Consider the following 285,130-nt stretch of genomic DNA (forward strand, 5'->3'; position numbering starts at 1 on the left):
ATACTGGGGACTTATTTAGCTAGGATGTGCTGCCACCAGCAAGTCAGTCTTTACCCAGGCCAAGTCGCTTTGACTACATTGAGCGTTATCCCTTCTGTAAATTTTTTTACCACTCAACTGTTTATTCTTGTTTCCTTTGTGTGTGTGTGTGTGGATGAGGCTCTTTCTGAATATCTGTTATTCTTTGATTATCTTTTAATCCAAAGGAAATCATCTTCCTGAAGCTAACAGCTCACACTGTACGAAATTGCTCAGGAACATGGGACAATTCATTGAGACCAAAGTAACACAGGTCAGGGGAGGAAAGGGTGCAGAAAAGGAGGTGGAGCTGCTGGGGAGGTTGGGCGACAGCAGGAGGGTGTGGAATCCTGGAAACCTAGTGGAAAGAGGATACAGGCGGAAGGATGGGTGGGTCAGGGGACTGATCACTGCTTTTACCACGTGGATATTTGGTGGCCTTGGCAGGAGTGGGTCCAGTGGGGTGGTGGAAGACCATCTTCGTGGAGTGATTTTTTTAAAAGAGAAAAAGAGGAGAGGACTTACAGACAGGGAACTAGACGAACCTTTTGAAGAATTTGGTTGGTTTGGTTTTTATGTGTTGGTTTCTTTGCCCAGAAACAGAAGGGGAAGTGAGATTGCCAGAGAGTTTGGTTGGTTGGTTGGTTGGTTGGTTGGTTTTTAAGGTGGAATAAATAATATGTATGACTGCTGAGAGCAGTGATCGAAGTCAAAAACCTGATAAGTGATTGGTGGGGGATTTGATGGAGGGACCTCGCTGAGTGAAAGAAGAGCGCACCAGAGAGGGTCAGAGGGCTTTCTAATCAGAGGACAGCAGAGAATGTGGGTCCAGACACTGATTTTTGTGGTGGCAACCTGCGAAGATTCTCTGGACTGTTTCATGTTTCCCAGATGAAGTAAAGCTAAGAGAGGGGAGTGAAGGGTGAGGGGCACAAAAGGGCCTTGATCGCTGTGGCTGAAATCTCTGTACACCGATGCCAAAGAGAAACGCGGAGACAGAGTTGAAAGAAAGAGGAAAAGTAGCTCTAATTGCCAGGCAGAGAGGGAACACAGCAGCAGGCGAGTGCCTCAAGGACGGCGCCCTTCTTGGAGGGGACGATGAGGGGTCTTAGAGTGTTCAAAAAGCAGGGCATTAGCAGCTCATGGACCTTTTCCTGACTGGTGGATGGTGAGGTCATTGGGAGTCAGCGTCATCGACCCTCTGGTTCCAACCGGTCTGGGGACTACGCGCTTGCGGGCAGCATACCCTTGACGTCTTCCACCTTCGGCACCTGCAATGGCTCCAAGGACGTGGCTCGGAATATTATCTGTAGTTCTTGAGTAAGAACTAAAGGTCTTTGACTTTGTTGAATGGCTAAACTATTATTATTTTGTTTTGCTCAACTCTTTTCCTTTTTCTCTGTATTTTTTCATTCCTCTGATTGAAGTTTTCCTATAGACAATAGGCAGGCGGAGGACATGAGTGGGGGTCTTTTCTGGGAAGGCCTCATAGGGTCCGGCTTGTTGCAGTATCCCCACACCACAGTCTTGATGAAGGGTGCTCTTGGGCCAGTTTCTGAGCAACTGTTTAAAGATGTTCATTATCCTACAAGCTTTGAAAGTATCTTTCATCATCGAGTTTGAAATGTGCTACTTGTTTTCACCCACTCAAATACAACATTGGTACAATTATTACTTTAAAAAAAAAAAAAAAACCTGGAGGCAAAAACACATCATGCTCTGGGTTGAGAACCAGACTTCTGGTTAAAATACAGACTATGATAATCTATATAGTCTTATATAACAACAACAACAACAAAAATCCCGTTCCATTCTTAAAAAAATCATAATGTGGAATAATTTTAAGTAGCAATAATAGCACTATATTTACCTCTTGTTTTAAAAACTTGACCAGTCTTACAAAAGAATATTGTAATATTTTAGAAGGGGAATAAAATACCTATACTTTCATTCAAAAAGAAAAGAGTCTCCTTCAGCAAGTGGTGTTGGGAAAGTTGGACAGCTGCATCCCAATCAGTGAAGTTAGAATACTCCCCCACACCATATACAAAAATAAACTCAAAATGGCTTAAAAAGGAGTTTCCGTAGCAGCTCAGTGGTTAACGATTCCGATTAGCATCCATGAGGATGTGGGTTGGATCCCTGGCCTCGCTCAGTGGGTTAAGGATCCAGCGTTGCCGTGAGCTATGGTATAGGTTGCAGACATGGTTCGGATCCCCGTTGCTGTAGCTGTGGCATAGGCTGATGGCTACAGCTCTGATTTGACCTTAGCCTGGGAACCTCCATGTACCGAGGGTGCGGCCCTAAAAAGACAAATTTAAAAAAAAAAAGGCTTAAAGACATAACTATCAGACGTAACATCATCAAACTCCTAGAAGAGAACACAGGCAAAACACTCTCCGACATAAATCAGAGCAATGGTCAGTCTCCTAAGGCAATAGAAATAAAATAAAAAGTAAACAAATGGGACGTAATCAAACTTACAAGTTTTGCACAGTAAAAGAAAACCAGAAAAGAAAAGAAAAGATCATCTTTGGACTGGGAGAATATATTTGTAAACGACACAACCAACAAGGGCTTAATTTCCAAAATACATAAATAGCTCATACAACTTGATACCAAAAAAACAGACAAAATCAAAAAATGGGCAGAAGATCTGAACAGACATTTCTTCAAAGAAGATATACAGAAGGCCAACAGGCACAGGAAAAGATGTTCAACATCACTAATTATTGGAGAAATGCAAATCAAAACCACAATGAGGTATCACCTGACACCAGTCAGAATGGCCATCATCAAAAAGTCTACAAATAACAAATGCTGGAGAGGGTGTAGAGAAAAGGGAACCCTCCCACACTGTTGGTAAATTGGTGTAGCCACTATGGAAAAGCATAAGGAAAACTAAAAATAGAGTTACCATGTGTTCCAGTAATTCTACTCCTGGGGATATATCCAGAGAAAACTCTAATTCAAAAAGATATATGCAACCCCAATGCTCATAGCAGCGCTAATTACAACAGCCAAGACATGGAAGCAACCTATTACTGTCCTGTTAATGTCCATCAACAAATGAATGGGTAAAGAAGATAGAAATACTATTCAGTGAAATAAGTCAGACAGAGAAAGACAAATATCATATGATATCATTATATGTGGAATCTAAAATATGATACCAATGAACTTATTTGCAAAACACAAACAGACTCACAAATATAGAAAACAAAACTGGCTACCAAAGGGGAAAGCGGGCTGAGGGGGAGGGATGAGTGAGGAGTTTGGAATTAGCAGATGGACACCACTATGTCTAAAAGAGATAAACAAAAAGGTCCTACTGTTTAGCACGAGTTTATGTTATATTATAACCGTATCACTTTTCTGTACACCAGAAATTAACACAACACTTTAAAGCAGCAGAATATATATTCTTCTCAAGTACACATGGAACATTCTCCAGGATAGATCATATCTTGGGCCACAGATCAAGCCTTGGTAAATTCTAAAAAATTGAAATATTGAGAATTTTTTTCTGACCACAACGCCTTAAGACTAGAAATCAACTACAAGGAAAAAAACAGCAAAACACACAAACTCCTGGAAGTTAAACAATGTGCCACTAAATAACGAATGGATCACTGAAGAAATCAAAGAGGAAATTAAAAAATACTTAGAAATGAATGACAACAAAGATGCAAAAATCCAAAACCTATGGGACACAGCAAAGCAGCTCTGAGTAGGAAGATTATAGCAACACGATCTATCTCAGGAAACAAGAAAAATCTCAAATAAACAACCTAAACTTATACCTAAAGCAACTAGAAAAAGAAGAATAGACAAAACACAAAGTTAGTAGAAGGAAAAAAAAAATCACAAAGAGCAGAGCAGAAATAAGTGAAACAGAGACAAAGAAAACAGTAGAGAAGATCAATGAAACCAGAAGTTGGTTCTTGGAAAATATTAACAAAGTCAATAAACTTTTAGCCAAACTCATCAAGAAAAAAAGGGAGAGGGCTCAAATCAATAAAACTAGAAATGAAAAAGTAGAAGTTACAACTGACACCACAGAAATACAAAGGATCATAAGAGACTATGGAAGCAACTATAAGCTACTAAAATGGACAACCTAGAAGAAATGGACAGCTTCCTACAAAGGCACAACCTTCCAAGACGGAACCAGGAAGAAACAGAAAACATGAATAGACCAATCACAAGCATTGAAATTGAAACTGTGATTTTAAAACTTCCAAAAAAACAAAAATTCAGGACCAGTTGGCTTCACAGGCGAATTCTATCAAATATTCAGAGAAGAATTAACACCTATTCTGCTGAAGCTCTTCCAAAAAACTGCAGAGGAAGGAATACTCCCAAGCTCATTCTATGAGGCCATCATCACCCTGATACCAAAACCGGACAAAAACACCACACACACACACACACACACAAAAAAAACAGAAAATTACAGGCTAATATCACTGATGAACATAGAGGCCAAAATCCTCAACAAAATACTAGCATACTGAATGCACTATGGTAAAAGGATCATACACCATGATCAAGAGGGATTTATTGCAGGGATGCAAGGATTCTTCAATATCCATAAATCAAGCAATGTAATACACCACGTTAACAAACTGAAGAATAAAACCCATATGATCATATTCTTAGATATAGAAAATCTTTTGACAAAATTCAACACCCATTTTGATAAAAACTCTCTAGAACATGGGCACAGAGGAAACCTACCTCAACATAATATAAGCCCTATGTGACAAACCCACAGCTAACATCATTCTCAGTGACGAAGACCTGAAACCATTTCTGCTAAGATCAGAAACAAAAAACAATGATGTCCACTTTCACCAGTTATGAGACAAGTTTTGGAAGTCCTACCCATGGCAATCAAAAGGGAAAAAAAAAAGAAATAAAAGGAATTCAAGTTGGAAAAGAAGAAGTAAGACTATCACTGCTCGTAAGTACCATGATACTATACATAAAAAACTCTGGAGTTCCTGCTGTGGCACAGCGGGTTAATGATCTGGTCCATCTCTGTGGAGCACTGGTTCGATCCCTGGCTCAACACAGTGGTTACTGGGGTTAGTGCAGCTGTGGCGTAGGTCTCAGCTCTGGCCCTGATTTGATCCCTGGTTCAGGAACTTCCATATGCTGTGGGGGTGTCTGAAAAAGAAAAAGAAAATCCTAAAGACAATGCTACCAGAAAACTGCTAGAGCTCATCAATGAAAGTGGTAAAGTCATAAGATACAAAATTAATGCACAGAAATCTATTGCATTTTTATATACTAACAATGAAAGATCAGAAAGAGAAATTAGGGAAATGTTCCCATTTACGACTACATCAAAAAGAATAAAATACCTAGGAATAAGCCTACCTAAAAAGACAAAAGACTTATGCTCTGAAAACTGTAAGATATTGATGAAAGAAATCAAAGATGACACAAACATATGGAAAGACATGCTGTGCTCTTGGACTGGAAGAATCAATATTATCAAAATGACTACATTACCCAAGGCAAGCTACAGATTCAAAGCAATCCCTATCAACTTACCAACGACATTCTTCACAGAACTAGAACAAAATGTTTTAAAATTAGTATGGAAACACAAAAGATCTTGAATAGCCAAAGCAGTCTTTCTCTCTTTCTTTCGTTCTTCCTTTCTTTTTTTTTAATCTTTTTCTGTCTTTTCTAGGGCTGCACCCACGGCATATGGAGGTTCCCAGGCAAGGGGTCTAATAGGAGCTATAGCCACCAGCCTATGCCAGAGCCACAGCAACTCGGGATCAGAGCCACGTCTGTGACCTACACCACAGCTCACGGCAAGCTGGATCCTTAACCCACTGATCGAGGCCAGGGATCGAACCCGCAACCTCATGGTTCCTAGTCGGATTCGTTAACCACTGAGCCACGATGGGAACTCTAAGCCAAAGCAATCTTGAAAAAGAAAAATGGGAGTTCCCATCGTGGCACAGCAGAAATGAACCAACTAGGAACCATGAGGTTGTAGGTTTGATCCCTGGCCTCACTCAGTGGGTTAAAGATCCAGTGTGACCGTGAGCTGTGGTGTAGGTCACAGATGCAGTTCAGATCTGGTGTTGCTGTGGCTGTGGTGTAGGCCGGTAGCTGTAGTTCCAGTTAGACCCCTAGCCTGGGTACCTCCATATGCCATGGGTGTGGCCCCAAAAAGCAAAAAGAAAAATGAAGCTAGAGGAATTAGGCTCCCTGACTTCAGACCATAATGCAAAGCTACAGTCACCAAAACAGAATTTAGATCACTGGAATAGGATAGAAAGCCCAGAAATAAACCCGAGCACCTACAGTCAGTTAATCTATGCCAAAGGAAGCAAGAACCTACAGTGGAGGAAAGAGAGTCTCTTCAATAAGTGGTGCTGGGAAAACTGGACAGCTACATGCAAAAGAATGAAATTAGAACACTCTCTAACAACACGCACAAAAATAATCTCAAAATGGATTAAAGAACTAAACATAAAGTCAGATACTAGGAAGCTCCTAGAGGAAAATGTAGGCAGGACACTCTGACATAAATGATAGCAGTATTTTGTTTGATCCACCTCCTAGATTAATGACAAGAGAAACAAAAATAAACCAATGGGACCTAATTAAACTTAAAAGCTTTTGCACAGCAAAGGAAACCATTTTTTTAAAAAAATGATGGTGTTCCCATTGTGGCTCAGTGGTAATGAACACTAGTATCCATGAGGACTCAGGTTTGATCCTTGGCCTTGCTCAGTGGGTTAAGGATCCGGCCTTGCCATGAGGTGTGGTATTGGTCGCAGATATGGCTCAGATTCTGTGTTGCTGTGGCTGTGGCTGGCCGCAGCAGCTCCAATTCAACCCCAAGCCTGGGAACTTCCATATGCTGTAGGAGCAGCCCTAAAAAGAAAAAAAAGAAAAGAAAAGGAATGAAGAGACAACCCACAGAATAGGAGAAAATCTTTGCAAACCAAGTGACCAACAAAGGATTGCTCTCCAAAATATACAAATATCGGAGGAGTTTCCGTCGTGGCGCAGTGGTTAACGAATCTGACTAGGAACCATGAGGTGGCGGGTTCGGTCCCTGCCCTTGCTCAGTGGGTTAACGATCCGGCGTTGCCGTGAGCTGTGGTGTAGGTTGCAGACGCGGTTCGGATCCCGCGTTGCTGTGGCTCTGGCGTAGGCCGGTGGCTACAGCTCCGATTAGACCCCTAGCCTGGGAACCTCCATATGCCGCGGGAGCGGCCCAAGAAATAGCAACAACAACAACAAAAAAAAAGACAAAAAGACAAAATATATATATATTTTGTATATATATATACACAAATATCTCATGGAGCTTGATATCAAAAACAAAAATCCCAATCAAAAAATGGGCAGAAGATCTAAGCAGCCATTTCTCCAAAGAAGACAGACATATGGCTAAAAAAACACAGGAAAAGATGCTCAACATCACTAATTATTAGAGAAATGCAAGTCAAAACTATAGCGAGATATCACCTCACACCAGTCAGAATGACCATTAACAAAAAGCCTACAAACAATAAATGTTGGAGAGGGTAAAGACATTAAAAAAAAACAAACCCTCCTACACTGTGGGTGGGAATGTAAATTGGTACAACCATTATGGAGGACAGCATGGAGGTTCCTTAAAAAACAAAATATAGAACTATCGTATGAAGCAGCAATCCCACTCCTGGGCATATATCCAGAGAAACGCTAATTCAAAAAGATGCATGCACCCTAAAGTTCATTGCAGCACTCCTTACAGCAGCCAAGACATGGAGCCAACCTAAATGACCAGCAACAGAGGACTGGATAAAGATGTGGTACATACACACAGTGGAAGGTTCAGCCCGAAAAAGAATGAAATCATGCCACTTGCAGCAACATAGATGGAATTAGAGACTCTCATATGGAGTGAAGTAGGTCAGACAGAGAAAGATAAATACCATATATCTTTTATATGCAGAATCTAATAATAATGATACAAAATAACTTATTTGTAAAAGAGAAACAGGAGTTCCCATCGTGGTACAGCGGAAATGAAATGAATCTGACTAGGAACCATGAGGTTGTGGGTTCAATCCTGGGCCTTGCTCAGTGGGTTAAGGATCTGGCGTTGCCATGAGCTGTGGTGTAGGTTATAGACGCAGCTCAGATCTGGCATTGCTGTGGCTGTGGTGTAAGCCAGCAGCTGTAGCTCCGATTCGACCCCTAGCCAGGGAACCACCACATGCTGCGGGTGTGGTCCTAATAAGACCAAAAAATAAAAATAAAAAATTTCACAAATTTAAAAACCAGTCTGTGGTTAACATAGGTGAAACAATTTGGGGGAAGGAACATTGGGAGGGTGGGAATAACATATATACACCACTGCATAAAATAGATGATCAATGAGAACCAAGTATGTAGCACAGGAAAATCTACTCAATAGATTGTAATAACTTCTATGGGAAAAAGAGAATGGATATATTTATATGTATGACTGATTCACTTTGCTGTATACCTGAAGCCAATACAACATTTAAAATCAACTCTATTTCAATAAAATTAAAATTTTAAAACACATTATAAACTATATTTTAATAAAACAACAAAAAGAGTCTCAACATCACTAATGATCAGAGAAATGCAAATCAAAACCACAATGAGAAATCATCTCATGGGTGTCAGAATGGCTGTTATCAAAAAGACAACAGAGAAGTGTTGGCGAGGCTGTGGGGAAAAAGGAACCCTCGCACACTATTGGGCATGTAAATTTCTGCATCCACCATAGAAAAGAGTATGGAGGTGCCTCAAAAAAATTAAAAATAGACATGTTATATGACCCAAAGCTTTCACTTCTCAGTATTTATCTGAAAAAAATGAAGACACTAATTTGGAAAGATTCTGCACCCCCATGCTTTCTGCAGCATTGTTTACGATAGCTAAGACAGGAAAATAACCTATGTCTATCACTGGATGAAAGGATAGAGAAAATGTGGATTATATATATAATACACACACACACACACACACACACACACACACACACCACACACTAGAATATAATACAGCCATAAAGAAGAATGAATCTTGCCATTTGCAACAATATGTATGGACCTTGAAGACATTATGTTAATGAAATAAATCAGAGAAAACAAACACTGTATGATCTCATTTATATATGGAACTCCCCTCAAATAAAGACAACAGATTGGTGGGTGCCAGAAGTAAGGGGTGGAGAGTGGGCAAAATGAGTAAAGGGGGGAAGGTCAAAAAGCATAAACTTCCAGGTATAAAATAAATGTCGTGGGGACAGCATGGTGACTGTAATGAGTAATATTGTCCTTCTAATGTGAGTTACTAGAGTAAATTTTAAAAGTCCCCTTCACAAAAACAAAAAAAAATCTGTAACTATGTATGGTGACTAATATGAACTAAACTTATGGTGGTGATCATTTTGGAGTACATATATATATATAAAATTATTATATTGTACATCTGAAACTAATATAATGTTATATGTCAGTTATACTTCAATTGTTTTAAATATTAAACAAAAAACAAAAACAAAGGAGGATCCAGTGCCTTGTTTGCTCTTTTTGCTGATTTCTGAACTGCTGGTTGAAAAAAATGCTTTTCATTGTGCCTTAATGTCCATTTCTTTTCTTCCTTCCTTCCTTCCTTCCTTCTTTTTTTGTCTCTTAAGGGCCACATCTCGGCATATATAAGTTCCCAGGCTAGGGGTCGAATTGGAGCTGCAGTTGCTGCTTACACTACAGCCACAGCAGTGCCAGATCTGAGCTACAGACATGACCTTTGCCAGCAAAGCTGAATCCATAATCCAGTGAGTGAGGCCAGGGATCGAACCCAAATCCTCATGGATACTACCTGGGTTCTTAACCCGTTGAGCCACCAGGAATTCCATGATGTTCATTTCTTAAAAGGCAAAAAAATAAGTAATTGTAATACCAATGTTGTGTTTGAGTGAGTCAAAAACAAGCAGCAGGTTCAGGCTGTTGAAAAGATACTTTCCAAGCCTGCAGGGTAATTAACATCTTTAAACAGTGATTCAGAAACCAGCCCAAGAGCACCTGTCATCACGACTGTGGCGTGGAGGCTATCAAGGCCTTTACATGACCCAATCTCTGCATCTTACTTTATTTTTTTAAGATTTTTGCTTTTTCCATTATAATTATGCATCTTGTTTTAAAATTCCTTCATCTTTTGTAGGTCTTTCAGAGAAAAACATCTATGTGGAAATTAACCAAATCTAAGAAGTTTTCTATATGAAAATGACATAGACTTTTTCTCTGTAACCTTCTGGTTTTCTGAAAGAAGAGACGATAAAAAGTGAATGTTAGGGAGTTCCTGTCGTGGCGCAGTGGTTAACGAATCCAACTAGGAACGATGAGGTTGCGGGTTCGGTCCCTGCCCTTGCTCAGTGGGTTAAAGATCTGGCATTGCCGTGAGCTGTGGTGTAGATTGCAGACTCGGCTCGGATCCCACGTTGCTGTAGCTCTGGCGTAGGCCAGTGACTACAGCTCCGATTGGACCCCTAGCCTGGGAACCTCCATGTGCCGCTACAGCGGCCCAAAGAAATAGCAAAAAAAGACAAAAAAAAGGTGAATGTTAGAAATTGCTCATCTTGTGAGCTATAGAGTGAGACTAATCAAATAAAATACCCTCAAAGAAAAGTTTTATTCGTGAAGTTTGGGGGTTAAGAACAATAACAGCAATTTTCTCAAAATTTCCTTCACAGCTGAATACACTTAAGGTATTAAACCTTAAGCCAACATAACCCTAGAGTAAAACAAATGCTAAGATTTTTTTTCTCCTTTTCTCAGATTTGAGCTGCTTCTTCTAAGACCTTTCATTCATGCTTGGCAACCTGGAGCTCCTTTGGTTTTCATCTGTAAAAATAAACTTCTGTCATTAAAAGTGACAGAGATTTGAGTATTTCAAACTTATCTAGCTCAGATGGTTTCTTGATGCCCTTCCCAGTAAGAAGTTCTATGATCTGAGTTTCAGGAAGATAAATTTTCACTCAATACAATAAAATGCTTTATCCTACTTGGAAATTCCAAGATGAGGAAGGGCTGCCTCTGAAAGTCATCGATTTGTTTTCCAGTCTCTGTGTGACCGTGGGCTGCGTGGTCACTCACTGAAAACCCTGGAAGGGATTCAAACTCAGAGTGAGCATCTGTGCTTCTCTTAAAGACATCTGCAAAGCCCTGTGCAAATGAATATGAAAGCGTGATTGCAGTGGGTGTTTGGAGACTATGAATGTTCAAATTAACCCCAGAAAAGGATTTTTAAAACCTCAAATCGAGAAAGTTATCAGAAAGTTACCAAAGAAGAAAACAAAATCAAACCAGGAGTTCCCACTGTGGCTCAGTGGTAGCAAGCCCGACTAGTATCCATGAGGATTGGGTTTGATCCCTGGCCTTGCTCAGTGGGTTAAGGATCTGGTACTGTTGTGAGCTGTGGTATAGACTGCAGATTCAGCTCTGTGGCTATGGTGTAGGCCGGCAGCTGTAGCTCCAATTCAGCCCCTAGCCTGGGAACTTCCATATGCCGTGGGTGCACTCCTAGGGGAAAAAAAAAAGTAGAAAAAAGAATAATAAAACCAGAAAACACTTCAGGACCAGTTTTATGGGTGAATTCTTTTAAACCTCAACAGACAAATAATTATTTTACCAAAGTACAAAAAAAAAAAAAAGGAAGGTTTCCAAATTCCTTTTACGAAGCCAGAAAAAACAGTAATTCCAAAACTCAACAAAACACTCTGAGTATTCAGAAAAGGGTCACATTAATTTGAATGCAGGGAGTTCCCATTGTGGCTCAGTGGTAAAGAACCCAACTAGTACTCATGAGGATGCGGGTTCAATCTCTGGCCTTGCTCAGTGGGTTAAGCATCTGGAGTTGCCATGAGCTGTGGTGTAGGTCACAGATGTGGCTTGGATCACACATTGCTATGGCTGTGGCATAGGCCAGCAGCTACAGCTTGGATTCGACACCAGACTGGGAACTACCAAATGACACAAGCGCAGCCCTAAAAGGAAAAAAGAATGTGAATGCAAAAGCTTATAGAAAATATTAGCAAAAATAAACAGGATATTAAAAGAATGGTATAGCATAATCCAAGTGTGATTTATTCAAGGGATGCAAATACAATTCAATATCAGGAAATCTTAATTATCAAAATTTAACCAATGAAGAGAACACAAAAGAAAATTAAATGAGCATCAAAAAAAGTAAAAAAAGGGAGTTCCTGTCAAGGCTCAGCAGTTAATGAACCCGACTAGCATCCATGAGGATTCGGGTTCAATCTCTGGCCTCACCCAGTGGGTTAAGGATCCCATGTTGTCGTGAGCTGTGGTGTAGGTCCCAGATGCAGCTCAGATCCCACATTGCTGTGGCTGTGGTGAAGCCTGGCAGCTGCATCTCCAATTCGACCATATTCAACTTCAATATGCCGTGGGTGTGCCCCCCCCACAAAGAGTAAAAGACATTTGACACAATTCAATATCTATCCTGAATTTTTTTTTAATCTTAGTAATAAGTGAATACTTGACACATAGAGAATCCCGTCCAAAGCACAGTTGAGCACAATTTCCTTCCTTCCTCCCTCCCTTCCTTCCCTTCTCTCTTTGGGTTATTTTGTTTAAGTGTAATTTATTTACAATAAAACTACCAGAGAGTTCCTGTTGTGGCTCAGGAATAATGAACCCAACCAGTATGCATGAGGATGCAGGTTCATTCCCTAGCCTCAATCAGTGGGTTAAGGATCTGGTGGTCCCTTGAGCTGGAGTGTAAGTCGAAGACATAGCTTGGATCCTGAGTTGCTGTGGCTATGGCATAGCCCAGCCACTGCAACTCCAATTTGACCCCTAACCTGGGGGCTTTTATATGCCACAGGTTTGGCCCGAAAAAGCAAAAAAAAAAAAAAAAAAGCCTTCTAGGCTTTTGATTGGGATGAGAATGAATAGAGAATGAACTTGGAGAGAATGGATGTCTTAATCTTACAATACGGTATCTTCTGATCCATAAGCATATATATCTCTCCAATTACTTAGAGTTTATTTCCTCTCAACAGTATTTTGCACTTTTCCAGAGAATGTTTTGCCAGAAGCTCCTAGCTTCTGAACACAACAGTTCCTTTCAGACCCAAGCCCACTAAACCTGTGCAGCGGTCAACTCTAGACCAGCCCCTTTTGCTTAAGGCTCCCTCCTCCCTGGACTTGTGTCCTCCACCTGTCCTTGTCTTCCTTCTACTCCTTGGATGATCCACTCCAGGCTCTCACAGGCACGTTCCCTGGTTCACGTGGCCCAGGAAGAACCACTAAAGCTGATAGTTGGTACCCCAGGTGGCTGTAGTTTCTAGGTCTGCTGTGTTGTGTTGGCAAAGACCTATTCTGGAAAGAAATTTTCTCCTTTTTTTTTTTTTGTCTTTTTAAAGCCACATCCGAGGTATATGAAGTTCCCAGGCTAGGGGTCAAGTCGGAGCTACAGCTATTCGCCTTCACCACAGCCACAGCCACACCAGATCCAGGCTGCGTCTGCAACCTATACCACAGTTTAAGGCAATGCCAGATCCTTAACCCATTGAGCAAGGCCAGGGATCGAACACTCGTCCTCATGGATCCTAGTCAGGTCTGTTACCACTGAGCCATGATGGGAACTCCAAGAATTCTTCTTTTTGATCTGCCTTCTCTCCAACAATTGTGGGATGATATTTAAAGTGTCTTTTAAAAGATACCATTCTTGGGAACTCCTGTCATGGCTCAGTGGTTAACGAATCTGACTAGGAACCATGAGGTTTCAGGTTAGATCCCTGGACTCGCTCAGTAGCTTAAGGATCTGGCGTTGCCATGAGCCATGGTGTAGGTCACAGACGTGGCTCACATCTAGCGTTGCTGTGACTGTGGCGTAGGCCAGGGGCTACAGCTCCAATTCGACCCCTAGCCTGGGAACCTCCATATGCTGCAGGAGTGGCCCTAAAAAAGGCAAAATAAATAAATAAATAAATAAAATAAAAAGATACCATTCTTGGAATGCATGATTCTGGAGGTTAGGGAAGAATCACTGTGTTGGAAGGCATCACCATCTCAGCCTATTGAGATTTTCATGATTTCCTTTCAGTTGCTTTCTTTTATTCACGTAACATAAAATTAACCATTCTAAATGAAGAGTTAGGTGGCATTAATATACTCATAAGGTTGTACAATCACCACCGCTACCTAGTTCCAAAACATGTCCATCACTCCAGAGTAAAGCCCCCTACCTGTTAAGTGGTCTCCCCATTTCCCCATAACCCCAGCCCCTGGCAGCCACCAAACTGTGTTATGTCTCTATGGCTTCATCTATTTTGGATACTTCGTGTAAAGAGACTCATATCACGTGTGTGACCATTTTTTGGCTGGCTTCTTTCACTTAGCATAATGCTGTTGGAGGATGGCTCAGATCATCAGTGTCGGAAAATGAAACACATGAACACAGGGAGATCTCGACAAGGCTCTTTTGCAGAAGGGCGCGGGTACTCAAAATCTCGTGCAAAGAAGAAAAGACCCTCCTTTTTTACCCCTAACGCAGGTGATGTTCCTGTCCCCTTCCCATTGGTCAGGTCAGGGCACACATTCTTCCCGGTTGGCTAATTGAAACAAACTGTTGCTGGGAGAAGAGGTAAAGAGGAGGGGGTCACAGGAGGGCAGTTCAGCTGAAACCCAAGCAAAATAGAGTAACCAAGGTTTCCTTTGATAGAAAAGAGATTATGCTGCTTTCCACTATGCTCTGAAGTTTCTTGAGTCACTTCCCCCCCACCCCGCCCTCACCTCGCCCCACCTCGCCCCCACACACAGAAGTTCCTAGACTAGGAATTGAACCAGTGTCCCACCCATAGAGCCCCAGTGACAATGCCGGATCCTTAACCTGCTGAGCCACAAGGGAACTCCTTGAGTCACTTTTAACTGTTCTATATTGTTAAACTGTTCTTAATGGGAATCCTGGTTACCCAACCTATCTGATGAAACTAGCAAATAATTAACAATATTAAGAGTCGTATCTAACAGCAGTGATGTCCTGGGGATGGTAATGTATCCTATTTGGCTTCTGGTTCTCCCAGAATTAGCCTTAACTGTAGGCAAAGTTACACTAAAAATGGGACATTTCATCAAGGGAAAAACTACAGAATGTCCCAAATTAACCTCCTCATTAGCAAGATGATACGGTAAGACGCCTGAAGGAAAAAGGTGCGGGGCTGGGGACCACAGTTGAGAACTAGCTGTGGAAGCCCTCACCCTTGGCCAGGGGAGACAGAAATTGCATCTTCTCCTCTCCAACTCTACATTTAAAACCTGGCTGAAAGTGTCCAGCCAAACCTAGCCTCAGTGATCAAGCAAGGCAGAGAAATGGTTAAAACCAGGAAGGCGCAGCCCAGAACTCTCCCTATGTCTCCCGCCTCCAGCCACCCACAGCCCATCTAGCTCGGAATTATTTCATTTCATCTTATCCATTGGGTGTTTGCTAGGGTTTTACGACGATAATATTCTTAGATAAGGACTGAAAGATTATGGCTACACACTTAAACGCACAAACATACACAATGTCTACAACAAACGCTATTTTATTTTCACGGGGGGGATTATAAAAGGAAGGTGTATTCCCATTTTATTCCTTTCTCTTCCTCTCCTCTTTTTCTCATCTGATAATTGTGTAGTACAGAGGAAAGTAGACCATAATTTCAGTTTCCCCTTGCAATCTGTGCAAACGTCGGCAAATAACCTCTTAGCCTGTCCCAGTATCTGTGAAACGAGATAACTTTCCACCTCAGAGCTGTGATGCAGCAATGCAGTAACATTTGTGGAAGGGAAATACACATACTCTCTGTATAGCAGTCAGTGTTTATAATCCTCCTCCTCAACAACACTTTTCTCGCCGGCCTTCCTCAACGCGCTTCACGTCTAAAATGACGCCTATCTGCTCTGGCACAGAGATTTATCAGGCCGACTCCTCCCACGCTGCCAAGTCCAAGATTAAGCGCCCCGTTTAGGTTTGAAAACCTAGGTCTAGAGCGGTCCTAACTGAACCAGTCAGTCGCAAGCCCCGCCCCTGCAATAGCAGCTCAGGCCGCGCCCCTCTACGCCCATTGGCCCATTCAATTCACGCCGGGCACCAATGGGCGGAAGCGGCAGCCGCGCCAACTAAGGCTTGGCCCCGTGCGCTGAGCGGCAGTGTGCTGATGCACGGGCTGGAGAGAGCGAACCTCGGCCACGGTCTTTCCCGAGACGCTTTCCCTTGTCCCGAGCTGCGATGAGCACCCTAGCCGTGCCCCAGGACTTGCAGCTACCCCCGAGTCAGAGGGCCCAGTCCGGGTTCAGAGGTGAGGGCCGTGGTGGCAAGAATTGCGGAGCCTGCGGAAGGATGGTTTGCCGGATGGGCCGGGGTCAGCCGCGGGGGTGGGGGTGTGGCTCGGGCTCGGCGGTCGGGGCCTGGGGTACGTAGACCAGCTTCTGCCCCATCCAGTGGTGGGAAAAACTTGAACAGGGAGCTCGGCCTCTCGCGACCGCATTCTTGACGTTTGTGAAGGGGACAGTCGGAGTTGTGCAGGCTCCGTGGTGTTAAGTGTGAGGGTTGAACGCTTCACTTGTGGCCGCGGCCCACAGGCGGCGGAGACCGACCTGCGAATCCGTTTAGTGGGGGTGGGGGGAGTGAGCGGAGCTTCGGCCGGAACCCGAATTGGGGATCTGGGCCCTCGGGGGCGGGGCCGCGTCCGCACTGAGATCCGACTGCGCCTGCGCGGAATGCTCCCGCATCAGACATTGGGAGTTAATTTCAGAAAAGTTGAGGTGGGCTCCTCTCATGCTTCAAATTTGACTCCTGTTGCCTTCGACTTTATAGAACTATAGGGTTGGCCAAGTCTTCAGAAGTAATAGGTATTTCTTTGTCCTATGCATGAAAAAACAATTCTGACCCAATTCTGCTAAATTAGAACTTGGAGTTTAGTGTCTCATCTCTACCATTTAGCTTCTTAAAGCTTGGCTTTTAGTAACTATCCGTTGGAAATGATGTTCTCCAGATTTTTTACTTTCAGGCAGTAGAAAATGTGATTCTTATACAGAGTGGTTATGGGGATCTTTTACAGTAATGATTTAAAAATGGGATTTTTTTTTCAAAGGCAGTTCTGAATTGGGAAATTTTCTGTTATATTCTAGACATGATCTCAAGTAGATTTTTGAAGTAAAATCTTCATTTAGTCAATATTTTATTTGATGTTACTACTGTAACTGATGTTGACTTGTAGCTCTTTTGTTATTTAGAGCAAAGAAGAGAAAAACTCAAGGAATATCTGTTGAAAAGAAAAACTGCTTTTGCCCTCAAACAGGAAAATCAGATATTATCCAGGTGAGGTCGCATTTTTTTTTCATTTCACATCTGGCAAATTATATCAGAGATGTCTAGTAAAAAGCTAATATGAGCCACATGTGTAATTTAAAATTTTCAGAGTTCCCGTTGTGGCTCAGGGGAAACAAACCCGACTAGCATCCATGAGAATGCAGGTTCAATCCCTGGTCCCACTCAGTGTGTTAAGGATCCCGAGTTGCTGTGGCATAGGCCAGCAGCTGCAGTTCAGATTCCATCCCTAGCCTGGGGAACTTCCATATGCTGCAGGTGTGGCCTTAAAAAGCAAAAAGATAATAATAATAAATAATTTAAAAAAATAAAATTCTCTAGTAGCCACATTTTAAAAGTTTTTTTCTTTAAAGATGAAATGAACTTTAATAACACTTTATTTAATTTGTATTTCTTTACATTAGGTACTTATTGATATATTTTGTCTTTATGAATGCTTCATACCAGGGTAGAAAGTACTCAGATTCCACTTAATATTTAGGAGATAGAGTTGGCAGGACATGGTGATTAGATATGGGGTGTAAAGGAAAAACAGAGTTTAAGATGATCCTGAATGTTCCAGATTAAAGGTGGCTAAAGAGTTAAAACAACTCAATTCAGGACCTGACCCTTATACTATACTTTATAGTGGAAGGGGAAATGCTCTAAAGAACATTATTAGGTCAGTTTTCAACTATGAACAGTAGATTAAAGTGGCAAATTTATGAATTTGAAAACTGTCCTAAAAAGAGCCATTGTCTATATAATTCATCTTGAAAAGTTCAAGAAAAAAAGTGCATGTACTCCACACATAAACACTTCAGAAAGAGTACAAATGATACGGGATTAAATGTTAACAGCAGGCAAATCTGGCCAATGAGTATAGGGATATTCTTTGAATTATTTATAATTTTGCAACTTTATATGTTTGGCATTGTTCCCACATAAAAATTTTAAAATATTTTTTTACCTTTACAGTAAGTAGTTGCTTTAACTTTAGAATAAACCGTATCTTTCACAAATCCCACAATTTTTTTTGTTTAAGACAAAAAGATGATCTTAGACTTTTGATTTGAAATAGCTGAGTGGATAGTGATACCATATACTGAGATGGGAAGATGAGGGAGGAGTGGAGCAATCACAAGTTCTGTTTTGATCGTGTAAGTTTGAGGCAGCAATTAGACTTGTCAGTGGAGATGCCAAATAGTCATGTGTTTGAAGTTCAGGGGTGGAATTGGCACTAGAGATGGAGACTTGGGAACTACTGGTATGTAGATGGTAATTCTATTGTCACTGACAAAGAGGAGTCCCTGAGAAGTGTAAAACTAAAAAATGCAGAAGAAATGTTTAAAATTTGCAGCTTTGAGCCCTGGCGGGGTGAGGAAGAAAAAAGGGAGACTTAAAATAATTGGACCCCTGGGTAGGAGGGAAAAACAGAAGAGTTGGTGATTCAGCAACAAAGTGAAGAAAATGTTTAAAGAAAGAAGAGTGACTACCTATGTCTAGGGCTGTTGAAAGATTCAGTACGATGAAGGCAATTGACTTTGAGCAGCAGAAACACAGAAGTGGATGAGCTTAGGAGCCAATGGAATGTGGCGACATGGAGACAGTGCGTAGATCTCTCCTTTTCAGGAGTTTTGCTCTAGAGGAAAGAAAAATGAAGCAGTAGCTGAAAGGAAATGTGAGGCTTAAGGCCTTTTAAGATGAGATACAATGCACGGTGTTTATTTGCTGTTGGGAATGACCTAATAGAGGGACAAGTTAATGAAGCAGAAGAATGAACAGGAAAAAAGTCCCTGAGTAGCCAAGAAGGAGAGTGCACGTGGAGAGTGTGGGCCTAGACCAGCTTGGAGTTGGCTCATCCGTGGGACAGAAGGGAAGCAGAGTATATGGGTAGACAGGCAGAGAGGCTGGTAGTCTTTGGTAGAGCAAAGATAGGCTAACTCTTAAGATCGCTTCTCATTTCTCAGTGAAATAACTTCATAGTATACTGTACTCCAGAAGCTGAGATCAATGGGAGTCTTGCTTAGTTAAGGTACCTCTTTGGGAGAACCTGGCAGGTTGGCCATGAGTATCGTCTCCCACTCACAGCAGACAGCAGGCCCAGGAATAACAAGAGGACTCTGCCAGCAGGTAGTGAATGCCAGAGCTTAAAGTGGGGATTGGACTTAAACATTGCAGACTGGCAATGCCTGGGAGGAAAAAGAGGCACCTATACTCATTAGATAGCTACCAGTGTGCCCTGTTCAGTGGCACATTTTGACCCTTCCTTGCCATCACTCAAAATGTGTAGTACAAGCTATAATAAACTTTTGCTCCTTTTCCAAGACTAAGCAAATAGATGTGAAAGGCACTGTAACTATAGAGAGAGCAGGTTTGTTGATTCTTTGTACACTTTGTTCACCTTTACAATCTCTGAACTTGGAGTCTGCCTTACAATCAACAACATGTCTAATTGACCCTATTTTTCTCCTTTATTCATAGAATACATAGTCACTTGCTGAGAGATTCTCACAGTCTACACTAACCAGCCTATATGTGTAAAAGGGAGTTTAGGTTTAATTCTTTAATTCTTTTTTAGGTTTTGTTTTGCTTTTTAGGGCCACACCCTCGGCACATGGAGGTTCCCAGGCTAGGGGTCCAATCAGAGCTGTAGCCACCGCAGGCCTATGCCACAGCCACAACAACACAGGATCTGAGCCTTGTCTGTGACCTACACCACAGCTCATGGCAACACAGGGTCCTTAACCCACTGAGTGAGACCAGGGATTGAACCTGAAACCTCATGGTTCCTAGTCAGCCTCGTTTCCACTGTGCCACAACAGGAACTCCTAGGTTTAATTCTTGAAGAAGGCTTTGCTTTGGATATCTTGTAAATGTAATGATAAAGTCAACATTAGTGGATAAATTAAGTTGTGAGTGTGTGCATGCAACATTTGGATTTCTTTTGGGAGAGCTATCTTTAAATTTTTTCAATGTAAGTCTACTACTGAGTACTTAAAACTAACCAAAGAAAGTGTTGCTTAATAAAGATTTTTGAAGACTTGTTGGAATGACTAGAGAGAAGAAGGGTTTGAAATGAGATTACTAAATGTTTACATAATCTATGGGGGGAGGGTGTTAAGACTTGTAAGAAAATATCTTTGAATTCCTCAGCCATCTTGTTTATACATTAAATCACTCTATAATAAAAGTTTTTCTTAGTACAAATAAATCTCAGTTCTTGCCCCAATTTAAAATCAAAAGTAAATAATTGTGAGTATCCTCCCATTCCTTCTCCCCAAAAAAGGAAACGTCCTTGGTATGGATTTTTTTTTTTTTTTTTAAGTAGTAGAGACCAGAGAGTGAGGACATCTGAAGGCCAGATCCAAAAAGAGGCAAAAGTTCTGAAACTGAAGACAAAAATGGTAAGATACGGACATAGTCCTCATAAACCCATCCCTTTTCTCTCTTTCCTAAAGAAAGTTTTTTCCTAAACTCTTTCTGAAAGAAAGGAGTTCTGAAATACTGATCTATCTTCAATAACCCTTTTAGGCTGATAAAGAAAATGTCGGTAGACCTACTGGGATCAAAAGTAATATAACAGTGGAGAAAAACTGTATTCCTTTAAAACCTTCTAATGAATTAACCAATTCAGCTGCAGCAATTGATTCGCCTAATTTTGAGGATAATAATCAAACTCTGCCATCGTTACCCATGAAAGATGACCCCCAGAGTCAACATATGACATTAAGCCAAGCATTTCACATTAAAAACTACAGTAAAAAGAAGCAAGTGACTGTGGACAAACCAAAGCAAGATGCTACCATGCCCAAGAAGCCTGTGCTTGGATCTTATCGTGGCCAAATTGTTCAGTCTAAGATCAATTCATTTAGAAAACCTCTACAAGTCAAAGCTGAGAGTTCTGTAACAACGAAGAAACTTTCAACTACAGACTCTAACGCCACAAAGCCTCAGCCTGTAGACACTGGTGGTGGAACAGTGAAAAGTGACAGGGACTCACATGTGACGACTGCCAAGAAATTTGTGAGCACTGGCACTACATCTCACAGCAGACACCTTGTGCGACCTCCAATTAGAAGTCACCACAGTAATAATACCCAGGACGCCACAAAACGGGACATCAGTAGGATGTCTGCCAATGTCACAATTCGGAAAGGGCCTCGTGAGAAGGAAATATTACAATTAAATACAGTGTCATCTAGTATCAAAACCAGTTCTTCTCAGGACATAAATAAGACACTATCGAGAAGCACGACATCTGAAATGGTAGCCAGGCCTGCTTCATCTTCTAATACGAAGCTGATAGAAAAGTCTAAAGGCATTGATCAGCGCAGACATACCATCGTAAAAGCAACTATTGATAGTCGATGGGCTCGGCCCAAAGAAACTGCAGAGGAGAGAAAGTAAGTAGATTTACTTTTATTAGCTTAACTTTCAGTACAGTATCATTTGTGAATATGGCTTATCATGTTTTGAAAGTTGCAGAATTTTTTTGTGCGTGGATTCTCTTCAGTCGTATACAGATCAATGTAAGCAAATATATTTTGTGGAGCAGGATGTCATAAGTTATCGTGCTTAAGTATGTTTAATTAGGTGGTTTTATGTAATCTAAGTTAAAATACTTAATAAAATCCGGAAATACAACCTCTCCATTTAGAAATGCATTCTTGGGGTTTTTGAGCATATAATTAACATTGACACGGTCAGTATTTCTTATTCTTCAAGCTGGTGAACCGTGTATGTGCCACTAGTGTAGAACTACTTAAAGATCTGAATTATTTTAAAATTTTTGCTCTGTTTGATGAATTCCTTCCTCAGTATTACAGTAATGTTTCTGTACCGCTTCTAACTGCAGAGTTCGTCTGAGTGAGTGGAAAGCTGGCAAAGGAAGGGTGCTGAAAAGGCCCCCTAACTCAGCAGTTACCCAGCCTGAGCCTGAAGGACAGAGTGAAAAACTGGTGGAGTCCTTCTGGACTACCATGGCCGAAGAAGATGAACAACGATTGTTTACTGAAAAAATAAACAAGACATTTTCCGAATGCCTAAACCTGATTAATGAGGTAGTCTTTTATTTGTGTAGTAGTTTATTGTTTGCAAATTACCTTCATAAATACCTCATTAAATTATATTGTCAATTTTTTGACCAATTAACATGTCAAATTAATGTGCAGTGTTATGTAGACTTAAATGTTAATTGTGAGATTGCTTCTCTTTTGCCTTCCTAGACTGCCTTTTCATTGAGTTCATATAAATATATCAAAGGGATAATTAGATTTCTTTACTTGGGTTATAGATACTGCATTCCTCTAAGATGTTCATAAAGTGGGCTGGGGGTGGATATTCACTCTGATACTTCTGTCTTTTATATTCATTCAACATATTTACAAATTATTTTTTCTACTCATACCATACTTTACCAAAGAATAGCAACACAAATTAGCAAGTCCTTGTTATCAAAGGTTAAACTTAAGTTAATTCAAGTATTTGTAAACAAAATCTCATCAGTCTAAACCAACATCATCATGGTCTTGAACTGTATGATGTTACGATTTGGAGCAGAATCCTATGCAGTATGATAATCAGCTTTGGAGTGTGGGGGTTTTTTTTTTGGTTTTTGTTTTTTTTAATTTCCTGGCTTCTCCTTAATCTTACTTTGGTCACTCACTGGTGTCCAAGATCCATAGAAAGACTGAATATACACAGTGTGATTTCAAACCTTTCTCTAGTCTTCATGAGCATCTTTAATCTTGTGGTTCTGATGACCAGTGAAAACTACAGTCAGGGAAACTGATTCTATTCTTATTTCTGCTCAGCTGGGGTTTCTTTAATTTATACTAGGGAATTTTTCTGCCCTATTTAACCATATATAGCTCTTCATCACATAAATCATTACACATTCATTTTAGTCTTACGATCAAAACCTAACAAAGATAATTTTTTTAAAAATGTTTAAGCTTTTCTCACAAGCATCTGGTAGATGCAAAAATTTTAGGAGTTCCTGCCATGAGGCAGTGGGTTAAAGGATCTGGCATTGCCACAGCTGAGGCATAGACATCTGTGGCTCAGATTCAATCCCTGGCCTGGAAACTTCCATATGCCGTGAATGTGGCCATAAAATTAAAAAAAAAAAAAAATCTAAGTATTAACAAATAAAATTCCACACTATATAAGAAGATAAACATCAAGACCAAGTAGTGTTAGTCATTTTTTTAAACTAATATTTATCTCAACTAGTATTTCTTTTTTTTCTGCCTCTGACTCTTGACTGATATGCTTCTTATGAGTTATTCAGAATAAGTTAAGACAGTAGGAGGATAACAATGAATGTTTTATGAATAATTTTTTACCAACCTTTTCTATCACTGATCTTGATTATAGCAAGCTTACCTAACTGTTCATTTTAGCAGGCTAAATGATGTCACACACTTTATTTCTTGCTATTTTAGGGATGTCCAAAAGAAGAGATATTGGCTACACTGAATGACCTGATTAAAAATATCCCAGATGCCCAAAAGCTTGTTAAATATTGGATATGCCTTGCACATATTGAACAACTCACAAGTCCAATTGAAAATATTATCGCAATCTATGAGAAGGCCATTCTGGCAGGAGCTCAGGTGAGATTAAAACTTACTGGTGTTTTATTATTACAGTGTAAATAACTCAGAATTATTTTGGAACACATCACCATATAACTTGATAAAATTGTGGTTGTATATGTAAAAGTAATGAATGTTTAAAGGCTACAAAGTTTGCATATTATAAAGGCTGTTTCTCAACCTTCTAAAACTTCCTCACCTACTAGGGATAATCAGACCTTAGAAAAATGGATATAAGCTGGAATATGTATTTTATAAAACATGCTGTGAGAAATGTATTTCCTTTTGACCAAGTTTCTCAGAAACACATTCTTGGAAATTGTTTACAAAGAAACTTTTAAAAAAACTTTTCTTTTCAGCCTTTCCTTAAGAAAAGTCTATATCCTTTACTGTCAGCAAGGCCAACAGATCAAATATTCAGCAGTTACTCTCTCTATGGCTATTACGTATAAAACACTTTGCTGAAGAGTAACTATATTTGACTGAATTCCACTTGGAAGAAAATATTAGGTCCCTGATCCAGTGAACCAGAAGGTAATATTAATTACTTAAGGCAGCTTTGGCACTATAGCTAGAATGCAAAATAAGAGCCAGGTATTCACAGAGAAAGCAGTGGTGTAAAGAGAAAGTTGTGAGACCAGAGGAGAAGGTGGAAAACAAGAATCAAAAATAGCTAAGAAAATTGAAAGCCAGATGGGTGAGTAGTTTAGGACTAAATTCCAGAATTAAGAATATGAGCCTGACCTTCCCTTTTATATAATATTTTGACTATATTACGTTAGCAGGCATTGTGGTTCATAGTAAGCATATCCAACATACAATGGGTGCAATGAGTTCAAGAGATCAATCTTGAACTCTTCAGGAGGTCAGTGGTTAACGGACCCGGCTAGTATCCATGAGTACACGGGTTCGATCCCTGGCCTCGCTAAGTGGGTTAAGGACGCAGTGTTGCCATGAGCTGTGGTGTAGGTTGCAGACACGGCTCGGATCCTGCGTTGCTGTGGCTCTGGTGGAGGCCAGCGGCTACAGCTCTGATTCGACCTAGCCTGGGAACCTCCATATGCTAAGGGTACAGCCCTAAAAAGACAAAAAGACAAAAAAAGTCTTGAACTCTTCAGAGGTGCATTTACTTGCATGTGAAACAAAAATATAACCATGGACTTGAATGTAGGAGAAAAGGAATAAACTTCTATAAATTTAATCAGCTCTTTAATAGATATTAATATAGTCTTTTTTTTTTGTCTTTTTGTTGTTGTTGTTGTTGTTGTTGCTATTTCTTGGGCCGCTCCCACAGCATATGGAGGTTCCCAGGCCAGGGGTTGAATCGGAGCTGTAGCCACCGGCCTTCTCCAGAGCCACAGCAACGCGGGATCCGAGCCGCGTCTGCAACCTACACCACAGCTCACGGCAACGCCGGATCCTTAACCCACTGAGCAAGGGCAGGGACCGAACCCGCAACGTCATGGTTCCTAGTCAGATTCGTTAACCACTGCGCCACGACGGGAACTCCAATATAGTCTTAATTTGCTAGTTGCTCCTTCATTTTGTTCCTGTCAGGCAAGCAGTAGTAGTTACCACCGGCTTAAGAAAAATTACAGGGAGGAGTTCCCGGAGTTCCCACTATGGCACCATGGGTTATTGATCCAGCTTATCTCTGTGGAGGCGCCAGTTCGATCCCCAGTCTGGCTCAGTGGTTTAAGGATCTGATGTGCTGCAGCTGTGGTGTGGGTTGCAGCTCTGGCTCAGATTGGATCCTTGGACTGGGACTTTCCATATGCTGCAGGCATGGCCAAAAAAGAAAAGAGAAATTATGGGGAAAATGTTTAAACTGATGGAATTCAGAGTTCCCGTCGTGGCTCAGTGGTTAATGAATCTGACTAGGAACCATGAGTTTGCGGGTTTAATCCCTGGCCTTGCTCAATGAGTTAAGGATCCATTGTTGCTGTTGCTGTGGCGTAGGCCAGCGGCAACATCTCGGATTAGACCCCTAGCCTAGGAACCTCCATATGTCGAGGGTATGGCCCTAAAAAGACAATAGACAGAAAAAAAAAAAAAAAAGGCTATGAACTGATGGAATTCTATCCCTTAAGTTCGCTTTTACTTGGAAAAGACAGTTTTTCAATTCTGAATGCAAAATAAGAGTTCTGGGGAAAATGGTCCAAGATTCACTACTTTGTTTTAAAACATGAAATTTAATCACTGGTTTTAAATTTTCAACTTGGACAGCCTAGTTAATATCAGGGAATATAAAACTTACATGGGTCTGCTTTCTTCATTAAAAAAAACTAGCCTATTGAAGAAATGCGACATGCAATTGTTGAAATTCTGACAAAGAAGAGCCAAGAAAAAGTGAAATTTGGTAAGTTAGTTTCTTGTTTCCTTCAAATGAATGTGATTTTAAAAAGTTTCTTTGCTGAATTATCTTTTATCTTTTTAAACTTTTTAATATTTGTTTCTTTCCTCATACTTCTGTTGACTTACTTCTCAAATTCATTGGCTTTACGTAGGATAAATAATTTAATTAGGCGATCTGGTTCAAAACCCCCAATTTTTTTTATTTATATATATATATAATGATTTTTATTTTTTTCCACCATAGCTGGTTTATACTGTTCTGTCGAAACTTGTTACCATGTGTCTGTGAAAATTACCTTATCTCTCTGGGCCTTAATTTCCTGTCTTAAAAATAAGGCACTTTGATTAGATGATCTGTTTCTGTTTACGGTTGCTGTTAATATGCCCCAGTTGAACATACAGAAAATATATTGACCTGATCTTACTACCTATGTTTAATGAAGGAGCTTAAGAGAGAAGTCAGGGAGACAGAAGGAAAAACCAAGAAAGACTAGTATACCACACACCAAAGGAGAAAGGTTTAAGACTAACCCCACCCATTGAAATGGGTGAAAAGAATCAAAGGATACACACTACCAGTGTAAAATAAATAAGTCCGGGGAATGTAAGGTACAACATGGTGTCTGTAGTTAGTCATACTGTATTGCGTGTCTGAAAGTTGCTGAGAGTCAATCTTAAAAGTCCTCATTATAAGAAAAAAAAATTGTAACTATATGATGGGGACAGATGTTATCATTTCACAACACATTGTGGTCATCATTTCACGATACATACAAACATCACATCATGTTGTACACCGGAGTTCCCGCTGTGGCGCAGCAATGGGATTGGTGGTGTATTGGGACACAGTTTGATCCCCAGCCCAGCACAGTGGGTTAAGGGTCCATTGTTGCTGCAGCTGTGGTGTAGGTCGAGACTGCAACTCTGATCGGATCCCTGGCCTGGGAACTGCATATGCTGCAGGATGGCCAAAAAGAAAAAGGAAAAAATATGTTATATTTCTAAAGCTAATAGGAGTTCCCGTCGTGGCTCAGTGGTTAATGAATCCAACTAGGAACCATGAGGTTGCGGGTTCAATCCCTGGCCTTGCTCAGTGGGTTAAGGATCCGGCGTTGCCGTGAGCTGTAGTGTAGGTTGCAGACGCAGCTCGGACCCCGCATTGCTGTGGCTGTGGTGGGTCCGATTTGACCCCTAGCCTGGGAACCTCCATGTGCCGCAGGTGCGGTCCTAAAAAGACAAAAAGACAAAAACAAAACAAAACAAAAAACCTCCAAAAATTTCCTAATAATCAAATCCTGAGGTCTTTTCAGCTCAGTGGATTTACCAGGATGTCTCCCAAGTATTTCACATCTAACATATTTTCTTTTGAACCCTTTGTCTTCCCTTACTGCTTCCTGATACCATCTCTTCCTCCCGCCAAAAAAGAAAGAACAACCAAAAAAATCATCTTCTGTCATTAAAGACTCATAAGCAAGAAATTTTAGAAGGAACGCCCCCAGTACACATGCACACCCAGCTCGTACATTCATTCAAGGCCTGACTCGGGATTAACACTCAGCCTGGGCCCTTCCTCTCGCTGTCTCCTCTACCGCCTTGCTCAGACTATTCTAACAGCTTTGTCTTCCTACCATCACAGGTCATTGCTTTCGCTTCCCATTCTGTACAGTGACCAGATCTAATTGTATCTCTCTCTCCAGTGAATTTTTTTTTGTCAAAACATCCTACCGATCTGATCTCATCACCTTCTTCCTACATTCCCACTTTATTCTTTACCCTATATTCAAAGTGCACTGGCCCTTTAATGTCTTAAATAGATAACTTCCTTTTAAGCCTTATCCCAAGATGGTCTTCCTTGTTCTTCTCAAGCCCTCATTTCTCAAGAACCCTCCTAAACATTTGTGAGGCCTTCCTTTGCCATCTTCCTGTCCTTCAAGCAAAGACAGGTACTTCTTTTGAGGGGTTCCCATAATCATAACCTTTTGCTTTTACCTCAGTTATAGCATTTCCCTCGTTTTATAATTATTTTAAAGCATGTTTCTTCCATGGAGTATGAACTTTTTTTTTTTCCTTCATTTTTGGCCACCCTGCAGCATATGGAGTTCCCTGGCCAGGGATCAGATCCGAGCTGCAGTCACGACCTAAGTCATAGCTGCAGCAATGCCAGATCTGTGACCCACTGTGACAGGCTGGGGATAGAACCTGCATCCCAGCACCTCCCAAGACGCCACCAATCCTGATGTGCCACAGTGGGAACTCTGGCATGCGAACTTCTTAAAGGACTGGGATGATTTCCTTCCTATATTTGTACCTATAATCCCTGACACATAGGAGATAGATAGTAGGTCTTTGTTAAATAATTGTCAGCAGTATTTGCATCGGAAAAGTAATGGTTAGGAGTTGGCAGTTTGGTTCTTTTATTTTGAGAATCTAGCCAACTATAAATAACTGTCTTCTGGTTCTCTAAATCTGTTGTTATAGGAGAAAAAATTGAGGAGTCCTCTGCAACTAAGGAACAAATCCAAGAAGTCAACGTTGATGACACAGGTATTAATCTAGAGGCAGAAAAAACGGAAGTGGACAATAAGCATCCTAGAAATGTGATATTTCAAGATTGTGAAAGACAGCAAGATGACAAAACAAAAGATCCAGCCAATGATGTTAAAACCCCCAATACAGAAAGTGGAGCTGGTTGCTTAATTAAATATAATGTGTCTACTACGCCATACTTGCAGAGGTAAACTTTTAAAATGTAATATGCTGTGATATGTTTTTATGCTTAGGGATAATATATATGGCATTTTGAAATCTTTAAGATAGCTTCCAATTAGAACTGTTTGTTAATAGAAAGATTTCAAATAAATCAAATGTCATTGGAACATTTTGCCTTTTAAATACTATATTTGCATCATTTTCCTTTAATCTCTGTCTTACTGATCACCGTGGGTTTTGGAATTGAGCAATTAGCCAACTCTATAGATATTCAAGTATCTACTCTGTGCAAGTTGTAACAACAAAGTCAAAAATTACTCCTTACTTCAAGGAGCTTGTAGGACCTCTTTCTATAAGACCAGCAGTCACATGGTTGTAACATACAAGTTATAGTATGATAAATAGCATCAAAGGACAAAGAGGAAATGCTAAACATGATAAACATGCTTTTAACTCTGGGAATAATTCTTTTTTTAGTTTAAAAAAGAAGATGCAGTTTGACGAAACAAATTCTGCATTTAAAGAGCTGAAGTTTCTAACACCAGTTAGACGTTCTCGACGTCTTCAAGAGAAGACTTCTAAATTGCCAGATATGTTAAAAGACCATTATCCTTGTGTGTCTTCACTGGAACAGTTAACAGAGTTGGGAAGTGAAACCGATGCTTTTGTGTGCCGCCCCAACTCGGCCCTGTGCCCCATGTACTCAGAGGCGGTGGCGGAGAAGTGAAGCTCTAAGGATTGGGGTCTGAGGATTCCAAGGCTGTTTTGTTGGTTTGGTTGTTGAGACTCTGTATATTCCTTAGGTCAAGAATTGCCAAGTACCTATGTCTTCTGGGCAGTGAGTGCTGTTACTAATGTTCACTTTATAGCAGGTGTTGGCTTCTGTGCCTTGGAAAACTAATCCTACCTTGATCTCAGTACCTGGAGTTTTTCTCTACAAATAAGTTTTGTCAAGACAGACCTAGCTTGCTTTTTCAGCCAGTTCTCATACCCCAGACTGCCTGGCTTCTTCATCACCACTTTCCACCAGGGCCAGTGAGTCTGCATCTCTGGTCTCTTGGCCTCTTCTTTTTTTTTTTTTTTTTTCTTTTAAACTGTGGTCACCAACAGGGGTAATTAACTAAACACTCTAAGTAGTAAGAAAGAAAATATGCCAAACTTAGTATTTGGAACTTTAACTGAGTTCCTTTCTATAGTTCCCTTTGTAACTTGACTATCTAAAATGTTAAAATACTAACTTCTGTTGCTTCATTTGATATAATTTATAGACTATTAGAATGGAGTTAGAGAAAGAATATATAATATTTAATGTCATTCTATTTCAAGTAGGTTTTCTAAAATAATACTTAAAATTGATTTATTCCTTGTAACATAAAAACTTCAGTTAAATCATGTCTCTTAAAAACATGATAGCCATACACATAAATACCACCAATAAAATCGTTTTGTAGGTCTCTAAACTAATACTTAAATGGCATACATCCTTTCCCTACTCTACAGTTTTTCAAATTAGAATCCTGTCATTGTAAAAGAATACACAGTTTTAAAACTGCATAATATGATTGTGGTTGAAAATCACATACTTAATCTTATTTATGTTCATTAATTCCATTTGTATAATAGCACCTATCTTTGTTCTATTTATTGTCTTATGTTCTAGAGAGTAGGATTTTTATTCCTTTTTAAACTGTGTACCTAATATGTATACAATAAATTAAAAGATCTATATAACAATATTTCAAAGACATTTCTTTCAACAAATGTGCAGTTTAACCACAGTGAATAAATTTAAAGCTTGCCTTTGAAATACATCATAGTGAAATCTGACTTGAGGTTTTTCAACACTTAAAATAAACGTATGTTTAATGGTGTATTTCCTTTTGAAAAATTATCAATCTACTTACCTAAAAACTTACCCTAATCTTTAATTTGTTTTAAATTCTTTAGTTTTTTTCATACTTTGTATGAATGGTGTAAAACATGCCATTTGAAATAAACTTCAAGCTGGCCCATAATCTGAGCTTTATAACTTCCTTACCGTATGGTTCATTGGCCATATAGCGTAGCTTGAGATATCTCAGTGGAAGATAGCTTAAGATAAACGGTTCTGTTTGGACAGGTTAGATAGAGTGGGTTGTTTTTTTTTTTCCTCCTCCCTCAACTGAGGGAAAATCCATCTAAATTGTCAGTTCTAACATTTATAGACATAGTTCTAACTCCTTTTCAGATGCTGAAGAACAGTTACGTATCAGACCTAGGTTCGTCCAAGCTCAATACCTCCAAGAATGCACTGTAGAGTGCATGAGCCTTGAGACCCAACAGACCTACATTTACAACCTCGGCTCCTACCTTCTCGTAAAAGTTAAGTGACCGTGGAGAAATTACTTAGGTCGAGCCTCATCTTTCTCAAGGGTAAAATGAAGATAATCCCCTTTGGTCATTTTGTATCATTTTATCTGCCTGTGCCCTCTGTTTGAATGGTCAGAACGGACACCTAACTCAGGCTGGACTGAAAGAGCCCTTTCTATCCTTTCCATCGGTATTTGGAATCGGGACCGAGAGGCTTTTCTGTATAGTTAGGCCTAGAAAATGTAGGGCACTGGGTGACCACACCAAGACTGGGAAGCAAAGGTCACCATCACCAGAGGGAACCAGGAGGTAACTACCCAGGGAAAAGGAGAGACTCCCGCCTGGGCTTTTCAATAGCTTGTCAGTTGTGCATCCAATTCCTGTTAAGTCTGAATCCAGATAAAGCAAAATTCCTCTTACTCCAATCCCACTGCCCCTTAGTATGATAAATGTCCACATTTTTTTCTGTATATTTACCATACATACACAGTATAGATACATATTTAAACATGTGTGTATGTGGCTTTTTTTCTTTGTTGGATATAAATGGCACCATACTTCATGTATGTTTCTGCAATTCCCAAGTCATAAGGACTTTTCATTAACATAGGTCAATGTAACATTAAAACTAAATGGAAGTAAATGGTAAAATTTACATTTCAAAAAGAAACGCTATGAAATTTCAGTCTCTATAGCTCTTGCAAAAATAGATTCTAGGTAGAATAGATAGTTAAATTTAAGTAAGTATATTAGAAGAAATACATTTCCTTAGGACAGGGAGGGCTTAAGCAAGATGGGATCTTGAACATTGAAGGGTGTGGCAGAGCTCACAGAATTTAGTAGCACTTGGGAGCAGCAGGACTCCTACCTCTGTGAGTAGAAGCACAAGACATTCAGGAGCCAGACTGGTTAGCACACCTGAGGTCTTCAAAATTTTGTGAGAAAATGAATTGTGAAGCTAGAATTTAAGCTATCATTCAAGTTTGAGGGCAAAATAACATTTCAAACATGCAAGGATTCACAGTTTACCACTCATGCACTTTCCTTAAAGTATCCCTAGAGGTTTTTATTCTGGTGAAATAAAAAGTAAATCTAGGATTTAAAACACTCCTAAACACATCAAATTAAAAAAAACAAAACTAAAAAAAAAACCACTGTCATGGCTCAGTGGTTAACGAATCCGACTAGGAACCATGAGGTTGCGGGTTCGGTCCCTGGCCTTGCTCAGTGGGTTAATGATCCAGCGTTGCCCTGAGCTGTGGTGTAGGTCACAGACGCTGCTCGGATCCCGCGTTGCTGTGGCTCTGGTGTAGGCCAGCGGCTACAGCTCCGATTCGACCCCTAGCCTGGGAACCTCCATATGCCGCGGGTGCAGCCCTAGAAAAGGTAAAAAAAAAAAAAAAAACCCTGAAATCTCCATAATTGTAAGTTACAAAACATTATACAAAAACACCCCAATGATTTCAACAGGAGAGGTGTCAAAGACAAAAAAAAAATTATAGAATTAAAGCTGATTACCATATATATATATATATATATGGTCAATAGCATTGTACAAGCTTGTCATGTTTGGGTGCTGGATAGAGAAATTCATGTTTATGCTCACCATCTAGTAAGGGTTTAATTATTTAAAATATAAAATGTTAAGTACAAGACCCAGCAATTCCATCCCTAAATATCTAGGAGAAATGAAAACACCCTGGCAAAGACTGTATCCAGGACTGTCCATAATAGTCTTACTCATATTAGCCCCAACCTGGAAACAGCCCCAGAGTCCATCAACTAGTGAATTTAAAACCTTGTACACTATATCCACTCAACGGAAATTGAGCAAAGGAAACCAGACATTAAGAAAAAGGAACAAACTACTGATAAACACAGCAATATAGATGAACCTCCAAAACACTAAGAAGTGAGACAAAAAACTATGTACTATGTGATTCCATTTATGTGAAATTGTAGAAAAAAATAAAATGGCATATTGACAAAACAGGTCAGTGGTTAGCTGGGGCTGGGGACTGAGGGAGGAGACCAGCACCAGAAGGACAAGAGGGAAGTTTCTGGAAAAATGAAAATGTTCTACATCTTAGTTAACATAGTTATTCTTTTGCCAAAACTCACTGACGTGCACACTTAAAATGGGAGTATTTTATTAAAACATACCTCAAAACAATATATACACCCTTTTCGTTAAAAACATAAGGATACCCACCAAAAACAGAAGAAAAGAATATGTAGCTCCAACCACTGTGGGGAGTGCAATGGGTTTTTCAGCTCCACAGAATTAGCCAGGTGCCCGAGGAGCCCCAGCTGTTCCAGCCTGCCAGCTGCTAAGGCTTTCCGGCCCAAGTGCCAGATGTGAATGAGCGCGCTGCGCTCTCAGGTACCCGCAGCTCCCAGCTTTCAAACTGCCCCAGCTGATGCCAAGTGGAGCAGATCCTCAAGTCTGACGTCTCTCTCCCTTTTTGTCAGGGTTTCAGAAGCAGAGACGTTCAATGCCTGCTGGAAACTGCCCTTAAATCTTCTGGTGAAGATCTGGAGGCTTCTGGTGAAACTAGGCCGTGAGCTAACTCACTTCATGCACAAGGTGGAGCTTATAAAATTGAGATAATCTCTTTTTCTCTATGAGTGAGGCCTGGAATTTGAAACTATTATATCATTAGGAACTCAGGAAAATTAACTGTGAGGTTCAAAGGTCATCTGGGCATCATAGCAGTTTAATATTTTGAAAATATGTGCTGTATCTCCGTGGCTTTCTAGGACAGACACTGGCCTCTCCAATCGGCTCCCACCCACTCATTGTACTGTAGGCTGCAAAGCTAGGGGTGCTGTCTGCAATTGCCTACCATGTTGTTATCACTTAAAAGACCATTGCTTTTCCTAGACTCATGGTGACCATTTAGAAATGCAGAAATAACGAATTAGTATTCGCACACCAGGAACCAAGACAGTGTTATAGATCAACTGTACTTCAACAAACCAACCAACCGACCTCTAGAAAAAGAAATCAGATTCATGGTTACCAGAGGCAGGAGGTAGGAGGAGGGTGAACCGGATGAAGGCAGTCAAAGGTACAACCTTCCAGTTATAAATACGTACTAGAGATTTCACGTTACAACACGATAAATATAATTAACACTGCTCTATGTGTATATGAAAGTTGTTAGGAGTAAATTGTAGGCGTTCTTATCACAAGGAAAAAAATGTTTTTATTTTGTGTCTATGAGATGATGGACGTTCACTAAACTTACTGTGGTCATCACTTCATGATGCAAGTCAAATCATTACGCTGTACACCTTAAATTTACAGTGATGTATGTCAATTATGTCTCAATAAAACTGGAAGAAAAAAAGACCATTTTCCACCTTCTTTTGAGGCTCAGAACATCCAACTGGATTGGTGGTTCTCAATCAGGGGCAATTCTGCACCAACTGCCCCCACTCGCATGCCCACCTTGGGACATCTTCAATGTCAGGAGACATTGTCAGCAGATTAAGGTGTCACAGCTGAGGGCAGAGGGTACTGCTGACGTCTGGCAGGTAGAGGCCAGAGATAACTACTAACAACCTACAAAGCACAAGGCAAACACCCTCATCCCCACCCCATAACAGAATTATCCAGCCAAACTGTCAACAGTGCTGAGGGCGAAAAACCCTAGATTACCATCTCGTCTCCTCTTTCTTTCTTTGTTTTGTGTGTGTTTGGCCACACCCAAGGCATGTGGAAGTTCCTGAGCCAGGGATGGAACCCTCCCCACAGCAGCAACCCAAACCACTGCAGTGACAATGCCGGATCTTTAACTGGCTGCACCACAAGAAAATACCTCTTCCTTGTTAATGCCATCTGCTGACCTCGCCTCTCATTCCACTGAACCGTACCTTCCACTTCTGCAACTGATTCTTCAGCTGCAGCATGGACTTCGGCGTTGCCAAGATCTGCACCACCTCTGCAATCTTGAGACGACGGTCCGGTTCCCTTCACAACGCCTCTCCTGCGGCGGCCTCCTTTGCTCCATCCATCCTCCGTCTTCGGCTTGATTCAGACTCCCAGTTCATCGTGACTATCAAACCAGCACTAGAAATAGAAATATATTGCAAGTTACACATGTAGTTTATTTTTTTATTTTTATTTTCTTTTGTCTTTTCTACGGCCGCACCTGCGGCATATGGAGGTTCCCAGGCTAGGAGTTTAATCGGAGCTGTAGCCGCCAGCCTACGCCAGAGCCACAGCAACGTGGGATCCGTGCCTCATTTTCGACCTACACCACAGCTCAGGGCAACGCCGGATCCTTAACCCACTGAGCGAGGCCAGGGATCGAACCTGCAACCTCATGGTTCCTAGTCGGATTCGTTAACCACAGAGCCATGACGGAAACTCCTACACATGTAGTTTAAAATAATCTAGGGGATTTCCTGGTGGTCTAGTGGTTAGGACTCAGCAGTTTCACCGCTGTGGCCTAGGGTTCAATCCCTGGTCTGGTAACTGAGATCCCAAATCAAGGACCAACCCATGTCCTCATGGATGCTAGTTGGGAATGATGGGAACTGAGCCATGATGGGACCTCCCAACCTACTATATTTTTAAAAGTTAAACATACAATTAAATTTCATAATGTTTTATCTACCTAATGTATTCAAAATATCAGCTTGGCATTAATACACAAAATTATTAATGGGGTATTTTATTTATTTGCAATTTACCTTTTTAATTGGCATAAATAAATGCAATTACATTTTGAGCATTAATCTTTCATCTGGTAATCTTGCCCAGTTCATTTATTAATTCTAAAGTTTGTATTATTTTTCACATATATAATCTTATCATTTGTGAATAATGACATTTCTTTCGTTCTAATATTTATGCTTTTATTTCTTTCTCTTGTCTGATTGAGCTGGTTAAATTCTCCAGTAGAATGCTGAGTAGGACTGGGCTGGCAGGAATCCTTGCTTTGTTCACAACCAGTGAGGAGGACTCTGTGGCCAGCCATCACCACCCGATTTTATTAAGAGCTATGGCACTTGGAAATCTTGCCAGTACTTTACACCTACAGCACATTTCCATTTGCACAGCCGCTTTTCTTTCATTCTTTTTTCTTTCTTTTTCTTTTTGGCCACACCCATGGCATGTGGAAGTTCCTGGGCCAGGGATGGAATTTGTGCCACAGCAGTGACCAGAACCACAACAGTGACAACACTGGATCCTTAACCTACTGAGCAACCAGGCAACTCCTGCATAGCCACTTTTCAAATGCTCAGTAGCCAGCCACACGAGTCTAGTGTCCATGTATTATTGGATGGTACCATTCTAGACTTCACTTCCTTCACAGAGATATGTTCAGTTTAGACACCAAGGTGCGTCACTTCAACCATCCTTACATCAGCACCCTTAATTCCCTCATCCTTGTGTGCTTTTGTTACCTACATAATCCCAGGTTTTTTTTCTTTTTCTTTCTTTTGTCTTTTTGCCTTTTCTAGGGCCACTCCCGCAGCACATGGAGGTTCCCAGGCTAGGGGTCGAATTGGAGCTGTAGCCGCTGGCCTACAAAAGAGCCACAGCAACGCCAGATCCCAGCTGTGTCTGGGATCTACACCACAGCTCATGGCAACACCGGATCCTTGACCCACTGAGCGAGGCCAAGGATCGAACCCGCAACCTCATGGTTCCTAGTCGGATTCGTTTCGGCTGGCCACGAGGGGAACTCCCCCTAAACATCTTAAAGTACCTACACTTCTTGCTTCTTCTGACCATCCCACCTCAACTACTGCCATCTAGTTGCTTCCTCATCACATCCCTGAGACCACTTTCTTCAAGATAACTCATGACCTTCTAAATCCAGTGGGCTCTCTTCTGACTTCTAACTCGGTCAGCTCTTTTTTGAGACTGTTTACCACCGCAGCATCTCTGACATTATGGCAGTGTAGTGGCCAAGGGTCAGACTCTGGAGCCGAACTCCCTAATTCTAAGTCTACCACTAACTAGCTGTGGGACCTGAGGCACATAACTTGACCTCTCTGTTCTCAGAGAGACCAACTGTGCCTTCCTTTAGGGTTGTTTTGAAGATTACATGAGTTAATAACTAAGACCTTAGTCCTATTCTATGCACTTTAATGTTAACCTCCCTTAAAGCAGTGCCCAGCCCCTCGTTATCTGCACATGTCATCTGTAAGCACAGCTGTGGCCGTCTCTCTCTCGGGCACCACTATTCGGCCCTCCACACTCGCCCGGGTTCACACGGCTGGCAAGCTGAGGGCACTGCCTGTGTAGAAGCTTATCTACACGGGCTGTTGGCTTAAACTGGAGTCAGAACTCACGTTCCGGGGTGAAGGCCCTCCCTCAGTATTGCTGGCATCGTTTCTGAGCGACGAGGAAGAGCAGTTTGAAAACGCGCCCTTCGCAGGCCCGGCTACTCCGAGAAGAGCGCCTCCCGCCCGACCCGGGAAGCTCGCTTCGCCTGAAACCCGAGAGACGACCGGCCGGCCCGCCCCCCGGAAACGCGCCAGCCTCGGGGGCCGAAGAGCCGACTCGGGTCGCGGGGGCAGCGGGTGAGCGGCCTTGCGGTGCCGGGCGGTTAGCCTTCGCGGGAGCGAGCGCGGCGCGCGGCCGGGGCGGGGGCGCGGGCGCGCGAGGCCGGGAGTGGGGGCGCCCACGCGCGGTGGAGGCGAGCTTCCCTCGCGAGCCAGCGCTCTGGGACCCGGGCCTGCGGGGCGCGGGGCAGCTCAGGCGGTGCTGCGAGGCGGAGCGACTTCTCCCAGAATGAAAATCGAGTCTTGCCCGTGGTGCGGTTACCGGGCGCACCTTCTAAGCGTCATCCTACTATTGCATTTGTAAATCACTTTATTAGTTTTTGATCCATATAGCCTGTGAAAGGGCGCTTTTGTCGCCTTCAGAGTGTATGCAGGTCTTTTAATGAGCTCGTAGATGTAAGAGAGTAACAGGGGCAGCCGTGCGCAGAGACGACCAAATGTAGTTTTCAGCCAAGATAAGTCAGTGCTTACTCTTTTTTTTTTTTTTTGGCCTCACCGGAGCAGGTGGAAGTTCCTTGGCCAGGGATTCAACCTGCGCCCAGTGGCGCTGCTGGCTCCGTAGCCCTCTGAGCCACAAGGGGAATCCAGTGGTTGCTCTTGCTGATCAGTTACTGTACATTCATAGAATAAAGACCCAAAGGAAAAAAGAATAAAAATATGGGAAAACTAGGTCCCCTTATCAAATCGTGTAATACCAGGGATCAGTTAGATTAGCGGCAAAGACCTTTTTGCTCTCGGGTCATATACTGAAAGACCTAACTTTCCTTGAAAAGAATTGTTTTTGAAGTTCATGCCTCTGATTTGGTTATATGGAGAAATTATATCTAGAGTTTCCTGGTGATTCTAGATAAACATGAACAAAGTTTTGCAGGTTGCTAGACTGTAGGTTTTGGTTTGTGACTTTTGCTTTATCCACCAAGCTCCCTAGACTTCATGATTCTTTTTGGTGTGATTTTTATAAAAATAAAACACTATGGGAGTTCCCTTCATGGCCAGTGGGTTAAGAATCCAACTGCAGTGGCTGTGGTCGCTGTGGAGTTGCAGGTTGGATCCCAGCAGGGTGGGTTAAGAATCTGGTATTGCTGCACGTGTGGCCTTGGTCTCAACTATGGCTGTGATTAAATCCCTGACCTGGGAACTTCCATATGCCACTGAGTGAGCCATTAAAAACAAACAAACAAACAAAAAACCCCACAATACTACAAGGAAATGTTGTGAAGATCAAGTAAATTCATTGGTGTTTTTTCTGTAATGAGGGGGAAAAAAAGCATCCACTTTCTAAGGTTTAATAATAATAATAGCTGCCATCCTTTTTAGAGCCTCCTGTGTACCAGGCAAAGTGTTAGGAATTCATTCTCTCTAATGTGGTAAGAGATCTAAGTGAGCTGCTTCATCCAGGAAGTGAAAAAGGGAGACTGAAGTTCAAGGACTCACAGAACATCTCTTCTGAGTCCCAGGCACCTTTAACCCAGCATGTCCCCAGAGGAGCCCATGTATCCCTTCCCCAGCCTTTCCCGGCCCACCCCATTCCCACCGCCAGAAAAATCAAACAAAAGCCAGGCATGCAGCCATCATGCCTCCCCTTTTCTCAGGGTAACGGTATCAACATTTGCCCACATAACACCAGAAGCCTGAGTCTACCTTGTCCTCTCCTCCCGACTTGCCCCTCCCATAAGTCTGTCACCAAAAGTCTTGCGGATTCTTTCTACATCTTTCCTTTTTGTTTTCTTCACCCCCATTCTACCACCCCATTCCATTGCGTCATCATTTTCTACCTTTTCTAAGGTAGGAGTCCTGCTCCAGCCCCCTTCCCTCTGCCCTGTCTGGTCCCTTGCTCTGCAGCCATCATGAATAATTTTTCTAGTAGGTAAGTCTGCTCTCTTGGTTAAAACTCTTCCAAGACAGCCCCTTCATTATCCCGAGGTTAAAATCCAGCAAGCTGAACTTGGCTTACCATGCACGACCTTCGGACAAGGGCCTGTCTGCCTTCCCAGGTCTGTTCAGCCCACTTTCTTTTTTATTTCTTTTTTCTTTTTTTTGTTACTCAAATGAATTTATCACATCGGTAGTTGTATAATGATCATAACAATTTGATTTCACAGGATTTCCATCTCACAGCCCAAGCACATCCCCCCACCCCCCTGTTCAGTCCACTTTCAATTCCTTGACTTGAACAGGCTCTCTTTTGCTCTTAAATATGCCATGCCCGCTGCCATTCACACGTCCCTCCTCTTTGCCCAGAGAGCTTCCATTCCTCCTTCAGGTTCCAGTTTAAAGATCATCTTCCTAACCGTCCCCCCCATTCTTCTGCGGGCCCCACCCACCCGCACCCCAAGTCCTTGAGACTCGCCCCCATCCCCCGCCTTTGTGGAGGTCGGCGTTGCCTCTGCTTTGGATTGCGCGTGATGGCCTGGGCCCTGAGAGATTTGCTCCGGATTGTAAAACCTGGCACGGTCCTTAGTGTCCACCTGTTGGGTGAATAAAGGAATACATTGCCCTGTCGTGGTGATTAGAGCTACTCTGATTTAAATCTGCCCTTTGAAAATAAATTTAATTCTCAGATGTTTCTGTTTTTGAATCTAGTTCTAGAGCCCGTGGTGACCGCGGAGGGGAGCCGGCCGCGCGGGCGCCCAGCATGAACGGCTACAGGGTCCTCCGAGAGATCGGGCAGGGCTCTTTCGGCAGAGCCCTCTTGGTTCAGCAGGAAGACAGCAATCGGATGTTTGCCATGAAAGAAATAAGACTTCCCAAGGTCACTGCTAACGCAGTTAGCTCATGTTGAACGTGTACTTGTCATTTACATAGAAAAATAAGTTCTTGAGATCAAAATGGAATTGCTTCTTTGTGCAAAAGATTTAGTTCGTTTAGGCATTAGCTTAACGAGGTCTTGATTATATCTTATGTGGTTCTTAGGATATTGTAATTAACAAAAACAATCAAGGGTTAGGTGGTGATTGCTGTTTATTTTACCTCAATGGGAATAATTTGTAGTAATTTCCAATTTTGCATGCCCAAGGGTGTGGGGAAGCTGCCAAAAAGCAACCCAGGTGCCATATTAATGAAAAAAGGAACATTTTTACATATTACTGTAAAAATACAATGAAGAGCTGAGACCTAAAACACTAACCTTTGGTATCAAGGAACCTATTCTGTGGATTCATTTATGGGTTTTATTAGTTTATAGGTGCTGATTTATGCATAGAGTTGACCCTTGATCAACACAGGTTTGAATTGCCATGGGTCCACTTTTACTCAGATTTTTTTCAATAGTAGATACAACAGTGCTGTCCCATCAGAGAGTGGGTGAAACTGAATGCAGCGCTTCAGATACAGAGGCCCAGTTGTACTGGGAATTTCAACTTCTTGAAGTCAGTGCCCCTAACCTTATTCAGGGGTCATCTTTATTTGTCACTGTGTAACATAGTTGTCATATGAAAAAATCCATGCCATGGAGGCTGCTTAATAATGTTTTGATCAATATTTTAAAAATACATTTCAGGAGTTCCCACTGTGGCTCAGTGGGTTAGGAACCTGACTAGTATCCATGAGGATGCGGGATCAATCTCTGGCCTTGCTCAGTGGGTTAAAGATCCAGCATGGCTGCAAGTTGCGGCGTGGGTTGCCCACGTGGCTAGGATCTGACATTGCTGTGGCTGTGGTGTCGGCCAGCAGCTGCAGCTCCAATTCAGTCCCTGGCCTGGGAATCTCCACATGTCTCAAGTGCGGCCCTAAAGAAAAAAAAATACATTTCAATAAAATTCTCAGAGTAAGAATCGTTATTTCTCACTGCATTCTTGACCTTGTCTAGTGGTTCTCAGGCTTGAGTGGGCCTCAGAATCACCTGGAGGGCTTGTTAAAACAGATTACTGAGCTTTCCCCCCAGCTTCTGTTTGAGGAGGTCTTGGTGGGCCTGTGAAATTGCATTTTTAACAAGTTCCCAGTTGGTGCCGATGCTGCTGGTCTGAGACCCCTTGTGCTGGGACATGATCAATAGTAGTTTCTTAATCATAAGATAGGTCATTCAGGGTTTTACCCTCATAGAGTAAGTTAGGGGATAAACAGCTTTAACAGCTTTGGAAATGTGTGGTCTTTGTCCATCCTTGCTGCTGTAATACCCCAGCGTGTGTGTGTGTGTGTGTGTGTGTGTGTGTGTGTATTTATCTGGACCAGTGGACTGATAAAGTGGTACAAACAGTAAAAACATGAAATCTCTAGTTTTTCTTTAAGGACCTACTATGGTTGGTGGCATACTGGCTCTCCAAGTCAGGTTGTGCTTAGGCTGATGTTTTTTACACTCTATGCTTGTAAATACAGTGTTCACTTACGCATGCAGAATACACAGAGCCAGAGTTGAAAGATTTTTCAGTGTGTTTTCTCGTGGAGTTTGGCAGACTTAGGCTGGTCAAAGTGCAGTGCTACAAAACTGCACCTAGCATGAAATATCCTACAAACTGTTATAATATCGTAGACCCATCTATTTTAAAATGAAGCATTATATTTACACTTTCTTAAAATCTTTTTCTAGTCTCACTCCGAAACACAGAAATCTAGGAAGGAGGCTGTTCTGTTGGCCAATATGAAACACCCCAATATTGTTGCCTTTAAAGAGTCATTTGAAGGTAAATATGAGTTTCCCCCAGTACTTACAGATCTGAATTTGATTCACGGTCACTGCAACTTTCTTATGGAGCCTTGCATTTGTCTTAGCTGAAGGGCATCTGTATATTGTGATGGAATATTGCGATGGAGGGGACCTCATGCAGAAGATAAAACATCAGAAGGGAAAGTTGTTTCCTGAAGATATGGTGAGAGACCAACTTACATAAATTTTCCTCAAGGTCTAAAAGGGACTTTTCTCATGAAATTTGTAAGTTAAAAGGATTACTGTCTGTGATTACCTGTCATATTGATTAGAAATAACTCACTTCTGTATCCTTGCTCCTGCTTAGTGTGTTGTCAGGATGTGACTGCCTGGGATGTTTTTAGGAAGTAAAATAGATATAAGTTAATAAAATATCAAAGAATAACACTTCTGGCGTTCTGCTGTGGTGCAGCCAGCTAAGGATCCGGCTTGTCTCTGTGGTGTTGCTGGTTCAATCCCCAGTCCGAAGCAGTGGGTTAAGGGTCTGGCATTGCTTCAGCTGTGGCATGGGTTGCAGGTGCAACTTGCATTTGATCCCTGGCCCAGGAACTTCCATGTGCCATGGATGCCGCAAAAAAAGGGAAAAATAAAATAAAAGAGAGAGAGAAAAAGAATAACACTTCCATGTTAAGAATTTCAAAATTATATTCCTCATCATATTTTGTATTAGATACTTAAAATTTTTGCTGTTGTATTAAAATTTTAGAAGGCAGTTGGTCTTCTTTTGTATTTCCAGATCATCTGAAGAATGAAGCCTGTATTTCTGTCGTTTGGGGAGTACTTCTCTTAGTCTTTTTCCTTCTGCAGTTTAGCGTATTCCCTTAAAATGCTTACTGCCTTTTTTAATGGAAATTTGCGTATTAAATATTGGAATATTCAAATATGCAGCTTTGTTGGGGCTTAGTTGATGCAGGATATAATGTGTTATGGAAGTATATTGGTATAAATATTGTTCATTTAGAAGTTATGTTGTTGAGGGAGTTCCCGTTGTGGCTCAGTGGTTAACGAATTCGACTAGGAACCATGAGATTGTGGGTTCGATCCCTGGCCTGGATCAGTGGGTTAAGGATCAGGCGTTGCCCTGAGCTGTGGTGTAAGTCGTAGATCCCGCGTTGCTGTGGCCCTGGTGTAGGCCGGCAGCTACAGCTCCAATTAGACCCCTATCCTCGGAACCTCCGTAAGCCATGGGAGTGGCCCTAGAAAAGGCAACAAGACAAAAAAAAAAAAAAAAGTTACGTTGTTGAGATATGGGTTCTGTATTAGGAGGGCAGCCTTGGCTTCAAATGGATGGATCTTTGCAGCAAAATAGAAAAAAAATATATATAGTTTGACATTTAATTGTGGGCACCTGGAAATTCAGAGAACTATTGACTGGGGATTTATAAGCAGAAAATGCTGATCTCAGAGGATTGTTGATAATATAATGAAATCTTTTAATGTTAACATGAATATTCTGAAAAAGTAAAAGAAAATCCACTATAAAAACTTATAGCATATTCTTTTCTAAGTGGTGAACTACCTTTTCATGTATTTATTTAAGAAGTACTTCAGTGGGAGTTCCCTGGTGGCTTAGTGGGTTAAGGGCCTGGCATTATCACTGCTGTGGCTCAGGTGTGATCCCTGGCTAGGAACTTCCACGTGTCTTGGGTGTGGCAAAAAAAAAAAAAAGGAAAGGAAAGAAAAAAAAAGAAATACTTCAATGGCATTCCCTGGTGGCTTAGCAGTTAAGGATTTGGTGTTGTCACTGCTGTGGCTCAGGTTCAGTCCCAGGCTGGGAACTTCTGCATGTCATGGGTGCAGTAAGGAAGGGAGAGAGTGCGGAAGAAAGAAAGACTTCTTTTGGTTGAGTACAAGAAAAACATAGTGAGAGATTTATTTAAATAAATTGTTACCTGGATCATACATAAGGTGATGAAACATGGGATTCATAGCTCTTCTGAATTTCTCCAGGCAACACTGACACTTAGTTAAATTATGTGATTTTTAGGAGTTTTGCACCTATTCTTTTTTTCAGCCACACCTGCAAGCATATGGAAATTCTGAACCGCAGCTGTGACATACACCACAGCCGATCCTTAACCCACTGTGCTGGCTCGGGGTCGAACCTGCACCTCTGCAGGGATCCGAGCTGCTGCAGTGAGATCCTTAACTCACTGCGCCACAGTGGGAATGCCAAGAGTTCTATACTTATGTTATGTAAAACCCAGATGATTTTTTTGGAATTTTGGGTTACCATGAACCAATTATTGTGTTCTTACAGATTTGCATGCTTCCTTTCTTACAGATACTTAATTGGTTTACACAGATGTGCCTTGGAGTAAATCACATTCATAAGAAACGTGTGTTACACCGAGATATCAAGTCCAAGGTAAGTGGAATACATTTGGGGCCTAAAAAAAAGAAAGAAACAAAAGAAAATCAAACCCTGTTGCACTGTCTTCTTCTGTGCTAGCCTCTTTCCTTTGGGGGTGTTTTTACTTAGTTCAGAAGTATTTGTAAGTGTAATATTTATCCTAGCCAAATAAGTTACTACCTGAGAACCTGCCATTGAATCTCTTGGTGTATGTTAATATGTCCCAGTTCGTAGCGAGCACTTACTAAGACCACGTGATCTCAGATGGCAAATGGTTGAGACTGGGGCCTGCCGTCCAGAGCTACCCTGGTGCAGGTTCTCTGGTGGCATCAGGTCTGCTGACACAATCGGAAGCTGCCCCTTAGATTTCTAAGCAGTCATCCTGGATTCCCAAGCAGAGGAGCGTGTGGCTGTCAAGAGGGAGTCTTGTCTCTTTCGTCGTCCTTTTGGGGACTCGGCTGTCAGCATTTCTACCCCTAATCGCCATCATCAGCAGGCTTTGAAAGACAGCTTCTCTCTCTGAGCGCTCTGCCTTATGTTTGGATGGAAGATGTAATCTGAGCGCTGCTGCTGCTGCTTCTTTTTTTAATACAGAATATCTTCCTCACCCAAAATGGAAAAGTGAAACTGGGCGATTTTGGATCTGCCCGTCTTCTCTCCAAGTATGTATGTCTGTTCTATAGCAGTGACAGTAATCAACACATCCATTATTCAGAAATGCTCTGTAATTATTTTGTGCCTTTTTATGTGTCTTTTAGTCCCATGGCGTTTGCTTGCACATATGTGGGAACACCTTATTATGTGCCCCCGGAAATTTGGGAAAACTTGCCGTATAACAATAAAAGGTAAGTGACGTATTTCGTTGGGGCAAGGATGACTGTTGGGTGACAGGCATCGTCGTCTACAGAGGAAGTTTTTAAAAATTTATGTATAGATATATATCTATATATCTATATATCTATATATATATATCTGAAAGCAGTGTAGAATTTAAATTCGCAGGCCTCCATATGTCGTGGGTGTGGCCCTAAAAAGATAATAAAATAAACATAGCAAGGAATGTAGAATACTATTTCAAAAGTCTTGGATAGGAGTTCCCGTTGTGGCTCGGCAGAAACGAACCTGACGAGCATCCATGAGGACGCAGGTTTGATCTCTGGCCTCGCTCAGTGGGTTAAGGATCCAGCCTTGCCGTGAGCTGTGGTGTAGGTTGCAGATGCGGCTCAGATCTGACGTTGCTGTGTCTATGGCGTAGGCTGGCGGCTACAGCTCTGATTCACCCCCTAGCTTGGGAACCTCCATATGCCGCCCCCTCCCCTCAAAAAAGAGTCTAGGCTGTTTTCAACTGTCTCAATCAGAGCTGCGAGGAGCTAAATATAAAGGCTGAAAGTCTAGTCATTTCTGGGGACAGTAAGCATTACATCACTGCTTCTCAAAGCTTGCTGCTCCCGCTATTAAAAATCCCAAAGTGAGAGTTAAAAAAAAAAGGAGTTCCTGTCGTGGCTCAGCAGTGGTAACAAACCCGACTAGGATCCATGAGGACGCGGGCTCCATCCTTGGCCTCGCCTAGCGGGTTAAGGATCCGGCATTGCGGTGAGCTGTGGTATAGGTTGCAGATGTGGCTGTGGCTGTGGCTGTGGCTGTGGTGTAGGCCGGCAGCTACAGGTCCGATTCGATCCTAGCCTGGGAACTTCCCCTATGCCAGGGGTGCGGCTCTAAGAAAAAAAAAAAAATTCTCAAGTGCAAGTTGCAGCCATACCCATTAAATCTGAATGTCTTGGGGTGGGAAGCAGGCATCCGTATTTTCCAGGATCACCAACTGATTCCCACGTGCTGCAAAATTTGGGAACCCCTGGATTACATCATTCGGTTTTACATTTACGGGACTAGATAATAAGCACTTGAATGATAGATTCATTGATTACAAGAAGTAGTATGAAGTCCTTATGATTGGAAACATTTTGTTCTGAATGTAAGAGATAAGTGCCCATGATGGGGTGAGTGGACAGTGGGAGGAAATGTAATGATACAGAAGAAGGGAAATGGCCATCACCCACGTCTATACAATGACCAATATTTTGTTTTTTCTCATCTATTCTCTTTTTCCCCTAAATGTGGCTTATATACTGTATATACGATTTAGCATCCTGCTCTTTCCTTTTCTTTTTCTTTCTTTTTTTTGTCTTTTTAGGGCCATACCCACGGCATACCGAGGTTCCCAGGCTAGGGGTTGAGCCGGAGCTACAGCTGCTGGCCTACACCACAGCCACAGCAAAGCCAGATCTGAGCCTTGTCTGTGACCTATACCACAGCTCATGGCAATGCCAGATCCCCAATCCGCTGAACAAGGCCAGGGATCGAACCCACATCCTCCTGGAGGCTAGACAGATTCGTTTCCTCTGTGCCACAAAGGGAACTCCATCTGTCATATTCTTGGCATGAATTCCTACCAATAGAAACACCTGAAGTCTCTTTGTTATCTTCTGCCAAGCTTCTTTCTGAAAAGGACATGACAATCAGTAGTAAATAGGCTCCTTTAAGAGTCAAACTGACCAAGTTGGAGACAAAACAGCTATCCTGTTTTGTCAGCTATCCAGTTCCTGGGACAACTGAGGAAATTTGAGTTTGGACAAAATATTAGATAATTGTATTGAATTAAGGTTACATTTCTTGGATGTGATCATGGTATTGTATCCCTCTCAGGAGATGCGTGCTGATGCCTTTAGGGGGGAAGTGTTTGAGGTCTGCAGCCTTTTATTCAAGAGGCTCAGTCTAGATGGAAGAGGGAACAGCAGGCAAACGTGGCAAATGTTGATGCCCAGGGAGCCTAGGAAGGGGCATGTCAGCATTTTCAACTTTTCTGTAGGTTTCAAACTTTAAAAAATTAAAAGTTGGGGGAAGCAGTTGATAAAAACCATAGTTAAAAATGAAGAGAATATCATTTAGGAAGAAGTCTGGAGGATGCCAGGTAGGTGGTGAGAATGCTGGAGCAAAGAGCAGGTGCTTAGTTTAAAGAAGGGTGAGCATATGGGACAAAGTGTAGAACTCTCGGTGGAGTTTTGACAAGCTCTTTGATAGAAGAATAAGAACACTGTCCCTCAGAGCCAGCCAGCGGGGCACAGAGCGCTGTCCATCAGGAGGTGTGACCAAGGGCCTGAGCTGTGCCCAGATGGTCTGGGTGGAAGCTGCACTGAGAAGTTATCCATCCATGATGATCTGAGTCCACGGATGTTCCCTCTTGCGCCCAGTACCAAGTGAGACCTGAACCATCTGGATTCGGAGGGGCAGGGCTGGGGAGCAGGGAGTTTTATTGTGAATATTACTGTTAATATCTAAGTGGTAGACCAGAAGTGCCATGTATTTTATTTCAATAGCTGGGAAATACTTGTGATACCTGTCCTTATTAAAGGTGGAGTCATTTTTCATTTTCTGTATTAGAAAATGCGTATTTTTTCATATGATAACTCATAACCCCCTCATCATCACACTGTTTCTTTATGCTTCCAGTGACATCTGGTCCTTGGGATGCATTCTCTATGAACTCTGTACCCTTAAACATCCAGTAAGTATGGTGTGCAGAATGGGAAAAGCAGCCTCTGGTTGGGTCGGGCTAAGTGCCAAGTAATGTGTCAAATTCCAGTTGGTGGTTTGGTTCCAATTCATTGGATGAATTCATTATAAGATTTTCATATGTATCCATTGCTATCATCTCTGCCTTGAACCACTTTTGTAGCATAAACTAATAGAATATTACCATGATTTAGTATTTATATTTCTATATTTTACCTTGCCTTCCTTCCTCCCTCCCTCCCTTTCTTCCTTTTTTGGTGGCTGTTCTTAATATTTTTATTTTGGTAAAATATACGTAACATAAAATTTACCATTTAACCATTTGTAAATGTACAATTCAGTAGCATTAGTTATTTCACAGTATCATGCGACATCACTTCTATCTATTCACAAAACTTTTCCAATAGCCAGGAAAAAGAAACTCTATACCCATCAATAACTTCTCATTCCCTCTCCCTCTAGCCCCTGGTAACCTTTAATCTACTTTCTATCTCTATGAATAGAAATTTGCACATTCTAGATATTTCATATAAGTGAAATTATACATTTTTTCCCTCCTTTTGTGTCTGGTTTATTTCACACACCACAGTGTGTTCAAGGTCCATCCATGTTGTAGCCTGTGTCTGAATTTCATTCTTTTTTATGACTTAATATCCTGTTCTGTGTTTATTCTACATTTTGTTTATCCATTCATCAGTTGATGGACATTTGGGTTTTTTTCACCTTTTGGTTATCGTGAATAATGCTGCTGTGAACATGGGTATACAAGTATTTGTTAGAATCCCTGTTTTCAATTTTTTGGATATATACCTAGGAGTGGAAATGGATCACATGTTAATTGCACATTTAGCTGTTTGAGGAACTGCTAACCTGTTTACCAGAATGTTTATACGTAACTTGTTGCAGTTAGATCTCACTTATTCCAGTTTCTTCTCTAACAGAAATATCATGAAAAAATAGATGTTGCTCTTTTATATTATGTATTATTTAAAGATTTAAAAAAAATAATTTAACAAAAAAAGAGGTTAAACCACTTGCTCTGCTTGTTCAGCAGTTGTTTAGTACACAAAACTAACACTGTGTGGTAATCCCTATCAAGGGTTGGCTCTGTATAGAAATAAATTGTTTCCTTTGGGCACAGATTTGAACTTGGCTCTAGCAAGCCTTTTTACCGATGTGCTTGAGAACACGTAGAGCTCATGAGAGTGGGTGATTAAGAAAAATCCTTCGCAACCACTAGATGAAAGCAGTCCAGATGGAAGGCATGCTCTGTTAATGAGGTTGGCTTTCTTGAATTTAAGTGGCTTGTCAGGCCAGCTGCGTAATTAGAACAATGTGGGGAAACCTGGGAAGAAGGCTGATGCCTAGGTCCATATCAGACTCATTGAATTAAAGTCTTGGAGGGTGTCCTGGACGTGAGCGTGTGTTGTTGTTGTTTTTACATTTTACTTTCAGGCCTTATTTTTTTTCTTCCAGCTTTAATAAGACATGATTGACATACAGCACTATGTAAATTTAAGGTATACAGCATAATGGCTTAAATAACGTACATCATGATGGGAACCTTACAATTTACTCTTCTAACACCTTTCGTATGTAATGGACAGCAGTGTTAATTATATTAATCATGTCGTGGAGTTCCCACTATGGTGCGGGGGGCTTAAGAATCCAACTTCAATGGCTTGGATCTCTGCAGAGGTGCAGGTTAAATCCCCACCCCGGTGCAGTGGGTTAAAGGATCTGGCATAGGTTAGTGGGTTAAAGGATCTGGCAGAAGTCACAGCTGCTGCTGAGATTCAGTCCCTGGCTTAGGAACTTCCATATGCCAGTGGGTGTGGGGGGGGGAAAAAAAAGGCAAAAGCAGTTTTCAAACCTTTAGGAAGCAGAAACTGGTGTAATGGTTAAAAAGCCTGAGGCAAAGCAGTTTCAGTCTTATTTTTCATTAGTGGAATTTTTCCTTTGTTATATTTTTTCCTTTATTATATGTTGATTTTTTCCTTTTTCATATCTTCACTTGTATATATTATATTAATAGGGTAACGCACCTCCAAGGCAGAATGCCATCATGTTCTCACTAAGCATTACCAAGACTGACACCTCATGTTAATTCTAGTATGTTTATCATACGATGAAAACTTTTACAATGTTATTCTGATATGTCATTTTATATCCCACTCTATTACTTGTCAGTTGTAATAACTTCTTTGATGACATGAAAAGTAAAAAGGATTTTGCAATAGAAGTTTAAAAACAGGAGACATCCCCCGTGTATGTTGTCAGGGAGCCAGCCTGGGAGTTTCTGGGGAAGAAGCAAAGAAACGTTGCACTTGTTATAACCCACTGTGCCACAAGGGGAATCCTCTCGTTTGCCTTTTTAAAAAGCCACAGGTGGTGAGTTCCCTGGTGGCCTAGCAGTTAAGGACTCAGTGTTGTCACTGTAGCAGTTCGGTCACTGCTATGACATGGGTTTGACCCCTGGTCTGGGAGCTTCCACATGCCTTGGATGCAGCCAAAAAAAAAAAAAAAGATGAAAGCCTTATGTGTGTGTTACTTTCATTTTTAAAATATATTAAATATGCCTATCTGCAAAAAGAGTGATTGGAGGAATAAAGTTCTCATCAGGCACCGATAGTAAGCCTTCCTCTAGATGGGGACAGCTTTTGCTGTTTATGTTCACCTTTCTCCTGAGCAACCATCAGATTTTGGGGTAGTCCCTTAACAACGCCTCTAAGAAGAAACATTTCTAAAATTAATGCGTATGAATTCAGTTCAGCTGGTATGTTCGTATCTCCATTCTCTTTCCTTGTACCTGCTTTTATGGTTCAATTTTGCTTTCTAGTTCCAGGCAAATAGTTGGAAAAGTCTTATCCTTAAAGTATGTCAGGGGTCCATGAGCCCACTGCCAGCCCATTATTCCTATGAGCTTCAGCATCTCATCAAGCAGATGTTTAAAAAGAATCCTTCACATCGTCCTTCTGCGACTACGCTTCTCTCCAGGGGCTCTTTAGCTCGGCTCATCCGGAAGTGCTTACCCCCAGAGGTATGGTATGTGCGGGATGGACTGTGAACAGTTTCCAGGTGGTTGTTGTCTTTTAAACACAGTTATGTGTTATACATGCTTGTAAATATCCAAATGATAGAGATGTATAAAAAAATTAAAAGTTGATTAACAGGCAGACTATATAGAATAGATAACCAATGAGGACCTCCTGGAATGCACAGGGAGCGATACTCAATATTTTGTAATAATCTGTAAGGGAAAATAATCTGAAAAAGAATATATGTGTATACATAATTGAATCACTTTGCTGTACACCTGAAACTAACACAACTTTGTAAACCAACTATACTTCAATTTAAAAAATAAAGGCCAAAAAAAGAGTTCCCACTGTGGCATACCAGAGTAAGAATCTGATGTTGCTGCAGCTACGGCTTGGATTCAATCCCTGGCCCAGGAACTTCCATATGCCATGAGTGCAAACAGAAATAAATAAATATTTTTAAAAATAAAGGAAAAAAGGTTAAAACTTTCCTCCTCTTCTCCATTCGACAATGCTAGTCCCCGAATGTGATCACGAATATAGTTTATTATTGTTGTTGTTATTATTATTATCCTTCCAGATTTTTTTTCTGGATATATATAAATCTCTATTTGTCTTTCTGTCTAAATTGCATGGATTCTTTCTTTTCTTCTTTTTTTTTTTTTCAGGTGGGCACCTACAGCATGTGGAAGTTCACAGGCTAGGGGTCAAATTGGAGCTGTAGCTGCCAGTCTGCACAACAACTCACGGCAACACCAGATCCTTAACCCACTGAGCAAGGCCAGGGATTAAACGCACATCCTCATGGATACTAGTCAGGTTTGTAATCCACTGAACCACAATAGGAACTCTCTGCATGGATTTTTTTAAATGAAATTTTTACTTTTCAACTTTATTATTGTGGGGAAGAACATTCATTAATATAAATGATCTTATGGCAGTACCTATAGATGAGTGTATTTCACATTTTTAAATTCTTTGCCTTAAATTTTCAGATCATCACAGAATATGGTGAACAGATATTAGAAGAAACCAAAAAATCTAAGCAAAGTACACCAAGAAAAAAGGGTAAGAAAGCTTTTTGTTTGTTTATTTTTTGTGAGCTGCACCATGGCATATGGAGGTTCCCAGGCTAGGGGTCTAATCAGAGCTATAGCCGCCGGCCTATGCCACAGCCACAGCAACACCAGATCCAAGCTGCATCGCGGCAACTCCGGATCCTTAACCCACTGAGTGAGGCCAGGGATTGAACCCGCAACCTCATGGTTCCTAGTCAGATTCATTTCTGCTGAGCCACAATAGGAACTACAAGGAAAGCTTATCTTTTTAAATATAACAAAAAGAAAAAATATAATTTTCAAGTTATCGGAGATGATTTCCAGATATACTCCTCAAATCTAAATTTTCTTTTTGTTCCTTTAGACATAATGCTGTACTGAACCTTATACATTTAGTTTGCCAGGGTTCAAAAAAGCCTAACTTGGAGATTTTAGTGACGTAAAGATTGTTCTCTTTCATTAATAGAGCCGTATTTACTCTAGTATGTTATAGGCCAGGTAAAAGCCTTCTGTGAGTCCACCTAGGAAGCTAACCATGAAAATACATTGCTCATCTTTTAGGAAACTCTATCCCCAAGTTTCCAAAGGACCATCTTATAAACAAAATTTTTCAAAATAGAGTCTTTTCAAAAGTTGAGATTGTCCACATAACAGCTGCACAAAATTTCCATACATCTGTAGTCAATCCTGAGCAAATTTCAAAGTAATTTATTGTCTCCTCGGAAGTTGTCATCTCTTAATTTTTTCTAAGCTTTTTTGGTTCCTTTTCGTTTGCCATCAGTGACTCAGATCTTCTCTCTGAAGACATCCAACAAAGATAACAGATGTGACCAGAAGTTCCAGGGCCAGGGATCGAATCTGAGCTACAGCAACTGTGATGAACTCCACAGCTGCAGCAAGGCCAGGTCCTTAACCTGCTGCACCACAGTGAGAACTCCAAATTTAAAAAAAAAAAATTTTTTTTTTTGTCTTTTTAGGGCCACACCCACAGCATATGGAGGTTCCCAAGCTAGGGGTCGAATGGGAACTGTAGCTGCAGGCCTCTGCCACAGCCATAGCCATGCCAGATCTGAGCCGTGTCTGTGACCAACACCACAGCTCATGGCAATGCCGGATCCTTAACCCACTGAGTGAGGTCAGTATCTAACCTGTGTCCGTATGGATCCTGGTCAGAGTCGTTTCCACGGAGCCACGACAGGAACTCTGTCAAAAAAATTTTTTTGAAGTACTGTTGATTTACAATGTTGTATTCCTTTCAAAAGAAATGTTTCTAAACTATGCTGTTTTCTTAGTTTAATTTTTTGGGTTTTGGCCACACTCACAGCATGGGGAAATTCCCAGGCCAGGGATCGAACCCGAGCCATAGCTGTAACCAGAGACACAGCAACAATAAACTGGATCCTTAACCCACTGAGCCACCAGGGAGCTCCTCTTAGAGTTTAATTTTAAATATTCCTTTTGTAAAAATGTAAACCTTTTTTAGAGCTGTAAACCCTTCAGTCTTACAATTCAGCATTTTCTCCATTACTTAAAACGTAGTCAGTTACCTTCGCTTCAGCAGTTTGTTTTAGTGTTAATTTAGTGTTTAGCGTTAAGTGCTGTTTCATAGCTTTTGTTCACATCCGGGAATAGGGGGAAATTAGTTTTCAAATGCAGGGCAACAACAACAATATAAACAGTTTAAGAAAAGTTTCAAGGTAATGTAGTTTCAAGACAGGGAAGTGTAGTTTTACATTTTCTAAAAAAAAAAAAACAGCCATAAACCACTGGGGAGGGGCCACCATACTGGGATCAGTGTCTGGTGGCATCTCCACCTAGTCTGAAGACAGTGAGACCAGAGCCGTGAAAGCTGTGTGAGCGCAGGGACAGTGTCTTAATTCACTTACTGTTGTGTCCTAGGTACCTGTCATCATAAATGCTCAACAGCAATTGTAAGATGCTGAGTGAGTGGGGAACACAGACTGTAGGCTCTTAGCAGCAGAAAATCAAGCAGGAACTGTCCTCACCCAAAGGACCAGTTTCTGGAGTTCTTGGAGTTCTCGCTGACTCCTGCATGTCCCTCATCTGAGAACAGGCAGCTGATTTCTTGGGAGGGACGCCCGCTCCACCTGCTGTAATTGCTGTCAGGAAAAGCACAGGCTGGGTGGCTAGCTTGTGCTAAAGGCGATAATGTCTGCATATACACAGCATCTTACCTCCTGCTGCCTAAATGGGTTGGACAGAGATGTTTTTACGTTCAGATGTTAATGTTCAGAATAAAACAGCAGGAGTTCCCAGCATGGCTCAACGGAAATGAATCTGACTAGCATCCATGAGTACACAGGTTCGATCCCTGGCCTCATTCAGTGGGTTAAGGATCCAAGATTGCCATGAGCTGTGGTATAAGTTACAGATGTGGCTCGGATCTGGTGGTGGCGGTGGCTGTGGCTGCAGTGCAGGCCGGCAGCTGAAGCTCCAATTCAACCCCTAGGCTGAGAACTTCCATATGCCTCAGGTGTGGCCCTACAAAGACACACACACACACACACACACACACACACACACACACACACACACACACGAATAAAACAGCAGAACAGCCTCTTTTAACAGCTGAGGTGTTTTATTAGCCGACTAAAGCTTGATATCAGTCTCCGGGCTAATGCTTTGGTTCTTTGACTGTAAAAACTTCATTTGTCTTTGTCTCTCTGGCTTTATTAGAAAGAAAATTCACATTAGAAGCTGTCTGTGCTTTCTTTCTATCTTCTCTTTTCTCTTTAATCAGATCCCAGCAGAATTAGGATAGCCTTGGAAAATGAAGCCAGCACAGCGGTAAGTGCTTTAAAGTTAAATTTATAAAACCGTCTACTGGGTACCTGGCATCACTGGGTGCTGTGAGATGTTTGAAGACTATTGCCTGGTCCCTACCGGTCGCTGTGACCCTGCAGTACCAGCCAAGCCGCAGATCAACATTTATTTTATTTTTTTCATTTCTAATCATTGCTGACAAGTGGTTTCAATGTGACAGAACTTGGCCCTGCTTACAGTCATGGAAGTTTTAGCCTGGGTTTTGGTTGACTTGGTTTTTTTGTGGTAAAACACATATACCATACAATTTATCATGTCAGCAATTTTTAAGCATAGAACTTAATGGCATTACTTAACATGGTACTTTTTCATCACCCCAAACGGAAACTCATTAAACCAAAGCTACCAGTTCCTCCCCACCCGCACTCCTGCCCCAGCCCCTGGGAGCCTCGATTCTGCTGTTTCTATGAATTTGCCTACTCTAGGTATTTCAAATAAGTGGGGGAATCATACAGTATTTGTCCTTTTGTGTCTGGCTTCTTTTTGCTTAGCATAATATTTTCAAGGTTCACCCATGTTGTAGCCTGTATCAGAATTACCTTCCTTTTTATGGTGAAATAACATGTAGATAACTATTTTGATTGTGACATTTTTCTCTTAAAAAACTTTTAGTGCCTCTCCATATCCCACAAATCAAGTGGACATATTTCCTCTTGGAATTCAAGGTCCTGTTTGGCTCTAGGCAGCTGTGCAGTTTTATATGACAGCTGCAATTAAGTCATAAATAGTAACCGCCAATCTACTTCCCGGTGTTGCCGCACCCACGCCAGGAACTCGTGTCCTGTTGATAACTTTTTTCTTTCTTCACCATTTTAACCAAACTTTTAACTCCTAAAGGCAAAGATGTGCTGGTAACAAATTATTCAGTTTATGGAATGTACTGGTAATTAAACTTGTAAATTTTTGAATGACTCGGATTGTAAATAAATAACACCATTCCCCATTATTGCTACAAATGTAATATATTCTACTCCTCTCCTTTTTTGTTTGCAAAGTAATATCTGTTTATTTCTAGCTTTATTGAGGCATAGTTTATATGCAATAAAATGTACTCACTTTTAGCATGCAGTTTGATGAATTTTGGTCATTTTATACAGTCCTATGTGTATTACCACAATCAAGACAGAAATCTCATCCCCCCAGTCGAAAAGGCGTTTCATGCACTTAACCTACCAAACATTAAAACTTAGCCTAGCCTAACTTACATGTGCACAGAATACTTACGTTAGCCTGCAGTCAGGCAAAATTTTCCAACACAAAACCAGTTTATAATAAAGTGTTGAATATCTGGTGCAATGTGTTGAAAACTGTACTGAAAGTGGAAAAGAGAATGGTCATCTGGATACGGAATGGTTGTTAAGTGCAGGGTGTTTACCCTGGAGATCAGTGGCTCACTGGTTGCTGTGCTCAGAGCCACTGCCCAGCATCATGAGAGTACCAGTCTCACTGGCCCGGAAAGATCCACATTCAAAATTTGAAATGCAATTTCTGCTAAATATGTATCACTTTCCCACCATCGTTAAGGTTGAGAATCGTATGAACCATTGTAAGTTGGGACCTGTCTGTGCAGCAACTTTATAAAATATCTCATTTTGATATTTCCAGCATGAAAAGCCCAATTCAGCAAACCATATTGAAAGTTTCACTACCCGTTTCCTCTAGAAAGACCTCTCAAATATCTGTTATTTCTAGATATCTTTTCCATATTTGCAGTGATTGATATTGATGGGAGTATTTATGTGGATGACCATTAATATGCATATGTGTTTATGTGCATTATGGGTTTTTGTGGGTTTTTCTTGTCTTTTTAGGGCTGCACTCGTGGCATATGGAGATTCCTGGGCTAGGGGTCGAATCAGAGCTATAGCCACTGGCCTACACCCCAGCTACAGCAATGTGCCATCCGAGTCATGTCTGTAACCTACACCACAGCTCACAGCAATGCCAGGTCCTTAACCCACTGAGCGAGGCCAGGAATCGAACCTGCGTCCTCATGGATACCAGTCAGACTCATTTCCGCTGAGCCACAACAGGAACTCCTATATTATGGTTTTAATTTACATGTCTATGATTATATGACTGTTAGTATACATGTATATTTGGGGTTCATGATTATTAATGTTTAATTCATTAATCTTTATTTAAAATGAAAATAGCTGTCTCTGCATATTTGTTTCCCTTTTTTGTGGCAATTCAAGCATTATTTAATCTTTATTTTTTACTCTCTTTTAAAGCAAAGGGAAGAACTAGGGGGAAAGGGTAGCCACAGTGACATAGAAAGCATTAATACAAACCTGGCTGATAGTGCCTTGAGGAGAGTAAACAGAGAAGAGAAAGGTAAGTTATTCAGATTCTAATCATTATCTTAGTGGGGAGCTGGGGCGTATAGAAGGGTTACCAGTTTCCACGCAACCTTTGCTCATCCAGGAATGTATTTAATGTTACAAGAATATTTTATTTACCTGTTTAAAAAGAGAAAATCGTGTTTATTAATAAAAGCCTTCAGAAAAAAAAAATTAGTATTTGCTGTGCTCTCCGCCATAAAAAAACATAGTATATATACAGTGTGTACCTAAGTCTTCTCTGGCTTTCATTCTTATACATTCTGTCATATGTGAGTATGCACATAGTATTTTTAAAAATTCAGTTTAATGATCAGCTTTATCTTTTCATTTGGATTTTTTTCTTCATTTCCTTTACTACTTCGACCTGAAAGATTATCATTAGGTCAGCGTTTGAAAGAGAAAGACAGTACTTCTGTGTTGTTGTTAGAGAAATATATGTGTGGATGTAGATGAATAAATAAAAGAACATGCTCAGCCAGCCTTCCTTGCCCTTTAAAAGCAGACACTAAAGCAGCCCATCCAAGGAAAGCCAGTTCACCAGCTCCTGTCCGGGGACACTGGGAGAAAAATGTATCTGGTTCCGCTCTCAGAGCTTTGGAAAATGCATCCATTCTCACCTCCAGTTTAACAGCAGAGGATGATAGAGGTTAGTAGTCAGATTGAATACTGTTATTTTATTATAGAACATTCTCTAATAGTTGTTTAATGAACTAGAGGTGTTTTTTTTTTTAATGTCACTCTGAAGGATATTTAGTGCTACACACCAAAGCACTGCTCATACAAGCGAGTAAAACAGTTTTGAGTAGAGGGTAAAATATCATTGGCTCTGCCTGAAATACGATCTGGAAGCTATATGCTGAAAAGCTTTTTTACTTGGCATTCATTTTCTGTCTTTTCCCAAGCAGGTGGTTCTGTAATAAAGTACAGTGAAAATAATGCCCGTAAGCAGTGGCTCAAAGAGACGCCCGAAACCTTGATGAACATTCTGCAGAACGCTGATCTCAGCCTGGCATTTCAGACATACACAGTTTATAGACCCGGTGATTCACGTCTGTTATGTAACTGTGGAAACCCTTTGGCTTTTTTTTTTTTTTTTAATGTGCTAAAGTATATGTAACATCAGATTTACCCTTTTGGGAGTTCCCGTAGTGGTGCAGCGGAGACAAACCCCACTAGTATCGATGAGGATGCAGGTTCAATCCCTGGCCTCTCTCAGTGGGTGAAGCATCCGGCGTTGCCGTGAGCTGTGGAGTAAGTTGCAGAGTCTGCTCGGATCTGGCATTGCTGTGGCTGTGGTGTAGGCTGCAGAGTCAGCTCGGATCTGGCGTTGCTGTGGCTTTGGTGTAGACTGGTAGCTATAGCTCTAATTTGACTGCTAGCCTGGGAACTTCCACATGCTGTGGGTGCCGCCCTAAAAAGCAAAAAAAAAAAAAAAAAAAAACCATTTTAACCATTATTTGTTATTTCCCCAATACATTTTTTTTTCTACTGTACAGCATGGTGACCCAGTTACACATATATACATTCTTTTTTCTCCCATTATCATGCTCCATCATGAGTGACTAGACATAGTTCTCAGAGCTACACAGCAGGATCTCATTGCTAATCCACTTTTCAGTGTGCAATTCAGGAGCACTAAGTACATTCACACTGTGGTGCAGCCATCACCACCGTCGATCTCTGGAACTTTCCCATCTTCCCAAAGCAGGAACCATGTATCCATTAGATAATAGCTCTCAATCCCCCCCCCAGAAATTCTTTGATCTTACAAAGTTATAAAATCATTCATAGCATTGTATTTTTAGGTTTTCTTAAATCTCTTCTAGCCAATCTGATGCTAGAATTAATTTTCCATAGAGCTTCATTCCTTCTGTCCGCTCATTTGTTTGCTCATTTTAATATCATGCAACCACTTTGAAGAGTGTCCTGTTTTTACTGTGCAAATACCCCCCTGCTTTAGTGACCCTGCAGTTCAGACTTCATCCTAGTGCACTTCGAGGAACTTCAAGATTTCTTTGGCTCTGTGCTTGAATTCTATTATATTGAATTCAAGAAAGAACAATTTGGATTTGATTTGTTTTATTGTTTCTATAGACATTTTCAATAAAATCAGACAATATAAACTTTTATGATACTATCCTTAGACATCTAGGCCAAAGGACTATATTAAGGTGTGTATATATGTGTGCATGTGTGTGCAATCTTGATAATTCAGTTACTAAAGCCGCCTGGCTTGGTTTAGGATCTAAGATAAGTTACGCCAGGGAGAGCATGTGATGGAGTGGCAAGTGTCGACTGTATTTATCCCAACAGATTTAGCCATATGTGTTTACTTGATTAAGATTTATTGAGTGCCTAACATATGCTAGGTTGAGGTGGTTTTTTTTGGTCTTTTTGTCTTTTTGCCATTTCTTGGGCCGCTCCTATGGCATATGGAGGTTCCCAGGCTAGGGGTCGAATTGGAGCTGTAGCGGCTGGCCTACACCAGAGCCACAGCAATGCGGGATCCGAGCCGCATCTGTGACCTACACCACAGCTCAGGGCAACGCCGGATTGTTAACCCACTGAGCAAGGGCCAGGGACCGAACCCGCAACCTCATGGTTCCTAGTCGGATTCGTTAACCACTGCGCCACGACGGGAACTCCGAGATTTTTTTTTTTAAAGAAGAAAACATGACTCCTTCCCTGAAAGTTTATCAGTTGAGAGCCCAGCACACAGGCAGATAATCTGAGAGGTTTATCATGTGTTCTGATCGAGTTGTGTGTGGACTGTAATGAGTCTCCAGGCGAGGTGGCTGCAAAAGAGGAAGACGTGAGGGAAGGTTGGTGATCATGACCTTGGTTTCAGCAGTTATCCGTCCTGGTTTTTGTTTCCAGTCCAGCGATGAAGTTTTTGTCGCTTCAGGAAAGTCACTATTTAAAAAAATGTGTCATAGCTCTATTGTGAAAGGATCTTTATAAAGATTTAACCCAGGAGTTCCCACCGTCAGTGGTTAACGGTCCCAACTAGTATCCATGAGGACTCGGGTTCGATGCCTGGCTTTGCTCAGTGGGAAGGATCTGGCGTGGCTGAGAGCTGTGGTGTAGGTCACAGAACGACTTGGATCCTGCGTGGCTGTGGCTGTGGCTGGCAGCTACAGCTCTGATTCATCTCCTAGCCTGGGAACCTCCATATGCCTCAGGTGGGGCCTTAAAAAAAAAAATACACTAAAAAAAAAAAAAAAGCCCAAGAAATAGCAACAACAACAACAACAAAAAAAGACAAAAGACAAAAAAAAAAAAGGGAGTTCCCGACGTGGCGCAGTGGTTAACGAATCCGACTAGGAACCATGAGGTTGCGGGTTCGGTCCCTGCCCTTGCTCAGTGGGTTAACGATCCGGCGTTGCCGTGAGCTGTGGTGTAGGTTGCAGACGTGGCTCGGATCCCGCGTTGCTGTGGCTCTGGCGTAGGCCGGTGGCTACAGCTCCAATTCAACCCCTAGCCTGGGAACCTCCATATGCCGCGGGAGCGGCCCAAGAAATAGCAACAACAACAACAAAAAAAGAAAAAAAAAAGATTTAACTCACATTTTAATGTTAGGTTCTCATTTGGTAAGCAAAAATCTGAAAGTAATTACCATCTGGAAAATTTTTTAAAGGTATGCATGTGGAATTAATTCCCTAATTCGGGGGGCCACGCCCATGGCATGCAGAAGCTCCCAGGCCAGGGATCAAACCTGCACCATAGCAGAGATGACCCTGGATTCTTAACCCACTGTACCACAAGGGAACTCCCAAAGACAACTTTCAATGCTTTAGTATAGATTCTTATATTTGAAGGTTTCAATTGTAGTTTTCTAATTTTTTTTCTTTTGAAGAAAGTGCTATTTAAAAAACGAATACACATACTGATTGACATTTCCTGGGTCTGTCTCATGCCAGAAATCAGGCTGGGGGGAGCACTGTAGAAAAATATGGAGCATGGGATTGCCTTCAATTTGCCCACAAGCATTGGAGGAATTTGGTCCCGCATGCATGAAATAAGTAAATACTGCTCAACGTGGCATAATTTCTGTCAATATTCCTCTGAAGGTGGAGAGGGGTTCTTTAAAGGCCCCCTGTCTGAGGAGACAGAAGCATCAGACGATGTTGATGGAGGTCACGATTCTGTCATCTTGGATCCAGAGAGACTTGAACCTGGGCTGGATGAGGAGGACACGTATGTGTGATATACCCATAGCCGCCGTGCGCGCACATGTCATTTAAATTGTACCTTATTCGTTTCTGGTTTAGGAGAAGCTGGCTATATTACTTTATATCATACACGAATATTTATACCTTGATCTTTTGTCTGGCATGGGTGATATGTTATTATAGAATTCTTGGCTGAGCTGTGTGTTTGTAATTGTTCAGCCTGAAATTTTTTTTTTTTTTTTCTTTTTAGGGCTGCACATGCAGCATATGAAAGTTTAGGCTAAAGGTTGAATCGGAGTTATAGTTGCTGGTCTACACTATAGCCACAGCCACAGCAACACCAGATCCAAGCCACATCCACGACCTGTTCTGCAGCTTGTGGCAATGCCGGGTCCTTAACTCACTGAGGGAGGCCAAGGATCAAACCTGCATCCTCATGGATACTAGTCGGGTTCTTAACCCACTGAGCTGCAATGGAAACTCTTTTTTTTTTTTTTTTAATACATTGGATTTTATATTGAAAAAGTTACAGAGACAATGAAAGGAAGTGATCTTTTGGAAGGCTAACCAATTTTTTCTCTATACAGTTGCCTTAGGGAGGTCATTTTTCAAAAATCTAAGTATTGTTGAGGTGGTGTTCTGCTGTGAACCCACTGACAAATATTTACGGTGTTCCTTCAATGGAAGCTTAATATCTAAATTGTTTTTGCAGGGACTTTGAGGAAGACGACAGTCCGGACTGGGTATCGGCGCTGAAACAGCGAGCTGGCTGGCAAGGAGCGTGTGATGGATAACGCCCAGTGGAGGGTTCCTTAGTCACAGTGAGGGCATGTTTAACATGAGGAATTGATAGTTGGATAATAATTAGCTCATGGGATGTATATTTTCCTTTGGAAACAGGATGAAGAGGGAAACTGAATATTTAAAATTGTTTTGGTTAGTATGATAAGGTATAAAAAAAAAAAATCTAGAACTCCTATGCGTGTTTGAATTCAAAAGAGAAGGCATGAGCGGAATGGATCTGGGGTTTGGCCTTTGCAGTCAGAAATAGAAATTGAATGTGACCACTTACTGCTTGTCTGATGGTGGGAACTTATTTAACCTCTTTGAGCCTGAAGTTCCTCAACTACAAAACGAGGCTAAGAATGCCTGCCTCATAGGGTTGCTGGCCTTGGTCCATTACAGCCGCCCGTAATGTTGTTATTTGCGTTGTTATGCTTTGTGCTTATTACTTTGTAGCTCTTTTTACATCTACTAAAGTTTTGAGCATCTAAATATATTAATTATAATGTAATAATGTGTGTGGTTTTTCAATAAGACCCATTTCTGGGTGACGATCCATGATGTTCAGCAGCTGCCAGCTGTCCTTAAATACAAAGGGATGTACAAAAGAGCCCGATTGGAGGCTCAGCCATGGGAAGAGTGGCACGAGCTACAGATCTTACCAGCAATTGGCAGTCCTGCAGACAAAAACGGAGAGGGACCAAAGGTGGGGAGTTCCTTCAGGAAGTAGCCGACACGCGTGGAACTAATGGGGGGGCAGGATCCCGACATGGATGGGTCACCGTACCACACAAGTGCTGGGGCCTGTCCTTTAATGCCATGCTGCTTTAGTGACGGGAGAATGTTTTACTAAAGAAACAGGCTCTTCCCAGGGGATCCCCCAGGGGCAAGGGTGGGAGCAGCATAAGCCTGGCATGGTATAGGGAACAGTGCTCTAGGAAGCAAGGGGGGGAAATAGTTGTAAAACCACAGTAGGATCATGAATAAGCATCTGCTGAATGTGGAGTACATACTTTTTTTTTTGCTTTTTAGGGCCACACCTGTGGCATATGGAAGACGTTCCCAGGCTAGGGGCTGAATCGGAGCTGCACCTGCCAGCCTCCGCCATAGCCACAGCAATGAGAGATCTGAGCTACGCCTGTAACTTACACCGCAGCTCTCGGCAATGCCGGATCCTTAACCCCTTAGCAAGGCCAGGGATCAAAACCACATCCTCATGGATACCAGTTGGGTTTGTAACCCGCTGAGCCACATTGAGAATTCCCCTTACCTCTTTTAAAGAGTTAAACAGGTTTTTTTTTTTTTAAATCTTAACGTACAAAAACTACACTATAGCCCTCACCCACCCCACCCCTGTTTATACTCAGATGGTTAGTCATCCTTAGTCCCTTTGGGTTTCTGACAGTCTCTCCATCTTCCCTTATTTGTCAGGACCCTGACATTTTTGAGGAGTACTGGTTAGGTGTTTGTAAGAATGTCCCTTAAGAGGGCTTGTCTGATGCTTTTCTCATGATGGGACTGCTTATGCGTGTTTGGGGGAAGGGCACACCCTGCCGGGGAGTGCGCCGGCTCCACGTTATGTTCCTGCTCCCTTGGCTAAAGCAGCGTCTGCCAGAGTCTCCACTGTTAAGTTGCTAGTTTTCCATTTCCGTGTTCTGGTCAGTCACAGGGAGTCACTAAATCTAGCCGATGCTCAGGTGGAGAGGAATTTAGTTCTACCTTTTGAGGGGGGATTATCTGATAATACTAAGTCATTTGTTTTATTGCTTGACTTGTTCCAGCTTTGGCCATGAGGAGTTGTTTCAGGCCAGCTCCTATATCCCTTTGACATGCTTTCATCTTTTTGTGTTTTGAGCCCCTCTTTTCTTTCGGGCACTGCAAGAAGAAGGTCCAGCCTCAGGATCAGCCGTTTCTCAAAGGAGCCCTGGTTCCTTTAATTAGTTTAGAAACCAGGATCTAGATGCTGCGTGTGATGGTCGTTACTGGGATGTCACTGCTTCGAGGCCCTCTCAGCAGACAGCGAGGAAATATCTGTGTGTATTCCGTCCTGTGTGTCTATATATCTATAGGCAACCTCTGCATCTCAACCTCTGCATGCGTCTTAAGCTAAGTATGGGTTCGTTCATATTGATGTCTTGGGCTCTGGTCCAGTACCTCGGGGTTCATTCCAAACCGCCCCGCCCCCCACACACAACGTCTTGCTTTTCTGTAGCTTCTCTCTTTTCTGTTTTCCTTTTTTATGGCCAAACCTGCGGCATATGGAAGTTCCCATGCTAGGGTTTGAATCAGAGCTGCAACTGCAGGCCTGTGCCACAGCCACAGCCACAGCCACACCAGATCCAAGCTGCATCTGTGAACTGTGCTTTGATCTCTAAGGGGTGGAATAGTGTTTCTGAAAGACTACATTCTGGGTTATAATCCTTAGGTTGGCTCAAATAAAATTTTCCATTTCTTTCTCATATTGATTCTTGATTAATTTTTCATGGACAGAATCAATGTTGAACTTTATCTATTCTAGCAAAAAGTTAGCATTCATCTGTGGATACGAATTGAGCTAATTTCTAGGAGGAAGAGGAAAACCCATTCAGGTCTTTAAAAGATGAATTTCCAATACAGTTTTACTTTTTATATTAATAAATATCAACTTGTGGTTTATTTTGATCAATTGTGTACTACTAGTAATTTTAATGAATTTTTAAAAGCCTATTATTAGGAAATAGACATTAACTTCCATTTATACGATAGGCGATCGATAAGATTTTGAGTCCTGGAAAACGTTATGTATGGAAATATGAGTTCAAGGAGAGAGAGGAATAATAATGTAAACTTTCTGATTCTTAAAGAAGAGCACTTTTTAAAAAAAATAGATGATGGTGGGTTTCAAATTGCTGTAGCATTTAGATTCTGTTGAATATGTTTTACTTGTGTCGGTATTTATAATTGCTGGAAATTACATCCTTTCAACTACTTAAACATGTAATGAAACGTTTCAGACAGCAGCTCAGTGTGCAATGGGAATGAGAAATGGGTGGGGGCGTGTCGGGGAGATGGTGAGAGCGTGTTTGCTTGCAGACCACTGGGCACAGCCAGTTTCCTAAGAGGTCCCCATGGGAGGTCCCCCGCTGTGGCCAAAACAGTAGGGCTCTGTTCCAGTCTCTTGAAAGTATTTGAGACCTTGCAGGAGAAACTGGTCCTGTCTCATTTGTAAAACTGGGAAACTGCTACCTTGCTCGGTAGTTGCAAAGAATAGAGATAATGTATGCAAAGCATCTAGTTCACCTTAAACAAGAAAGAGAAGCGATACGGCTTGTTGAGTATTAGCAGAAGGGTTCCGAGGTGTCGCGGCTAGGTCTCCAAATTCCCCGGCCCCCAACCTTCTTCCGGGTGGACCGACCCTGTGCCCCGCCCGCCGTCCCTCGCGCGGCTCCGCCCCGGCCGTTCCGAGACGCGGCCAAGGGAGCCCGGATCCACCCGGGAAGCTTCTCTTGCCCGGCGGAGCAGGTATGTTGCGTTATTCAGAACCCCGATTGCCCCCAGGGCTCTGGGAGCCAGGGGCCGGGGAGGGGGGAAGGGTGAGCCCCCTCGGGAGAAGGAGCGGGCTGCTGGGGAGCGGTCTCAGGTCCCGGGCCGCGTCAGTCTCCATGGCAACGCGCAGCGCACCCGGCGCATGGCCTGTGCGCGAGTTCTGCTGCCCTCCCGCCGGCAGCCTCCCGGAGTGTTCCTAAGGGAGAAGGATTTTTCCCAAAGTCTGGGGGCTACCTGAGCGGGAGCTTCGCTGTGTTCCCGCGATGGTGCCCTAGCGTTCCGACTCCGCAACCGCCTGCCTCAAAACCCAGTCCTCCGGTGTCCCCAGCCTTCCCAGGCTGCAGAGCTGGTTCCCAGCCCCATGTAACCTAATCGTCCCTTCTTCCTACATTGACACAAATTACTTAAAAACATAACCTGTCTGCTCGGTCAATTTTTAAAAATCCGCATTATGCCCTAACTGTGGTACAAGGGGGAGATGCAGCGGGACAGTTTACCCAAAGACACAGAGGCTGGCTGCTGGCTGAGGGCCTCCTGGCCAGGGAGCTTTCAGAGAGGTCGGAGGTGGACACAGGCAAGTGCTGGGCCACCAGGCCCTGCCTAAGACGATTCAGAAACAACCCCACTGGCAATTACTGGCCCATTTTTTTTGCCCACGGACTATTGAGGGTGTACTCCAGTTACAAGCACCTGTGTTTCCAAAGAAATAGAAGGGAAGGGACACACTGCTTACTATCCCCAGAGAATTCACTTTCTCCTCTCCAGAAGCCAGGACTCTGGGCTGTAGGTGACAAATCCCGCTCAAAGGAGTTTAAGCGCCAAAGGGAATTTTAGGTCTTTTAACTGGAGATTCTGACTGGGTAGGTCTCTGGTGAGGCCCTTGTAGCCCCTTGACCCAGCCACCCTCCTGTCATCCAGACAGATAAATCTAAATACCACAGTGCCTCTCTTTATTATAAAGTCTGTATTTCAATATGTAACGCTACTATACTTGAAGAAGTAGTGAAGTAGCAGGGAGTCACCTACCAGGACAGCTGCAAACTGATAGGTCTCAGCTAACCAGGAGCCTGGAGGCGGTAGGGGAGTGATTTTTCCAAACTGTGAACAGTTCCTGGTAAGGTTCTGATCACAGCAAGGTGCAATCAAGCCTTTACATATATGTAGTTGCATTCCTCGAAAAGGGCCAATGGTAATTAAAACTGCCAAATAGTTTGTATTTAGGTGTAAAATACTTTGACTGTAGCTGTAGATAATTAAAAACGGATTTTTCTGCGTACAGGAACGTGTGCGAGTTTCTAAAGTTGTAGGGCCACTGGATAATCCCTTATTGGGCCAGACTGCCCTTGTCATGGCAGAGTGTTAGTGTCTCAGACTCCAAGAGCTTCTAAATGCCATAGTGCCTGCCTCTGCATCTCTGCCAAGAACAGGAAAAACTCTGTAAATTTTGAAAATTTCCCCTAGGGGGCAGTACCTCCCCACTGAGAGAGGCTGGACTGTGAAACTACACAAGCATTAAGCAAGTTCCTGCTGGCGAGAGGTGCCAAGACTGGAATACTGTATTTTTCATTCTCAGAACAAACTTTTACTTTTTTTTTTTTTTTTTTGCCATTTCTTGGGCCGCTCCCGCGGCATATGGAGATTCCCAGACTAGGGGTTGAATCGGAGCCATAGCCGCCGGCCTACACCAGAGCCACAGCAATGCGGGTTTCGAGCCGCATCTGCAACCTACATCACAGCTCACGGCAACGCCAGATCCTTAACCCACTGAGCAAGGCCAGGGATTGAACCTGCAACCTCATGGTTCCTAGTATGATTTGTTAACCACTGCGCCACGATGGGAACTCCATCTCAGAACAAACTTAAAAGTGTTTTTTTTTTTTTTTTCCATTTTAGAAATTAGGAAAGTCAAGTCTTACAAAGTTAAGTGACTTCCCCAAGATTGCAGCACTGTGTGTCAAAGCTGAGCTGCAGCCCAAGGCTGTCCTGGGAGCTCTGTCTCACTTTGGTTTTTACCTATGGCTATAAGGAAAGTTATTTGACTCAGTCTTGGCGAGGTTGGATAGAATGTTTTAGTAAAATGAGTCCTCCTACATTTTAGTGATCACTTTTCTGATTGTTCACTTTTCTGAAAAGTATGTTATAAAATTTCATTGCTATCATTTCAGAGAACTGTGCATCAGAGACCATGGAAAAATATGACGTGATTAAGGTCATTGGGGAAGGTGCCTTTGGGAAAGCCTACTTGGCCAAAGGGAGAATGGATAGTGAGCACTGTGTTATAAAAGAGGTCAATTTTGCAAAGGTAAAGTTGAGAAGTTCAAATTCCTATTCATTTTCAGTGGTATAGTCAGCTGATTTTTAATCTAGTATGTCAAGGAAATACATCTTTTTGTTACAAGTATTAACTTTTGTTTGTTCAGTCACCGATGATCTTATTTATTTTAATTTTAATTTAATTTTATTTTATTTATTTTATTTTATTTTAAATTTATTTTACTTTTTAGGGCCGCACCCAAGGCATCTGGGGGTTCCCAGGCTAGGGGCTGAATCAGAGCTACAGCTGCTGGGCTACGCCACAGCCACAGCAATGCTAGATCCAAGTGGCGTCTGCGACCTACACTGCAGCTCACAACAAAGACAGATCCTTCACCCACTGAACGAGTCCAGGGATTGAACCCACAACCTCATGATTACTAGTTGGATTCGTTTCTGCTGCACCACAACGGGAACTCCCCAATGATATTATTTTTATTTTTATCTTATAAAAAAAAATGTTTTTTTGGTCTCCCCTCTGGCATATGGATGTTCCCAGCCCTAGGACTGAATCCGAGCTGCAGCTGCAACCTCTGCCGCCACAGCTGCAGCAACGCCAGATCCTTAACCCACTGCACTATGGCAGGAACTCCCTAATTATCTTATTTTTTAAAAAGTAAAGAAAAGAAAAATGCTGTCACGCTGACTCCTATAGCTCTGACACCCCGTTTTGCCCTCTGGTGGCCTCTCTCCTTATTCAGGTCACCTCCTCAGGGAGGCTTTCCGCTGACATCCCCACTCGGTCCCTCCTTACCACACCACTCTGGTCACACCACTCTTGTTTCTTTTCTTTTTTTTTCCTTCTCTTTTTTAAAAATTTAATTTTTTTGTCTTTTTAGGACCTCACCCGAAGCATATGGAGGTTCCCAGGTCGAATCTGAGCTGTAGGTGCCGGCCTACACCACAGCCATGGCAACTCAAGATCTAAGCCGCTTCTGTGACCTAAACGGCAGCTCACAGCAACACTGAATCCTTAATCCACTGAGTGAGACCAGGGATCAAACCCAAAACCTCACGGTCCCTAGTTGGATTCGTTTCCACTGTGCCACAATGGGAACTCCACTTTTTTTTTTTTTTTTTTTTTTGCTTTTTAGGGCCAGATCTATGGCATATGGAAGTTCCCAGGCTAGGGGTCAAATTTGAGCTGCAGCTGCTGGCTTATTCCACAGCCACTGGAACACGGGACCCCTAGCCTGAGAATTTCCATATGCCACAGGTATGGCCCTAAAAAGAAAAGGAGTTCCTATGTGGCTCAGTGGGTTAAGGATCCAGTGTTGTCACTGTAGTGGCTCAGGTCACTGCTGTGGTGTGGGTTTGACCCCTGGCCTGGGAACTTCTGCATGCTGCGGGTGCTACCAAAAAAAAAAAAAAAAAAAATCTAATCTAAAATGAAGTCATGAGACAAATTTTGTTCAAAAATGAAAAATGGAATAGTTTTAGCACATTACTGATTCGATTTATGTGATAGATGGCATCTTATTCTTTTAATTTGTATTTATTTTTATTTTTATGGCTGTACCTGTGGCATATGGAAGTCCCCGGGCCAGGGATCCCATCCGAGCCACAGCTGCAAGCTACACCACAGCTGTAGCAACAGTAGATCCGTAACCCACGGAGCTGGGCCTGGGACCAGACCTGTGCCACCACAGGGATAACGCTGCATCCTTACCCTGCTGTACCACAGTTGGAACTCTGACATGTAGATTTTTTAGATTTCATTTTGTTTCTTCTTAGCGGTGATGGCTGCTGGAGCATTTTGTTTTTTGTAAATTCTTTTGCTGCTGAAAGATAAATAATAAACTAACTTTCCTCCGGATGACTAAATAATGAACCACCAATCCAATTGAACCTTTTTTTTTTTTTTTTGGCACACCCACAGCATGCACAAGTTCCCGGGTCAGGGCTCAAACCTGCGCCACAGGAGCAACAGGAGCACAGTAGTGATCATGCCAGATCCTTAACCCCATGACATAGGAGAACTCCCCAGCCGAACTTTTAATACAGCAAAGTTTCACCGGAAATGCTTATTTTCTTGTTCATGATTGTGACTGACAAACCGTTGACTAGGTATAGGATACTATACTACTTTTAGAAACGTCATTTCCTGCCTTTGAGAAGTGCCATTAAAAGCCAGTCCTGGAGAATTTTTCTGACAGGGAGCAGAGAGCATGTTCGTAAAAGCAAACTATCTTTACACACGACTGTCTCTCACTATAATTTAGATGGCCATCCAAGAAAAAGAAGCTTCCAAGAAGGAAGTCATTCTTCTGGCAAAGATGAAACATCCCAACATCGTAAGCTTCTTCAGCTCATTTCAAGGTTTGACTTTCTAATATCCTTAAAGTATTTTATTTATCATTATCATTATCATGATTGCTTTTGAGGGCTGAACCTGCAGCATATGGAGGTTCCCAGGCTAGGGGTCCAATCGGAGCTACAGCTGCTGGCCTGTGCCACAGCCACAGCCACGCAGGATCCGAGCCCCATCTGCAACCTACACCACAGCCCATGGTAATGCTGGTTCTTTAACCCACTGAGCAGGGCCAGGGATCATGCCCATAACCTCATGGATACTAGTCGGGTTTGTTTCCACGGAGCCGCAACAGGAACTCCTAAAGTATTTTAATAGAATGCTGGTGTATGGACTTCTATCAAAGAACTGATAGAAGCTGGCTGATAGCATCCTGAGAACTGTGTGTAAATTAATTTTTGAAACTGGACTCATTTTCCCATTTACTTAAGATTTGAGACATGTTTATTTCTTCTCCAGTGAGCTTTTGTAGACAGCTGTCCTAAATTTTCTCCCATTTCTTCCCATCTGTCTTTAATTCTTACTCCTTTGAGTAGTTAATGATGGGCGTATTCGCTTTGCTGCAGTAAGAAATTTCAGTGGCCTATGATAATACCGATCCATAGCTCACTCACCTTACTTTGGCTCTGGGCGAGCAGAGTCTTTGGGCCTGGGGTCCAGGCTGAAAGAGCAGCTCAGATAGGCAGCAGGCTGTTCTCCTGAGCAAGAGAAAAGAGCAAGACACAGAGCCCACCACACTACCCCTCTCACAGCCCTGCAAGCATGTGGCATGTCTCTTCTTTTCCTTATGCGCTCACCTTATTGGTACAGAGCGGCCAAGCCTGAGAACGGGCTGGTAGGGGAAGGTACACTCTGCCTCTGTGAGGCCTCGTGTTTCCGGGGCAGCAGGTGGGGCTGTACAGTCCTCTTACAGAGAGGCAGCAGACAGCCACGCACCAGGGCCACCAAACGGCCAGCACTCGGGGGAGGGGAGGACTTGAAGGAAGCAATTCCTCTTCTCCAACCCATGCATCTCACATTTCCTCTGCCTTCGTCCATTACTCGACCTCAAAGGTAAAAAATAAAATAAAAATCCATTGAAGGAACATTACTCAGAGACTGTTCATTCACGTAACAAACATTTATTGAGCGCTTACTGTATGCATTGTTCCAGAGGCCAGGAATACAGCAGTGCCTGTCCTGTGGCACTTACACTGTAGTGAGAAGAGACAGACTGCAAACACATAGAGCATGTCAGCTGTTGCAAAGGCTGCAACAGGGCTGTATACACGCACAGTCGACCATGCAGGGTCCCCATCCAGCACCTAGCACCCAGCACTGGGGGTGCTTGGATTCATGGGTCGTAAGCAGTTCTTGGAGCAGGAATGTTACCTACATATCTTCAAGCACTATCGGGCGTGTGAAAATCAGTACATAAAATTTAAAGGCTACTTTTTTTTTTTTTTGTCTTTTTGCTATTTCTTGGGCCACTCCTGCGGCATATGGAGGTTCCCAGGCTAGGGGTCTAATCGGAGCTGTGGCCACCAGCCTATGCCAGAGCCACAGCAATGCAGGATCTGAGCCGCGTCTCTGACCTACACCACAGCTCACGGCAATGCCAGATCGTTAACCCACTGAGCAGGGGCAGGGACCGAACCCGCAACCTCATGGTTCCTAGTCAGATTCGTTAACCACTGTGCCACGACGGGAACTCCCTAAAGGCTACTTTTTGAGCTTTTACACTATGTGGGGCACTGTGTCTTTTTCACAAATTAAAGCCATTGCATGGAGTTCTCTGGTGGCCTAGTGGTTAAAGTTAGGTGTTATTCCTGCTGTGGCTTGGGTTCAATTCCTGGCCTGGGAACTTCTGAATGCTGCAGGTGCAACCGGAAACCAAAAACCAAAACCGTTGTCTTCAAAGTAGCTCTCCGTGTTTCTTACAAATTGAAACTCGGTACAGGCTTTTTTTTTTTTTTTTTGGTCTTTTTAGGACCACACCTGTGGCACATGGAAGTTCCCAGGCTAGGGGTGGAATTGGAGCTGTATCTGCAGCCTACACCACAGCCACAGCAATGCCAGATCCGAGCCACACCTGTGACCTACACCACAGCTCACAGCAACGCCGGATCCTTAACCCACTGAGCGAGGCCAGAGACTGAACCTGCAACCTCATGGTTCCTAGTCGGATTCGTTAACTGAGCCACAAAGGGAACTCCTAAAAGAGCTCTCAGGACACTCCCAACTCTTCCAGGGAGTTGAGAGCCCACGTGAGCAGGGAACTGAGTTCTGTGGAGCAACTTTTAAGGGGCAGCCTCTGAATAAAATGCCCTCCGTTGCTGCTCGTGGATTCCTAACGAGGACACCGCAAGACCATCTTCCACATTCTGTGGGTTATTCTGTGCACACCTCCGTCTGGTAAGTCCTGCTCATGGTCAGGCCTCTTCCGAACTCACAGTGCAAGTTACAGACCCCTTTACTGGACGCGCCAGCACTTCTGTGTGTGTGTCTATGCAAGTAATATTTGTCTCCCTTTAAGATAATAAAGCTATAACGAATTCCTTTGCTCGCCGCCTGCTCCTCAGCACCAAGCACCGAGCGGGTGCTCACACATGGTTGGGGACTGCATGCCTGGGCTGCTGGCCCATTGAGTAGAGCGGAGGATGCAAAATGGACCGTTGAGGATTGTTTATACTGAATACCATTATAAAATGAGAGCTTTTTATTTTTAAAACAGTGTAAAGAACCTCCACTAAGCTTGTTTATGGTGTAAGCTTAAACTTTCTTATGATGGCCTTTAAAAATTTTTTTAAGTAGGGCACCCCTGTGTTTTGGAAAACTAGAGCTATTGTGATACCTTTGAGTGCTCCTGGCGGATTGTTGAGACTTGAAACACGGAGCTTAGCTGAAAGCCGCAGGGGTCCTTGCCCCACCTGCCTGTAAAGGGGGTGGTGAAGCCTTTGTTTATCCTCACACGGCTCATTTCTGAACAGAAGAATCCCGGCTCTAGGTCATGAAATGTTTATCTGTAGAAAGTAGAAACCCACCTGCCATCTCCCTGTTCCTCTAAGATGGGAAGCCTGGACTTGGCTTGGCTGGATTCTGTGCGCAGGCTCTCACATGGTTGAAATCAAGGTATCCGCTGGGCCTGCTGCCTTATCTGAGGCCCTGCATCCTCTTCCAGGCTTATGCATGTTGTTGGCACATCTCACTTACGGTGATTGTAGGGCTCAGGGGCCTGCTTTCTTGCTGGCGGGTGACCGAGGGTGGTCCTCTGGGTCTGGAAGCCAGCCTCCCCTCCCTGCCACGGGGCCCCCTCCCTAGGCCCCTCCAGTGTGGACTCGCTCACTTCTGTTTCTGAGCTGAGACCTAGATTTAAGTGGCTCTGGTGATTAGGTCAAGGCCACTTGTATAATTTCTTTTTCTAGTAACTCAAAGTCAGCTGTTTAGTCACTTTCATTATACCAGCACATCCCCGCTGCTATGTATCCTAACTAATCATGTTCCCCATGGACAGGGAACGCTCTCGCTCAAGGGGAGTATACAGGGGGTGCACCAGAGCCAGCTGAGAATTCGGCCTGCTGTGCAACTGTGGAGTTTGTATTCCAGGGTGGTGGGGGGGCAAGCATGGGAAGAGACAGACAATAAATGGAAACATTATTCTTAAGTATGTGATGTGGCCGGTTAGAAGGTGGTAAGTGTTGCGGGAAAATAAAATAGACTGAGGCAGGATGAAGGGAACAGTGTTGAACAGGCCAGTCAGGACGGTGGTCTGGCTTTGAAGGTGCCGTTTGAGCCAACATTTAAAGAGTCCCGCTTACATCTGGAGAAGAGCCTTTCTATGGTTTTGAAAAAAAATTGCTGTCCCTGCTTTGCTGTGGTAGCCCTTTTAATGACTGAGCTAAGAAAAAGGAGTTCCCGTCGTGGCGCAGTGGTTAACGAATCCGACTAGGAACCATGAGGTTGCGGGTTCGGTCCCTGCCCTTGCTCAGTGGGTTAACGATCCGGCGTTGCCGTGAGCTGTGGTGTAGGTTGCAGACGCAGCTCGGATCCCGCGTTGCTGTGGCTCTGGCGTAGGCCGGTGGCTACAGCTCCGATTCAACCCCTAGCCTGGGACCCTCCATATGCTGCGGGAGCAGCCCAAAGAAATAGCAAAAAGACAAAAAAAAAAAAAAAGAAAAGTATGAATTCTCCCCAAACTTATACATTCCTGAAAGTAACTGACCTCTGGGCGGTCAGGGTCAGCATCTTCGCAGAACCCCTGCCGGCCTCTGCAGCCTCTGGCTCACTGCCTCCTGTTCTCTCTGCCCGCGTTCGTGTGTGCAGACGTCTGCCATAGCCCTTCTCACGTCGTGACGGATGTCGAATCCAACCTGTCGCCCTCCTTATTCGGAAGGATGGCTTCTTTGCTTCCTAACCCTCGCACGCGTTCCTTAGCGTCTTCAGTGACGATTCGTTGATGAATGCAGGGATCGCCCCTTGAAGAGGGAAGATGAAGAAATGGACGCGTTCTTGAGAGAAGCCCTAAGTTTGAGACTCAGAAGCAACCAAGGGCAGATGCTGTCAGGTTCCTGAGAGCTGCCTTAAACTCGGTTTCAGCTGCTTGAAAGACAGAGGCAGCAAGTGATAGATATTTGGCAAGAGATTCTGACACTTAGTGGATACTCAGCAACAACCACCACCACAACCACACCCTTTATTAGGCACCTTCCACGTGCCAGGCACAGGGAATACAAAAGACTCAAGCGTGGGCTCTGCTTCAGGGAACCCCCATGAACTCGTGGGAGAAAGAAACAAGTTAGTAGAAGCCCATTTCAAAAAAAAAAAAAAAGCTCACCTGGTCATTGTTTGGTTAAGGAGAAAAGCTGGTTAAGCAGGAAATCATACAAACTCTAATCCATAAATGCACAGTCATTTGCTAAACTTTTGGTGTAAGACCAAGACCTTGTCTTTTTTTTTTTTTTTTTTTGGTGATGGGGAGCATACCTGTGGCCTATGGAAGTTCCCAGGCCGAATCCGAGGTGCAGCTGCTGGCCTACACCACAGCTCACAGCAACGCAAGGTCCTTTGACCCACTGAGGGAGACCAGGGATCGAACTCGAAACCTTGTGGATATTAGTCGGATTCATTTCTGCTGCGCCACAACGGGAACCCCCACCAAGACCTTTTCTTTGAATATGAGTCTACCAATTGGAGTTCAGAATATTCTTTCTTACATGGGCTCCCCTCCTTTCAATTTATAATTTCCGATTTCTTTTCTTTAGAGCGGAGTAAGAATTTATAGATGCTCTCCATGCACAATGCTTTTGAACCTTTCCAGTTATTTTCTTTTTTCTTTTTTTTTTTTTTTTTTTGTTGTTGTTGTTGTTGCTATTTCTTGGGCCGCTCCCGCAGCATATGGAGGTTCCCAGGCTAGGGGTTGAATCGGAGCTGTAGCCACCGGCCTACGCCAGAGCCACAGCAACGCGGGATCCGAGCCGCGTCTGCAACCTACACCACAGCTCACGGCAACGCCGGATCCTTAACCCACTGAGCAAGGGCAGGGACCGAACCCGCAACCTCATGGTTCCTGGTCGGATTCGTTAACCACTGCGCCACAACGGGAACTCCGGCTTTCCAGTTATTTTCTACTTGTCCCACCCAATCTGTCCATCAATGACTTATTTTTTAGCTGCTCACTTTGACTGAGTCCTCCACGGCATTCCGTGTAGTTTTTGTAGAAACAATCACATCTTTCTTTTTCCATACATCTTGTATGTCCAGGTTCCTCTGCTCCCATTGATTTTTACCAAGATCACTGCGTTCACTCCCAAATCTGTTGATGTCAACTATGCTTGTTCTTATAATCGTCATATAAACTGATGCAAGATGTATGGAAAAAGAAAGATGTGATTGAATATTGATCTGGGAGTTCCCCCAGGGTAACCTTGAGTTGGCAATGGCCACACAGAGTGCCCATCAGTCTGCAGAGCAGGTCAGGCAGAGGTCAATTAGAGGTCAGGCCTCTCTACTGTACTCAGTAACATGGTTGAATAAACCCCATAGAAATAAAAGTTTATACTCAAATTCAGGGGTCTATTAATTCTTCCTGAGGTGTTGAGAAAGATTCACAGCTGCTCTTTCACTGCAGATTTCCAATCTTTTGCAGGAATGTATTAATAATAATTGCTCACATTTATTGAATTCAGTATGTGCAGGTATTCAAGGAATGTGACATGGATGAACTCATTTAAAAGATTCAATGAGGAAAGATAAAACAACCTCATCTCACAGATGAGATAATGAGGCACAGAGACATTAAATATAGCTTGCCCAAAGTCACAGAGCTAAGAAATGTAAGTGGTGAAGTGGGATTAGAGCCCAGTCCATCTTGATTCTACAGCCAGCGTTTTCAACCATTAGCTACTGCATTTGTCTATTAAATCCTCCACCTTCTAGAACTTGAAAGGCAAATAAGTATAGCGTGGCCTGATGCTTTTTCTTACAGAGAACGACAGGCTGTTCATTGTGATGGAGTATTGTGATGGAGGGGATCTCATGAAAAGGATCAAGAGGCAACGGGGAGTGTTGTTTAGGGAGGATCAGGTAAAGGCTCTTCTAATGCGCCTTTTACTCTATGTTGGGGGACTGAATTTATAATGCCACATGAAATAGACCATGTTTATATGAAGCCTGATTTCTGGAAGAGAAGTTCAAACTCTAAAATAGTGGATCAATATTTTATTTTATTTTTTGGCCACATCCACGGAAGTTCCCGGGTCAACGAAGGAACCTGTACCACATCAGCCACCCAAGCCATTGTAATGACAAACCAGATCTTTAACCTGCTGTGCCCTGGGGGAACTCCCAGATCAATATTCTTGATAGATCTAGTCCAGGACATGTTTGACATTGAACGTAAATTAACTCTCTTTTTGAGAAGGAACTTTGCTTGAGAAAAGACAGTGTCTTATTTCTGGACAGTCTCGTGTAGCATGCCCCTGAGATACGTCTTCATGGCTAAAACAAAAGTGGATGTGGATGTTCCTTGGCCGTTTTAGATGTGATGATTTATGGCTTCACTCTTCTCCCTTTTACTGTTTGGTACTCTGTTTTGAAATAGCTCTCCCACTTTGCGAGGGAGGCTAGAAGCCCTTTTTAGCAGTGGCTAGTGTCTTTTGTTATTAAGAGAGAGGAGAGAAAGGGGGAAGAATCATGGCCTCAATTCCCATTTTCTCTTTGCACTACTACATTTTTCTTCGATCCTCTGAGTTTCCTTTGATACCCTCTTAGGTATCATGAAGGAGACAGGTGTGTGTGCGTAGAAAAATCTGCCTCAGGGCCTGTGTAATTGATGGGAACGGCCACTTCCTGAAGCAGGGCACGGGAATGGCCCACCATCTTTCTTGAGGACATTTGTTTCTTTGTTCTATTTTAGCACTTGAGCGTGAGGCCCAAGTAATTTCTCCCAAGAGTTAAAATTGAATGTTGTGAATGTATGAATGATTAAAGAATCAATATCTCTAGCCCTGTAAATTTAATCTAAGCCTTCTTTCTAGGCTCACATACATTCTATATTAAGTTCCATATTTGTAGAAACCATCCTTTCTTCCTATCTAGATATTATTTTGTCACATTCAATAAAAATACTTTCCTCTACACAATTTTGAATTACATTTCCCTTTGTTGGGAAAGAGCCAAAATTACAACTGAATCTTAGTATATAGCTTTTTTTTTTTTCCTATTGTTTTCCTCTTTCTGTATAATTTGGTGAGCAAAGAACCAACGGAATTTTAGAATAGTTTAAATAAATCTCTATAAGCATAAAACACATGTTAATAAGGAGGCTCATAGCCAGATAAGATAAAAGAAAATTATAACTAAGAAATGAAGTGAGGCTTAAGAGTTCCCTAGTGGCTCCGTGTGTTAAGGATCTGCCGTTATCCCTGCAGTGGAACCAGTTCAGTCACCAGCCTTGGAACTAACGCACGCTGTAGGTGCGGCCAAAAAACTCCCAAATAAAAACATATGTTTTTTAAAAAATTAAACTTCAAAAAGTTTAAAATTAAGATATTTGTTGCTTTTATATTATGTACCTATATCTGGATATTTCATTAAACTTTGTAATAACCTTACAGAGTCTCTACTTCTTCCTCTTTCTCTCTCTTTATCCTTGACACCTTCCTTCTGCTGAAAAGGAAAAAGCAGGGGCATTAGGGTTATCAGAAAACAGAGCTGCTTGGCTATACTATCCTGCTGCAGTTAGCAACCCCATGTTAAGGAAAAAGATCAGGAGTTCCTGTCTTGGCACAGTGGAAGCAAATCCGACTAGGAACCATGAGGTTGCGGGTTCAATCCCCGGCCTCGCTCAGTGGGTTAAGGATCTGGCGTTGCTGTGAGCTGTGGTGTAGGTCGCAGACACAGCTCGGATCCTGCATTGCTGAGGCTGTGGTGTAGGCCAGCAGCTGTAGCTCTGATTAGACCCCTAGCCTGGGAACCCCCATATGCCAAGGGTGTGGCCCTACAAAGCAAAAAGAAAGAAAGAAAGAAAGATGAGGACTTGCCTCCCTCTCCGCCTTGCTTCAGCATGCCCCCACCCCCACCCCGCAGGAACCAGAGCCACAGCCCCCAGGACCAGGGCGCTGCACTCCTGTTTAGCTCTTCCTGTGCATGGCGTTGCCTTTTCGCACCTCCGTTTTTCTCGCTGTAGAAAGAAAAGCATATGTGAAGATGGTGTATTTATTAGCTGCACCCCTGTAGCTGTGTTCGAATACAAATGTGTTATTTCTCGTTTGTTGCACGTTCAGGGAAGTCATTTCAGTGATCACCAGACTACTGACTGGTTTTATGTTCTCTCTACAGATTCTGAGTTGGTTTGTACAGATTTCTCTAGGACTAAAACATATTCATGACAGGAAGATCTTACACAGGGACATAAAAGCACAGGTAACAACTCAGAGATCCAGATAGAACTCATCTTTCATTTTCTTGAAATTTCTCCAACAACATGGCATTTTTTCCATTTATAGAACGTTTTTCTTAGCCAGAATGGAATGGTTGCAAAGCTTGGGGACTTTGGTATTGCAAGAGTCCTGAGCAAGTAAGTACTTAAAAATTTTTTTTGTTCTGTTCATAAGAGCCAAAATATGTGGTTTTTGTTTTGTTTTGTTTGTTTTTTGTCTTGTCTTTTGAGGGCTGCACCCATGGCAAACGGAAGTTCCCAGGCTAGGAGTCTAATCAGAGCTGTAGCCGCCGGCCTACACCACAGCCACAGGATCTGAGCCTCATCTGCGACCTACACCACAGCTCACGGCAACGCCGGATCGTTAACCCACTGAGCAAGGGCAGGGATCGAACCTGCAACCTCATGGTTCCTGGTTGGATTCGTTAACCACTAAGCCATGATGGGAACTCCCAAAATGTGTATTTTTAAGTGTCATGAATTAAGAAGATATTAAAAGCCTGGTTTCCAAATAATTTTAGGTAACTGTTTAGGTTGAGTGTATGAAATCATTCAGATGGTACTTTGTCTGAAATTAAAATTTGCAAGATAAATCTGGGCATCGTAGAAGGATGGTGGCAGTGTGTGATATAAGCGAATCAAATGAGATGCAACGGACACCTGCATAAAGCTAGTGAGCATTTCGTGAAACAGGCAAATCACACAAGCCGGGGGGAGTATATGGATGCAACTGTTTTGGAAGATAGCTTGGTGGTAATAAATATAGCAAGAGATTTTTAAATGGTCTATTGCTGGGAAGTTATTCAAAGGGAATAATTTGAAGTCTGAAAGAACTGAAATGCCTGATAATTAGGAAATGGTTACATTTTATAAAACCTGGCACAGCCATAAACATTATATAGCCACTAACACTTAGGATTGTGAAGCCTTCTCGATAATGTGAGAACAAGTTTTATTAAGTTTAAAAAAAAGGAATTCTCACTTTCAAATGCACTGTGATTACAGCTATGTGAAAGATATGCATGGAAAAAAGACAGGAAGGAAATATATCAAATTTTAATGCTAGTTTGAGGGGATGGTAAGATTGTGGATGATTTTTTACTTTTGTGTTCATTTTTGTGTTTGCCAAATGTTAAATCGTGAGATTGTGTTACTCGAATCGTTGGAAAGCAGGAATTCTTTAACATGTGAGGATTTTGCAGCATAATAACTGTGTCTGTTCTTGGCATCTTGAAGGCATAATTTTTTTTTTAAGGTGTAGATCTTGGGAGGTGAATTATAAGCTTAAAAATCAACTAATTTTATTACTCTCTTATTCCTATAGAATATGTTTTGCTTGATTTTAGCATGTGTATGTTTCAAATTTTGTGTTGTCCATTTCTATACTTTTTTCTTGCACGTATGTGTATGTCTTAAGTCTTTTCTTACTTCAGGAATAAAGTATGTTATTTTATTATTTACTATAATTTCGCTAGCACCATGGAACTTGCTAGAACTTGTGTTGGAACACCTTACTACCTGTCCCCAGAGATCTGTCAGAATAAACCCTACAACAATAAAACGTGAGTTGCTGACCTTTGGTTTGAAAGCCTTTCTTATGCTCCTTTTGTAATTTCATTTTCTTTACCTATAAAATGAAGCTCCCAGTGACTGTCTCTGACCACTTCTGAAACTTTTGAACTTACTTAGAGACATTTCTCTTCATGTAAAGATACAGGTGATGGGAAGAATAACACTGAGGAATTCCGTGGTGGCGCGGCAGGTTAAAGATCCGGGGTTGGCTGTGGCTTGGGGGGCAGCGGTGGCGTGGGTTCCATCCCTGGCCCTGAAACTTCCACATGCCACGAATGTGGCCAAAAAAAAAGAAGAAGAAGAAAATTGCAGTCACTGTGATGCTCATCTTTGTATTCGATTCTCATACTTTCTAAGCCCTGTTTAGTCTGTTGCAGGAACGTGTTGCGGGTGGGTTAGGTGGAAGGCACTGAGATCTGCTGGCAGAGCACTGGTTTGGGAGTCAGGAATCCTCATCTTGGCTTGGTCAGCAACTTGACCAAGTCAGTTGATCTCTGTGGGCCTCAGTTCCCCTACCTGTCACAAAGAGAAGGTTGGCTAGGTAATTGTTAAGGCACCTTCCAGCTTTAAAAATCAGCCAGCTTTTATGTATGTAGCATCAGAGCATAGCGTTCAGGAATAGTATTAATATACACAGTTATGTTAGACGAAGAAGAGAGTTCCCGCTGTGGTGCATTGGGCTAAGAATCCAACTGGAGCAGCTGGGGGTCCCTGCAGAGGCACTGGGTTCCATCCCGGGCCTGGCACAGTGGGTTAAAGGATCCAGCATTGCCACAGCAGTAGCTTGGATTCAGTCTCTGGCTTGGGAAATTCCCATATGTCAAGGGTGCAGCCATAAAATAAAAAAAAAAGAAAGAAAAAAATGAAGATGAGGTCATTTTTACTTCCATGGAAAGAAAAGGAAAAAATTCTCACTTTTCAAAGCTGGCTACCAGTTGAACTAGTTGGCCTTGCAGAAAGACAGTTCCTTTTGGGAGTTCACCATTTGTTTAGGATAATATTCAAGGGATATTTGACTGTTTGACTTAGAGAGAAATGGAAGGCAAAGCCCTAAAAAAGAGTAGTGAACATTTCTCCACCTAATAAAGGAGGCGGCATTTTGGGGTGATATCCTCTGACCCAGAGAAGGGGTTTGGCCTCAGGCTGAGCAGGAACGCAGCTAGTGTAGCCTGGGTGCAGGGGCGGGCTGTCCAGGGCAGAAACAGCGCTGCAGAGACCCCGGGCTCAACAGCATTGCTTTGTTTCCTTGTACCGGTTTTTAAGAATTTGAGTCAACATTTAAATATGTTGATTTGATGCTTTGGATAATTGAAAGATCCTAAGAGTTACCAAACCAGTTTCCTTTGCCTGACGTACCGAAAACCAGACACGGAGATACTGAGGTTTGCAGCAAAGAGTTTTTTTTTCCCAAGGCAGCCAAGTGAGGAGACTAGAGAGCAAGTCTTAGCTCTGCCTCCCGGAAGGCGAGGGGCTGGTGATACTTACGGGATAAAGAAGCCACCTGCTCTGAGGCAGAGGGAAGGAGGTTTGGAGGTAGTGAGGCAATTAATTGGTGGTCTGTGCGGACATATCGGAGTTACCTGCTTCTTTGTGGGATGCATGTTCAAAAATGCAGGTGTTTAGCAGACCTGAAGGTGGCGTTTTTGGCCCTTGGAGGTCAAAAGTTCATTCAGTGGACACCTTCACGGGTCTAATTCTAGGGCCAGTGTCCCAACAAGTCTTAGCTGGTTCCACCTGAACAAGAACTGACTCCAAGTTCCTGAAAAGCTTCTTAAACCCCTGTTGCTCTAGTGACCCACCCATCCTCAGTGTTATCCATGGGGACGGTTAAGGAGGTTTATGATATGTTACCCAGACTGCACGAGGCTTGGAGAGTACATCACTGAAGAAAGAGGAAAAAGAAAAGAAAAATAACTAAAATGAGCTTAATCAGTGGAGGCAGTTTAAGCAGAGGGGTTTGAACAAACTGTTCCCTGATCTGTTGTTCTGTAAATAAGGCTTAAGAATTTCTACTAGTCATCAGCTTCTGTTACCCCAGAGGGCACGTTTTCATACAGCCGCGCAGCCACGAGCAGGTTCACCACAGTCCCCACCGTAAACAGGATGGAATAAGCCCTGCAGAAGTTCCCACCCAGCCCCAGGCGGCTTAATTCCCTGCCACACCCCTGTAGGCAACTGGATTCACCCACACTGGCTACAGAGGGTGGTCTGGGACAGAGGAGGAGTCTGGGCCCAAGGAAGACCGGGTATAGACAAAACTCAGTGTCAGTTTGGTCTGGCGGTGGGAAGTGCGCAGGGAGTTTCTGGACCCTGGAGAGACTCTCGACCTCCGCTGGGAGCGCTTTCCTACCTGTTCTAGGATTGCTCTTCCTGGTCTCTGCTGCTCTTGCACACACTCAAAGGAAGCAAGCGTGAGGGCTGCAGAAATGGCTAAATGGTGCCCCCGTTTACCCCACCCGACTGAATCCTGATTATTTTGACTCTGACCGCCCTCTTGCCCGCTTCTTATGTTTCCTTTGGTCTTTTAGATTTAATTATGCTTTTTGTTCTATAAGGTAATTTCTTATTAAACCCATCATGTCGAAATACTAAAGTACTCAAGATCAAGTGTCTAGTCCTAGGTAGTAACATCTTTCAAGTTCATTGAGTACCAGATACTGTTTGTCACTTAATCTGACCTTGGTTCTGTCAATAGCCTTGACTAGAATTTTCCTTTCTAAATCAACCAGATTTTACCCTTCAAAGGAAAACAAATCCCTGTGTGAGTTCTGCCTCCCGCCTCCAAATTGCTCGAAATTCCATGCCCGCACACACTTTCTTTGAGCTCATTGCGTGAAGTTGGAGCAAATCTCGGACCATCAGATTGTAGCAAAGCTTGTACACCTTTTCTCTGCTGGGATTTTGACAAACTAAAAAATTTTCAAATTGTCATTTTACCTCTAGTCTTAGTAAAAATTGATAATGGATCTGAAAGCATTTGTGGAAACCGGTCAACCTGTATAAAATTGAAAGATACACAAATATAAGGGGCTGTAAGGATAAAGGCTTTAATTGAGAATTATTGATTTTTTTTTTTTGCATGGAAACTCTTATCTTTCCCAGGGATATTTGGTCTCTTGGCTGTGTCTTATATGAGCTCTGCACACTCAAACATCCTGTAAGTATATTAATAGTCAGATTAATCTCAAATTATTGAAACTGTATAAATGAAGTTAACCCCTGAGAGAAAAAGGTTAATGTATGCTGTTATTAGATTGTTAAACATTATATAGATGAGCTATTACAAAGAACAAGAGATCTATATATACGGGCATGGAAAGATGTCTAAGCTATATTATAAAGTACAAAATCCACTTTGGAGCACGTTAGCATATTACCATTAAGAATAAATCGTGTGTGAATGTACATAATTAGCAAAGGGAAAGGATGCATGAGGAGACCAGGCACACACTTCCAAGAACCTCTCCCGTAGAATCACACAGGCTGCACTGATTCTCCAGCAATAAGTTGTGACAATCCATGTGAAATATCATCTAGCAGAGAAGTTCACTAGGGACGCAGTGCCCAGGCTTCTTACCGGGGACCAGTCATTAAGATCTCAAGTCTGTAAAATAAGCATTATGGGAGTTCACTGGTGGCCTACTGGTGAAGAATCCAGCATTGTCACTGCTGTGGCTTGGGTCACTGATGTGGCACAGGTGTAGTCGCTGGCCTGGGAACTTCTGCATGCCACGGGCATGGCCTAGATAATTTAATTAATTCATTAATTAAATATTACTTGTTTTGGCCACGCCTGTGGCATGTGGAAGTTCCCAGGCTGGGGACCAAATCCACACCGCAGGTGCAACCTGCACCACAGCTGTGGCAACACTGGATCTTTAACACACTGCACCACATGGAAACTTCCAACATTATTTTTTAAAAGATTGGAAGGAGGAGTTCCCGTCGTGGCTCAGTGGGTAACGAACCCGACTAGCATCCAAGAAGATGCAGGTTCAATTCCTGGTTTCACTCAGTGGATTGAGGATCCAGCATTGCCATGAGCTGTGGTGTAGGTTGCAGAGGCGGCGCAGATCCCATGTCTCTGTGGCTGTGGCAGAGGCCGGCAGCTACAACTCCGATTGGACCCCTAGCCTGGGTACCTCTGTGTGCTCTATATGTGCCCTTAAAAAAAAAAAAAAAAGACAAAATTTTAAAAAAGACTTTAAAAATATACTTCTGTGTGGTGAAACTATACATAATTTGCCTGACTTGCTTATCATTTCCTATACCATCCAGGTTTTTTAAAACATTTTTTAATTCAAGTATAGTTAATTTACAATGTTGTGCCAATTTCTGCTCTATAGCAAAGTAACGCATTCATTCATATTTAAGATTCCACCAGTAAGCGATATCATAGGGTATTTGTCTTTCTCTTTCTCACTTAGTACAAGGAATCTCTAGTTGCATCCATGTTGCAGCAAATGGCAGTATTTTGTTCTTTTTTAGGTCTGAGTAGTATTCCATTGTATATATGTACCACATCTTCATAATCTATTCATCTGTTGATCCTTCCAGTTTTTAAATTTTATTTTATTTATTTATTTTTTTGTCTTTTGAGGTCCGCACCTGTGGCATAGGGAGGTTCCCCGGCTGGGGGTCGAATCAGAGATATAATTGCTGGCCTATACCACTGCCACAGCAAAGCAGGATCCAAGCCGCGCCTGTAACCTACACCACAGCTCACGGCAAAGCCGGACCCTTAACCCACTGAGCAAGGCCAGGGATCGAACCCGCAACCTCATGGTTCCTAGTTGGATTTGTTTCTGCTGCACCATGACGGGAACTCTGCTTCCAGTTTTTTTATAATGAGTAAATATTTTGACAACAAGAAAAAGTTATAACTAAAAAAATCTTGTTTTAAATAACATGACATCCCCTTGAATACAATATCCTACAATATCTACTCGAAAACATTTAATTGATGAGGGCAATTCAGGGTAGACCACAGAGTTTCTAACTGAAGCTGTAAACTGTTTCGTTCTCGGCAGTAAGTGCTGGTACTGAATTTGTCTCTGATTTAGGATCATTCTTCTTTGTCCTTCCAGTTTGAAGGTAACAACCTACACCAGCTGGTGCTGAAGATTTGTCGAGCGCACATTTCCCCAGTGTCTCCGCGGTTTTCCCGTGACCTCCAGTCCTTAATATCCCAGCTCTTTGAAGTATCGCCCCGAGATCGACCATCCATCAATTCCATCTTGAGAAGGCCCTTCTTAGAGAGACTCATTGTCAACCACTTGACTCCTGAGGTGTGTCTTGAGGCAGTTCTGTTTGGATTTTGACAGCGATTTTGACGAGCAGAACCCTGACACGTGTTCGGTTTTAGGTCATTCGGGAAGAATTCACTCACACGCTCATCCATCAAGCAGGAGCGTCCGCTTCTCAACCAGCTGGAAGGGTGGTCCCAGGTAAGAACGGCTGAACCATGCAATCAGAGAACATTCAGTACATGTGTCTCGTGCAGTGATTTTTAATTTTTAATTTTATTAACGTATAGTCAATGTACGGAGTTGTGCCAATTTCTGCTGTATAACAGAGTGACCCGTTATACACACATAGATAACATTCTTTTTCTTGTGCTGTCTTCCAACAAGTTCTATCCCAAGAGACAGGATATAGTTCCCTGTGCTGGATTGTAGGACCTCATTACTTTTCTATTCTAAATGGAATAGTTTGCATCTACCAACCCCAAACTCATATGGTTGACCACATCAGCAGGGAAGTATCTCCAAATACATTGAACGTGAACATTTTTAAAACGTGAGCAGTATAAGCAGGAGAAAAATCGCCTTGTCGAGCAGTGACCAGTGGGTGCGCCTGAATGTCTCACTCAGGCATGACCTGGAGGATTCATCTCCTCTCTTCTCATAGTTGGGAAAACTTGGTGAAGCAGTGGATTTGCTGATAAAGAGATGCTTGAAGAGGTGGAATCCAAACTTAACTTTTGTGTAGAGAAGAAAGAAGGAATCGGAGAGGTTCACAGATAAACATGGCATCAGGAGAGGAGCTTATTTTTTTGAACTAGAGAGGGTGGACTGGAAATTTAGAATTTTCCTGCAGAGGTCCACTGGAGCCGAAGTTAGGATCTTGGACCTAATCAGTAACAGCGGGAGAACAGTTACTATGTGACCTCCCAAAAAGCAGGTGACACTTTATGGTAATGGTAACTAGAGAAGCAGTTTTAGTGGTGGTATCAGGAATCTCATGAACAAGTACTGTGTGTGTGTGTCTGTGTGTGTGTGTGTGTGTGTGTCTGTGTGTGTGTGTGTGTTTGTGAGAGAGAGGGAGAGGCAGACAGACATTAATGGTGAGGAAAATTACTAAGTCAGTTGATATCGTGAAATAAGATAGCAGGATTTTTAGCCATAACCAATGTTTGAACTTCAAGGATGAGCGGTAGAAAATCTCTCCAAGGAATCAGGGGTGGGGAAAATACTACCCACTGTGATGGAGACACTAAAACTGAGCAAAGTTCTAAAGGCAAAGTGAGCGGATGATTCTGCCAGGTTTCATTTGGTTTGGCCTTGTTATATATTGGTCTAGATTGGGAACGTTTAGAAAGTAGCAGGTAGAGGATGACAGTGCGTTGTCTGCATTTCTGATACAGGACATATAGGAAAACAAGGACACATTTCGAAGGCGATGACCACAAACATATTAAAAGACCCAGTCCATCCATTTCAAACAATGTGATGTGAATGAAGTGGCCTGATAATCCAAGCTCTGTTGACTATGTTTAATTACTTGTCATTAAATTAATGTAGTTATTAATTTAATTACTAAATATGCCATTATGTTATGCATATTGTTTCTGTAAATAACATAATTCCTAATTTTTTTTAAAGTAGTGTTGTATATTACTAGCAATATGTAGAGCAACCCTGGAAAGAAAGGTTTCCTCCGTTCAAAAACCCTGCACAGTGATTTTCCCTCAGCACTTTTGTCCTTGGGTATAAATGTAACTGGCTGGAGTTACTGCTATGGTGCAATGGAATGAGCACCCTCTCTGGAGCACCGGGATGCAGGTTCGATCCACAGCCAGGCCCAGTAGGTTAAGGATCCAGTGTTGCCACAGGTGCTCCATGTACTGCCAGGCAGCCAAAAAAGAAAAAAAAAAATGTGACTGGCTAAAGTGAACTTACTGTGTTATGAAGTACCTCTTGTGCTTGTACGCTCACAAGCATATGTCAAAGATGTGGAAATTAAAAAAAAATTGAAGTTGTTTTATTTTGGTTCAATAAGATTCTGGAATACAGAGAGTGAGATTCCAGGGAAAGTGCCCACCAGGATCAAGGATAACAGTGCCAAAGAAAAGGAAGGACATATTCTGTAGACACGAATGGAGACCACCAGCTGGAGCCCAGAAGCCCATATCTGTAAGTCACGCTAAAGTCTCCCTCTGGTTTTCAGCAGATGGTATATTCTACAGACCTTCTCGACAAGTTCATCAGGTGCAAGGTCATTTCCTTGGCGTTCACTAGTTTTGTAGTTGTAATAAAATTCTGTAATAAGCATTAAATGGTACATCATGGGACCACTTCTAGATGTTACTTTTAAACAATGCCATATTTTCTTTTAAGTAGTCTAGATGTTAGTTTTAGTTTTCTTTTTATAATTCAAATTCCTTTTTCTTGGCGGGGTGGGGGGGTGGGGTGAGTGCATGTCGAAATTCCCAGGCCAGGGATTGAACCCACGCCACTGCAGCAATCTGAGCTGCTGCAGTGACAATGCCAGATCCTTAACCCATGCACCACAAGGGAAATCCTTAATTTCTTTAAATAAATAAGGTTTCTCTATATAGGTCAAGTAACAGAGCAGCAGAAAACATTATGCATTTCGTGTTCTTAATTCTGATATTATATTTGAGAAATTTTTATTATATTCATTGATTTTTTTCCTCAGAGTTTCTTTATGCCAATTATTTGAATCCACTTCAGCAGAGTGTTGAATCTTTTAGTTCATGTTAGTGAAATGTGTACATAAAAATGACTGTCGTGTGTTAATTGAAGAATTGTATTTTTTCAAAAGGCTTATGGCATAGTTAAAGGACCATTTGAAAGCACATTTCCTGGAGTTCCCGTCGTGGCGCGGTGGTTAACGAATCCGACTAGGAACCACGAGGTTGTGGGTTCGGTCCCTGCCCTTGCTCAGTGGGTTAACGATCCAGTGTTGCCGTGAGCTGAGGTGTAGGTTGCAGACACGGCTCGGATCCTGCGTTGCTGTGGCTCTGGCGTAGGCCGGTGGCTACAGCTCCGATTCAACCCCTAGCCTGGGAACCTCCATATGCCGCCGGAGCAGCCCAAAGAAATACAAAAAAAAAAAAAAAAAGTACATTTCCTAAGTGTTTCCTTTCTATGTAGACATTTTAGAAAATGTGTTCATGCATAGATAGATTTTTGAAACTACGAGTTAAATTATTGCCCTTTATTTAATAGAATGTGGTTTAACTTTAATTTTTAAAGTATGTTGTGGTTTAGAATACTCTGTAGCAAACTGTGGGAGATAAAAAACATCTAAAAGACTCATGGAGGAGTTCCCACTGTGGCACAGTGGAAACGAATCTAACTAGGAACCATGAGGTTTTGGGTTCCATCCCTGGCCTCGCTCTATGGGTTAAGGATCCAGCGTTGCTGTGAGCTGTGGTATAGGTTGCAGACACTGCTCAGATCTGGCGTTGCTGTGGCTAGGTGCAGGCCAGCAGCTGCAGCTCCGATTCAACCCCTAGCCTGGGAACCTCCATATATATGCCACAGGTGCGGCCCTAGAAAGACAAAAAGACAGAAAAACTTAAAAAAATAAAAGACTCATGGATGGATGAAGTTAGGAGAACATATTGACTTTTAAAAAAATTTATTAATGTTTTGTTAAACCTTTTTTCTTTTCTTTTTCTTCTTTGGCCACCCCACAGCACATGGAGTTCTTAGGCCAGGAATCAAATCCGAGCCACAGTTGCAACCTATGTCACAGCTGTGGCATTGCCAGATCTTTTTTTTTTTTTTTCTTTGTCTCTTTAGGGCTGCACCCATGGCATATGGAAATTCCCAGGCTAGGGGTTGAATCAGAGCTGTTGTTGCAGCCTACGTCACAGCCACAGCAACACCAGATCCAAGCCATATTTGTGACCTACACCACAGCGCATGGCCATACTAGATCCTTAACTCACTGAGCGAGGCCAGGGATCGAACCCACGTCCACATGGATTCTCATCTTGTTTGTTATCACTGAGCCACTACGGAAACTCCATTGCCAGATGCTTTAACCCACTGCACTGGTCTGGGGATCAAACCTGCATCCTGGCACTGCAGAGACACTGCCAATTGCATTGTGCCACAGTGGGAACTCCCGTATTGACATTAAAAAAAAATTATTTGAAAGCTTATGCTAGTGCATTGCAATGAATGAGTTTCCACAGGAACCACCTCTGATGTTTTCATTACCATCTGGGATTTTAGAGAAAACCCTAAAGAAGCTCTTTTCTTCCTTCCAATCCTTTTCTCTATTTCTAGCCATTTTTCAAATAATTAGTAATACCTTCTGGGTTGTACATAGGCAAACATGGTAAAGCTAAGAAAACTGCTTTATGCTTTAGAAGATTTTTAAGTATATAGGAGCTTCCTGGTGGCCTACTGGTTAAGGACTTAGCCATGTCACAGCTATGGCTTGGGTCACTGCTATTGCATGGGTTCAGTTCCTAGCCCAGGAACTTCCACATGCCATGGGTGTTGCCGAAAATAAATAAATGAATAAATAATTTAAAATATATATACAAATTTGTGTTTAGACTAGTAACCCAAATTTTATACACTTACTTTAATATTTGAATAGAAGTATGTGAAAGTAGCATTTTTGTAAGTTAAAGATGGCCACATATCTACATTTCCATGTGGTTCAATCACATATATATATAAGAACTTCATAGCATTGAAAAGAACCGAAGAATATAGTATGTTACATCTTTCCAATGAGGGAATTTCCGTTTTAACCATGTGTTTGGTTATTCATATTCCAGCTACCAGCACGAGGCCTTTCCAATGGTTTGAGCTTCTCGTTTTCTTCTGTTAGCAACTGTCGAGTGGGCAGCATTGTCACAATGTTAAATGGACCTTTCTCGGCTGTTTAGCAAGGGGGTCTTGACTGGTCTCCTCATGGATACTAGTCGGATTCTTTACCTGCTAAGCCGCAGCACCATCTCCAAACTTGCCGAGCATCTTCGATACAGTTATATGTGTGATCCATACTCACACTGTAGCAAAAGTATCAACTCCTGTGCTGCAGCACTTAGACTTATAAACTCTTTTTTAATTCAAGGATTTGGGGATTCTAAGATTACTCAAAAACAAGGCTAGAGCAAAAGTCAATGCCTTGACTTAGCTATGGTCACTATCAAACTGTCCATCGTGATAGATTTTAATCATGTCTTTAAAAAACGTTTTTCTCTCTTCTTTTTAATCCCTCAGATAGCAATGGTGGAAAGGCCCAAACTTGCTGCAGTGCGTGGACATTATGCCTATTACTACGCCCAACTTGACGGGTTGAGGGACAGAGCCCACGGACCAAATTGCCACCACGATCCTCAAAAAGATACTGAGGTTGAGGAGACTTACAACCTGGCAGAAATCCACAGTCCGCCTCCAGGCCAACGGTAATGTCATGGTCTAGCCTCAGCTTCAGCCTTCTGAAAATGCCTTGGTTTGTCAACATTAGTTCCGAAATCCTCCCCAGTTCTCCTAAAACCTCCAGGAAGAACTTCCTGATTCTCCTTTTGAAATCCCTAATGCACAGTTCCTTGGACACTTTTTCATCTCCCGTTTGATGCAGCTCATCCTATTCATGTCATCATCTAACTGTGGGCACAGAGTCATATTCCTGAATTTTTACTAGGTTTTCTCTTTTCTAGTAAATTCTGCTATCTGGGAGTAATGAAAACCATTGTATATGCAGTTAAATGCTCTACTCCCGAGCTCTGCCCCCCGAAAATAGTTGCATATGTATCATTTTCCAAAGAGGTTATTGACATTAGTCAATAATACTTCAATTGTAATCCAAGTATAACTTGAGACATATTGAAAAATAAAATATGTTTTGTTCAACATTCATATTCTTGGAATTTTTCAGAATGTGGATGTATTAGAAAGAAAATAATGTAATTATTATAAATAATAATTGCCATCAGAGAATTTACTCCATAACGCATTTCTGCAGATCTATAATAGTTTCTTTTTTTTTGTCTTTTGTCTTTTTTGTTGTTGTTGTTGTTGTTTCTATTTCTTGGGCCTCTCCCGCGGCATATGGAGGTTCCAGGCTAGGGGTTGAATCGGAGCTGTAGCCACCGGCCTACGCCAGAGCCACAGCCACGCGGGATCCGAGCCGCGTCTGCAACCTACACCATGGCTCACGGCAACGCCGGATCGTTAACCCACTGAGCAAGGGCAGGGACCGAACCCGCAACCTCATGGTTCCTAGTCGGATTCGTTAACCACTGCGCCACGACGGGAACTCCTATAATAGTTTCTTTATGTCGATGTCATTGCTCTGTGTCCAGAATATTTGACACCTGCCTACAGAACTAAAGACCTAAGTCTGAGAGCCATTTTTTATTTATTTATTAATTCATCTATTTATTTTTGTCTTTTTGCCATTTCTAGGGCTGCTCCCGCGGCATATGGAGGTTCCAGGCTAGGGGTTGAATCGGAGCTGTAGCCACCGGCCTACGCCAGAGCCACAGCCACGCGGGATCCGAGCCGCGTCTGCAACCTACACCATGGCTCACGGCAACGCCGGATCGTTAACCCACTGAGCAAGGGCAGGGACCGAACCCGCAACCTCATGGTTCCTAGTCGGATTCGTTAACCACTGCGCCACGACGGGAACTCCTATAATAGTTTCTTTATGTCGATGTCATTGCTCTGTGTCCAGAATATTTGACACCTGCCTACAGAACTAAAGACCTAAGTCTGAGAGCCATTATTTATTTATTTATTAATTCATCTATTTATTTTTGTCTTTTTGCCATTTCTAGGGCTGCTCCCGCGGCATATGGAGGTTCCTAGGCTAGAGGTTGAATTGGAGCTGTAGCCACCGGCCTACGCCAGAGCCACAGCAATGCGGGATCCGAGCCGCGTCTGCGACGTACACCACAGCTCACAGCAATGCTGGATCCTTCACCCGCTGAGTGAGGCCAGGGATCGAACCCGCAACCTTATGGTTCCTAGTTGGATTTGTTAACCACTGCGCCACGACAGGAACTCCTGAGAGTCATTTTTTAAAAAATAAGTTTTTTCATCACATTTTTTTCTTTCAGGGTTGGGAATTGGCTGACTTTTGGAGTCTGTGGTTAATTATTGTTGCAATTTTGGATGAATAATGAAAAATACAAGAGCCTTTGTGATGGCGATCCCATCAGATAGCTAATGAAAATTAGATAAGCGCTAGTGATAAAAGAATGATTTCTCCAGAAACGTGTGATGGGAAGATTATTCATTTTAAAGATATTGGGTGCCGTTATGGTTTTGTCCATCTTCCTAATACATTTTCAACGACCTCCACGATCCTCAAAGGTTATGTGTTCTGGAGAGTTCCCATCGTGGCTCAGCACAAACAAATTTGACTAGCATCCATGAGGACACAGGTTCGATCCCTGGCCTTGCTCAGTATGTTAAGGATCCGGTGTTGCTGTGAGCTGTGGTGTAGGTTGCAGACGCGACTTGGATCTGGTGTTGCTGTGGCTGTGGGGTAAAGCTGGGAGGCTACAGCTCCAATTCGACCCCTAGCCTGGGAACCTCCATATGCCGTGAGTGCGGCTCTAGAAAGAGCGAAAAAAAAAAAAAGGTTATGTGTTCTATTAGTTCACATGATAATATTCATATAGGACTCAACTAATGAGTGACATATATTTGACGTATGAACTAGGTGCAGCCACAAAACCCCCCTTTCCCTTTCTCAACCATTGGGAACGTGTCTTCCAATTTGTCTAGATATGAGAGCTGTCAAACTGTCCATTATTCTGATGAAGTATGATTTTATCTCCCAAACTCTCACATAAAGTGGTAGAAAGTTCTTCTCTTCCGTGTATGCTGCTGCCCACCATCTTACTGTGTTCCAGGAGGCCCCTCTGGTGACTGGTACCCACCCCTACCTCGTTGTTCAGTCAGAACCCCTGCCCAGCTTTCTCCCTGTCAGAGCTCCAATTTCATGGGAATCGTGTCTTGAGGTCCTTGTCTGGAGGAAGAGGAAACTGTACAGGGGTAGGGGCGAGAGAGAGCGTATCCGTTGGTCAGCCCCCAGGTGGCTGAGTGGTTTTGCTCATGGATGTATTGTTACACGTACCAGGTAGGTGTCTGAGAGGGACGTCAGCCCTCACCCGAGTCAAGCACTGTCTGTGAATCAGATGCTGGCCGGGCCCCTTCAAAGACCTCATCTCTTCGAATCATCCTCTCAACTCTGGTGTGATTGGTATTGTGCCCATTTTATAGATGAGGAACTAAGATCCAGAGAGCTTAATTAGCTTGCCATTTCATCGTGTTTCTAAACAGCTGATTTGTTAACTTGTCTCTTTATAAACTGGGGACTGGTCATCCCAATGTTCCTTAAAGGCATTCTTTCTAAAATGACAGTTCTGTCTTTGGAGCCTGAGAGTTTATTGGCATTCCAAAGAACTTTATCCCCCAGCTCATGCAGTGATCTGAAATGTGGTAGTTTTTATTTAGCAGTCGGTAATTATGGAAATCCTTAGCTGGAAATTCTGAAACACACACACACACACACACACACAGAAAGAGGGAGAGAGAACACATAGGTGCAAACCTGAAAATGGTTTGACTAGAACTGACTAATTTTGGGGGTTCTGTTGCGAGTCAGCGGTAACGAACCCGACTAGTCTCCATGAGGGTGCAGGTTCAATCCCTGCCCTCACTCAGTGGGTGAAGGATCCAGCGTTGCCTTGAGCTGTGGTGTAGGTCGCAGAAGTGGCTCGGATCCCACGTGGCTGTGGCTATGGTGTAGGTCGGCAGTTACAGCTCAGATTAGACCCCTAGCCTCCAGTTCAACTTGTGCTGAAGACACCTAACCATTGTGAGAGGCAGCTAAAGCCTGTTTCTTTGTTTGTTAAGGATTTGTATGAGGAGCAGAGGTGCAGGGTGGGGCCCCATCTGCTCGCAAGGAGCTCAGGGTGTCATGCAGGAAACAGACAAGCAAAGGTCAGTCCAGTTGGGGTGACGAGGCTGTAGATTAGACACCTGCGCACAGCATGAGGAGACCCCTCTCCGGGTTTTTTCTTTTCCCCTCAACAGGTCGTGGGCACTCAGTGGATGAATTCCTGCCCTGAAGAAAATCCCTATTGTTCAGTTTTCTCTCTCCCGTGTCCCCAGTTTTACTGTTCTCTTTACTACCCTGCCTTCTTGATTCCAAAGCTCTTCTTAGCCAATGTACACATTCGGTGACTTTGAACTGCTTCTTGAACTTGGAACATTGCAGGTGAATTGTGAATGTCATTATGAAGCTGAAAATTCCCTCGTTAAATTGGTGTCAGCGATGAGTTAAAATTTCTGTTCAGGCTGAACATTTTTATTTCCTCAGGACCACTGAATACCTTCAGAGGAAACGCGAAGCTCAACAATATAAGCTGAAAGTGGAAAAGCAGTTGGTAAGTAAGATACCAAATATAAGAAACCATCGGGAATGTTCTAACACTTTCTCTGTTCACGAATATTCATGGGTCCTTAAGTCAAGGTTCGTTCCTCAAAGAAGATTAAGACTGCCCTCCACTCACCCCAGTTTTTAAAGCTAAAGAATAATGAGACTAGGCTTCATTTAGGGTGTGGGAAGCCTAGTCCCTTCCCTGGTTCCATCACTTGCTGGGTGACCTTAGGCAGGACATGCAACCTCTTTGAACCTCAACTTCCTTTTTCTAGAAAAGCTGTAGATGGGCTCCAAAGTCCCCTTCAGTGCTTCAGTTCTTTGATTCTATTTTATTAGAATTCAACACATTTTAAAAAAGTGACTATTGTATTTGAAATGAAAGTTAACCTTTACCCTTACATATAATGTCAAAGTTCTGAGGCTGCGGGAGATTGGCTATGCATCCTATGTGTATGGCTCTTATTTTATTTTTTTATTTTTATTTTTATTTTTTTTTGTCTTTTTGCTATTTCTTGGGCCACCCCTGCGGTATATGGAGGTTCCCAGGCTAGGGGTCGAATCGGAGCCATAGCCACCAGCCTACGCCAGAGCCACAGCAACGCAGGATCCGAGCCGCGTCTGCAACCTACACCACAGCTCACGGCAACGCCGGACCGTTAACCCACTGAGCAAGGGCAGGGACCGAACTCGCAACCTCATGGTTCCTAGTCGGATTCGTTAACCACTGCGCCACGACGGGAACTCCCATGGCTCTTATTTTAAACTGCTCAAAAGTTCTAGTTCCCTTCCCCTACTGAATCTCATGTTTCAGGGCCTGCTGAACTTTTGCAGAACTTTGATTTCACAGTTATCATTTTCCAGTTCAGAAAATGAAGCTAGGTGTCCCACATGGTAGCATAAACTATTGATGGACAAATAGTTTCATTCATTTTCTTTGCTTTTTAAATGTTTCACACTTAAACTAAGGAAATGCTACAGCTCACAAAAAAAAAAAACCAAAAAAAAACCTCCCCAATATTTCGATTGATGATATAATTATTGTTTAAAGGACAAGGTCAAGGCCAAATCACATTTCCAAAGTGCAGATATGCTTTCTAGGTTATTTCATTCAAATAACAGGGTCTTCGTCCATCGTCTGCTGAGCCAAATCACGAGCAGAGGCAAGAGCCAAGAAGCGACGGAGAAGAGCCTGGATTCCAGGGGCCGCAGTTCAGGAGGAATGAAACGAAGGAACAGGTCAGGAGGGTCTGCCCAGGGCTCCCGTAGTGCTTCTCTCATTGTCTCCTCTACTGAGACAAGGTGTTGCTTTTAGCACGTCCTGTGCTCCCAGGAGAGCCCGTTAAGCAAATACTTTGGGGACGCACCGCTGTGACGCACCACACTGGGACCTCAGGGAGGCAGAGATGTGAGTTCCCCCCCTCTCAGAGAATGCAGTGCAGCTGAGTTCATCAGGCTCTTTACCTCGGCTTGATAAAGTGCCTGTCCATCCTCAACATTTTCAGAATTTGTATTGGTCCCCTGGGGCTGCCTTACAACAAACTGGAGTGGTTTAAAACAACAGAAATTGATGGTCTCACAATTCTGGAGGCTTGAAGTCCAGAGTCAAGGTGTCAGCAGGGCCACGCTCCCTCTGAAAGCTAGAGGGGAACCTTTGCCTCCCGCTGGCTTCTGCTGGGTGGTCAGAGCAGGCTTTGGATGCCCAGGCTTGCAGCCCTGCGACTCTAGCCTCTGCCCATGAACATGACATCCTCCGTGGGCATCTCTCTTCACACGGCTACCTTCTTTTTTTTTTTTTTTTTTTTTGGCTTTTGTCTTTTTAGAGCCACACCCGCTGCATATGGAAGTTCCCAGGCTAGGGGTCAGATTAGAGCTATAGCTGCCGGCCTGCACCACAGCCATAGCCATGCCAGATCCGAGCCGTGTCTGCGACCTACACCACAGCTCACGGCAACGCCGGATCCTCAACCCACTGAGTGAAGCCAGGGATCAAACCCACAACCTCATGGTTCCTAGTCGGATTCGTTTCCACTGTGCCAGGATGGGAACTCCCACATGGCCACCTTCTAAAAAGGACGCCAGTCATTCCCGTGTGACCACATCTTAGCTTAACTAGTCACATCTGCAGTGACACTATCTCCAAATAAAATCACAATCAGAGGTAGTGGGGCTTAGGAATCCAGTATGTCTTTTTGCAGGGGGGACAAAATTCAACCCATAATAGAATTATACATAAAAGTAAGATACATAGTGTGTCATTAATGGACTTGGGGTTATATATAAAAGTGAGATTGCCCCAAGAAATCATATCCTCACAGAGGGTGAAGTACCACAGCCAAAGTGTAGGGCAGATTATCATTTTCAGGAGCGGCAGCTTTTCCGTTGCTATTTATCACCCATCTCTAAAATCATAGGCTGTACAGATCTTTTTGTCAAGTTGCTCACACACATTTAAACTTGGGGGCTTGGGATTGCTTTCCAGGAATATTGGAAGCAGTTGGAGCAAATACGCCAACAGTACCACAGCGACATGAAGGCAATTAGAAAGAAGATGGGGTGTGCCCTGGAGGTAAATAAATTCATTCTCCGAAAGGGAATCTTGTTCTATTGATTGAGAGCTACCTAGTTGAGCAGGTATTCAAAGTACTGATCTTCTCATAGAAAAGATAAACTTGATCATGCAAACACTTCTTAGAGAGGAGAGCTGTCAGATTTAATGGAAGCTTCGTTTTATAATGGTTTACTTGAGGCTACCCAGGTGATGGGTCTACCTGAGATTCTCAATTAAGAGGGGCTGTTATTAAAAATACTGGTTGCTTATCTTCCCCATGAGTCACTCAATAAGTATTGACTGAGAAACTCCTTTACTCCGGGACCGGATTAGATGCAGAAAGGAAATTCATGCCCAGAAGGTTGGAAAAAGGCACTTACTGAATTCAGCTCTATTAAAATCATCTCATATGCAGGGGTATGGTTTGAAAGTCCATGTAAGGCAACATTTAAGTGCAGTTGAGATGCTTTTTGAAAAATTCTTTAAAAGCGCCACACTGGAAACTCATCCTTCCAGCCTTCAGATCATTGCTTTTTCAGTAGCGCTCTAGATAAGACAGCTGGCCTGTGTTTGGCAACCACATTGCATGAAAAACACATGCCTGTTAAAACATGAAGAACGCCCTCAGCTCCCTGGCATGTTCCTCCTGTGGGGGCCTATGGGCACTGAGACCCACCAAGGACAGAGTGGGCCTCCGTCTCACTCACACTTGAACTGCACACTCTTTGCAAAGAACTGCCCGCGCACTGCTCAAATCCATCTTTCCCCCTCCCCCTCACCTCCGCCCCTCAGTGCATGGAGATGAGCTAATGTAGATGAAATAAACATATGGTACAATTCAATTCTAGGTGCCAGGCTCTGAACTAGAACTTTCACATGTGTATCTCTTTACTTCCCCAAACAGAAGTAAATAACTTATTGAAAATTGCTTAGATATTACAAGGCAGACTAGGAGTTCCCTTGTGGCTCAGCGGGTTAAGGACCCAGCATTGTCACAGCTGTGTCTGAGGTTGCTGCTGTGACATGGGTTCGATCCCTGGCCCAGGAACTCCCACATGTCAAGGGTGCAGCTAAAAAGCAAAACAACAACAACAGAATACAAAGCAGACTAAGTAAGTATCTGGTTCTAAAACCTGTCCTCTTTCTAGCATAGGCACATCTACTGATAAATAGCTGGAAAGATGAGACACACGTGTATGGAGCAATGATGGACTAGGGCTGAATCTCATTAAGCCCCGTGAGTGCTCTGGAGTAAAGATCAGCAGGATGAGCAGGTTGAAGATTTTTAAGGAAGAGGGGAGGGGAGCCCAAACCGGGTCTGAGAAGAAGAGTAGAATTTGGGGTGGCAGAGCTAAGGAGGAGGGCGTCTGAAAGGACCACACAAAACTTCACACCCGGCTGCCCTGGGAGGGGGCAGACCAGTGGTGCTTGTCCCCAGAGAGGAGGCGGGGCTCATCGTGGGGTCTTGTGCTGTCATCAGCCCTGTGTTTAGGAAGCAGGTCTGCGACGGAAGCCTGCGTCCAGGAAAGACGGATAGCAGACCTTTTAGAGAGACAGGAAAGAAGCACTTGGGGAACCGAAGGCAGCTGTAGGGAAATGAAGCGGTAGAGAGAGCTCGCTCCAGCACACGCACGGATCCATCAGCCAGCGTCCTCCCTAGATCCCACTCAGGTCTAGCGGCTGGGGTTCCGTGAGTGGCCTTCAGAACTGACACAGAACCAACCTGTATTGACTGTGTCTATTTTGCGTTGAAGGAGGACTCAAAAATAAGTCATAAAACCTATTTGGTGAAGAAGAGCGACTGGCCCATCCACCAAGAGGCCCCTGAGGAAGAAGCACGTGTGCAGGTGATGGTCGTTCTTATCAGACGATGCTGCGTTTTCGGGGGACTTTGCTGCAGTTCAGGTTCCTGCTCCTCCCTGTTCAGTAGAATCAGCTGGGAAAGTTTTAAAAAAACCTTCAGCACCTAGGCTCCAGCCCAGATGGTCGGGGGGCGGGCGGGGGGGCCCGGCATTGGTTTTCCACGGCTGGCTGGTGAATCGGCCGCAGCCAGTTCCCTGGGCGTATGAACATTGCACTTGCTGATGGAGTTTGGGTCAGTCTCAGACACACTGGTCAGGGAATCTGGTGGTTAATTTCTCTTCTGTGTCAAACTTACCTTTTCGGCAGGAGTAGGGAAGAGCTGAATTATCCAGTGGCTCTCAAATGACTGTGTTTCTTCTGGGTGTTGTTTCCCCTTTGCCTTCAAGGGGCACCGGGGGCTGGATTGGGGGCAGGTGAGAGGAGCCCCTGCTGAGGGAAGGCTCAGCAGCCTCCTTGCTTGTTGAGCTTTGTGAAAGGCCCAGGGACCTTCACGAGAGACGGTGCCGAGAGCTCTAAAGTGGACTGAGGTTGAATTTTCTGCTCCGTGTGGGTGACATAGGGCTTTAGGGTCTGACAAAATTGTATTTTAAGGGAAATAAAGCAATATGACCCTCCTTATGCAATGGAGACAGCCAACCTCACAGATAAAAGCAAGATGCAGAAGTCACAGTGGTGTTTGAGAGTGCATCACGTTGCAAAGCGGGAGAACACCCTTCCCAGGGGCGAAGGGCAAAGGACCTGTGATGATTCAAACTGACAGATGCGGTATGTGAAGTCCACACACAGGGTGTGGTACACAGACGAGGCAGTAATTGATTAAGGGAGAGATGATGGAGACCTGATGTAAAAGGGTGGAGAGAAAAGAGCATTAAAAAATATATATATACATATATACACATGTACACACACACATATATATACATGTATGTATACACTTGTATGTATATATGTGTGTGTGTACATATATTTTTAATGCTCTTTTTAAAAAACATACATATAAACACAGAGGAGATTCATAAGTTTCTGGCTTGAAAGAAACAGTGTCTTTTACCAAGGTACGGAAGAGTGGGGGGCACTCAAGAGTCCTACTTTGGAGATGGTGTCAGGAAGCTCTGAGAAATTGCATCCTGCCTCTGCCTGGAACACACTGTCCCCCAGACCTTTACAAGCCAGGTCCACCATCATTCTGGGGTGTAAATCAAATGCCATATAGGCTTCTCCAGCACGCCTCTCATCCTGTCCTCATTGCTGTGCTATTACCCTATTTTATTTTCTTTAGAGCATTTAATGCCCTCTGAACTTATCTAGTTCGTGTAATTTATTACCTCAATTACTCCAGCAAAAGGCAAGTTCTCAGGAGGACCTTCTGGCCACGCTCTGCCCCAGTGCATCGTGTAGGACGGAGTCCGGCCCAGAGTGGGTGCTTGTGGAATGAATATTAAAGTGAAGATGGTGTCTAGGCAGTTGAATCTGTACATCTGAAGCTCAGAGGGGGAGGAGAGCTCCAACCTGAAGAGACAGGTTTCAGAGCCAGTTCATGAAGACGGCGTTTAAATCCATGGGAATTGCTGAGATCCCTGTGCATCGAGGAAGACAGGGCCAGAGGGCCCAGGACTGAACCCCGAGAAGGCTCAGCATTTGCTGTTCACCTCTCAGCCGTTCCTTTGAAATTCTTGTCGGGACTGCCGCAGGCTTCTCCTCCTCCTTCAAACTGCCCATCAATTTTTCGAGCCCCTTCCTTTCTTTATCATGACCAGTGTACCTTTTTGTTTTCCTGATTGCAATCACAAGCCTCTTAAGGGAAGACCTTTATAGTCAACGTAACGCTCTTGAATTAGATTAGGGGTGTGCTGGACCGGAGCGAGAAATATTGTCACGTTATAGGGTTTTACCCATTGCAACGCCAGTGTTGAGTGTATTCATATTTCAAGTTAATGGACACTGTGCTCACGTGTTTAGTGGCCTGTTGTTAGCTTTCCTTTACATAGGCACGTTTTTATTCTCAAATCAATCATCAGGTTCATTTGAGAAGTCGAATAATATAGACAGACCCTGCTGTGAATGTGAGCTCAGGGATTGTGAAAGTAAAATTGTTTGATCAACATTAAATACTAGATTTTTGTTCTCTAAATTTTCAGGCTATTGAAAGAGACTTGAAACAAAGTAGACTTCAGAGCAGAAAGGAAAGTAAAATTCCAGAACCAAAACATAAAGCTAAGGTAATAAACATTTTGTCTTCAAGTTTCATATTGAAAAACTTGCCGGGGGTTCTGCACCTTGCAATCTGGGCTTCCTGTAGGATGGAACCCCTACTATTTTATGGAATTGCCTTATTTTTTTCATGTTAGACTAATGGTTTTAACTATCTGTAATGTCATACTGGGAGTTACAAGTTTAAGGTTTTTACTGGATTGCTAAACTAAGACTTTTTTTCTTGCTTTCTTCTAGAGAGGAGTAAAATTTGAAATTAATTTAGACAAATGTATTTCTGATGAAAACATCCTCCAAGAGGAAGAGGTATGCCAATAAGTAAAATTTCTATTACTTGGGATGAGAAAATGAGTGTCTTTAAACAAACTTTTTTTTTGGAGTTCCCGTCGTGGCGCAGCGGAAACGAATCCGACTAGAACCATGAGGTTTCAGGTTCTATCTCTGGCCTCATTCAGTGGGTTAAGGATCTGTCGTTGCCATGAGCTATGGTGTAGGTTGCAGACTCAGCTCAGATCTGGCATGGCTGTGGCTGTGGCATAGGCTGAAGCTGCAGCTCTGATTCAACCCCTAGACTGGGAACCTCCATATGCCACGGATGTGGCCCTAAAAAGCTGAAAAAACATTTTTTTTTCTTTAAATTAAAATATAGCTGATTTACAATGTTGTGTCAGTTTCTGCTGTGAAAATGAGTGTCTTAAGAGCATGTTTCATGAAATTTTCTAAAATTCTTGCTAGTAAAATCTCTGGTGTTCAGACAAGTCTTGCAAACTGTATTTTTATCCTTCCATTTTTTAAAAAAATTCAGATTGTCCCATAGATGGGTTATTCCATTTTAATTTATTTTTGTATTATAAAGGAGCTATTTTTCCCTCATAATAGTAAATTTTTAATTAAAATAGATTAAAATAGAAGACATGAGATGTGGTCAACAGCTAATATACTCACCTAAAATAAATGAGCAGGTATCCTGAAACCGTGCACATTTATTTTAGGTCTTGATTAGTTATCGATAACTTTTTACTGGTCTTTGGGTAAATCTCAGTTATGCACTTGGGCTCTCCTTTAACCAGTAGTAGTATGCATGAATACAGTAAACTCCACCTCATTTTATTACTTGATTTCCACATCTGTTTGAATCCTAATTTTTTACCAGACCTGCTGACAAAATCAACTGATTTGAGTTTCCATTTCACCTTCTCTGAATTTGACTTTTAAATTACCCAAAGTATGAGCATGTACATATCTGTGTTTATGTTATGTTATTATATACTCAGTTTCTTTTATGTTTTTTATTGGCTTAAAACTTTTATGTTTTTTTGTTTTGTTTGCTCTTTAGGGCTGCTTTCTGCTTTTAGTGCAGCATATGCAAGTTCCCAGGCTAGGGGTCGAATTGGAGCTACAGCCACTGGCCCACGCCACAGCCACAGCAACTCGGGATTCTAGCCGCGTCTGCAACCTACACCACAGCTCACAGCAACACCTGATTCTTAACCCACTGAGCGAGGCCAGGGATCGCACCCGAATCCTCATGGATCCTAGTCAGGTTCGTTAACCACTGAGCCACAAAGGGAACTCCAAAACTTTTCTATGTTGTCGTTTCATTCAGAGTTGTGTGTGTGCATGTGATGAAGGAGCAATTTGTTTTCATAGGCTTCATGTTTAAGAGCAGTTTTAGGTTCATGGCAAAATTGAGCAGAAGGTGCAGAGATTTCCCATATAGCTACCCCCACCCACCCACCCACCCATCCCAGCTTTCACCAGATCAGCATCCCCCGCCAGAGTGGAACATTTGTCACAATGGATGAACTGACATCGACACATGGTAATCACTCCAAGTCCATAGTTTACGTTAGGGCTCACTCATCCTCTGGGGTTTGACCCAATGTATATGCTAATCATTAGGCCTCTAAGTATCCCCAAGCTGGAGCTGTGAGCACCAGAGGGAGCAGCTCTGAGGACCTGGGTCTGGGTTGGAACCTGAGGACTGGTCCATCCACAAGGCTTCTGGGAAGTGAGGCGCCAAAGCTGGCCTCCTAGAAAAAAAAATGGAGTTCATAAAGTGTTCCCTCTTGTTATTCTCTGCTTTGATATGCTTGAAGCAGAATGATCATTTTACTATCAACTATGGAATATTAAGAGCAGTTTTAGGGACCTGATTGGGAATGTTGAGGCTTAAAGCAGAGCACCGATGAGCTAACCTCGAGAGTTCTGTAGACTGGAACTGCAGGAGAATAAGATTGAAGGCAGCAAAGATAATTCAAAAACACATTCCTGTTTCTGTCTTGTTCCCACATAGTTCCAGTTTTAAAACCCTAGTAATAATCATGCATCGAATACCACATATCTTGGTAAAATGTTCTTACTAGGAGCACAAGATAATTTTTAAACTTCCCTCCCACCCCACATATGGTTTATTTCTCATGAAACCATGGAATTGCTTTAGGCAATGGATGTACTGAATGAAACTCTGACCTTTGAGGACGGCCTGAAGTTTAAGGAATACACAGGTATAAAGGAGCATGGAGATGACACAGACAAAGCATTGGAAAAACTCTGTTGCCCAGGAGCAGGTACGTGTCCCTTGAAAGCTGCAGATGAGAAGGAAGTGATTTACGGGCAGTCCGTCTCCAGTTCTCTCAGTTACCCACCTCTGGCGATTCCACTGGTCCCTGGCCCCGCATCTCCCTGAGTTCCTTGGGGGTGGGGTGGGGGGGGGATGGTTTCTCCTCTGCGATGCCCCGGAGTCTTCCTCCCCCTCCTCCTTCCTTCCCTCTGCCCTGCCACATCTCCGCGGGGCCTGTGGTAGGACATGCATGGGCTTTGGAGACGGATGGGAGTTCCAGCCCCAGCTGGTGTTGCCACTTTCTGATTGTGACCGTTCACAAGTGACTTCAGGCCTCTGAATGACAGTTGCCGCTTAGGAATGAGGATAATATAGTTCTTGCCACGCAGGCTTATCATGAGGACTAAAGTGAAAATTGATTAGGTGCTTAGTTGAATGTTTGCTGTTCCCCTCATTTTCCCTTTCCCCTCCCCTCGCTAAGTTGCTTCAGTCTCCTAAGTGCCTTCCCTTTCACTCGTATTTCCCATTCATTCTCTAAATAATTACTACACTTATCTGGACATTTTTATTATCCTACTCAAAATTTTTTTGGGGGGCAGTTCCCGTCGTGGCTCAGCGGTAATGAACCTGACAAGGATCCGTGAGGTTCGATCCCTGGCCTCACTCAGTGGGTTAAGGATCCAGGGTTGCCATGAGCTGTGGTGTAGGTCACAGACACAGCTTGGATCCAGTGTTGCTGTGGTGTAGGCCAGCTGCCATAGCTCCGATTCGACCCCTAGCCTGAGAACTTGCATATGCTGCGGGTGCGGCCCAAAAAAGACCAATAAAAAAAAAAGATAATTCAAAAAAAATTCTTTTTTTGGTTTGCACCTGAGGCATACAAAATTTCCTGGGCCTGGAGTTCTCTTTGTGGCTCAGCGGTTAACGAACCCAACTAGCATCCATGAAGATTCGGGTTTGATCCCTGGCCTCGCTCACTGGGTTAAGGATCCGGCATTGCTGTGAGCTGTGGTGTAGGTAGCAGACGAGGCTCGATCCCACATTGCTGTGGCTGTGGTGTAGGCCGGCAGCCATAGCTCTGATTTGACCCCTAGCCTGGGAACTTCCATATGCTACAGGTGTGGCCCTAAAAAAAAAAGGCAAAATTTCCTGGGTCAGGTATTTAACCCATGGCATAGCAGTGACTCAGTAGTGGCAATGCCAGATCCTTAACCCACTGAGCCACCAGAGAACTCCTCAAATTTTGTTTTGATAATGCCCATTGCAGACCGTATCACCTTTTACACTGCCTGGCCTGATTCTGTGGTGACCTCCCTTTCCTGGCCCATCGCCCCCTCTTTCCTTCCACACGTGATGGGGTCCACGCAGCCTGCTGGAGCCCCTTCTTCCTTTGCATCTATGTGAGCATTTATATACCCTGGCGTGGCTCAGCTTTCTGTCCTTGGAATCATACAGTTTGCTCATTTCCACCTGGCAAAACGTTGATTCACTTCAGCAGGCATCTAATAAAGAATCTCCCTTCTGCCAGAGTGAGCTTGGTGCAAGCACCTCGGAGGTGAAATGAAACCTGGGTCTGCCCTCAAAATCACAGGATTGTGATGAGACAAAGCAAGGAGGCGCAGGACACCTTTTCTGAGCCCACGGTACACTAATCATTGTTTGAGGGCCAGCCGGCCGGAGGGTCGGGGAGGGGTACCCTCTCCTACAGAGCTCAGCATGCCAGAGAGCTTGGCTCCGTCCTACGTGATGACTTTCCATCAAAGCGAATTAAGCGAATTACAAGCTATTTGTGATGGAGAAAGATCATGCTGGCTGCCTTGTGAAGGGTGCGTGCAGGGGCAGGACGGAGGGCAGGAGACTGGTCCTGGGGGGAAATGACAGGTGCACGGGCCCGGGCAGGGCAGTGAGAATGGACACCAGGTGTGCAGCGCTGAGTGTGGGGGTGGAGGGAGAGAAGAGGGTCCAGGATGCCCCCAGTGTTCTAAGTCAGATGGACGAGGCTATCGCCGGCCAAACACCATGCCGAGGGAACTCCGTGGAGACAACGCAGTGATTTACATCAGGAGCACAGCGCGTTTAGGTCTGGGTGAGCATCAGCCGAAGGTGTCTGGAAAGCGCTGGCTGAGTGAGGTCAAAGCCCCGGGGCAGGTGGGGGCTTCCTTGGCATACACACGGTATCTTAACCTCGGTCCTGGTGGAAAACACCAGAGGGACTGGAGTGTGAAGGAAATGGCGCTTAGGACAGGCCCTAGCGTTGTTTAGACAAGTTTGGGAAGAGAACGTTCTAGAAGGAGGCTCAGGGCTGGGTAACGTCACTGGAAGAGAAAGGCCAAGTGAGGCAGACTGAATGATGGCTGCAGGACGTGGCTGTCAGGATCCTTGGTGACCTCAGTGGAAGCAGTTCCAGTGGAAAGGGTGAATTCAAAGGTAGGGTTATTCTTTCCACAGTGTGGTGGGAAGAGGAGAGTGGATTGTAAGACTCAAAAGACACGGCCGCCATTTTTTAGATTAAAAAAAACTGGAGTTCCCGTCGTGGCTCAGTGGTTAACGAATCAGACTAGGAACCATGAGGTTGCAGGTTCGATCCCTGGCCTTGCTCAGTGGGTTAACGATCCGGCGTTGCCGTGAGCTGTGGTGTAGGTTGCAGACGCGGCTTGGATCCCGCATTGCTGTGGCTCTGGTGTAGGCCGGTGGCTACAGCTCTGATTGGACCCCTAGCCTGGGAACCTCCATATGCCGTGGGAGCGGCCCCAGAAAAGCAAAAAGACAAAATAAAATAAATAAAAAACTCCTTCATTAGTTTGATAAGGAAAGTGATCTTTTATTTATTTATTTATTTATTTTTGGTCTTTTGTCTTTTTGTTGTTGCTGTTGTTGCTATTTCTTGGGCTGCTCCCACGGCATATGGAGGTTCCCAGGCTAGGGGTCCAATCAGAGCTGTAGCCACCGGCCTACGCCAGAGCCACAGCAACGCGGGATCCGAGCCGCGCCTGCAACCTACACCACAGCTCACGGCAATGCCGGATCGTTAACCCACTGAGCAAGGGCAGGGACCGAACCCGCAACCTCATGGTTCCTAGTCGGATTCGTTAACCACTGCGCCACGACGGGAACTCCAGAAAATGATCTTTTAATTTAAACTAGGTTCCTGTAATTATCAGTCAGGCTGAACAATTTCCTGTGTTTATTGACATCTGTGTTTCTCTTGTGAATTATGTGCTCATAACCTTTATCCATTTTTCTACTGAAAATGGCATGTATTTTTTTTTTAATCTTCTATTTTATTTTTAAAATTATTATTTTCTTTTCTTTTTAGGGCCGCACCTGCAGCATATGGAGGTTCCCAGGCTAGTGCAGATCTGAGCTGCATCTGTGACCTACCCCACAGCTCATCGTAACCCTGGGTTCTTAACCCACTGAGGGAGGCCAGGGATCAAACCTGCATCCTCATGGATGGTAGTTGGGTTCGTTACCACTGAGCCACAGTGGGAACTCCTGTTTTTTTTCTTTATTAGACTGATTTAAATGGAACATTTGCCTGAAATTCATATTGCAGATAGTTCCCCCAGTTCGTCTTCAAACCTCATTTATAGTAACAACAGCAAGTGTGTGTGTGTGTGTGTGTGTGTGTGTGTGTGTGTGTACAGACAACTTAGGAATAAACTTGATAAGAATCATACAGAGCACATGAAGGAAACTGTGAAACTTTGCTGAGGTATGTAAGACCATTTGACTAAATGGAGAGAAATAATACCGTTCTATATTGGAAATATTCATTCCAAATAAGCATGGAGTTTTGGCAGTTTCAATCAAAAGCACCGCAGGTTTTTTTTCCTGCTGTGAGGAGATCTTGGCAGATTGGAGAATCTTGGAGATTCTTAACTGGCCAAAAATTTTAGAAAAGAAGAACAGTGAAAGTGAGGCACTTACCCAACCATATGACATAAATTATAGTCATTAAAAATATGATAGATACTAGCACCAGTATAAAATAATGAAAAAGAGAAAGTTTAGGAAGAAACTCTGGTATGTGTCATAATTTAGCATATGCTATAAGTCACATTATAAGTCAGTGGGCAAGGATAAATGCTCAGATAAATGCTCTAGGGGCAACTGGTTAACAATTTGGGATAAATCGGGAAATCAGACCTTGTATAATGTTACAAAAAAGCAAATTCCAAAATGAAATCAAGGACATTATATGTAAAAAATGAAGTCATATATTGGAAAAGAAATTATAAGTGAGTTTTTTTTGGGGGATAGGGGAAAATTAGCTATGCAAAATACATGGGAAAAATGACAATAAATTAGTATAGATTCAACTTTAACAATGAAAGGCTTTGGTAAAGCAAATAATCCTAGTCCCTAGAATTGTCATTTTCACCAGTTTATCTAGGGAAAATAATCATAATGTCCAAAAAAAACAGCTACAAATTAGTTCATTATCTTGTTTATAATAGTAAAAAAACCTAAAAATTCAGCAAAAAAATAGTTAACGTATATCCACAAAACAGAATACCATGTTTGCTTTAAAAATGGTGGTATAGAACAATATTTAATAATCCAGATATGAAATATTGCTAACTGAAGAAAGCAGGTTATGAAAATGTGTGTAGTGTTTGGCCCATTTTTTGTTTCAAAATGCAGGAAGGAAAAGCAAAATTTGAAAGTTTAATAGTCTCTGGACAGTGGGGTTGTAATTTTTGTTTTTGTCTACTTACCTGCTCTCCAAATTTCCTGTAATGAAACATAGTAATAAACAAAGAAAAGTGATAATACAAGTTATGTTTTAAATTAAGGTAATAGAACAGTTGCATTTCCGTGGAAACTGACTAAAGTTCTCATAAATGCCTCAAAAATTTGCCCATTTGTGCTGTTAGTATTTCTTTAGCATTAAATATATTGGCTAGTCAATCAAATGTTAATAATAAAAGTGAGGAAATTCCCTGGTGGCCTAGAGGCGTAGGGATCCAGCGTCATCGCTGCTGTGGCATGGTTCCATCCCTGGCATGGGACCTTTCTCCTGCCGCAGCCATGGCCAAAAAAACGTAAAACAGTTTTAAACCTGTGTCTAATTTCAGTCCTGTGAGTGATGATCTATGTCTCGGTTAAATCAGGCCACTGTAAATACTGTAAACTGGGCGGCTTGTAAACAGCACTTCTTTCTCACAGGTCTGGAGGCTGGCAAGTCCCAGATGATGGGGCTGACAGGTTCAGGGTCTGGTGAGGTCCTGATGCCATTTTTTTTGCTGTGTCGTCACTTACGGGGAAGGGTGAGGGGCTCTCTGGGGTCTGTTTTTCACGCCCTCATAACCCAATCACCTCCCCCACAGCCCCCTTTCCCAACACCACTGTGTTAGGAATTAGGTTTCCACGTGTGAAATTGGGGGGCCCACATTCAGTCCATAGCAACCTGCACTAGAATGAGGGTGGTGGAGTTCCCATCGTGGCTCAGCAGAAATGAATCTGACTGGGAATCATGGGGTTGTGGGTTTGTTCCTGGCCTCACTCAGTGGGTTCAGGATCCGGCATTACCGTGAGCTGTGGTGTAGGTTGCAGATGCAGCTTGGATCTGACATTGCTGTGGCTCTGGTATAGGCCAGTGGCTACAGCTCTGATTGGACCCCTAGCCTGGGAATGTACATATGCTGCAGGTATGGCCCTAAAAAGCAAAGAGACAGAAAAAAAAAAAAAAGAATGAAGGTGGTGACTTCTCTGTTTTCGAAGGCACCAGCTGATGGACTTCAGGTTTCCTAAGAACTGTTTGGTACGGTTAGTCACACTTTGGCTGCTTTGAGATTAACGAGTTCTTTCCTTAGACCCAGAGTTCTTCGTTCAGGATGCTGCTGCTGCTGCTGCTGCTGCGAACCGGAGACAGTGGGATGCTGAGGCTCCGCAGACTCTGCTACAGATGATGGCCATGGCCGATGTCACCTCCACCTGCTCCATGGTGCCCAAGGGTGAAGCTCACATCAGTGGCATAAATTGTCAGCTAGTGGGGAGCAAAGCCCTGAAGGCAGCGGTGTTCACCCCCAAATGCTGGTGCTCACCCTGATGTCATAGTTCTCCCTTTTCAGTGCAATCCCTATACATCTGTATCAAATACCTTTAAGAGATATTGTTTTGGTTCCTCCCCTACCTCTGCAGACTTGCCTCCTAATTATTCTAGACAGTTGACCACTGCAGCTGTGAGAATGTGAAGGAGGAACCATCCAGGCTGTCACCTTCCTCCCAAGGAGGAGCAGGTGGCTTCATTTGCCCTCCTGTGCTGGCCTAATAACCCCCCTGCAATTTCTTGGAGGGTTGTTTTTTGGTCAGTAAAATCAGAAATGAAATATTAGCTACCTCACAAGATTTCGAGAGTTAATAGTGCAAAGATGCATATAAAATTGCTTTGTATGCCGATGTGCTATTTCAGTGTTAGGAGTGTTTAGGATTTGATGGTATTTTCAACCTAAGTTCTTTTACATTTGAGCTTCTGGCACAGTCTTGCCTCGACAGAGTCCCAGCAACATCTGGGTGTTATCTTCCAGGTGGTGGAGATTTTTATTGCTTATTTCCTATGTTCTTCTGGATAACACGGGCTGGGGGAGAGCTCAGATTTATACTCCTCATAAGTTGAAGTCTGTACGTATCTCTCTGAAATTAGTAATTAAAAGTGTGTGAATTCACTCCTATTTATGCTATTACAAAATATATCATCAAACTTGTAAGAAGGGGTGGCAAATACACTTGAATTCACCCTAAGCCAATGAGACAGTAAGAGGGGAAACCTAATTTCAAATAAGCGATAGAAGAGAGGTTTCAATACACCAAAATAGCCGGTTTACACAGCAAGCAATGACTCTCCTGCCCATTGGCAATATGTCCTGACAATAAGTCCCTAACCTGTTCCATCTCCCAGTTTCTCTACTAATAAAATGAGGGGCGGGATTAGGTTACGGCCAAGAGTCTCACAGTCTGTGATTTTATAAAGATTCAAATGAAGAAGCACTTTTCTCTTCACGAATTCATTCTCCTCCTCAGATGGCCACGGGATGGTGATTGACGGCCTTCCAGAAAGTAGAAAACAGTGGCGGCATCAAGCGCCGGCAACTTTAATGAGTGTTTTGGCAGCCGCACAGCTAACAAATAGCTCCTTTTCTGCCAGCAGCGGAGAGTTTGGTATGTCGTTTATTTTTAAGAACATAACCGGTCCCCTGTGGAATTTTTCAGACATGAAATGCAGGAAGGGGATAAAAATAGCTTGGAGAGGGAATTGGGAGCGTGTCTGAGCCTTTTCAGAAGCTGATTTGCTTTGTTCCAGCCTGTTCCAAATGCCGTTAACAAAAGACTTGAACTTCTGAGGAAAGTGGGGTCATTTTCTTTAATGTGATCGGTTGACAAGTGATGAAAAGTTAGGTAGGAAGGACCAGTGGCTTTGTCGGCTTAGCTTTACCTGACAAGAGTCTTTGTCTTCTGACAGCTCTTCCGGAGGCTCACATTACTATCCTGTGGGCAATAAAATGCACCTTCACGTAGCTTTTCTTGGCTTTGGAGTTCTTTTTTCCCTCCAACTTTTAGCAAGATTATGTTTGTGTTGACTTTGAGGGGAAGCCACCATTGTCTTCTGCAGTCTGAGGGAATTCACATCACTTTGGGGGTTGGGTCCTCGAGCAGGTGTGCAGGTGTGAGCTGCTGCAGGGAGAGCCGCTGCGGGCAGGTGGGTACCAGACGGAGCGCAGGTGAGGCTGAGGCGGCAGGGAGGCCTGCGGACACACTGCTAGTGATGGAGGCTGACGCCGGCCGCTTCCCAGGTAATGGATGGCATGGAAATATCTACCACACTGTGAACAAAGCGAGAGACGCGCCTGTTTCCGAAGTCGGCTGGTTTGTGAAGGCCAAGAAAAGGGTGATCTTTGTGAAAGTTGAGTCTTAAGGAAGGTACAATATTTTACTGACGACAGAACATTTCGGGTGGAGAGGACTTGCAGATACACAAGCCTGAGAGACTGAGGAAGACGGTGTGGTTAAAGTCCAGGAAGAGAAAGGTCCAGGGTTCTTGAGTAGATGAAGTCCTTCGGTATTATTACTTATCTCAGTTGACACAATCTCATTTAAAACTTGGGGTGGGGTGGGGAGAGAGAGGGAGAGAGGGAGGGAATGCATCACTGCCTTTGGGGCTCTTTTTCTAGTACCTTCAAGCCACAAACTGCATGGGAATTGCTTGTCTGCCCCCTTCCCTTCTATCCAGGGATAAAAGCATGGTCTGTAAGGGGGGGGGGGTGGAGGCTGGTGTGGACAAGCTTTGGGCTGCTCTGGCATGGCCTGGGGCCCCAAACCAGGGAGGAGCCCATCTTTCAGGAAACTGAGATGGCGACATAACGGGTGGCTATGATGTGTCTGCCTGATGTGTGTGCTCCTGTGATTCTTGGAGTCACAGAAAACGCTCCTTTGGCCTAGCACGCCACAGGAACTAATCCATGAATGTAACGCACAGCTTTGCATTAGGCAATAATGAGCACTTTTTCTAACAATGGGATTAGAAATAGGAACTTGCCTCCACAGGTGGCATTCAAAGCAAAGTGCTGATACTTTGCTTTGTAACCTGTTAAGGGCGCAGGTGTCCCCTCCCGCCCCAGCTGTGCTCTTTCAGCCTCTTAACACTTCATCGTTCCTGTCCCTGCAGCAAGCTTGGCTTCCTGCCTCTGGCCCTCTTTCATTAGCTCACCTTCTGCACCCCTGCCGGATAATCCTCAACTGGACCAAGTCCCTTCTCTGCTTCAGATCCTGCAAAAGATTTTCCTTACCCTCAGGATAAATCCAGGCTCTCTGCAGATTCTAAGTGCCTTACAGATCGGATGGCCTCTGCCAACGCCAGAGCTGCTAGCCCGTCTCCATCAGCAAATAGTCCTCCCTTGGCTTGGGGCGCATGCCTTCCTCCCTTTGCCAGAGCAACCTCCCCCTGTAAGAGTCCCTTCCCATGCGGCCTCCTGCTCATTTTTGTCCTGATAGTTTATCAGCACTTACCCTCCCTCCCTACTTTTCCCTGAACTGCCTCATAGGGCTTTGCAAAGGTGTCTGGAACATAGGAGATTCCTAATAAGTGAGTAATTTAAATGAATGGAAGAGCCTGAAACTTGATTGACATGCTTCCCTTTAATCCAGAAAATTCTAATAAGCTTTCTGTATATCCTCAAGTTTATCTCCAGTCTGTCTTTTCTCTGTTAGCTGCCTCTACCAGCTTCACATTACGTCACACTCAGAGTCATTCACAAATATTTGTGAACTGCATGAAGTCCATTTCCTCATTATACTTATCATTTAAACTCAGGCCATAAAAAGATGCAGTAGTGATTTTGAATTTTTAGTGACTGCTATGAACAACCTGGATCTCAAACTACTGCCTGGGTACCACCGACAGGGAACCACTGTATTAGTTTTTTAATTTTATTTGTTTTAATTATTTTATTGGCATATTAGTTAATTTACAGCGTTGTATTAGTTTCAAGTGTACAGCAGAGTAATTCAGTTATACATATGTATCTATGCTTTTTTATATTCTTTTCCACTATAAGTTATTACAAGATATTGAGTATAATTTTCTGTGCTATACAGTAGGTCCTTTGTTTTTTTTGTATTTTTTTGTTTGGCCATGCCCACAGCCAGGATCTCAGAGCATCAAGCTGGGAGAGCTGCTGCAGTGACAACGCTGAATCCTTAACCCACTGATCCGCAAGGGAACTCCCCTACATTTGTTTTCTTTGTGAGTCTGCTTCTGTTTTGTAAATAAGTTCGTTTGTATCCTTTTTTGAGATTCAGAACCACTGTTTTATATGCTTGAGGAAACACCGGGGCATCTCCCTTGCATTTCTCTAGGTTTGGTTTCCTTGCTTAACATCTCACAAAATACTAATCATAAAAATACAGTTCACTTTAGGAGTTCTCTTGTGATGCAGCAGGTTAAGGATCCAGCATCGTCACTGCATTGGCTCAGGTTGCTGCTGTGGCTCGGGTTCAATCCCTGGCCTGGGAACTTCCACATGCCTCTGGCTTGGCCAAAAATTAATTCACTTTAATTTTCCGTTTAATGTCTTTCTTCCCCACTAGACTATAAACTCTGAGAGCTCCGTCTTGCTCGCCACCCCACTCCACCTCTCCATCCCTGGTGCCTGGTATAATGCTCAGAACTTACTAGGCCACCATGTCTTTGTAAATGAAAATACAGCCATAGCATGTTTTCCGTATCACTTTGTGTAAGGGCATATGACCGCCAGTATTTGTGTTGCTATCAAGTTGGATAAGAAAATAACATTAAAAATCATGCTTACAGCTGTATAGAGTCTTTACAAAGACTTTCTGCATGTGTAAATTTTAGTACAAGTATAATAGACACAATTTACAAATTATAAAGACATTTAAGCGTTTGTTTTCTTAGACTTAAGCACAATTTATATCTCCTTCATCAAACAGTCTTTAGCTTAAATTACCCACTCCTTGAAAATAAATTCCTTTGATGCCTCTAGCTTTTAATTCCACTTTAAAAATGAGGGTTTATCAAGTACATGTTTGTTCTAATTTTAAACATTTAAAATAGCAGGATTTTTTATGATCCTTTTGAATAAATGAATCTTACTAGTAAAAACTATACTCTTTCAATGAGGAGTATTTTTTTTTTTTTAACACGTGCATTATTAATTCAGGTCAGTAGTTTCGTTTACAGTTTAACTGCTCCAAGTGAATCCTTGCTGGGAAGGTAACCTCTATTTTTCTTGTGTAAGTTTTCAGGCCATATAGTTGCCTTGGTAACATCATAGCTGCACATCCCGATAACAGCTGGTTTACATTTCTGTAGTCAGCCTCTCATTTTCTTCTATCCTGTTAAACAAAAATAACAGCCTCCTAAAATTGTCTTCCTAAGACAGGAAAATAAAAATTATCACATTCTCACACCAAGGAATACTCAGGCTGCTTTTAATTAGCCAGACTGCTTCATAGATGAGATGTATCAATCCACTTCATTTATCTCATGCACTTTAGGAAGTAATATGAGCTATGATTGGGGATGAGATATGTTGATTAAAAATAGGTAAGTATTTAATTACAGCGCTGTGAAATTTCTACTTGTAGGTGTGAACATCAGTAGTCATGTAACAGTTTACCAGAAAATAATAGATAGCCATACTTTGCTTTTTTGGCCGTTCCTGCAGCATGCAGAAGTTCCCGGGCCATGGATTAAACTCACACCACAGCTGTAACCAGAGCCACAGCGGTGACAATGCCAGATCCTTAACCCACTGAGCTGTAAGGGAACTCCCACACATGGCTTTTAATTCTACCTGTGGAGGAAAATTCCCATCTCTAATCCCTTTTGTTAACAGAGGGTAGGTATTTTTTTCCTGGAGACCACTCCTTCAATACCTGGGAACCAGGTGGCTGCAGAGTCAGCGTGGAAAGGTATGATACGGTAGCTTACAGGAAGAGCACAGTCCTTTTCTCTTCCCCGTATCTACAACCTTTGCAATGTGACTTCGCAGCTCCTCCATCATTAAATGTTTTTTTTTCCCCTCTTCCCTTGAGTCTGAACCAGACTTGTGATTTGCTTAGGCCAGTAGAATGCCACAAGAGTGATGCTGTGCCAAATCTGAGTATCTAAGGAGCTTCTGCTCATTCTTAAAAGTTCTACACTCTCGAAGCGTCTACCCCCAAAGTGGGATTATTGTGTCTCTTTCTCCCTGATCCTTATTCCTCTCACTTCTTTTTCTCATCTTGTTGTGTTACCTGTTACCTTCAGTACAGTGGGGAATAGGTGGTGTCTGTGGTCATCTGTCTTGTTCTGTTTTCAGGGAATTGATTCAGAGCTTTACCACTGTGGTTGATGTGCAATTCAGAATTTTCAGTATCTGCCCCGCATGAGATGTATGGGTTGGGATGCTTTAATCTCTCTTTCTGTCATTTAACAGTGGGAACACTAAAACAGTGGCTTCCTACAGAAGATGAGGGGAAGGTGGAGGTGGCCTCCGATGTCGAGGTAGATGGAGAACCAGAACCAAGATCTGACGATGATGATGATACGTAAGTAGGTCATACCCAATGCCTAAAGGAAGCACTGAGTATAGTAAAAATTGTAAAAAGTTAAAATGCTGTTGTTGAAGCATGGAAGATAGATGGCCTCGGAGACTCAGCTAAAGAGACCAAGTTTCCCATATTCACGGGTTTGTCCTTGGGCTCCCTGTGTTTCCAGTGGCATATGGAGGGTCTCAGGCTAGGAGTCGAATTGGACCTATAGCCGCCGGCCTATGCCAGAGCCACAGCAACGTGGGATCCGAGCTGAGTCTGCATCCTACACCACAGCTCACAGCAATGCTGGATCCTTAACCCACTGAGCGAGGCCAGGGATCGAACCTGTGTCCTCATGGATGCTAGTCAGATTGATTAACACTGAGCCACAATGGGAACGCCAGGAAAACAATTTTATTCATAGCCTTAGCCATTTAAAAAATTTAGGCTATTAGCATTGTATTGATTTGGAGAAATTAGTCTTTTATTTGTAACATGATTCAAGAATATTTTCCCCAGTTTTTTGTTTGCTTTTTTATTTTAATTACAGTGACTTGTGTCATGTAGAAATTTCTTATTTTTATCTGGTTGTATTTATCAATTATTTCATATAAAATGATACTAGATTTTTTTAGTATTTTATGACTCAGTTTTTATTTAGTTAATTTTGTTCATCTTGAACTTCACTCATACTGCAAAGTGTGGCTCCAACTTACTTTTTTCCCAAAATAACTCCTTAATTATTACTGAAAGTCTTTATTTTTGCTACCAATTTGAAGTGCCATTTTGTGACATACTATATACTTTTATATGTATTTGCGTCCAATTCCTATTTGCTCTAGTCTAATTATTATAAACATTGTTTATTATATGGGTTATTGTTTTGCAGGGTTTTCCTTTTTTTCAAGATTTTCCTGTCTAGTCTTACTTGTTTTTCTATGAACATTAGAATCAACCTGTCTAGGAGTTCCCATCATGGTGCAGTGGAAATGAATTTGACTAGGAACCATGAGGTTGTAGGTTCGATCCCTGGCCTCGCTCAGTGAGTTAGGATCCAGCGTTGCCATGAGCTGTGGTGTAGGCCGGCAGCTACAGCTCCGATTGGACCCCTAGCCTGGGAACCTCCAAATGCTGCAGGTGTGGCCCTGAAAGGCAAAAATAAACAAATAAATAAAAATTTTAAATTGTTGCAATTCTCACCTAACAAACAAAAAAAGAATCAACCTGTCTAGCAAATAAAAGAGGGAAGGAAGGAAAGAAGGAAGGGAGGGAGGAAACAAGGAAGGAGAGAATTTTCTCAACCTTCTTCCTTTTTCTCCTGGTCTCTATTATTGTTGATGTGCAATCTGCTATCACCTAATTGTTTTTCCTTTCTAGATATGTTCACTCTCTCCCTAGCGCTTTCACAATTTACTTTTTCTCTTTTCATTCTTCTGTTTCACTATGCTGTCTATGTAAGGACTGGTCTTTTACCCTGCTTGGTTCACTTTCTTTAAGTTCTGAAAAATTTTCCCCTACTATTTCTCCAAATACTGCTTTTCTTTTTTTTTAATTTTTTTTATTACTCAAATGAATTTATCACATCTGTAGTTGTATAATGATCATAACAATCTGATTTTACAGGATTTCCATCCCACAGCCCAAGCACATACCCCCACCCCCCAAACTGTCTCCTCCAGAGACCATAAGTTTTTCAGTGTCTGTGAGTCAGCATCTGTTCTGCAAAGAAGTTCCGTCTGTCCTTTTTTCAGATTCCACATGTCAGTGAAAGCATTTGATGTTGGTGTCTCATTGTATGGCTGACTTCACTTAGCATGATAGTTTCTAGGTGCATCCATGTTGCTAAAAATGCTGGTATTTCATTCTTTTTGATGGCTGAGTAATATTCCATTGTGTATATGTACCACATCTTCTGGATCCACTCCTCTGTCGATGGACATTTAGGTTGTTTCCATGTGCTGCATGGAAATAGTGCTGCAATGAACATTGTAAATAGTGCTGCAATGAACATTGGAGGACATTTATCTTTGTGAGTCGTGGTTTTCTCTGTTTTAGTTTTCTGAGGAATCTCCATACTGCTTTCCACAGTGGTCGCACCAATTTACAATCCCACCAACAGTGTACTAGGGTTCCTTTTTCTCCACACCCTCTCCAGCACTTATTGTTTGTAGACTTTTGGATGATGGCCATTCTGGCTGGTGTAAGGTGGTACCTCATCGTGGTTTTGATTTGCATTTCTCTAATAATGAGTGACGCTGAACATCTTTTCATGTGTTTCTCGGCCATCTGTATGTCTTCTTTGGAGGACTGTCTGTTTAGATCTTCTGCCCGTATTTGGATGGGGTTGTTTGTTTTTTTGGTATGGAGCTGCAGAAGTTGTTTATAAATTTTGGAGATTAATCCCTTGTCAGTCGATTCATTTGCAAAGATTTTCTCCCATTCTGTGGGTTGTCTTTTTGTGTTGTTTAGGGTTTCCTTTGCTGTGCAGAAACTTTGAAGTTTGATTAGGTCCCATTTGTTTATTTTTCTTTTTATTGTCAATACTCTGATAGGTGGATCTGAGAAGATGTTGCTGTCGTTTATGTCAGAGAGTGTTTGGCCTATGTTTTCCTCTAGGAGTTTGATAGTGTCTGGTCTTATATCTAGGTCTTTAAGCCATTTGCAGTTTATTTTTGTGTATAGTGTTAGGGAGTGTTCTAATTTCATTCTTTTCCACGTGGCCATCCAGTTTTCTCAGCACCACTTATTGAACAAGCTGTCTTTTATCCATTGTATATCCTTACCTCCTTTGTCATGGATTAGTTGGCTGTAAGTGGGTGGGTTGAATTCTGGGTTTTCTATCCTGTTCCACTGATCTATATGTCTGTCTTTGTGCCAGTACCATGCGGTTTTGACGACTGTTGCTTTGTAGTATAGTCTGAAGTCCGGGAGCCTGATTCCTCCAGCTCCATTTTTCTTTTTCAGGATGTCTTTCGCTATTCTGGGTCTTTTGTACTTCCAAACAAACTTTAAAATATTTTGTTCAAGTTCTGTGAAAAATGTCCTTGGTAATTTGATAGGGATTGCATTGAATCTGTAGATCACCTTGGGTAGTATAGTCATTTTGATAATATTAACTCTTCCAATCCACAAGCATGGTATATTTTTCCATCTATTTGTGTCATCTTTGATTTCTTTCATCAGTGGCTTGTAGTTTTCAGAGTACAGGTCTTTTGTTTCTTTAGGTAGTTTTACTCCTAGGTATTTTATTCTTTTGGATGTGATGGTAAATGGGATTGCTTCCCTAATTTCCTTTTCTGCTTTTTCATTGTTAGTATATAGAAACGCTATCGATTTCTGTGTATTGATTTTGTATCCTGCAACTTTGCCAAATTCGTGGATAAACTGTAACAGTTTTCTGGTAGAGTCTTTAGGATTCTCTAGGTATAGTATCATGTCATCTGCAAATAGCGATAGTTTTACTTCTTCCTTTCCAATTTGGATTCCTTTTATTTCTTTTACTTCTCTGATTGCTGTGGCTAGGACTTCCAGAACTATGTTGAAGAGTAGTGGGGAGAGCAGACATCCTTGTCTTGTTCCTGATCTCAGCGGGAATTCTTTCCGCTTTTCACCATTGAGAATGATGTTCGCTGTGGGTTTGTCGTATATGGCCTTTATCATGTTGAGGTAGGTTCCCGTTATGCCCACTTTCTGAAGGGTTTTTATCAGAAATGGGTGTTTGATTTTATCAAAGGCTTTTTCCGCGTCTATTGAGAGGATCATATGGTTTTTATTCCATACTGCTTTTCTTATTCCTTCCAATTAGCTATATTTTGGAGCCTCTCAATCCGTTCCCAGTAACACTTAATTGTACTTTCATATTTTATATTCTTTGTTTCAATCTAGGTGAATCCTTGAATTCTCTTCTCCCCTCTTCTTTTAAACCTAAGAGGAGACAGGTATGAGTAAGTATAATGAAGATGGTGGAACACGAGTCCAACTGGACCAAATACCGATTCTCCCCACGTATCATCCTTAGGAAAACCAGGCTGATATGATAAACAATTTATTACCTGGGTGAAAAAGCAACTTTTGTATGGCTCAAGTAGGGGTGTGACATGAGCAGGGACACTAATTTTCACATGTATTCACCAGTGTTTTGATATCATAAAGTTGCAGTTTACTGTTCATTATTTCAGAAATTTTGAAGAGTCTGAAGATGAGCTAAGAAATGAAGTGCTAGAATCCCTGGAAAAACTCACGACTTCCAAAGAGGCAGAAAAAAGAGAAGAAGTTTCTGGTTCTTCTAAGGATAATGAAAACTTAAGAGAGGGGACAGGCATGCAGAAATATGCAGAATTAAACGAAGGTTTGGAGAATATTTCTACTCTATCTGATGACAAAATTTGTGTTGCAGAAGATGACCATGGAACTCCAACCACCAGTCAGAATATACAAGTGTGATTATTGAACTTTTTCTTAAGTAGTAAGTTAGTGTCTATTACCTAGTGTCTTTTCAGATACAAGTCACAAATATTCATTTATTGTAAGAGTTGTCCAGTAATCTCTAAGCTTAGTAGTTTTTCTCTCAATTTAGACAATAGGACTAACTTTTGAGTGTAGAAATGAATATTTTTGCTTTGACATTTTTATTATTTTAAAAATTTTTTTTGTCTTGTCTCTTTTAGGGCCGCACCCGTGGCATATGGAGGTTCCCAGGCTAGGCGTCTAATCGGGGCTGTAGCTGTCGCTCTACACCACAGCCACAGCAACGTGGGATCCAAGCCGTCTGTGACCTACACCACAGCTCACGGCAATGCCGGATCCTGAACCCACTGAGCGAGGGCAGGGTTCGAACCCACATCCTCCTGGTTCCTAGTCGGATTTGTTAACCACTGAGCCAGGAAGGGATCTCTGCTTTGACATTTTCATTAAGAAATCTTTCAGATAATCTATGTGGCTGCCAAAGTAATGTGGCTCCTCCCACCCCCACCACCTACTCCCAAAGATGTGAATATATTTTTACCTGGCAAAGGTTTAAGGTTGCAGGTGGAATTAAGGTTGCTAATCAGCTGACCTTAAAATAGGGAGGTATCTTCCATCATTTGGGTAGGCTCAATGTAAGCACAAGAGTCTTGGCAAGTGGAAGGGGGCAGAAGAGGGAACCAGAGAGGTGGCAGCTGAGAGGGATCTAGCCTGATGCTGCTGGCTTTGAAGATGGAGGAAGCGGCCACAAGCTAAAGAATGCAGGCAGCCTCTAGCAGCTGGGAAAGGCAAGGAAATGGATCCTCTCCAAAGCCTGCAGAGGGAATGCAGCAGTGCCCACGCCTTGATGTTAAGCTGGTGAAATGCACTTCAGGCTCCTGACCTACGGAACTGTAAGAGAACACATTTTGTTGTTTGAACTAAGTTTGTGGTCATTTGTTGTTATCGATGGAACACTAATATTCAAACTCGTTTAAAATAATGAATCTGTTACCTTACAAAATTGTGATTTTTGAAACTTCTTAGGATATACTGAATATGATTTTTGAAGCTGATGTTGCCATTTACAGGAGTAAGGTAATTAAGCAAGGAGAGGAACAGGCATGTCAATTTTGTACCAAATAATCACTTTATTATGTTTCATTGAATTATCTTCTAATAGTTTCAAATGTATAGGTTATAAACTTCTTGAAGGCAGGGACTATATCTGGTCTTTATTTCAAATGATGGTCTTATACATAATGCTCAGCTCAGTGCCAGAAATGCATCTTAATTGAATAATACTAATAACATTCCCTTATTAAGACTGTAGGCTCTTTGAGGCAGGAAACTAGACTGATACTTTTTTCTATTAATTATCCCAGTGCTGAATGTGTGCCTGGAGCTTAGCAAATATTCATTGATTTATTTTATCTGCTGCTATGAAGGACAGAGTAGTTATAGTTCTCCGTGGTAGAATTTGGCCTGAAATATCTGCTCCATAATGAAAACAAAAGTGAAGTGGCACGTTGATGCGCTGCTGAACCAAGAAAGCAAAGATGAGGAGATGGTCTGCCTAGTACTGAGACTTGGTACAATTTTATTCATTGTGGGGAACACGAGTATCAGGATTTCCCTATCTGGGACGTGTCCAATCTTTTTTTTTTTCTTCTTTTTTTTGGTCTTTTTAGGGCCACACCCATGGCATATAGAGATTCCCAGGCTAAGGGTCACATCAGAGCTACAGCCGCTGGCCTATGCCACAGCCACAGCCACAGCCACGCTGGATCCTTAACCCACTGATCGAGGCCAGGGCTCAAACCCGAATCGGATACTAGTCAGATTTGTTACTGCTGAGCCATGATGGGAACTCCGGGATGTGTCCAGTCTTTTACATCTTTATTTTCCTGATGATGTCTGAGGGTCTGTCCTTTCAACTTGGTATACAGAGTGCATTCTACTCTTCGAGGGCTCAGTATGGTCCCATCACGAGGCTGAGGGTATTTAACAATTTTTCACCATTATGTTAATTTCAGACTAGGTAACATGTGACTCTGAGGAACTGAAGCATCTTTAATTTTACAGCTCTTTCAGTGGTCAGTGTATATATACGTTTAATTTACTTTCAGGACAGTATCTGGTTCACACATATTGAATCTGCTGGTGTCTTCAGGTAATCCTCATTCTGAAAAGTATTCGAAAGCATGGACAATGAAACATGGTTCCTGAAAATCCCAAAGATCCAAAGGCCAGTCAGTTATATGCAGGAAAGGAAAAAAAAAGGATGACTGTTTAAGGTCAATGTTTAAGGATAAACATGTCAGGTTTGCTCCAAGGACAAGATGCTTGGCTAAAATCTCTCTTAGGTAAGAGCCATCCATCCTTACCATTCATTCCAAGATTTTGAGTCCCCTGCTGTACGTTAGAAAGCATTCACTGTGATTAAGTATGTTTATCTGCAAAGTTTTTCCACCTGCTTCAGCCTGATTCATCTTACCCATCTTATACTCAGCATGACCTAAATCATGTTCCTGAGGCACAGTTCTGATGACTTTACTCTGGTTCTAGCTTGGCTGCATCTGTGCAGGTGAAACTATTGGTTAGAACTGCATTTGTGTTTTCAGAATAAATTGTGTTAGAGAGACGGTATGTTCTCGGTAATTGTGTATGATATCTATCAACTTGATCATTCTGTAAATGGTACTAGGAGGTGTATCAACCCTTAACTTCCCTTCCAAGTGTCTTGTAATATTTACATAAGGATTCAAGTGAGCACTCGGCACTAGAGTATTGGAACTCATGCTTCTCCAAAGCCAAGGGCGCTTTAATTGGGGAGTGGGGAGGGACGAGGACAAGCGTTAGCATAGGAGAGGGAGAGGGAGAGTCACTTACAGGGCTATAATTTAATTCTAGTCATTTGCATAGCTTCTGGTTGTGGTTTAATGAAAGTGACTTTTTCATTGTACCCATTGACAGATTTAGCAGATACTTTTATTAGTTTATTCATGTTATAGTTTTGGCATTCAGGGTACATTGACACAATTACACACAAATATTCTGAAAGCACTGATAATCACACTGGCCCCTATCTCATAATTTTGCCTAGAAGATGACTTTGTAAAATACCCTAAAAAGTATTAAAGTGTAAGAAACCCTGCAGTGTTTTATATGTCTCAAATATTCATTTAAAAAAATCTATTAAACTTGACAGCCTATCCTTCTTGGGTACAAGAGGCAAGACAGTTTTGTTTTGCTTAAAAAAATTTTTTTTTTCTTTAAAAGAAATTCTTCACCTGTGGCACTTGGCAATATTAGTAGATAATGAATAATTCAGAACTAGGAGACTACATGAGGGGTATAAAGACATCACACTGGGAAAAGGAGGATAATAACACTTCTTTAGATTCAAATACATTACAAAGGACACGTAGTTTATTATGCACAAGTGGAAATAAGAATGTGAATCACCACTGCTGTGGGTTCACAACAGCATGTTTGGACCACGCAAAAGCAACGTCGTACAGGAATTAACAGTCACTTAGGACTCCAGGAAGACGGAAGCTGAGATGCTGCTCTGACACTCTTCACGGCATCGGGGATTAAGAAACAAACAAACATTTAATACCACATTAGGAACATATATGCAAATTATATTTTCCAATGACATGTTTGTGATAAATGAAAATCATTCTGAAGAAACGAGCTTAAAAATGTTTTGTGGGTGTGACTGGGTCATTTTGCCATACGGCAGAAATTGACAGAACACTGTAAATTATATTTTAATGAAAAATTTTTTAAATGTTTTGTGGAATTTCAGAATCTTTTCTTCCTTTACTACACCTGTCACTTTTGCTCTATTTCAATTTATCTTAGTCCCATGGTTTTCTCTGGGAGGATGGAGAGGCTGAATGGGCAATGGTTTGACTCTTACCTCAACGACTAGCTGTAAGATAAGAAAAAGCACTGGGCTGGGAGTTAGAAGGCCAAGGTAGTGATCCCGATTTTATTATTAAATAGCTTTGTGATACTGGCAGAATTAAAGTTCTTTTAAGTTATTCCAGTCTGTAAAGCTGAAAATAAGAGAAAATTGAACTAGAGAATTTGTAGAGCTCCTTCTAGCTCCAATTTCCACCAGTTGCTCTTTTCTAAATTGAATAATTTCCAAAACAAAGCTGTGCTGGTGCGTCAGAACATCCTGGGACTCTATTTTGCTGCTTTTTGATCTGATGAATCAACAGTGTAATGGGAACCAAACAATGAGATTGGCTGGCTCCATGAATGCAAAAGAGGAGACTGGAGAGGAAAAATACACCTCTTTCACATGCCTCTAACACAAAGTTGCAATCACACTGTGAATGAGGTCCCACCGAACTAAAAGGAAATGACCACGTATGCAGGGAATGCGCAAAGTTGTAAGTCTCCATAGCCACACCTGCACATGAAAATGTTCACGTTTCCATGCTAGTTATTCAGGACAGAAGGCCTGTTAAATGATACTGATACCTAGATACTGGCTTAGTAACCGAGAATCTACATCAGGTTGTAAAGCACTGATAAAGATAGGATTCCAGAAGGCATCTACTTTATATTGTTACTTTTAATTAAAGTAACTTTTATAATTTTCAAAGTACTTTCACATACTTTCCAGTGAGGCCAGCCATTAGCATCTCCAGATTACAGAGAAAGGAGCTGAGACTCAGACCGATTAGGGAGCGGCGTTAGTGTCAAAACATCAGACGTCTGTAAAGGATGCTGCTGAGGTCAGGTCCAGCTATTCCAACGGCCGGCCCAGGGCTCTTTCCAAGATGCCACCTCGTCTTACACCGCACGATGCTGATGATGGAGACCGTGTGGATGGGTCCGCAGATGAGATCATCACTATCAGAAAAACAACTCAGCGGCATGTTCTGACTCAGGCCACCTGAATGACTGAAAAAAGCGGACTTCCAGCCTCTGGGATGTGAAAATGTTGAGGGATAGTGAGAGGCCCATACAAATGTCCTAACGGCACCAAAGAGAAAACGATTTGCACAAACATCTAGTTAGGGAGCCTGGTCTCCCCATGCCCTCGCACACCACAGAGCAATCACAGTGGTCTGTCTCTGACTATATGCTTTTAGAACGTGATTAAGTCTGCTTAAAGTTTCTTTGCTCTTTTAAGAAGATCATTAGATATAGTCAAAAAGTTTATCCACAGTGTTAGATGCAAACTATTGCATTTGGCGTGGATAAGCAATGAGATCTTGCTGTATAGCACAGGGAACTATATCTAGTTACTTGTGATGGAACATGATGGAGGATGATGTGAGAAAAAGAATAAATATGTGTGTGTGTATATATATATGTATGACTGGGTCACTTTGCTGTACAGCAGAAATTGACAGAACACTGTAAAGCAACTATAATGGAAAAATAAAAACCTAAAAAAAAGAAAAAAAATTTTTCTAAAGTTTATCCACAATATTGTTTGAATTTAAATGTACCAGAATTTTCCCATGTTCCAAATATGTCAAAACAATTCCAAAGTACTAATCAATTATCAATCATTCATTTTCTTTCCAACATTTCCTTTTTTCTAAAAGAAATTCTCAGATTTCCCTTGTGGTGCAGTGGATTAAGGATCTGACCCTGTGCTGTGGGTTCAATCCCAAGAAGTCCCATATGCTGTGGGTGAGGCAAAACAAACAAAAACAAACTGAAATTCATTTCCTGATTTCTAAAGTAAAGTGATTTGACAAATAGAATTGGAAAAATATGGATTATACCAAAATTAAGATTGTTCATTTTTTTCTTTCAGACCCATATTTTTCAGGGTTGTTTTTGTTTTTTTCTTTGCCACACCAGTGGCATATGGAAGTTCCCAAGCCAGAGATAGGAATCCAAGCCACAGCTACGGCAACACTGGATCCTTAACCCACTTCACCAGGGTAGGAACTCCATATTTTTCAGAATTTGAGGCCAAACACTAATCTAAAATTGTGACACTTGAACTATATAAGGTACCTTTTCCATTTAGGTAATTTTACCTTTTCTCATTGAAATAAATACCTTGCTTATATACACACTGCTGAGGGCCTTGCTTAGACTAACTTTATCACAACAGGAAAGGAGTTTAGAAAAATATTAACATCTGAAGGTGTCTAACCATTTTATACAAAATACCTTTAAATGCGTACAGATGTGGCATCACTGAAACAATTTCTCCACAGACGACAGGAATGTCACTTCAAACTCCTGATCGGAGAATCTGCTTACAGATGCCCGGGCACTGTTTCTGATGTGGAGTCTCTTGTCTGCAGACATGGAAAGAATCTGGGCCATGGTCTCGGCGTAGCCTTCTTCCCCGTCAGCCAGAAATCCAGTGCACGCACCTTCGTGAGGCACAACGATGTCCAGCTTCGGGCCCCCTGAATTGTGGGCAAGAACAATTGTGCCAGCTGCCATACACTCCACAATTCCTGAGAAAGAAACAGAAGCTGGGTTGTCTTTGAAGTCTTTGAATGTGTTCATAAGAACAAGGATGCACAGAACCCTTTATAAATTTGAAGAGACTCATGATCAATTTAAGGAAATGTTGGTATGTCTACAAATCTACTCGTTTACCGTCCCCGGGACGAAGTAAAATAATTGCAAGTTTTTAGTTTTCAAATCTTCACAATAATGCTGCTTTATTCTTTATTAAAACAGACAGAAGAAACGTCTATAAAAATAGATACACTGCAGATAACAAAGAAGACTAGAGAATGTTATTAGCAAGACGATAGATAATTAATAGATATGGAAAGATAAAAGGAGGAGCTCTCCTGTGGCACAGTGGGTTAAGGATCTGGTCTTGTCACTACAGCGGCTTGGGTCGCTGCTGTCATGCGGGTTGGATCCCTGAACTTCCATATAGTGCAGGGGCAGCTAAAAATAAAAGGAGTAAAAAAGATAGCAAAAACAAACTTTTAGGAGTTCAAACCACACATGAGGAGAAAAAAGGAAAAAAGTAAGCCACTTTAGTGAGGCATACTAAGTAAGGCTCGCGCTTATGTCACTGCCTGGATTTCTGGCAAATCTGAGACAATGTGTGCTAAGTTGAACTACAGGAAAGTTTTGATTCGTTTCTGTCAAGTGATGTAAGTGAGGATATAAATTATTCTAGCCAGCCTTTCTTACCCATGTTTTTAAGAACTAAGCCTTTCAGAAATGATTTAGTGGACTGTCTTCTTACTTCTCCAAAGGACCGTACCAAGCTGACATCATCCTAGACACACAGGAGAAGTTAAATCATTACAACTGTTTCTTCAACACTGGTGAAACCTCTACAGGACAGAATTTTTTGTTTATTTTATTTTTTGTCTGTTAAGGGCTGCACCCGTGGCATGTGGAGGTTCCCAGGCTAGTGGTCGAATTGGAGCTACAGCTGCCGGCCTACACCACAGCCACAGCAACACCAGATCCAAGCAACGTCTGCGACCTACACCACAGCTCATGGCAACGCTGGATCCTTAACCCACTGAGTGAGGCCAGGGATGGAACCTGTGTCCTCGTGGATGCTAGTCAGATTCGTTACCAATGAGCCACAAGGGGGACTCCAGAAAAGATTTTTTTTGCTAGTGCTTTAATTTGAACTCTTATTTGAAAAATACGGATTATATCATAATGTTCTGCTCAAGGATGGTTACCATTCCTTCTGTACTTTCTTAGAGACCTCAGCTTCATCAACTTTATCCTCTCCCTCCAGAATCTTTCACTTCTCCTTCTCTACCAGCCCCTTCCTATCAGCATTTAACCAAGTTCAAATTCATAAGAACAAAGTAACTGAGAGTGTGCGTGCATATATACACACTTCCCCCGGGTCACAATCCTCCCCAGCCTTTGTCTCTCCTTCCATCACACAAACTCAAGGCAAGTGTGATTTGCACTCACAAACTCCACTTGCTCATCTGCACTTAGGGCTCACCTCGCCACCCTGTGCCCCTTGCGCCCCCTCCTCCACTAACACTGCTCGCTGACCGCGCCCTCAGCTGGCCCAGCAGCTGGGCAGCAGCACTGGAATCTCTTGCCCTTTCCCTTCTTCGCTAAACCCACCCACCCTTTGGTTTCCATGGCGATGCTCTGGCTGCTTTTCCTCCTCTTCTCCTTTCCTGGCTCCTCTTCTGCCAACTTCTGACCTGTCACTGCTCTTGGCACTTTGCGCTGTGGGCCTCCTCTCTACAGACTCTCCTTCGGCCGTGTGTCCACGTCCTCGGGGCTGCGGAACCACCAGGACAAGGACACCTGCTCCGTCTGTATTCCCAGACCAAGTCCCTCTCCTTACTTCTGACTCACATATATGATGCCTGCTGGATATACATGCACATGTCCCTCAGACAGTTCCTACTCCACACGCTTGAAACTCGGCTCATCACCGGCCCCTGCTCTTGGCTGCCTCTCTGGGTGAAAGCAGTCACCATTCACACAGCCACCTACACGGAACACCTGAGGCCATGCCAAGAATGAGTACATAATAAAAGAACCAAAAGCATGACTGTAAGGAGCCCAGGCGGAGGTAAAGCTTCTCGGCCTTTGGTGCCCAAGAGAATCACCTGAGTTGCTTTACTGAGACACTTCCACCCGGAGATGCTGATTTGGTCCCTCGGTGGCACCAGGATAAGGCCCAGGAATCTCTACCAGCATGTAGGTGGGGCCGAGTGGGGAGAGAAATGTGGCAATTAAGCCGGGGCTGCCGGGATCAGACTCTGGGCTCTTCCTCTTACTGTGTGACTGAACTTAGAGAGTTCTAAACCTCTTGGTGCCTGAGTTTATAAAAGAGAAATAATAGTACCTATCGAGTAAATTTCTAGAGAGGGTTAAATGAGATAATACTTGTAAAGCCCTTGAGTGTGACCCCCACACAGTGAGTGGCCAATAAATACTAGTTATTATTTTTGATTTTATGTCTTACAGGGTCTCAAATGAGGAAAGCACACTTGGTGGACACAGGGAAGAGAAGGGCGATGCGACGAAAGCTTCCAGAAGATAAGCATTTTACCAAAACCACCTAAAATATATCTCTCGTGGCACCAAAACAAGTTGTTGACAGGACAAACTCACCAATCCCAAAGTGCTCGTTCCACATGGTATGCAGACCAATGGTTGCTTCAGACAAGTAATTCTTTAATTCATCGAATGGAATGTTGATTTTAAATTCCACATCTTTGTGGACGCCTAGATCCTCAGAAAGCCTCCGCAGCTGGTTCACCCGAAGTTCATCATCTTGGTTCCGACAGCCTCCAATGAGGACAAGTTTAAGTGGAAGAAGTGACGCAGCCTCCTTCTTACTCAGCAATTTAGCAAAGGCTCTGATCTGCAAAGGATGGTTCTTCTCGGGCCTGAACTGGCCAATGGAAACCAGCATGTGTCCTGAGGTTGTCTTCTTGCCGTGTAAGGGAATGTCTAGAAATGTCTGCACGTCGCAAGGTGGGTAAACAACGTGAGTTCGATTCCCAGCCTTCCACAGGGAGAGGATATGGTTCAGCGTCCAAGAGGAATTGACCATGACAACGTCACTGCAAGAACCAACAAGCCCATATACGCAGGCGAATAAGTGGTAGTAGATGAGCTTGACTTTGCTGAGAAAAGGGTTCCTGGTAATGAAGGCCGCGTTGTTAAATCCGACGTGCTGATTCTTCACTACAGAGAGCATGTCAGTGCTGATGGTGGGATAATGAACATAGCTTCCAACGCGGCAACCGCCTAGATACTTAAACAGAGGAAGCGTGAAAGCGTAGCCCATCGAATCGATGTAAATGTGAGGAACACACTGCATCAGGGCTTCCCAGCCAAGAAAAACGGACCCCAGACTCTGGCCCAGCAGCGTGAAATGGGGATAGAGTGAAGCTTCCACGAGGTAGCGCTTCCTCAAGAAAAGAAACTTCACTGGGTGAGGCAATCTGATGTTAAATCTTCTGAAAGCACCGTCCAGTATCTGTTGACCGCTGACATCGGCATCACCAGTGTAAACAACATAAACGGCTTCGGGAAACCTAAAGCCGAGTGGACCGGTGAAGAGTTCATTCGTTAAAATCAAGCAAAACGTTGTGGACAATTATTTCCTCACAATCATAAAGAAGCTTATTTTTTAGACTAAAAAAAATGTTTTCCACTGTTTTTTTTTTTTTTTTTTTTTTTTTACTGACCTCACTCTTCCCCAAGTCTTCCAACTGCCCGGCAACTAAAATGTTACTCCTCTAAATGGGATTTCTGGCTCTTTGCCCTCCCCTCCACTAAGAGTTTTGCACACAGCAGCCATCAGCAAAATTGCTGATTTATAAATGAGACATTTTCAAGAAATATTCATTTTAACAACTATCTTGGTATTAAAAAAATGGCAATGAAATATTAATAAAATACTCATAAATAGGATTTAAAATTCACTAAAGTTACCTTTAGATAGGATAAGGAATGCTAAGGCATTATGTGTTTTTAATCTGATAAATGCAAAAAAGGTTTTAAGAGGTGGATGTTGTCCCTGCACCACGATTAGATATAAGCATAATGGAAATATGGAAAAGTATATTCTTATGTCATAATGCTTTGGCCTCATACTGGTTGTGTTTATTCTCTGAATCATAAAACATTTATTAAATATGGAGTGTGAGCTCCTAGGTTCTGGGGGAATAAAAGATGAGGGAGAGTCTTTATTCTCAAGGAACTCCCTCCAGTAAGAAGACAGACTCGTAAACAAATGGCATGCTGTGTACTGATGAAGAGCCCAGGGTGCCATGAAGTCTAAAGGATGAGCATCTAACTGCTCCTTCCCAGCCCCATTCCCAGCAACTAGACTGACTCTTTCCTAAAAAAAAATTTATTCTTTTAGGGCCACCCCTCAGAATAGGGAAATTCCCAGGCTAGGGGTTAAATCAGAGCTGTAGCTGCTGGCCTACGCCACAGCCAACAGCAACTCAGGATCCGAGCTGAGTTTGTGACAGCTCATGGCACCTCCACATCCTTAACCTGAGTGGGGCCAGGGTCTGAACCTGTGTCCTCATGGATACTAGTCAGGTTTGTTACCGTGAGCCACGATGGGAACTCCTAGATTGAGCCTTTTAAAATGTAAAAGGATTGTCATCTCTGGCAGCTTAAAGATGGCCATGTAGTCTTTGACACTTTTCCCATTGAGAGGTAAGATCTATGTCCCCTCCCCTGGAGTAAGAGTGGGCTCTGTGACTGCCTTTACAAACAGAACATGGCAAAAGTGACATCGTGCCAGTTGCTGGACCCAGGCTCTTCTACTTCTACTCCTTCCCCAGCTGTAGGGAAGGAGTCCTGCTATCCGGAGACCGACATGCTATGTGCAAGCCCACGCTGGTCATGGAGGCTGCTTGATGACATAGAGGCCTGACCAGCCTCTGCTGCTCCAGTCATTCCCAGCCCAGGAACCAGATCTGTGCGTGAAGAAGCCTGCCAATGATCCAGGCCCAGCTGCCAACTAACTGCAAGCGTGAAGGATTCCAAGCAGGGCCCCGTCCACTCCCAAACTCTGAGAAGCAATACTTGCTTTAAGCCACTCATTTGGGGTGGTTTATTACGCAGCGATAGATGAGCACAATAGCACCTCTCTGTTTAAACCCTCACACGGTTTTCTACAGCACCTGGAATAAAGTCTAGACTCCTCGCCCTGCTCACTCAAGCCCTTCCTCCCTCTGGAATGCCCCCTTCCACTCGCCCCTTGCCCAGCAGGGTTCCGCCAAACTGCATTCCTTTCTCTGAACAAGCCAGACTCCTTCCAGTCCTCGGGAACTTGGAGGAATCACTTCCTCTGCTCTCAATTCTCTTCTTTCACCATCGCTATCTTTTCAGAGCGTGGGCAGCAGAGCATAGGGCTTAGAACACGGGTTCTAGTAGTTCAGTTCCTGGTTAGGTTGTGGTGAGGACTGAGTTGGCTGACACACCGGAAACACTTCACACCACACCTGGCACACAGGGAGAGCTCGGCTACTTTTGTCACTCAGATTTCTGTTGGGCTATTTCCTCAGAGACCATCCCTGTATCCTCCATCTAAGGGATGGGGTCACTCTCGTAGGAACCTACTTGAATTTCTCAGACCACACCTCTCACCATTTGCTATTTTTCTTCTTTGTTTATTATCTTGCCTCTTAACTAAATTCTGAGGTCTCATAAGAAGGACTAGATATGTCTCTGGTTCACCATTTAATCTCAACTTCTTAGAACAGTGCTTGATGTACAGTAGGTCCCCCGCCCGCCTGTCCGCTGTGGCCTGACTGCATGGTAAGTGGACTGTCGCTTATGCTGAGTCAGGAAAGACTTGCAGGAATGAGCTGAAGAGAAAAAGGTTATTTTAGGAAAAAGAAGGAACAGTAGATGGAACAGCAAAGAATCTTGAGAGGGCATGATGCTTCTAGGTCAGCATGCTGGAGCAAAGTATGTGTGAGGGGAAGGGGAGGCACGAGAAACAACACGTGGCGGGAGCAAGATGAGGAAGTATGTCCCTGGGAGTTCCCTTGGTAGCTCAGGGATTAACGAACCGGACTGGTATCTGTGAGGACACGGGTTCGATCCCTGGCCTTGCTCAGTGGGTTAAGGATCTGGACTTGCCATGAGCTGTGGTGCAGGTCAAGGACACGGCTCAGATCCCGTGTTGCTGTGACTGCGGCACAGGCAGCAGCTATAGCTCTGATTTGACCCCTAGCCTGGGAACTTCCATATGCCGCAGATGCGGCCCTAAAAAGACAACAAATAGAAAATAAAAATAAAAATAAAGTATCTTCCATGGCATACCAATTATTTGAAATTTTCTTTTCTTGCCCATGAGTGAGAGGAGTAAAAGGCTGCTGGGGAGTATGTTACAGACATCACGAAACTTTCCCACTGTCCTTAAGAGCTTGGTAACCTCGAGAGACAAGGCCAATGCACAGAGTTATGAGAAGGAAAGAACAATAATGGTCTAGGGCAGGGAGGGCTTCAAGGGAGTGGGAATTAAGCTGGGACTTAAGAAAACTCTCTGAGTTTAGGCAGTTACAGGAGATGGCAGAGAATATACAGCGATGGTGGCTGGGAGCAGGATGGGCCAGAATGTAGAAATGGAGAGCTAAGGGCACTGCATGTGAGGACTCTGCAACCAATGAAGGGCATGTGCCAAGAAGGAGGATCACCATGGAAGGGGCAACATGGGCTCCATCCTGGCCCAGCACAGTGGGTTAAGGATCCAATATTGGAGTTCCCATCATAGCTCAGTGGAAACAAATCTGACTAGTATCCATGAGGATGTGGGTACGATCCCTGGTCTCTCTCAGTGGGTTAAGGATCTGGCATTGCCTTGGGCTGTGGTATAGGTCGCAGATGTGGCTCAGATCCCATGTGGCTGTGGCTGTGGCATAGGCTGGTGGCTACAGTTCTCATTTGACCCTTAGCCAGGGAACTTCCATATGCCGCAGGTACGGACCTAAAAAGACAAATAAATAAATAAATAAATAAACAAAAGGGATCTGATTTGCCACAGCTGCAGCCAAGTTCAAAGCTGCAGCTCAGGTTCACTCCCTGGCCTAGGAATTTTCATATATTATGGGTGTGGCAAAAAAAAATACATATATATATATGTATATGTGTATCCCTGGCTATGAATAAGGTAGTAGAGAAAGATACATTCTGGGCAATGACTTTCTAAAACTAGTAATAATATACTAAATTAGCTAAGAAAGATGCATACCTACTTTTTCTGTAGAGCCCTTAAGGCACACCATAAAACTCTTTCTCCTCCTCCACCAGCATTGCAGTATGGATGGAAAAATGCAATCACCATTTGACTCTTCCCAGTTTTGCTAGTTGATGCCAACTTTTTCTTTTGCCGTAGCAGCAGTCTGCTTCCCCAAAGGACAATGAGCAAACACGCACATAAAGTTCCACATACCATTAACCCAGGGAGGAATAATGAATACAAAAACCTGAAACAAGAGTGGAAGGGTGAAAGTGATACAGTGCCCGCTAAAAAAAGGAATGGCTACACATTAAAGCCAACTTTCACAAAAATCACTTTAGATACTAGTAGCAAAGGTAGAAAATTTTTATACCTTGTGAGTCTGCAAACAAAATACTCAATTATTAAAATTCTAATGTTGGAGTTCCCAGCTGGCCTAGTGGTTAAGGAGCCGGCATTGTCACTGCTGTGGTGCAGGTTTGATCCCTGGCCCGGGAGTTCCCACATGCCAAGGGTGCTGGGGAAATTCTAAAATGCTTCAAACACTTTCAAATATTTCAAATATTCTGACAAAACATTTAATGTCAAAAGTGCTAGTCCCCTATTCCCCAGCAAGCGAGTAAGCAGCTAGTAATTCAATATACTTTTAAAAAATCAGCACTAAAAATCAATGCTGAGGAGTTCTTGTTGTGACTCAGAGGGTTTAGAACCCGATATTGTGTCTATAAGGATTCAGGTTTGACTTCTGGCCTTGCTCAGTGAGTTAAGGATCTTGTGCTACTGCAAGCTGTGGTGTAGGTCACAGGTGTGGCCTGGATCCACTACTTGTGTCTGTAGTGTAGGCTGGCAGCTACAGCTCCAATTCGACCCCCCCTGCCTATGCCATAGGCAAGGCCATTAAAAAAAAAAAAAGTTAAGCCCCCCTTTCTCCTAATTTGGTATTTGTATTAAGGGATTAAAATAAATTTGATTATTAACCTAAACAAGATATGATTGGGAATAGTATCTGACCCTCAAATTGACAATATGTAACCCAAAGAAATATATTTTCTGAATGGTCAATTAAATACAGTTAAAAGTTTGGCAGAGTTCCCATCGTGGCGCAGTGGTTAACAAATCTGACTAGGCACCATGAGGTCGTGGGTTCCGTCCCGGGCCTCGCTCAGTGGGTTAAGGATCCGGCGTTGCCGTGAGCTGTGGTGTAGGTTGCAGACATGGCTCAGATCCCACATGGCTGTGGCTGTGGCATAGGCTGGTGGCTACAGCTGTCGTTCAACCCCTAGCCTGGGAACCTCCATATGCCGCAGGGGCAGCCCCAGAAAAGGCAAAAAAGACAAACAAACAAACAAAAAGTTTGGCAAGATCCTAAAGAATTTTTATGCTTTTGCTTCCCCTCAAGTAGAACAATTTGTTTTTCTTTTGACCATGGTGTGAAGCAGCTTGATGTGGGATCTTAGTTCCTAGACCATGGATGGAACCCAGGCAACAGAGGTGAAATCGACAAGTCCTAATCATTAGGCCACCAGGGAATTCCCTAAGACGGTTTTTGAGGTAAGAGGAACGGAATTTAGATTTTTCCAATTCTGCTCTGAGTTCTGCATCTGATCTGTTTACATGCCTTCCCTATATGCCTCTCAATTAGATGCCCCAAACCCACTACTGTTCTACTTCCTGCATGTAGACAGATTCACTCCCACAGTCACTGCTGCAAGGTTCTCTATTACTGCCAGGTCCACTGAAGCTCTGCAAAGGCAAGAACCCAGCCCTGTTCACCACCATATCCCAACTCTTAGCATCATACCTGGCCGGGGAGGGAGCCAGTAAATATTTTTTGACCGAATACAAATTTTATTACCTCCTCAGATGTCTCTTAAATTATATTATTTTCTAAAGATACGATTTTCTCATTGGGTTGGCTAGTATAGGTGGTCCCTAACAGTTTTTTTTTATACACTGCCTACTCTTTATAAAGATTTGAGGGACCTTATAAGACATAAAAGCAATAAAATGCTGAAACAAATAGTGAAAGGTCAAGACTAGGGAAAGTATGTTGAAGGATGAGGAGGGGAAGGGGGTGGAGGGTACAGATATGCAGGTTCCAAATTTGTACATACAGTGAACAGTAGACTGGGTTAGGGCTGCTTAGTGACCAAAGCAAATATATTTTGTGTAGTTACATAGTTTTCATTGTCCATGTAGAAAACATGCAAACTCTATAGAGGAATAAATACTTTACTGATATTTAGTTTTGAAATAAACTTCTCACATGGGATTTCCTATTGTGAACCGTACATTACTTGATCATTTGACCTCAGGATACCTTTATACTCTCAAAAAACACTAAGGATCCCATATTGTTTTTGCTTACATCAGGTTTCTCAGTGGCTAATCAAGAAGAGGACTCAACACAAACTTATTTTTTCTTTTTACCGCTGCTCTTGCGGCATATGGAAGTTCCCCGGCCAGGGGTCAACTGGAGCTGGAGTCCGGATCCTTAACCGAGGTCAGGGATGGAACCCACCTCCTCACAGAGACAACATGGGGTCCTTAATCCTCTGAGCCACAACTGGGAAATCTTCACCTTAAACTTGATATTTAAATGACATATATTAACAACGACAGTTTTGGTGAGTGAAAGAGGAGAGACTGGACACGAGAAGGAAGATCTGGTTTCTTCTTTACCAAAACCAGCACGATTGATTGGAAAACGACTCGTGGCTCAATCATAAAGGAAAATGGGGAATGCATACGAATAATTTAGGACGGACTAACAGGAGGGTGGATAAGGGAAAGAAAACGCTGAAGCAGGAGTGGTGGTGGTGGAGGGAGGGAATCGAGCCCTCAGCCAGCAGCGGGGCGATAAAAGAAAGCGCGGTAAATTGAGCTTTCAACCCAGCCTGCTCGAGTCTATCCACAAAAGGAGAGGAAACGTTCGCTGGCCTTGAGAAAACAGCCTAGATACGTAACAAGAAAAACTCTTCCCCAAAAACTTGAGTTGCACCAAAAGGACAAGTACCAATGAGATACAGAAAACGCCTGTGAGCGCAAACCACCAGCTCCTCACCTGAATAACTCGTATAAGCACCAACCCCTTTCGGCGGCCGCCATCTTCCACCGACCCCCGAACTCCGGAAGCGCTTCTTCGTTCCTCTTCTCTATTGGCTCCTGAGGAAGCTTGCGGTGCTCCCCCGCCCGCACGGGGCTGATCGTGCGTTTCAATTGGTTGCTGGTAGTAGCTTCCCACGGCCTTTCAGCCAGTAGAATCTCCCGGGGAGAGGACAAGTTTTCGGCGTGGCTCACACCAGGCCCCGCCCCATAGGCGGAGCCGCAGGGAGAGTTGTGCATGGGGAGGGCGTGGCCTGTGATGGACAGCCAGCACTCCCGCCCCCGGCCCCCTCCCCCACTGGAGGCCCCCGTTCGGGCGCCCCCGCCCCCAGTTCAGATCCCGCCGCCAGTTGGAAACCAATGGGAGGCTCTTCCGCTTCTCAGATCGATTTTCCAGGTGCGGAGTTCACTCCCGCAGCTGCTCGGCGTTTCGGACCCGCTGCGCCCAGGAGTCAGGGGAGAGCCCGAGAAGGAGCTGCGCAAAGACGACCCTGCACCGGCCCTCGCCACGCCGCACCTTCCCCGCCGGTGGTGGGGGAACCTTGGGATCTGCATCTCCGGCTCGGGTCTACGCAGTTCGCCCTTTCTTTCCTCTCCGGCACACGCCAGAGGCTGAAGACCGAGGCCGGAGCGCATCGGGCGGAGAGGTAGCGGAGCCCTGGGACAGGGGATGGGCCACCCGGCCGTGGTCCCGGCTCTGCCGAGGACACTTGGACACAGGCAGGCCCGGGTGTGGGTGAGGGTCCCTGGGCAACCCTCCGCTCTAGTGCTCATCCCTGCCGCCCCTCAGGGCCAGGGATGCGGTGGCGCGCAACTTTGAATCAGCCGGTGGGGTTAGGGCTGCTGATTGCCGGTCCGAAATGCAGGAGTCGGTTCGGATTAGATCCAAATCACGAGGGTGCCATCCTCGCCGCGCTCCTCTTCTCCCTGGGTTTTAACACCGCACCTTTCCTCCCCTGACCAGGTGACCTTGGGCTCTGGGCCGCGTCACAGAAGACATTAAATTAGTTCCTCCGGGAGATGAAGCCTGAGCGGGAGAGCCAAATTACAGACCGAGAAGAGGCCAGTCAGAGAGTGAGTTTCTTTCTCCGGGCGTTGTGCGCGCACACCTGCCTGGCCTAGGGGACCGTCCACGCCCACCTGCGGTCCTTTCGCCGCTCCTGGGTGTGCGTGGGGAAGGCTGGGCGCGTGGTTTGTTAGAACACCATTTAGGAAGGGCATACCATTAATTGCTTTTTAGGAACAGCGTAAAACACTTTTCTGTTCGTCTGCTGTTAAGGACTTTGGTGCTGGAGAGAGAGGTAAAGTGAGGGTTGGGCTGCTGTGTAAGATCTCTAATTGCTCAATACAATTAAATTAGTTACCCTGAAGAGTTATTCAGAGTTGGTGTATAGACCCCTTTATGGTCTTTCCAGGTCCAGCAACAGTGTTTTGGGTTTTTTTTTTTAAGAACTATTTTTTTTTTTTTTGTCTTTTGTCTTTTGAAGGCCGCACCTGTGGCATATGGAGGGTCCCAGGCTAGGGGTCGAATTGGAGATGCAGCTGCCAGCCTACACCACAGCCACACCACCGCCAGATCCTGAACCCACTGAGCGAAACCAGGGATCCAACACGCAGCCTCATGGTTCCTAGGGAACTCCAAGATCTATTTTAAATTCATTTAAATTATGCAAGATGCACATTAGCAGGAGAAGCAGATCCATTTTACAGTCTTTTTCTGTTCATGTACTTCTGTCTTCATTCAACTTAACATTTTGAGGCACGGATTTGAAAAGCAGTATATGCAGTGGTGGTAACACATCTCTTATGTTAATGCGTTTTTATGTGTGGTTTTAGAATATTCGTTTTACATAAATGAGATCACATGGTGTGTATTTTCCAACCTTCCCCCCCCAACCCAACAATGTATTTTGGTGGATAAGTATCTGTCTTGCTTAGTTTCAGCTCTGCACAGTATGGATGAACCGCAGTGTGTTTGTTCTTTTCCTATGGGTGGACATTCTGGTTGCTTCTATTTTTTTTCCCCCCTCGCAAGCGGTGCTGTAGTGGACATCTCTGCACATGACCTTTGAGTATTTCTCTAGGTTAGACGCCTAAGCCAGGGTTGTGAAGAGTAGGGTGCTTTTCTACAGATTTCTGAAATTAATTAGACAATTATGGGGGTGCCCCTTTGGGGTGAAGTTCAGCTAGGCCCTGGCGGTATGGAAATGAAAGATAAATGGATTAACGGCTGGGGGCTGGGCCAAGAGAGGCTGGTCAATGGACAATTCTTAGGGCTATGACTCTGCATTTAAAGAAGGTGCTGGGAGAGCACCTGTGGGGGAGGGGTGGCTTGTATGGAAGGGGAGACTTGCAGCCCCCCTGCTGTTTCTGCACAGCTCTGCCCTCCAGAAAGGTCCTTTCCAGATCAAACTCAAGATTTGTCTCTTCTTAAAATTTTCTGCAACTGCCTCTGCCCAGGCCGTGCCTCACCCTCTTCTGGATTCCTTTGATAGTGGTGTTAGCCAATGTTATTGAGCTTTTTTATATGCTGGGCAGTGTATTTAAGCACTCTGTATTCCTTTATGTACACTCATTTAATCCTCACAAAACTTTTTGATGTAGGTCTTATCTTCTTGTCAACATTTTTTTTTTTTTAGTATAGGCGTTTGTTGGAGATATTGTGGGTTCAGTTTCAGATCACCACAATAAAGCAAACAGGCCTTTTTGGGGTTTCCCAGTGCATGTAAGAGTTATGTTGCACTATACTGTAGTCTATAAAGCATACAATAGCATTCTGTCTAAAAAATGTACATATCTTAACTTAAAAATAACTTTATTGCTAAAAATGCTGACCATCATCGAACCTTCAGGGAGTCATAATCTTTTTGCCTGTGGAGGGTCTTGCCACAGCCAACTAAAAATTGTCACTTGCCATCTGGTTCTATGAGAATGAAGGCATGAGCCGCTGTAGTCACTGACCTTCAGCATACCCGGAAATGAGTTCCAGGTGGAGATCAGGAATGAGGCACTTTATGCTCTGGGAAAACTGGCAGGACAGGCCTTCAGATAATTTCAGATTTTTATGAGCCAAATTTCCTGTATCTTCTCATATGTAGAAAAGCATTAAAATCATTATGGAGGAGTTCCCTTTGTGGCTCATCAGGTTAAGAACCCAACTAGTATCCATAAGGATGAGAGTTTGATCCCTGACTTTGCTTAGTGGGTTAAGGATCTGGCTGCAAGCTGTGGTGTAGGTTACAGACGCAGCTCAGATCTGGCGTTGCCATGGCCGTGTCTTAGGCCAGCAGCTGCAGCTCGGATTCAACCCCTAACATGGGAACTTCCATCTGCTGCAGGTGTGGCCCTAAAAAAAAGCAAAAAAAAAATCGCTAATCTCAGATCACCATAACAAATATAATAATAATGAAGTTTGAAATATTGCAAGAATTACCATAGTGAGACACAGAGACACAAAGTCAGCAGTGCTGTTGAAATAACGATGCTAATAGATTTATTTGATGCAGGGTTGCCACAGACCTTCAATTTACAAAAAAAAAAAAAAAAGAAAGGCATTATCTTCAAAGCACAATAAACTGAGTGCCTGTTATCTACTATGTGCCATACATTCTAAGCACTGGGATCCAGCTGAGACCAAGCCCCCGCCTTCAAGAAATTTGTGTCCTGGGAGTTCTCACTGTGACTCATCAGAAATGAACCCGACTAGTATCCTTGAGTATGTGGCCCAGTGGTTTAAGGATCTGGAGTTGCCTCGAGCAGCAGTGTAGGTTGCAGATGCAGCTCGAATCTGGTGTTGCTATGGCATAGGCCAGCAGCTGTAGCTCCCATTTGACCCCTAAGGAAGGAAGGGAGGAAGAAAGAAAAAAATTTCTATCCTAATAGGAGGTACAGAAAAAAAAAAAAAGAGTAAACAGATAGTGCTATTTCTGGCCCTGAGAGGTACTGTGAAGTGCGTGGGTCCGGGGCCGGGGGCACAAGGAATGACTCGGGGCTTTGAAGCAGGTGATCAGTAATTTCTCCGAGGAGGTGGCGTTTGCACGGAGACCTCAGTGATTCAGGTTTGGAGGCAAGTGTTCTGCGTTGAGAACTAGAGGGAGTCAGGCTTCTAAGTCGCAAGTCCCTGAGTGTTTGAGGAGCAGTAAGAAAGCCAGAGGGGCTGGAGCAGAGGGAAGGAGGGGAAGAGGTGGAACATGACGTCATCGTTCATCATCCTTACAGATGGGGAAACCGAGGCGGGGAGGACTTAGGTAACGTGCCTCAAGTCCTACACCTAGTAAGAGGCAGACCTGGAATTGAGTCCCCCTGGGCTGTCTCGCTTCCTCAGGTGTCTGTTTTCTTCCAAACTTATCTGACAATTGGTTGTACCACCCGGCTTTGATTAAACTTTCCTTTGCAGTATAGCTTCGGCTAGAGCTTTTCTTTGCAAATCTCTGCTTCTTGAAAGCGAGGACCAGTTTGGTATCGTTTAAAAAATACCCTTCCCCACATCTAATAGGTGCACCGCAATTGCTCTGGAGTACATGAATTAGCGCATGATCCCTTCACCTGGTTTTCCCCTCAGAGGCCTCCCCGTGGGTCAGCAGTGACCCTGAAAGGGAGGAGGCCCATGACCTGGCTGTTAGCCTTCAGTCACCAACATTAGGGAGCACTTTCTCTTTGCCTCGTGCTGGGCCAGGCCAAGGGATGTGGAGATGAGCAGGGCAGCCCTGCCCTCTTGGAACCAACATGTGTAGGTGCTGGGGCACAGGTGCCCTTGCAGTGGAGCACCCGCAGGAGACAGTGGATTGGCCTCTCCTGAGAGGGATGGAGGAAGGATGCAGGGAGGTGGTGTGGGAGTGAGGTTTTGGAGGGGGAGTGGGTGTTGGCTGTTCACACAGTAGAATGGAAGGAAGGCTGTGGCTGGCAGAGACCAGCATGAGCAAAGTTCCAAGGGTGGGGATGCAAAGATGCCCTGGGCGGGGGGCTGTGAGAGGCTTGACCACGCTGGGAAAGTGATTCTGGAAGGCCCTGTTTTTCAGGGTAGGAGTTTGGACTTTCTGCCTGAGACTGGAGAGTTGGAGGCACTCCTCCAGGAAGAGGTGAGCTGGGAGCGGAGCTGCTGGAGACTTGCTCAGACAGTGACCAATCTCAGCAAGACCATGGGGGGCTGAAAAGTCTATAAGAGAACTGGGAGTTGGCTGTCTTGCCCTTTCTCCTGTGGAGTCTACACTCCTGAGTGTCCTGCATCAGAGGCCAGTGGTGGTCCTGACAGCAACAACACAGCAGAGGTGGTTCACAAGTAACTGGGTCATAAACCATGGAGGTGAGAGCGCTGGATTTGTAAATGCTTTTTTACTTGGCACACATTCTCTTCTCCATTGCAAGTATGGAGATGGCCCAAAGACAGGATTACTGTTCACTGGTAGCATAAATAGTAAGGACGAATCCGCGTTCAGGTGTGCACAATGTTATCACCAAGTGAAATTATGGAATGTCTGTGATTTTTTTTTTTTTAAACTCGGTTAAAGGTAAAAATCTGAGCAGATAAAAGTTTGATGAGATAAAGTAGAAGGGAAAGCAGACAGTGACTTGTTATTGCGTTGTAACTAGCACTGCAAATAAGATGTTAGAAATACCAGTAATTGTGAAACCTGGTTTTAGAATATAGCAGTTTTGTTGAAGCCCCAGTATCTCCTGAACTAAAAGTCACTCTGCCTTGGGCATCAGAAACATTTTAAATTCTTTAGAAAAGTATAATAAAAGTAATTTACCTCCACAACAAAAATTTGAAAAAGACCTAAAGGGAAAAATTTACTTTTATTCCTGCCATTCTTAGATTCTTTTTTTTTTTTTTTTTTTTGCTGCACTTGCAGCCTGTGTAAGTTCCTGGGCCAGGAATTGAACCTGCACCACACAGTGACCTAATCCACAGCAGTGACAACACCAGATCCTTAACCCGCTGAGCCACAAAAGCACTCCACTTAAAAAACAAAATTCAGCTGAGTACAGATCTAATTAGCTTTATTTAATTATTCATAAATAGGGCAAGCTCCCATCTTATCATAAAGAAAGGAGCTCTGAGGAGCTGTATGAGATGGAAGATAGGAGTTCCTGTCATAACTCAGTGGTTAACGAATCTGACTAGCATCCATGAGGACGCGGGTTTGATCCCTGGGTTTGCTCAGTGGGTTAAGGGTCTGGTGCTGCCGTGAACTGTGGTGTAGGTTGCAGACATGGCTTGGAGCTGGCATTGCTTTGGCTGTGGTGTAGGCCAGCAACTACAGCTCCAGTTTGACCCCTAGCCTGGGAACCTCCATATGCCACAGGTTAGGTCCTAAAAAAAAGAAAAAAAAAAAAAGGAAAATAGGCAGAGTGAGGCTGGGCGAGGAAGTTATTCTAGCAAAGAGTGGATTGTTTCAGGTAAGGTCACCTTCCTATTGGGGTCCCTTGGCAGGTTATCTCACTAGTGCTGACGAGGTAACCTCAGATTGACTGGTTGAAGATCGTGACATTCCTGGGAGAGGCTGAAGTTGCAGTTAGGTTAGATAATAAGTCACAATTTGCTGCTGTGGGGCTAAGCACAAGTGACTCCATTTGTGGCTCCTGTGCTGGCTGTTTCTTTTTTTAACAGGATGACCATTGTTCATGTGTTTGTAAACTTTCTTAATTGTTTGCTTTTGCTGCTTCTAGTTTTTAGATTTTAGAAGTAAAATATATTCTTGCAACTCAAAGATAACCAGTATTAACATCTTTGGCATAGGTTATTCCAGCCTCCTTTTTCTTCATTTTTTCTTTTTTTTTCTAAATCCAGTGGTGCTGACAGTATAGATACACTTTTTAAAAAGTTTTAAAAGTTGTCCATTGGTGAGTCTGTTATTATTATTATTATTATTATTACTACTACTATTATTATTATTGCATCTGTGGCCTCTCTTTCTCTGTCCTGACAGACCCAGTTTACAGTCTGAAGTGTTCTTTCACCTGCACCCTGCATTCTCTTGTCCCTCCATCCTGTGGCCCCAGCAGCAGTGCCGCAAACTGCCTTCTCTGCTCCTACAGGAGAGTGGCAGAATTTGCCATGGAAATTCAGGCAACCACATAGTTGGTGCTCTGGCAGCTTCTTGATTCTAATCTTGATTGTGCCTGCAAGTGCTTTTGACTTGTTCTTTCTCAGCTGGGTGATTCAGCTCTCTGCTCAGTCTCTGCCTTCCTTTATTCTTTGCAAATGACCTCACCACTCACCTCCAGACAACTGGCGCCACTCTGTATTTTCTTCTTCAACTTTCTGCCTATCTCTAAGTGTCTTCTCTCCTCATTTTGTTCAGATACGTGGTCCATTTTCACTTGCTCATCTCTAGTCTCAAGGGGCCCCCTGTCCTCTCAAGATCCTCTCCTCTCCCAAGGTCCCCCCCTCCCCCAGCTCCGCCTTCCCTCTCAGCCTTTACTAGTCTGATCAGGTCTTTTCTTCTCTTGCCCTCTAGTCTCTCCCTCTCTGTGCGGATGCTCCCCTTCAGCTTATAAGGTCATCCATCTGCCTTCATTCGGAAGGTTCACTGCCTTGTGTCTCAGCCATTGTGCTATCTCTCGTCCCGCCCCAGTCCTTCAGAAAGAATCGTCTGCACTTGTGTGTTACCACGCCTCCCTTCACTTTAGCGTTTTCCCATTTTTGTTTTATTAGTTTATTGAATACGAAAGAAATAGGCATTTATACATATACACAGTATAGTTATGAAGCATAGTAAGAGAACGCCCGTGAGCCCACCACCTTGTTGTGGTCTCTGCACTTGGGTGGAAAAAGAATTTTCAGGATTTAAACCAAGGTGTAGAAAAGACAAAGTTTATTGAAGCAAGAGATATGGTTAACGCAGCGGGCCAACTTCCTGATAACCAGGGAGAGCCGACTCTGGGCGCGTGGTCATGTCTGTTTTTATAGCCCAAAGATGAAGGGGTGCGAGACGTGGTCTTGCCGTGCACCTGCTGATTGGATGGGGAAGGATGGAGTCTTCAGATACATGTGCTGATTGGCTGAGGAAGGATGGGGTCTTTAGATACACTTGCTGGCTGGTTGGGGAAGGATGGCGTCTTTGGATTCACTTGCTGGTTGGGGCATATGCTGCCCCTATAGGGGCGGGATAAGGAGTGGACTACATACCTTTCCAAGTAGGGGGCAGGAAGGAGTGGGCCAAGTTGCTGGGGTGGGGGGTCCTTAGGGCCATTGTGACAGTTACAGTGAGACAGGCGGGCTGATAAAGGTCTGGCAATTCTTATCTCGGCCAGAGGCTTTTTGAGTTTTATCTCCTTGGAGAAGCCCTGAAGTCCCCCACACCTGACCCAAGAAAGAGTATTCTCAACACCACGGCTTCTACCCATCGATTCCTCCTCCTCCTCTTGTGTCACCCGAAGAAGCACCCACTATAGAGGTAACCAGTGTCCTCATTTTGTGTTTGTTGTAACCCAGTGTTTTTTGGTTTTTTTTTTTGGTGGGGGGGTAACATTTTATTACACGTATATGAATGCCCAAATAATACTTTATTTAGTTTTGCTTGTTTCTGAGCTTTGTAAAAAAGATACTATAGGCCAGCCCCTACCCAGGGCGGCCCACTCTCTCTGAGGGTATAAATAAAACGTGCAGTACACTGAAAAAAAAAAAGGATGCTATAGTGTGTTCTTCTGGGACTAGCTTTTCTCACTACACATTATGTTTCCAAGACTCATTGCAGGGCAGTGCGCCGTTGTGGGGGTGCAGCGCAGTTAATTCATTCTCCTTGAAGGATATGGGGCTGTGTGCAGGGTGCTGCAGTCTGATACTTCAACTGCCTCACCGCTCTCTTGGAAGCTTTCTTGTGGAGGCTTCCATGAATGCCAAAGGCATATCCTCTCTCATTCTTGCTCTCATGGCCTCTCTACCACATGAAGCAAAACCCCCAGCTTTGCGGAGATATAATTCACACACTATATGCAGTGCACAGATATGTACAGTCATCACCACAACTGATCTGAGAACATCTCCATCACCTCGGAAAGAACCCCTGTACCCTTTAGCTGCCGTCGGCGCCGTCTCCCCACGGCCCCTGTGCCTGAGCAACCACAACTCTCCCCTCATCCCTATAGATCTGCCTGTTGTGAACGTTTCGTATAGATGAGACCTTTGTCTTGTCCCTGATCTGAGGGGGGGGCTCTCCGCCGTGATGCTGACACCCCTTGCTGATGCTGCTCCCTGGGCACAGCCTTGGCTATGCTCACAGTCACCTTATGATGACAGGTATCTTGTCTTGGCTGTTTGTTTCCTGACCTTGCCCAGGTATTTAGCTCTGCTAATCGCCAGCTGATCAATCTGTTGTTTTCAGCACTGCTCTGGACATAAATTGCTCCACTCTCGGGTCTATTCACAGTTAGGCTCCTTTGATGGGGTAGTTCATAAGATCCTTGTTTTGAGAGGAAAAATGCTGATGTCCTGCCCCTGGAGAAGAAAGCCCTGACAGGCAGCTCTCGAGGGAGGGGCCCTGCGTTCATGGCTGTACCAGCCTGGAGTGGAGTTTCCATCTTGCAGGATTGGGATGGGAAGGGGGCAGCAAGGTTTTGGTTTAGAGTCTGTGTTCCTACCAAATTTTAGTGGATCATGTTTCTTCATTGGCTGTAGGTCTCTAAAACTAATTTCAGAGGCTTTTTAAAAAAAAATAATTCCTATTGTAGCTCAACAAGTTAAGACTTGTTTCCATGAGGGTGCTGGTTTGATCCCTGGTCTTGCTCAGTGGATTAAGGATCCGGCATTGCCTTGAGCTGCGGTGTAGGTTGCAGATGTGGCTTGGATCTGGCGTTGCTGTCGCTGTGGTGTGGGCCAGTGGCTGCAGCTCCAGTTCAACCCCTAGCCCGGGAACTTCCATATGCCACTGATGCAGCCCTAAAAAGAAAAAAAAATTTTTTAAACTACTTTTCCTGGGGAGCAGGTCTGCAGAGCTTGTCATAATGCCCAAAGTCTCCCCTCTCCACTGCATTTGACAGGTGTATAATTAGACTTGTGTTCTCTTTGGCTGTGTGTCATAGAAACCCCAGACAACACGGCTGTTGGTGAAGTCGGGAGGTTTGCAGCCTGGGTTGGTTTGGCATCTCCACGGTCATCAGGAACCCCGACCTTCCTCTGTCTCTGCTCCAGCATCCCGATACCTGATGGCCTTAAGATGGCTGCGAGGACCACAGCCCTCCAATTCATGTCGAGCACAGCAGAAATGGGGACGAGATAAGGACAAACCCACTCTTTCTTTTAACGAGCCTTCTTGGGAGCCCTGACAAACAACTTTTCCTTCTATTTCATTGGCCAGAACTTTGCATCAGTTTTCTATGCTCATGTAGGTTATGCCTGCTCTTGGTAGTATTAAAAAAAAAAAAAATAGGCAGGAGTTCCTGCTGTGATGCAACAGGATTGGTGGCATCTTGGGAGCACCTGGGTGCAGGTTCGATCCCTGGTCCGGCACAGTGGGTTAAGGATCTGGCATGGCCGCAGCTGTGGCTTAGGTCAAAACTGTGACTTGGATCTGATCCCTAGCCCAGGAACTCCATGTGCCTTGGGGTGGCCAAAAAAGAAAAAAGAAAAAAAATTTGAAATCTAATTGGCTTTATTAGGCAGCTCCCCACCTAGCACTGGACGGGCACTCCAAGAGGCAGAGGTAGAAAAGGGAAGGCTGAAGGAAGATGGGGCATGAAGGTATTAGCAAAAAAAAAAAAAAAAAAGAATAGAAAAAGAATAGGGTTTTTGGGGGCTAGAACCTCTGGGGGGGGCAAGGGAACAGCAGGGATCTTTATCAGTTATCTTAACTAATGTTGATTAGGAAATTCCAGATTGACCGTTTTAAATATTTCCAGGAGGGGGTGAAACTACAATTTAGTTTTGATTTGCTGGAATGGGGGGGGCAAGTGACTGCATTGGGGGCTTGTTATTCCTTTTTACTTTTTTTTTTTCCTTTTTCTTTTTAGGGCCATACTCTTGGCATATGGAGGTTCCCAGGCTAGGGGTCGAATCGGAGCTACAGCTGCCGCCCTACACCACAGCCACAGAAACACAGGGTCTGAGCCGGGTCTGCAACCCACACCACAGCTCATGGCAACACCAGATCCTTAACCCACTGAGCAAGACCAGGGATGGAACCCCCAACGTCATGGTTCCTAGTTGGATTCGTTTCCGATGCACCATGATGGGAACTCCTGTTATTTCTTTTCAAGCATCGTATTTGAGCTTAGACTGGTAGCTTGGAGGGCCAAAAGAATGAGTGAAGTCGAGGAGAGAGCTGGCTTGGCATGGGGCACCTTCGGAATGCTGAATACTGTCTGAAAGTTTAGCAGTGGGTATTTTACAGCAAGCACATAAAGTCAGCTGGGTTTTTTTTGTGTGTGTATTCTCTGTCATTCATCCATTCAACAAATAGTTCTTGAGAAACTTTTAAAATATAAGCACTATTTTCATGCTGGGAACACAGCGGAGAGTGAAGAAAACAGACGGCTCCTGCACTTGTGGGACTTTTGTCCTAATTGAGGAGTCGGTCAGTCAACAAAGTAAAATCTATGTTATTGTGCCAGGCGGCAGTGGAACACGACATAGCGAAGGGCCATAGGAAGTGAGACTATTTGAGCAGGGACCTTGGGAGGAGAGGAGGTAGGTGCCGGGGAGGGATAAGCCAGGAGCCGCCAGGACGGAGGCCCTGAGGCTGGAGATGCCTTGCTGGGTTCCAGGAACGGCAGCTTCTGGATGGTCTTAGCAGAGGAGTCAGGGGATGGGGGTGAGCCGAGGCTGACCAGTGAAGGCAGAGGGGCCGACTCTGCGAGTTCTCACATGTAAGGATTTTAGGCTTTTCTCGAAGTACATGGAAACCCCGTGGAGGTTTTTAGGGGGACCTTATCATCTGATTTCCCTTTTAAGAGGATGCCTCTGGCTTTTAAGAATAGATGTTAGGAGGTGAGAGCAGAAGCCAGGTGGAGGTCGCTCGGGAGATGATATTAATAATGCAGGTGAGACGTGCTGGAGCCCTCGGCTGCCCTGCAGGGGAGGCGCTGGGAAGTAGTTGGTGCTGGATGTAAATGGAGATGGAAGCGACAGGATTTGCAGAACATTTATACATGAGTTTGAATTAAGCAGGTGATTCTTGTCAAGGCCGAGTCCAGGGTTTTTTCCCTGGGCAGGTGGAAGGAAGTTGTCATTTACTAAAACAAGGAAAACTGGAAGAAGTGGGGGAGGGGCATGTGAACTAAGAAAAAACAAGCACAGTCTGAGAGCAGTGAATTTCAGCATTATTAGGGGACCTTACTGAATTCTGTAGCTCAGGCGAGGAACCAGAGGTAAGAGAGGAACCAGGATATATATAAATTTTTTGCTGGAAAAAAACAAATGGTCAAACATAAAAAGATCACAGCTAATCGCAAAGAGCTGACATCTCAAGGTAATGATTTTAGTGCTTTTCTGTGTATGGGAAAATATAAGAATCTGAGGTCATTGAAATTTTTCCTTGGATAAGCATCTTACTGTCTTGGGGGCCAGTATTCAAAGCACAGAATGCTTTCTGTTCTCCTCCTTCCTGAATCCCTTCCCCCCACCCGGTGGCGACTGCAGGGCTGAGGGGCTTGATCCTTGAACTGAAACAGCAGGTGACATTTTTTCCTTTCTAGACATCATAGCAGGAGCTCGAGTTTTAGACAGGTCAATGTGTGAGAGGCATATTGTAAATTAAAAATATATGCATAACCATAACATTGACAGTTATGTTTTTATTCGGTGGACAGAACTAAGGACGTAAGCCTGGGACACAGCGTCTGGGGTAATTCTGAGAGAATGGTCCGAGGAGGCGAGGGGGGAGCTAGGATACACAGGAGTTTTGCAACCAAGGGCAGGGAGTTGGAACCGAAGATTACTGTTCATAAAAGGAAACTAGCTGTCTCAAGTTAAGGAATGTAGTGCTCTTCTATGTGTGGGAGATGCAAGGGTGTGGGCTCACCGAAATCCTAAGCTCAGCTAACTGGGGCTGCCCTCTGGTGTTTTCACATCCTGCGCTCCCTCAGGGCTCACCCGAGGAGGTCGCTGCAGTCGCTGATGCCTGTGACATCCTTTGCTTAACTGATACGGCCGCTGGCAGTATTTTATTTCTCAATATTAAATATCCAACAGGAGATGTTGCTTAAGCTTTTGGGTCCCTAAGTGTGGAGTGTGGGGGTTATTGGCTCCAGGTGGGATTTCTTCTGGACTGAATGAGGTCACCAAGGAGACGGGTGGGTAAGAGATCACGCATGGGCCGACCCGGGAGCTACAAGAGGTTTGTGGACTTGTCGGCTCTTGTGAAGGACTCTGAGGAGCTCCCAGGAGGTGGGGGGAGAACCAGGGGCTGTAGACAGGGAGACTGACCTTGGGGGCGACGGCTCACCCCAGCAATGAGAGGGCAGGTGTATTCAGGCGGGTGGGTGGTTGAGATGGTCGCAGGTGCTTTGCTGGTCCTGCAGCAGCAGGGAGCGGGCTCATCCCTGGAGGTGGGCGGTGGGGGTGGGGCTCGTGTCTGAGGAGCGGGGAGGGGGTGCGGGGTGCAGGATCCCCAGCTGGAGGGTGAAGGGTGGGAGGACCAGGGAGATGGAGCTGGACTGCCCGTGGCACCAGGGCCTCTCCGGGTTCATGGTCATGAATCAGCGTGGCCAGCCACCTGGGTGTGTTTTATCTCAAACTGGTTCAGCCTCAAGGAGACAGAGCTGGAGTCTGTGGGAGCTCAGAGGTAGGCAGTGCTGGCACTGGATAGGAGGGCAGCCGAGGAAGTCGAAGGCCTGCGTGCTTTACTGTGGAGTCAAAGCGTCGGCTCTTTGATGGGATGTTGGTGTTTCTCTTTTTGCCCCCTTTCAGCCTCTTTATACTGCAGACCGGCTCTAGGTTTCTCCACTCAAGGCTGTTCAGCCACGCACAGTTTCATGGAAGAGCACTCCCTCCGGCGAGCGGGCCTAGGTGGTGTTTTGGTTTTGGTTTGCCTCCTGTTCATAAACTGGTATAAAAATCACAGCGGGGGCACGGGTGCGTGAGGTACAGACCCCCCAGCCCAGCGGTCCTTCCCCAGCAAGTCCTCCAGCAGCACCCCCTCCCTCGCCCTCCCCTTCACCCCCTCTCTAACCCTCTCCTTTACCCCCAGCACCTGCTGTTTGAATCATTTCTTTCTACTGTTCTTCTCTCCTAACTTGCTGATAAACTCCCGAGGGCAGTAACTGTGTCTTGTGTCCCCTGTTGCACGAGGCACTGTTTGGGTCTCAGGTGCTGAGTTTTTATTTATCTCCCCTCTGCCCCCGTGGTGTATGGGAACCTTCCAGGCCCCTGCTTCCCAGCATGCGGCTTAGTGTCAGGTTCTGTCCTGCTGTCCTGTCACGGGATCCGGGCTCCTCTGCCTGTCCTGGGAGGACTGGCCCAGGATTTTTGCTTAGCAGCCCCGCCCAGCGTGAGCCTCCCCCGGGGCTGAGCAGGTGATCTTGGTGAGCCCCAGATGTCTGTTCTCCAGGCAGGGTCCTTTGTCCCAGAGGTTGGTGGAAACACGAGCTGCCCATCTGCCTCTGGGCCCAGGCTTCTCAGGTTCTAACAGGATCGTTCAGGACACCAAAGGGATTTTTGTCTTCATACAGAAAAGAGTCACAGAAACTGGGGAAGGTGGGTAGGAGATAAACCAGATGCATTTTATTTTGGAAAATAGCTGATAAAATTTATACAGGTGGGAGGCAAAATAATTTAGGGCCCGGAGACACTTGAAGACCTGCAGTTCTAGAAGGAGCATGTGAGACACTCATGGAGTTTGTCCTCGCGTCGAGATAAGGGCACAAAAGACACCATGGAATTCCAGATGCGAAGCACATTCCAATCTTTCTGTAGTCCAGCTCAGTGAGTATTTATTTAACATCAGATATTTGTCGATTGGCTTGTTACGTCTGTGGGCAGATAAGACTAAGAACCTTGTCTTGCAGGAGCTTACATGCTTCCTGGTGCTGAGCACATGCTTGGCCTCAGGACCAAGTGGGCCTAAGCCGAGTGCAACCTCCATGGAGGGAGAAGACTGGTTCTCCCCACACAGCAAAGGCTCTGTACCTGCTGGCTTAGTGGTGTGGGCTTTCGCGTTACTGGAATTGGGAGAGGGAGAGACCCCCGCCCCCTCCAGGCCAGGCTGCGTGGAGGCCACGCCCCTGAGGGGCAGGACTTAAAGGATAAGGAGGATTAGATGGGGAGGGGGCGGAAACCTAGGGGTCAGGTGTGAGCAAAGGGGAAGGTGCCAGAAAGAGGAGTTTGGACCAGATTCTCTAGTCTGGGAGGGAGGCTCAGCTCAGGTCCTGTTTCTCAGGTCTCTTAGGTTCCACGGGAACAAGGACAAATTCACCGTTTCCACCACCAGAACTGCCCCCCACCCAGTCCTCCCCAGCTCTGCCATCCTGGAAAAATGGCATGGGCAGCCTCGCCGTCCTCTCTCCCCGTCCCCCAGCTCTCTTGATGGCTGAGCCCCGAGGGCCTCCTCATTTGTTTAATCCCACTCTGCTATTCACTTTCTCTGCTCCCTGTAACCCCGCTCCTCTGAGTCCTGGTTCCTGCCCAAACTATTGCTAAACCACAATATAATCATGTCAGTACTCTGCCTAAAGCTGGTGGTTCTCCACCGTCCACAGGACAAAGTCTAAATTTCATACCCTTTACAACCTGGCCTGGCTTCCTTTTTCTGGCTGTGTTCTGGCCCTGAGTGACCATTTAGGACAGGTAAAAGTATTTTACAATAAAGTATTCAAATTTTCTGAGTTCCCGTCATGGCTCAGCGGAAATAAATCTGACTGGTATCTGTGAGGACGCAGGTTCGATCCCTAGCCTTGCTCAGTGGGTTAAGGATCCGGTGTTGCTGTGACTGTGGTGGAGGCCGGCAGCTACAGCTCCAATTCTACCCTTAGCCTGGGAACCTCCATATGCCGTGGGCATGGCCCTAAAAAGACACACACACAAAAAAGTATTCAAATTTTCCATGATTTCTGGTGCTAACAGGACAGACGTTTCAAGGGACAAATGAGGCCAACATACCTACCTTCCTTATTAACCCTGCAGAGCTATAGCACAGAAGCAGATAATGGACCCATTTCACCCGGAAAAAGTTAAACTGTGAATAGCAGCTCATATTTGATAAATGACCTTTGGGAAGGATTTCCACCTAAAACCGTAAAAAAAAAAAAAAACTTTTTTTTTTTTTTTTTTTAAATCTGGTGCTCAGAGAGATAGAAACCCACTTATAAAGCCCAGTAAAGGAAATGTGAGGTGATCAGCAGGTGTATACAAATCCTGGTAGGTTCTACTGGGAAACGCGAAGGCCCTGGCCCAGGAGGCGAGGTTTGAACAACAGCAGATACGCCAGCGACCTCTAGGATGGCTCCTGACCCTGCAGGGGTTTGGGGCCCGAGGCCCTTGGCATCAAACATGCCTTTCCTTTTTGAGTCACTGATTCGAACGGCATTTCTTGGAAATGGAGGTGGATTCTTTTTCGAGCGCATAGAAAAAGCCACCCTAGGCACGTCGGGGGGTTGGCTGCCCTGAGCGTGTTTCAGAAGTAGGAGAGAGCAAGTCGTTCGTCTCCAGGGACTGAAAGGGAGAGCCTTGAAGGGCTGACCTGTGGGGAGTGGACCATGGTGAGCCTACCTTCCCTCAAATAGCGCAGGTCTCTGGGTCAGGAGTTCTGGGGGGCAGCCCTGGCACTTTTAACTGCGGAGGAAAAGTGATTGCAGGAAACCCATAAAGAGGCAGAGTCCTCAGTGACCTTGAGCCGAAGGGCATATGTTCTAAATGCCCTCCTTGGGTGGTCAGCCCTGGGAAGGTGCCCCCCTAGTTCAAGGACATTCCCCTACGGGATAAGCTAGGACACGGAACAGTTGTTTTTCCAGTCAACTCAATTCTGTCCTCAGTGTGGACACTCCGGAGGTACTTGCAGCAGGAGGTCCTGCCAGGTCCTGCAGGCAGAACTGTTCCTCCCATGGGGATGAGGTCGCTCGTTTCTGCTCCGTCCGGTGGGGGTGGGGGTGGGGTGGAAGGGGAGGTAGTGCTGCTGCCTGGATTACCCCACGGTCGTGTATCTCCCCTTAATCCTCCCGTGGAGCAGAAAGGTAGCCTGAGACGCCTGAATTGTCTTAATTCCTGGCTGTTCTGCCACATATAAAATACGGACGAGTCTCGTTACCCAGTGAGTTTCTGCAGTCAGCTCTCACAGAAGTCAAGCCATTGGTTCAGGGGAGAACAAAGCTGCAGGAAACATGGAACTTTCTTACCCCTTCTTGAAAATGCAAGTCATGTTGCCTAGAAAATACTTTTCTCCCTTGGTGATCTGCACCCTGCCAGCGCTGGAGCTATGGAAGAGGCAGCTGAAGTTATTCCAAGAAAGCGGTGGAAGTTTGGTAATAAAAGGAAGTGACATTTCCCCCCTGCCTCCAGGCTGGGCTCCTGGGAGTGCACACAGCCAAAAGGAAACTGCTCAGCATGGGGAGGTGATTCTTTGCTGGGCCCCCTGCCCGCAGGCCAGGCGTCCTAGCAGTGCTGGGCACGCGAGAGAGCGGGGCCGTGTGCAAAGACTCCCAGTGCTGAATGCAATGTGATGAGTAAGAGGATGCCAATTGGTTCGATAGGTGTAGGTAAACAAGAGCAAATACATCTAGAGCGGTGTGCAGCCTGCCCAGGTTCCTGGAGGCTTGGCTGATAGCCTCTCCGGGGCTGGCTCCGGGGCAGAGGGGAGAGTGCCTGACTCAGCAGGTGCCTCCCCACCCTGCCCCCGCTGCTAGTCAGGAGGACGCTTTTCAAGTATTTTCATCTGATGTGACCAGATAGCCTGGAGAAGGTGAACCACTGTCTCGGGGGGTGAGAGTGTGACCATGGACCCTGCCATGGCGAGAGCTGGGGACCAGATGCCCGGGAGCTCCGAGTCATCCTGCCTGGCCACTCTGGATGACCCACGGGTGATCCTTCTGTCTGTCCACAAGCAGTGGTCCTTCAGGAGGAGTCCTGGGGCCAAGAGCTCCACCAGGCCAGTGATTTCAGAGGGGGAAGACCCTCTCTCATCAGAGGCAGAATTTCCACAGAAGGTTTTGAACAGAACACAGGAAATTGGTTCCAATCAGGTGAGAGTCATTGCATAAGGGCTGAAAAGCCGTGAAAGCTCTTTTTTATCCTCCAGGAGAGGGGGGCTGCTCTGGGGTAGGGGGTGAGCCAGGAGTCTGGATGAGTCTTCCGGAGAGTGAGTCCCTGGTGGGTAGATCTTGAGTTTTGTTGCTTCTTAATTTCAGAATATTCTGTAAGCCACTGTGGGGCAAAAGTTTCCCAAAACGCAAACCAGAAAAAATAGATCTCTCCCCGTTTTTATTTTTTAACATGTGTACCTTATTTTGTTAATCTTCACATTTCAGCTAAATAAACATTTGAAACTGCTGCTGCCTAATGAAACTGCTCTTCTTAAGCAAGTGAAAGGTTTGTTAACCCAAACATCAGGTCATGTTCAAAAGCAGGGCAGTGTAACTAACATTTTGTGAAAATCGTGCTTCAGTAGCATTTCCGGGTGGGAGGTCTGTGTGGGGACCTTTCATTGACCTGGGTAGATGGAAAAAAAAAAAATCAGGTATAAAGGAAAGCTTTCTTAAATCCTTTGCTCCTTTAAGAGTTATTTTTTCACCCCCCTAGCCTGGGAACTTCCATATGCTGCAGGTGTGGCCCTAAAAAGCAAAAAATCTTTTTTAAAAGAGTTGTTTTTGTTTCCTCTGGTGTTAATTGTTTAAAAAGTCTTTAAAACTAAAGGAAGTCTAGAGATGTTCGAAATGTACTGTGCAAGAGATTTATGAATGTTGAAGGAGATTTATGAATGTCCATCTGTCCAGTGCGGTCAACTTTTATGTTTCTAGTTGACTGTCTTAAGATAGCAAAAAATATTAAGTTTTTTTGTAAAAATGCTTGAGAGCATGTCTTTACTTTTTATTTTTTGTCTTTTTTTGCCATTTCTTGGGCCGCTCCTGCGGCATATGGGAGTTCCCAGGCTAGAGGTCCAATCAGAGCTGTAGCCGCCGGCCTATGCCAGAGCCACAGCAACTCAGGATCCGAGCCGCATCTGCGACCTACACCACAGCTCATGGCAACGCCAGATCCTTAACCCACTGAGCAACGGCAGGGATCGAACCCACAACCTCGTGGTTCCTAGTCGGATTCGTTAACCACTGAGCCACGATGGGAACTCTGAGAGCATGTCTTTAAAATGTTCCAAGTACTACTTGACAAAATCCAGCCTATGTCTGAGGTATTTGAATGTGAGATATTCTAATGATTTTTATTTTATTTATTTGTTTGCTTTTTTTTTTTAGGGCCACACTTGCAGCATATGGAGGTTCCCAAGATAGAGGTCGAATCGGAGCTGCAGCTGCTGGCCTACACCGCAGCTCACGGCAGTGCTGGATCTTTAACCCACTGAGTGAGGCCAGGGATCGAACCCGTAACCTCACAGTTACTAGTAGGATTCATTTCTGATGCGCCACAACGGGAACTCCCTTTAATGATTTTTAATGGCCAGTTTTAACCTCATGTGACCAGGAAAGCAACTCGAACCTGGCCAGAGAGCTTTTTGGGAAGGAGGGCCAGGCTGGAGGCTGGGATAGAGGCTCAGGGTAGAGACTGGGCGAGAGATGCAGGCGCATAGGTGCGCCTTGCCCTTGGTGGGCTGTGAGTCGTGGCAGGTGGGTCTTAAATGCCTCCAGTTTCAGATTCCTGGTTGCAAAGTGGAATGAGAAGTCCTGCCTCTCAGAGGTATAAAAGCACCTGCGAAGTACTATATAGGCCACAGTCGTATCTTCCCTGCCAAAATGATGTTCAGAAGGATTCCCACCTCGGAGATGTATTTGGTGCTCTCTGAATGTCTGGTAGAACGTGTCAGCAGTTCATCTCTCTGAGCACGTTTGCAGCTATTTTTTTCTGAATATCTGATTGTAAAACTAACACCTGCTCATTGTAAAAAACACATTTAACATGAGGCAAGAGGAATGTAGGAAAATATAAAGAAAATGAAAGCAGCCATTGCTTCAGCCGTTTTCCTACTGCACGCGTGAATGTGTGTATGTATATGTGAGTTTGTGTATAAGTACGTTGATTTGGTGTTTTTTACTTACTATTTTGTGGAGATATATATTTATGCATATAAACATGTACATACATAATATAATTTAGATTAATTTTCTCCAAATGGGGGAAACGTATAGTGGCTGGTTTATGATGATAAGAACCAAACTGAAAGCCAGTTACAATTGAGGACCTGTTTACTGTTAACAGTGTGTTGACTCAAAGTCTATTATAAATCAAACTCTGGAGCTACTTGAGAGCTAACGTATTTTGTACTTGGCATATGGAAGGGACTTGCTCATGTCACCTCATTTAATCAACTTCCTCCTTTAAGAGACAGCAAACTGCGATCAAGAGGTTAGGTAATCTGCCTGAAGGATTTGATCCTGGGTCTATCTGAGGACAAAGCCCTTTGCTTTTCTGTTGGCACAGGGAAGCATTTAACATGCTGGCTGAGACAGGGTTTGAAAATAGTCGCGTATTGGAGAGTGCTAATATAATATATAGTGAGTAAAAGTTAGCTTGCAGGTGGTGCATGAGTCACAAAAGATGCAGGTAAGGGCTCTGAAGAAAACATTCCAAAATTGTGTCTATGGTTGTGGAGTTGTGCACTTGTATTTGACATTGCTCCTACAGTGTAGGGTACAGTTCTGTATGATTTAGGCTGAAGACATGACATTGAGCAAGACGTTTTTTCTATGTTTTGAACAGGGGGAAAACTTTTTTTTTAAGGCTGAACTGGTCAAAACGCAGTCTGGAGCAGGCATCTCTCTCTGCTGTGGGTGAGCCTCTCCTTTGCCCTGGCGGCAGCAGCTCCGTGGCTGGGCTGAGCCTGGTGCGGCTCCTGGGCAGTTACACGCCCCCCCCCCCTCCCCGGAGCTCTCTCGGTGCAGAGGAGAAGGCGGGGGCAGGGGCCTGGGCGTTCTGCCCCCCTCATCCTGCAGGCTTCCCTGGGGCTCTTGTTACGTCTGGAGCCCAGGACAATCGTCTGGAAAGGAACAGGCTCCTTTGTCTCAGAATCCCCTTTGGAGAGCTGTGGGAAGTCGAGGCCCCTGGCTCTTGTTCCAGTTGGAGGGTGCAGGGAACTTGCCCTTCCTCCCAAAACCCCTGCCCAGGCTTCCTTCCCCGGGGCCCTCCTGACGGCAGCGGCCACGGTGGGCCGCTGTGTCGAGTGTCTTCATCTTCCACTGGGCGGGGGGCAGCGCATGGGTCTGGGGGAGGGCGCCGTGGGGCGCGCGAGGACAGGCGGGAACCGGAAGTGGGTTTCCGTGCAGGATGCAGCCATGTTGGCCGCACTGACGGATGGACGGCTGTTTGAGCGTGTGAGGCTGTGAGCTTAACATTTCAAGAAAGCAACACCCGGAATTCTGTGCTGGGTGAGGGGTGGTCAGGCTGGGTGTTATTTTTGCCTGGGCGAAATCAAGACAACCCAGCTGGCACAGACCTATCCCTGCTCAATAAAGGATAAAACTGGATGCATTGGGCAATCTAGTCACTTAAAAAGTCACGAGCAAATTGTCGCGGAACCGTCATGGTCAGCAGTATGCAGTATTACTCACTGATGGAGACCTTCTCCTCCTATTTATTTTTCCCTAAAATTAGTATCAGCTGGATATAAACATCAATAACAAAGTACAGATGTATGGATTTCTTCCTCTTTAGAAAAAGAGGTAGTGTTCTCCCCCTCTTTAATTTATCGTGGATGTCTTAACATATCAGGGCATGTAAATTCACCTTTTTTTTTTTTTTAAACCACTGCATAAAATTCTCTTGGATGGCTACTTTATGTAGCCTGTTCTCTACAGAAGCATATTTAGATGGTTTCCACATTTTAACTCCCGTGTGTTGAAGTGGACATTCTCATGTCATTGTATATCTGTTTGTTGAAATTCTCAGAAGTAGAATTCCTGGGACGGAGGCAGTGGACATTTAATATTTTGACAGATAGTGCTTAACTGCTCTCAAAAAGTTGGGTAAAATTATTTATCTATCAGTGGTTTTTGAGGACTAGTTTTTATTTTTATTTTTGGCCGCACCCATGGCGTGAGATGAGATCCCATAGTGGTTTTGATTTGCATTTCTCTGATGATCGATAAGGTGTAACACCTTTACTTGTATCTGTTGGTTATTAGTATGTTTTTGGGAAAATGTTCGTTCACTTCCTCTTCCCACTTTTTTTTTTAAGACAATTCTTTTTTTTTTGCCTTTTGTTTTTTGTCTTTTGTCTTTTTTTAGGGCCGCACCCACAGCATATGGAGGTTCCCAGGCTAGGGGTCTAATCGGAGCTGCTGCTGGCTTACCCTAACCCTAACCCACAGCAGAGCCATAGCAATGCCAGATCTGAGCTGCACCTGCGATGTCAGATCCTTAATCCACTGAGCAGGGCCAGGAATCGAACCCGCAACCTCATGGTTCCTAGTCGGATTGTTTCCTCTGCACCACGATGGGAACTCCTCCTCTTCCCATTTTTTATTGGATTATTTTTTTTCCCTTTGGGTTGTATGAATTCTTTATGTATTTTGAATATTAACCCCTTATCAGAGATGGATTGCAAGTATTTTCTTCCATTCCATAGATGTCTTTTAATTTTGTGGATTGCTTCTTTTGCTGTGCAGAAGCTTTTTTAGTTTTATGTAGTTCCACAGTTTAGCTTTTATTTTGTTTGTGCTTTCCATTTCATATCCAAAAAAATCATTGCCAAGACCCATGTCAAGGGACTTTTGTCCCTATCCTTTAGTCTAGGAGTTTTATGGTTTCTGGTCTTACATTGAAGTCTTCAATTCATTAGAATAAATTTTTGTGCGTAGTATAAGATAGTGGTCCAGTTTTATTCTTTTACATTTGGGGAATGGTTTCTACCACTGTCTGTTGAAGAGACTGTCTTTTCTCTAAGTGTTCTTGGCTCCCTGATCACGTGTCAGTTGATTGTCTATTATGAGTATTACTTTTTAAAAGGTTTATCAACCACTTTCATTGCTTTTTCTGAGGATTAATTTAAGTAGCAAATTCCTTTCATGCCTTTATAGAGTAGCTTAAATCATAAACATTAGGTTTATACCTAAGTCTTTCAGAGTAATGTTTGTTTTCTGTATAGTGGGTCATACCTCTAATTCTAAGCAGAAACCACTATATTCTTTAGCCATTATATTATATGCTTGTGTGATAAAATACTAACTGCATTATTTCATCAAATATGATGACCATAAACAATTTACCAATAATAATAATAATAAGCACAATCCCAAGTTCTTTGACTTGCGTCACATAATATAAATTTCTGAATTAACATTGTTGATGTTGCATTTCATTTGACCAGTCATAATATTTTAGGCCTTTTATATCACCAGCTTATCATCATTCTGGGAAATGACGTAGGGAATTATGACCTTAGGATTCTCACTTAGTCTGCCAAATTCAAATGTTAAAAAAAGATTCCAAGATAATGAGAGTTGCTTAATAGTGACAGGCCTGCTATTTAAAATTTGTTTGTTTAGGAGAGGCTTGAATATAGTGTTATCAGAAGATTCTGAAGCAGAAAAGGATGCCAGTAACATATAGGCCCACGGAATAATTGTTAAAATAGACGTAAGTTAAAAGCCGTGAAATTCTCTGGAATGGTGGGTAGTGAAGCTGTGTGGCGTGAGATTGTGGTGGGGTTTCTGAGGTGCCATTGGGAAGTGCTTCTTGGAGAGGTCTTAGAGTTTGTGAATTTCTGAATTTGATTTTATTGTACGTAGAACACAACCTATGTTGTCTCTATGTATTGAGTTTTGTTCATTTTATTCCCTTTTTTCTCCTGGTTAAATAATGGATATAGTGCATCCAGTTTCTCAGTAAGGGTCAATATTTTTCCTCACTGTGATTAAGAAACCTGCAGTAAAATGGTCACTTGTATGGAATTTACCAGAAAGCACAGAGTCAGCACCAGAGCTGGGAGTGGCCCTGGGGCCAGGGGTCAGAGGTCAGCTTTAGCACACAGCCCAGGCACACTGTCCACCCTCTTCAGGGACTGAACTCTTCCCTCAGTATTTGTTTGTGGTTTCAGTAGATAAAATGTAAATGATTCTCATTGGAAGCTCCTTCTGGACCTTGAAACAATGTTAGAGGACAGTGTGAAGGGGTGGACTTCGGTCGGTGGAATGTGTACATGAGTCTTAACGATTAGTTCTTATCAGTAAAACGGTGGAAAATCGTAAGTTCCCTTCCTACTTCCTGGGCTGCTTTTAAAGATCAAATGAGGCTGTGTTTATCTTCATAGTAGTTCATTTTCAAACGTTTATGACGTTAGCTTTTTTTTTTTTTTTTTTTTGTCTTAGGGCCGCACCCACGGCATGTGGAAATTCCCAGGCTAGAGGTTGTATTGGAGCTATAGCTGCAGGCCCACGCCACAGCCATAGCATCACCAGCTCCGAGCCAAGCCACATCTGCAACCTACATCACAGCTCACGGCAGCGCCGGATCCTTAACCCACTGAGCAGGGTCAGGAATCGAACCTACATCCTCATGGATACTAGTCGGGTTCATTACCGCAGAGCCATGAAGGGAACACCGACGTTAGTCTTTTGAGTCCTCTTAGCTTTCAGGCCTCCCTCCAGTGGGCCTTATTGTTACCTCCTTTTATATCTAAGAAAACTGAGGCTTGCATTTGCTCAGACAAGCCTGAAGCTCATACCCAAGACTGTCATACTGACATATCTCTTCAAGAGATTCACAGCAAATAGGAAGGGCAGATATACTCAAGTAGACGTGAAAGTGTTCTTTAGATGGTAAAGCCCTGTAGAAATAGGTTATCCTGGAGTTCCCTTGTGGTGTGGCAGGTTAGGAGTCTGGCGTTGTCACTGCAGTAGCTTGGGTTACTGCTGAGGCACAAGTTTGATCCCTGGCCCAGGAACCTCCACATGCTGTGGACATAGCCACCCCCCACAAAAGTCCTCTGTTCATCATTGCTGTCCTCTTTATCACAGTGATAATATACATTACTGTTGCTTATATTAGTATGGTTTAACCAAACATCTTTCCTGCCTTAGAGAAACTGAAAAAAAAAAAACAAAAACAAAGAACACATTTGTTTTCTGGTATAAAAGTAGTACTTTTTTGGTTTTTTTTCATTTAAGTTTTAAAAATTGGAAAATATAGGAGTTCCCATTGTGGCTCAGCAGAAATGAATCTTACCAGCATCCATGAGGACACAGGTTCGATCCCTGGCCTCGCTCATCAGGTTAAGGATCCGGTGTTGCTGTGAACTGTGGTGTAGGTCACAGACTCGGCTCGGATCTGGCATTGCTATGACTCTGGCATAGGCTTGTGGCTACAGCTCCGATTCGACCCCTAGCCTGGGAACTTCCATATGCTGCAGGTGTGGCCCTAAGAAGCCAAAAAAAAAAAAAAATACACACATTTAAGTCTTTTCTTCTCCATTGATTTTTTTTTCTTTTCTTTTCTGGTCTACACCTGCAGCATATAGAAGTTCCCAGGCTAGGGGTCGAATCAGAGCTGTGGCTGCCAGCCTACACCACAGCCACAGCCGCAGCCTACACCACAGCCACAGCTGCAGCCACGCAGATCTGAGCCATACCTGTGACCTGTACCACAGATCACGGCAACACCAGATCCTTAACCCATTGAGCGAGGCCAGGGATTGAACCCGCATCCTCGTGGATACTAGTCAGGTTCTTAACCTGCTGAGCCACAATGGAAACTCCTTTCCTTCTCCCTCGATAAGTAGAGTTTCTAGAAAGTTGGTTGGTTATCCTCCTCCTCTTCCACGGACAGAGAGGAGATACCCTACAAATCTAAGTGTTCCTTACAGAAAGGCAGCTCTTACTTGCTTTGCAGAGCCCTTTCAGTGTCTGCTGTTTACCAGAAAATAACTAGCTTAAAACAGTATGCCAAAGAGCTGTGTTTTAGGGTGGAAAATTCTCCCCTACAGTAGGGTGGGCTGTTTTTCTGTTGTTGTTGTTTTTTTTTCATTTTGCTTTTCCTCACTATAGTCTCTCTTCCTGTAATTAACATGGCTCAATACCAAAACAAAACAAAGCAAAAAAACCCAGCAAGCAAGCAAGTTCCCATGTGGCACAGTGAGTTAAGGGTCCATTGTGGCTGCAGCTGTGGCCCAGGTTGAAACTTCAGCTTGGGTTCGAACCCTTGCCTGGAAACTTCCACATGCTGTGGGCACAGCCAAAAAAGAGTAGTCTTCAAATTTCTTTTTTAAAAAAATGAAAGCCTGCTGGACTTCGAGCTGGATTTAAATCCCAGCCAGGTCACTTAAACGACCTTGGGTAAACCTTTGAGTCTCTTTCAGCAGTAAAATGGTGATAAGAATATCCACTTACAGAATTATCTTGAGCATTAGGGATATAAAATGCCATCCTCATGAAGTAACACCAGTAATCATTAAATATTTACTATTTTGGGGTCCGTATACATGTGAAAAAATCAGGTCCTTTTTGTGTTTCGAATTCCAGGAAAGTTCAGGTGTATGGGGTGGAGGGTGTATACAAGGAAGGGTGCCAGCATGTTTAATGTTTTTGCCTCATAAGTTGAGGGTGTTCCATATCCTTCAACATGAAAGAAGGCTCAGGATAAGTGGGTGAGTGGTATCCTATTTAAGGCTGACGGGGATCCAGGCTCTCAAAAGTGGCTCGTGGTCCTTCTGTTGTGCACATGCAGATGTTGCTCTTTGATTTGTGATCACAGCCATTTCCTCTGACGCAGGTCATTTCTGGGCTTGGCGATTTCAGTCTGGCTTTGACAACTTTGAATAAGACTTGCCACCCCGTTTCCAGTTTCTTCATTCCAAACCGGCCTATCTAAAGAGCTTATTTTCCTTTCTTGTCTCCATCGTAGTGTATCAATAATTTATATTCCTTTGCCTGTCTTTTCTTTCAAAAGCCCTGGCACTGTCAACAAATTCCATGTGACCTGGGCGCCTAGAGAGGTAGCAGAGAATTGAAATTCATTTTTGGATTCCTCTTTGTTGAATGACCCTGTTTCCAGGCCCTTCTCTTCCTGGTGCCAACCATACTAATAGTTAATTGCAAATTCAAAAGCCAGCACCTAAGAGTTCCCTGGTGGTCTCATGGTTAGGACTTGGCACTTTCACCACTGCAGCTCCAGGTTCAATCCCTGGTCTGAGAACTGAGATCCCACATCAAGCCACTGCACACTGAGACCAAAAAAAATAACAGTAACAAAAGCTAGCAACCTGGTGTTGGGCCTGCAGAAGAAGCCCCAGATGTTTGTCCTCGAGGAGTGTGCCATTTCGTGGGACTTAGACAACACCGGGAATTCCATCCTGTTTTCCTTGGATCACGCTCTGCACCCTTGGCCCACCCCTCAATTGCTTCTGATGAGCCCTTGAACCTAAACGTGTTTGTTCGAACTCAGTAGGAGAATTTCCCCCCCAAAAGAACGGAATGAAAAGCTCACACACTATGTACATATGCTTAAAACGATCCAAACACCCAACAGCTGTTAGGAGGTTGCTCCTAAACCAACAGGTATGCTGGTGTTTCATAAAATTCTGTAATTTGCAAAGCTTTGTCTCCTGTAACTGCTTGTCCTTAGAAGCCTACCTGTCTAAAAGGGGGACAGCCTCTGAGTATTGTTTGCTATCAACAAATTGCATCCAGCACTTGTGTACACTCTTTTGGCAGGAACATAGAATCCATAATCCAGGGATTAAGAGCCAGCATTGTGGCTTGGGTTTGGTGCGTTGTAGCTACACGTCGGACCAAGAAAAATAAGTTGGATAGTGAATCGTTAGGGATTTATTTTTCCCGCAGACCACGTGATGAAGAGTTATGTCTTATTATAAGGAGGTAATTTCTGCTTTACCAAGATACTGTATTAAAGTGAATATCCTTAGTATGTCTTCTTAGTTTTTCCGTCATCTCTTGCATTAAAGAAGTATTTGTTCACGTCAGTTACAGTCAAGTCACTGCTGTGGATCTCCTTTGCGCTGACGTTATTTTGACTTTTAAATTAATTACTTTTTAGACTTTGGTAACTCAGGTACGTTGTATAGTATGTTGTATTGTGAAAAGTGACACTTCCTTCCCACTCCTCCACCCCAGCCAACTGGCCCCTTCAGCTGCCCAGTCTGCAAACTCTATACCGGTTGCTTACGTATTCTTCCAGAGATCACGCCATCCATACATAAACATCTATGTTTATAATATTCTTTTTCTCTCACAAGTCATGCCAACATGCTCTGATGGACTTATTTGGTGACTCTGCCAATGAATTACACCTCCTCATGTGTAAGCCCTTGCGTAATTCTTATATATTTATATATATTCTTTTTAGGGCTGCACCTGAGGCATATGAAAGTTCCCAGGCTAGAGGTCGAATCAGAGCTGCAGCTGCCGGATCTGAGCCACAGCAACGCAGGATCTGAGATGTGTCTATGACCTACATACACCACAGCTCACGGCAACGCCAAATCCTCAACCCACTAAGTGAGGCCAGGAATCGAACCTGTGTCCTCATGGATGCTCGTCGAGTGCTTAGCTCATTGACCTACAATGGGATCTCCAGTTTTCTCCCATGTTGGCTGAACTTGGCCATGTGACTGGCTTCGGCCAATGGTGGATTAGCAAGTGTGATGCAAGCAGAGGCTTGGTGAGTGCTTGCATCCTGGGACTTGTTCTGTGGGAATGCTCACTATTGTGACACTCCCTCTCAGAACCCAGAAACCCCCAACCGTGAGGTACCCAGCCTAGCCATGTGGAGAAGGGATGTGGAAGAGAACCCAGGTCCCTGCCAATGGCAGCCAGTTCCAGCTTGCCAGCCCTGTGATGAATGAACCATCTTCTTGGAAGTGGAACCTCCAGCCCCATTCAGTCCACCCCAGATGATGCTGTGTGAGGCAGAGATGAGTTTTCCAGGCAGAGCCCTGTCCCAATCAAAAGACTGTGAGCTGCCCCCAAAATTTAAAGGACCAAGTCCTGAAGGGAGGTTTCAGGTGTCGGCCAGAGTGGGGAGGTCTCTTGGGACCTGTGCCCTTCCGTTGCGGCCGCTACGTCCTCTGCCTCCCTTGTAGGCCTGTCACGCTCCCCTTTCCTATAGAAACCATCACACCTCCTAGGGAAGAAAAGCCTTTCACTGTGGTGGGCAGTGCCTTCTGGGTTCAGAGTCACACAAAGTCGGAGGTAGGAGGAACCCCCTGAACCCTTCCACCTGATGGGTGGTGTCTTCACAGCTTGATGGTCTTGTTCTCTTGGGATGTTGTGACACCAGTGATGCTGTTTTCCGTCTTCTCAGTGCCAGACAAGCCGGGAGATTTTAGAAAAGCTTTAGTTGTAAGGATAAAAAATGTTCTTTCTTTTCCTTTTAGATCCTGTCGAAGCTTTCCTGGCCCACCCGTGCCCGAGAGCCCGAGATGAAGCAGAGTTTTGCCTTTGACAACTCTGGCTACGAGGAAGGCCTGGACGGCGTGTGCCCCTCCCAGACGGCCAGCGGCACCATCCGAATCGGGGGCATGACCTGCCAGTCGTGTGTGAAGTCCATCGAGGGCAGGGTCTCCAGCTTGAAGGGCATCCTAAGCGTCACGGTCTCCCTGGAGCAGGGCAGCGCGGCCGTGAGGTACGTGCCCTCCGTCCTGAGCCTGCCTCAGGTGTGCCGTCAGATAGAGGACATGGGCTTCGAGGCCAGCGTGGAGGAGGGAAAGGCTGCCTCCTGGCCGTCCCGGGTCTCGCCCGCCCCGGAGGCCGTGGTCAAGCTCCGGGTGGAGGGCATGACCTGCCAGTCCTGCGTCAGCTCCATAGAAGGCAGGCTCAGGAAACTGCAGGGCGTCGTGCGGGTCCGTGTCTCGCTGGGCAACCAGGAGGCAGTCATCACTTACCAGCCTTACCTCATTCAACCCCAAGACCTCAGGGAGCACGTGAACGACATGGGGTTTGATGCCGTCATCAAGAACAAGGTGGCCCCTGTGAGCCTGGGACCTATTGACGTCGGGCGGCTCCAGAGCACCCACCCAAAGGCGCCCCCGGCTCCCGCTGACCAGAATGGCAGTAGCGCTGAGAGCTCGGGGCGCCAGGGGGTCACCCTGCACCTGAGAGTGGACGGGATGCACTGTAAGTCTTGTGTCCTGAACATCGAAGAAAATATAGGCCAGCTCCCAGGGGTGCAGAGTATTCGAGTGTCCTTGGAGAAGAGGACAGCCCGGGTCCAGTATGACCCTTCCTGCGTCTCCCCGGGGGCCCTGCAGGCGGCCATCGAGGCTCTTCCTCCCGGGAATTTCAGAGTCTCTCTTCCCGACGGTGCAGCGGAAGGGACAGGAACAGATGCCAGGTCTCGCCCACACCGCTCCCCCGGGCCTCCCTGGAGCCCCCCGGCCCCCGGCGTGTGCTGTACCGCGGTGCTGGCCATCAGAGGCATGACCTGTGCGTCCTGCGTGCAGTCCATCGAGGGCCTGGTCTCCCAAAAGGAGGGCGTCTACCACGTCTCGGTCTCTTTGGCCGAAGGGACTGGAACAGTTCTCTACGACCCGTTGGTGACGCAGGCGGAAGAGCTCCGAGCTGCGGTGGAGGACATGGGATTCGAGGCCTCCGTCCTGGCTGGTACGTGGTTGATGCGCGAGGGCCACCTGGGGGCACCTCCTCTCTCTCCTGTCCACCGTGGGGACAGAATTCCTCAACTTTCCCTCGTGGGCTGAGCTTGTCAGGACAAAGGAGCTAGAATTCCCGCGTGTTTATTTTATTTTTTAAATTTTTTAACTTTTGGCTGCACCCAAGGCATACAGAAGTTCCGGAACCTGAGCCACAGCAGTGACAACATCACAGCAGTGAGTCCTTAACCTCCTGTGCCACAAGGGAACTCTAGCCCTGCTCTCTCCAGAGGGAACATTATCATTTTCTCTGCAATTTCTCTGCTAAACAAAACATGATCTCGCCACCTGGAGCCCGTTCTGTTGAAGGTGGGAATTAAGGAAGGGGTGTGATGATTTCCGCTGCCCCCGCCCCTCCCATGGCTGTGAGAAGACGGCGGCAGCCTTTGCAAAGCGAGGTGCCCATGAGCCTTGACATCAGGTCACTAGACGTTTCCAGGGGGTGGCTGTCCTGCTCCCCCCTCACTGACGGGCTAGCTGGCCCTTGGCTTGCCAGTTCCCTCGCTCAGAAGCCCCGCACACGGTCTGAGCACCTTTGATGTTTCTGCCACACGCAAGGCCTGCGTGAGCAGCAGGCTGCTGAGCAGTGGGGCACGGTGCCTCCCGAGAGCTTACGTGGCAACGAGGAGGAGGGAGGATAAGGAGGAAACTGTGCCGGGCGGCAGCTGTGAGCCCAGGAGGGGGCCTCGGGAGGGCTCCTGGGGGGAGAGTGGGACTGAGCCCTGGGAGATGCAGAAACCCAGCTGCCTCCCGGCTTTGCAGTGTCCCAGCCACCCCCCAGCCCTGTCCCACGTGGCTCCCAGCAGAGCCCTTCATTGGTCCCGACAGGGGCGGGGGCGCTCAGATGCCTGCACCCACCCCTGAAGGGGAGAAGCTCGGCCATATGGAGTGACTGGGCCCCATTCTGTGCTTTGTTTTTGTACTAAGTTTCGGGAAGGAGTTTGTTTTGTTTTGCTTTAAAATAAGAATCAATAAGGAAAGTGACAGAACAGTAAATCCCGTACTGAAAAGGTGAGGCGTGCAGTATGGAGCTGTCATCTGCTATATTTGTGTGAGGTTTAAAGGCTGAAACAGTGGAATCACGTGATTACCACTAAAAAGAAATTTGCGTTGAACTACTTAATCCAGAAAGATTGAACTTGACTGAGTAAACTAGAAAGAAATGGATTTTTATTGGCCAGAATAAGGAGAATTATGTTTAGCTCAAGAGGTATTTAGGGCACCAGATTTAGCAAATAAAAATACAGGATATCTAGTCAAGTTTGGATTTCAGATAAACAATGAAGAATGTTTTAGTCTAAGTATGTCCCATGCGATGTTTGAGACATACTAAAAAGTTATTTGCTTTGGGTTTGTTTTTTTTTCCTTTTGTTTGTCTTTCTTTTTATGGCCACCTCTGAGCACATGGAGTTCCCGGGCCAGGGAGCAGATCCTAGCCGCAGGTACCACCTAAGCCGTAGTTGTGGTAGCACTGGATCCTTAACCCACTGTGCCAGGCTGGGGATTGAACCTGCGTCCCAGAGCTCCCAAAACACAGCCAATCCCATTGCACCACAGTGAGAACTCCTGAAAAAACTCCCATTTGTTGTGTATCTGAAATTCACTTTTATCTGGACATCTCATCTTTTACCCAGCGGCCTTAATTTGGGATAACCCATTAAGTATACGGGTGACTATAGCCTTAAATGCTTAAAAGGCATTATTTATAAGTGCTTGGTCCTTCTGGATTGCCCAGAGCTCCTGGAGGGCAGTCTTCAACCTTTGTGATCTGTTCCTCCTTTGACTCAGTAGCTCCCGGCACACAATAGGTGTTTGTGAAGGACATGAAAGAGAGAAGAGCTAATAGGGTCAGGTTAGCTCAGCAGAAGGATTTACCCCAGGGGGACTCTTCACAGAGATACTTCCAGCTGCAAAACCGAGCTAGGACTGGGAAGGAAAGCAGGAGATTATCAGTAACTGAAGCCACCACCCATAGGTGGGAGGGTCTGAGGGGAGACAGGTGTTGAGGAGAGCTGGGGGCTGAGGTTGCTTGGTGGGAACTGACCTCGGTGGAACTGCTAAGGTCAAGACTACGGCCGGAACTGGGGTCCCAGTGGATGGACGGTGAACACGTGGGTCCTCCCGCTTTCTGTCCTGTCCTTCCTGCTTGTTCCTCCATGTGCCGGATTTAATCAGAAACCAGCTGACAAGGGAGCCTGGGAAAGTGATTTGCAGGGGTCAGGCCCTGGGAGTGGAGCAGGGGGAGGGAGGAACAGGGTCTGAGAGCACATGGGCGAGAGACAGGCATTGAATATCAGTCACTGCCTTGACGGCTGAAATACATGTGGACCGGTTCTATCCAGAAGGGAGCTCTGCATTTGTTCACCCGTTTGCATGGTTAAGTATTTTTTGAATGAATGAAGGCATGGATGGATGGATGGTTATATGAATAGAGAGGAAGAGTCCCCCGCCACATATAACTTGCTCCTCTCACCTTTGTGAATGGGTATGTCACTTTCAAGGCACCGTTCCCTCCTCCCTGCATGGGGATGGGGGTCTGCTGGGCCCAGGCCCCGGGCTGGCCACCCTGAAGTGCTCAGAGGCCGTCCACACCCACCTAGAGCAGTTCACATTCAGGAAGCAGATCACAGAGGCCCCTGCTCTAAGGCAGGTTAGAATCAAGGCGACAAGGACGGTGTGGTTCAGATGCTCTGGGGATTCAGAAGATAAGGAGAAAATCTAGCACGTGGCTGAGGGGCTCGCCCAGGCGTGATGTAAAGGTGGCGTTGGAGTTGGGCACGGGTGGGATTTCAGCGGGCAGGAAGGGGCCGGAGGGCACGCCAGGCAGGGGAGACAGGCCAGCACCTGGTGAAGGCCGTGGTCCTCTATCTCCTGGATCCTGTAGGAGGCTCCGACCTGGTCCCCCGGCTTCCTGCCTTTCAGCCTGTTCTCTGCTCCGCATTCACAGGGATCCCTCTGCTGACACTCCAGAACCTTCCCCTCTTGTATTGTACGTGGAAGAGTCCTTAGGGTGGTCCAGAAGCCCCCTCCCTCACCCTCCACCTCTCTGACCCCTGGCGGTTTCTCTTACCTGGCTTGTTCTCAACCGCAGGGGTTGTATGTGCCGGCCCCTCTGTGTGGGGCCCCCCTTCCCCAAGTCCACACAATGCTCTTCTTTTCATGTATGTCCTTTTCCCAAAGCATATGTCATTTTTATGTAGAAATATATAGGTTTGTATCATATGCGGTGTTGTCATCTTTTTCACCCCATAGCTTATCATAAACACAATTTGCAGGTCCATCCATCTATCTGCAGCTCCAAATTCAGTGGCTGCCTGGAGTTCCGGCATGTGGCTGTACCAGGACGTAGTTTCCTGGTTATTTTTCCATCTATGTTGTGTGAATGTGATTGTAAATAACACTGATAGGGTTGTGATTGTGAGTAAAATTGTCCTTGAGGACAGTCTTCAAACTGTGCGCATGCTCAATTGTTTCCTTGTGATAAGTATCTGAAAGCATAATTGCTATTCACACTGTATCAACATTATTTCATTCTGTCATAAATATTTATTGTGCTTCTACTCAGTACCAAGCAGTTAGAGATACTGTTTTTAATTTAGTGGATTTTCAGAAAGCCAACTTAATTTCCATGCCTACCCGTGGTGTTAGCCTAGGTTGGTAAAGGACCCAGAAGCACAGGCTTGTTTGGGATTTTGTGAATTTATTTAAACTCGCTTTGGCAACTTTCAGAAGCCCAGAATGTAATTGAGTTATACCTCAGTGTTGGAGGAAACGTGAATATTATTGAAATTGTCGACCACAATATTTCAGTAGAAAGGCAAGTGAATCCAGAAAGTGGTGACGGACGGGAAAAAGAGGGAGGGGCCGCACAGGTGCCGAAGGTGGAGTGGGGGTGGGATGTCACAGAGTCTGGGATCCAGGAGGTGGAGTCCTGGCGAGGAAGGACAAGGTGCAGGAGAGCAAAGCCTTCGGGGTGAGGGCGAGGTCTCTGTGCCCAGAGGAGCTGCCAAGTGCACGCTCAGAATGAGTGGACGTGGTTTCAGCACCTTGAAGCAAATGAACACACCGTCCCCGCCTGTGAGATTTATTCGGAAGAGAAACGTGCAGCGGTGGGCTCTCACCCGTGCAGGCCTCATGCCAGCCTCTGTCTTTTGCAGCTGCGGACTTTCAAATCATGAGAGTTCATCCTCAAGTGATGCCACTCTTTCCCACAAACTCTTGAAGGTATTTTGTGTCACCACGACCATGTGAGTTTCTGTTCACACTGGTCCGACCTGGTCCCCCGGCTTCCTGCCTTTCAGTCTGTTCTCCCCTCCCCATTCACAGGGATCCCGTCACTCTGCTGACACTCCAGAACCTTCCCCTCTTGTATTGTACGTGGAAGAGTCCTTAGGGTGGTCCAGAAGCCCCCTCCCTCACCCTCCACCTCTCTGACCCCTGGCGGTTTCTCTTACCTGGCTTGTTCTCACTACAGGGATGAAAACATTCTTTGTCTTGATCCGATTGATGTTTAGTTAGATCAGTCTGGGCGTGTGTGGCGGGCAGAACGATGGTCCCCTCTGGTCCCTGGAACTCAGCGGTGAAACAGCAGTCTTCTCAGTACCGAGCTGGACCAACTGGAAATCCACATGGAAAGAAATTACCCTTGACCATCACCTCAGACCTATACCGATGTGAATTTGGGGCATATCAGTGACCTGAATGTGGAAGTTTATTTAAAATAACAAAGCTGCTAGCAGAAAACGTCATGAATATTTTGAGTGTTGAGATAGACACATTTCTTAGTAGAGCACAAAATGCAGTAGCCGTTGCAGTTGGTTCCGTTGGTTATAAGTTGGGCTTCATGAACTTCTTTTATCAAAAGAGATAACATTAGACGGAGGTGAAAAAACAAACCACAGATTGGAGCTGATGTTTGCGGGGCCCAGTCGACTAAAGGTTCCTGTCCAGAATGTGTGTAAGACTTAGGCAAACAGTGAAGAAAGGGCCAACAACTCAATAAAGGAGCTTTGAGGCCTTTTGATTCTCATGGGGAAGGAGTGGACCTCTGTGAACCAGGATGTGATGGTGGTTAAAGGACAGACCTGGTCTAGAAGCTGCCTTCACTACTTAATACCCTGAGGGCTTGGGGGCAAAGCAGTTAATTTCTTCCTTTCTTTTTTTTTCTTTTTTGGTCTTTTTAAGGCTGCACCCACAGCATCTGGAGGTTCCTAGGCTAGGGGTCCAGTCAGAGCTGGAGCCACCGACCTACGCCACAGCCACAGCAACTCGGAATCCAAGCTTTGTCTTTGACCTACACCACAGCTCAGGGCAACACTGGATCCTTAACCCACTGAGCGAGGTCAGGGATCAAACCTACGTCCTCATGAATGCTAGTCGGGTTCGTTAACCGCTGAGCCAGGACGGGAACTCCCAAAGCAGTTAATTTCTTATAACTCATTTCTTTATCTGCAAAATGGGGATGTAGTAGTATCTGCCACGTGCCACATCCAGTGTAAGGATTAAAAGTGCTCGGCAGAGTGCCTGGCGAGTTCTCACTGCTGCTGTCATCATCTCGTGAGAGCATTCATCTCACTGGAAGCTTCCATTCTTCAAGTACCAGCATATCTTCCAATGTCTATAATTGTGTGTCTCTGTCCGGTTGTGGGGAGGGAGAGACAGAGATGGAAACACCAGCCACCCCCCCATCCCCTCCAAGACTTTTCCCTTGAACCTCGTCAGGCTTGACCCTCCTGTTCCAAAAAAATTTACCTGTTCCTCTAATTGGGATGATTTCTGATGTTTTATCCTAGAAAACTGTTCCAGCAACCACGTTGGGAACCACAGTGCTGGGAATGACACAGGGTCCACTGCGGTTGGTACCCCCATGCCTGTGCAGGAAGGGGCTCCCCACCCTGGGGGGCTCCCCACAAACCACCACCCCGGCCGCTCGTCCGAGATCCCACAGGCCTCCGCTGCGGTGGCCCCGCAGAAGTGCTTCCTGCAGGTCACAGGCATGACCTGCGCGTCCTGTGTGTCCAACATAGAGAGAAACCTGCAGAAAGAAGCTGGTGAGAGGTCTACACCACACCGAGCGGGGAAGGCTACTGTAGATGGTAGGGGGTAGACGGTGGGACGCCGCAGTCAGCGAAGTGGGGCCATGTCCTCGTCCTTGGGCGCCTCCCCTGCCCGCACTTTCCAGGAGCCCTGATAAGCCAGTGGCAAGTTCATTATATGACAGTATAGATGTTTGTCGAATGTTCTGGGGCACTTGGTATTCTCCTCTTAAAGTATTTAGTTTGAGATAAAGTGACCTCTCAGGAAGTTAGCGTGGGGATTCCAGGTTAAAGGTCAAGATCCATTCCCTGAGTGGCCTCCCCAGCCAGCCTGTCCCAGTAGTCATCTGGTTTTCCCTTCCAAAGCCATCACGCTCTTACTCTCAAATGGATGAAATAGCCTGCATTTCGTGGCAAGGTTCCAGTTTTGAATATTCTGTCCCGTTGTCCCTGTAAACCGTGGAGTGTTGTGGAAGTTTTATCCACAGCAAAGTTGTATCCTCTAAACGACATCGCCAGTCTGGCTTCTTAAAGCTGAAAGTGCAACGAAACTCCTGTCCCAGTTTTTCCGTGTGGGAAGTATCTTAACCATGACTCTTCCCGGCCTCCAGGGTCACCTCCTCTCCTCCTGTGGCTCCGTGTATCTTTCTGCGTAGACTCTTCGTGCCTCAGAATCGACCCTCAATTAGGATGATGCATCTCCAGCCTTTGGCTCACCGAGCTTCTAGCTTCCCGGAGCTCTCGGAGGTTGTCCTCAAACCCGGTTGTTCCAGGAGTTCCTGGGTGGTCCCCGGGCTGGCTGCTCAGAAAGGTCCACTGTGTCTCGCAGGGCTCTCGTTTATCTTCCTGACTTGAATCCTTCATTTTATCCCTTATGACGTCCTTTCCAAAACACATCATCCGTTTCATTTATGTGAAGGAGCCTTCTCCTTCCGCCACCCCAGCTAAACAGTTGTGGTAGTAAGAGAGTACATAGGATTTCTTTTTCATTCGGAAAAGTGATTAAAAACTGAAAAAGGCAAGAAAGCAGTGTTTGAAGATTTTGTTTTCTTCTGTATATAAAAGTGGAGAGAAGGGGGAGTTTCTGTCGTGGTGCAGCGGAAATGAAAACTAGGAACCATGAGGTTGCGGGTTCGATCCCTGGCCTCGCTCAGTGGATTAAGGATGCGGGGTTGCTGGTGAGCTGTGGTGTAGGTCACAGACTTGGCTTGGATCTGGTGTTGCTGTGGCTGTGGTGTAGGCTGGAGGCTGTAGCTCTGATTCAGCCCCTAGCCTGGGAACCTCCAAATCCCGCAGGTGTGGCCCTAAAAGCAAAAAAAAAAAAAAAAAAAAAAAGTGGAGAGAAAAGTACCTCCCTAATGTAACTCTGCCCTTGCTTTGAGGCCTGCGCCCCCTCCCCCCTCCGATGTCTTCTATCGCCTGACTCAAAACAGCCCCCTCCCCAGGGCAGCAGCACAGGCTGTGCCAGGGAGCTGGGCAGACCTGGAGCTTCAGACCCCACCCAGGCCCACTACACCAGAGCCCGTGTGCCACAAGATTGCAGGTGATTCATATGCCCATTACACCCATTAACGTGTGAGAAGCATTGTTCTAGAACAGTGGCTCTCAGTTGGGTGTACGTTAGAATCACCTGGGGAGCTTTAAAGAGAAAACGTACCCACCCTGAGAGATTCCGATTTAATCTGTCTGGGTTAAGGCCGGGCACAGTGATGGTTAAAAGTCCCCCAGGTGATCCTAAGGTGCAGCCGAGTGTGAGAACCACTGTCTGGAGGCTTCTGGGGCAGAGGTTTCTCTTTGGTAGCTTACATGGACCATGTCCTGCCAAGGCTGGGCCTGGAGTGTCAGAGCTGTGCCCCCCTGGTTTCAGGCATTCTCTCCGTGCTGGTGGCCTTGATGGCGGGAAAGGCAGAGGTGAAGTACAACCCGGACGTCATCCAGCCCCTGGAGATAGCGCAGCTCATCCGGGACCTGGGCTTCGAGGCCACGGTGCTGGAGGACTACAAGGGCTCAGACGGCGACCTGGAGCTGGTGGTAAGCAGGACCAGGCGGGGCCGAGGGTTGCAGGCCTCCGGCATCCTGACAGCAGCCGGGCTGAGACCAGGACACTGCCCCATCCTGCACGCATCCTCCTCCTTGATGGGTTTTCCTTGGAAACCAGCGGCAAGGAGCTGCCTGTTCATTCTGTGAAGGAATGTCCGTTATGTCAGAAAGTCACCAGAGTGCGTCCTGCTGGGCGCATCAGGGTATCAGGAGGTTGAAGATGGGGTGGAGGAGGCATTAGAGATGGCGCTTGTCCTGAGCTTGGTGGATCGAGGGAACATGCCCCGTAAGGCTGAGAGGGAAGCTGGAAGCCAGAGGTGTCCCGGCTGCAGGGTGTGAGTCAGTAAGCTGGCCAGTGCCACCAGTGCCACCTGATGGAGTGGGCCTGATCATAGGCACAGGGGTATCTAGACAGTCCTAAGTGACCAGAGTGTCCCTAAGTGCTCAGTCTGGGCTGGACACCAGGGATGGTCGCTGTCCCCGGTGAGGTTGGGACAGGTAGGGACGAGGTGGGGGCATTGTTTACTGTCTGCCCACTGTTGCTGGCCGTGCAGGTCAACAAATCATTGAAAACAGCAGATAGATCTAGTATTTCCAGTGTGCTGTGTTGGTAAGTGCCTCTGTGCAAAGCTCTTTTCCTCAAATAAAGGCTTAAAGGGGGAGTTCCTGTCGTGGTTCAGTGGTAACCATCCCGGCTAGTATCCATGAGGGTGCAGGTTCCATCCCTGGCCTCACTCAGTGGGTTAAGGATCGGCGTGGCTGTGGCTGTGGTGTAGGCCGGCAGCTGTAGCTCCGATTCAACCCCTGGCCTGGAAACTTCCATATGCTGTGGAGGTGGCCCTAAACAGACCAAAAAAAAAAAAAAAAGATTTAAAGGAACTCATAAGGTATTGAGTCATGCTGTTTACAGAGGTGAAAGGGACTTACTTCCTTGCTGTTTAGTCACTGCTGTTCAGTCATTGCCGTTCAGTCACTGCTGTCAGTGGTAAGTAAATGTTTGAAGAAAACGGCCCGAGGACACAAGTGGCACTTCAGGCCTCTGATAAGTGGTGTTCTTTGCACAGCAAATCCTTTGCTCTGGACGCGCCTTGGTGTGTGCGGAGGGGCCCCGTGTGCTCACTGGGGGTACAGCCTGAATTGGCCTCTGGACATGAGCAGGGCCCCGCTGTGTACCTCTAGGTCCAGGTGTGCACATCTCTGCTCAGACCACGGTGTGGCAAAGCTAGACTGACTGTTAGTGGGGAAGGTGAAAACATTTTTTTGAACAATTTTTCTCTCGCTTTTTTTTTCTTTTTTTAAGGGCCACACTTGTGGCATGTGGACGTTCCTAGGCTAGGGGTCGAATCAGAGCCACAGCTGCCAGCCTACACTGCAACTCGCAGCAACACTAGGTCCTTAACCCACTGATTGAGGCCAAGGATCAGACTTGCATCCTCATGGGTATTAGTCAGGTTCTTAACCCACTGAGCCACAATGGGAACTCCTAAACAATTTTTAAAATTACATTGTTCTTAAAAACTAAGCCGTATGAGTAGTTATATCGTCACCACGTGTTCAGGCTTTTCATTCTGTCATTAGCATTCCAGGAAGTGCTGACCACTGATGCTCAGAAGAGCGAGTTGCCTGGCTTGCCTGACACATGGCTCCCTGGGAACCCCTCTCTCACTTCAGTGTAGACAGCACGGGGCGGTGATGTGTGTAACTGAGATAATGCAGAGTGGCTGGGAGTCCAGCCTAGGTCCTTGCCCTCTGCTCAGTGACTGGTCTCCTGTCCCCACAATGGGGAAGAACCACTGTTCATACCCCCGGGGGGAAGTCCAGGGTGGCAGTCTTGTCCCCAGAGGTTAGGGGTCCTGCGTCTGGGGAAGGAGGACAGACTCACGGCTGCCTATTAATCCAGCTCCCCGTGTCTGTTTTGTTTTTTTTTTGTCTTTCTGCCATTTTCTTGGGCTGCTCCTGCAGCATATGGAGGTTCCCAGGCTAGGGGTCGAGTTGGAGCTGTACCGCCGGCCTACACCACAGCCACAGCCACAGCCACGCGGGATCCGCGTCTGCGACCTACACCACAGCTCACGGCAACGCCAGATCCCCAACCCACTGGGCAAGGCCAGGGATCGAACCCTCAACCTCATGGTTCCCAGTCGGGTTCGCTAACCCCTGCGCCACCACGGGAACCCCTCCCCGTGTCCCTTGGACGGGCCCCTCTGGCCCCTGGGTGAGTGCGAGCGCTGTCGTCCTCTGCTGCAGGTCACGGGGATGACCTGCACCTCCTGTGTTCACAACATAGAGTCCAGACTCACTCGGACGAACGGCATCACCTACGCCTCCGTGGCCCTCGCCACCAGCAAGGCCCACGTGAAGTTTGATCCTGAGCTGATCGGTCCGCGGGACATTGTCAGAATTATCGAGGTCAGTCATTCACCAGAAAATAGCGTACCCACTTTTTGTAAAATCAGTGTTTATAATCGTGATAGAAGAATCTGAAACCCTTTAGGTTGTTCCATGGAAATAAGGTGACTCATTTTAAAATGAACCGTGAGGTTAAATATCAGATGATCTGAGCAGGAAAATCAGTGACTGGGTAAGAAAAAGGTGGACAAAAAAGGCGTTATTATTAGTTTCAGATATTCCCTGAGAAACGGCGATCTCGCTAAGATTTCCTGGCACGTGTTGTTAAATGGCCGAATTGTCATTTTTAAATATTCTTTACGTCTGTGCCACGTATGTACGGACCAAAGGAATGTTGGTGTTGGGAAGAATCACACCGCGTTTGACCACAGCCCGGGGCCTGCTTTATCGTGGGAGAGCGTAGCCATTTCTCTTTCGAAAAATCAGGGTGATCTCATGCTCCTCCACCTTGTTCCTCCCTCTCTTGTCCACACACGGTCCGTGTCCTCTCTCAGGTTTGTGTCATAATCACACCAGAACAGGTGGTCTGACTGGGTGAGGACAACACTGAACAGGATTAACTCGAACCAACTAATGGGGAAGTTGAGCAGGAACTACTACTTAGAGAACTGCTTGTGAAATGAAACATTTCGTAGCAGGCTTCGCATGGTCTTTAATTTTCGTGTGAGTGTGTGTGTGTGTGTGTGTGTGTGTTAGAGCATATGTTGTCTGTTGTATAGCCTAGCAGAGCTCTTTGGCCTGCACATAATTGCTACTGATGTTGAAACAGTGCCTCAGCCTCGGATGAGATGTTTATCAGATGAGGAAAGATTCCCCCAGAGAAGTGAAGGAACTTTGATGCCTGGCACCCAGCTAAAGCTTGGAAACTGACACTCTGGCCCCGATCGCACAGTTCTAAGCTCCGCGGGCCTTGAGTTTCTACCACCCCATGGGGCTTAGGGAACCGTAGCGATAGGACGTGATGATAGGGAGAGTCCCACGGGTGCTCGGAGCCCTGCTCCAGTGCCCTTCCTGTGTAGGGTGCCTTTGAAGGCCTCCACCCAGCCCGCAGCAGCCCCCGCTTTGTCCTTATTTAAGGAATATTGCCAGTGTCTGGCCCCCATTCCTGAAGCTCTGGGGCATCTTTTCCTGATGTAATTAGGCCGGTATTCGCTGCAAGGACTTGCCTTCACGTGGTCTTCCACGGTCTTTCTCTCATCATGCCTTCTAATTTTTGTGTAAAATCCCAGCATCAGCATCCTGGGGCCCCTCTTTATCTGTGCTGACGGACAGGATATTTCCTGACCGCCTTTCTGGTGTAATTTCATAAAGGGAATGAGAGATTTAGTGATCAGATCAAATGAGACAGAGGGGCGGAGGGCTGAGGTGGCAAAAGACGTGCTCGAGATGATCCCTAAAAAACCCGCAGATCCTGATGGAGCCAAGGTCAGCTGGGTGGGAGAGGCCTGGGCTGGAGCCCAGGGACCCGCGGCCGGATCCAGGGCTTTGGACGGGGGTCTTCCATTTCCTCCTGCTGAGCACAAACGCCCCTAACCACTCGACACTGGGGATTCCTTAACTCGCAAACCACGAGTTGATAACTCAGCATCGATCAGCTCAGGGCTTCCAGCGCCCACTGCCTCTGCCCGCGGGAGGAAGCCTCTGACGGGGTCTGTGGGGGAGATCCGGGTACAGAAGTCGTGAGCAGAACAACAGTACAGGTTTCTGCGGCAATTTTCGATCACCGTCCTCCTTTCCAAAGACATGAAATGCTCTCTGCCAGTGCCTGTTCTAACCAAGTGCTCTCTGTCTTGTCTCCTCTTTTTAATGACAAGGAAATCGGCTTTCACGCCTCCCTGGCCCAGAGGAACCCCAAGGCTCATCACTTGGATCACAAGGTGGAAATAAAGCAGTAGGTAGAACAGAACAGCACGCCCTCGTCTGTCTCAGGCTCCCTCTCCGAGGACCTGCCTCTGCCTTGATCTGCTGCCCCAGCTCCCTCAGCGCTTTGTAATGTTAATCCTCTAAAACAGTGCTGTCCCGTGCGGAGCCTTCTCCTGGGACAGAAATGCCCTGTGTCCACACTGCCCAGTATGAAATGCAGCCGGTGTGACCGAGGAACTGAATTTTTAATGTCACTCAATTTTAACTGATTTTAACTTAAATAGCTACCTGTGGCTGCCTAACAGATTGACAGCACTTACGTTGGGAGGGAGGGAGTGTGGATTCTTTCTTTCACAATATTTTAAGACTTTACTGGAATGGGTTCCAGTAGAAAGAAAACGGCCCAGGAAGCAGGAAACCTGAGCTCCTTCATTGTTGCAGATGTTCACTTATTCATTCAACAAACCTAAGATCGCTGTCATATGCAGGGCACTGTGCCGGGTGCTAGGGATGAATAAGATGTCCTCCCTACCTTAGAGGGGCCCATTGTCAGGCAGGAAAGAGGATGAGCAATGCTTCAGGTGGGATCGAGGAAGTCTGGGGAGCTGACACGCAGGGGACCTGTGATCTGAGCCTCAAAGAATGAGTGGAAGTTTATCAGGCTGAGGGAGGGGTGGGGTGGAAGCGAGGTCTTCCAGGGGCTTGGAGGCAGGGGTCCTTCAGAGATTCCTATGTGGTTTGCTCTGCTTCACATGCCTGGAGCATGGGAAGGGACTGACTGGAGAGGCATCTGGAAAGCGAGTGGGGTGAATTCTCGGGGCCTTGGGCATCAGCCTGGGAGCGTAAGGCTCTGATGGCGCAGGCCCATGGTTTTCAGATTAGGGATGAGGCATCTGCTCCCATTGAGCTTCTATAGCCACTATGCTGAAGCTGACCTGAGACCATGGCTGTCACATGTGACCCCGAATTCAAACTTCATCAAGACAGCTGCACTGTCCACACTGACTCTATTTTAAAATAATAGTTTAAAAGTTGAGTGTGTAGGAGTTCCCGACATGGCTCAACAGAAACGAATCTGACTAGCATCCATGAGGATGCAAGTTCAAGCCCTGGCCTCACTCAGTGGGTTAAGGATCCGGCGTTGCCATGAGCTGTGGTGTAGGTCACAGATGCAGCTTGAATCTGGCGTGGCTGTGGCGTAGGCCAGCAGCTACAGCTCTTATTTGACCCCTAGCCTGGGGACCTCCATATACCACAGGCATGGCCCTAAAAAGACCAAAAAAAAAAAAAAAAAGTTGAGTGTTTGAGTAAGTTTATACTAATGAAAGGTTGCTTTTATCTGATTTCTTGTTGGGGGTCTGTTTGAGATTGCATTCTGGAAAAGGTGCAGTTGGCAGCCATAGACTGAGGCTGGTTAACTTCTCTGGGGCTGAATTCTCAGCATCCAGGCCTCTGTTGTCTCAGCTGTAGCCTGGAGGTACCACGGCAGCCCCAGGCAGGCAGGGACTATCTAAATGTCTCTGGAGCATCCCTGCAGCGAAGTTTAGACTTTTGATGTCCCCTCAGATAGCCAGCGTAGGGAGAGAGCTTTCCTTTCCTTTCAGCCCTTGGCGGTCTGTCCCAGACATGTGGCAGAGACAAGTCTCAAACTGTCCTCAGGAGGAGACTGGCCCAGAAGCCAGGTGACAGGCGTTACCTGATATATGTGTGATGCTGCATTGCTTTACAGGTGGAAGAAGTCTTTCCTGTGCAGCCTCGTGTTTGGCATCCCCGTCATGGGTTTAATGATCTATATGCTGATACCCAGCCACGGGCCCCACGAGGCTATGGTCCTGGACCACAACATCATCCCAGGACTGTCCATCCTGAATCTCATCTTCTTTATCTTGTGTACCTTTGTCCAGGTGCGTATCAGAAGCGGGGAGGCAAACCTGCCCTGCATGCCTGTGTGTGGCCAGCCCTGCTCTGCTCGCTTTAGGCCAGCACGGCCCCTCAGCATTGCCACTTTCCCCACCACTCAGTCACTTGCTGCTTTTTTCTGACTGTGACCAGCTGGGTGGCATCCTGTAACACAGGGAATGAGAAAGGACCTGGTTTCACTGTCACTCCCATGGATGACTGAACTTCCCCCGGAGCAGCACGCCCTTGGCTACAAGTGATTCAGCGTGTCTCTAATTTGCTTATTGTTCAGCTGAATCCACCTTTGCTGTGAGAAGCAGCAGCTGGGCCACCCTGGAGCTCATGCTGCTCTTCAGCATCTTGAGTGACTGAAACGTGGTCCTGAGGAATCCTAAGTTAAAAGGGACAGGCCTCCTGGAACTTCTCCCCAGGGACCACATCAGGGGCTAGCTGTGTTTCCAGTGGGAAGTGTGCCATCCGTTCATTTTGAAATACAAAACTCCTGACTTAATATAAGAATGTTTAGGAGTTCCCATTGTGGGTCAGTGGGAATGAACCCAACTCATATCCATGAGGATGCGGGTTCCATCCCTGTCCTCGCTCAGTGGGTAAGGATCCGGTGCGAGCTGTGGTCCAGGTCATAGATTCGGCTTGGATCTGGCATGGCTGTGGCTGGCAGCTGCAGATCCATATGCCTCAGGTGTGGCCCTGATAAAGAAAAAGGAATGTTTCGTTTAAGACTATTTGGGGACAGGTGTTTATAGGCTAAATTTGTTTTTTCAGTATTTTCTTTGTAATTACCAATGTATGTCTATTGTAAAGAATTCAAGCTATTCCTAAGTAGAAGAATAAAGGGAGAAAATATTTTTTCACTGTTCATACCCTGCCCCCCGGGGTTACCTTAGTACCTTAGTGTTATGGCCAGTTGGGCATGTATCTTTCCAGATCTTCATCTGTTAAAAACAAAGAAACTCGTACTTACATGGCCATGTGTGAGCATGTTCCTAGTCACCAATTCAGACGCAGCCTTTTCTTTGAGCTGAGATAGGATTGTACTGGATGAGCTGATTCGTAACTGGCCGTTTCACTTCCCCACGCACTACATACATCTCTCCCATCCGTGGTCAGGGATCTAGAACATTCTCTCCAGGGTCCACGCAGCACTGTCCACAGCATAAGCGCCCCGCGATTTCCCTCTCCATGCTCCCCGTCCTCCCGTTGATGGACATTAGGCTCTTGACGTCCTCTGGGTTGTAACGGGCCCCCTTGATCGTCCTCTCCCGTGGCCAGAAGTCCCCTGCGTCAGGGCGCGCGTTTCATACACACCAGTTACGGAGCAGAAGCGCCATCAGAGTGGTGGCTGAGCCCCGGGTCCTGGCAGCCCCGAGGGGCTTCCGGTGGCCTGCTGGTCACAGCCGTCCCTCTCCTGACCGTCTTTCAGTTCCTCGGCGGCTGGTACTTCTACGTCCAGGCCTACAAGTCCCTGAGACACGGGGCGGCCAACATGGACGTGCTCATCGTGCTGGCCACCAGCGTCGCCTACGCCTACTCCCTGGTCATCCTGGTGGTGGCCATCGCCGAGCGGGCCGAGCGGAGCCCCGTGACCTTCTTCGACACCCCCCCCATGCTCTTCGTGTTCATTGCGCTGGGCCGGTGGCTGGAACACGTGGCAAAGGTAACTGCAGCCGCGGGCTCGGGGAGGAACTGTTTCCTCGGTAACACAAACCGTTCTTCCCCCGAACCCCGTGTTTAGAGTTACTAATGATACACGGTCCAGAGCAAGACTTAAAGAAACGTGAAACCCACATATATAATTAGGCGCTCCAACCGCTAATCTCCAAATGGGTCACGACTTCTGAAATCCCAGATAATCTGGTTAATTATTAAAACCTTTGTTCAGGCGCGTCGTGCGGGGGGAAGGAACCCTGGATTTCAGGTCAGAGCTCGCACCGTCTCTCGGGACATAACCGAGTGTGTAGCTTACTGGTCTAGAAATCCACATTTCCACCACAGGGTCGTGCCGTTTTGAGCGCCAAGCGTTGTTCCCAGGTGTCAAAACATTCTGTAAGAGTGTGGGACTCAGGTCCTAAAAGAAATGAGATTGAACCTAAAAGAGTCGCTGGGTAGGTTGGTATTGTTTCTTCAATCTGAAATGTAATTCACAGAGTTTAGTTGACACTGTACGCTCAGTGTGGTGGTGGCACGGCCGCGTGGGGACGAGCAGTGTGTGGTACCCACCCTGGGAGAGCCTGCAGGTGTGCGGGTCTGCAGGGTTTTCTCTAACACCAGCCTCGGGAGTGACGGTCCGGGTTTGCTTGGGCCCGCTTAGTATAGCGCTCATTCTATGTCCTGCTTATTTCTTAGAGCAAAACCTCAGAAGCTCTTGCCAAACTCATGTCTCTACAAGCCACAGAAGCCACCGTCGTGACCTTTGGCAGGGACAACTTAATCGTCAGGTGGGTTATCTTCATCCGAAGTCCTTGGTCCGTTTATAACATATCAGCCCGGGTGCTGCACTCCCCACACCCTTAGCCTGTAGGACGTCCACTAGCCCTTGCAGCGCCGGCACCTGTGGCACAGCAGGGTCCTGCCTCTTGGTCTGGTCGAGTCAACAAGGCTCTGACACACTAAAGATAAGCCAGAGTTCAGGGGGTGTAGGTTTGCTCAAGGGCACTTGAGAGGCACAGACAGTGTTTCTAGATGAGGAGGCTGGTGAGAGTCCAGAGGAGCTTCACAGGACGTGGCGTACGAGCACGTCAGGTAGGCATCTCGGTCGCCGTTGCAGAGATCTGCATCTCATCTCCCGTCCCTCCCAAGGCTGCTTCTGCACAAGCGCCTCCATCTCATTAAACAGCTTCTCATCCGCTGTTGCTCAAACTGAAACCAGAGAGCTCGTACTTGCTGCTCTTACACTGTCGGTGCACCTGTGCACCTGGCTGACGCGTCCTGCCCCCGGAGTCCTGGTCTCTCTTCCTTCATCTCCAGCCCGTCTTTTGCTCTCAGCCTCTCTTGTTGCCCCCACAGCCCGTTCTCACACAGCAGCCGGGGAGGTGACTTGAAAACGTAAACTGGCTTGTGTCACTTTCCCACTGAAAACCTTACCTCCAAGGCTCACGCTTGCCTCTGCAGAACCCGACGTGGTCTGGGTTCCACCTGCTTCACTCAGTCCCTCCAGCCGTGTTCGCCATCTTCTGTTTCTCAAAGGTCCCCCTCCTTCCCGCCCCAGGGCCTTTCCATCAGCTGTTTTTTTCTGCCTTGAGTTTTCTTGCCCTGTGTGTTGGGCCCTCTTGTCATCCAGGTCTCAGCCCAAATGTCAACTCCAGGCGAGACCTTCCCACTTCCCCGTGCCCCTCCCCCCACCCCAAAAGAACCTCCAGCCATATCGCTGTCACCACAGCACTTATTTATTACCCAGGACGGCCCTGCTTATGGTCTGGTTCCTCCCCAGAGTCGTCTGCAGGAGGGTTGGGACTTGGCTGTCCTGCTCCCGCCTGTCACTAGGATGGTGCCTGACACTTAGCAGCTGTACAACGCTGACTCTGTAAATGGCAGTGGATAAAATGATCACTGCCCCCCTCGGTTAAAGTAAATGTCACGTAACCAGTCCAGCGGTTCGTCTAGAACCCAGCCAGGGTGACAGGCCAGGGGGTGAGCTGCAGCGCGTGGCCCCGAGCATAACCTGAGTGGCATCTGTTGCAGAGAGGAGCAGGTGCCCATGGAGCTGGTGCAGCGTGGCGACGTCATCAAGGTTGTCCCCGGGGGCAAGTTCCCAGTGGACGGGAAGGTTCTGGAAGGCAGCACCATGGCCGACGAGTCTCTCATCACAGGTGGGGCGACCATGCGTGGGACCCTCTGGGTGGGTGTCGGCACCCTGGCGGGGCCCCGGGAAGGCGGAGCGGGGCTCAGTGCGTGGTGTTGTTCCCCTCTCGGCCTCTAGGAGAGGCCATGCCCGTCACTAAGAAGCCCGGAAGCACTGTGATTGCCGGGTCCATAAATGCCCATGGCTCTGTGCTCGTCACTGCCACCCACGTGGGCAACGAGACCACCTTGGCTCAGATCGTGAAGCTGGTGGAAGAGGCTCAGATGTCAAAGGTAATGAGGGGATTTTGCAAACAACACAATTTCAGCTTCCTCTTTTTAGAAATTATTCCAAGAGTCCCATAGAATCAGGCAGATTTTATTGAGGAGAGCAATTGACTAATCAATGTGGTTAATGAGGAGCTAGGAATCCCAGTTCCTGTTCATGCTTGTGGTGAAATATCTTTGGAGATTGTAATTTCCTGTGATCTTGGTGTTTTATTTCCATAGGCACCCATTCAGCAACTGGCTGACCGGTTTAGTGGATATTTTGTCCCATTTATCATCATCATTTCAACTTTGACGCTGGTGGTATGGATTGTAATCGGTTTTGTCGATTTTGGTGTTGTTCAGAAATACTTTCCTGTAAGTCGAATGCTGTGGGCCGTGTGATTGTCGTGTTTGAAATAATCAATGTTTTTTCATGTCTTAGATTCATTGGGCTTTAATTACCCATTACATTTTATTTGCTTGCTTCACTTATTGGCAGCAAAACCCCAGCCAGGGTAGGACAATCACTCTCCTGCAGGTTTTTACTAAAGACGCCTTTTGCTGTCTAACCAGAAGGTTAGATGGTTTCAAGCACCATTGGCTCTCAGTTGTAATAAGTAAAGCATTTACATTTTGCGCCATTGGCTGTTTTTGAGGTTATGAGGCATGTGTCATAGAAGATAGATAGGTCACGTCACAATTTTGATGGTGTGATATTATTTAACCAGTTGTAAGAAAGGAACATTTTTTGCTGTCTACGCCCACGTAGACCATCTAACCTTGTAGTTCCCAAGCAGTGCTAATAGCTCTTTAATAATAATTTATTAAACACTATGAGGCAATGGAATATGTTTTTGAGTTTAAAAAGTAGATGAAAGAACTCCCTGGTGGCTCAGCAGGTTAAGGATCTGCTATTGTCACTGCTGTGGCTCAGTTCAGTGCTGCGGCGGGGGTTCAATCCCTGGCCCAGGAACTTCTGCACACCATGGGCGAGGCCAAAAAAGTAAAGGAAGGATATTCTCTTAGGCAATACAGTTTTATCTGACCTCAAAGAAAAATACCCAAAACCTTGCTGCTTCAGAAGTTAAAAACTGTCCATCAGTGATTCATAGTGGGGAGTGATTTTGGTTTGGCAACATCTGGAGATGTTTTTGGGTGTCATGCCTGGGGGGTGGAGGAAGGTGCTGCTACTGCCTTATAGTAGGTAGAGGCCCAGGATGCTGCTAAACATCCTGCAATGCATACAGTAGGCCCCCACAATGAAGTAGTACCTGCCCCAATATGCCAGTAGTGCCAAGGTTGAGAAACCTTGATAGACTGATGGCCCTCCCAGAGTGGTGTTTGGTAACTGCCCAGGGAGTGGAACAGTGTTTTAACCTTGTTTCTAAAAATACCTCAGACTTAGCCCACTCTACTGTCTGTTTTATCTCAGAGCCATGAAATAAGAAACTGCAAATACAGAATGATACTTTTGTTCCTTTAAAAAACATTTCTGTCCCTAATTAAAGGTGTATGTATCATTTATCTTTGGGGGGGGGCAGCATATCATTCACAACGATGTCATTTTCTCCCTCACATTTCCTGTCTTAAGTGAGAAATGTCCAAGTCCAATATGTTCTGACATCTAAGGAGATTTTGGTGCTTGAGGTATAAGCTAGGACTGTATTCCTAGAATTTGGCCAGAGACAAGTATGGCACCTGACTGCCTACAATTTTGGCGTTCGTGGGAGAGCAGCTCGTTGGCTGGGGCTGTGGGAAACTCCGTCCTAACAAGTGGGACTGTGTGGCTTCCTGCTGTTCCCTGCCTTTCCATCTCACTTGCGCTTCTTTTGTTTCTATCCGCACTATCAGGGAGGATGCTGGCAAATGAGGTACTGCATGTTCCATCCCGTCATTGTTACCACTCTGCTCTGTGCCACCCATTCAAAGGGATAGGGTTTGTGTCACCTGCCAGAAGTCCACCCCTTCCCCTCCGAATGCCAGGTGTTATTTTGACAAGAATTTCTGGGTTTAAAACAAACAAACAAAAAATCACTTCAGGCTTAAACCGTATCTCCCTCTACCTAAGTCCCACCGTTTCTATGAAAATTGAATGACCCTTAATAACACATCATGTTTTAAAATCCCGCCTTTCAAAGTCAAAGAAAAAAAAAGGTTAGATGGAAGCTGGAGAGATGATGGTCCTTCATTTAGAAAACTTGCTTTTTACCATCATTAGGTGAATATAGCCTCTCACTTGTTCTCCAGAGGCACTTGAAAGATCAGCAAAGATAACTCAGGATATCAGAATGCAGGTGGTAATACCAGCGCGTGCCACCCGGTTCCTGGGAAGGAGACCTGTATTTTATTTGTTTGGGATTTACAAAGAAAACAATGGTGAAGGATCGCAGAACATTCCCTGGGGAAATACAAGTGGCTCTAAATCCCGTCCCTATCTGCACTTTTCTGTACTTGGGTGAACATCTATCTGGGGTTGTTGAAAAGCTCTACGCAGATACAGGCGGATACTTTTGCAGTAATTAAATCATAGCGCATGCCGTTTTGTGCTTGTTTCTTTAATGCAGCAGTATTACTGATGTTTTTCCATGTCAGTGAGTACAGGTACACATCATTAACCATCTTAACACGTGCATGCTGTCCCGTTATGCACGCGTACTCGCAGCTTACTTAACCAAGCCCCTTATCTCCAGTTTTTTGCCATTATGGAAAAGCATGGTGAGGAATATCCTCGAAGCTTTTCCCCCTTGTGTGATTATTACCTCAGGGCTGATTCCTTGGAGAGCTATGCTTTTTAAAGCTTTCGTAATAATGATAAAAATAATGGTAATGAGAAATATGACTTCTCAGAAGCCTGTTGTCCTGAGCCAGGTGTTGTACTACGTAGACTTGTATGTCCATCTGTACATTATCTCACTTCGTCCTTACAACAACCTGTGAGATGGGTATTATTATCTCCATTTTGTATGTGAGGAGGCTGAGCCCCAGAGAGGGCGGATTAGGGTCAGAGCCAGGTGTGGACCTGCAGGGTCCAATTCTAGAGTCCGTGCTCGTCCCCGACCAAGGGTTTTATGTGGCCCTCCTCTCAGGGTGCCTTTCCCCGCGGGAAGCCTGTGGGATCAGGTTGGAAGAGTGGGGTGTGGAGCCGGGCAGTGAACCAGGCGATACCGCCAGCGCAGAGTGGGATACACCGCGTGTCCCAGAGCCCAGCTCCGCACGCCCTCCCGTGTCCCTGGCCTGCCCTGGAGCGTTCTGACGTGATCAGGCTCCCGGGCGCCGCCTCCTCTAACGCTCGTCCTGCCCCGTCTCTTTCCTCTCGCCAGAACCACAGCAAGCGCATCTCCCAGGCGGAGGTGGTCCTGCGCTTCGCCTTCCAGACGTCCATCACCGTGCTCTGCATCGCCTGCCCCTGCTCCCTGGGCCTGGCCACGCCCACGGCCGTCATGGTGGGCACCGGCGTGGCCGCCCAGAACGGCATCCTCATCAAGGGCGGCAAGCCTCTGGAGATGGCCCACAAGGTTGGCCCGGCGGCCCTCGGGGTCTCGGCTGGGAGGATCCCGTCGTGTGGGCTGCGCGGCTTGCGTTTTTGTTTTCCTTTAACTTCGTCCTCGTGGAAAGAGTTTAAATTTCCTATTGAGAGAAAAACTTGAGGGCGTTCCCGTGGTGGTGCAGCGGAAATGAATCCGACTGGGAACCATGAGGTTGAGGGTTCGATCCCTGGCCTCGCTCAGTGGGTTCAGGATCCGGCATTGCCGTGAGCTGTGGTGTAGGTGGCAGACACGGCCCTGATCCCGAGTTGCTGTGGCTGTGGTGTAGGCCGGCGGCTACAGCTCCGATTCGACCCCTAGCCTGGGAACCTCCATATGCCGCGGGCGCGGCCCTAAAAAGACAAAAGACAACAAAAGAGCAAAACTTGAGGGAGGGCTGAGAGTAGCATTGCTAACTGTGTAAAATGGAAAGCCAGGACTAACAGGAATCACAATGCAAGCAACAGCCACTCACAATGAAAGAACTACATGCTTAAATGTTGATTCAAGCTCTTCAACAGTCCTGAGCGGGTGCCTGTTGTTCCTGTTTCATAGGTGAGGGAACCGCAGCAGGAGGGTAGGAAACCTGCCAAAGGCTGCAGCTAAGCCTGCGGAGCCAGGCGTGTGCCCCGGTGGCGGGGCCAGGGGACCAGGGGATGTAGCAGCGCGGCCTCGGGGTGGAGTAGCAGGCAGCAGGGTTCATAGACGCTCGCCCCCTTTGGCCCAATGATCCCCAACCTTCCGTCTTTCCTTTCATTTCTTCAGTATTTGTTGAGTGTTTACCACGGGCGGATCCTGTGCTGGGCCCTGGCTCTCAAGGAGCTTACAGCCTAGTGGGAAAGACAGATGTGGAGCAAGTCAAAGCAGGTGCCGGGCAGGGTGTTGAGATGCCGTGAGGACAGCTGAACAGGGCCCTGACCTTAGACTTGTGTGGGTGGATGGGGTGGGGGTGGTGCAGGTGGTCAGAGAAGGTCAGACTCAGGGTTCATCTGAGTCCTGTCGGTTGAGTCGGACCAGCACATGGAGAGGACCCAGGGAGGCTGTGCGCCTGGTCCCAGACCCCGCCGGACCAGAGACTGTGAACATGTCCCCACCATTGTGTCCCCAGCATCTTGCCCAGTGCCTGGTGCGTGGAAATCACTCTGCAAGTATTTGCTGAATAAATAGATGAGGGACAGAAAGGAAATCACCAAGAAAGAGAGAAAGACACTGCCTGGAGCAGAGGCTATTGAGGAAGGAGGGGAGAGAGGGGCTTTGAAGGGCCTCGGAGGTTTGCTCCGTAAAGGATGCTGAACTTAACCGAGGAACATCGGGACCCAGGGGGCTCTGAAAGCACCTGTGTGCCTAGACGCGTGTTAGGAAAGTCATCCTGGCGCAGCACGAGGGCTGGACTCCCGTAGGCGAGGATTGTTGGAGGAAGACCACTTGATGGTGTTGAAGAGGCCGCCACTCAGAAACAAGGAGCGAGGGCTGTCGTTTGCTAAATGGGGGAGAACCAGGCCCTTCACAGTCGGAGCCCAGTGAGCAGCTGACCTTGTATGGGGTCTGGGGAAGCGTGGAGCGGAGACGGAGGGACTCCGGCCTCGGACGAGGAGCGTGGCTGCTCCCAACTGGCTGAGCCCAGCCCCCTGGGGACCAGTGCGAAGCTGCCGCTGACCAGGGGCGATGGGTTCCCAGACTGGCCCTGTGGTTACTTGTCATTGTGGCCAAGCAACACCCTCTTCCTTTCTTGAGCTTGGAATTCAAGAACACTCCTCACCCCCGGCTTTTGCACTGATGCAGCCCGGAGGAAACAATGGCTGGCTCGGCAGGCAGCAGAGGATGGAGACAGCAGACCCCCAGGCTGGAGGGGAAACCTGCTCGGTGTTACAGTCCCCTGACCCCAGGGGATGGTGCCACGCTGTCTCCTGCTACATCAGAGTGAGAGCCTCTGCCTCAGCCTGGTGGAGGTTAAGCCACAGTGTGGATTCTTATGACTGGGCAGAGGAAGTGGCGTTAGTCCGCGGGAGAGGCTGAACCTCAGGGTCTCTGCAGAAGATTCTGCCCCCTGTCATGACGGAGCATTGCTACCTGCCTGGGGGGTTGAGGGGCGTTCCGCCTCAGCATTGTGTGGGCTGAGGGTCCCTTCCATCCATGTCGTGGTCACTGAGATGTGGTTGTTTTGGCAGATAAAGACTGTGATGTTTGACAAAACTGGCACCATTACCCACGGGGTCCCCAAAGTCATGCGGGTTCTCCTGCTCGTGGACGTGGCCACGCTGCCCCTCAGGAAGGTTCTGGCTGTGGTAGGCACTGCAGAGGCCAGCAGTGAGCACCCCCTGGGCGTGGCGGTCACCAGATACTGTAAGGAGGTAAGTGGGCCTCGCTCCCCACCCCCCACCCTGCCCCCACCAGCCGGGCTGAAGCCTCGGGGCTCCTGCCTCCTCATGGGATTCTCCTCCTCCCTCCCCCTCCACGGAGGCCTTGGCTTGTGTGGCCCGGAAGCCACTTCACAGCACCTCCCTGCCCCGAGCAGGTGGAGATGCAGCTCACAACATCAGGTCCCTTGTCACGTGTCCAGATGGTCACAAAACACTTCAGTGCCAACAGTCCTTTCTCAGGCATTAACTGAGCATCTGAGCTCAGGACAGTAAGAGTTAGTAAGATGCCAGCTCTGTCAGATGGAGCAGATGGACACGCCGGTGTCGTCCTCCTGAGCCTTTGGTGCAAAGGGCTACAGAAATGAATGGGGCACGAGGCCAGGGCGGGAGGGGCCGTGCACCGGGGATGCCTGAGAGGGAGGGAAGCTGCAGCAGTGACCGAAGGCCTGTGTGCCTGGCGCAGTGAGCGGGGACGCCTTCGTCCTCCGATCTCTCCAGAGGAAAGGTCCTGCTTAGCCTTCTGTGTTGTTCAGTCTGAACAAGGAAGCAGCAGGATGCGCCGGGATACTGCCCTAAAAAACGCAACTGCCCGAACGATAGTTATCAGTAGAAGGGTGACGTGGATGCCTTGGGGAGAAGTTGACAACTCTCCCGGGGCAGGGAGTCGTCCAGAAATCTCATTTCGTGTTCTGTCCTTTGTGTGCGTGTGGCTGTCCGCCCTCATCCTTCTGGTGTTTCAGGAAGAATTCTGCTCACCCCGTCATCCTTCCTTTGCGGTTCCATCACCCAAATAAAACCAGCTCCTCCCTTTCTCCTGCCACACCGCCCCTCCCCACCAGGGTCCATAAAGGGGAGTTACTTACTTATTTATTTATTTATTTTTGCTTTTTAGGGCCACATTTGCGGCACATGGAAGTTCCCAGGCTAGGGGTGGAATCAGGGCTCCAACTGCCGGCCTACACCACAGCCACGGCAGTGCCAGATCCTTAACCCACTGAGTGAGGCCAGGGATCGAACCCACATCCTCATGGATACTAGTCGGGTTCGTTACTGCTGAGCCACAATGGGAATTCCGAGTAGCAGTTACTTCTTGATGGCCTCAAAATAGCTTGTCACCACTTACCTATTCTTTCGGTGTTATGAAACTATCTGCAACATAAAATAAAATCTTTCCTCCCTTTGGCATCTTTGCTGCCCAACCCTTTACCTGTGAAGTTTGGCATGAATTGCCTTCCCCTGACTAGGCTGCAACCCATCCTGTGTCCCCAGGCATCCAAACTGGACAGTTTGCACTGTTGTTAACATTTGTGTCAGATGGAGGCGGAGTTGCCGACCTAACAGTGGATCCTGTCACCTTTCCTGGCAGTTCTCCTCCTGTCCCTCCCTTTGCCCTTCATCCCCAGTGGCAGGTGGCTGCTATCCCTGCTGCCCCCACCCCAGTCCTGCCCCCCGCTCAGCTCACATCTGTTTTCTGCTTCCTCTCCCCTGAATTCCTTCCCAGGAACTTGGCACAGAGACCTTGGGATACTGCACGGACTTCCAGGCGGTGCCAGGCTGTGGGATCGGCTGCAAAGTCAGCAATGTGGAGGGCGTGCTGGCCCAGGGTGAGCGCCAGCAGGGCAGACCCACTGCTCACCTGAACGGGGTCAGCAGCATGCCCGCGGAAACAGGTACCGCTGCCTCTGTCTCTGCCACTCGGCCTGCAGGGCACGGAGAATGCCATGCCGGCTCGCCCCTTGGTTCCTTGCTGCAGAGAAGGTGGCTCTGGGCTGGGGCGCCCACCTCCCCAGAGAAGCCTGCAGCTGAATCTTGACACTGGTGGCAGGACTTAAACTCACGGACAGTTGCTTACCTGTTCTGTGGTCTTGTCTCATCTTTCTTACCCCAGGCTGGTGTTGCCTCTCATAAGCTGTGGAGCAGACAGATGGGAGTCCTACTTTTGTTCTTTCTAAACAAGCAGCCTCCCTCTCATAGACTCTGATGGGCAGTGATGCCTTTACAGAGCTGGCAGAAGTCAGGGAAGGAGATGGAAAGGTCTCCCCCGGCCAAGAAGGGACGATGGAGTCAACCTCCATTGTCTCCAAGAAGGGACAACCCTGCTTTTTGAATGACAACCTTTCTCATTCAGTGGATAGCTGGCTAGCCATCAGCATAAGCATGTGGAAAGCCCCCCAAAGCAAAAAAAAATCCCGTGTTTAGGGTTTTCTCGCAAGTCTGTTGGTGGTTAAATCTTGATGTAGATTTTATTGTTTATTTTATTGGAAGTCATCTACCACCTTCTAGCAGGAGGACCTTCCATTCGCCTTCTAGGAACTAGTCTATTGGCAACCCCTAAGTTAGCGGTGACAGGTGAAAGTCTCACCTGGCCTTTTAGGAGGTGTCGCTTTAAAACAGTTTGTACGCGTAAGCTGTCTCATCATACTGGGTTATCTGTCAGGAGCAGTAATCTCTCTAGTCAACACTCGCTCTTGGTGTAGAAGCAGCAGCAGCAGACACCTGTCCAGGCCACTAGGGGCGCTGCAGTGTTTGATACGTTTGTAACACCTGTCCAGGCCACTAGGGGCGCTGCACAGTGTTTGATGTGTCTCTTTAACATCTTCAAGTTTTAGTTCCTACCACGGTCCCCCACATTCTTCTTCCCTCCTCCTCTGAGGGTGGTGTTCCAAGAGGCGCTTACCACAGTGCGGTTTTTCGAGAGCTGTCAGGTGGATGTCTTGCTGCTAGAAGGATCCCACGGGTTTTAGTGCTTTCTCGCAGTGCAACCGGGCTCTTTGGGGAAAACCCCACACTCTTTTGAGCAGATGCGGCCCCCCAGACCTTCTCTGTGCTGATCGGAAACCGAGAGTGGATGATGCGCAACGGCTTGACCGTCACCAGCGACGTCAGCGACGCAATGACCAATCACGAGATGAAGGGCCAGACGGCCATCCTGGTGGCCATTGATGGTACCACTCTGCTCCCCTGCCCTCCGTGCCCCCAAGAAACAGAGGCAGAGTCCCCCCCCTTTTTTTTTTTTTCGGTCTTTCCATAAATCTTCCTCTCTGTTAATTTTATTTCTGTTTTTGAAAAGTGTCTTGTTATTTTTTCACTTCATTCCCGGTCCTGAGGCCCCCTGCATCTTTACTGCCAGGGGGAAGTGGGCATCGACCTCCTGCTCTTGGGATTGTAAATGGTCTTCACCACTTTCATCTGCTTCTGTCCAGGTTGGCAGTTGAAAGCCATCCTTGCCTGTTTGTCACTGCAGGCAGTTCCCTTCCCATGAGGTTTAACCCTGGGGTATTTTCCACACTGAAACACCCTGCAGCCTTCACAGAGCTTCTCAACATTGCATGTGCCTTAGTTCTCAGGTTATATCCTGGTCTTAACCTCCCCAGTAGATTAGAATCACTGTGCTAATGTTAGTGTCTGCTAAGAGGAGTAAACCTGTATGCAGATAAGAAATACTTGCTGTGTTTCGAATGGTCCTCTTTTCCCATTCTATTTCTCTCCCCCCCCCCTTTTTTTTCCTGCTCCCACTGGCGCACCTTCTCCTGGGTCCTTGTAAACCCACAGTCCCCTAAGCTCGATGAAGCCAGAACTGGTTCTCCTCCTACACATCCTCAGCTGCCTCCATCGCAGCTCAGTCCTCAAACTGTTCCTGTGTCAGTGTTTAAAGATTCAGCCACCCACCCCCCCAAAAAAAAATTCTGTAGAAGTATTTTCTTTAGGAAAAGACAATAAGGAAGGATCAATTTTCCTAGCTGTTTGGACACGTGTCACTTTTTAAGTAGCATTTGTTATATTTCTCCTGTTTTAATAACTAAACAGGTATTGAATTATTATGTTAGACACTCTGCAAAGTAACAGATGCTCCTTGCGGAAAATTTGGAAAATTCCAAGAGCTATAAAAAAAATGGAATCCCTCATTCTCTTACTTTTCAGAGAACCACTGCTAACTTTTTGATAGTCCTTCCAGACTTTTATATGCATCTATAAATGTATATACATTTTAAACAACAAAACCAAAACCGCATTCCATTATATAATTTGGTGTTTTGGTGTTTAGGTTTTTGCGTGTAGCTTGATGTTAGGAAAACTGCTCTCAGTTGCGCAGGCTCACTTGCTCCTCCGGCTGCCCAGGGCTCTGCTCTGGGTTCACCTGCCACAGTCCCCTAAGCTCGATGTGTCTCCTGCAGGTGTGCTCTGTGGGATGCTTGCCATCGCGGATGCAGTCAAGCAGGAGGCCGCCCTGGCCGTGCACACACTGAAGAGCATGGGCGTCGATGTGGTTCTGATCACAGGGGACAACCACAAGACAGCCAGAGCCATTGCCACCCAGGTACGGGCCGGGGCCCGGGGCTGGGGGTGTCTTCCAATTCCAAAGTTATGAGCAATTTCAAGCTGGCAGAAACAGTTTGAGGAAGATAAATAAGCACCAGTGCACCCAGCGCTCAGCTTTGCTCTGGCTCCCCGCACCCCCACCCCTGCTTAGGGGGAGGTTTTTCCCTCCACCTGCTCTGCTCTCCTCCCAGCCGTGTACAGCTCACAGGGGACCACCTTGCCACTGCTGCAGAGATCACATCCCTGGGGTCTGGGTGTCGTCATTTGTGCAGGCACAGCTGACTGCAGCCCCAGAAAAGCAGCTGTAACTTTCTCTATTTCCAGCTCTCTACAATGAGGATAAGAAGATTTGAGGGATGAAATAAGCAACTCTGTTGCCTTTATGTTAAGGGCGTGTTTTGCTGGCCCAGCTCTTATCACTCTGCATCAGATAAGAGACTGGTTCTGCTGTGGGCCTGCTGACGTGTCCCGTCATGTGGGGCTGGCTCCAATGCAAACTCCTGAAAACTATATACCACCCCTTCCGAAATGTGTGTAAAGCTGTTTGCTTTTGAAAATGAATTGCTTTTTTAGGAGGGGAGCAGCACGCCTCTCTTAGCCATCCTTGCTAAAGTACCCCCTGCTCTAGTTAAAACTTGTTGATGCATTCAGTAGGCACTTACTAAACACCACCCCTGTGATGGACAGGCCACAGAGAGGAGCGAGGAGGGCCTGGAGCACATGATCCTGTGGGGAGGGTGGCCTGGGGAGCAAGCATACACTGAGTGCTGGGTGATCCCACAGAAGCATTGGGATGCGTGGACCCTGCCAGTTGCCCCCGTCAGCCTGCAGGGCCTGGAGATCCCTTCCAGGGGAGAGGAGGCCTGAGTCAGGAGTGGGCAGATGAAGAGGGGGTGCTGCAGAAAGGAAAGGTGACCTTTGCAGGACAGAGCAGACAGCATGAGCACTGCTTGCAGGTGCCAAGTGGAGGCGGGTTAGAGAGGCAGCGTCGGTCCGCGAGGGCCAGGCAGGGAGCCGGGCACGGGCAAAGCAGGTCAGGTCTCCCCTTCGACAGGAACCTCAGGAGCCAGATGGAAGATTTCAGCTAGGGTCCTAAGGGAGGTGGGATCCACTGGAGGACTTTGAGCAGAGGAGTAACAGGGCCGAATGACGACTGTTTTGGAAAGATCACTGGGACGGCATTTGGAGACGAGCATTGGGAGGCGGGGATGTGGGCAGGAGGCCGGCGAGGGTCCCTAACCACGGTGGGGATTTGGGACGGGAGCAGAGGAGACGTTTGCCGTGTGACCTGGAACCTGCAGGGCTTGGTGACGAGACCTGGAGGCTGAAGGGAGGGGGGGGGCCGCATGGCTCGTGGGTTTCTGCTCCTGTTCCCGCCCTTCGCCAATACCGGGCGTTACTGCGTATCTATTTATTTGCGGACTCCTGTTTTCCTTGCCTTTCAGGTTGGCATCAACAAAGTCTTTGCAGAGGTGCTGCCTTCTCACAAGGTGGCCAAGGTCCAGCAGCTCCAGAACGAGGGGAAGAGGGTCGCCATGGTGGGCGACGGGGTTAACGACTCCCCGGCCCTGGCCCAGGCCGACATGGGCGTCGCCATCGGGACGGGCACGGACGTGGCCATCGAGGCGGCTGACGTCGTCCTCATCCGAGTGAGCTGGGCTGCGTCTCCCCTCCCCTTGTCCGAGGCGGGGTGGCGAGGGCCGAGGGACAGAGCTCCCGACTCACCGCCTGCGCCTCTCCTGCAGAATGACTTGCTCGACGTGGTGGCCAGCATTCACCTCTCCAAGAGGACCGTCCGGAGAATACGCCTCAACCTGGTCCTGGCGCTCATCTACAACCTGGTCGGGATACCCATCGCCGCAGGTGGGCCCTCCTGCCCCTGTGCTCTGACCCCAGCTGTGGCGAGAAGCCTTGTAGAAAGACTTGATCTTATTATGACCTGCTTTGTTAGTCTCTAAAGGTAAACAAGAAACTGCAGAGGGGACCCAAGCCTCCACTCACTCCTGGCCTCTCTGAATAGCTGGCCAAGATACCCCATCCTATTTCCTATTTTCTGGAAAATTGTCATGATTAACATTTACGGGAGGGAGTTCCCGTTGTGGCTTAGCGGGTTAAGAATCCAGCTAGTATCTATGAGGATACACTTTTCCTGGCCTCGCTCAGTGGGTTAAGGATGCAGCGTTGCCATGAACTGTGGTGTAGGTTGCAGACACGGCTTGGATCCCGCGTTGCTGTGGTTCTGGTGTAGGCCAGCATCTGTAGCTCCAATTGGACCCCTAGCCTGGGAACCTCCACATGCCACAGGTGCAGCCCTAAAAAATTAAAAAAAAAAAAAAAAGAAAGAAAACAGTTATGGAGCGTTTGCTACATGTTAGGCATAAGGATTGATGCTTCATAACCTTATCGTAAAAATTAATCCTGCCCAGAAACAATCATGGAAAGAGATGGATGTTTTCTGCTTCCTCATGCCTCCCTAAAGGTTGCAGACACTTCTGCAAGGAAGGCTCCCACATGGGCAAAGACCGATTTTTAAACATGGCTTTCCCCCCAGGCTCGCCTGTTGTGCCCAAGCAGTCAGTGTTTCCTCGTGTGGTGGGTTACCGTGTCCACCGCAGCCCGGCTCGGGCAGGTGTCCTTCCTGCCCCAGAGCTGGCTCCTTCCTGTGCTTGTGTCTCTGCCACAGACCTTTGCTCATACGTGGCCTGGAGTCTCTGGGCTCTTTATCAAGGTGCTCTGATGCCCGTGAGGGAGGGCAGTTGTGTAGACGGACTCCACGGTCATCCCCGGGCTCACACAGTCTGAGGGGGCCTCAGCACAGCTGGCCCACCCCTGGCCTGTGGCTCCCTGGAACATGCCCTGCTCCCCCTGGAGCTTCCCCAAAACAGGTGATGCCATGTGTGGCCAGTCCAGGACTATCGGGGCTGGTGGGGACCCCGTCCTCTCAATAGCTCTGAGATGGCCAACCTCAGGCCGGGGCCTGTGGTCACGACCCGGCCCAGGGGCTGCTGAGCTGCCCTCGGGGAGGAGAGCTTCTGTGGGCAGGGAGCCTGGGCCCTCCCTACTCTCTGCCCAAGGCTGCGGCCTGAGTGTCGTCCTCCCCTTGGCCAGGTGTCTTCATGCCCATCGGCATCGTGCTGCAGCCGTGGATGGGCTCAGCGGCCATGGCGGCCTCCTCCGTGTCCGTGGTCCTCTCGTCGCTGCAGCTCAAGTGGTGAGTCCTGGCGGTGGGCAGGGGGCACTGAGCACGAGGCAGGTCTGGGCAACAGTGGGTATGCACTGTGTCGCCAACCAGAGGGACAGGCCAGGGCAGAACCAGCGTGTGTTTGTGTAATGGTTTTATTTGCCCTTAATCACTGCATGCTGGTTGTTCCAGCTATTCTGCATGAGGACTGTTTATCCAAATATATAGACATAGGATCCCTATTTGTTACCATTTTTCCTGTTTTTAAAAGAGTGTTTAGAAGTTTCCCTTGTGGCACAGGTGAGGGATCCAGCATTGACACAGCTTGTGGCAAAGGCTGCAACTGCGATACAGGTTCAACCCCCTGCCCAGGAACGCCCACGTGCCACGAAAAAAAAAAATATATATATATATTATTTATTCATGTTTTCATTTAACAAAAGTGAATAACAGCCTGCTGTGTACTGGATGTCTGGATAGGCAGTTTCTAAATCAGGCAACCTTTACCTGAGCTTTAGGAGGTCAGTGGTCTTTCCTTTAAAACCCTGGAGGCTCTGATACTGCATCTTATTAAAGACGTGATGAGAGGCCTTCACTGGGCTTTTAAAGGGGAAAAAAAAAGCTGTGTCTCCAGAATGGCTTAGAAGCTCCTGGCTTCTTGCTTTGCAGCTATAAGAAGCCAGACCTGGCCCGGTATGAGGCGCAGGCGCAGGGCCGCATGAGGCCCCTGAGCGCGTCCCAGGTCAGCGTGCACGTGGGCATGGACGACCGGCGGCACGACCCACCACCCCGGGCGGCGCCCTGGGACCAGGTCAGCTACATCAGCCAGGTGTCGCTGTCCTCCCTCAAGTCCGACAAGCTGTCCCGGCACAGCATTGCGGCCGACGACAGGGGGGACAAGTGGTCTCTGCTCCTGAACGACCGGGATGAGGAGCAGTGCATCTGAAAGCCGCAGGCTCCCCGTGGCCGAGGCTGCAGCCCAGCAGGCAAAGCCCTTCTGCAGCCCGGCGCTTCCACTCCCTGGACATTCTCGGTCCGCCTCCCTGCGGCACGTGGACCGCGGGCTCGTCGGACACCTCGATGGCCTCGAGAAGAGGAGGGACAGCCAGCCCTCCCCGCAGCCCTGTGCGTTAGCCGTGGGATGCCTGCAACTCATCAGGACCGACTTAGCCGTTCCCTGGAACTTATTAAAAACCCTCAGGGTCGGGCTGTCTTTGATGACACCAGCGTCCATCGCGTATCTGAGACCACCATTTACCTCAAGTGCACCCACTCTTTCCTGTTGGCGCCGTCTCTTCTTTTTCTGTCCCTGATACCGGGGGTGTGGCACCCCGTCCCCGGAAGGCAGGGCTGACGTCCTCACGTCCCCGCTGCTGCTCTCGGGGGCCTCTCCTGCCTGAACCCCTCGCGCACACGCGCGCCAGCCAGTCTGCTGCGCTTCCCCTGCCAGGGAGGCGAGCGCTTTCTGCTTCTCCGTGGAGCCGTGGCTTCTCACCCCACAGGACGCCGCGCTGTGGCTGATTGTCGCCGCCCGACTGGAGTGAGGTCTCGGAGCCCCAAAGTGGAGAAATTCAGCTTCCTGTGGGGTCCGGGTGGGCCCGGGAGCAATGCGGTGCAGGAACCCGCTTTCCTGGATCCAGGGGCTTCAGTCACATGGGCTGCTGTGTGACCCATGGGTCGGATGTGGGATTCGTGGAGGTAATGCCCAATGTTGTGCAGCTCCCAGGAAACCAGACCCACAGAAGACAGAGGAAACCCTCGTCCTCTGCCCGCTTCCACTTCTACCCACTGAGCTGGGGCCTTGGGAAAGGGGTGACCACAGGCTCCCAAGGCAAGGTCTGTTTCTAATTTTCACTGGCCTTCGTGGTTACACCACATCCACGGGACAGGAAAGGGGCCCATGGTAGCCTCAGAATCTTAGAATAGCCAGAGCAGAGCCTGTTCCAAGTCCCCAAGGTGAAGCCCTTGTCACCTACACAAACTCATGTTAGTTATTTATTGTAGTTATTTTCCAGGGGGGTGTAAGCACTTTTTGTAAGTTACTTCTAATCTTCCCCCGAAAAACCAGCAAAGCAGATAATGTCCACAAGTGGGAAACAGGCTCAGAGAGGCTAGGAATCCCACCCAGGATCACACAGCCTGTGTGCATGCCAGAACAGGGATCTGAATTCCTGTCTCTTGGCCCTGAAGTTGTTTCTCTAACTTGGCTCTAACCTTGAGTATTTCACTTGATAGGAATAAACAAGGACAAGGCCCTTGCTCCTGGAAGAGCAAGTCTGCCAGGTGGTGTATTTGCTGACTCACGAGGTCACGTCACCTCCCGTTTGGATGGTTCTTTTCCATTGGCTCGTAATTTCGTATTTGCTGGGTCTCATCCTCTAAAGTCCATGTGCCGCGTTCGGTTCTCTTTTACTGTTTTCCACCTTCCCTCATGTCCCCAGCCCCCTCCTGCCCTGTGTCACCCCTTTTGTCCTCTCTTTTATCCTGGCCGTGCTTGGGGAATATTTCGTGTTCTCTAACTAAGCTAATCGTTGTCTGAAGAATCTAATTGCATTGATCTTTTTGGAAAGCTTTTAGGACCATAAATGCCAGGTTTATCCAGACATAAAAATATTTATATAATTGTACAGAAAATAACCTTTTAGATGTTCAAAGTGTAAGGGGATTTTTTTGGGGGGGGAGTCACAAAAGAAGAATTCCTACTTCGAAAACGTTCCATGCTACACTAGAATAAAGTTTCTTTTTTTTATTCATCTAAAAATCTGCCTTTGGCAGGCTCTGTTGGAGGGAGAAGCATGTGGGGGGCCGGTGCAGCGCTGTCTTTGGTGAGAACCTTGAGGTGCTGGCTTGTTGTGGTGCCTTTTCGGGGGCAGAGAAGAATGGGGTTTTCACGGCGGAGGCCATGAGGGTGGCCAGAGGCCTCTGGTGGGTCATCCTGACCCAGTGTGAGCCCCTCTCCCCGGTACCTACCCTAGGACTGTGTGGGGAAAGCTCTAGAAAGCACCCTGTCAGGGTGTCTGTCTCGCAGGTTTGGACCCAGACCTGGGCGATCCTATCAGATGCATTTTCCTGGGTGAGGGTGATTATCTACAGGAGGCTGTTCTCAAATGCACACTTTTTTTTTTAGACCTGCCCCCATGGCATATGGAAGTTTCCAGGCTAGGGGTTGAATGGGAGCTACAGCTGCCGGCCTACACCACAGCCACAGCCACAGCCATGTGGGATCCAAGCCACATCTGGGACCTACACCACAGCTCCTGGCAACACCAGATCCTTAACCCACTGAGCCAGGCCAGGGATCGAATCCGCATCCTCAAGGATACTGATTGGATTCTTTTCCACTGAGCCACAGTGGGAACTCCCCAAGTGCACAGATTTTAATTGGGAGGGCTGTGTTTTGGGATCCTTGGCCCTGAAGGCATCAGGTGGGAGGAGGAGAGGAAAAGTCTGGACCAAAGGGCTCTGCCGGGAAGGCCCTGCAGGCGTCTTGGAGGTGGGGTGGGGGGCCCTAAATGAGCTGCATCTGAAGGTGAGGTGATGGTGTAATTCATCATCCCATTCAGGATACTTTTAAGTGAAAAGAGGTGCTATTAAGGAGTTCCCATTGTGGCTCAGTAGGTTAAGGACCCAGTACTGTCTTTGTGAGGATGCAGGTTCTATCCCTGGCCTCATTCAGTGAGTTAAGGGTCTGCTGTTGCCACAAGCCGTGGCACAGCTTGCAGATGTGGCTCCAATCCAGTGCTGCCGTGGCTGTGGCGTAGGCCTGCAGCTGCAGCTCCAGTTCCCCTCCTGGCCCAGGAACTTCCATATGCCACAGGTATGGCCGTAAAAAGAAAAAAAAATAAGAGTGAAAAGTGGTGCTCTTGATAATTATGCCAGGGCAACTGGCCTAAACTGGGACCACCCAGGCAAACTGGGACATGTGGTCACCTGCCTTAAAAGGGAAATAGATAGTTTGCAGCTGTCACCAGCACAGACTGTATTGCTTAGATCTGTGCCCTAAGCGTAGGTTCCACAGACGTGCTGGTGACATAATCCTTCATCAGACTGAGAGCCTTTCCCTTGTCACATCCTGATACCAACACCTCTCTGTAGAGTCGTGGAGGCTCCGCGTGATACAGGCAAGCTGGACTCCTTTTCTGGATGCCCAGCTGTGGGAATTTCATGTTGTATACACATCCTGCTGTAGAGAGAGGGTCGATACCACCTCAGGAAGGGAGTCCATTTCTTTAGAAAATAGATACTTTCTAAAACTTGAGCAAATTCCCCTCACAGGATCCCACATGCACCAGAATAAATCATGCCATCTGTCCATTCCTGATAGCTTTTCAGTCTTAACAAAGAATTGGGATAGGACACCTATTAGCTAAGTGAATGTAATCATTCTGGTTTTTCTATTTTTCCTAAATGGCACCTGGAAGTTGGCATATCAAAAAATAGGTCCCCAGATTGGCCTGCTAGTTCGCTGTGGAACCAAGATTAATAAACGTGGTCTTTATTTTAAGGAAATCCGGCATAAGCCAAAATCAGCCAAATTGATGAATTAGGAAAAGATTATTTGAATTACAGAAGGATTTTTTTTTTTGCTTTAAAAAATTTGTGCCTATATTTCAGCCAGTAAATTCCCCAATGTGTATAAAATTCTTGAATTAAAAAAGTTTTATTTGGCGTTCACATTGTGACTCAGGGGAAACGAATCTGACCAGCATCCATGAGGATGCAGGTTCAATCTCCGGCCTCTCTCAGTGGGTTAAGGATCCAGCTGTTGTGAGCTGTGGTGTAGGTTGCAGATGAGGCTTGGATCTGGCATTGCTGTGGCTGTGGCATAGGCCAGTGGCTACAGCTCCCATTTGACGCCTAGCCTGGGAACCTCCATATGTCACGGGTGCGACCTTAAAAAAAGACCCCAAAAAAGTTTTATTTTCATATAACGTTTTTTCACTACATCTGCAGAAGGGTAGGAAGTGCATTTAGAAGGAAGTGCTCTAAGCTAACACTCAGTTTCCCTTTCAGATCACACGTGGGAGAGCTGAGTTGGGGTTGGAAAGTACTGTGGAGCTGGTTGGAATGAAACCACCCTTCTTCCTTCATTTTCAGCCTTAACTCAGGCAGGGACCTGAGCGCCACTGTTTGGGTTCCTTCCAGAGGGAACCGTCTGCTTGTCTGCCTTGTTCCTTTGTGTAAAGACAATGACGATGGCCGAAATTATAGGGTAGGATGTGAAAACGCTAACGCTGAGAAATCCCCAAGTCTCCTTTATTCTGTTGAAGATGAAAAATTTATAAAAGATAAACTAATGGAAAATCATCCAAGGGCTAAGAGGAAAACAAGAACTGATGGAAAATTGACATTTTGTTCTCTGAAAAGGAAAAAAATGGGGATGATTTCTTCTTAGTACAAGCATGAAACTGCTTATAGCAAAAATTTATGCATGCAGAAATTTATAAAGGGGGAAAAAGGGCTGCCGTAGTACCACCCCCCAAAAGGAAACCCCGTGGACATGATTTCATGGAGGGGTGTCCTTTGTGGGTAGACCACATGGGGTGCTGAGGGAGCAAGGCCTGCCTTCCCGTGGGGGACCCAGGTTCCTGACCTCTGTGGCCATCAGAGCACAGAGGTACTATAGGGACCCCTGGACGGACCTTTTGTGATCTGGTTGTCAGGAGATAGACAACATTCAAATACTGTGGATTTTGCTGTTGGGTCCATCACTCTTGCTCAGCTAGTCCTCACAGTGGCTTCAAGAGCTATTTACATCCCTGCCCCATTGCAACAGTCAAGTTGGCTCCAAGGAGATGGACCCAGGGCAGGGGACTGAGGCTCTGGCCCCAAAGCCCCCACTGCTGTGTATCCTCTGGGCCACTCCTTCCTGTTAAGGTGATGCTGGGTATCTCCTTAGCAGAAGCTGGGCTTCCTCTCTGTGCGTGGGAAAAGAGACCTGACTTTTGGCAGGACAGTGTGGTTTATCTCAAAAGCCACCAGATGTCTCTCTGACCAAAACAACTTCCCAGTCTGCAGCCAGAGCCCAAATTCTCTTGATTTTTTTTTTTTTTTTTGGCTGCCTCTGGAAACTCAAATAAACATCACCATCATGAAAATGTGGGCAATGGGGCAAAATGTGAGGCTGGAGTTCAGCCCTGACACTGGGGCCTCTATACTGTGTTTCTCTCTGTATTTGCAACCCGGGGTTTTGGAACCTTCTCAAATTTGCATTTAGCTGTACAGAGCACATTGTGGATGATTCAAGAGTAACATTCCTTTGTCATCATGTGTGCCTGAGCTTCATATTATCTTCCTGCAAGTTTAGATTAAAAAAAAAAAAAAAAGTTCAAACATTAAAAAAAAAAAACCTTTGGAGTTTCAGTTGTGGCTCAGCAGGTAGAGAACCCAACATAGTGTCCATGGGGACGCCAGTTCAATCATTGGCCTCACTCAGTGGTTTAAGGATCCAGCATTGCTATGACCTGCGGTGTAGTTTACAGATTCAGCTCAGATCCCAGGTGGCTGTGGCATAGGCTGGCAGCTGTAGCTCCAGTTTGACCCCTAGCCTGGGAACTTCCATATGCTGCAGGCGTGGCCCAAAAAAAGAAAAGAAAAAGGGCTCAGGAAGCCCTGACTGGAGAGCTCTCATGCACACACAGTCATTGCAGCTTACTTTACAATCCAGGACAGGAAGATGTCTCTATTACCCCAGCAAGAAGGAAGATTTTCTTCTGGCCCAGCAACAGCCCAGCCAATGAGAGGCTGTCACCACCTTGAAGTTTCAGTTTCCTCCAATGAAATGCTCTTCAGAGAGCAGCCCCTCCTAACTCCCCCTTGCTCTGTAAAAGCAAGCTCTCTTCCTTGTTCTTTGGATTTGCTATGGTCTGCCATAGATTGCATTTCCCAAACTGCAATTCCTCTGGGTATTCCAGAGTAAACTCATTGTGCTACTGAGGTAAGTGGCTATTTTATTTTTAACATTGACAAAGTTTCATCTTTGTATATGGTCAGCTGGCTTAAGATAATGTAGTTTCACTTTATCTGGAAAACTACACAAAGTAGTCTTTGGTTTTTGTCAGAAGCCTGTTTTAAGTACCAGTACAAAATATAGTCAGGGCCTCTATTTTTCTACCGGAGTAAAAAGCATGCTGAGAGTGTGTTTTCTGATCCCAGGCATGTAAATCACTATTAAAATGCCTCCTGGACTCCTCACTACCAACTTCATACCTGGATTTCCACAAAATAATGCTATTGGCTGCCTAGTCCTTTGATCCTGACCTTGATGTTGGAAACTTCTATGGCCTCCCTCCCTCCCTTCTTTCCTTCCTTCCCTCCTCCTGCCCTCCCTCCCTCCGTGTTAATCCATTATGAGTTAGGTATGATGTGCTAATGGCATAGAAGTGAAATGAATGTACTCTCTGCTTGGGGGTGAGGGAGGCAATAAGAAAAGCAGACAAGCCCAGTAAGGTGTTAAAGGGACATCGGTAGGTGATGCACAGATGAAAGCACACATTTGTGCATATGTACTCAAAGGGAACTGCAAAGGACTGTCGCTGCCTCACTGTTTGTGCAGGAAACAGCTAAGCTATCCATCCACAGGGGAATAAGGAGAAACGTTGTGCTATGTGTGCTCTACCAAAATACTCTGTAGTGTTCAAGATGCATGAACTAGATCTTCATGTATCACTAAGAGTCACTCTGAAAAGCACAGTGTGGAGTGAAAAGGGTTACAGACATATAGTGAAATTACTTTATGTAAATTTAAAAAATAGGGAGTTCCCGTTGTGGTGCAATGGAAATGAATCCGACTAGTATCCATGAGTATACAGGTTCGATCCCTGGCCTCACTCAGCAGCTCGGGGATCCAGTGTTGCTCTGAGCTATGGTGTAGGTCGCAGACGTGGCTATCTGGCATTGCTGTGGCTGTGGTGTAGGCCAGCAGCTGCCACACCAATTTGACCCCTAGCCTGGGAACTTCCATATGCCATGGATGTGGCCCCCCCCCAAAAAAGCAAACATAAATAATTAATGAATTAATTTAAAAAATAATTCTATAGATTGTAGACACAGGCTTTCTACAGTCAGAGTATAAACATGGTCTAGAGATACACACTGAGTTCAGAACAGGGGTGTCCTCTGAGGAGAAAGGGAAAAGAGTTGGGTCCGGGAGAGTCTGAGAGCCCGTGAGGGTGTTACCGTCTTCAACTACATTTGTAACATGTGGATCCTAAAAATATGAAGGGACTATGCTAAAATGCCAGCACTGGTTATAGTGGGGTGGAGGGGACGTGAGTTTTGTTGTGTTAGTCTCTCTCTACATATATACATTTAATATATATGTAGATATATATTTAAATATTACAATTTAAAAAAAAATACATATGAGGGTGGAGTTTGGAGAAAAGCCATGACCGAAGCTGTAGAGTCAGGGCATCTTGGCAGAGAGCTCAGGAAAGCAGAGGACACGCCCTGCACCTTGAGTCTTGACGCAGAAGAAGTGAGCAAAGACCTTGGAAAACACTTGTTTTTAAGAGAGGAGGTAGAAAAAGAGAAGCAACAGAGCCAGAAAGGATGTGTGAGGAGGAGGTCCAGCAAAGAGCAAATATTTTAAATCATAATGAGAAAGGTCACCTGCTCCGATTGTCTACAGGGAATCCCCATATGTTCTCCTTGAACTAAAGAATTGTCGAGATTTTTCCATATTTGCTTCTTCTGTTTCCTCTTTTTTTTTTTTTCTCCCTTTCTTGGTTGGCTGAAGTGATTTAAAGCAAATCGCAGATATCAAGCCTCCCGCCCCCTTCCTCCCCTCTGCAATGTGCATTTCTAAACTATCCAGACCTTGAGAAAGATTTCTAAGGAGGGAAATCTCAGCGGCTTAAATGTTGCAGATGACTTGATAGACTAGAGAGCCAAGGGGCCGTCCCGAAAGTTCCAGTTACCAGGACGATATATCTGAGGGTGCGGTGGCAGCAGGAGGAGGTGCCACCAGGAGACATTGCTGGGTGGGTGACAGGGGCTCACCCCGGCCTTTTGAGATGAGCGGCTGCAAGAACTGCAGCTCATCATTTTCCGAAGTCTGATGGTTAAAAAGAGAAGGGCGATGGCATTTGAGGGTGGACATATTTTTAGGATGGAGATAGATCAGTATTTGGAGTCCCAGATGACACACATGAAGAAGGGAGCAAAATTGATGGAGCCATTTCCGGGATGGGCGGAAAGAGCACAGAACGGTTAATTCTTCAATAAACAGGGATGAAGTTCCTCAGACCTAGAGGTGGGAGGGAGGAGGGTGACATTCTTGGAGGACACCAAGTTCCCACTTGGGACATGAGCGTTTGGAACTCCCTGTGGACAAAGAGACCAGGGGTCAAGCCAGGGTTGCGATTACATTGTTGCGTTCCTGCTGCAAAGCAGACATATTCCTGATCTCATTTAATCTTCATCATACCCATTGCAGCGCAGGTTGGTGGCCCAGAGATGCTAAGTACCTGCCCTCTCACACTGGGTAAATAGCACTGCTGTTCTTACAGAGCTCCCTGGGGGCCCTGCTGGTCTCCCAGAGAAGAGCAGGCTGGATTGGCTCTGTCCTGGCTGGATCTCCTGCCTAGACATCCAGGCAGGACAGAGGTGGCAGAAGGTGGGGGCATTCAGGAACTTAGGGGTGCCCTTCCGTCTTGGGTCTTGAGTTGTGAGCTCCTGATCCCGTTGTACTCCTTCGTCTCCTCCCCTTCCTGGAGCAAGCTGTCGTCTCTGGGCTCCACTTAGACCTGAGCTAGTTAACCTTGCCCTTGGCCTGCAGCGGCACAGCCCCGCCAGCTCCTGGCCTGTTGTTTAGAAAGAGGAGCCCTGCAGATGTAGCTGAGCCGCCACAAAGCCTTTCAGAAGAGGAAGGAAAGACACCTTGCTGAGATCCGCGGTGATGGTCGCCCCTCTTGGGAGCATTTTGAGCTACTTAGTGGCTGTGGCTTCAGCTTGTGACTTAGTAAGATCCAGCCCAACCAGGTTTCAAATCCAGAATTCAAGTGCTGGCCTCCGGGTGCCCTTCAGACTCCAACACGCACCCCTTCCCCTGCAGCTCTTGTTAACGTGCCGATTCTGGTTCAGCAGATAGGGGCTGGGGCCGGGATGGCGCTCCTGCTGTTCCGTGGGCCTCACTCTGAGGATGCAGTGTCTCTAAGTTCAGGGACCATCCTGCCCGCTCTCCCAGCGATCAGGTCAGCGTGACTGCTTCCTTATGAGCAGCTAATAGTTCCCATCTCTTCACTGCAGCCCTGGAGACGCGTATGGCACAAAAGAGGTTTTGGAACTCATTTCATTACCCGCCTTCCCTCGTGCACTTTGATGGGGCCCCCACGATGGGCCAAGTAGTGTCCATGGACCATCACTAACTCTCCTGACCACTCAGCCACGAGGGGACACATCCTCACGTTGGGGTCAAGATCACTGCCATTTGAGGGGGGGGTGTCACGTGACTCGCCCAGGGTGGTAGGGTCAGTGGTTGAAATCACATGTCCAGGCCCCAGTTACCTGGTGGCAGGTGGGCTATGTGGGGAATCCAGGAGTCGGCCTGTGTCCCCTAGAAGAACATCCTGCCAGCCCCCTATGCACAGGCCTCCCTGCCCAGGTACTGGCCCTGGATGCTGCACACAGCCTGGAGAGAGGCGAGACAGCAAGTGAACGCTGGCATTCCCATTGTCACCAGCACAACCTGGCTGACCTCTGCTTGCCCAGCTCTCTCCACCATGGGATGCGGCTCCCTCCCCAGCCTGAGCATCAGTTTCCTTGTTCTTTAAAAAGGCTTAATGTGCCCCCACCTCATAGAGTTTTACGGAATTCGGTGAGTCTAATATGATGGGTTCCACGATCCTACTCCTGTTGGCCCAGAGCACCTTGGAAGTGGTCCTTGCTGTCCCTGGGCTAAGCTGAACTTGGCAATCAGGTGGTTACTTTTTAACAGCATGTACCCCAGGCTACTGTCTTCCTGATGTGTGTTAAGAAGAGGCTGTGTTAAAACGCAAAGACATCTGGAAACATCTCACACCCTGCAGAGTGCTGAGCAGAGGCTCGGGGCTTGGTGGCAGCTAATTGTTCCCTGGCAGATGTCAGCTTGGCCTGTCTCTCTCTCTTAGCGTGTTTACAGCTGTGCAGCAGACTGACGGCCCCTGGCATTTTCCTCCTGTCTCTGTCCTCCCAAAAGCAGCCCAGATCCCTGCCACGCTGCTTAATTACCACAAGCCCACCTGAAAACAACACGCTTCAGTGATTTTATCTGTCACCTCCAGAGCACGTGTAGCAATTTTTTTTTCTTCAGAGACTTTAGACATTTGTCCTGTGGATACGTTTTCCAGGAGAAAATGCCAACAAATGGACAAATGGGGACAGGCTGTGTTTCCTAAATGTCCCGATTGTCTGGAGGTTTCTGTTCTTTGCAATCTCCCAGAAGGTCCTGTGCTGTAGTGACTGCAGACTCATTAGGGCGGTCCTGCCTCAGGCTCTGTAGCCCAGAGGCTCTAACTTCCACATCAAGGTGCAGCCTGGCCTGGATTTGGGTTATTTGTAGCTGCCCCTGCAATGCAGCTGCAAATCCAGAGAAAGAGGAACACAGAACCTGCTCACCAGGGAACAGCTCGCTGAGCACATGCTGTCACTGGCAGAGGGAGAGTAGGCCGACAACATAATTACAGCCATTCCAAGAGACTCATTCTGCTCAACTGCCCCTTTAGGGGGCAGCCCTCCCATTTCTTTGGTGTCAGTACAATTAAACCCAAAAAACAAAAAAAACTCATTGGTAAATTTCAAAATGCTGCAGGTAAAAGCAAACTGCTTTCCTTGGCTCCTTGGTTCTTTAGGATTTTATGTATCTCATGAGTTTTTTTTTTTTTTTTTTTTTTTTGCAATGGATTGAAGCCCCTGGTCCTGCCTCTTGGGGGAAGAGAGGAATTCAAGGGCAGAGGGAGGAGATGACCTCAACTGTATCCCATGGAAACATTAGCCTCAGGGAAACAACAGCACAGATCAAGCCCTGGCAATGCAATTTGTCTACTCATCTATTTCTTAATTTGGTGTCTGAATCAACAGCCTTTGTGGCCAGAGAGAGGAAGGTGGGAGATTGTGAAATTTCTTCCCTTGGAAAGCTTTGTCTAATGGACACCTGTTAGTTCTGAATGTCAGACAGAACCCTGGGCTCAGGAGGGGGGATTTCATAACTCTGAACATCCATCTCTATTTCCATCCGTCTGCTTTAGATCCCAAAGTTCTTCTTTTGCTTCATTCGCTCACATATCCATTCATCCGTTCAATGAGCATTTATTAAATGTGGCCTGTGCAGAGTTCCCCCTGTGGCTCAGCGATAATGAACCCAACTAGTATCCATGAGGACTCAGGTTCGATCCCTGGCCTCGATCAGTGGGTTAAGGATCCGGCATTGCCCCCACGCTGAGGTGTAGTTCATAGATGCGGCTCAGGTCCTGCATTGTTGTGGCTGTGGTGTAGGCCAGCAGCTGTAGTTCCTAGCCTGGGAACTTCCATATGCTGCTGGTGTGGCCCTAAAAAGAAAAAGAAAAATGTGGACTGTGTGCCAGGACAGCACTGGGGTTACTGCCTCTGTCTTCAGATGGCTTATAGGCCAGAGCAGGAAGCAGAAGCGCAGAGAGCGTGGTCAGTGCCACCCTGGGGGGAAGCCTAGGGTCTCGGTGGGACGCCTACTGAGTCTGGGATGGGGGACAGACAAGGCTCCCTGGAAGGACCCTGAATGAATAAGTGGGGGCTGCCTAGAAAGGAACCTTGGCGAAAGAACAAAGATGTTTAGGGTGACGGATTGATGAAACATTTGGTCTTCCTAACTTCCCCACAGTCTTCAGCTAGAGATCTGTTTCCTGTGAAGGCATCGTGGGCTGGAGCTCTGTCAGCGATGCATAGTTTGGGCTGAACTCTAACGGTGTGGGTGATGCCTGGGGCAGCTGCCCCTACACGAGACTGAGAAGGCTGCTTACAGGGCAGTCACAGGAAACAACACGGAGGAAAAGCAAGGAGGCTCAGGTCTCAGGAGCCCCGCATGTCTCTATTTACTCAGTCACTTAGAAGATTAATTGAATACCTGCAACACTCACTGGCCCAGGCTCTGGGAGTACAAGCAGCGGGAATGCTGCCTTTGGGGCTTTTGTGTAATGATGGAGAGAGGGTGCCGATCTGGACAAGGAAATCTGTAGTCTGTCAGTGGGCGATGGAGAAGGACAAAGGAAGGAAATGGGGCAGCAGGTGCCGGGTGAGCCCATCGCCAGATGACGATGAGCAAACACCCAAGGGAGCCGACATGTGGATCCCCGAAGTGAGCAGGTCCCAGTGGAAGGAGAGTGCAAAACTCGGGCAGCGGTGCACGTGCTGTGTTCAGGGAGCCGCCAGGAGGCCTGAGAGGCAGGAGTGTGGGAAGCACTGAGTCTGAGCAGCATGAAGAGCGATGGTGGTCCAGGCGGAGGAGTGGCGTGATTTGACTTTTGTTTAATAGGTCCGTCCACTGTCAGGTAGGTGCTAGCTTAGAGTAGCGAACTGGTGCCTTGCAAAGAAAAATCAGGGTTCTGGGGAAACCGAATAAGCAAAGATATTATAGAACATGTTACCGAACTAAGCCATATGGACCCTGCTGGGGGTGGGGTGGGGGCTAACCTGCCTCAGGCTCTCTGGCTGGGGGCGGGGAGGGAGGAGGGAAGGTGGGTCTTTTTCCTTTCAGAAGGTGAATAATGAAACCAAGTTGAGATGCACACAAGCTTTATTCAGTGATCAAAGGATGGAGAAGCAGAACAAAGTTCACAGATCAATTTCTTGCCCACTTGGCAAGAGCGATTTAATTTTAAGGGGTAAAGGCAAAGGGAGGAAGAGTGAGGCTATTGATGGCGGGGCATCTGCTTGAGTCTAATGTGGGGAGGGGCAGGGCTTTTTCTGAGGGAGTGGGTTGCCACCTCTTTTTATCCTTTATTGGTCTTTGATGTCTGGGCCCAGCCGCAGGTAGACGTGTCATTTAATATGCTAATATTGCAGGAAGGGGGACCCCTTCCAGGGCCTGGTAACACTTGGAAATGAATTGTCTGAGGAGACACAGGTGTGGACAAAGCAAGAGACTTTATCGAGAAGGGGCGCCTGGGCCGAGAGCTGCAGGGTGAAGGAACCCAGGAAAAAGACTGCCATGCCGCTCGCGGTCTCCTGTTCCATGGGCATGGGGTTAGTTTCCGGGTTGTCTCTGGCCAGTCATTTTGCTCCGCAGGCACTTGGTCTGCGCAGGTGTATCCCAGCGCAGAGGATTCTGGGAGGCTGGGCGTCTCCTCCCTCCTACCGGCCCCGCCCACATCCGCCCACATCCTCCCTGTCCGCCTTCGGGGCAGCGCCGCGTTTCTCTAGGGGACTGCTGTTGTGAGACAACTCGTGCAGGCTGCTGTCTTGGGCTTGTTATCGTGCCTGGCCAAGGTGGGTGGTTTCCGTCACGGTCCTCAAACACTAGTGTAGCAAAGTATGCGTATAGTGAGACTCAGGGTCTGTTAAAGGGCAGATTCGTCGCCATCTTGGGTTCCATCTGGGGTTTTTTGGTTTGTTTTTTGGTTCAGTTTTGTTGCCAAGCCCATGGCATGCAGAAGTTCCAGCGCCAGGGATCAAACTTGCGCCTGGAACCTGCACCACAGCAGTGGCATTGCTGGATCCTTCACCACTAAGCCACCCAGGAACTCCTGGGGTCTGTGTGTGTGTAGCTTCCTTTCTTGTTTCTGGACTTTTAAAGATTTATGTTCACTCCTGCTAACAGTGGGGATTGGACTTTTTTCTTTCTTTCTTTTTTCTTTTTTTTAACTTTCTAGGTTCATACCTACAGCATATGGAAGTTCCTGGGGTAGGGGTCAAATTGGAGCTACTGAGCTACAGCTGCCGGCCTACACCACAGCCACAGCAACACAGGATCTGAGCTGCATCTGCAACCTATGCCCCACCTTGCAACAACACTGGATCCTTAACTCACTGAGCGAGGCCAAGGATTGAACCGCATCCTCATGGACACCATGTTGGATTCTTAACCCACTGAGCCACAAGGGGAACTCCTATTGGAGAGTTTTGAGCAAAGACCTGGAGTGGTTCTGGCAACACACCTAGTCCATGCAGGACATTTTGCATTTTGGATACTTTGTTGTTGTTGTTATTGTTGTCTTTTGAAGGCCACAGCTGAGGAATATGGAAGTTCCCAGGCTAGGAGTTGAAACAGAGCTATAGCTGCCTGCCTGCACTGCAGCCACAGCAACACCAGATCTGAGCCATATCTGCAACCTACAGCACAGCTCACGGCAACGCCAGATCCTTAACCCACTGAGCTAGGCCAGGGATCGAACCCACATCCCCGTGGATACTAGTCAGATTCATTTCTGCTGCGCCACAACGGGAACTCTGGTTTTGTTTTAAAGTATAGGTTTTATTGATATTCTGGTATGGTGAGGCCAATATCTGTCTATCTCCATATCAGGAGATGGTTGTCATTGAAAAGAGAGTCTGTTTTACTCACAAATCCCAGGAGAAGAAGCCATTACTGTGTATGCACATGGGGAAGCACTAGAGTCAAGGGAGGGAGAAGGGCAAACTGCAGAGGGAGAAGGGCAAATGTGGGCAGGAGCCTTTATTGTGGTTTCCATGGCAAGGAACGGGTGGGGCGGGCTGTGCAGGTTTAGGATCGGTGAACTTGAATAATTTCAGCAGACTCTGGGCCTGAGGACTGGGCCTAGTTGTCTAGGGCAATGAAGACAGGTAGAAAGTGGCCCAGAGTCGGAGACCCCAATAAAGGAGGTGATTGGGGCATGGACCTTGGGTTGTATTGTGTTGTGTATGAAAGTCACACTCATGGGAATATTGCTACCCATCTCTCTGTAGGAACTGGAGAGCCCTGAGTGGGCAGTCCCTCGGGGTTGGCGAGCCCTAGACGTCAGAGCACCAGATACAGAAAACCAAAGACATGGTCAATACAGGTCTCAGGGCCTCTCATTAAGGGCTCTAGAGGGGTGCTCCTTTATTTTTTATTTTTTTTACTTTTTTATTTTTATTTTTTGTCTTTTTGCCTTTTCTAGGGCCACTCCCGTGGCATATGGAGGTTCCCAGGCCAGGAGTCTAATTGGAGCTTCAGCCACCAGCCAACGCCAGAGCCACAGCAACGCAGGATCCGAGCCACGTCCGCAACCTACACCACAGTTCACAGCAATGCCAGCTCCTTAACCCACTGAGCGAGGCCAGGGATCCAACTCATAGCCTCGTGGTTCCTAGTTGGATTGGTTAACCACTGAGCCGCGATGGGAACTCCGAGGGTGGATCCTTTAGAAGATGGCCTGAGCAGCTTGAAGGAGCAAGAGCAGAAGCCACAGGGCTTGTAAGGCTTGGAAGGTGTGTGATGTCACTTCCGCTTGGTCAGTGTAAGTCACAGAGCCACCCTAGATGCATGCTCTTGATGGGAGGGGAGGAACTGTTACTCTGCCTGACAGGACAGTTATTGTAACCACCTTTGCAAACAATCTGCCACAGAAGGAGTGGCTCTAGAAGGTTGCCAAGGCCTTTGTGAATTGATCAGATCCAAGAAAGAAGTAAAGTTCCAGCCCATTGCCTTTGCTGGTGTGTGGACAGGGTGTTACCTCCTTCCCCACAGTAGGTCCAGCATTGAAGGGCAGCTGGGTGTTTGCCCAGGAGCCGCAGGGATCTTTTGCACTTTTACGGGAGGGTTGGCATAGCGCTGAGCTGCTGTTCTTCCTGCCGCCTCAAAGCCTGGCATCCTGGGAAGGTGCCTGCCTCCCGTGTCAGGGAGCCCAGGCCTGTTTGCCAACTGTTTGAAGGCTTCGGGTCAGGCACTCTCGTCTTGTTTTCTCACCAGGAGTTAAAATATCCCTGTAACTTCTCCTGTCAAAGCGCAGATGCTTTATTATAAAAGTGCCATTGTAAAGCCTGTGGAATTGGGCCAGTGCCAGCCAACAGTCAACAGCACATGTTAGGGCCCATGAAACTCTTTCTCATATGCTCTTTCATTTGTTCTCACGATCCCTCTGGCGTGGGTGTCATTACCCTTGCTCTCTGTAGGAGGACACTGAGACTGTGGGGTCTCAGGGACTCACTGTGGTGTCGAAATTAGCTTGGGACGCTAAGGGGTGCGCTGAACCCATGGGTGAGGCTAGAAGAATCCCACAAACCCTCCCTACTTCAGGCAGGGGCTCCCATGAGTTCACTTCTGTCCCCATTACCTGCCCTCTGTCTGGGTGTGCTCATTAGAGCACTCTTTCTCTCTCTGAATCGTGCTCTGAGAGTTCCCCTGGTGACTGAGGAGTTAACGTGTGCTGGGGGATATTGCTCTGACATCTCTGCCCCCCTTCCCCGCCCCGATATAGCCCACCCTGCCCATGGCTCTGCCCAGCTCTGGCTCCAAAGTCCCCAGCTGAGCTGACCATTTGCTGGGAGCAGATTTCAGTCCCTGGAGAACACGCAGCCTGGGAAAACCCACTGAATCTCAACTCTGGACCTCCAAGTCACCTCTCAGGTACAGGGGTGGATGCACTGCAGCGAGTCATTTCTTCTGCTTCTGAGAGTCCCAGCTGGACGCCCACTGTCTGATTTAGCAGCCCAGCAAGGGCAGCTGCCCTGGGGAAGAAGCTGAGGCCTGGCGGTGTCACTCCAGCGCAGTGCTGCGGGCTGCTGTCCTCAGACAGGCACAGGCATTAACCAGGGATAATGAGAAGAGTCTCACACCCTAACATCCTGTTTCTTTGGAAACCAGAGTGCAGTCTTTCAGATGCACAGCCCACGATCACGTTGTGCATTCCCTAGAAATCAGAGCCTTCTACAGTCCCTACAGGGACCCACTAGGATCCAGAGGCAGTAGTCACACTTCCAGATTCCATTTCTAGCTTGGAGGTGGACTCTACTACTAGAACTGGCCTCCCCTTGTCTCTGCTCTCAGAGGTAACTTGTCAGCCAGAAAAGAAAAAAAAAAAAAAAATCAGCTGCTAAAGAAAATTCCAGGCTTTCCTTCAGATACCCTGAAGAAGATGCTGTCCAAAGAAGGGGTCCAGGGAGGGCAAAGTCATCCTGTTTGGGGGGGAAGGGCCTGGTTCTAGTTCAGTCCACATGGCGAGTGGGCATCTGAAAGCGGGGATGGCAGGTGCCCAGGCTGCACTGAAATCTTGGGCTTCTGTGATTGTTGCTCCTGAAGTCCTGCTTCTGGGCCTGCTCTTTTGATACGTCTTTTCTCCAAAGACCAATCTCTTTCTTCCTGCACAAGCCAACTTCAGTTTGACTTCCACATTGGGATCTTCTCTGCCAGTTGCTCTGCAGTGTCTCTTTCGTCTTAGAGTTCTCAACCAAGGGTGACTTTCACCTCCCCCAGGAAATACCCGGCAGTGTCTGGAGACATTTTTAATTTTTGGTTTATTTATTTACTTATTTATTTATTACTGAACTGTAGTTGTGTTAATTACCGCAGCAGAGCAGAGTGATTCAGTTGTACACACACACATATATATACACACATTATTTTTTATTTTTCTTAATTTTTATTTTAATTCTGGGTTTTTGTTTTTTTTTTTTTTTTGGCCCCATCTGCAGTATGCAGAAGTTCCCAGGCCAGGGATTGAACCTGAGCCACAGCAGTGGCAATGCCAAGTCCTTAACCTCTAGGCCACCAGGAAACTCCTATACCTTCTTTTAAAAATATTCCTTTCCATTATGTTTTATCATAGGATAGTGAATATAGTTTCCTGCCCTATATAGTAGGACCTTGTTGTTTATCCATTCTATATACAAAGCCTTACATCTGCTAACCCCAGCCTCCCACTCCATCCCTCCTGCAACTCCCTCCCCCTTGGCAACCACAAGTCTGTAATCTTTATCCATGAGTCTGTTTCTGTTTTGTGGATAGGTTCATTTGAGTCATATTATAGATTCCACTTATAAGTGATATCATACAGTATTTGTCTTTCTCTTTCTGACTTACTTCACTTAGTATGAGAATCTGTAATTGCCTCCATGTTTTGACAGGTGACATTATTTCGTTATTTTTTATGGCTGAGGAGTATTCCATTGTGTATATGTTCCACATCTTCTTTATCCATTCATCCATCAGTGGACACTTATGTTGTTTCCTGTCTTGGCTATTGTGATAGTGCTGCTGTGAATATAGGGGTTTGTGTATCGTTTTGAATTATAGTTTTGTCTGAATATATGCCCAGGAGTGGAATTGTCAGATTACATGGTAATTCTATTTTTAATTTTCTGAGGTACTTCCATACTGTTTTCCATAATGGCTACACCACCTTTCGTTCCCACCAACAGTGTCAGAGGGTTCCCTTTTGGAGATACCTTTTATTGTAGCTGCTGGTGGTGGTGCCACAGGCATCAAGTGGTTAAAGGCCAGGGATGCACAGGACTGCCCTTCATAAGAAAGAATGATCCAGTCCAAAATGAGGTTAAGAAATCCAGCTGATCATGGCATCTCTTCACTCAGCAGAGAAAGTCCAAGATTTCCCCCCTCCGGATCAGTACTTTTCATAACACCTTGACAATGAGCCATGCCTGTTTCATCTCTTTTGATCTAACTCCACCTTTTTTCTATGTGTATATCATTAGTTCCTATTCATTACCCATTTCCACTCTCTGTTGCTGTCCATTAGCTACTGGAGGCTGATGATATTTTCCCAGACCTTCCTCTTATTCTTCAACATCACCACCGTTACTGATAACAGTGACCTCATAGTCATCATAAGAGTCGCATAGAGTCTAGTTGACAAGCAGCCAGGATTCAACTGCCTGCAGCCCAGTGCTACTGAATATGGTTCCTGCCGTTGCATAGTCCTTCACTCTGCAGGAGGCAGCACTGAAACTGGTCCATCGGCTCATCAGCATCATCACCATCACCATCATCACTGTCATGATCACGGCAAGCCAGCCAACAAGTAGTCTTTCAGTCCATGAGGAGGAGGAGGAGGAGGAGGAGGAGGAGGATGGTGAATGGGAAGCAACTGAACTACTAACTCCCAGCAGCCACAGGCCATAGACACTCTGTCTTGGCCTTGAGTGTTCACTTTGCCTGGTATGGACACATTTTTGTTAGGAGTTATTGGCATCTGAGCCTTTGGTGACCAGGTTCTATTTTCTAAGTGAACACATGCATGAGGACACACACACACACAGACAGACACAGACAGACAGACAGACACACACACACACACACACACACACGCGCGCGCGCGCGCGCACAGCTATTGGAGAAACTCAAATGAGTTCACTAGGTATGCATATCAGAGCAGACAGATTGATAGAGAGGCTTTGGCTGCCCAACCAGGTCTGATTCTGCCAGAGCCCAAGCTCCTACTGGTTCCTCTTTCCCGCCCCGCCCAGGTTGCCATAGACGTGTTGAAGCCAAAGTTCAAGCATTGTGGAGCAGCCTTTGTGTCTCTCTCTCACACTCACATACACACACACACTGCTTCTTTCTTTAAAAAAAAAATTCAGTTACCATTGGTAGAGCCTGGCCATTGCCTCTTCCTCTAGCCTCCCAGCAATTGAGACTCTGGGTGTTTTAACTCAGCATCTGACTGCAGAGATGCCAAGCCTCCTGCCTCTACCCCCCCGGGGGGACCTGGAATAACGAGTTTGCTGGGGGAGGGGCGGGTACTTAGAGTGCAGTTTGGCCTCTAATGGGTGAATTTCCTGACCTGTCTGGTGGAGAAGGCGACCCCAACCTCAAGTGACAGCAGAGGCATGGTCAGCTGCCACAGGCTGGACCGCCTCGCCCCTCCCCCCCTCTCCTGGGCCGCCCCTCCCTACTTCAGGCACACTTAGGGGTGGGTTAGGAAGTGTCTCACTGGGAAGCAAGCCTTGAATAGTAATGAACAGAAAACTCTATAGTTAGTTATTACCGATTGTCTCTGTGTGCACTTTACACATTTGCAAGCACCTTTCAGGACATAGTAAAAAACAAAGTGCTTCAGGACCACCGCGCCTCCCACGGCTCCACCTCTGCTGCTGCTCTTCATCAGTGCCTCTCTACCTGTGTGCCTCCTGGGTCCCCAGCTAAGGAGGTGGTACCCACAGGGGAGTGTAAAATAATCCCATAATCGAGCATGCGTGTGTGTGTGTGTGTGTGTGTGTGTGTGTGTGTGTGTGTGTGTACAGATAGAACTGTCAAAACCATATTTAGTTTACAAGCAACAGTGACAGTGGATGTAATTGGTGCCCTGCCCAGGTCCCTGGTACTTCCCTCACATCCAGCTTCTGTGAGTGTTGGTTCACTGTAGCTGCCCCCTTCTTGGAGGACTGCTCTTGGCAGGACAGGAGCCACAGTGCTCACCTTTGTCCACTCTGTGGCACCCCATCACCAATGATTAGTTGTCACTGGGCTCTAGCAGACCTTCTTCTGCAGAGCAGAGTGTGGCCAGGGTGGACCAGAGGCAGGGAGAGCAGGGAGGAGGCTACGCGCAAACAGGTTGACGGCCCCTGACCTGGAGCAGGTGGATTCTAGAAATGTGGGTGCCACTGTCACAGGGCTTGGTGTGGGGACTTTGGATGGAATGGGCCGTTGGCAGAGGAAAGTGAGGAGAATGGAGGCATTGAAGATGTGTCCACTGTGTCTTGAGTGGCTGGTGACGCCATTTCCCCAGATAAACTAATGTGCTTCTGCGTTTTTGTTGGGCTGTTCTTTGTTTTTAAGTTTCCTTGGTCTTATTAACTTTTAGAAGTACCTGTTCCAAGGGCCATGGACAGCTGAGAGAGGTGTGTGGCATGGGTGAATAGGGTGGGTATAAACAGCTCTACCAGGGCACTGGGCCCTCTAGCTTCTCTCTGAACCAGGGTTATTTATGCACTGAACCCCAGAAACCTGACCTCTTGGCAGGTCAGATGCCAGGTGTAATTTTCTCTGGATCAGATGCAGCCACACCTAAGAAACATGCTCCATTAAAGTGTGTAACAACCAGATTCTCTTCCTTCACAACCTTATGAGTACAAATGAGGTTGCATGGGCATCAACATCACACATCTCAGAAGTTTGAAGCCTTGTTTGTTTGTTTTTTAATAACAGCTTTATTAAGATATAATTCACATGCCATGAAATTCAGCTTTTTTTTATGGCCACACCCACAACATATGGAAACCCTCCGGGCCAGAGATTGGATCTGAGCTGAGCTATACCACACCCGTGGCATCTCCAGACCCTGTAAGCCACTGGGCTGGGCAGAGGACCCAACCTGCACCTCCACAGTGACCTGAACCGCTGTAGTCTGATTCTTAACCACTGTACCACAGTGGGAACTCCTAACTCAGCCTTTTAAAATGTATAATTCATAGTTGTACAGCCAACGCCATTTTCGAATTTTAGACTAAAACCGCGGCATTCGTTAGAAGCCATGCCCTATTCTCCTTTTTAAAGATTTTTTTTCTTTCTGAAGATTGTTTTTGTTTTTCTGGATCCCTTGAAGTTCCATATGAATTTTAGGGTCAACTTGTTAATTTCTATAAGGAAGACATGTGGGATTTTGTTGGGAATGTGTTGAATCAGTAGGTCAATTTGCGAAGTACTGTCATTTTAACTATACTTGTCTTCTGATTCATGAAGAGGGAATGTTTTTCTATTTATTTAGGCCTTATTTTATATTTCAACAATATTTTATAGTTTTTATTGTTTAAGCCTTATGATTCTTATGTTAAGACTATTCTCAGGTATTGCGTTTTTTTTTTTTTTGTCTTTTTTGCTATTTCTTGGGCCGCTGCCACGGCATATGGAGGTTCCCAGGCTAGGGGTCAAATCAGAGCTGTAGCCACCAGCCTACTCCAGAGCCACAGCAACACGGGATCCAAACCACATCTGCGACCTACACCACAGCTCACGGCAATACCGGATCATTAACCCACTGAGCAAGGGCAGGGATCGAACCCGCAACCTCATGGTTCCTAGTCGATTCGTTAACCACTGCACCACGACGGGAACTCCAGGTATTGTGTTCTTTTCGATGCTATTGCAGATAGAATTGTCTTAATTTCATTTTCAGGTTGTTCATTGCTAGTGTATAGAAATACAATTGATTTTTGTATATTGAGCTTATATCCTGTCACCTTACTATACTCTTATTGGCTCTGACAGTTCTTTTAGTGGAATTCCTTAGACTTTCCAATAGAAGAGATCATGTCATCTGTACATTACTACCGAGTAAATGAACAAGTAAGAGCTGGAGCTGTAGGGAACACAGAGTGTAGACAGTCTCTCGAGGTTGACCTTGAGAAGGCCAACAGAAGGGGGAGGGGTTGGAAGTAGGAACAGGAGTCAGGAGGAATGGTAAAGTCAAGTGAGTGGCAGATCATAAAATCACAGATAACAGGTTGCCGGCAGCTCTGTCATTTTTATTGCCCTCCTAGTCTGCTGGGTGCCTCTCCTGGGACTCATTTAAAGGATTCAGTGGACTCCTTTCAGCAGTGCCACCAGTAGCAGGAGAAAGACATAAATCTAAGCCATTCTTGATGTGCGGCCAGGATAGTTTCAGGCAAGGCTATGAAGGAGGCAAAGCATAGAAGAGAGAGAACTAAATTTTATTGCCTGCCGTGCAGCAGCACTTTGCATGTGTTGTTTAATTTAACCCTCACATGTTCCTACAGCTGCAAATTTGAATCTGGTGTTTATTTCTATACAGAAATAAACTATTTTATGTAGTGGTAGTTCATAAGGCAGTTGCCCCTTTCCCCACCCATAAGGCAGGATCAGAAGAGCTCATTTGTCAGGGAGTTGTTTGAAAAATGAAAAACATTTAGACATAGAGACAATATCCTGCATCAGTGCTTCTTAACCAGGATTGTATTAGGAGAAAATTCCCCATGGATCTCTTGTGTTTTGACATGTTTTGTGAGCGGAGGGCACAGCCCTTTGGTTCAGACTCTCTTTTCAAGTGTCTTTTCATGGAAGATTATAAAGCAGATTGCCTGTGAGAGAGAAATAGTGTCTCCTTCCGGAGCAGAGGGCAGATTTACTTGGTGTCTTGGATAATGAAGATAATGCTTCACTCTGGTGTCAACGTTGGGTATGTTCGCTTGCAGTTCCTAGAAAAGCTGTGGGTCTCTTGACCTTGGGGTACCTCTGCTGTGACACAGACTCATGATGTGCCCAGTATCTGCCTGGGCCCCTGTGTGTGATCTGCAGCACCTGAGGATCCAGGGAACCAACTTGAACATGAAGCTTATGTTGTTTGCAGTGCCGTGTCTCTGACCCAGGAACCTGGTGCTTTCTCTGGCATCCATGGAACTGTGGTGGCAAACTTGTAGCAGAGTCCTGAGTTTCAGGTTCAGTGTATACATGTGTGTGGGGTGTGCGTGTGTAAGTTCCATGGGTGGTTCTGATGCACGTGCCTGGTTGAGAACCACTGTTCTCTTGGTGGTCAGGCAGGCAGGCCTGGGAGGCTGGTTAAGCTTCTGATGGGGAACAGTTCACAGTCAGAAGTACCCAGCAGAGTTCTGGAGATGCTACATGGTAAGAAGTCGGGTGCAGTGGTGGCCCAGAGGCCGCACGAGATGGGCCTCTCTGACAGTCTCACCAGGCTCTTCTCTAGGGCTGAGTCCGTCACCCAGATCCTGCCAACCAGAGCCCCACCATAGAATGTATACCTGTCTGTCTGGTCTTTTATTCTGGCGTGCCCTGAACTGGAATGGTACCTAGCTGGTTACCCTTGTTCCCTAACACAGGGGAAGGCCTGAGGAGGGAAAGAACGAGACCCACACAGAAAGAGAATATGCTGAGCTTTGGTCCTTGAATCCAGCGGTGCGTGGGGCTGTGCTTTTAGTCACCTGAACTGGTGAGCCCCACTCTCGGCCGGATGGTTTGCAGTGTTTCTGTCACTCCTAACCTTTTAAGACTGTACCTGGGAGTTCCCTGGGGGCCTAGTGGTTAAAGATCCAGCATTGTCACTGCTCTGGCTTGGGTCACTGCCATGGCGCAGTTTCCATTCCTGGCCTGGGAACTTCTGTGTACTTCAGGCTCGGCCCAAGAAAAAAAAAAAAAAGGTGTGAAAACTTGTTTCCCTGCAATTCCATTGTTCCCCTGCAATGCCAGTGTTGACATGACTCTATCCATTTAATCTCTGGAAAGAGGCAGATGCTGCCGGCCAGCCCCCAGGTCCCTCAGCCTCTGTCCGGTATGATGAACCTCCTGCTTACAGCACAGTGGTCCTTGCAGTTTATTACTATTATTACTACTTTTAAAGTTGTATAAAGCTCTGATTGAGGATTTAACAAGCTGTTTTCTGCAAAAGAGAGCAAACTTCTTCAGGATGACATTTGCATTTTTAAAAATCTCTCTCTCTATGACCTTTTAATTCCGGGTACATATTCAATGAATAATAGCAATTAAATAAGAAACATTTTTCCCAACACAGAACCCACTGGCTCCTCCAGGCCGTATCACACTCCCTTGGCTGTGGCCATCATTTGAATGCCCATGTTCTCGAGGTGGAGCAACCAAGCAGAGCAACGTGTGGCGGAAAGCCAGGAGAAGAGATTTTGGCACAACTTTTCTTTTTTTTATTTTTAGGGCCACACCCGTGGCATATGGAGGTTCCCAGGTGAGGGGTCAAATTGGAGCTACAGCTGCCAGCTTATGCCACCGCCACAGCAACGCCAGGTCCGAGCTGCCTCTGTGACCTACACCACAGCTCACTGGATCTTTAACCCACTGAGCAAGGCCAGGGATCGAACCTGCAACCTCATGGCTTCTAGTCGGATTCATTAACCACTGAGCCGTGACGGGATTCCGGCACAACTTTTCTAAAATGAAAATTGTCTTTGGAAAGCCCCAGTAAGTGAAAACGCTTTTGAAAAGACACATTCCCTGTTGTTGTTTTCTCTGACTTGTAGCAGGGCCACTAAGTGGTTGTGAGGCAGGCAGGCTTGGTGTCGTCACTGTAGTCACTTGCTCACTGCCGTGGCATGGGTTCAATCCCTGGCCCAGGAACTTCCACATGCCACAGGCTTGGCCCCCCAAAAAAAGAAAGAAAGAAAGAAAGAAGGCAGATCCCGGGGCAGGGAGTTCAGGAGAAATTCTTAGAGCATGCTAGTTACAAGGGGGTTACAAGAGCTGAAACAGGCGTGGGGGCGGTGGAAGTAACGCAGAGAGGAACAGCTTCAGGAAGCTGCTCCCATGGCCACAGCTGAAGGAACAAAGGGAGGAGATTGAGGCCTCAGACCCCGGGAACCAGAAGCTGAAGCTATGGAGTCAGGGCTGCTCAAGGGCCCCGTGGTGGTTTGGGGCTGCCAGGAAGGAACTACAAGGTGGGGGGGGAGGGCTGTGGGGGCGGAGGGTAGGATGGAAACAGGGCAGGGCTGCGTGGCAGAACTGGGTCCAAGGAGGAAAGGTGGTCACTGCCAGAGATATAGCCACTGCCCAAGACCAGGCTGGAAAGGGGGTAGGCAGGATGGGTGGGTGTAGTTCTCCCCTTTGCCCATGCTTCCCACTGTCCCAGCCTAAAGTGGGCCCAGGAAGCTGGGCACTTGGCCAGCCCCCAGCAATATAAAGGAACAGGGGAAGGGGATGGCTCTGAAAGCAAGCCAGCAGGTGAGCTGCTCACCTGTGCCAGCTAGTTCCTTGCCACAGGAGTCTGGGCTATTTTGAGGACACAGTGGATGTCCCCAGCAGAGATGAGATGACAGTGGTGATGAAGAATGGAGTGTCCTGGGGAGTTCCCACTGTGGCTCAGTGGGTTAAGGACCTAACATTGTCTCCATGAGGATGCCATTGACTCTCCCTGCCCCACTCCTCAACGATGATCAGGTTCACTCTCTCCCCCTCCAGATAGTCTTTCCAAAGGAGGTCAGGGAGCATCTACTAAGGACTTGAAGCTGAGGATTTGAAAATCAATGAGACACGCCTCTTTCTGCTTTCTGTTTCCCTGTGCTGCAGAATCCTCTCTGCAGATGCATCTCCCAGAGGAAAATAACACACAAAGCGAAAGAGGCACAGAAGCCTCCCTTCTCCCACCCCAGTGCGGGGACCCTTGGGCGCAGTCTTGGAATCCCTGGGCCTTTGCCAAGCAGAGTGTATGAACTGCAGCTCCAGGGCAATCTGTAAAATAACATAAACTCCTTAGCAAAGCTGCTGGGAGACTGAAAGGACATAAATCAGGCTTGCCTCAGAAATAGCTCAAATTTACACTCCACGTGCCCTGTGGCAAATATGAGTCCCACAGCGGAGGCAAGAAATCCCTATGCACTAGGCCAGGCTTGGTGGGAAAGAATCAAAGGAAATAATTGATTTGAAAGTGTGTGCACACTCTAAATGCCAAACAGATATCAAGGCTTTCCCTGTGGTCATTTTTCCTTCCTTAATAGGAATTTCCAAGAAGACTGATGAGAAGGAGCAGGAAAGAACCTCACGATGGGGGCTCGTCCTGTGATGTCAGCCGAGTGAATGATCACTGGGTGACGCATGCCAGCGGCTTCCCTGTAGGCCCCATATACAGACCTATTTCTAGTGTTTGTGTCTGAACAGCCACCTGCTACATCCCTCCTCACAGCCCTCCTGAAAGAGACGGGGCCTCAGCGACACCTTCCCTGCCCCACCCCCAAGAGACGTGACATGCACCAAAGGGAATCTGGGGAGCCCTGCCATCCACTCCCCGCCTTCACCGCTGCTGCCCTCTCTCTGGCCGCTCGCCAGATGCGGGCTCCTCCTGGGGGCATCACAGGTGGTCACGCTGTTCTAGGGTCTTTCTCCTTCCCAGGGTGGCGGGGGCAGGGGGAAGGACCCAGGGGAGCCGTAAGGAAGGCCACCTCCCCAGTCCAGTCTCTTGCCCCCAATTTCTCTCCCTCCCAGCTCTACGCACCAGGAAAGGTTTGTTGTGGTGGTTTGTTTGTTTCTCTCAGGCCTGTATTTGTTTTTCTTTTTTTTTTTTTTCACTAGAGTGTCTTTGCTATGTGGAGGTACAGGGAGGACTGACTGACTTTTTCCTCTTTTTTTTTTTTGTCTTTTTAGGGCCGTACCCTCGGCATATCTAAGTTCCCAGACTAAGGGTCAAATTGGAGCTGCAGCTGCCAGCCTACACCACAGCCACGGCAACATCAGCACCAGATCTAAGCCGCATCTGTGACCTGCACCGCATCTCACAGGAACGCCAGATTCTTAACCCGCCGAGCGAGGCCCATGGATACCTGGTGGGATTCTTAACTTCCTGAGCCTCAACGGGATCGCCTCCTTTGTTTCTTCTTTGTTGTTTAACTTTGTGCAACAAAAAGTGTTACTTAAAAAAAAAAATTACTCCCTCGTCTAGATCATGACTTAATGTCTTGGACGTCCCAACCAGATTCTAAAAAACAACCAGTTCTTACCTCCAACTATTTCAGTACCCCGGGCCATGCTGTGCCTTAGGGCGATGACATTGGGGGGTGGGAGTGGGGGGTATAATAATTACCACAGTCCTGGAGTTCCCGTCGTGGCTCAGTGGTTAACCAATCCGACTAGGAACCATGAGGTTGCGGGTTCGATCCCTGCCCTTGCTCAGTGGGTTAACGATCCGGCGTTGCCGTGAGCTGTGGTGTAGGTTGCAGACACGGCTCGGATCCTGTGTTGCTGTGGCTCTGGTGTAGGCCGGTGGCTACAGCTCCAATTAGACCCATAGCCTGGGAACCTCCATATGCCATGGGAGCGGCCCAAGAAATGGAAAAAAGACAAAATAAAAAAAAAAAAAGTAATTACAACTGTCTTTAAGTATTTCAATTGATTCTCAGTTCTTTGTTCACAGCTCAGCTTTTTTTTTTTTTTTTTTTTCTTTCACTTTTGGGTAGAAGGAATTGAATTTAAAATCAACAATCCAGGAGTTCAAAATACTGCAGCCGCCTACTAACTTCCAGAAATCAGCACCCATGAAGACCACAGAAGTCTATTATTGATTCCTATAATTGTTCTATTACTAATGTTCTCAAATCAACTTTCAGCTGGAAAACAGCTCTGCTGTGCACCCATCTCCCCCCGGCCCCGTCACTGCCCAGTGGACCGGGCTGGGAGGGTCTCTGGAGCACCAGGCTCTCGGTATTGCCAGCGAGGCCGTCAGCCTGCAGCATCCAAAACAACTTGATGCTCTGAATTATCCCTTTCCTCCTTTTATTCTTTAGGAAGACCTTCCTGACCCCCTTGTTGGGCTTCAGTGACCCTTCTCACACTCCAGAGCACCTTCGGCAAAGCTCCCTCTGAGCATGTACAACAGTCTGTTGGCATTGAGTCTCAGTCTCCTTAATGCCTGGCACAGAACAGGTGATCTGAAATTCCTGATGGAAATAGAAGGAATGGGGGGGGGGTGTGGGTGGTGAGACAGGAAGGGCACGTTTTCATGTCCTTTATACGCACCGCTCATCCTCACTTAGCTGTGTTCCAAGTCTTCCCCTGAATTTTAGAAGCGTTTGATCATTACCTTCTCGCTTCCAGGTTCAGATGACCCAGGAACACCTTAGAGCCATCCCAGCGACGTCCCAGCCCCTTGTTTGATGGATTGCTTCTGCAATCAGTGGCACCAGATGGCTTGTCCAGTCCACGGTGGAGACAGAAGAACTGTGATCACTCGTGACGGCGACTCTTGCTCCTTAGGACTTTTTCGGGTTCAGGAAGCAGAAATCACTTGAACTAATGTAAGTAAAGAGGAGAAAGGCTTCTGAGGACACCAGAGTGTCACATAAAGCAGCCCAGTCATGGAAGGTCAGGGGTCAGAAGCCTTGGACCCCACGGAGCCCGGAAGTGGAGCCCAGCGCTGGCTCTTCCTCTGCTTCTCTCTCTGCTGCAGGCTGGTCTCTGCTTCTCAGCCCCATGAACAGGAGGCCCCTTGGCCAAGAGTTTATAGAGTCTTTCTCCTGTCAAACTAAGGCTGGGGTCCTTGCTGTCTTCTGCCCTGGGAGGCCCAGTTCTGCTCACGGCACCCTCTCTTTTAATTCCCATTGACCAAAGCACTCAAAAAATTCAAAGATCTTTCCAACAAAATTGAAACAATAATGTTTTGTCCACTGGTATTTGTGATCGTGAGGCCTGGGGCTGGGGCCTCTCTGCTTAGTAAAGGGAGGTTTGCTGTAAGCCTTAAATTCCCAAAACCTCTTGAGTCAATTCAAGTCAACCTATTAGTACCAAAAACAAAATTGGAAAGCTCAATGTTGCCTTTTTTACATAATGTCTTTTAGGAAATTCTGACTCATGCACGAAAACATTAAATAGAAGTAGGGGAAACAAGCATTATGTTACATATAAATTTTGTTTTTCTTTTTCTTTTTGTCTTTTTAGGGCCGCACCCGTGGCATATGGAGGTTTCCAGGCTAGGGGTCCAACTGGAACTGTGGCCTTGGCTTACGCCGCAACCACAGCAATTCAGGATCTGAGCCTGTCTGTGACCTACACTGCAGCTCACGGCAATGCCAGATCCTTAACCCACTGAGCAAGGCCAGGGATCGAACCCAGGTCCTCATGGATACTAGTCAGATTTGTTTCTGCTGAGCCATGATGGAAACTGACCACATAAATTTAATATATAACACAGGAGGCTTCACATAGAGAAAGGCAGAGTTGTTTAATACATTGTGAGGGAATTCCTAATTAGCAATTCAGAAATATATCTCTGGCCCTGACCTCTCTCCATATATCAAGTAGTAATTTAATCCTGTATACATTCAAGAGTGACACATTTAACAATGAACTATTGGAGAAAAACCAGAAGAAAATAGAAGTGAAATTTATCAATCTGTGTACAGAGGAGAACTTTCTAAGTGTAAATTTTCCAGAAAAAAAAACACAATTGCAAGCTTTTCAAAAATTAAAAGTGACCACAGTATAGCTGAAATAAAATCATACAGGAAAACTTACATAACACAGCCAACAGCAAAGTGGGAAGAGCAATCACAGCAAGCAAGTCAGGAGTTAAATCCCTAGCCTGCAAACACTGCACACAAATGGACAGGGAAAATACTTAAAATCCTGTCGTTTAATAAAGGGTATGAACTGATGGTCCACACAGAAGAGGAAATAAAACTAATACACAGTCATTAGAAAATGTGTGGTCACACAAGTCGAATTAATGCAAATTTTAAATCCAGAATAAGGTCCTGTTTTCACATATTTGTATCTTTTTTTAAAAAATGGAAATACCCTAGAGTTCCTGTCGTGGTGCGGCGAAAACAATCCGACTAGTATCCATGAGGATGCGGATTCGATCCCAGGCCTTGCTCATCGGGTTTAGAATCCAGCATTGCGGAGTTCTCGTCGTGGCGCAGTGGTTAACGAATCCGACTAGGAACCATGAGGTTGCGGGTTTGGTCCCTGCCCTTGCTCGTGGGTTAACGATCCGGCGTTGCCGTGAGCTGTGGTGTAGGTTGCAGACGCGGCTCAGATCCTGCGTTGCTGTGGCTCTGGCGTAGGCCGGGGGCTACAGCTCCGATTGGACCCCTAGCCTGGGAACCTCCATATGCCACGAGAGTGGCCCAAGAAACAGCAAAAAGACAAAAAAAAAAAAAGAATCCAGCATTGCTGTGAGTTGTGGTGTGGTGTAGGTCACAGACTCGACTTGGATCTCGTGTTGCTGTGGCTGTGGTGTAGGCCAGCAGCTGTAGTTCTGATTCAACCGCTAGCCTGGGAACCTCCATATGCCACAGGTGTTCCCCCCCCCCCCAAAAGCAAATAAATAAATAAAAATGGAAATATCCAAAGCTAGGAGGAATGTAGAAAAATAATGCCATTTATTATTTTGCTGGTGGAATGATCAAGTAATAGAAAGAAAGCAATTTGGGGAACTTGACCTCTTGACTTACTATTTCTACTTCCTTGAGTCTAAACCGAAGAAAAATAATCCACCATATTAGCTTTTTTTTTTCCCTCCTTTTTTTTTTTGTCTGCCCTGAGGCAAATGGAGTTCCCTGGTCAGGGATCAGATCTGAGTTCCATCCTAAGCCATAGCTTAGGCAACACCAGCTCCTTAACCCACTGTGCCAGCCCGGGGATTGAACCTGCATCTCAGCATTCCCAAGACGCCTCCAGTCCCATTGTGCCACAGCAGGAACTTCCTGAAGAGATAATCCAAAATGGAAACAAATATATTCACTGTAGTGATATTGAAAAGGAAGAAAAATTGAAAGCAAACATAGGGTTCAATGCTTAGCAGATTATGGTCCATTTGCTCATGCACACAAACATTTACTGAGCACCTACTCTCTGCCAGGTTCTGTGCAAGGAGCTGAAGAAACAAAGATGGGCCAGACAGATTCTGTAAAGGGCATATTACATGGCAGGCATGAGAGTGGGGAGAGAGCAGGGAGTAGGCATTTATTGAGGAGCTATTATGTGGTAGGCATTTTACATACATCACCACACTTAATCTGAGGTCCTGAGCCACACAGTCCTTGAGTGATAAATTGGGGCAGGAAGCAGCCAGCAGAGAAGGGTCATACAGCATGCCTCATACAGAAGCCGCCTGAATTTTGTTCTTTCTCTCTTCCATCTCTGGTCCTCAGTCCTTGTCTCTCAGATCACCCAGGGAACAATGATGAGTGACAGGTTTTGGCTGGAAGAAGGAACTGCAAGGCTCCCAACCAACTAAGTCCAGTCCCCTGCAGGGCAGATTCTAGAGCCATTACCAGCTAAGAATTCCAAAGATTTTTCCTTTTAACATCCCTAGGAATTCCTCTCTCTCCCTGCCCCTGCCCGTCAGCTTGCATCTCAAATTTACTAGAGTGCTCTGCCAATGAAGTTTGCTCTATTTGACAGAATCCCATCTCCTGTAAGCTAGTTGGGGTTATAAATAACACAGTAAATTTTCATGTACAAAATGTGCCAGCAAACAAACCAAAAGCTTTAATGGTTCTCCAATACCTAATAACACATTTAGACACCTAACAATGATTTTCCAGAGCCTCTGTTATCACCTGTTGCTCCTGAAAACATCATCTCCATTCCATTTAATAAGCCACCTTGGAGCCAAGAACTCGGTTTTAGAAATGAGGATATAAGGCAATACAATAATAAAATCAGAAATGCAAATTTACAGAGTTTCCATTGTGGCTCAGTGGGTTAAGGACCTGATGTTTTCTCTGTGAGGATGCAGGTTCGATCCCTGGCCTTGCTCAGTGAGGGAAGGCTCTGACATTGCCACAAGCTGCAGTGTACATCACAGATATGGCTTGGGTCCAGTGTTGCTGTGGCAGTGACATAGGCTGCAGTCATAGCTCTAGTTCAGCCCCTAGCCTGGGAACTTCTGTATGCTGCAGGTATGGCTGTAAAAGAAAAAAAAAATGCAAATTTAAGTCGATAATGAAAGAAATGCAAATGATGTGAAGAGTATTACCCACAGGTTACAGAGTAATCTTTGTAGTGTGTGTAAGTTGGTACACATCCAATGATTGTTGACAACCTAAACAGGATTTCTGGTCCTCACAGTTAAACTTAGTTTCAATGTAGTGACATGTATGCTAATGAAATGATTTCATAATTCTTTGATCCCCTACCTGAGGGGCCAGCAGCAGTCTGCTGACACTTCAAGGGAAAACTCAACAGGGACTTTTAAAAGGGATCATAATTTGGGAAGAAGTCATGGTAGAGTCTAGGGAGGATGTGGGAGATGTTCTGGAAGCCAAGAGAACGATGCTCTGACAAATGGTTCCTGGTCACCCTCTTGCTCCCTTCTTTCCCAGCACCGCCCCCCCGAACTCCGCCATGGAGAACAAACTAGGAGGGTACAGGCATGCAGATGAAAAAGGGGTTGAGAAGCCCCAACCTGGAAAGAGAGATCTGGGCTCGGAGGCAGCAGCCCAGCTGATCAAAAGCAGATGGGAAAAGAAGCAGGAACAGAATTGCCTTAGGCTGAGCACTCAAGGTGGAGGAAGGGCAGGGCTGAAGGGAAAAGGCTTTGGTTTTGGAGTCAGTGTGTGTATAGATCTTGTGGCCGAGGGGGAAGAGACAGCTGTCTCCCATGGATCTCATCCTTTCAGTAAGGGGTGTCCTGGGTGCCAGCCCAGGCATTGTATGCGGGCATTGGACACAGGTGTGGTCACTCCAGGCCGCACCTCCTGCCAGGAGGTTCTTTCCTCCCAAGTCTCTCCCTCCAGCCAGATGCCCGCTCACACAGCCACAGGCTGCCATCACTCTGAACCAGGTCAACCCTCCCCCCTTCGGGGACACTGGGGTCAAGAAATGCTCCCTGGGCCACGTCAGAATTTGGTTGATACTCTACTGGGTTTGGAGAGGGGTGGATGGGTGGGGGGTCAAGGGAACCCTCATCAGAATATCTTCTTGGTGATGCATCATGTGTGGGGGCGCTTGCCACCAAAACCAGGTCATTCACCGATGCGAGTGTGGGGGCATAAGGAGAACGTTAAGCTCAGCTTAATTTTTCCTGTGGCTGGAGAATGCCCGTCTGGACCACTGGGAGAGCTTTAAGGGATAGGCATCTGGGAGTGCCCGCTGAAAGGGGACATTTTTATTCAGTTGACAAACACTTGGGTTTTGGGTGCAAATCCCCATTCCACTTCTTACAGTGAGTCACCTTTGGCTCCCTGCGCCTCAGTTTCCTCATTTGTAATTGAAGCTAATACTGGTGCCACCTCACTGGGTTGTTGTCAGGATTAGCTGAGACAGAATGAACACAGTGGGCAGCGCTTAGGGCAGTGCTTAAAGCAGAACCAGCTCTCAACCAACATCAGCCAGCCTTCTCTGTTCTCAAGGCTTGGCTGGGTCTTTCTTCTGCATTGATTAAGAAAATGTAGATCTAGAACTAGTTAAACCAGCATCTCATTTTGTTGCTAAGCAACCAGCTCCGAGTTCTGCAAAAAGAGAAGCTGGAAGTGCCGTGACCCCCTAGCAATTCAGCACCAGTCAGGCTGTTGCTAAGCATTGTTTTATGTCACTTAAAGCTCATTTCAGATGTGGAGGAGGAGGTATGCGCAGGCCTGGAGCATGAGTAAAACCAGCCTTTCCAGCTGCAGGGACTCACAGGGGAAAGGAAAGAAAGAGAAGAGAAAAGGAGAGGAAAGAAAGGGCAAAGGGAAAGAAAGACGTGTTGACGTGTGCTTGCACCCACCTGCAGGCGTGAGCGAGGTCACCCTTATAATTCCCCCTTTTCCGGGTTAAAGAGATTGCTGTACTTTTCAGTGTGGTATCCTCTATCTGGGGTTGTGTGGCCTGGGTACAAACCTGGATATGTGGTTCCAAGTTGAGAAGGGGCAGGGCTGGAAGCACCTACAGCTCCTCCCCTCACAGAAGTCAGGGGTCAGGGTCAATGCCCTGGCCTGAATCCCGAGGTTCCTGCAAGGAATCTCAACTTTCCCAGAGTGATACGGAGCCACAGAGGCTCCTCCTGCAGTGGGCCCACTCTCCTGGTACCCGGAGTCTGCTCAGCACACCTGGTGGTGGGGGCCCTGTTCTCTCCTCTCCGTTTCTCCACCACCACCCAAACCACATTAAATCCCCAAGCACTTTAAGGCTCACACAGCCTTGATGCCATCATTGGCTGAGCCATTCTAAAGCCATAGTCCGTGACCCTGGCTGTGTTAGGAAAGGAATGGGACCAACATGCAGACGATGTGGGCTCTAGTCCTGGATCTTCCATTTGCTACTTGCCTGGCCATGTGCTGTCCCTCTGCTGTCCCTTCCAGGGCCTGGCCATGTGCTGTCCCTCTGCTTCTCCAAGTCTGTTTGCTCCCCTGTGCAATGCGTTTATGTACCTTCCCTGTGGATCCAGAGTTGTGGCTTAACATGAGCTGGCAGAAGTGAATGTGCTTGTCAGGTGGTGAGGGATGCGCAAAGGCGAGGTAAGTCATTGCGTTAATAACAGTGAGGGCCAGGCCCCCAAAAGGAGAAGCAGGTGTTGGTCTTGGCACTTCTCACTGCCCACCCGTGAGCTCTTCCCACCAATGTCCATGTAGATGGTCTCAGCCCAGAAGAGAAGCTGGGCACATTAGCATACATTCATTTAATGTACTACCTCCATGGGCCACTTTAATTTTAAATGAATGGGAAGAAGGAAACACAAAGGAAGAAACTGATAGTGCAGAAAAGCAAGTGCGAATGGGGGTAGCGGGCAGGGAGGCCTCCCTTCCACCTCCCAGAAGGCCCTGCCTGGTCCACAGGCCTCCATCATTGGGGAAGGCAGCGCTTTGTGGGCAGAGCTCCAGAGCCTCAGCCTCATGCCACGCCCCTTTCTCATGTTACAGAGCCGAGCTTTCGAAGTTTGGGGGAAGCCTGGAGACAGATTTGGGAGCAAGTGGCCCTTCAGGGATGCTGCCTCTGTGTTCTAAAGAGCTGCCAGGTGAGCATCACCCGCAGATGAATTGTTAGCAGCACTGCAGCCTTTTCTGGAAAGCTGTCAACCCCCTCCAGACCTTCCAGACTGCCCAGTGGAGGGGAAATGATTGCCCACAGCCTGACAGGCAGAGAGGGCTCTGGCTGGCAGAGTCTGAGCCTCCCCACCCCCACCCCCTTTCGGACCCTTTTCAAGAGAGCCCAGGGTCTCCCGCCAACACCCGCCCACACATGCCGGACCAAGCCCTGCAGACCGCAATACAGCCTGGAGGGTGGGATTACGACCTCGGAGAATCACTCAACCTGGGGGGAAGTGCAGCTGGCCCTCCTTAAAGATGCTGGCTTTGCAAACCGCTCCTCAGGACTTTATTAGATCTTTTGAAGGCAGGAGTCAAATAAGAGCATATTCTCCTGGGCACACGGAGTGACCCGGGACACGAGTCCCGATCCAGCGGTGCGTGGACCCCGCGGCCCTTCAGCTCCTGCGCTCACGCCCTGCGCCGGGGGAAGGCTGGCGACCGGGGGCCTCCGTGGTGGCCACCTTCCAGCATCTGCTCCTCGGCAACTTGGCCGCCGCCCTCCACCCAGAAGGCCTTCTCCTCCTGCCAGAGCGCGTTCTCTTCCTCCCAGAGGGACTTTTTATCCTCCCAGAGCGCCTTCTCCTCCTCCAGAAGGGCCCTCTCCTCGACCCACAGGGCCCTTTCTTCCTCCCACAGGGCCTTGTCCTCCTGAAGAAGGTTCCGGTCTCGTTCCCATAAGGCGTTGTCCTCTTTCCAGAAGGCCTTATCTTCCTTCCAGAAGATTCGGTACTTTTTCCAAAAGGCTTTCTCTTCTTCTCGGAACGATTTCTCCATTTCCCAGAAGGCTCTTTCCTCTTTCCAGAAGGTTTTCTCCTCTTCCCAGAAAGTTCTCTCCTCTTCCCAAAAGCCCAAGATCTGGCCCCTGAAAGTGCAGATCTTGCCCCGGAAAGTCCACATCTCTTCCCTGAAGTCTTCGATTTTCTCACGGAAGTGTTTCATCTCTTCCCGAAACGCCTTTTCTTCCTGCAGCTTGTGGATCAGTTTCTTCCGGCGAATGCTGGACGAGGACGCCGCCAGGGAGCGGAAGCAGGCAAGCCCCATCCATTTGCTCACCTTGAAGGGAAACATGGTCCTGACCGGCCAGGGTGGCGGGAGGCTGCGCTGGAGGACAGGGCTGCGGGCCGCCTGCAGGTCGGCTGGTCCAACCCTGTGGGGCGCCAGAGAGAGCATGACGGTGAGTAACGCGGCCGGAGGGCAAGCCCTGCCTCTGGACCGTTTGACTGGGGGAGTTTTAGCCATTGTTCGCTTTGGCCCTTGGGGGTATTTGTGAGGGACAAGCCTTGGTAGAGACAGATGCCAGCAGGTCATGGCTTTGGGCCGAAAAGAAGGTCGGCACATTCGGGTTCAAAGCCACTAAGAAAATAGATCACAGCCAACTGGGACGGGTTCACAACCAGGGCGTCAGAACACACAAGTACGACACAGTCACAGCAGAGGTGTGGCACAGTTCGTTTTTGCTTTTCAATAGTAACGTGCCACAGCCCCAAGGTGACTTGTTTGTGTTAAATCAACCAGAATACATCTGAGGTTTGGGCTTTCTCACTGGGGGACTGCTCATTACCCTCTGGTGGGTGTGCTCACAGCGGGGGCTGCACGTGGGCATGGTCGCTCTTACAAGCCACGTGGGTGGGTGAGACCCACTACCTGGAGGGGCCGCTTTTGGAAGAAGAATTTATTTTGGGAACAGAACCAAAAGGTGAAAGAGGACACTGAACGTTGGCTAGGATGTGGGCAAGAGGAAGTCTCACTCAAGATCCAGTCATATTGAGCAATAATGAACACATTATGATCCAGCAGCTCCATTCCCAGATCCAAACTCTGAGGAAACTTAGGAATTGTGTTCAGGTGACACATACAGGAATATTCAAGCAGTGCTGTTCACAACAGCTCAACGCTGCCAGGCAGTCCAACAACCATCACAATAGGATGGAGTTCAGCTGTGGTGGTTTATTCATGGAATGCAGAGCACAGCTCTGGGCAGCGAGGTGGAGGGATCTTGTAACATTGAAAGAAAGAAGCAGGATCAAAGACTTTGAAAGAGAAACTTCCAAGACAGGAAAAATTAAACTGTTGTTTAGGGAAATATACTTAGGTGATAACATCTGAGTCCCATCAAGTGAAAGTAGTATTTACTTGTGCGTGAGGGAGGGGGTTGGGAGGGAGGATACTGAGGGTTGTGATTGGGTGAGGAGGAGGGGCTTCGGAGGGGCTGGTAGAAATCCGTTTCTTTACTTGATGGCAGGTGCATGCGTGGTCCTTATAAAAAAAAAAGTGCTAAGTTCGAGTTCCCCTTGTGGGGTGCAGCAGAAATGAATCTGACTAGGAACCGTGAGGTTGTGGGTTTGATCCCTGGCCTTGCTCAGTGGGTTAAAGATCTGACGTTGCTGTGACCTGTGGTGTAGGTCATAGACACAACTCAGATCCTGTGTTGCTGTGGCTGTGATGTAGGCCGGGGAGCTGTGGCTCCAATTCGACCCCTAGCCTGGGAACCTCCATATGCTGCAGGTGTGGACCTAAAAAGCAAAAAAAAAAAAAAAAAAGTGCTAAGTTGTGTATGAATGTTTTATCTCCTTCAGTAAATGCATTGTATTTCTCAATAAAATAATAGCTAGGGAGAAAGAACCGAAGTAAGGAGAGAAGGAAGGAAGAGGAGAGGGAGAGGGAGGGGAGGAGGGAGGGAGGAGGACCTCCCCATTGCTGTGATCTGCAGTATCAGGTATCAGAACGATCCACAGAAATTTAGGTAACAACAAAGATGATTCAAGAAATGAGAAAACAATTTGGGAGCGGGACAGAGTGTGGAGGAGACAGGGGTCCATACCCCTGGCCCAGGCGTTGATTTCCATGTTGAGCTTTCTGAGAGCAGAAGGGGTCTGACCTCACTCAGCGGGCCTTGCTAAGCACCACACGATGGAGAACCAGGAGTGCCTTCTGGAAATTTCCGGGCTTTCTCCTGCTTTTCCTACTTTCTGACTTGGGAGCAGAGAGGGCAGGAGAAGGACACATAGTGGGCGTGTGTGTGTGTGAAAGAGATGGTGGCTCCGCTGTGGACGGCTGGTGGCTCACCATCTGTTCACTTGGTCACGCAAGTGGGAAGCCTGGAGCTCCTCTTTGACTCCTTCCTCAAAGACTTTTAACTAATGATCAAGTCCTTCCTGTGACAATTCTTGAACCCACACTCTCTGCTCCATCTCCTTGACCCCAGCTGGTTCAGGCCAGGATGCCTGTGACAGCCTGACTGGTCTCTCTGGCGTTGACCTTGGCCACCCCTCCCTCGTGGTAGCCCCAGGGGTGGTTCTGAAACACTGTGCATCCCATCCTACCTGCTCACAGGCCTTGGAAGACCCTGTGGCCCAATGATCACATCCAAACTTCTGAGCGAGGCCCCCTCTGCAACCTGACTCCTGCTTGCCCCGGCCCCCGTACCTTCCTACCCAGTGTCCACTCAACTCCAAAGCCAAGCCTCAGTAATGAGCTACATTCATTTCTGGACACGACCTGTGATTTCCAGCCTCCACACCAAGGAACATAGGGGGGTCGTCTACTGAGGTTCCCTTCTCCTCCTGTTGTGGGCCTGAACTCCTGCTCATCCCTTCCCCCCGGGAAGCTACTTGGACCCTCCAGACAAGGTTCATCACCACATCCTTGATGCTCTCTGTCTCTACACACTCCCGTTGTTTGCTTGTCCTGCTGGATTGAAATCAGGTGTAGACGTGCCTTGCTTCCATTGGATGCCATGTAACCCAAGCTGTGTGTCTCAGAGGCAACTGATAAAAATGTTGGCTGAACTAAATTGAATTTCATTGAATTTCGGAATTTTGATGATCCACATTGTATTGTGGTTAGTTGTCTTATTCCTACTATTTATGTAGCTGGGGGTGCTCAGTTGGAGAAAACACCTCATTCTTCAGGTCCCCACGTTTCTCTTTTTTCTGCTGTGAGAACACATTCAGTGTTTGCTCGAGTGGATTAGGTAGCTATGAACAAAGCCTCAGCGTCAATTAGAATTGCCAGATGGCTGCCAACAGCAATCAGCCTGCTAACTATAATGTCAGTAATAACAACTCCTACTGTGTATTTGCTCAGCCCTTTTATGTTGGGCGCTTTACTTGTATCACCTGTTTAATCCCTCAACCACACTGTAAGCTGATATACCTTGTGGGGGTGGGTACCTTGATTAATCCCATTTTATTACTGAGAAAACCCAAGCTTAAATAAATTAATAACCTATCAAGACACTTACGTAGATGAGTCTGGATTTGGTGGAAGGCAAAGGTCATGTTTAGAAGTGCATTATGTGGTCAAGTGCTGCTGCTTGTACAAGCCATCCACTGGTGTTTTCACTAGGCAGGCACGCCCACACATGTCTCTGGTTTGCACTAACTGGAGAACTGGCTGAAATAATTTAAAAGTTCCTTTCCTTTCTGCTGTGGACACCAGCTGTCACCCAGTTCTGCGTTTCACCCTGACTAGTTCTCCCCAGCCGTTATTTTCTGGCTCGCTATGGCTTCACGCTCTCAGCCGGTCTTAACACCAATTGTTGCTTTAGTGCATTTTTCTTTTCGGGCTGCTTTCCACAGAGAAACAGTGTCTCTGCCTTAATGGGGAGGGGAGACCCACAAAGCTGAGTGCAGTCAATTCAGGGCAGCTGGCTCCATCCTCGGAGCTCCTCCGGAACAGGACAGACTACAGACTCCAGGTCAGTGAGCACTCGGTTCACTGTACACTGTTTTCTCCCAAATCTGACTCCCTACTTGGGCAGCAGCAGGAGAAGCCTGCTTATGGCACGCGTTGAATAAATGCATCCTGGAAATTCACGTATCGTGAGTCCAGTATGGAGAGACACCCCTTGTTCTCAGAGAATCTGGGTTTGGAGGAAAGCAGAGGCTCACAAGCTGAACCCTCTTCCAGCTCACCTCTTGGCATCCACATCCATCCCGAATGTCCTCTGGGCTCCCAGGCCGAGCCCGCCCGCCCCCATCTCCTCCCACCTGCAAGGCGACCGCGTTTCATCCGTGATCCCTCAGTCACAGGCCTTCCGCAGCTCTCCCTCTGCTCAGCACGCGAGCTTGATCACGTCTCTCCCATCTTCAAACCGACCAACCAGCCAATCCCAAACAGAATTCTCACTGCCTCTACCTATTTGCTAGCCCTCTCCTCCTTAAATAGTCTTTTTAAAAGGGCAGTTGAGGAGTTGCTGCTGTGGCACAATGGGATTGGCAGCACCAGGATGCAGGTTCGACCCCAGCCTGGCACAGTGGGTTAAAGGATCCAGCATTGCCTCAGCTGAAGCATAGGTCACAGCTGTGGCCCAGATCGAATGCCTAGCCTGGGAACTCCATACGCTGAATATATATATTTAGTTAAAAAAGCAGTTGACAGTCACTCTCCCCAGCCCTGTACTGCATCTGCACCCTCATCCTACAGCAATTTCTGCCCCCCTGACGCCACTGACCCCCTTGGTTGTTTAGTCCTCATCCCGTTGACCTCTCAGCAGCATTGGACATGAGTCCTTTTTGAAACTGCTTCCCTCTTGTTATCTATAGCATCAAGCTGCTCTGTTCTCGCGCTGCCAGAGGGCTCCTGGCCCTGTGTGGACTCGTTTTCCCAACCGAGTCTCCTTTATCCTTCCACCGCAGAGGGCTCTTGTGGGGAATAAACCAGTATGCTGAGGGCCTAGCACAGCGCTGGGCACACAGCAAATGCTCGAAACAGGACAGAAGAATAATTACAGGGAGTTCCCTTCGTGACTCAGCCGTTAAGGAGCCCGACTAGGTTCGATGAGGATGCGGGTTCAATCCCTGGCCTCACTCAGTGGGTTAAGGATCTGGCGTTGCCATGAGCTGTGGTGTAGGTCACAGACACGCCTCAGATCCTGGCGGTGGCTGGCAGCTAAGCTATAGCTCCAATTTGACCCCTAGCCGGGAAACTTCCATATGCCACGAGTGTGGCCCCAGAGAGCAACAACAACAACAACAAAAGGACTCATAGTTACTATCCTGTGTCATTTCCAGTCTTCCTAGAGTGGCACGCCGGGACAAGCTTGATATTCCCCTACAGACATTGAGCCTTACCTCTCCGCTATCTCCCCTGACCCCCCTACCACCTCAAACCTGCTGAGTTTTCCTCACTTCCATGCCATGCTGTTTTCTCTCCATGGAAGGTCTTTTTTTTTTTTTTTTTTTTGGCCACACCCATGGCATATGGAAGTTTCCAGGCCAGGGACTGAACTCATGCCTTAGCAGCCACCTGAGCTGCTGCAGAGACAGTGCCTGATCCTTAACCCACTGCATCACAGCAAGGCCTCCTCCCTGGATGGTCTTGCCTAACCCAACTTCACTTGATCCAGCTATTCAAGGCTCAGATAAGGAGCCATGTGTGCTAAGCAGCTTCTCCTGAAACTCCCCCACGGGGTCCCGACAGCGTATATGCCCCTCCTGCCCTGCCAGGAGCACTTCGTCTCCCATCTCCACGCCTGGCATCCAGCACAGTATCTGGTGCGCAGCAGATGTTCAGTAAACATCTCTTCAGTCAGGGGCAGTCTTCTGGGTTAGAATGTTGGGAAAAAAACTACCTCCAAAGTTGTTCTCATTACCACTTAAATTATCTTTGAGAAAGAGAGAAAATATACAGTACACGTAGATTCTTATTTAGATATAAATACAATATAAAACTGATGTATGTCTATTTAGATTTAAAAATCGGAGTCAAAGAAACATGCCTAATCTTCAATCTTATACTTCAAGGCTGGGAACTTATTTTTAAGGGAAGTGTTATATATCACACTATGCCTAGAACCAGTTCTATCCAGGAGTTCCCGTCGTGGCTCAGTGGTGAGCGAATCTGACTAGCATCTATGAGGGCACAAGTTCGATCCCTGGCCTCGCTCAGTGGGTTAAGGATCAGGTGTTGTGGTGAGCTGTGGTATAGGTCACAGACGTGGCTCCAATCTGGTGTTGCTTTGGCTATGGTGTAAGCCGGCAGCTGCAGCTCTGATTGGACCCCTAGCTTAGGAACTTCCATATGCCATGAATGTGGCCTTAAAAAGCAAAAAAACAAAAACAAAAACAAAAAACCCAGTTCTATCCAATCTAAAGCCAGTGGTTACTTACTGCTTAGCTGTTTCCCAACTGAGCAGGTCCTGCAGCCCTCAGAGGGCAGGCAGTCATTGTCACATCAGATGCTTAGTGATGTCACTTTTGCAGGCTCCCCAACACTGTTGGCAGTGACCCCTCTGTCCCCTCTCAGCCCTGACTCACAGGATGGAGGGACCAACATGCGGCCCACATGAGAGACTCTAACGAGTGTAGGGATGGCCTGAAAGTGTGGAAAGCTGTCCCCTTCCATCTTTGAGTTCCCAATAGGCTGGCACTGCTGATGACCCGCAAATGATTGTTGCCTCACATTCTACCTCGACCGTGTCCAGGAGCAGGCTCCTGGGAGGCATGGTTCAGTGGGGAGTTGTATGTGATAAACCATTTCTCTTGCTGCTTTCATGGCCCCTTCTTGCCTCTGTCTTTAATAGTTTGACCAGGATGTGTCTACATGGGGACCTCTTTGAGTTTATATTACTTAGAGTTTTTTGAGATGTACAGAGTTGATGCAGGTGTTCCTCAAACGTGAGACGTTTTTGTCTGTTTCTTCAACTCTTCTTTCTTCCTCTTTCTCTCTCCTTCAGGTGTACAGTGCATTGATTCAGTTATATATGCATATATAGCTATTCTTTTTCAGATTCTTTTCCCTTATAAGAAGTTATTATAGGAGTTCCCATCTTGGCACAACCATGAGGTTGCAGGTTCGATCCCTGGCCTTGCTCAGTGGGTTAAGGATCTGGAGTTGCTATGAGCTGTGGTGAAGTTCACAGATGCGGCTCGGATCTGGCATTGCTGTGGCTGTGGCTGTGGGCCAGCAGCAACGGCTCTGATTAGCGCCCCTAGCCTGGGAGCCTCCATGTGCCACAGGTGTGGCCCTAAAAAGCAAAAAAAAAAAAAGCTATCATAAAATATTTGTGTAGAGTTCCCTGTGCTGTACGCCTTTAATTCTTTAAACATGATTTCTTTTAGTTCTTTTAGTCCTTTGATCATATTTATTACAGCTGATTTAATATCTTTGTCTAGTAAGTCAACATTTGTACTTCAGAGACAGCTTTTAACCAAAAAGAAAATAACTCGGAATCATAGTTGACCTTCCCCCCCTGAGTATGAGCAGCTCTTTCTTGTTCCTTTGCATGTTTCGTAATTTTTTGTAAAGAGTGGACATTTAAAATATTATGTTTTTTGGCTGTGCCCATAGCATGCAGAAGTTCCCGGGCCGGGGCTCAAACCCAAGCCACAGCAGGGACAACACTGAACCCTTAACTGCTAGGCTACCAGGGAACTCCCTAAAATAATATAATTTAAACTAATATAATATTAGGAGTTCAGGTTAGCTCAGCAGGTTAAAGACCCGATGTAGTCTCCATGAAGATGTGGGTTTGATCCCTGGCCTTTTTCAGTGAGTTAAGGATCTGGTGTTGCCTCAAGCTGCAGTGTCAGTCACAGATGCAGCTCAGATCCCCAGTTGCTGTGGTTGTGGCATAGGCTGGCAGCCGCAGCTCCAATTCAACCCCTCGCCTGGGAACGTACATATGCCACATGGGCAGCCATAAAAAGAAAAAAATGTGTTAATATAATATTACAAATAATTTAATGTGGTAAGTCTGGAAATGAGATTCTCCCTTTCTCAGGTTAGTAGTTGTTTTTGTTGCTGTTATTATTTGTTTGTTTAGTGGCTTTCCTGGACTAATTCTGTAAGGTCTATTTTTTGGTTGTGTGTGGCCACTGAAGTCTGCTTGATTAGCTTAGTAGTCAAATGAATGAACTAAGAGCGCTCGCTCCTTGAACTGATGAGTCTCCCTTGTCTGAGGGACTGTGTGTGTGTGTGTGTGTGTGTGTGTGTGTGGTGTGTGTCTGTAGTATGTGTGTGGGGTGTATGTGTGTGTGGGGTGTGCATGTCTGTGTATGTTGTGTGTGTGGGGTGTGTCTGTAGTATGTGTATGTTTGTGTGTGTGTGTGTGTGTGTGTGTGTGGTTGTGTGTGTGTGTGACCTTCTAGATTCCCAGAAATATGTCAGAACTTTTAAAAGCTTCTGTCTTGGAGTTCCGTCATGGTGCAGCGGAACCGAATCCGGCTAGGAACCATGAGGTTGAGGGTTCGATCACTGGCCTCACTCAGTGGGTTAAGGATCTGGCGTTGCTGTGAGCTGTGGCGTAGGCTGGCAGCTGTAGCTCCAATTCACCCCCTAGCCTGGGAACCTCCATTGCTGCAAGTGAGGCCCTAAAAAACAAACAAACAAAAAATTTTAAATAAAATAAATAAATAAAAGCTTCTATCTTATTCTCTAGTTATTCTCAAGTTATTGGTCAGCATTATATTAGCCCCAGCTGGTAACATTATCTCAGGCAGCTGTGATATTAAATAATTACAATGATTTTTTTGGATAAATGCCCTGAGGTTAGAGCTGTTCACACAAACTAAACATTACGTTAGGTCCAATAAAGGCCAGTGCTGTGGATGGAGCGTTTCAGTGAACTGCCAAACCAGTCAGCTGCTAACAGTTCTTTGGAGATGAGGATTTGGGGGGCTCTAAACCCATCCTCTCCCTAACTGAGGCGTTCTGAGACTCCTGATTCATTGTTTTCTAACCGTTCTTCTTTCTGATGCAGAAGGTTGCTGTCATAAGGGAGGCATCAGATGGTCTGGGTGATGACTAGTCTTGTAGCTGGAGAGTCAGAGGAATAAATACCTGCGAGGACTATTCCAAAGAGATCCAACAGGTGATCAGACAGTTGCGTGGGATGAAAGTGGAGGGAATAGGACAGAAAGCGAGTGTGTCCTGATGAGACACTTGACGTTGAAGTGGACTTGCTTTAGATGAGCTGGTGGAATATTCTTACATAGAAACTTGGGATCCTCAGCGATTCACAGTTCGTGAGATGTTTGCTACTCTCAGTGGGCCTGAAAGTCTCTGGAGGAGATGGTACATGACATCACTGTTGCTAAATGTGAACAGGCGCTGAAAGTAAATTGATCCTCCACCTCAGTGAGCTCACATAATTGGAAAGAATAATCTTCCCTCTGCCATATTTTGCACAAATCAACAGCTCCTCTTCACTCAAGATAACAGAGTTTAGCTTAAATTTTGTTCAGTGCTCTTATTTTTAAAAATGGTGTTGTCATTCTTGTTAGTCTTCAAAGCAATGCATATTTATTGTGAAAAAAACCAAAAGATTAGAAAATAGAACAAAGATGAAGAAAATTAAAATCATCCATTATGCCAATAATCAGAGGTAACCACTGTAAACATTTTTGAGGTATAGTCTTCCACTGTTTTTCCTATATCTACAGCTAGATATATTCTAAATAATTGGTTTTACACTGTGCATACTCTTCTGTGGCTTGCCTGTTCATGTAATATATATCATAAAAATTTCCCTGTTTCTTTAAATATTTCTCAGAATATGATTTTCTATAACTGCAAGAGTGCACAGTCCCCTACTTTTGGAAATTGATTTATCCTATTAGGAATATAATTGTCCTGGAAGAGTAAGTCAGATTGGAAAATTACTCACAAATGAAGGGCAATGGCAGCAAAATTCATCACCAGGCCCAAGGCCTCAGTCTCCACTTTGAAAGAAGAGACTTCTTTCTAGCAGCACTATTCATAGAAAGAGATCATTCATGGGAAGTTGGCCTTGTGAAGGCAGAATTTGTTTTGTTCCTGCTATATCCACTGTGCTCATTTTACAAAGAACCTCTGAAATCAAGCAGAAAAGAACCAGTAGGAGTTCCCGTCATGACTTAGCAGGGACACACCCTACTAGTATCCATGAGGATGTGGGTTCAATCCCTGGCCATTCTCAGTGGGTTAAGGATCTGGTGTGGACACAGCTGCGGCATAGGTTGCAGATGCGGCTGGGATTTGGCGTAGCTGTGGCATAGGACGGCAGCTGTAGCTCCAGTTCAACCTCTAGCCTGGGTGTGGCCCTAAAAAAAAAAAAAAAAAGAAAGAAAGAAAAGAAAAGGACCAATAATGCAATAAATAAATGGCCAAAGGATGTGAATAAATAGCGATTGTAAACAAGTGCAAATGACTCTTTAACATATGAAAAAATTTCCAACCTCAATTATAGTGTAATGCAATTGAAAACAAATATTGCAGGAGTTCCCTTGTGGTGCAGTGGGTTAAAGATTCAGCATTGCCACTGTAGCGGCTTGGGTCACTGCAGTGGCACAGGTTCAGCCTCTGGCGCAGGAACCTCTACAGGTACATCTAAAAAGAAATCTATTTCAAGTCAGCAGATAATATCAGTCTTGATAAGAAAACACTCAGGGCTTACTATGTGCTTGTCATATGTGTCACTGCACAGATTTAGCTGTACTGGTGGTTTACAGCCATCTGTTCTCAATAGTTGGTGCTTCCATTCTGATCAGTCAGGACCCTTGTTCAACTTTTATTTATTTATTTTATTTATTTATTTTTCTTGTCATTTTAGAGCTGCACCCATGGCATATGGAAATTCCCAGACTAGGAGTCGAATCAGAGCTACAGCTGCCAGCCTACACCACAGCCATAGCCGTGCCAGATCCGAGTTGCGTCTTCGACCTATACCACAGCTTACAGCAATACCAGATCTTTAACCGACTGAACAAGGCCAGGGATCGAACCTATGTCCTCATGGATACTAGTTCGGATCATTACCTCTGAGCCACAATGGTAACTCCCTCAATTTTTAAATATTTAAAAAATATCATCCCTGAAAACATTGTTAAAACCAAGGACCGGACAAAGTGGGTAGGCAGTCACCATGTGTTAGACCAGGAAATTAAACAAGAGGTATAAATAATTATAAAAACAAAGGAGGATAAAACCATCATTATTTGCAGATGATCTGACTTTGTACCTTAGGGGAAAAAAAGAGAAAGGGAGAGAATCAGTGTAAACTTTTGGAATTGATAGTGATCAGGAAAAATAAGGCTAGAATGCCAGTTCATTCCAGTTTATAAATGTGATGCAGTCTTGAACAAAATTACCACAGCACTTCCCCCCCCATCCCAGGGAAACTTGATTAATTCATCTTTGAGAAAGCGATCTGAAAAAATAAACACGTGGGAAAGATGAGGAGTCTGCACCTAGTCTCTGATCTCAGGACTGCAGATCAGGAGAGAGATTGGGTTGCCCTGGCTAGAGCTGGTTCTTGTGAGAGTCCAGGGTCCCACAGAAAGGCAAACAGGCGGCCGGAGGAGACGGGTTGGGGGAAGAACCCCTTCCAGGTGGTGCTGTGCCTTCTCCCATCCCTGACCCAGGCCCCTGGGGACACTGACACCCTCCCGGACTCAGCAGCCAGAATAGTGACATAAAGACAGGTATCATTCCTCTCCCCAAGCCTGCTCTAAGCCTCCATCTAGAACTTGCTGGAAAGGTTGAGGCTGGAGACCTTTCCGGGAGTGAGGAGCGAGTCTCTGGGAGCATGTCCCCACATCTTCCCAGAGCCACAGTACAGCTGAAACTGGGGCTCAGGGACCCCTAGCATTTTCCTGGAGTACCTCGGGTAGCTGCCCAGATCCATGGGGCTCTTAGAATCTGAAGGGTTGACTCTTTTTTTTTTTTCTACTAGTCCCAAGAATTTCTTTACTTATAAAAGTGCAGTAAAATATGCATAACATAAATTTAGTATCTTGACCATTTTTAAAATTTTCTATTTTATTTTTATCTTTTATTCAATTATTTTAATGGCTGCACTTACAGAAGTTGGAAGTTCTTGGTCCAGAGATTGACTCTGAGCCGCAGCTGCAGCAACACTCCATCATTTAACCTTCTGTGCTGGGCCAGGGTCCAACCTGAGCTGCTGCAGTGGGATTCTTTTTTTTCCCTTCGTCTTCTTTTTTTTAAGGGTCACACCTGTGGCATATGGCAGTTCCCAGGCTAGGAGTCAAATCAGAACTGCAACTGCCAGCCTCCACCACAGCCACAGCAACACCAGATCCAAGCCATGTCTGCAACCTACACTGCAGCTCACAGCAACGCCAGATCCTGAACCCACTGAGCAGGGCCATGGATTCAACCTGCCTCCTCATGGATACTAGTTGGGTTCCTAACCCACTGAGCCATGATGGGAACTCCTGCAGTGGGATTCTTAACCCACTGCACCACAGGGGGAAGTCCCCATCGTGACCATTTTTAAGTGAAATTTAGGAATAAGCACATTCACATTGTTGTGCAGTCAACCACTGTCATCTCCAGAACCCTTTTCATCTTGCAAAACTGAAATTGTCCCCATTAAACAATCACCTCCACCCCCATTCCTTCCTTCTCCTGGCCCCTGCAACCAACATTGGGCTTTTGGACTCTGTGAATTTAACTTTTCAACGTACCACAAGTAAATGGTCTCATACAGAATTCGTGCTGTCGTGATGGCTTATTTCACTTAGCACAACGTCCTTAGGCTTCATCCAGGCTGTAGCATGTGTCAGAGGTGATTGTCTTTTCATTCTTATTCTTCTGTAAATTAGTTCAGGACTCAGCCTGCTTCTCTTTTTCTTAATGTATCTTCAGAAAAATTATAGTGCTGAGAAATGTCGAAAAGAAAAGGAAAGCGTCTATTGAAAATGCTTTCTGACTCAGGTGGAAGTTGAAGGGAGGGGTCCTGATGGATTTCTCCCAAATAAGGAAGCCCTCGGGATTCGTAGATGGTAAATATAGAAAAAGTGACTCAAATAGAAGGGTGACATCAGAACGGAAAGTTCTCCAAGGAAGGCATGAAAAGAATGAGAATGGTTACATAGAACTAATTTGTTTGAGAATAACACACATTAAAAGACAGTTCTCTGCACGGTCTGGGGGAAGGGGGTGGGAACGAACACGTGAGAACAGGGCAGCCAGTGTTGGCTGGACCGCTGCTGGCTCCTTCGGTGGCGCACAACTTGGTGTTTGGCCAACTTTAATAGCCCCTTCATTTCCACGGCTTCTGTCAAGAAGTCAGGCATACCCTCATTAACTCACAGACTCCTTTGTAATTAAACCCAGGCATACGCTCATTAACTCATTACTCTTTTGAATTGAGATTCCTCATGGGACACATTGAATTTTATGAAATAATCCTTTTATTCGTAGTGCCTGGCTTGGAGTGAGCATTACTTCTTTAATGAATGATTGAACTCAGTTGTATCAGCAGGGCCTCCCTGTTAGGTAGGCCACCTCAAGGCTTACACAGAAAAATACGCATAATAAAGACTGTCCTCTGAGCTCAGTGTTTACCCCAGTTCTCCTCACAGGTGGCCTTTAGTCACATGACAGCGACTGCAGTGACCAAGAGCCTGGATTCTGGATCACATTGCCTAAGTTCAGAATCGTTATACACTGAGTAGCCCCGTGGCTGAGTGGTTACTTAATCTCTCTGTACCTCACTCTACTCATCTGTGAAATGGGGCCTGTGTTCTCTTCTAGGAGTTTTATGGTGTCATGTTTTGGTCTTTAAGCCATTTGGAGTTTCTTTTTGCGCATGGTTTGAGAGTGTGTTTTATTGATTTACATGCAGATGTCCAGTCTTCCCAGCACCAATTACTGAAAAGACCGTCTTTTTCCCACTTTATATTCTTGCCTCCTTTGTCAAAGCTTAATTGACCATAGGTGTCTGGGTTTATTTCTGGGTTCTCTGTTCTGCTCCATTGTTCCATATGTCTGTTTTTGTACCAATACCACAATGTCTTGATTACTGTAGCTTTGGGTTTTTTTTTTTTGTCTTTTTGTTTTGGTTTGGTTTTTGCTTTTTTAGGGATGCACCTGCAGCATATGGAAGCTCCCAGGCTAGGGGTCAAATTAGAGCTGCAGCCCCCAGCCTACGTGGCAGCTCATGGTAATGCCAGATCCTTAACCCACTGAGCAAGCCCAGGGATCAAACCCACATCCTCATGGATACTAGTCGGGTTCATTACCTCTGAGCCATGCAGGAACTCCTGATTACTGTAGCATTGAAATGTTGTCTGATGTCTGAGAGAGTTATGTCTCCTATTTGCTTTGGTTTCCCCTCAGAATTGCCTTGGAAGTCCTTTGTGATTCCATATAAATTTTGGATTATTCTAGTTCTGTGAAAAATCTCATGCGTAGTCTGACATGTGTTGTTGGATTCAGTTAACTCAAATTTTGTTGGGAATTTTTGCATCTATATTTATTAAAGATATTGGCCTATAATTTTTTTGTTTGGTGTATCTTTGGTTTTGGTATTAGGATGATGGTGGCTTCATAGAATGTCTTTGGGAGTGTTCTTTCTTCAATCTTTTGGAAAAGTTTAAGAAGGATGGGTGTAAGTTCTTCCTTGTATTTTGGTAGAAGTCATCTGGTCTTGGACTTTTGTTTGTAGGGAGTATTTTTATTACACATTCAACTTAATTTCTAGTGATTGGTCTGTTCAAATAATATATTTCTTCTTGATTCAGTTTTGATGGGCTGTATGTTTCTAGGAAGTTGTCTCTTTCTTCTAGGTTGTCAAATTTGTTGGCATATAATTGTTCAGTATTCTCTTAGGATTTTTTGTATTTCTTCAGTATCCATAGAGATTTCTCCTTTTTCATTTCTTATTTTGTTTATTTGAGTTCTCTTTGTCTTGGTGAGTCTGGCCAGAGGTTTGTCAATTTTGTTTGCCCTTTCAAAGACCTAGCTCCTGGTTTTATTGATTTTTTTTTCTATTGTTTCTTTAATCTCTATTTTATTGAATTCCTCTCTGATCTTTATGACCTCCTTCCTTCTGGTGACTTTAGGTTTTATTTGTTCTTTTTTTTCAAGTTCTTTTAGGTGGTAGCTTAGGTTGTTAATTTGAGATTTTTCTTGGTTTTTGTTTTGTTTTGTTTTTTGACTTTTGTTTTTGAGGAAGGGCTGTGGGTATCACATAGATTTTGTATGATTGTGTTTTCATTGTCACCTGTCTCAAGGTTTTTTGGATTTGTTTTGTTTGCTTTTTAGGGCCAAACCCTCAGCATATGAAAGTTCCCAGGCTAGTTGTCAAGTCAGAGCTGCAGCTGCCAGCCTACCCCACAGCCACAGCAATGCAAGATCCAAGCTGAATCTGCAGCCTATACCACAGCTCATGGCAGTGTTGGATCCTTAACCCACTGATCAAGGCCAGGGATCAAACCTGTGTCTTCATGGATACTAGTCGGGTTTGTTACCACTGAGCCACAGTGGGAACTCCTGTCTCAAGGTACTTTTTAATTTCTTTTTGATTTCCTTGTTGACCCATTGGTTTTTTAGTAGCATGTTGTTTAGTCTCCGTGTTGTCAGTTTTTTCTCATTTCTTTTCCTGTGGTTGGTTTCTACTTTTATGCCACTGTGGTCAGAGAAGATGCTTGAAATAATTCCTATACTCTTAAGTTGACTGAGATTAGTTTTCTGCCCCAGTATGTGTTCAGTCCTAAAGAATGTTCCATGTGCACTTGAAAAGAATGTATAAGAGTTCCTGTTGTGGCACAGTGGAAAAGAATATGACTAGGAACCATGAGGTTGCAGGTTTGACCCCTGGTCTCCATCAGCAGGTTAAGGATCCAGCGTTGCCATGAGCTGTGGTGTAGGTCACAGACGTGGTTCAGCTCTGGCATGGCCGTGGCTGTGGTGTAGGCTTGTGGCTGTAGCTCCGATTGGACCCCTGTGCTGGAAACTTCCATGTGCTGCAAGTGTAACCCTAAAAAGAAAAAAAAAGAAAGAAAGAAAAGAATGTATATTTTCTTTTTTTTTTTTTTTGATATAATGTCCTGAAAATATCAATTAAGTCTAACTGTTCTATTGTGTCATTTAGGATTTCTTTTGCCTTATTGATTTTCTGTGTGGATGATCTGTCCATTGATATGAGTGGGGTGTTTAAGTTTCCTACTATTATTGTATTCCCATCAATTTCTCCCTTTGTGTCTCTTAGTATTTCTTGTCTGCATTTGGGTGCTCCTATATTAGGGATATATATATTGATGAATGTAATATCCTCTTCTTGAGTTGATCCTTTTACCATTAAATAATGTCCTTCTTTGTCTTTCTTTATGGCCTTTGTTTTAAAGTCGATTTGTCTGATATGAGTGTTGTGACTCCTGCTTTCCTGTCATTTTCTTTCTTTTTTTTTTTTTTGTCTTTTTGCTATTTCTTTGGGCCGCTCCCACAGCATATGGAGGTTCCCAGGCTAGGGGTCTAATCGGAGCTGTAGCCACAGGCCTACTCCAGAGCCACAGCAACGAGGGATCCGAGCCGCGTCTGCAACCTACACCACAGCTCACGGCAACACCGGATCTTTAACCCACTGAGCAAGGCCAGGGACCGAACCCGCAACCTCATGGTTCCTAGTCGGATTCGTTAACCACTGCGCCACGACGGGAACTCCTCCTGTCATTTTCATTTGTGTGAAATATCTTTTTCTGTCCTCTCACTTTCAGTTTATATGTGTCTTTTCCCTAAGGTGGGTCTCTTGTAGGCAGCATATCATAGGCTCTTTTTTTTTTAATACGTCCTGCCACTTTATGTTTTTTGATTGGAGCATTCGGTCCATTTATTTGAGATAATTATTGATAAATATGTATTTATTGCCATTTTAAACATTGTTTTCCAGTTAATTCTTTGTTCTTTTCTTTTTCTGGTTGGATTTCTTTTTATTTTATGCTTGTATTCTCTTCTTTTTGGTTTTTTTGAATGCATTGTTTGTTTTTGATTTGTAGGTGCTTTGTTTTCCAAGTATGTTAACCCCTACCTATATCTGCTTTCTTTAGATTGATAGTCATATAAGCTTAAACGCCTTCTAAAAAAAAGTCTCAATTTTCTTGCTCTCTGTCCCCATATATATATATATATTTTTTTTTTTTTTGTCTTTTTGGGGCCACTCTTGGAGCATATGGAAGTTCCCAGACTAGGGGTCGATTCAGAGCTGCAGCTGCTGGCCTATACCACAGCCACAGCAACATGAGATTGGAGCTGCATCTGCAACCTATACCACAACTCGTGGCCATGCCAGGTCCTTAACCCACTGAGCAAGGCTAGGGGTTGAACCCTCGTCCTCATGGATACTAGTTGGGTTTGTTACTATTAAGCCTCTTTCCCCACATTTTATCGCTTTGGTGTCCTTCTTTACACCTTCGTGTTTACCCTTTTGCTGTCCCTTGTGATTGTCATCACTTTCACAAATAGGTTTGTATTTTTGTTTTTCTTTTTGATCTGTATACTGGCTTATTTAAGCAATTACTTTCCAGTTGTGATTTATTCCATCCTATATCTTATTTGTTTATTATTTAGAGAAGACATTTTCAATATTTGTTTTAGATTGGGTTTAATATTGCTGTATTTTTTTAGTTTTTGTTTGAGAAATTCTTTTTTTTTTTTTTTTTTTTTCCTTTTTAGGGCCACAGCCAAGGCATATGGAGGTTCCCAGGCTAGGGGTCCAATCAGAGCTACAGCTGCTGGCCTACACCACAGCCACAGCAACACTGGATCCAAGCCACATCTGCAACCAGCACCACAGCTCACAGCAACGCCAGATACTCAACCCACTGAACGAGCCAGTGATCAAACCCACAATCTCATTGTTCCTAGTTGGATTCGCTTCTACTGTGCCACGATGGAAACTCCAAGAAATTCTTTAATTCTCCTATTTTAAATGATAATCTTGCTGGGTAGAGTATTCTAGGCTGCAATTTTTTTCCTTTTAGAACTTTTAATATATCTTAGAACTTTGGATATCTCTTCTGGCCTATTGTGTTTCTGTAGAGAAATTAGCTGATAGACTGATGGAGGTTCCCTTATAATTAAACTTTCTGTTTTTCTCTTGCTGCCTTTAGAATCATCTCCTTATCTTTAACTCTTGCCATTTTTTATTAAAATATTTTTTGGTATAGGACTCTTTGGGGCCCTCTGTGCTTCCTGCATCTGGATGTCTGTTTCATTCTTTAGATTTAGAAAGCTTTCAGCCCTAATTTCTTCAAATATATTTTCTTTCCTTTTTTTTTTTTTTTTTCTTTTTATAGCTGCACCTGCAGCATATGGAAGTTTCCAGGCTAGGGGTTGAATCAGAGTTTCAGCTGCCAGCCTACACCACAGCCACGGTGATGCTGGATCTGAGCTGCATCTGCAGCCTACACTGCAGCCTGCAGAAATGCTGGATCTTTAACCCACTGAGGGAGGCCAGGGATTGAACCCACGTCCTCATGGACATAATGTTGGGTTCTTAACCTGCCGAGCCCAATGGAAACTCCTCAAGTATATTTTCAATCCCTTTTTCTTTTTCTTCTCCTTCTGGAATCCCTATTATGTGTAGATAAGCATGCTTTGTATTATCTCACAGATCTCTTATATTGCTTTGATTTTTTTGCATTTGGCTTTCTGTCTGCTGTCCTGGTTTGGTGTTTTCCATTATTCTATCTACCAAGTCACTTATTCATTCCTCTGCATTATTCATTCTGCTGTTCCCAGCCTTTAACTCAGTTTTTTTCTCTACAAAGGAATTTTCTAAATTTTCTTGGCTTCTCATTATAGTTTCTAGCTTCTTTTAAAAGTAATCCACATTACTGTTAATATCTGTTCTCAATTCCTTCAGTATTTTCATTACCTCCTTTGAACGTGGTGTCTGTTAGGCTGCAGAGATCTGTTTCTTGTTTGCTCCTTCAGGGGAATTCTTCTGTTCTTATAAATATGGGAATGGTTCCTGTGCTTCTTCATTTTGCTTATATTTTTCTCATTCTGTAAGGTTAGGGAAAACAACATTACCTAATATAGTCTTGGAGGCTGTTTGCATGAGGGAGTGTCCCTGGGTAGCTTGTGAGTGCTTTTTTTTTTTTTTTTTGCATGAGGGCTGCTTTTCATTTGGATGCTTACTCTCTCTTTCCTCAGTGTGTGCAGGCTGTTATCCCCTTGATGGGGGTGTACAAGTGTACGACCTGTATGTGCTTCCATGGAGGTGGCCTCAGTGGGCAGTGCCTGCAGCCAGTGTCTGGCTGCTTGGGCCCTTAGCAGTGGCGAGGATCCATGGGGAGGTAGAAGCACAGTGACTCTCAGGAAGGTGTATGTGGATGTGGGAGGGTGACCAGTGGCTTTGGCAGGGGCAACAGAGGGTGAGGGCAGTGGGTGGTGCTCCATTGCAGGCCCTCTGTGGCGGCCCCCCTGAGGTGACTCTAGGGCCACAGGCAGTGCCTGTTCACAGGACCCTTAGTGGTGGTGTGGTGCCCCCACCTCAGGAGTCTGAGATGTCTGTGGTGGTTCTGACCCACCCTTGTCGTCTGCACAAGAAACATCCCCCCACCTGAGAGCCTACACAGGGAAAGAAGTTGTTTCGGCATCCTACCCCCCTCCTCTCCTCCTCCCCAACAAGGGCGCCCAGGCCTCCTCCCGAGCTCCCTCGGTTGGGTGTGAGTGTGGGTGTGGGTGTGGGTGACACTCCCCTCCCCAGCCCCCGCAGGCTGTCTCCACACAGCCAGCCCTGGTCCTCTGCCAGCAACTCACCTCCAAAGCCCGAGTCTCAGCGCCCAGCCTGCGCCCAAGTGTCTGAGGCTGTGAAGCCCCAGGCAGTGGTGCCAGTGGTCTGTGTGGCTCTCTCTCTGCTTTGCCGTCCTCAGTCCGGCTCCTGCGCTTTTCTCTGAGGCTCTGAGGTTCCCCTGCGTTCTGGCTGCTCTCCCCATCGGTTGGGTGGCCTCCCAGGGTGCAGATTCCTTTCCTCTTGCATGGCTCCCTCTCAAGAGTGCTGGTCCTGTCCTGATTCCTTTTTTCTCTTCTCTCTCTTTTCCCTTTTGTTCTATCCAGTTATGTGGAAGGTTTCTTACCCTTTGGGGAGGTCTGAGGTCTCCTGCCAACATTCAGTAGAGGTTCTGTGTGAATCACCCTGCAGGTAGATGGGAGCTTTTTAAGGTGTTTGCAGGAGAAGGTGAGCGTCCCGTCTTATTCCTCCACCATCTCGATCCCATCCAAGCACTTCTTATAAACTAACAGTGAAGAACTTCTGCCACTTGGTGCTTACTTGTTACGGGCAACACAAGTCTCCCAAAGTAGGCTGCTTCAGATCCAAGACAAAGGCGGCAGGAAAGTTGATCGTACTGGGCACAATGCTGCCTGCCTGTGATTTCACTCTGTCTCAGATCCAGAGTTGGGAAGGACACCGAATAGGTTTCCTTTCTTTTCTACAGGGCATCCTCGAGCACTTAAGGCGTCTCTCAGGCCCTCCGCCCCCTTCAAGGATCTCCAGCCTCTTTACTAAATAGCCCCTGTTCAGACTCTTCCTCGCAAGCCACAGGCAAACAGCGAGAAGGGAGAAGCTGCCACCCACACCTGCACTACCTGCTCTGAAGGCCCTGAGATGAAATGTTTCTGGCACTGATGTATAACTCTGCTAGATTGTAACTTCATCACCAAGTTGTAACAGCCCACCTTTCAAAAGCTTCCCAGGGTTGCTCTGCTGCCCCCTTCTGGCCCTGGGAAGCACTCAGGGTGTTGAAGCTGGCGGTGGGGATGCACTTTCCCCACACAGGGGAGTCGGAACCAGAGGGAACCCATCCCTTCCAGGGAAGAACCAGGAGTTGCTGTCATGCTTCAGGAGAGAAATCGGAGGCGAGAAACAGAAAGGACACAGGTGGCAGGGAGGAGGGACCCACAAGTGAAGAGAAGCCCGTGGATGTAGACCTGGACCCCCTGACTTCACAGTGGCCGAGTTCTGCCCGGCTCTGGATCTGGCTCTTTCATCATCTCAAAAGGTGAGTTGGAACAGCCCTGTGCAGCCTTTCAAGTTGTAGAAATAATCCTAGCAGATGGTTTCTCGGAATCATTCAGAGGAAGATGACAATGTGCTAATTTAGACTTCCTGGAAAGAGAATGCCTGCCTTGTGAAAGTGCTCATCTTAATTGTGCCGAGGGAAAGAAAACCTTAATCTTCACTGAATCTAAGGAAAATGGCTTTTCTAAATGTAGAAAGAATAGTCATAAAGACAGTGAACTTTGGGGTGAAAGCTGGTTATGGTGGGCTGTTAGAAACAACTTGGTAGTTACAGGCAGGGAGGAGGGATCCCCCATTGGGTCTCTGAGAAGGTGGCTTTGATGTGGTCATTATAAAACTGTGGCAGAGCTCATAGAGACCGTACAACGAAGGATGCACAGGGAAGGGGCGAGGTCACTGGCACACAGTAGGTATGCGGTAACCTCCACGGAAGTCATGCAGAATGTAATAAAAGAAAGAGAAATGGGGCAGGGGCTACATAAAGAACTACAGATAACAAAGGACTTGTGTCCTGAGCCTCTGAAACATTCGTGGGAAGTAATCCGCAATGCCCATTAACATCTGCCTTTGGGGGAACAAGTATGATTAAAATCAAGCGATGAGTGGGGAGCCCCCTCACATCTAATTTAGGCATAAACAGTCTAATTTACCAAGTCGATCACCAAAAACCACAACCACCACGTTAAAGATGTGCTCGGGTTGGAGCTTTGAGGTAAAAACACGTAAGGCTAAATACTGCCGAAATGCTAAATGTTAAAAACTTGCGCACCTATAAACACAGGCTTGCTGTTGAATTGGGACACAAACCAAAGGTTTAAAATAAAGTAGTATTTTATAATTAGAAACTAAAGCTGGGAATGTTAGCTGTTAAAGGATCACTCAGAACTGTTGGCATTTTGGACTAGACAGTTCTTTGTGGCAGGGGGGCTGCCCTGTTCCTTGCGGGATATTTAGCAGCATCCCTGGTCTCCATCCACTGGTCTCCATCTCACCACGCTTACCCCAGTCATGATAATCAAAAGTGTCTCCAGACATCACCAAACATCCCCTCAGAGGCTAAATTAGTGCAGTTGCGGACCACTGAGATACAGTAATTGGACTGAAAATTAAGAGTGTGTTAATGTCATTTGGTGGCTGCTATCCATTAATGCTCTATTATCAATGAACAACCCTTTGTTATCACTAAACTTCTAGGGGAGGACGCGACACAGGCTATTATCACTGCTCTTATTGATGCCAAAGCGAATGAGAGACAGCAGTACCATTGCTGTCTTCCCTAAGTCCCTGTTTATTCCCCCCGGAGAGGAGGGGCTGCTCGGCTCACTCCCGCAGTGTCTTCCTGTTTCAGATTTCTACCAGCAGGAGCACTTCTACCAAGGAAGAAGCATGTTCATTTCTCAATACTTAGAAAGTCTAGAAATTGCCTAAAATGGTCCTTGACAAAATTAGCGTAGATCTACTCTACTGAGCATCTCCTGTATGTGACGGGTCCACCTTCTCTCAAAAGAGCTTCTATTTGAAAGGGGTGGGGAGAGTATGTAATTGAGTTCTGTGTGTTCCCACTATAGAGTGAGTCTCTCTTTCCTAGCATATTTCTCTTGGTTTGTTTGCCTTTCAACCCTCTTTACCCATTTCTCATGTCTACACCCCAGCCCCACACCTGCCATCTCTGGATTTGTCTTTCTCTGATTTAATCCACTTAGCATAATGCCCTCAAACTCCATTCATGTTATCCCAGATGGCATGATTTCCTTTGTATGAATGGATAATATATATATATAAAATGCTCCAGTGAACATGGGGGTGCTGCTATCTTTTTGAGTTTAATGTTTTTGTTTTCTTTCAATGAATACCCAGAAGTGGAATTGCTGGTCCGTGTGATAGTACTATTTTTGATTTTTTGAGGAAACTTCGTACTGTCTTCCACACTGGCTGGTGATATTCCCACCAACAGTGTATGAGGGTTTCCTTTTATCCAAATCCTCACCAACACTTGTTATTTCTTTTCTTTTCTTTCTTTCTTTAGTTCGTTCTTTATTTAGTTCTTTTTTTTTAGGGCCGCACCCATGCCATATGGAGGTTCCCAGGCTAGCAGTCCAATCAGAGCTACAGCTGCCAGTGTATACCACAGCCACAACAACGCCAGATCTGAGCCGCATCTGCGACCTACACCCCAGCTCAGCCACGCCAGATCCTTAACCCACTGAGCGAGACCAGGGATCAAACCCACATCCTCCGGGATACTAGCTGGTTTCCTGTTGCTGAGCAGGACCTCCTATTTGTGGTCTTCCTGATACTAGCTATTCTGAGAAATGTGAGGTGACAGCTCATTGTGGTTCTGATTTTCATTCCCCTGATGGCTAATGATGTTGCACACCTGCACCACCTGATGGCCATCTGCATGGCTTCTTAGAAAAATGTCTTTCAAATCTACCCAGTTTTTTTTTTTTTTTTGTCTTTTTGCTATTTCTTTGGGCCGCTCCCGCGGCATATGGAGGTTCCCAGGCTAGGGGTCCAATCGGAGCTGTAGCCACCGGCCTACGCCAGAGCCACAGCAACGCAGGATCCAAGCCGTGTCTGCAACCTGCACCACAGCTCACGGCAACGCTGGATCGTTAACCCACTGAGCAAGGGCAGGGACCGAACCCACAACCTCATGGTTCCTAGTCGGATTCATTAACCACTGCGCCACAACGGGAACTCCCACTACCCAGTTTTTATTACACGTGTTTTATTGAACTATAGTTGATTGACAATGTTATATTAGTTTCAGGTGTACGACGTAGTGATTCAATATTTTTATAGATGATACTCCATTTAAGTTTATTACAAACTAATGGCTGTATTTCCCTGTGCTGCTCAATATATCCTTGTCGCTTATTTCTTTTTCATTTTTTAATTTATGTATTTTTTTTGTCTTTTGTCTTTTTAGGGCCACACCTGTGGCATATGGAGGTTCCCAGGCGAGGGGTCAAATGGGAGCTGTAGCTGCCAGCCTACACCACATCCACAGCAACTCGGGATCCGAGCCGAGTCTGCAACCTACACCACAGCTCACAACAACACCGGATCCTTAACCCACTGAGCAAGTCCAGGGATTGAACCTGCGTTCTCATGGATGCTAGTTAGATTCGTTTCCACTGAGCCATGGCAGGAACTCCCTATTTCTTTTTTAGAAAGATTTTTGTTAAGGTACACTTGATTTACAATGGTCTGTCAATCTCTGCTGTACAGCAGAGTGACCCAGTCATACATGTCTATACATTCTTTTTCTCATATTTTCCATCATGTTCTATCACAAGTGATTGGATATAGTTCCCTATGCTATACAGCCAGACCAAATCTACCCACTTTTAAATCAGATTTTTTTTTTTTTGCTACTGAGTCATATGAGTTCTTTATATATTTTTGTATATTAGCACTTTCTCAGATATATGATTTGTAGATCTTTCCTCCCACTCTGTAGGCTGCTTTTTCCTTTTGTTGATGGTTTCCTTTGCTGTGCAGAAGCTTTTTAGTTTGATGTAGTCCTGCTTATTTATTTATTTATTTTGTTGCTTTTACTTTTGGTGTCACATTCAGAAAATCATTGACAAGACCTATGTCAAGGAGCTTACCACCTAAGTTTGCTTCTAGGAGTTTTATGGTTTTAGGTCTTAAATTCAAGTTTCCCATCCATTTTGAAGTTCATTTTTGTGTATAACATGTGGTAGTGATCCAGTTTCATTCATTTGCAAGTGGCTGTCCAGTGTTCCCAACACCATTTATTGAAGACTGTCTTTCCCCATTGTATATTCTTGGGTCCTTTGTCATGAATTAATTGACTGTATATGTTTAGGCTTTTTTGGGGGGCCCTCTATTCTGTTCCACTGCTCTATGTGTCTGTTTGCATGCCATGCTTTTAGAATTACTATAGTGTTGCAGATGGGAGTTTGAAATGAAGTAAATGATGCCACCAATTTTTTTCTTTCTCAAGATTACTTTCGCTATTCTGATTTTTTGCGGCTCCATAGAAATTTTCTAATTGTTTGTTCTGTTTCTGTGAAAAAGGACACTGGAATTTTGATAGGAATTGCATTGAATCTGTAGGTTATGTGAGGTAGTTTGGACATTATAACAATATGAATTCTTCCAATCTATAACCATGGGATACCTTTCCATTTATTTGTGTCCTCTTCAATTTCTTTCTGTAATGTTTTAGAGTTTCGGGATACAGATGTTTCACCTTCTTGGTTAAATTTATTCCTAAGTATCTTAGTTTTTTGATACAATTGTAAATGAGATTGTTTTCTTAATTTCTCTGTCTGATAGTTTATGAGTGTATAGGAACACAACAGGTTTTTATGTATTGATTTTTTATCCTGCAATGTTACTGAATTTGTTAATAGTTCTAACAGTTTTTCGATGTAATCTTTAGGGTTTTCAATTTTTGATATCATGTCATCTGCTAATAGCAACGGTTTTACTTCTTCCTTTCCAATTTGGACGGCTTTTATTTCCTTGTCCTGCCTGATTGCTCTGGCTAGGATTTCCAATACTAAGTTGAACAAAACTGGTGAGAGTGGGCATCCTTGTCTTGTTCCTGATCTCAGAGGAAAATCTTTCTCCTTTTTCCCATTGAGTATGATGTTAGCGGTGGGCTTGTCATATATGGCCTTCATTATGTAAAGGTGCATTTTTTTTCTATATCCACTTTATTAAGAGCTTTTATCATATATATGGGATTTTGTCAAATGCTTTTTCTGCATCTATTGAGATGATCATGTGATTTTTTTTAACCTGCATTTGGTTAATGTGGTATATCATACTGATTGGTGAATGTCGAACCATCTCTCCATCCCTAAAGTAAATCTTGCTTGATCATGGTGTATGATCCTTGCAATGTATTCGTTGTTTTTTTGTTTTTTTTTTTTGTTTTGTTTTTGTCTTTTTGCCATTTCTTGGGCCGCTCCTGTGGCTTATGGAGGTTCCCAGGCTAGGGGTCGAATCAGAGCTGTAGCCGCCGGCCTTCGCCAGAGCCACAGCAACTCGGGATCCAAGCTGTGTCTGCAACCTACACCACAGCTCACGGCAACGCCGGATCCTTAACCCATTGAGCAAGGCCAGGGATCGAACCCACAACCTCATGGTTCCTAGTTGGATTCATTAACCACTGAGCCATGACGGGAACTCCTGCAATGTATTGTTGAATCTGGTTTGCTACTATCTTGTCGAGGATTTTTGCACCTATATTCGTCAGGGATATTGCTTGTTATTTTCTTGTCTGTGGCATTTTGTGTGCCCTATGAATACAGTAACTTAAAGTGTGTGTGTGTACATGTCTATATACATACATATCTACTTGAACAAGAGCTCCCAAATACTACCAGCTATTGGGCTAGGGGTTCTGTAGTTGTTCATAATGACAAATGGTTTTCTTTTCTCTATGAGCTGATTTTTTTCTTACTTTACTTTAATATTTTAAAGAAAATATTCTGAAAGAGGCAAAAAATATTTCCTCTCTGCCGTCACATCATATCTCCCCTTTTTATTTTTCCTCCCAGGGGACTTATTTCTTACCTAGGACTCTATAAGCTAATTTTGTCTCTGGAATTTGGGGAAATAATTTCCATTTCCTTTACAGTGATGCTCCTTGAATGTTTTAAATGATAAAAGTAAACCTATTGGGAGACAGGGGAAGCCGCGATAGAGTATAAAGTAAAAGGAACATACTTTGCACACCTGCCTCCAACGCTTTCCTCTGGCCCCACCCCCTTGACCTTGTCTGCCGGCAGCTCTCTCCGTAGGAAATGGTTACTAACCAGGGTTTGGTGTGTATGCTGCGCCTTTTCCTATGCACTAATGTCCACATGTGGATTTTTGTTACGTGGATGAAATTCTCCAGGACACATACCCCTTCCCTCTCTGCTTGGGGTAGGTTGTGCCAAGCTGCCCTCCAAAGAGGTGGCATTCTTGCAGTGACAGCCTTAGCTGTTTTCCTGCCCCTTCACTGGAATCTGACCCTATTTCCTCAGCGTTGCTGATCGGATCCATGAAAGCCAATAGCTCGCGGATGTTTTCATTAACATTCCATACCTTATCATTGTGTGACCTTGAGCACAATTTACCAAGTTTTTGCTGTCCAGCATTTGGAACCCAAGTGGGACTTCCGTCTTCTCTTTCTGGCTGGGGGCCAAAGCTCGGTTCCTGTCAGAGCCACCTGCCTCCCTGGGAACGTTCTTCAAGGCGTGATGGGATGAACAGCAGGTCATTCTTTTTTACTTCTCATCCATCTCACCAGTTTTCAAAATCAAGGGCTTGAAGGAATAAGAATGGCCTCATTTATAAGATGGATCTGACACCCGTGCTTTGTGTTGCTTCGTGCTGTTGGGTGCCGGATCTGCTCTTATAACCAATAAGGGTATTACTGGTTTGTTAAAAAAATGGGTGTTTCGACTATTATTTGCAGTTAGTGACTAAAGAAAGCAGTCAGTTTGGGGTATTCAAATTTTGAAAAATCTACATCCCTACATTCGTGTTTTGTTTGTTTGTTTGTTTTTCTGCGAGGTTCACAGGAAACTAAAGCACGTGCCTCCAGTTAATGGCCCGAGGGGCAAATGTTTGTGTTATGATGATGTGATAGATGAGTACAGATGTTTCCACAAAGCTGCTGTGGACTTAAAAGCTGGAATATCTTGGGATGGAGGTAACAGGAACAATTCAACATGGTGTTTTAAAGGAAATTTATGCATTTGTGACAACTGTGCCGCACAAATGGGAACAGTTGGCCCTTTCTTCTCCTCCCCATGACGCAAGGAGGTGAGGGTTATGGTCCCAGGCTGGATGTGAAGTCCACACCCACCCTTGAGAAGAAAATTCCACCAGCTTCTAAATGTACATCCTGCTCCCTGGTCCCTTGGGCCTGTGCTGTTGAAGGTCACAAGTCCTAAAACTCCAGAGGGCTGTGGGATGCTGGGCTTCTGGGGTTGAGACGGGAAGAGAGGGGTGTGGGAATTGGTGACCTGTTCGGTCATGTTGCCGGGGACACGGGGAGCATGGATCGCTCCCTCTGACACCCCAGCTGGGATGCGACTCACCCAGAGCACATGCGTTAGGTCACAGCATGGGACCCACCTGTTCTTTACCTGGAAGAGGGAGGTTAGAAAAGACCCTTAGGAGGCCTGCTGGGCCGTAACCCCTCCTGTCCTTTGAGAAAACCACGTTTGTCCTCAAGTATAGGTCATGTTTTTTTCTAGGCAGGGTCTTAGTGGCTTAGCTTATGTGGTTCCCCTATGGTTGTCGACCTCAGTAAGTGTGGACTCCAACAAAAAAGTCTCTAATGCCTTCAGTAACCGGTGGTCCACGACCCGGGGCCTCTTTCTGCTTAATAAAAGGGCAGAACCTGGCAAACCCCGTCAGGCCAGGGAAATGGTCTAGCTTCATGTCTCTCTCTCTCTTTTTTCTTTTTTTAGGACTGCACCTGCAGCATATGGAAGTTCCCAGGCTAGAGGTCAAAAATCAGAGCTGCAGCTGCAGGCCTGCCCCACAGCCACAGCAACGCCAGATCCAAGCTGTTTCTGGGACCTATGCCGCAGCTTGCAGCAACGCTGGATCCTTAACCCACTGAGCAAGGCCCTGGATTGAACCCACATCCTCATGGACACTATGTCAGGTTCTTAACCCACTGAACCACAACGGGAACTTCTGGCTTCACACCTCTTGATGAAAAGCCAAGTCAGCGATGGGAAGGAGGCTGTTGTTTACTCCAAACTGCTGTTCCCCTTATTTTCTGTGTGTAGGGACACCAGGGCCACCGTTTTTGCAAGGACATGGTAGGAAGAATGAGTCCTTGTGAAGAGATACTTGAATAGCAGTTTGCAGAATGAGTCATTAAATGTATATTGAAGACCTACTATGTGCCACTCATGTCTTCCTCAGTTGCTTCCAGAAAGGTAGGGTGGTGGGGGCAGGATCGGCAGCGGTGAGCTGGGAACCGCCCAGCACTCATCCTGAGGGGAGAAGGGGCGTGTGACACGCTCGTGCTCAGCCCTGATGCTTCGTGTCCTGTTTTCTCACCATAAACAAAAGTGGGAAAGCCGGCTCTGAATGAGTGACAGCAGACTTGGGCAGGATCTCGGGCAAGTTCATAATTCTTCCAACCCTCCGTTTCCCCAGCCTCAGAGTGGGGATGGTCCACCTTCCCCGGAGAGATACGACCCACGTCCACAGCACTGGTGGAGAAGGCGCGCTGACCTCTTGCAGCCCCTGGAAGACTGTTGCAGACTCTCCCTGGAAGCCTTTCCTTTTTGGGTTTCCCCTTTCCTCCTGCTCTGTCATAAGGAGGGGAGGCTGGGCTTGGAAGCCACAGAGACCAGGCTGCAGAGTCAGGGAAGCCTCGTTTCGCATCCCAGTTCTCCCACTCATCAGCTGAGCAGCTTTGCGAGTCTGCACTGCCTGAATCTCAGTTCTCGGCCTGCCTCCTGGGGACCTGGGGGGATGGGGTGAGCTGACCCGTGGGAGACCCTGGTTTCAACCTGACCTTCTCGCATGACATCAGTTTGACTTGTTGTAGAGGGGCTCCTGCAGACCCCAAGCCATGAGTGTGACGTGGCCTAGAAGCAAAGCCGTAGGGAATAAAAGCCCCATAGCTCCTTGTGATCCCTGGAGCTGAAAGCGCTGGCTCAGTCAGCCTGCCTCTGTCCTAGCAGCGGGGCAGCGGGAGAGAGAAGCTGTCAGAGCCAGCAGCTTGCCAGGGTGGCCTCCCGCCAGCAGGAGTAAACCGCAGCGAGGAGCGGCCTCAGCAGTGTGCTGTCCCCCTTCCTCATCACCCCCCGCTCCGTCTCTGCACCACAGATGCCAGTATCCTCTGCCCCCAGCCCTTCTCCTCAGGAGGGCCTGTGGGCAGCACCGCTGAATGCCCGGTCCCCTGGTCTGCAAACCTCTGTACTACCAGCAATGATGCCTTTTTAAAAATGTGCTTGCAGGAGTTCCCTCATGGCTCAGTGGGTTAAGGATCTGGCATCACTGCTTGGCTCCGGTTACAGCTGTGGCGGGGCTTCTACATGCCAAAGGCATTGCCAAAAATTTTTTTTAAAATACAAGTGTGTTTGCAAATGGAGCTGCACCCATTCAGGACAGATTCCTGGAGAGATTTTGTGAATAAAGCGAAGCTGTTTGCCCCAGATCCTGCCTGATTCAGCCAGAACCCCTGGGAACTGAGCAATAAAATGGTAGAAAACTGCCCCGTATCCAGGCATTAGGGGCAAAGGGACAGAGCTCCCCCAGCCTAATGCCTTTCCAGGGCTACCTCATTCCCTGGACATGAGAATTTGCCGTCGTTCTTGTTTGGTTAGAGTTTTGTTGTGTGTTTTTAGAAAGTCATGGATATTTCTTCCAAAGAAGGGAAGCTCTTCCTGAGATCAGAGCAAGTCCACAGTTAAACTGGGTGGGTCTCCAGGCCTGCTGGCTCTTGGTCCAGGCTGCCCTGGTCAAGTCCATATGTACCCTTCCTGCTCGGACCTTGGAGAGTGGTATTGAGATGGAGAAAGCTCCACATGTGTGCAGCAATGGGAAGGGTTCCAGATTTGTTGATGTATCTGAATCAGATTTGGGCTCTGCCAGTGGCTGGCTTTGACGTTATTTTTAGGGTCACACCTGTGGCATATGGAAGTTCTCAGGCTAGGGGTCGAATGGGAGCTACAGCTGCCGGCCTACACCACAGCCACAGCAACGCAGGATCCAAGCCGTGTCTGGGACCTACACCACAGCTCATCCTTAACCCACTGAGTGGGGCGAGGGATTGAACCCGAGTCCTCATGGATACTAGTAGGGTTTGTTACTGCTGAGGCACAGTGGGAATTCCTGGCTCTGGCCTTCAAGTGACTCTTAACCTCTCTGAGTCCCAGCTCCGTCTGTAAAACAGTGTTATTAGTTCTTCCCAGGATTATTGTGGGGAGCAAATGCGAGAAGATGTATGTGGAGCATTAACACAACACCTGCCTTGCAGCCGTGGCTCAAAGAGTGACACCGTATTACCCTGCCCTCCAGGCCCTGTGTCTTCCCAGCTGTGCATTGGGGAAAGCCTCTTAACCGCTCTGAGCCTGGTTCCCTCCTCTGTGAAATGAGGGGTGCTTCTCTCAGTCTGATCATGGCTAACAAGGACGCACCAGCAGGCTGACTGGCATTGAAGCCGGCCCCCAGGATCCAGGCTGACGGAGGCCACCTGCAAGCGGAGATGGCATGCACGGAGGCAGTTAATTGGTGTCGCGTCAGTTCTGTCACAGCTTTCCTAATACATTATGAACAAATTGTGTTTGCTTCCCAGAAATTTGTCGGTGAGCAAGAACAATGCCAGGAGGTGTGGAGAGGGCGTGTCATTGGTGCATTTCTAAAATTGCCAGGAGTGGTGAGTCACAGCTCTGAGAAATGCCCTAGTTTTTGAAGGATTTGAGGCTCTGAGATCACATGACTTGTTAAAGCCCAAAGTGAACCATGTGGGCGGTCTGCGTTTGGCTCAGGGTGGCCCCAGGCTCAAGAGGGGAACAGTGTCCTGCTCTCTGTTGATGCCGCTACTTCTGAACGCTTCCTTATGAGTCTTAGCTTTCTGTAGTTCACAGGATGCATTTTCAACAGAATATGTGTTTGAAAAATGTTTGACTGAATGGAGTCACTGATGCAACCAGAGACAGTGATAATGGAGCTGGAGGCATGAGGGGGCTGCGTGGATTTGGACGGGGGTAGTAGCTCTTTCCCTCACCCGCATCCTCCCCATCTTCTTGCCAGGCTGGACTTTCCCCCACTGGCTCCTGGTGAGGCCCTTTGTGTCCAGAGGTGTTGGGCCACATGATGCAAGTCTCAGTCCATATCAGGACATTTGGAATATCCTTAAAGCAAATCCCAAGCTTTGAGGCTCCTTGGGATGAAATCACTTCCCTCCCAGTGAGATGTGTGGTCAAGCTCTCATGCAGATGACATGTGAGTAAAGGGACCCTCATGGGCAATCTTAAGCAACTTAGAGCAACAATATTCAGAGACAGCAGGCAGCGAGGAGAGCAGAGGAAGGGAGAAGGTCAGGAGAACAAGGGGTGGCAGATGGGGTGCCTGGTGGCCGTGGCATTGAAACACTTAGGACTTGAACCCAGCCGGAACCCAGACTGGGACTTGAACCTACCGGCTGGAACTTGAACTCAGACAGAAGCCAGATGGAGCCTCGAACCCACAGTTTTGTAAAAATTAGAATCGCTCACCTGGTGTCTGGGCTTAATGAGCCTCAGGTTCTTTATGTCTCAGTGCAGAAGGAATTTAGCCAGAGACAAAGCGATAGGCAAGAAATAGATTTATTAAGATAGGACGCTTGTGAGAGAGACAAGCGGGCAGGCACAGAAGCCCGAACCGAGGATGAGGTGGGCGACAGTGTCCTAATCCAAGGAAAGCGGGAAGGGGGACGACCACCTCTTCCTCCTTCCTGAGTAGCCGTCAGGCTTCCATCACCAGCTCCTCCTTCGCATCCGCTGAGAGAGTATTTGACCCCTGCGAGGTCAAACCAGGGCTGTCACAGCGCTTAGTCACATCAGCAGAAGGGAAGTCGCATGTGCTCAAACACGCTGAATCTTGGCGGGTTTCTGTAGAATGAGCGTCTCCTACTTTGGATGTCACCTTTCCCTCACACTCTGCCCTTGGTTCTAAAGATCATTCTCTTGTGAACTTGAATGCAGGCTTTATTTTATCTCTCACTTAATGACCTGCGGCGCATCTCATGCTTTTATTTATGGTTTTATGGTTAAGCAAGCCTGCTTCCATCTGCTGGCTTTCTTGAGTGAGTATTATCTTACAGTGGTCTCCCAAAGTTCCCTCGGTTTCCCGACCGATGGTCCCCTACTGGGACTCCTACAACTACCCACGTAGCCATCCTGCTCTGTCCCTGTCATGATTGGCGTGCTGATATCCATAGATGATCACCAGCTCCCCACCTCCCTCTCCTCCCAGGACGGCTCATTCACCGCTGCATCCCCAGCACCACCAATGTGCCTGGCACATAGTAGGAGCACAGTAACTGGGTGAATGAATGAAGCGCCAGCTCCTAATGTGAATCTCCTCTAGCTGATGTGCCCAGCCCCCATGTCATCCTCCTCTGGCACTGCCTTGGCATTTGACTCCCCAGAATGGCTCGGGGCTCCGCAGCCCCTTCCACCTGCACAGCACACCTACTGTTTGGGGCCAGCGTGAGCGCAGAGGTCCTGGACCTCTGACAGGAAGAGCCTGTTCACTGCCCTCGAGGAAAGGAAACACTGTTGACTGTGCTTTTGCTCCATATCTTCTTAAAATGAACTCCTCCCCGACACACACACACAACACATGCACACATCCTACCCGGTGATACAATGAGAGCCCTGATGGCAACCCCAGGTTGGCAGGGGAAGAGGGTTGGCATGGGACATTTCCTGGCTACACAAGAAATTCCCTAGTTTAGGTCTCATTGCTTCAAATGCCCTTGAGGTGAGAGAAAGCTGTTAGCCAGCCCTGCCCTATCTGTGGTCTCCTTGTCCCTTGTGTGTCCCCCTCCTGTTGTGAACAACTCTGCCTTCAGCCTGGCTATGGCCAGGCCTCCTGTCCCCTTGGCACATCCTCCACATGTGGCCGGGAGGTCCCTCCCTGCCCAGTGACACCCCCCCCCCCAATTCCTGCCAAAGAGAAAATGAGCTTCACATCACTCGAAAGATGCTTGTGAGCTGACCCTGCTCACCTCTCTGTCATTTCCTCTTCTCTTCCTTCTTACCCTGGAAAGTGCAGCCAGACAGAAACATTCTAGCTTCCCTAAAAATACCAGGTTCCCACTGGCTCGTGGGCCTTGCAAATGCATTGTTCATTGGAAGGGAGGAAAAAAAAAAGTAATGATGCAGTGGGAAAACTGGGGAGAACTCTGGGGTTCAACATTCGCATCTCCATCCAGGGACAGATGGCCAATACCTGGGCAGCAATCTGGCCTAGAAGGCACGAACTTAATCCAGACCCAGGGGTAAGGGGGCACCCCCAAAGTGAGGAGTGTTCTATTTAAAAAGAGTGGGAGTTCCTAATGTGGCAGAAACAAATCTGACTAGAATCTATGAGGATGTGGGTTCGGTCCCTGGCCTCTGTGGGTTAAGGATCCGTCGTTGCCCTGAGTTTTCTATGGTGTAGGTCACAGACAAGGCTTGGCTCCCATGTGGCTGTGGCTGTGGTGTAGGCCAGCAGCTGCAGCTCTGATTCGACCCCTAGCCTGGGAACCTCCATATGCCATGAGTGCAGCCCTAAAAAGCAGAAAAAAATTTTTTTTAATAAAAAAAAATACAAAGTGGAGAGGACTGTTGCCTTAGTCCATTCAGGCTGCTGTAACTACTTACTATAGACTGGGCGGCTTGTAAACAGCAAAGTTCATTTCTCACAATTCTTTTTTTTTTTGTCTTTTTTGTCCTTGTAGGGTTGCACCCACAGCATATGGAGGCTCCCAGGCTAGGAGTCTAAACAGAGTTGTAGCCACCAGCCTATACCACAGCCACAGCAACGCCAGATCTGAGTTGCATCGCAACAACGCTGGATCCTTAACCCACTGAGTGAGGCCAGGGATTGAACCCGCAACCTCATGGTTCCTAGTCAGATTTGTTTCCGCTGCACCACAACAGGAACTCCAATTTCTCACAGTTCTAGAAGCTGGAAGTCCAAAATCAGGGTGCCAGCACAGCTGGGTTCTGGTGAGAGCCTTCCTCCAGAGTGCAGGCTGCTGACTCTCTCGGTGTCATTACATGACGACGGAGAGCAGGAGAGCAGAGGGGAAGCAGGCTCCGTCTTGCCTCTAATGGGGGTGCTAATCCTATTCATGGGGGCCCCACCCTCACGACCTCATCTAACTCTAATGACATCCCAAAGGCTCTGCCTCCTAATGCCATCACATTTGGTTAAAGTGTCATCATGAATTTAGGAAGGGCACAAACACTCAGTCCATAACAACTGTGTTGTTCAGCAGTGTCAACATCCTATAAAACACAGGCTGTGGGAATGTTCTAGAGGCAGGAGGACCTGGGAGATTCAACAATAAAAGCAACACTTGATCTTAGATTGAATCCAGCTAAATTGGAATATGGATGGTAGATTGAAGTATTCTCTCAATGTGAATTTAAGAAATTGTCAACCATGCTAAGGTTATAGAGGCTCTGCCCCTATCCTTAGGAAATAACACTAGGATCATTTCCAGCTAAAAAGTCTAAAAACTTAATACAGAAGTCCGGCTGTCATGCACTGCATTAAGTATCCTACTGTATTGGCTCTGTCGCTGAGGAGGTATGGGTCTGATCCTTGGCCCAGCACAGTGGGTTAAAGGAGCTGACTGTGGCTGTGGCTCAGATTCAGTCCCTGGCCTGGGAACTTCCATATGCCATGGGTGCAACCATTAAAAAGAAAGAATGAGGAGTTCCCATTGTGGCACAGTGGAAACAAATCCAACTAGTAACGGTAAAGTTTTGGGTTCAATCCTTGGCCCCGCTCAGTGGGTTAAGGATCTGGCGTTGCTGTGAGCCGTGCTATGAGTGTCAGACGTGGATCTGGCGTGGCTGTGGCTGTGGCCAGAAGCCATAGGTCCGATTCGACCCCTAGCCTGGGAACCTCCATATGCCACAGGTGCAGCCCTAAAATCCAAAAAAAGAAAAGGAAAAAAAAAACCTTAATAGAAAAAGCATAAAGACAAAAATTGAATGGTAGTTGTCCGAGCCTATTGCTCTGTTGTTTCTATTTCTGAATATTTAAGAATCTTCACAATTAACAATTCTTTTAGGGTTTGGACTGGAAAAAAAGCTGATCTTATCCTGAGTTTCTTACAGTGCTGCACTAATAGTGTTTATACACCCTGCAGTGTCTTCCTTTGGAAGGACTTTTAAGTTTCCTTCTACACGGTTTTCTCCATTTCCCACGTTTCCTGTGAGGTACTACATGCTTATGTAATGAGAAAGAAAAGCTCTATTTTAAAAGCAGTCTTCAGATACTCCCTCTAGGCGGGTCACAGCTGGTCCCTCTCCACATGGAAGTCAGCTAAGCGGTGGAGGGCAGGAGTTTGAGGCCTGGAGGAGTGACCCTGCCAGAGGCCACGTGCACGACCCCGGAGAGGCTCGTGAAGATCCGTGTCTGTCTGTCAAGGGAGCAGGGTGGTCTCTTCATGGGCTCAGACCTTACCCAGCCGCCTGGAAGGGGTTTCTGGAGTTCTCCTGGGCACCAGGCCAGGCCGCCCACCTCCCCAGCGCACACGTTCTTCCCATTGAGTTCACTCTGCTGCAGTCCTGTTGCTTCCCTGCGCCCTGACGCTGGCCTGGGGGTCAGTTTAATCACTGGGAAGCAGTGGAATCTTGAGGAATGTGTGTGCGGCGTGTGCAGGCGGCCTGCAGCCCTCACAGGACGATGAAGTGCCTCGAGGGTGGTAAACCCAGGTGGCCTGCGCCTGTCAGGGCGTGCTGGGAAGCCCTCTTCAGCTCCGCCTGGGGGCAGCGGCCCAGTGAAGCCAGGCTCCGGGGAACATTGGGGGAGGGGCCTTCCACCCTGACACTGGACCAGGGACCGTGACCCCGGAGAGGCTCGTGAAGATCCGTGTACTGAATCCCGAGTGGCAGTTTTACCCTACAATCTGGCCATGAGAAATAGCACGTTATTTGCCCCTTTTTTTGGAGGGGGGATGGGCACGTTGCTCAGGGTGTTAAGGATCCGGCATTGCCGTGAGCTGTGGTGTAGGTCTCAGACATGGCTCGGATCTGCATTGCTGTGGCTGTGGTGTAGGCCGGCAGCTATAGCTCCAATTTGACCCCTAGCCTGGGAACCTCCATGTGCTGCTCAGCTAAATGGAAGGAATTGCCCCTCCCCAAAACCCTGTGGAAATTTTCTTCCTTTAATCTTTCGTTTTCTTTAGGATTTTCCCTTTGACTAAAAGCCACTTAACCAGCAAAACCCCGCCCATCCATCAGCACCCAGTGCCACCATCACCTCCTCCTGGAAGTGCTCCTTGATTCCCTTCCTCCTCTGGCTTCCTCCCACTTCATGCTCCTCTGATGGCCCCTCTCACACACTCATCTGTGTTGGCCCTTGGGTACAAATACACCTCATCTCCCTTGTGGGCTTGTGAGGTCTGGGTTGGCAAGGTAGTGGGTGGCTGTGGAACAGGCTGGGTGAGAGGGTGATGTGGGTGCTGATACAGGGATGGAGAAGGGAAGGAGGTGAAAAATGAGGCAGAGACAGAATCACCAGGAGAGGGCAGAGTGGTACAGACGACTGAGGTTTTGGTGCCTTTACAGAGGCAGGGGAAGTGGAGAGGGCGGTTTGGAGAGGACTTTCGTTTGAATTTATCCTCCTGGACTCTTTGCCAGTTGCCTCCTGGGTGTTTGACAGCTGAGTGGATCCCATAAAAGGTGGTGTTGCAGAGAAATACTGCTGGGTCCTGGTCTGTTTCCCCATTAAACTATTTAAACAGAAGAGCAGGGGGTACACTTGTTTTTCAGAGAAACCAGGTTCCAGAGCCTGGAGAGCAAACTAAGCTAAAAGTCACCCACTTCTCCTATCATGATTCCTCCTTTTAAAAATGCTTGGATAGGAGTTCCCACTGTGGTTCAGTGGCTAATGATCCTGTTTGTCTCTGTGGTGTTGCTGGTTGGCAGTGGGTTGAAGATCCTGTGGCTGTGGCATGGCCTGGATTCAGTCCTGGGCCCAGGAACTTCCATTTGCTATGGGTGTGGCCAGAAAAGGGAAAAAAAAAAATGCTTGGATACTTCTGGTCGCCTATTTTTGCCTGCTAGCTGGGTGCTAATATGTTTTTAAGGCGTCGCAGTGAGAGGAGCAGAGTTAGACTCAACCTAAGGATTTGAGGGGAAGCCCTGTGCTGGTACCCCCAACGGCACACCCCTCCCCCAGCGAGGCCACCCTTCCAGGGTTTTTTTTTTCCATAGGCGCCAACATCGGGAATCAGCTCCTCTGTGTTCTTGGCGTAAAGAATGATTCAGCTCCAGCGTCTCCATTCTAATAGGCTCCCATCTTTGCTCTAATTCTGAATTATTTTCTCCTTTGGGACTCTTGGTTGACTTAGCGGTTTCACTCAGCTCTTTCAAATGGACTTGGTAGAAACTGATTTCATCAGAAGCCAGGATCCAACACTGAGCCACACTGGAACCAGGGCTTAGGAAACCCAGAGGCATAGTGGTGTTTATTAGTGGCGGTCATTGCTGTCAAACCCCTGCCCTGGCCTGAGCGAGGTCAGCAGGAAGCTCAGCCGCTGTCTCAGGGAGCTGTCATCACCCAGACCTCATAACCAGCTCTCTGGGAGGCAGGGGGCTCCGGGGAGGCAGGGTCTTGATCCCTGGCTGTGGCTTGGGTGGTCCTTTCTGGGACCTAGTGGTAAAGAGGGCTTCCTGTGAGGAACTGCTGCCACTCATGATCCAGTGAAACCCCTCAGCCCAGAGCAGCCTCAACATCTCACACATCCCTGAGCAAACAAACAGGCTCTAAGAAAGGCCTGACCAAGGAATCTCCGGCCCCGCTTATGAAAAGGACGACGCGTGGATGGCGTTGCCTTGAAACACAGGCTCCCAGGCTGGGTTGGTGGAGATTCTGATTTCCAAGGTCCAGGGCAGGCCAGAGCGCATCTGAGAACTAGGTCTCCAAAGGTCAGAGGGGAAGTGAGCCTGAGCCCTGACGGCGGTGATGCCGAGAGGCTGACTCTGATGAGTCGCCCGGGTGGCAGATGCGGTTAGGGAATGGGGTCAAATTTAGCTCCATCCACCTCAGCTCCTTTCTCCAGGATCCGCAGCATCTCCCGCCCTGGTTGTTCCGTCACTTCTCTGTTTGATCCCTGGGGGGGGGTGGGGGGTCTGAAATCAAAGGGAAGGCGCACTCCTCTGTCACGAAGGGAAACTGCTCACGATGCCGATGATAATGGCCAGCGCTTACGGAGCATGTCCTGTGCGGCACACCCTGTGTTTAGGGCCTTACGCAGGTTATGACGTGACCATTTTGAAAAGTCTGTTAGGAAAGTCCTATAATTATGCTCGTGTCTTGAACGAGGACCCTGAACCCTCAGGGGTTACGAGTCCAGCTCATCCACACTGTAGGGCATAGAGTGGCCGTGAGCCCAGGCCAGCTGGCTCCAGGTGGCCAGTCCTCATGCTCTCTTCCGCATGGTCCTCGGTCATGTTCTGGCGAGAGCCGTTTCTCTCAGTCTTGCTCGCAGGTAGGGGGCTTGCCTGACAGGGGCCTCTCTGTCACTGAACACCTGGATTACACATGTGGCCAGGTGGCACCATCTGTCACAAGCTCCCAGAGCACTGAAGGGTTTTACGGAATGCCAGTCACTTTATCATCCTGACAACAAGCTCAAGGGCAGCAATAGAGATGAGATTTGTCAGCCTCCTGCTCTTCCGTCACATATAAGCAAGAAATATCTCCCTTCACCCCATGGAGAACTGGGAACTGAAACATATGTGGATTGATTGACCGACCTTCACCGTTTAATCAGCCACATTGTCAGCAGTGCTGAGTCACCCCTGATCAACCGATCCCCCCGCTGCAGAACATGTCCGGACCAGCTCCGGATGAAATGCAGAACTCTGGGTGAGGGAACTCTGGGTGCGGAAGAGTGTGAGGGAACACTGACGAGGAAGAGTGTGAGGGAGCTATGAGTGAGGGAAGGCGTGAGAGTCTCTGCGTGGGGAAGTTGGCGAGGGAACTCTGAATGCAGGAAGGTATGAGGGAACTCTGAGGGAAGGTGTGAGGGACCCTGGGTGAGAGAAGGGTTAGTGAACTCTTAGGGAGGGAGGGTAATAGCCAAGTCCGAGTGAGCGATGGAGCGCTGGGTGAGGGAGGGTGAGAGGGAACTGAGAGTGAGGAAGAGTGTGAGGGAATGGTCCGTGAACGAGGGCTGAGGGCAGTCTGCGTGAGAGGGAGGTGTGTGAGGAAAGTGTTAGTGAGGAAGCGCTGAGCGCAGGATGGGCTGAGAGAAAAAACAGAATGAAAATGCAAAGCACTTTGTTCAAAAAGCAGGGAAAAGGACTGTTCAAGCTGCTAAAATGGAAAGCTTTTTCTTTCCTATTGTTGTCTCTTTTCTCTTTTCATCTGTCATGTAAGTGTTCTTTTCTTTTTTGATTTTTAGGGCCACGTCTGAGGCATATGGAAGGTCCCAGGCTGCCGGCCTATGCCACGGCTCACAGCAACACCCGATCCTTAACCCACTGAGGGAGGCCACGGATTGAACTGGCGTCCTCATGGAGACTAGACAGGTTCGTAACCCACTGAGCCACAACAGAAACTCCAGGAATTTTTCTTTTTCTTTTTTTTTTGGCTGAACTCACAACATCTAGAAGTTCCTGGGCCAGGGACTGAACCAGCCGGACAGCAGTGACCCAAGCCGCTGTGTTGACAACACTGGAGCCTTAATTGGCTATACTCCAAGAGATCTTCGATCATACTATTTTTCATTTGCTATTTAATACTATTTTAAGGAAATAAAAAAGAACATTTAAAATAACAAAATTAGTAGTAAACTTTACACTTCACCTTAATATTGTATACTAACAATTATAAATGCAAACATAAGAACTTTTACCTCAGATGTATAACCACCTAGACGGCATGTTTCATAGCTCTCACATGCATATGTATTTGATTTTCACGAAACAGAGGGAATGATACAGAAAACTAAAGCCACTGTTTTCCTTTCACTTCTTGATAATAGAGCTTTCTAGCACACCCTCTAAGGTCTGCTGCCAGGTGCGTAGGAAGGACTGAATGAAAACACGTCCCTATCTTTCTCTTTCTTCTGTGTCATCATTTTTTGGATGAGTGTTGGCAGATGCAGGGAAGTTTCCTGGGAAAGAAGGGATGCGATAGGGCTCCTGGGTCCTTTGTGTTACCTAGGACACCACTGCCTTCTGTCTTTATTTGAAGCCAGTTCTGGTTCAAATGAAAACGAGGGCTTCTCAGGCTTGTAGGCACTCCTGCGTACTCAGTTGAGGAAATAACACACTTACTTTGTATTCATCTTGAGTCTTGCTGAACCCCCACACCCTGTAGACCCAGCAGAATTTGAGAAGGCAGCGAGGAGAGGTGGCTGCCAGCCACCCATATCTTCTCACACCCATGTTCCGTTGTCCTTTCAGACTTCACTTATAAAATTCAAGTTCAAAATAAATTTATTAAGAAATTCAAGGCAGCAGCAGAAGAGCATTAAACCAAATGCTAGGCCCTCCTCAGCACGGGGCCCATGTGACTGACCAGGTTGTTTGCCCAGGAAGCCAGCTCTGATGATGGGTGAATATTACAGCTAATCCAGAGAAGGGTGTTTTGAGAGGAGGGGTGAAAACTGGGGTGAATTGCTCTGCATGACTGCCTTTTTTTTTTTTTTTTTCTTCTCCTGGAGGTGAAGGTCAAGATTGGCAGGAAAGACAATTTAAGCAGGCTTATCAAAGGGGAGGGGCCGTACCCTGCCCTGTCCACCCTGCTTTGCCTGGAAGATTAGGGTCAGATTTGAACTTGGCGGTGTGGCTGTGAGGCTCCCAGCGGCAGACACTTGGAGCCTCAGACTTGTCTCTCCAGAGATGGCTAAGATTCACAAATAAAACTGAGATCTTTGACACTCTGAAACAGGAATGGATCTTGTAGATTTATTAAAGTGGGTTCAGTGTAAGTAAGAGAAAACCCAACTCAAAGTGGCTCAACTACTAAAAGAGGATTTATTGTTTCATATCAGCAGAAAGTCCAGGAGTAGTTTAGATCCCTGAGTAGTGGGATTCAGTGGGCGATGAGGCCATGGAGGACCTCATACTTTTTGCCTCTTTCTTTGCCTTCTGTGTGTCAACCTCATACCCAGGCTGCTTCCCCTTTGTGTTGGCATGATGGTGGCCAACAGCCCCTGGAGCACCTGGCTTCCTCACCAACATCCAGGGAGGGAGAGGGGCCTTGTTCCTGAAAGTTCTTTCAGAAGAGTTACAAAGCTTTCTTCCTTTCTCTTAATCAGTCTCCGCTTGAGTATCCTTGGCCCAGAATGAGCCATGAGCCCATCCAACAACCAACAATATATCCAGTGAATGCAACTCTGCCAGTAACTTAGGGCGGAACCTCATGTCCTTCTCAAACGCCCAGTGGGCAGTCAGCCTGTGCCAGAGCACCTGACTACATAGGAGAATGGGGAGGTGGGGGGTAAGGAGACCAGAACAAAATGGGGTGACTATCTGGAAAGGACAGGGTGGGCGCTGAGGAGGCTACCATGCCATCCACCTCAGAGACCCTCTCTCTGCTCTCATGGCTGGCATCAGGACCCAGCGGGAAACGTAAATGTGTGATGCTGTCTAAACTTTAAAAACGGGAACAGAAGTGCTAGTCCTACCCAAAAGACATAAAAATGTGTAGTTTTAAAAAAATGCTTGCCAAGCAAAACCTTTATCTGCAGGCCATTTAACAGGCAGGAAACCAAGAACCTGCAAGGGGAAGTAACTGCCTAATCCTGATGGTTGCCGTCCACTAAGCTCATGTGGGCACTTGCTCATGCGTGTCACAGAAAAGGCTTCAAGGAGGCCAACTCATTCACTCAGAGCCACACAGCTAATGCGTGACAGAGTGGGACGCAGGTCTACGTCGCACGCCTCTGTCCTTGCCCAGTGCCAGAGGGTGAACTGGTTGCATGAACAGGAAGAAAAAAGCCCAGGCCATCCCGGGCTCTGCTCCACTGTGTATGAGCCAGAAATTTTAGGAGACTGTCTCATATCATAGACTATGGGGCTATACAGCCGAATAAATGGAAAGGGAAAAAGACTTGGTGAAGCAAATTCCTTTAAGTGATAAAGCGAGTTGTCAGTGAACCTTCTGCAGGGCAGGGAGGAGCATCTGCAGCGGGTGCAGGCTCCTGGGAAGCGCAGGGTAGGTCCCACCTGGCTTCCTGAATGCTGGTGGTTTCTGGCATCCTGGCCCTGGCAGAGCAGCAGCTTATAAACTCCTTTTCTAGAAGCTGTCAGACTTTGGAGAGGTCGTGCAGGAAATCTGGGCCTTCACATTGGCAGCCTGATGAGCGGAGACATTCTGCTCTCAGAGATGCGAGTCCTGGCCTGCACCCCTGTCTCCCGGACCGAAGCCCCGGGCAAGCCATGACCTCCTCCCCCATCTGCTGCCTTGAGAAAAGGGCAGATTCCTCTGAAGCCATAAGTAAGCTGCACTGGAAACAAGAGTCCCTGGGTTCCAACCTGGCGCCCACTCCTCCTTATAGCCTGCTTTGTGTTCCTGCTCTTCGCTTTCCTGGCGCTGCCGCTGTCCATGGCCTTCACAGGTGAGCTGGCTGCCGAGCTGCCCGACACCCCAGGGCAGCCGTGTCAGGCCTTGGGGTGATGGCACTTCATCTTTAAACATAAAATGTGCACTGAGAAGAGCTGGCCAGACCCATGATTTCCAGGCACATTCTAGTTGCACAGAATTACTTGCTGAATGTTTTAAAAGGACAGAGTTCTGGGTTCTGCCCTGGGAGATAACGATGTAGTATGTCTGGGGTGAGGACAAACATCTGCTTTTAAAAATCCGTCCTGAAATTTTCCTTTGTGGCTCAGCAGCAACGAACCTGACTAGTATCCATGAGGATGTGGGTTTGATCCCTGGCCCCGCTCAGTGGGTTGAAGATCCAGTGTTGCTGTGGCTGTGATGTAGGCCGGCAGCTACAGCTCCGATTCAACTCCTAGCCTGGGGACTTCAATATGCTGTGGGTGCAACCCTTAAAAATACAAAAAAATACCAAAAAAATAATGAAAATCTGTTCCTAGATAATTCTGGTGCCTCTTGCTCAGCTTGGGAGCCACTGGGCTAGCAACTTTCCCAGGGCCTGTGTTCCCATATGGAAGTCTGTCATGAGCAATATGCAAAACATACCTTAGGCTATGGTCACTGTCAGCGCTCTATGCATTCTTTTGCTGAATGAATGAGTAAACAGTTCTCTTAGTCACATGTATTAAATGATCTCAACTATCCAGAAGTATAAAGTATGAGAGTTTGAAAAGGTAGGAAACCCCTTGAGTAGCGCACGTTGTCATCACATGTCAGTGAAGTTAAGCTCATGCCTTTGAATGTTGCTGATGGACGCCTCTGAGCTCTGCACACAGCGTCTAGCTGCTCCTGTGTACAGAGAGGTCTGGCAAACCGGCTTCTCTAGGCTCCAAGTTCACAGCACATTGGAGCAAGTATGTTCCAAAAGGGCATAGGAGTTGTTTCTCCCCCAAATCCAAAAAACTTACCCAGTATTCTAACAGTTTAATAGGTATTCCATTTCCTTTTGGGGTGATAAACATGTTTTGGAGCTAGAAAGAGGTAATGGTTATATGTCGTCATGAATACATTAAATGCCACTGAATTGTTTCCTTTGAAATGGTTCATTTTGGGAGTTCCCATTGTGGTGCAGAGGAAACGAATCTGACTAGGAACCATGAGGTTGCGGGTTCGATCCCTGGCCTCACTCAGTGGGTTAAGGATCTGGTGGCATTGCGGTGAGCTGTGGTGTAGGTCGCAGACGCAGCTTGGATCTGGCATTGCTGTGGCTCTGGTGCGGCCCTAAAAGGACAAAAAGACAAAAAATAAAATAGTTCATTTTGTGTAATGCAAATTTCATCTACTCTTTTTTTTTTTTTTTGCTTTTTAGGGCTGCAGGTGTGCAAGTTCCCAGGCTAGGGATCAAGTCAGAGCCACAGCTGCCAGCCTACATCACAGCTCACAGCAACACTGGATCCTTAACCCACTGAGCAAGGCCAGGAATCAGACCCCTGTCCTCATGGATACTAGTTGGGTTTGCTGCCACGTGCCATGATGGGCACTCCTCACCTACATTTTTTAAAAAAGAAACAATACTGAATAATAAAAATGAACACGAAAACAATACCCTTAGATTTTTAACAAGTGATAGCTGACAGCTTGACAGGAAATAAAAGAACAAAACACAATTCTCAAGCTTGCACAAAACTCAAGTGGCTGGCTAGTCTGGGGCCGTCTAGTGTCAGGACAAACAATTCACCACTTCAACAGGCCCTGAAACTATCATTATTACAGGGCAATTTGAAAGTGAGCATTTATTACACACCTGGCTCTATCAAGAAGAGTTTATAAGGAGTTCCTGTCATGGCTCAGCAGGTTAAGAACCTCACATGGTGTCTGTGAAAATTCATTCAGATTCAATCACTGGCCTTGCTCGGTAGGTTAAGGATCCAGCTTTGGCTCCACCCCTTAACCCAGGAACTCCCACGTGCTGCAGGTGCAGGCCTAAAAAGGAGGGGGAAAAAAAAAAAAAAGAGCTTATGTTAGGTATACCCTGCTTTGGAAGTCAATAGTGCCCTTAAGAAAAGGTCCCATGTAGGAGTTCCAGTCGTGGCTCAGGGGTAACGAACCTGACTAGGATCCATGAGGACACAGGTTCAATCTATGGCCTCGCTCAGTGGGTTGAGGATCTGGCATTGCCGTGAGCTGTGGTATAGACCAGCAGCCATAGCTCCGATTGGACCCCCAACCTGGGAACCTCCATATGCCATGGGTGCAGCCCTAAAAAGACAAAAAGGAAATGTCCCAAGCAAAATCTAATAGTAGGTAGACTTTTCTTTTTTTCTTTTTTCTTTTTGGTCTTTTTTAGCAATACTGAATCTGAGCTGCATCTGTGACCTACGCTGTAGCTTTTGGTAATGCCGGATCCTTAACTCACTGAGCTGTGCCAGGGATCAAGCCCACATTCCCATGGATACTAGTTGGGTTCTTAACCCACTGAGCTGCAAATGGGAACCCCTAGAAGGTAGACTTTTTTTAATCAAGTAAAAATAAGCTTTTGGAGCCAATGATTCAGTTTTCTGAATAATAAACTTAACTGAAACAACGTGCTCACTAACACGGCTGCATAAACAAGGCAAGACCCCACAAGGCCGGTTCCCACAGGCATTATATTAAAATCCCTACATCAAGAGTTCCCGTCGTGGCTCAATGGATAACGAATCTGACTAGGACCCATGAGGTTTCGGGTTCGATCCCTGGCCTTGTTCAGTGGGTTAAGGATCTGGCGTTGCCGTGAGCTGTGGTGTAGGTTGTAGACGCGGCTCGGATCCCGCGTTGCTGTGGCTGTGGTGTAGGCCAGCAGCTACAGCTCCGATTGGACCCCTAGCCTGGGAAACTCCATATGCCGTGGGAGCGGCTCAAGAAATGTCAAAAAGACAAAAAAATAAAAAATAAAATAAAATCCCTACATCCACTGCTGGAAATGAGTGTTGGGGAATTACTGCTTAATGGGTGTAGTGTTTCTATTTGGGGCAATGACACATTTTCGAAATAACTAGTGATGGTTGCACAAGTGTGTGACTACAGTTAGTGCTCCTGAATTGCACACTTAAAAATGGTTAAAATGGAGGTCCCTGGTGCCCTAGTAGGTTAAGGATCTGGGTGTTATCATTGCTGTGGCATGGGTTCAGTCCCTGGCCTGGGAACTTCCACATGCCACGGACATAGCCAAAAAAAAAAAAAAAGGAAGGAGAAGGTTAAAATGGCAAACATTTTGTTACACATATTTTATTGCTATTAAAAATTAAAAAATAATTTTTTTCTATTTGTCTTTTTAGGGCCACACCGGCAGCATATGGAGGTTCCCAGGCTAGGGGTCCAATCAGAGCTACAGCTGCTGGCCTACACCACAGCCACAGCCGCAGCCACAGCAATACCAGATCCGAGCCATGTCTGTGACCTACACCATAGCTCAGGGCAACGCTGAATCCTGAACCCACTGAGCGAGGCCAGGGATCAAACCCACAACTTCATGGTTCCTAGTCGGATTTGATTCCACTGTGCCACGATGGGAACTCCTAAAAAATAATTTAAAAACTTCCGTAATATTGCCACCCCCCACCCCCCTAAATTGCTGCATCCGGTAGTTTTACCGACTGTATGGGAAGAATTCTAAAGTCTGAAGAGGGTAATTTTGATACTGCAGGTCAGTCAGAAAGAACATCTAGAAGTAAGGTAGGTCCTGGGCAGTTCATGAAGCGCATGGGGGAAAAGACACTTGCATTGAACGTATCGGGATCCTTTGAAGCCATCTGTGCGCTGACCGACTCCTGTGAGCAGCAGCTGTTTTTATTCATTAGGAATGAGC

The 285,130-nt window shown here is 45.9% G+C and overlaps 7 protein-coding genes across 19 annotated transcripts in view; 5 read left to right on the forward strand and 2 right to left on the reverse strand.

The window, feature by feature from the left end:
* Positions 1-16,197: 16,197 nt before the first annotated feature.
* Positions 16,198-30,974, forward strand: CKAP2 (cytoskeleton associated protein 2). 2 transcript variants are annotated; one of them, XM_047756254.1, is made up of 9 exons: positions 16,198-16,390; positions 17,328-17,412; positions 20,729-20,807; positions 20,935-21,806; positions 22,259-22,463; positions 23,850-24,020; positions 26,292-26,361; positions 28,836-29,091; positions 29,544-30,974. In XM_047756254.1, the coding sequence occupies exons 1-9, from the start codon at positions 16,321-16,323 to the stop codon at positions 29,791-29,793; spliced, it is 2,058 nt and encodes a 685-aa protein (XP_047612210.1). In that variant the 5' UTR covers positions 16,198-16,320; the 3' UTR covers positions 29,794-30,974. The 2 variants fall into 2 exon arrangements, with proteins under 2 accessions (XP_047612210.1, XP_047612211.1); XM_047756255.1 differs by having other exon boundaries at positions 20,732-20,807.
* A 6,901-nt stretch (positions 30,975-37,875) lies between these two features.
* NEK3 (NIMA related kinase 3) lies at positions 37,876-63,262 on the forward strand. Of its 5 annotated transcripts, none has more exons than XM_047756188.1 (16): positions 37,876-37,958; positions 40,524-40,692; positions 42,466-42,559; positions 42,648-42,745; positions 44,867-44,950; positions 45,530-45,597; positions 45,694-45,780; positions 48,443-48,497; positions 51,345-51,545; positions 52,542-52,614; positions 55,369-55,415; positions 57,686-57,788; positions 58,296-58,442; positions 58,699-58,836; positions 61,867-61,993; positions 62,681-63,262. In XM_047756188.1, exons 2-16 carry the CDS (start codon positions 40,576-40,578, stop codon positions 62,760-62,762), a joined length of 1,521 nt encoding a protein of 506 aa, XP_047612144.1. In that variant the 5' UTR covers positions 37,876-37,958; positions 40,524-40,575; the 3' UTR covers positions 62,763-63,262. The 5 variants fall into 5 exon arrangements, with proteins under 5 accessions (XP_047612144.1, XP_047612140.1, XP_047612139.1 ...); XM_047756184.1 differs by having other exon boundaries at positions 37,901-37,958; positions 58,702-58,836; XM_047756183.1 differs by having other exon boundaries at positions 37,901-37,958; positions 58,299-58,442.
* A 2,933-nt stretch (positions 63,263-66,195) lies between these two features.
* Positions 66,196-121,900, forward strand: NEK5 (NIMA related kinase 5). The gene is made up of 23 exons (XM_047755974.1): positions 66,196-66,252; positions 68,442-68,578; positions 70,812-70,908; positions 77,364-77,461; positions 79,718-79,801; positions 79,885-79,955; positions 81,293-81,379; positions 84,492-84,546; positions 86,477-86,677; positions 86,755-86,836; positions 88,671-88,804; positions 91,886-92,070; positions 96,003-96,069; positions 97,185-97,301; positions 98,545-98,631; positions 100,368-100,460; positions 102,615-102,695; positions 102,925-102,993; positions 105,131-105,257; positions 111,070-111,210; positions 112,277-112,414; positions 117,193-117,304; positions 121,468-121,900. The coding sequence occupies exons 2-23, from the start codon at positions 68,462-68,464 to the stop codon at positions 121,730-121,732; spliced, it is 2,508 nt and encodes an 835-aa protein (XP_047611930.1). The 5' UTR covers positions 66,196-66,252; positions 68,442-68,461; the 3' UTR covers positions 121,733-121,900.
* On the reverse strand, positions 121,015-138,557 carry ALG11 (ALG11 alpha-1,2-mannosyltransferase). Of its 4 annotated transcripts, none has more exons than XM_047755971.1 (5): positions 138,478-138,557; positions 135,430-135,660; positions 130,811-131,742; positions 127,895-128,190; positions 121,015-121,213 (listed from the first exon to the last, which is right to left on the reverse strand). In XM_047755971.1, exons 1-4 carry the CDS (start codon positions 138,519-138,521, stop codon positions 127,919-127,921), a joined length of 1,479 nt encoding a protein of 492 aa, XP_047611927.1. In that variant the 5' UTR covers positions 138,522-138,557; the 3' UTR covers positions 121,015-121,213; positions 127,895-127,918. The 4 variants fall into 4 exon arrangements, 3 of the variants coding, with proteins under 3 accessions (XP_047611927.1, XP_047611926.1, XP_047611928.1); XM_047755970.1 differs by lacking the exon at positions 121,015-121,213 and adding an exon at positions 125,143-126,610; XR_007131415.1 differs by lacking the exon at positions 121,015-121,213 and adding an exon at positions 128,891-128,978 and having other exon boundaries at positions 128,129-128,190.
* A 255-nt stretch (positions 138,558-138,812) lies between these two features.
* ATP7B (ATPase copper transporting beta) lies at positions 138,813-203,670 on the forward strand. 5 transcript variants are annotated; one of them, XM_047755952.1, is made up of 23 exons: positions 138,813-139,165; positions 139,483-139,592; positions 143,537-143,596; positions 167,939-169,163; positions 175,003-175,260; positions 177,113-177,276; positions 179,533-179,694; positions 181,509-181,585; positions 183,287-183,461; positions 184,898-185,131; positions 185,821-185,912; positions 187,156-187,283; positions 187,394-187,548; positions 187,765-187,899; positions 190,845-191,039; positions 193,217-193,399; positions 194,910-195,078; positions 196,210-196,353; positions 197,584-197,726; positions 199,174-199,377; positions 199,474-199,591; positions 200,837-200,939; positions 201,579-203,670. In XM_047755952.1, exons 2-23 carry the CDS (start codon positions 139,539-139,541, stop codon positions 201,853-201,855), a joined length of 4,455 nt encoding a protein of 1,484 aa, XP_047611908.1. In that variant the 5' UTR covers positions 138,813-139,165; positions 139,483-139,538; the 3' UTR covers positions 201,856-203,670. The 5 variants fall into 5 exon arrangements, with proteins under 5 accessions (XP_047611908.1, XP_047611909.1, XP_047611911.1 ...); XM_047755953.1 differs by having other exon boundaries at positions 187,765-187,845; XM_047755955.1 differs by lacking the exon at positions 175,003-175,260.
* A 33,850-nt stretch (positions 203,671-237,520) lies between these two features.
* Positions 237,521-256,902, reverse strand: CCDC70 (coiled-coil domain containing 70). The gene is made up of 2 exons (XM_047756408.1): positions 256,858-256,902; positions 237,521-238,398 (listed from the first exon to the last, which is right to left on the reverse strand). The coding sequence occupies exon 2, from the start codon at positions 238,317-238,319 to the stop codon at positions 237,660-237,662; it is 660 nt and encodes a 219-aa protein (XP_047612364.1). The 5' UTR covers positions 238,320-238,398; positions 256,858-256,902; the 3' UTR covers positions 237,521-237,659.
* Positions 256,903-281,120: 24,218 nt separating this feature from the next.
* TMEM272 (transmembrane protein 272) overlaps positions 281,121-285,130 on the forward strand; it is a 12,791-nt gene continuing 8,781 nt past the window's right edge. The window contains 2 exon segments of the mRNA XM_047755811.1: positions 281,121-281,178; positions 281,240-281,299. Of these exon segments, the coding sequence (XP_047611767.1) occupies positions 281,121-281,178; positions 281,240-281,299 (118 nt within the window).

This window comes from Phacochoerus africanus, chromosome 13 (assembly GCF_016906955.1).
Source record: "Phacochoerus africanus isolate WHEZ1 chromosome 13, ROS_Pafr_v1, whole genome shotgun sequence".
In the NCBI taxonomy this organism is placed as follows: domain Eukaryota; kingdom Metazoa; phylum Chordata; class Mammalia; order Artiodactyla; family Suidae; genus Phacochoerus; species Phacochoerus africanus.

Coding starts and splice junctions, on each gene's coding strand:
- CKAP2 (XM_047756254.1), top strand. CDS start 16,321: ATGAGCACCCTAGCCGTGCCCCAGGACTTGCAGCTACCCCCGAGTCAG. Junction 16,391..17,327: donor GGCCCAGTCCGGGTTCAGAG/GTGAGGGCCGTG, acceptor TTTGTTATTTAG/AGCAAAGAAGAGAAAAACTC. Junction 22,464..23,849: donor GCCTAAACCTGATTAATGAG/GTAGTCTTTTAT, acceptor TTGCTATTTTAG/GGATGTCCAAAAGAAGAGAT.
- NEK3 (XM_047756188.1), top strand. CDS start 40,576: ATGAACGGCTACAGGGTCCTCCGAGAGATCGGGCAGGGCTCTTTCGGC. Junction 55,416..57,685: donor AAAATGAAGCCAGCACAGCG/GTAAGTGCTTTA, acceptor TCTCTTTTAAAG/CAAAGGGAAGAACTAGGGGG. Junction 58,837..61,866: donor ATACACAGTTTATAGACCCG/GTGATTCACGTC, acceptor ATTCCTCTGAAG/GTGGAGAGGGGTTCTTTAAA.
- NEK5 (XM_047755974.1), top strand. CDS start 68,462: ATGGAAAAATATGACGTGATTAAGGTCATTGGGGAAGGTGCCTTTGGG. Junction 97,302..98,544: donor GGAATGAAACGAAGGAACAG/GTCAGGAGGGTC, acceptor ATTGCTTTCCAG/GAATATTGGAAGCAGTTGGA. Junction 117,305..121,467: donor TCTGACGATGATGATGATAC/GTAAGTAGGTCA, acceptor TCATTATTTCAG/AAATTTTGAAGAGTCTGAAG.
- ALG11 (XM_047755971.1), bottom strand. CDS start 138,521: ATGGCGGCCGCCGAAAGGGGTTGGTGCTTATACGAGTTATTCAG. Junction 135,661..138,477: donor TGCTTATACGAGTTATTCAG/GTGAGGAGCTGG, acceptor CTCTTGTTTCAG/GTTTTTGTATTCATTATTCC. Junction 128,191..130,810: donor GAACGAGCACTTTGGGATTG/GTGAGTTTGTCC, acceptor TTTCTTTCTCAG/GAATTGTGGAGTGTATGGCA.
- ATP7B (XM_047755956.1), top strand. CDS start 156,381: ATGGACCCTGCCATGGCGAGAGCTGGGGACCAGATGCCCGGGAGCTCC. Junction 179,695..181,508: donor ACATTGTCAGAATTATCGAG/GTCAGTCATTCA, acceptor TTTAATGACAAG/GAAATCGGCTTTCACGCCTC. Junction 185,913..187,155: donor AGGGACAACTTAATCGTCAG/GTGGGTTATCTT, acceptor CATCTGTTGCAG/AGAGGAGCAGGTGCCCATGG.
- CCDC70 (XM_047756408.1), bottom strand. CDS start 238,319: ATGTTTCCCTTCAAGGTGAGCAAATGGATGGGGCTTGCCTGCTTCCGC.